The sequence below is a fragment of the Cuculus canorus genome, chromosome 5 (assembly GCF_017976375.1).
Source record: "Cuculus canorus isolate bCucCan1 chromosome 5, bCucCan1.pri, whole genome shotgun sequence".
Lineage (NCBI taxonomy): Eukaryota > Metazoa > Chordata > Aves > Cuculiformes > Cuculidae > Cuculus > Cuculus canorus.
The window spans coordinates 68987488-69231175 of record NC_071405.1 but is presented as its reverse complement, the minus strand read 5'-3'; the positions used below and the strand labels follow the sequence as shown (position 1 = coordinate 69231175).

The following is a 243688-nucleotide window of genomic DNA, read 5'->3' as shown; positions in this document are numbered from 1 at the left end:
GTTTTTGTGGGACACATTCATAGTCATTCTAACCTGCCTGGTCCTATGGCACAAGGTAATCAAGCAGCTGATAATCTGACGAAACCACAAGTATATAACATATCCAAAGCCACACACCTACATGAATTACATCATTTATTAGCTCGAACTTTAAGAAAAATGTGTAGTATTACTCGAGAACAAGCGCGATCAATAGTTAAGAACTGTCCCTCCTGTGCTCCATTATTACCTGCCCCTCAATATGGTATCAACCCTAGGGGCTTATTACCTAATAATTTATGGCAAATGGATGTCACTCATATTCCAGCCTTTGAAAAACTTTCATATGTTCATGTCACCATAGATACTTTCTCACATTTTTCCGTGGCATCTGCCCTGTCAGGAGAAAAATTATCACAAGTATGCACTCATTTACTCCATTGTTTTAGTGACCTGGGAATCCCAAAAATGATTAAAACTGATAACGGCCCTGCCTATACCAGTCAAGGATTCAGAACCTTTTGTCAGCAATTTTCCATCCAACACAAAACGAGTATTCCATATAATCCACAAGGGCAAGGAATTGTTGAAAAGTATAATCATCTTTTGAAAACTCAAATTAATAAAATAAAAAGGGGGACATGGGGGGTAAAGGATAACCCATTTTCTTTATTATCGCATGCCCTATTCATCCTCAATTTTTTAACATTGGATGAAGATGGTCAATCTGCTGCTGACAGACAATGGAATCATAAAATTAATATTAAACCTGAGGTATACTGGAAAGACCCAATGAATGGAAAAATGTATGGTCCTGATCCGGTACTGATCTGGGGCAGAGGGTATGTTTGTGTTTTTCCTACAGATGAAACTTCGCCACGGTGGATTCCAGAAAGGTGCATCCGATATGCCAAACACAAGAATGGGGAAACTACGGCGACGAATGCAGAGGCTGTCATTGAGTAGAGACTGGGAGACGGGGATTCGATTGTTAGCAACGTTGCTGAGCACCCTATGGCTGTTACAACGCGGATGTAAGGCAGAAACATATTGGGCATTTGTTCCCAACCCTCCTATTATCCATCCAGTTACATGGGAAGAGCCAACAGATATTCCCGTATATAATAATCAGACTATGTTTATGGGACAATATTCTGATAAACATATTGTGATCTTTTCAGCACGTTTTAATTTTTCTGGAAGGTTAGATGGCAATCCAATGTGTTTTCAAATCAATCGTACCGAATCATCATGTGAGGAGGTGATTATCCAACATGACTGGGACACTAATGTGTCATGCAGAATATTGTACTATTTGTGTAACCCCAGTAGAATATAATTGTACTATGTTTTCATGGGATAAAATCCAAAGTCACTTACAAGGCATTTGGAATAATGCTAACGCCTCTCTGGATTTGGATAAATTAAAGCAACATATTCAAGATATGTTAAACTCCCATAAGGTAGATCTATCAGTAGCCAAACAGGCAGAAACCTTTGTTAATGCTTTGAGATCTGCCTTTCCATCTTTTGAATCTTTTAAACAAGGGATTTATGGCTTAATAACAATTGCTATTGTAATTCTTTTGGGACTACTTGTCTGTCCATACATCTTAAGGCTTATCATAAAACAGTTTTGGCAAATAGTCGTGGACATGAAAAAAATGAAATTGGAACACACTAAAGATAAACCGATTCCGCTTTCAATTTAAAAAGAAAGGGTGAAATGAGGAGAACCATTATACATTCTGAGGGCCTGAAAGGGTCAAAAGCAGAATGATGAAGCCAGAGGCCTTGAGAGCAGTGTTCTGTGGGGCCTGAAAGGGTCGATAACAGAAAACTGTGCTGAGATCAAAAGCCGTTCCTCCTGGAAGGGAGGATGCGGACACAGAGGTTCTTGGCAGTATAATGGGTTTCTCCCCATTCCAGGGCCCAAGCTAAACGTATACACTCCAGGAACACCTGCAGACTTAGTTAAGGATGTTATGTGAACTCTGGACAGACACGTAGACCCCTTGTTCTGTAGAACTTGTAGAGCCTGCTTTCTCACGACAAGGATAATAATAAAGTATGTAAACAGTGCATACAAGTACGATGTTATCTCAACCAGAAGAGTATAAAAACTCCGTTTGGAGAATAAAATGTTGCTACTTGCCACCAGAGCGGTAGTCCGTCTGTCGATTTAGGCGTCCCTGTGAGCTGGTCTCCGTCACAACTGACTTGCCATGTACTACTTTACTCTTCGACACCCATATGGACAACAACCTCCTCACCTCTCAAACCATTTGTTGAAACGAAGCTTTGCCCCACTGAGGCTGCATGAAGAGCCTGCAAAAGAAGAGTGGTGCTTAGATACGATCAAAATGCACAGGCTGTGCCCAGCAATTCCCATCTCCCACTCCATTACCTGGACTGTCCATCCCCCTCAGCCTCCATCATCCTTTTAGGCCATGGTAAGGCACCTGCTCCAAGACACAAACAGCAAATGCTACTTGTAACATCATGATTATAAGATAATAACCATGACTTCAGATTAACCATTGCTCTCCTTGACCAAGTCTGCTCTAGTGCTACTACACCACATAAGCAGGTCATAAAGCCGCAGATCACATATTCCCACCAAAACCAAAGCAGACCCATCTACCTATGACACTATGACCAACTCCATCAGTGGCCTTTGATTCACAGGAAGTCCCTCTGCATCTGAAAGACAATAACAAAGAACTAACCTCTGACACTCACACTCCACATGTAATACACAAACAGCAAAGAACAGCTGTCCCTTCAAGGACATTAAGGCAGCGGAACGATAAATGCTGCTTCACGTAACTCAATATTGCTCTCCTCATCCAAGGCAGCTCCACTGCCACTATTTTACTTGGCTCATTACTTGCAAAGTAAAAACACAAAATCAAAACCCATTATCTAGTCACATACCCATGGACCTTCTCCCCTCTTCCCAGCCCACGTCCCTCAACTTAGCTTTCAGAGGACCATGACTCAAGCTGTCCTTCGACAAAGCAGCTCCAATCACATTGGTTAACTGGAACAATCCTGCAGTCACCAGGTTCCTCTTCTTCATCTGCAAGGAAACAAAAAGAGAAAAACAGTGCCAACCGTCAGCACCGCACCGCTCTGTGTCAACCTCTTGTAGTACACCACCACCCCCACCGCAAAAGCGCCAAGGCATTCTGCTCACTCGCTCCGTGAGCACTCAAATATCTGGCCCTGCAGCTGTCGTTGCCCGGGGCACCTACAATTCCAAGACACAAAGTTACTTTTGTGCTTGTGAGAAAATCAACAGTCTCGCATCCCTTCTCGCTAGGACCCAGCCTCACCTCAGACGCTCATCATGTTCCAGAGGCGGCCCGATCGGCACCTGCAAAAAACAAAGCAACAAATCCACAATCAAACCCAAACCTGCAGTCCCACTCCCTTGCAACTGCTTAAAACTGCTTTGATACCGTTCCACTGCCTTCTCCCACACAGTTTTGGGCATCCTCTCCGCGGCTGCACAGCCAAGCAGAAACTACTCTCCTCACCCGCCGCATCTAGGGCTACGTCTTCTGCAACGTACGGTACGCCCCTGCAAGGTTTAGGCATATCGGCGTATTAACCACAGAACCTTGCCCTTGTATCTCTGCTGACTCTTATCACCTCTAGGCATCAGGCAGAGCAGCTCCAGCCAGACACAAAACACACACAGCACACCACAAACTTTCACTCCGGCTCCCCCCCAGCCAACTGCTTCCAGTGCTGTAATATGCACGCTAATGGGCTTTCCCGAGGAAATTCTTGCTCGGTTTTGCCCCCGTTACACTACCTTCCGCCTCTACCCTTTCTCCAACTTCCACAAACCATTTAAACACTTACAAACGTCCTGTCTCCAAGTTCTCAGGGACTTCCCACAAGACTAGCAACAGCAACAATTCCCATCTACAGATTACAGACGCTCGGGACAATAGAGTGATCCCAACCCAGCCGAGTTAGCACAATAAAACTTCACGATGGTCCGAACGTCAAATCTGATCCGTTCCTGCAGCCTGCAGAATTCTGCCCCACTCCCTCCTCCCCGGCCCACGCAAACCTTTTGGTTTTGCTCTTTCAAATTATTCTTTCTTCTCACACAGAGCACTTAACTCACATTCCGGGAGGGGAAGGGTTAACTCACACACACAGCACTTAACTCGCATAATTGGCATACCAGGAAAGGGGGAAAAGGAAGGGGCAACTCTCAGCCGCTCCTCCCGTTTTTCTCTTTTTTCTTTCCCCCCCTTCTTCCATGCTAGGTATGATAAAATTTAATCCTTTGCAGCCTTCCATTCCGAAGGTCCGAGGTAAATATACCCATTTGGCGGTTCAATGGACCTTTGGAATTCAAAGGCTCCATAGGTGCATTCCTAGGATCAAGTAACACGGCTTCTAACCAGTTTGCAAGTCTTTCAACATTTTGAGCTCGGCGCACCTCCGAGGAAGAGCCTCCCCCGGGTAAGCTACGCCTCTCAATTCTGCTGGTACTCTGTTATTCGTCAAACAATTCACAGAGTATACTTACGACGTAAAACACACAACGTATAGCAGTGATCACTCGCTTCGTTCGTCTCCGGCTGCTTCCTTCGCAGGAGAGCAGAACCGCGGATCGGAACTCCGCACTCGCTTCGCGCTCAATTGCGCGTCTCACGCAACCACGCACTCGCATACAAACAGTCCACAACGTAGGAGAGGTTTAAAATGAGCTCTTAACGATGTTAACATATACGCGGTACCGATACTGAAGATTTGCAACAGGAGTAGAAGATGATAGCCATCATCTCATACGCTGCACTCCTGCTTCCTCAGCAAGGAGAGCCCAATTCATCAAGATATTATACTATAATATTATCTTATCTATAATACCACAACCCCTAACTCCGCCTCTCTGCCTAACAAGAATCTTGGGATTATATTTCACCTGTTGCTCTGCTATCACAGCAGCGAGCACCCATACCAGACCACAGCAGCCAATTCGCTATTTTACCCAGGGACGGGCAGTGCCACCTCCTCACCCTGCGCAAGTAGGGGATTCGTATCCCTCCTCGCGGACTTACGGGGTCTCGGCAAAGCGACCCTAACCCTTCGTCACCACGTGAGGCGTCCCATCCACGATTTACAGACTCACCCCCTACTACCCTGCAGGTAAATCCAAATTATCATACCGTATCATACGTAAATCACATACCTGGTCCGCCCGGCTGATGGGCCGTCTCTCCCCCCGCAGCGATCGCGTAGAGATGGGAGATTCTCCGGAGAAACAGTTTACCGGGGCGCGCCTTAGAATGTCCCACTCTCCACCGATCCTGCAGCCGGGCAGAGAGGGTGTCCCATCCGGGGTGCCAAACTGTTTTGCGGAATCAAACCCTATAACCCCAAAATGAGTTATAAAGCAGGTATGTTTATTTCCAGCGCTGGGGTGCAAAGGGGTTCTCCTCCTCCTAGCTTGCACACCGTATAGCTTAACGAGCAGCTACTTATAGTGTAAAGACATGCATAGGTATAAGCGCCTACTACGTATTCATACACTTCCCCCCCCCACACACACTTCGTATTATAATTAGTTGTGGAAAGTTCGCTCCAGTCTCGCGCCTGCGTAGTGCCTCCTGAAGGTCGTGGGCCGGGGTCTTTGGAGATGAAGTAGGAAGTCTTCCTCGGGATGAGTATTTTTCGTTTTGAACTTTGCGCAGACTCAGTCTCCTCCGGCTGCTTTCAAACGCCTGAACCAAATGCAGCCAGCTTTCTGCATTCCAATGCCCACCTATCAGTAAACTTCTGCCAGCTGGCTCCTTCGTTATCAACTTCCAAGGTCTTCAAGGCAAACAACGCCAAGCTCTAACAAACACTCCCAACCCTGCTTGTCTGCTCTTGCTCATCAATAGCGCCCCCAGGCATGCCTCGAGTGCAAAGAGGACACACGCAAGACACACGCAAGACCCGTGCCGTGAACCAGGGACAAAAAAAACCTCCCTCACTCTAAGAGGAGCAACTCCCGGACAAGACCTGCCCACAGGGCAAGATGACGTACAGGGCTACGAGGAAGAATCTATGGCAGCCCTGGAAAAGTGAAGGACCGTGGCTTGTTACTAAGAGACGCGGCCGCAACTGGGAGGACGAACGAGCAGGAAGCCCCATTTTTAAGACCTAAAGACGCAGAGGACGCACGGAACAAGTCTCAGAACAGGGATCTAAGAAAACGCACGACTACCGATCGTGGACGCTGACGCAGGCTGCAAGGCCGCAGCAAAAGACAACTGACTGGAAGCTTCCAAAAGACAAGACCGATCCACGCTTTAGGATTGCGATGCGAGAAAAGCACCGCCCGATCAACACGGCATTGACGACTACAAGCGTTCGGAACCCTAGAGATGGTGCCCAAGGCACGTCTGCCATGCCTTCGGCGCAACAAGAACATCAAGACCTGCAGAAATCTTCAGACACAGCAGATGGACTACAGAAACCAGACGGCGACAAACATAGGCTGGAACTGCCCTGCCCAGCACAGGGTAGAGCTGGGCTGAGAAGCAGGCCCCTCTGCCTTTACCCGCCCAAATGGGGCTCCCCCTGCACGGCCTTCTCCCCTATGCTACTTATAAAACACCTCTCTGCCGTCCCCAACCTTCTCCCCTCTTCCCAGCCCAGGTCCCTCAACTTAGCTTTCAGAGGACCATGACTGAAGCCGTCCTTCGACAAAGCAGCTCCAATCACATTGGTTAACTGGAACAATCCTGCAGTCACCGGGTTCCTCTTCTTCATCTGCAAGGAAACAAAAAGAGAAAAACAGTGCCAACCGTCAGCACCGCGCCGCTCGGTGTCAACCTCTTGTAGTACACCACCCCCACCGCAAAAGCGCCAAGGCATTCTGCTCACTCGCTCCGTGCGCGCTCAAACATCAGGCGCTGCAGCTGTCGTTGCCCGGGGCACCTACAATTCCAAGACACAAAGTTACTTTTGTGCTTGTGAGAAAAATCAACAGTCTCGCGTCCCTTCTCGCTAGGACCCAGCCTCACCTCAGACGCTCATCCTGTTCCAGAGGCGGCCCTATCGATGGGCACCTGCAAAAAACAAAGGCTCAGCTGAGTAGCTTTATAACGCTGTGCTCTGAGACACCAATTCAGAGAACGACCTCACCTTCCCAGATCATTTGTCGGCACAAAGCTGTGCCCCTCCGAGGCTGCATGCTGAACCTGCAGAAAGAGACATGCTTTAGGCACAACACACAGACACAGGCAGGACCCAGCAATTCCCGTCTCCTGCTACGTTACCTTGACCGCTCGCCCACCAGCCTGCGTCGCCTATAGGGCTTCCACGCCGAGGCTTGCGCTCCACCTGTAATACGCAAACAGCAAAAGGATGACTGTCCCATCGTGGACTTTAAGACACCTGCACGATAACGGCTGCTTCACATAACTCACCATGGCTCTCCTCATCCAAGGCAGCTCCAGCGCCACTATTCTGCTTTGCTCGTGGCTCTGTACCTTCCAAGTGGAAACAAAACCAAAACCCGTTATCTAGTCATATAGCCACCGGTCGCATCTTCCCACCTACGCCGCAGCCGACTCGCCCCCCTGTGGCCCTCTACTCTCAACTCTATCAGCGGCCTTTGGGGCACAGGTCGTCCCTCTGCATCGGAAAGACACGATAGCAAAAGGAGTCACCCCAACGCTCAGCGATGCCTTAACAGTTGCAGGTCGCTCTCTTCCTTTTAGAAGCGCCATCTCTACTGCACACTACCGCCAAGCGCAACAAATCCACAACCAAACCCAAACCTGGAGTCCCAACTCCCTCGGAACTGCTTAAAACTGCTTTGCTACCGCTCCACTCCCTTCTCCCGCACAGTTTTGGGCATCCTCTCCGCGGCTGCACAGCCGAGCGGAAACTACTCTCCTCACCCGCCGCATCTAGGGCTACTTCTTCTGCAACGTACGGTACGCCCCTGCAAGGTTTAGGCATATCGGCGTATTAACCACAGGACCTTGCCCTTTTAGCTCTGCTGACTCTCATCACCTCTATGCATCAGGCAGAGCAGCTCCAGCCAGACACAAAACACACACAGAACACCACCACACGCAAAACCGATGTCGTGAAACCAGGGGCAAAAGAAAACTCGCTGTAAGAAGAATGACTCCCGGACCAGACACGCCATCGGGCAAGACGATGTACAGGGCTACGAGGAAGCGTCTATGGCAGCCCGGGAAAAGCGAAAGAACGCGGCTCGTTACAAAGAGACATGGCCGCAACTGGGAGGATGAACGTGCAAGAAGCCCCGTTGAAAAACCTAGAGGCGCAGATGATGCACGGAACAGGGATCCAAGGAAAGGGCTGGCTAACGATCGCGGATGCCGACGCAAAATCCCACTGTCCCTTTGCCACTCCGGATGGTTTCGGAGAGGGAAAAGCACCTCGTTCCACTTTCCCTCTCTTTAAAAACAACATGAGTTGCAAAACGGGACTGCGATCCTCTTCTTACCCATTGAGCCTCTGGCTCCCCCCCCCCGGCCAACTGCTTCCAGTGCTGTAATATGCACGCTAATGGGCTTTCCTGAGGAAATTCTTGCTCGGTTTTGCCCCCGTTACACTACCTTCCGCCTCTACCCTTTCTCCAACTTCCACAAACCATTTAAACACTTACAAACGTCCTGTCTCCAAGTTCTCAGGGACTTCCCACAAGACTAGCAACAGCAACAATTCCCATCTACAGATTACAGACGCTCGGGACAATAGAGTGATCCCAACCCAGCCGAGTTAGCACAATAAAACTTCACGATGGTCCGAACGTCAAATCTGATCCGTTCCTGCAGCCTGCAGAATTCTGCCCCACTCCCTCCTCCCCGGCCCACGCAAACCTTTTGGTTTTGCTCTTTCAAATTATTCTTTTTTTCCTCACACAGAGCACTTAACTCACATTCCGGGAGGGGAAGGGTTAACTCACACACACAGCACTTAACTCGCATAATTGGCATACCAGGAAAGGGGGAAAAGGAAGGGGCAACTCTCAGCCGCTCCTCCCGTTTTTCTCTTTTTTCTTTCCCCCCCTTCTTCCATGCTAGGTATGATAAAATTTAATCCTTTGCAGCCTTCCATTCCGAAGGTCCGAGGTAAATATACCCATTTGGCCGGTTCAATGGACCTTTGGAATTCAAAGGCTCCATAGGTGCATTCCTAGGATCAAGTAACACGGCTTCTAACCAGTTTGCAAGTCTTTCAACATTTTGAGCTCGGCGCACCTCCGAGGAAGAGCCTCCCCCGGGTAAGCTACGCCTCTCAATTCTGCTGGTACTCTGTTATTCGTCAAACAATTCACAGAGTATACTTACGACGTAAAACACACAACGTATAGCAGTGATCACTCGCTTCGTTCGTCTCCGGCTGCTTCCTTCGCAGGAGAGCAGAACCGCGGATCGGAACTCCGCACTCGCTTCGCGCTCAATTGCGCGTCTCACGCAACCACGCACTCGCATACAAACAGTCCACAACGTAGGAGAGGTTTAAAATGAGCTCTTAACGATGTTAACATATACGCGGTACCGATACTGAAGATTTGCAACAGGAGTAGAAGATGATAGCCATCATCTCATACGCTGCACTCCTGCTTCCTCAGCAAGGAGAGCCCAATTCATCAAGATATTATACTATAATATTATCTTATCTATAATACCACAACCCCTAACTCCGCCTCTCTGCCTAACAAGAATCTTGGGATTATATTTCACCTGTTGCTCTGCTATCACAGCAGCGAGCACCCATACCATACCACAACAGCAAATTCGCTATTTTACCCAGGGACGTGCAGTGCCACCTCCTCACCCTGCGCAAGTAGGGGATTCATATCCCCTCTCGCGGACTTACGGGGTCTCGGCAAAGCGACCCTAACCCTTCGTCACCACGTGAGGCGTCCCATCCACGATTTACAGACTCATCCGCTACTACCCTGCAGGTAAATCCAAATTATCATACCGTATCATACGTAAATCACATACCTGGTCCGCCCGGCGATGGGCCGTCTCTCCCCCCGCAGCGATCGCGTAGAGATGGGAGATTCTCCGGAGAAACAGTTTACCGGGGCGCGCCTTAGAATGTCCCACTCTCCACCGATCCTGCAGCCGGGCAGAGAGGGTGTCCCATCCGGGGTGCCAAACTGTTTTGCGGAATCAAACCCTATAGCCCAAAATGAGTTATAAAGCAGGTATGTTTATTTCCAGCGCTGGGGTGCAAAGGGGTTCTCCTCCTCCTAGCTTGCACACCGTATAGCTTAACGAGCAGCTACTTATAGTGTAAAGACATGCATAGGTATAAGCGCCTACTACGTATTCATACACTTCCCCCCCCCACACACACTTCGTATTATAATTAGTTGTGGAAAGTTCGCTCCAGTCTCGCGCCTGCGTAGTGCCTCCTGAAGGTCGTGGGCCGGGGTCTTGGAGATGAAGTAGGAAGTCTTCCTCGGGATGAGTATTTTTCGTTTTGAACTTTGCGCAGACTCAGTCTCCTCCGGCTGCTTTCAAACGCCTGAACCAAATGCAGCCAGCTTTCTGCATTCCAATGCCCACCTATCAGTAAACTTCTGCCAGCTGGCTCCTTCGTTATCAACTTCCAAGGTCTTCAAGGCAAACAACGCCAAGCTCTAACAAACACTCCCAACCCTGCTTGTCTGCTCTTGCTCATCAATAGCGCCCCCAGGCATGCCTCGAGTGCAAAGAGGACACACGCAAGACACACGCAAGACCCGTGCCGTGAACCAGGGACAAAAAAAAACCTCCCTCACTCTAAGAGGAGCAACTCCCGGACAAGACCTGCCCACAGGGCAAGATGACGTACAGGGCTACGAGGAAGAATCTATGGCAGCCCTGGAAAAGTGAAGGACCGTGGCTTGTTACTAAGAGACGCGGCCGCAACTGGGAGGACGAACGAGCAGGAAGCCCCATTTTTAAGACCTAAAGACGCAGAGGACGCACGGAACAAGTCTCAGAACAGGGATCTAAGAAAACGCACGACTACCGATCGTGGACGCTGACGCAGGCTGCAAGGCCGCAGCAAAAGACAACTGACTGGAAGCTTCCAAAAGACAAGACCGATCCACGCTTTAGGATTGCGATGCGAGAAAAGCACCGCCCGATCAACACGGCATTGACGACTACAAGCGTTCGGAACCCTAGAGATGGTGCCCAAGGCACGTCTGCCATGCCTTCGGCGCAACAAGAACATCAAGACCTGCAGAAATCTTCAGACACAGCAGATGGACTACAGAAACCAGACGGCGACAAACATAGGCTGGAACTGCCCTGCCCAGCACAGGGTAGAGCTGGGCTGAGAAGCAGGCCCCTCTGCCTTTACCCGCCCAAATGGGGCTCCCCCTGCACGGCCTTCTCCCCTATGCTACTTATAAAACACCTCTCTGCCGTCCCCAACCTTCTCCCCTCTTCCCAGCCCAGGTCCCTCAACTTAGCTTTCAGAGGACCAGTGACTGAAGCCGTCCTTCGACAAAGCAGCTCCAATCACATTGGTTAACTGGAACAATCCTGCAGTCACCAGGGTTCCTCTTCTTCATCTGCAAGGAAACAAAAAGAGAAAAACAGTGCCAACCGTCAGCACCGCGCCGCTCGGTGTCAACCTCTTGTAGTACACCACCCCCACCGCAAAAGCGCCAAGGCATTCTGCTCACTCGCTCCGTGCGCGCTCAAACATCAGGCCCTGCAGCTGTCGTTGCCCGGGGCACCTACAATTCCAAGACACAAAGTTACTTTTGTGCTTGTGAGAAAAATCAACAGTCTCGCGTCCCTTCTCGCTAGGACCCAGCCTCACCTCAGACGCTCATCCTGTTCCAGAGGCGGCCCTATCGATGGGCACCTGCAAAAAACAAAGGCTCAGCTGAGTAGCTTTATAACGCTGTGCTCTGAGACACCAATTCAGAGAACGACCTCACCTTCCCAGATCATTTGTCGGCACAAAGCTGTGCCCCTCCGAGGCTGCATGCTGAACCTGCAGAAAGAGACATGCTTTAGGCACAACACACAGACACAGGCAGGACCCAGCAATTCCCGTCTCCTGCTACGTTACCTTGACCGCTCGCCCACCAGCCTGCGTCGCCTATAGGGCTTCCACGCCGAGGCTTGCGCTCCACCTGTAATACGCAAACAGCAAAAGGATGACTGTCCCATCGTGGACTTTAAGACACCTGCACGATAACGGCTGCTTCACATAACTCACCATGGCTCTCCTCATCCAAGGCAGCTCCAGCGCCACTATTCTGCTTTGCTCGTGGCTCTGTACCTTCCAAGTGGAAACAAAACCAAAACCCGTTATCTAGTCATATAGCCACCGGTCGCATCTTCCCACCTACGCCGCAGCCGACTCGCCCCCCTGTGGCCCTCTACTCTCAACTCCTATCAGCGGCCTTTGGGGCACAGGTCGTCCCTCTGCATCGGAAAGACACGATAGCAAAAGGAGTCACCCCAACGCTCAGCGATGCCTTAACAGTTGCAGGTCGCTCTCTTCCTTTTAGAAGCGCCATCTCTACTGCACACTACCGCCAAGCGCAACAAATCCACAACCAAACCCAAACCTGGAGTCCCAACTCCCTCGGAACTGCTTAAAACTGCTTTGCTACCGCTCCACTCCCTTCTCCCGCACAGTTTTGGGCATCCTCTCCGCGGCTGCACAGCCGAGCAGAAACTACTCTCCTCACCCGCCGCATCTAGGGCTACTTCTTCTGCAACGTACGGTACGCCCCTGCAAGGTTTAGGCATATCGGCGTATTAACCACAGGACCTCGCCCTTTTAGCTCTGCTGACTCTCATCACCTCTATGCATCAGGCAGAGCAGCTCCAGCCAGACACAAAACACACACAGAACACCACCACACGCAAAACCGATGTCGTGAAACCAGGGGCAAAAGAAAACTCGCTGTAAGAAGAATGACTCCCGGACCAGACACGCCATCGGGCAAGACGATGTACAGGGCTACGAGGAAGCGTCTATGGCAGCCCGGGAAAAGCGAAAGAACGCGGCTCGTTACAAAGAGACATGGCCGCAACTGGGAGGATGAACGTGCAAGAAGCCCCGTTGAAAAACCTAAAGGCGCAGATGATGCACGGAACAGGGATCCAAGGAAAGGGCTGGCTAACGATCGCGGATGCCGACGCAAAATCCCACTGTCCCTTTGCCACTCCGGATGGTTTCGGAGAGGGAAAAGCACCTCGTTCCACTTTCCCTCTCTTTAAAAACAACATGAGTTGCAAAACGGGACTGCGATCCTCTTCTTACCCATTGAGCCTCTGGCTCCCCCCCCCCGGCCAACTGCTTCCAGTGCTGTAATATGCACGCTAATGGGCTTTCCCGAGGAAATTCTTGCTCGGTTTTGCCCCCGTTACACTACCTTCCGCCTCTACCCTTTCTCCAACTTCCACAAACCATTTAAACACTTACAAACGTCCTGTCTCCAAGTTCTCAGGGACTTCCCACAAGACTAGCAACAGCAACAATTCCCATCTACAGATTACAGACGCTCGGGACAATAGAGTGATCCCAACCCAGCCGAGTTAGCACAATAAAACTTCACGATGGTCCGAACGTCAAATCTGATCCGTTCCTGCAGCCTGCAGAATTCTGCCCCACTCCCTCCTCCCCGGCCCACGCAAACCTTTTGGTTTTGCTCTTTCAAATTATTCTTTTTTCTCACACGGAGCACTTAACTCACATTCCGGGAGGGGAAGGGTTAACTCACACACACAGCACCTAACTCGCATAACTGGCATACCAGGAAAGGGGGAAAAGGGAGGGGCACTCTGCTTCTCCCGTTTTTCTCTTCCCCCCCCCCCTTCTTCCATGCTAGGTATTATAAAATTTAATCCTTTGCGGCTTTCCATTCCAAAGGTCCGAGATAAATATACCCATTTGCTGGCTCAATGGACCTTTGGAATTCAAAGGCTCCATAGGTGCAATCTTAGGATCAAGAAACACGGGCTTCTAACCAGTTTGCAAGTCTTTCAACATTTTGAGCTCGGCGCACCTCCGAGGAAGAGCCTCCCCCGGGTAAGCTACGCCTCTCAATTCTGCTGGTACTCTGTTATTCGTCAAACAATTCACAGAGTATACTTACGACGTAAAACACACAACGTATAGCAGTGATCACTCGCTTCGTTCGTCTCCGGCTGCTTCCTTCGCAGGAGAGCAGAACCGCGGATCGGAACTCCGCACTCGCTTCGCGCTCAATTGCGCGTCTCATGCAACCACGCACTCGCATACAAACAGTCCACAACGTAGGAGAGGTTTAAAATGAGCTCTTAACGATGTTAACATATACGCGGTACCGATACTGAAGATTTGCAACAGGAGTAGAAGATGATAGCCATCATCTCATACGCTGCACTCCTGCTTCCTCAGCAAGGAGAGCCCAATTCATCAAGATATTATACTATAATATTATCTTATCTATAATACCACAACCCCTAACTCCGCCTCTCTGCCTAACAAGAATCTTGGGATTATATTTCACCTGTTGCTCTGCTATCACAGCAGCGAGCACCCATACCAGACCACAGCAGCCAATTCGCTATTTTACCCAGGGACGGGCAGTGCCACCTCCTCACCCTGCGCAAGTAGGGGATTCGTATCCCTCCTCGCGGACTTACGGGGTCTCGGCAAAGCGACCCTAACCCTTCGTCACCACGTGAGGCGTCCCATCCACGATTTACAGACTCACCCCCTACTACCCTGCAGGTAAATCCAAATTATCATACCGTATCATACGTAAATCACATACCTGGTCCGCCCGGCGATGGGCCGTCTCTCCCCCCGCAGCGATCGCGTAGAGATGGGAGATTCTCCGGAGAAACAGTTTACCGGGGCGCGCCTTAGAATGTCCCACTCTCCACCGATCCTGCAGCCGGGCAGAGAGGGTGTCCCATCCGGGGTGCCAAACTGTTTTGCGGAATCAAACCCTATAGCCCAAAATGAGTTATAAAGCAGGTATGTTTATTTCCAGCGCTGGGGTGCAAAGGGGTTCTCCTCCTCCTAGCTTGCACACCGTATAGCTTAACGAGCAGCTACTTATAGTGTAAAGACATGCATAGGTATAAGCGCCTACTACGTATTCATACACTTCCCCCCCCCACACACACTTCGTATTATAATTAGTTGTGGAAAGTTCGCTCCAGTCTCGCGCCTGCGTAGTGCCTCCTGAAGGTCGTGGGCCGGGGTCTTGGAGATGAAGTAGGAAGTCTTCCTCGGGATGAGTATTTTTCGTTTTGAACTTTGCGCAGACTCAGTCTCCTCCGGCTGCTTTCAAACGCCTGAACCAAATGCAGCCAGCTTTCTGCATTCCAATGCCCACCTATCAGTAAACTTCTGCCAGCTGGCTCCTTCGTTATCGACTTCCAAGGTCTTCAAGGCAAACAACGCCAAGCTCTAACAAACACTCCCAACCCTGCTTGTCTGCTCTTGCTCATCAATAGCGCCCCCAGGCATGCCTCGAGTGCAAAGAGGACACACGCAAGACACACGCAAGACCCGTGCCGTGAACCAGGGACAAAAAAAAACCTCCCTCACTCTAAGAGGAGCAACTCCCGGACAAGACCTGCCCACAGGGCAAGATGACGTACAGGGCTACGAGGAAGAATCTATGGCAGCCCTGGAAAAGTGAAGGACCGTGGCTTGTTACTAAGAGACGCGGCCGCAACTGGGAGGACGAACGAGCAGGAAGCCCCATTTTTAAGACCTAAAGACGCAGAGGACGCACGGAACAAGTCTCAGAACAGGGATCTAAGAAAACGCACGACTACCGATCGTGGACGCTGACGCAGGCTGCAAGGCCGCAGCAAAAGACAACTGACTGGAAGCTTCCAAAAGACAAGACCGATCCACGCTTTAGGATTGCGATGCGAGAAAAGCACCGCCCGATCAACACGGCATTGACGACTACAAGCGTTCGGAACCCTAGAGATGGTGCCCAAGGCACGTCTGCCATGCCTTCGGCGCAACAAGAACATCAAGACCTGCAGAAATCTTCAGACACAGCAGATGGACTACAGAAACCAGACGGCGACAAACATAGGCTGGAACTGCCCTGCCCAGCACAGGGTAGAGCTGGGCTGAGAAGCAGGCCCCTCTGCCTTTACCCGCCCAAATGGGGCTCCCCCTGCACGGCCTTCTCCCCTATGCTACTTATAAAACACCTCTCTGCCGTCCCCAACCTTCTCCCCTCTTCCCAGCCCAGGTCCCTCAACTTAGCTTTCAGAGGACCGTGACTGAAGCCGTCCTTCGACAAAGCAGCTCCAATCACATTGGTTAACTGGAACAATCCTGCAGTCACCGGGTTCCTCTTCTTCATCTGCAAGGAAACAAAAAGAGAAAAACAGTGCCAACCGTCAGCACCGCGCCGCTCGGTGTCAACCTCTTGTAGTACACCACCCCCACCGCAAAAGCGCCAAGGCATTCTGCTCACTCGCTCCGTGCGCGCTCAAACATCAGGCCTGCAGCTGTCGTTGCCCGGGGCACCTACAATTCCAAGACACAAAGTTACTTTTGTGCTTGTGAGAAAAATCAACAGTCTCGCGTCCCTTCTCGCTAGGACCCAGCCTCACCTCAGACGCTCATCCTGTTCCAGAGGCGGCCCTATCGATGGGCACCTGCAAAAAACAAAGGCTCAGCTGAGTAGCTTTATAACGCTGTGCTCTGAGACACCAATTCAGAGAACGACCTCACCTTCCCAGATCATTTGTCGGCACAAAGCTGTGCCCCTCCGAGGCTGCATGCTGAACCTGCAGAAAGAGACATGCTTTAGGCACAACACACAGACACAGGCAGGACCCAGCAATTCCCGTCTCCTGCTACGTTACCTTGACCGCTCGCCCACCAGCCTGCGTCGCCTATAGGGCTTCCACGCCGAGGCTTGCGCTCCACCTGTAATACGCAAACAGCAAAAGGATGACTGTCCCATCGTGGACTTTAAGACACCTGCACGATAACGGCTGCTTCACATAACTCACCATGGCTCTCCTCATCCAAGGCAGCTCCAGCGCCACTATTCTGCTTTGCTCAGTGGCTCTGTACCTTCCAAGTGGAAACAAAACCAAAACCCGTTATCTAGTCATATAGCCACCGGTCGCATCTTCCCACCTACGCCGCAGCCGACTCGCCCCCCTGTGGCCCTCTACTCTCAACTCCTATCAGCGGCCTTTGGGGCACAGGTCGTCCCTCTGCATCGGAAAGACACGATAGCAAAAGGAGTCACCCCAACGCTCAGCGATGCCTTAACAGTTGCAGGTCGCTCTCTTCCTTTTAGAAGCGCCATCTCTACTGCACACTACCGCCAAGCGCAACAAATCCACAACCAAACCCAAACCTGGAGTCCCAACTCCCTCGGAACTGCTTAAAGCTGCTTCGCTACCGCTCCACTCCCTTCTCCCGCACAGTTTTGGGCCTCCTCTCCGCGGCTGCACAGCCGAGCGGAAACTACTCTCCTCACCCGCCGCATCTAGGGCTACTTCTTCTGCAACGTACGGTGACGCCCCTGCAAGGTTTAGGCATATCGGCGTATTAACCACAGGACCTTGCCCTTGTATCTCTGCTGACTCTCATCACCTCTATGCATCAGGCAGAGCAGCTCCAGCCAGACACAAAACACACACAGAACACCACCACACGCAAAACCGATGTCGTGAAACCAGGGGCAAAAGAAAACTCGCTGTAAGAAGAATGACTCCCGGACCAGACACGCCATCGGGCAAGACGATGTACAGGGCTACGAGGAAGCGTCTATGGCAGCCCGGGAAAAGCGAAAGAACGCGGCTCGTTACAAAGAGACATGGCCGCAACTGGGAGGATGAACGTGCAAGAAGCCCCGTTGAAAAACCTAAAGGCGCAGATGATGCACGGAACAGGGATCCAAGGAAAGGGCTGGCTAACGATCGCGGATGCCGACGCAAAATCTCACTGTCCCTTTGCCACTCCGGATGGTTTCGGAGAGGGAAAAGCACCTCGTTCCACTTTCCCTCTCTTTAAAAACAACATGAGTTGCAAAACGGGACTGCGATCCTCTTCTTACCCATTGAGCCTCTGGCTCCCCCACCCCCGGCCAACTGCTTCCAGTGCTGTAATATGCACGCTAATGGGCTTTCCCTGAGGAAATTCTTGCTCGGTTTTGCCCCCGTTACACTACCTTCCGCCTCTACCCTTTCTCCAACTTCCACAAACCATTTAAACACTTACAAACGTCCTGTCTCCAAGTTCTCAGGGACTTCCCACAAGACTAGCAACAGCAACAATTCCCATCTACAGATTACAGACGCTCGGGACAATAGAGTGATCCCAACCCAGCCGAGTTAGCACAATAAAACTTCACGATGGTCCGAACGTCAAATCTGATCCATTCCTGCAGCCTGCAGAATTCTGCCCCACTCCCTCCTCCCCGGCCCACGCAAACCTTTTGGTTTTGCTCTTTCAAATTATTCTTTTTTCCTCACACAGAGCACTTAACTCACATTCCGGGAGGGGAAGGGTTAACTCACACACACAGCACTTAACTCGCATAATTGGCATACCAGGAAAGGGGGAAAAGGAAGGGGCAACTCTCAGCCGCTCCTCCCGTTTTTCTCTTTTTTCTTTCCCCCCCTTCTTCCATGCTAGGTATGATAAAATTTAATCCTTTGCAGCCTTCCATTCCGAAGGTCCGAGGTAAATATACCCATTTGGCGGTTCAATGGACCTTTGGAATTCAAAGGCTCCATAGGTGCATTCCTAGGATCAAGTAACACGGCTTCTAACCAGTTTGCAAGTCTTTCAACATTTTGAGCTCGGCGCACCTCCGAGGAAGAGCCTCCCCCGGGTAAGCTACGCCTCTCAATTCTGCTGGTACTCTGTTATTCGTCAAACAATTCACAGAGTATACTTACGACGTAAAACACACAACGTATAGCAGTGATCACTCGCTTCGTTCGTCTCCGGCTGCTTCCTTCGCAGGAGAGCAGAACCGCGGATCGGAACTCCGCACTCGCTTCGCGCTCAATTGCGCGTCTCACGCAACCACGCACTCGCATACAAACAGTCCACAACGTAGGAGAGGTTTAAAATGAGCTCTTAACGATGTTAACATATACGCGGTACCGATACTGAAGATTTGCAACAGGAGTAGAAGATGATAGCCATCATCTCATACGCTGCACTCCTGCTTCCTCAGCAAGGAGAGCCCAATTCATCAAGATATTATACTATAATATTATCTTATCTATAATACCACAACCCCTAACTCCGCCTCTCTGCCTAACAAGAATCTTGGGATTATATTTCACCTGTTGCTCTGCTATCACAGCAGCGAGCACCCATACCAGACCACAGCAGCCAATTCGCTATTTTACCCAGGGACGGGCAGTGCCACCTCCTCACCCTGCGCAAGTAGGGGATTCGTATCCCTCCTCGCGGACTTACGGGGTCTCGGCAAAGCGACCCTAACCCTTCGTCACCACGTGAGGCGTCCCATCCACGATTTACAGACTCACCCCCTACTACCCTGCAGGTAAATCCAAATTATCATACCGTATCATACGTAAATCACATACCTGGTCCGCCCGGTGATGGGCCGTCTCTCCCCCCGCAGCGATCGCGTAGAGATGGGAGATTCTCCGGAGAAGCAGTTTACCGGGGCGCGCCTTAGAATGTCCCACTCTCCACCGATCCTGCAGCCGGGCAGAGAGGGTGTCCCATCCGGGGTGCCAAACTGTTTTGCGGAATCAAACCCTATAACCCAAAATGAGTTATAAAGCAGGTATGTTTATTTCCAGCGCTGGGGTGCAAAGGGGTTCTCCTCCTCCTAGCTTGCACACCGTATAGCTTAACGAGCAGCTACTTATAGTGTAAAGACATGCATAGGTATAAGCGCCTACTACGTATTCATACACTTCCCCCCCCACACACACTTCGTATTATAATTAGTTGTGGAAAGTTCGCTCCAGTCTCGCGCCTGCGTAGTGCCTCCTGAAGGTCGTGGGCCGGGGTCTTAGAGATGAAGTAGGAAGTCTTCCTCGGGATGAGTATTTTTCGTTTTGAACTTTGCGCAGACTCAGTCTCCTCCGGCTGCTTTCAAACGCCTGAACCAAATGCAGCCAGCTTTCTGCATTCCAATGCCCACCTATCAGTAAACTTCTGCCAGCTGGCTCCTTCGTTATCAACTTCCAAGGTCTTCAAGGCAAACAACGCCAAGCTCTAACAAACACTCCCAACCCTGCTTGTCTGCTCTTGCTCATCAATAGCGCCCCCAGGCATGCCTCGAGTGCAAAGAGGACACACGCAAGACACACGCAAGACCCGTGCCGTGAACCAGGGACAAAAAAAACCTCCCTCACTCTAAGAGGAGCAACTCCCGGACAAGACCTGCCCACAGGGCAAGATGACGTACAGGGCTACGAGGAAGAATCTATGGCAGCCCTGGAAAAGTGAAGGACCGTGGCTTGTTACTAAGAGACGCGGCCGCAACTGGGAGGACGAACGAGCAGGAAGCCCCATTTTTAAGACCTAAAGACGCAGAGGACGCACGGAACAAGTCTCAGAACAGGGATCTAAGAAAACGCACGACTACCGATCGTGGACGCTGACGCAGGCTGCAAGGCCGCAGCAAAAGACAACTGACTGGAAGCTTCCAAAAGACAAGACCGATCCACGCTTTAGGATTGCGATGCGAGAAAAGCACCGCCCGATCAACACGGCATTGACGACTACAAGCGTTCGGAACCCTAGAGATGGTGCCCAAGGCACGTCTGCCATGCCTTCGGCGCAACAAGAACATCAAGACCTGCAGAAATCTTCAGACACAGCAGATGGACTACAGAAACCAGACGGCGACAAACATAGGCTGGAACTGCCCTGCCCAGCACAGGGTAGAGCTGGGCTGAGAAGCAGGCCCCTCTGCCTTTACCCGCCCAAATGGGGCTCCCCCTGCACGGCCTTCTCCCCTATGCTACTTATAAAACACCTCTCTGCCGTCCCCAACCTTCTCCCCTCTTCCCAGCCCAGGTCCCTCAACTTAGCTTTCAGAGGACCGTGACTGAAGCCGTCCTTCGACAAAGCAGCTCCAATCACATTGGTTAACTGGAACAATCCTGCAGTCACCGGGTTCCTCTTCTTCATCTGCAAGGAAACAAAAAGAGAAAAACAGTGCCAACCGTCAGCACCGCGCCGCTCGGTGTCAACCTCTTGTAGTACACCACCCCCACCGCAAAAGCGCCAAGGCATTCTGCTCCGTGCGCGCTCAAACATCAGGCCCTGCAGCTGTCGTTGCCCGGGGCACCTACAATTCCAAGACACAAAGTTACTTTTGTGCTTGTGAGAAAAATCAACAGTCTCGCGTCCCTTCTCGCTAGGACCCAGCCTCACCTCAGACGCTCATCCTGTTCCAGAGGCGGCCCTATCGATGGGCACCTGCAAAAAACAAAGGCTCAGCTGAGTAGCTTTATAACGCTGTGCTCTGAGACACCAATTCAGAGAACGACCTCACCTTCCCAGATCATTTGTCGGCACAAAGCTGTGCCCCTCCGAGGCTGCATGCTGAACCTGCAGAAAGAGACATGCTTTAGGCACAACACACAGACACAGGCAGGACCCAGCAATTCCCGTCTCCTGCTACGTTACCTTGACCGCTCGCCCACCAGCCTGCGTCGCCTATAGGGCTTCCACGCCGAGGCTTGCGCTCCACCTGTAATACGCAAACAGCAAAAGGATGACTGTCCCATCGTGGACTTTAAGACACCTGCACGATAACGGCTGCTTCACATAACTCACCATGGCTCTCCTCATCCAAGGCAGCTCCAGCGCCACTATTCTGCTTTGCTCGTGGCTCTGTACCTTCCAAGTGGAAACAAAACCAAAACCCGTTATCTAGTCATATAGCCACCGGTCGCATCTTCCCACCTACGCCGCAGCCGACTCGCCCCCCTGTGGCCCTCTACTCTCAACTCTATCAGCGGCCTTTGGGGCACAGGTCGTCCCTCTGCATCGGAAAGACACGATAGCAAAAGGAGTCACCCCAACGCTCAGCGATGCCTTAACAGTTGCAGGTCGCTCTCTTCCTTTTAGAAGCGCCATCTCTACTGCACACTACCGCCAAGCGCAACAAATCCACAACCAAACCCAAACCTGGAGTCCCAACTCCCTCGGAACTGCTTAAAACTGCTTTGCTACCGCTCCACTCCCTTCTCCCGCACAGTTTTGGGCATCCTCTCCGCGGCTGCACAGCCGAGCAGAAACTACTCTCCTCACCCGCCGCATCTAGGGCTACTTCTTCTGCAACGTACGGTACGCCCCTGCAAGGTTTAGGCATATCGGCGTATTAACCACAGGACCTTGCCCTTTTAGCTCTGCTGACTCTCATCACCTCTATGCATCAGGCAGAGCAGCTCCAGCCAGACACAAAACACACACAGAACACCACCACACGCAAAACCGATGTCGTGAAACCAGGGGCAAAAGAAAACTCGCTGTAAGAAGAATGACTCCCGGACCAGACACGCCATCGGGCAAGACGATGTACAGGGCTACGAGGAAGCGTCTATGGCAGCCCGGGAAAAGCGAAAGAACGCGGCTCGTTACAAAGAGACATGGCCGCAACTGGGAGGATGAACGTGCAAGAAGCCCCGTTGAAAAACCTAGAGGCGCAGATGATGCACGGAACAGGGATCCAAGGAAAGGGCTGGCTAACGATCGCGGATGCCGACGCAAAATCCCACTGTCCCTTTGCCACTCCGGATGGTTTCGGAGAGGGAAAAGCACCTCGTTCCACTTTCCCTCTCTTTAAAAACAACATGAGTTGCAAAACGGGACTGCGATCCTCTTCTTACCCATTGAGCCTCTGGCTCCCCCCCCCCGGCCAACTGCTTCCAGTGCTGTAATATGCACGCTAATGGGCTTTCCCTGAGGAAATTCTTGCTCGGTTTTGCCCCCGTTACACTACCTTCCGCCTCTACCCTTTCTCCAACTTCCACAAACCATTTAAACACTTACAAACGTCCTGTCTCCAAGTTCTCAGGGACTTCCCACAAGACTAGCAACAGCAACAATTCCCATCTACAGATTACAGACGCTCGGGACAATAGAGTGATCCCAACCCAGCCGAGTTAGCACAATAAAACTTCACGATGGTCCGAACGTCAAATCTGATCCGTTCCTGCAGCCTGCAGAATTCTGCCCCACTCCCTCCTCCCCGGCCCACGCAAACCTTTTGGTTTTGCTCTTTCAAATTATTCTTTCTTCTCACACAGAGCACTTAACTCACATTCCGGGAGGGGAAGGGTTAACTCACACACACAGCACTTAACTCGCATAATTGGCATACCAGGAAAGGGGGAAAAGGAAGGGGCAACTCTCAGCCGCTCCTCCCGTTTTTCTCTTTTTTCTTTCCCCCCCTTCTTCCATGCTAGGTATGATAAAATTTAATCCTTTGCAGCCTTCCATTCCGAAGGTCCGAGGTAAATATACCCATTTGCCGGTTCAATGGACCTTTGGAATTCAAAGGCTCCATAGGTGCATTCCTAGGATCAAGTAACACGGCTTCTAACCAGTTTGCAAGTCTTTCAACATTTTGAGCTCGGCGCACCTCCGAGGAAGAGCCTCCCCCGGGTAAGCTACGCCTCTCAATTCCGCTGGTACTCTGTTATTCGTCAAACAATTCACAGAGTATACTTACGACGTAAAACACACAACGTATAGCAGTGATCACTCGCTTCGTTCGTCTCCGGCTGCTTCCTTCGCAGGAGAGCAGAACCGCGGATCGGAACTCCGCACTCGCTTCGCGCTCAATTGCGCGTCTCACGCAACCACGCACTCGCATACAAACAGTCCACAACGTAGGAGAGGTTTAAAATGAGCTCTTAACGATGTTAACATATACGCGGTACCGATACTGAAGATTTGCAACAGGAGTAGAAGATGATAGCCATCATCTCATACGCTGCACTCCTGCTTCCTCAGCAAGGAGAGCCCAATTCATCAAGATATTATACTATAATATTATCTTATCTATAATACCACAACCCCTAACTCCGCCTCTCTGCCTAACAAGAATCTTGGGATTATATTTCACCTGTTGCTCTGCTATCACAGCAGCGAGCACCCATACCAGACCACAGCAGCCAATTCGCTATTTTACCCAGGGACGGGCAGTGCCACCTCCTCACCCTGCGCAAGTAGGGGATTCGTATCCCTCCTCGCGGACTTACGGGGTCTCGGCAAAGCGACCCTAACCCTTCGTCACCACGTGAGGCGTCCCATCCACGATTTACAGACTCACCCCCTACTACCCTGCAGGTAAATCCAAATTATCATACCGTATCATACGTAAATCACATACCTGGTCCGCCCGGCGATGGGCCGTCTCTCCCCCCGCAGCGATCGCGTAGAGATGGGAGATTCTCCGGAGAAACAGTTTACCGGGGCGCGCCTTAGAATGTCCCACTCTCCACCGATCCTGCAGCCGGGCAGAGAGGGTGTCCCATCCGGGGTGCCAAACTGTTTTGCGGAATCAAACCCTATAACCCAAAATGAGTTATAAAGCAGGTATGTTTATTTCCAGCGCTGGGGTGCAAAGGGGTTCTCCTCCTCCTAGCTTGCACACCGTATAGCTTAACGAGCAGCTACTTATAGTGTAAAGACATGCATAGGTATAAGCGCCTACTACGTATTCATACACTTCCCCCCACACACACACTTCGTATTATAATTAGTTGTGGAAAGTTCGCTCCAGTCTCGCGCCTGCGTAGTGCCTCCTGAAGGTCGTGGGCCGGGGTCTTAGAGATGAAGTAGGAAGTCTTCCTCGGGATGAGTATTTTTCGTTTTGAACTTTGCGCAGACTCAGTCTCCTCCGGCTGCTTTCAAACGCCTGAACCAAATGCAGCCAGCTTTCTGCATTCCAATGCCCACCTATCAGTAAACTTCTGCCAGCTGGCTCCTTCGTTATCAACTTCCAAGGTCTTCAAGGCAAACAACGCCAAGCTCTAACAAACACTCCCAACCCTGCTTGTCTGCTCTTGCTCATCAATAGCGCCCCCAGGCATGCCTCGAGTGCAAAGAGGACACACGCAAGACACACGCAAGACCCGTGCCGTGAACCAGGGACAAAAAAAAACCTCCCTCACTCTAAGAGGAGCAACTCCCGGACAAGACCTGCCCACAGGGCAAGATGACGTACAGGGCTACGAGGAAGAATCTATGGCAGCCCTGGAAAAGTGAAGGACCGTGGCTTGTTACTAAGAGACGCGGCCGCAACTGGGAGGACGAACGAGCAGGAAGCCCCATTTTTAAGACCTAAAGACGCAGAGGACGCACGGAACAAGTCTCAGAACAGGGATCTAAGAAAACGCACGACTACCGATCGTGGACGCTGACGCAGGCTGCAAGGCCGCAGCAAAAGACAACTGACTGGAAGCTTCCAAAAGACAAGACCGATCCACGCTTTAGGATTGCGATGCGAGAAAAGCACCGCCCGATCAACACGGCATTGACGACTACAAGCGTTCGGAACCCTAGAGATGGTGCCCAAGGCACGTCTGCCATGCCTTCGGCGCAACAAGAACATCAAGACCTGCAGAAATCTTCAGACACAGCAGATGGACTACAGAAACCAGACGGCGACAAACATAGGCTGGAACTGCCCTGCCCAGCACAGGGTAGAGCTGGGCTGAGAAGCAGGCCCCTCTGCCTTTACCCGCCCAAATGGGGCTCCCCCTGCACGGCCTTCTCCCCTATGCTACTTATAAAACACCTCTCTGCCGTCCCCAACCTTCTCCCCTCTTCCCAGCCCAGGTCCCTCAACTTAGCTTTCAGAGGACCATGACTGAAGCCGTCCTTCGACAAAGCAGCTCCAATCACATTGGTTAACTGGAACAATCCTGCAGTCACCGGGTTCCTCTTCTTCATCTGCAAGGAAACAAAAAGAGAAAAACAGTGCCAACCGTCAGCACCGCGCCGCTCGGTGTCAACCTCTTGTAGTACACCACCCCCACCGCAAAAGCGCCAAGGCATTCTGCTCACTCGCTCCGTGCGCGCTCAAACATCAGGCGCTGCAGCTGTCGTTGCCCGGGGCACCTACAATTCCAAGACACAATGTTACTTTTGTAAACTTCTGCTAGCTGGCTCCTTTGTTATCAGCTTCCAAGGTCTTCAAGGCGAACAACGCCAAGCTCTAACAAACACTCCCAACCCTGCTTGTCTGCTTTTGCTCATCAATGGTGCCCAAGGCATGTCTGGCATGCCTTGAGTACAAAGAGGACATCAAGACCTGCAGAAAACTTAAGACATGACGCACAGACTACAGAGACTTGGTGACGTCAGACACGGGCAGGAAGTTCTGTTTTGAGACCTAGAGACGCAGAGGACACACGGAACAAGTCCCAGAGCAGGCATCTAAGAAACGCAGATGCCGACGCAGGCTGCAAGGCCGCAGCGTAAGACAACTGACTGGAAGCTTCCAAAAGACAAGACCAATCCACGTTTTAGGATTGCGAGGCAAGAAGTGCCGATCAACACGGCACTGATGACTACAAGCATTCGTGACCCTAGACATGGTGCCCAAGGCACATCCGGCATGCCTTGAGTGCAAAGACGACATCAACACCTGCAGAGCACCTAAGATGTGGCACACAGAAAACAGAAACTAAGCGACAACAGACACAGTCAGGAAGCCCCATTGTAAGATCTAAAGATGCAGAGGATGCATGGAACAAGTCCCAAAACATGGATCCAAGAAAACGCACGACTACTGATCACTAGTGCTGACACAGGCTGCAAGGCCACTGCAAAAGATAACTGACTGGACACTTCCAAAACCTAAGACCTATCCACACTTTAGGATTGTGATGCGAGAAAAGGACTGCCCAATTGATATCGCATTGATGAATCAAAGCATTTGAAACCCTAGAGATGGTGTCCAAGGCACATCTGACACAGCTTTGGTGCAACAAGTATATCAACACCTGCAGAAAATTTAAGACACTGCAGATAGACTACAAAAACTATACAACAACAGAGACACAGGCTGGAACTACCCTGCCTGGCCCATAGTAGTTTTGAGATGACAAGTAGCCCAACTCAGGCTTCTCTGTCTTTACCTGTCCAAAGTGGACTATTCCTGCACAGTCCTCTCCTCTATGCTATTATTAAAACACCTCCCCGCCATTCCCAACCTTCACCCCTCTGCCACACCTCACCCAAGCCCTGGCCCCTCAACTTAACTTTCAGAAGGCCAAGAGTCATTCTCAGCAGAAAAAACTGCTACAGCATCAGCTATCTGGGATGATCCTACAGGCACCAGGTTCCTGTTTGCCATCTGCAAGAAAACCAAATGGAAAACTAAAACAATGCTGACAGTCAGCATTGTGCTCATCAATGTCACTGTCTCACAGAACAACTTGCTCTGCTTAACTGCCACGTTGTTTACTCATTTGCTCCACACTGTTTCTAGTGTCAGATGCTGCAGCTGTAATCACCTAGGGCAACTAGGATAACAAGAGAAAATTACCGTTGTCCTTGTGAGAAATATGTCCCATGCTCCTTCTCCCTACTACCCAGCTGATCTCAACACTCTTCACGTTCCTAAGGTAGCCTGCACAGCTCAAGAAAAACCATAGGTAAGTACTTAATGGAGTTGCCATATAATACATTGCTCTTAGAGATGGACTGACCTTCCTCACAGTCAGCCCCACAATGATGAGAACAAGCCTTAATAGCTTACCAGTGCCCTAGAATTCTACGCAGTCTGCTTGCCTCTCCTCCCCACCGCTCCTGTCATAGGAATACAGTGGTGATACCCAGGACAAAAGAAAGATGAGCCGCGGGAATCCAGATGTTAGGAAATCACCCAGCTTCAGTTGCAGGAGTGAGCAGAAAAAACTTGCTAAAATATTCTAATTAGCAATATTCTATTAATATTCTATTTAGTCTGCGCAAACCATTAAAGATGATAGACACATAAGGCATAAAACTACAGGACACTCACAGTGCAGTGATGGAGACAGCCCAAAAGGTGAAGCAGAGAAGATGAGAAGCCCAATGCAACAGTGGTGAGAGGCACTCGAGGCAAATAATTTACAAAGACCCCAAAAGAATCAAAGAGGCAGTCAGTCAATGGACAAACTCAAAATGTTGCAATTCAACTACTGAAAGACCTAAATTGGAAACTCAGTGACCATAAAAAAACCCACAATGGATAATAACGAGAAGGTAACAACCGCTGTGACTGGTACTAGAGCAAACCTCACTGGTAAGTTAAGGACAAATCCAAAACTCTGCTAATAAGGGAGGCTCGCGTGCCCACAGACCAGATGAAGTAGAGTTGGTCAAGCACTAACTGTTACAAGCCAAAATAATATCCATTCTCTTTCTAGAGAAATGGAAGAGAAAGTAGAGACAGAATCCTGCGCTGCACAGAAGCACCAAGTCCATACCTTTAAGTAGCAAAGTCTCTAACATTCAGATGGATGCAAAGAAGTCAGTTAGGGAATATAGTAAGTAGAAAGCCCGAGGGAGCAGAGGTCTCAGAACCCTAGAGATTACATTTTTCAGTTTAGCTGATGCTTTTCAAGATCAAACTCATGTGATGTTCAAACCAGACAATGGCTGTACAAAGGTCCAGATGATCCACACCCTGTATATCAACGTCCTCGTACATCCCACCATCTGCAGAGAGGTTAGAATAGGGCAAACCTGAATGGCACTCACATCTGACTGCAAAACCAACCTGAGAAAGACCAATGAACCTACCTCCCTTTCCTAAGCATCCCCCAGTCCTGAACCATTAGTCCTTCTCCACTCCTGAATGGTCAGAGAATGAAGCCTCCTCCTTCCTAACAGGACCTGCCCTATATTTGAACTCCCTGACCCTTCTGTGTTGCTGTTCCTTGGGAGCTGTGTTTCTGAACCCTTCCCTGTATTCCCCTGGCCACTTCTATCTTCTGCCATCCCACAGACTCAAATTCCCTCTGTAGCCTGACAGACTGAATTCCAGATTATTATAACCTACAAAGTGTCTGTTACAAACTGCAAAGGCTCTAGCACCAATGCATCATATCGCATGGAATGAGAAACAGCAACAAATCATCTCATAATCAGAAATTCTAAGAAAAGGCAAAGCATCTAGAATAAAAAAAAAAACCAAACTCAAACTGTTAAAACATCTTGCCACCTGCAACACACAATAAAGAAATTACTGATGTAAAAACAAACATATCCCTCTACACAAAAAATATACTCACAGCTGTATACGATGCTTAGCCTAGACTCCTTTCAAAGCTCTTACCTCCAACATATGCCTCTACTTCTCTAAAAGACAAAAAATCCAAACTAAACAAAAATTACTAAAATAGCTTAGCATTATTAAAAGCAGCAAACACTTGGAAGAACAGCAGAACACCAATCTCAAAGATGATCAGAAGCTAAATAACCTTCAGAGGAAAGGCCTGTGGCTTATATACACCTGGGCCTCCCCACCCACCACCAGGGAATAGGGTGGGGCTAACCCCTCAAAAGCACAAATAGGGCCTGGGGAGCAGCTGTGTTTTATTAACTCTGCCTTACATTCACAGCAAGAAAAGCATTGAATGTAAAAAAGGAATCTTAGCAGAAATAACGGTATATGCTCTTTCAATACTACATTGTGCCAGTGATGTGACTAGGTATTGAATATTTTAGGGTTGGACTTCTTGGTTCCTTTTATTTATAGTGCTATCGTACTACTTTTTTGCCTTGTTTTTTTCCTGTATCCCTCTTCTTTTGTTTTTCTGTTTTGTCTTCTCTCCCTTTTCTTTCAAACCTTCTGTCTCTGTTCTGCACCTGTAGTGCCTTTTTCCTTTTCCATCTTTGTCTCTATCTGCTTCTTTCTCTTTTTCCCCACAATTTCACTGGAGTTCTTTCTTTCTCTGTGCCTGCAAGTGCCTTGCCTTCCTCTCTCTTTCCATTCTGCTCTTTCTCTCCCTATCCCTTTGTATCGCTCACTGTTGCTGTTCTAGTTTTTCCTTTCATTCTGTACCTTGACAACCCCCTTTCTAGCTCATCTTGCTATTTCTGATCTTTTCTGCTAATCCCTGCCCTTTTTTTTTAATCCTCTGTCTGTTTGCGTGGCTCCTAACGCCTCTCTTTTTTAAAAGCAGTCCCCTGTGCTTCTCAAACAGGTCAGCTCTTTTTTACCTACCCACGTGGCTTTATAAGATTCCTACTCACTCCTCTGGACCCATTCCAACAGCTTCATAGCCTTCTTTTGTTGAGGATTCCAGAACTGGACACAGTATTCCAGATGAGGTCTCACAAGAGAGGAACAGAGGAGCAGAATCACTTCTCTTGACCTGCTGGCCCTGCTTCTTTTGATGCAGCCCAGAATACGGTTGGCCTTCTGGGCTGTGAGCGCACATTGCCAGCTCGTGTCGAGCTTCTCATTGACCATCCTAGGCTGTGACCCATCCCCATAAAGATGAAAAGAGAATCTCCTTCAAGTTAGCGTCAACCAGCGAGAATCCCATTTATTTTGGTATTTATTCTGTTATTTGTACATGATTAACAGTTATTTAAACTAAATGGTATCTCACCAAATATAAAAGCTTTACACTAAGATGTTCTCAATCATGTTTGTGTGAAAGTTTGGCATGGAAAAGCAGCCCAGGCACCCTCTTAGTGTTAAAATACATTATTTCTATCAATGTTTACCACTCAAGTAGATTCTCCCAGGCAGCTTTGGTCATCCCTTCTGTAGCTTTACAATCACGGACAACATTCCCTCCTCACCTGCTGCATCTATGGCTACTTGTTCTACCGTGCACTATATGCCCTGGCCTACAAGTTCTGGGGTATCAACTTATTGACCATAAAAATTTACTGTTATACTTCTGCTGATTCTATCGCTTCTGTTCCTCAGACAGAGCAGCTCCAAGCAGACAAACACACGCACAGATCGACAACGCACACAAGACTAAGTACATGATCTAGAGACAAAACCAAACTCTGTAAGAATAATTACTCCCAGACGAGAGACGCCGTCGGGCAAGAAGACCTAGGGGGCTGTGAACTACCATCTATAGCAGGCCTGGAAAAGTGAAAGACTGTGGCCCGTTACAAAGAGATATGGCCACAAGTGGGAGGATGCACATGCAAGAAGCTCTGCTTAAAGGCCTAAAGAGAGAAGATGTCCCAGAAGAAGTCCCAGAACAGGGATCCAAAAAAAATGGATGACTAATGATCAGGGATGCCAATGTGGGCTGCTGCCACAAAAGATGACAGACCAGAAACTTCAAACCCACAAAACCGATCCATGCTGTAAGGTTGCAATGCAAGAAAAGCAGTGCCTGATTGGCACTGTGTCAATGAATACAGGGATTTGAGATCCTAGCAATGGTGCCCAATGCACATGCTGCATTTCCTTAAAGCAAAGAGGAGATCAAGACCTGAGAAACATCTGAGATGCAGCGAACAGTACATAAAGCACATGACAACACAGACACAGGCTGGAACTGCCCTGCCCAGTACATGCCAGCATTGAGCTGAGAAATAACACTCCACCTTTTCCGGTTCAAAGCAGAATCTTCCCATGCTGCCCTCTCCCTTACTCTACCTTTAAAACCCCTCCCTGCCGTTGCTGGGAAATGGATTGAGGAATGGTTAAGTGAACAAGGACATGATTCAATAGAAAAGCTTTGTGAGACACATATTGTATAAATGGAAACCTTGTTAAACTCTGAGTGTGGATATGGACTGAAAGAACAGTAAGCATGCAAGGAGGAACCTCTAAGAAGAAACTTCTGAAGGACAAGCGAATCTTTCCCAAGGGAACAGGATGGAACACTGAGCCCAACTGTAACTGCAATGTAACTGCAAGAAGATAAACAGAGCTCGAAGTAACAGCATAGCAACAATGGATCAATAGGGGACAAATAGTTTTAGTAACTAATCATGTATAAGCTATAACAAAGCACAAAGCATCTTTTGAATGTTAAGATATATAATCCGGGTTGATTTTGAATAAAGTCGAAGCTTGCTTTATCACTCATATTGAGTCGTCCGCTTGCTTCCCTCGCCTGTCGCAAAGTGGCACCCGAACAGGGACCCCCAACCCCTGTTTCCACCGGACAGCGAGCTCGGCAAAAGCACTGGTAGCAGCGACCACGGGGCGGAAAGATCGGGAGCACTGAATCAGTACGAACGATCCGTGCCTGAACCTGGATACCAAAGGAGGAGGTTCGCCGGCCGAGTAAAAGACTACCTACTCGTGAGTAAAAGGCTGCAACCTTTCATGGCTTGTTCATGAAAGAGGGTCCAGACCGGCTAACATAAGAGGGTCATTCTCAATCTTCTTCCCTCTCCCCAGCCCCTATCCCTCAACTTAACTTTCAGAAGGCCAGGAGCCCAAAGTCATCCTTGGCAGACAAAAGCTCCAATGATATCAGCTATTTGGGACGATCCTACAGTCACCACATTTCTTTTTTTGTTTTTACCCTCTGGAAGAAAAAACAAAAAAAGAGGAATAACTAAAACAGTGCCGACAATTGGCATCAAGCTGGTCAACATCGGTGTCTCACACAACACCTTGTTCTGCAAAACTGCTATGTTTTTCCACTCACTAGCTCCACACCATTTCTAGTGCAGATGCTGCAGCCATCATCACCTAGGGCATCTAAGATAACAAGAGAAAATTACCATTGCCTTTCTGAGAAATCTGTCCTATTCAACAGCTCATCTCAAATGGTCTTCCCATTCCAAAGGCAGCCTGCATAGCACCCGCAAAACCAAAGATAAATACTTAGCTGAGTTGCCGTAGAACGCTTTAGAGACATACTTAACTTCCTCCTCACAGTCAGCCCCACAATGATGGGAATAAGCCTGACTATCCCCCCAATGCCTCAGAATTCCAAGAAGTCTGCCGTCCCCTCCTCTCCACCGCTCCCATGGTAGGAACACAGCAGTGGCGATGCCCAGAACAAAAAAGGAAGGTGAACCATGGGAATTCAGATGTTAGAAAGTGACCTGACTTTACCCAGAGAAATAACCAAAAACAACGGCAAAACAGTTCTAACAAAAAAAAACACTAAGAAGAAAAATACAGAAGGCACGCAAACACAGGAGACTCATACCATGCAGCAATGGAGATAGTCCAAAAGATGAAGCAGAGAAGGTGAGAGGCCCAAGGCAAGAGTGGTAAGAGGTGATGAGTCCAATAAGCTACAAAGACCCCCAAAGAATTATGGAGGCGGTCAGCCAATGGAAAAACTCACAATGGTGGAAGTTGACTACTCGAAGACCTAAAATGGACACTCAATGACCATGAGAAAATGATGCTAAAAACCACAATGGATAACAAGGATGAGGTAACAACTGCTGTGATCGATACTGGAGCAAACCTCCAGAAAAGTTAAGGAAAAATCTAAAACTGAGATAATAAGTAAGGCTTGTGTGCCCAGAGAACGGATGAAGAAGAGACGCTCAGCTGCAAAGTGTTACAAGCCTAAATAACACCCATCCTCTTTCCTAGGAACTGCAAGGGTAAGTAGGGACACAATCCTACACTGGAGATAAGCACCAAGTCCACACCTTTAGGTAGCGACGTCTCTGACATTCAGAGACAGGATAGATGCAAAAAAGTCAGTCGGGGAATGGGGTGAGTAAAAGGCACAGGGGAGCAGTGATCTTAGAGCCTTGGAGGATATATTTTAGTGTACCCAATGCTTTTCAAGATGAAACTCCTGTGATGTTCAAACCTAAGAACTGCTATGCAAAGGCCCGGGTGAGCCACACTTTATGTCTTGACTTCCTTGAACCTCCCATCAGCTGCAGAGAGATTAGAATGGGACTGACCTAAACAGCATTCACATCCAACTGCAAAACCAACCTGAGAAAGACTGATGAACCCAAGTCCCTTCCCCTAACCATCCCCTGTGGGTGTAAAATCCCCCAAGTCCCAAAACACTAAAGTCCTTTGTGGGGGTCCACAGTGGGCTGGGGACCCCTGCTTACTGCACCCGGAAGGAGATCATGGGACGGGAAGCGGGCAGACAACATAGGACCATGCACGAACGTAGTACCATCCATTCACAGATTGTTTATGTATAAGCTAACCCAATCATGCGGAGACGCGTGTGTTAATAAAGGGTATAAGAGGCGCATGTAAGATCAAGCGCAGGCTGGCCAGCCATGTAACTTCAATAAAGAAACTTGCTTCCACATCACCGTGTCATGTCTCAACAGCAACAGCCCTTCTCTACTCCTGAACTGTTAGAGAAGTCCCACTCCCTCCTGATGGCTCCTGCCCTGTATTTGCACCCCCGACCCTTCTCTATCACTGCTCCTTGGGACCTGTGCTTCTGAGCCCTTCCCTGCATTCTGCCAGCGCCTCTTATCTTCTCCTCTCCCACAAACTCCAACTCCTGCTGCAGGCTAGCAAAGTAAGTTTCAGACTATTAAGACCTACAAGATGCCTCTTACAAAATGCAAAGGCTCTAGGGACAATGCATCACTCCACACGGAATGAGGAACAGCAACAAGTCATCCCATAACCAGAAATTCTAGGCAAAGGCAAAGCATATAGAATGAAATAAAAAGAAAGAAAACTATTAAAATATCTTGCCACCCACAACAAGAAGTTACTGACCTAAAAACAAACACACACACGTGTGCACACCCACACTCCCTGCGTAGAATAGAGGTACTTTCAACTGTGTATGCTACTTAGCCTGGACTCTTCCCAAAGCTCTTACCTCCGACAGGTGCCTCTGCTTCTCTAAAAGGCAAAAAAAGGCTTACCAAAGCAGCTTAACCTGCTCAAAATCTGCAATGAATCAAAAGAACAGCAGAGCACCAACCTCAAGGAAGACCAGAAGCTGAATGAACGCCTCATGGAAGTCCTGTGGCTTATATACCCCTGGGCCTCTCTGCCCACTACCTGGGAATGGGGCAGGGCTAACCCCTCAAAGGCACAATAAAGGGGGCCAGAGGAGTAGCTATGAGTTCTCATCTGCTTTAAGTTTACAGTGAGAAAAGCACCGAATGTACAAAAGGACTCTTCCCAGAAATCATAGAACAGTTAGGGGTGGAAGGGAACTTAAAGATGATTTAGTTCCAACCCCCCTGCCATGGGCAGGGATATCCCACTAAACCAGGCTGTCCAAGGCCCCATCCAACCTGGCCTTGAACATCTCCAGGGATGGGGCATCTACAACTTCCCTTGGCAACCTGTTCCAGTGTCTCACCGCTCTCACGGTGAAGAAATTCTTCCTAATGCCTAGTCTAAATCTGCCCCTCTCCAGTTTATACCCATTCCCCCGGTCCTGTCACCACAAGCCTTTATGAATAGCCCCTCTCCAGCCTTCTTGTAGGCCCCTTTCAGGTACTGGAAGGTCTCTATAAGATCTCTTCTGAGCCTTCTCTTCTCCAGGCTGAACAAGCCCAACTCTCTCAGCCTGTCCTCGTAAGGAAGGTTCTCCAGCCCTCCGATCATCTTTGTAGCCCTCCTCTGGACCCGTTCCAACAGCTCCATATCCTTCTTCCATTGAGGATTCCAGAACTAGACACAGTATTCCAGATGAGGTCTCACAAGAGAGGAACAGAGGAGCAGAATCACCTCTCTTGACCCGCTGGCCACACTATTTTTGATGCAGCCCAGGATCCAGTTGCCCTTCTGGGCTGCGAGTACACATTGCCAGCTCATGTCAAGCTTCTCATCAACCAGCACCCTCAAGTCCTTCTCTGCAGGGCTGCTCTCAATCATGTCATCCCCCATTGAAAATGGCGATTGCCCCGACCCAGGTGTAGGACCTTACGCTTGGCTTTGTTGAACCTCATGAGGTTCTCACAGGCCCAATTCTCCAGTCTGTCCAGGTCCCTCTGGATGACAACCTGTCCTTCTGGTGTGGCAACTACACCACTCAGCTTGGTGTCATCTGAAAACTCGCTGAGAAAAAAAACCTCAATCTCACTGTCAATATCATGGATAAAGATATTGAACAGCACCAGTTCCAGTACAAACCCCTCAGGGACACCACTCGTCATGGGTCTCCATCTGGACTTGGAGCCATTGACCACTACTCTTTGAATACAACCATCCAACCAGTTTGTTATCCACTGAACCGTCCACCCATCAAGTCCATATCTCTCCAATTTAGAGAGAAGGATGTGGTGGCGGACCGTGTCAAAGGCTTTACAGAAGTCCAGATAGATCACATCTGATGGTTCACCGGTGTCCACTGCTGCAGTTACCCCTCATAGAAAGCCACTAAGTTGGTCATACAGAATTTGCCCCTAGTGAAGCCATGCTGGCTGCCATTAATCACCTCCATGTCCTCCATGTGCTTTAGCATAGCTTCTAGGAGGATCTGTTCCATGATCTTCCCAGGCAATATAATGGTATGTGCTTTTGTTCACTACAACTTTGTCTATTGTGCCAGTGGTGTGACAGGGTAGCAAACATTTTAGGGTTGGATTTTTTTGATTCCCTCTATTTGCCATGCTGTTGTGCTATTTTTTTCCCTGCCTTCCCAGTACCCCTCTTTTTTTTTTTTGTTTTTCTGTCTTCTCTTCCTTTTCTTTCCAAACTTCTCGCTCTGTCCTGCACCTACAGTTGTTTTTTCCTTTTCCATCTTTGTCCCAATCTGCATCACTCTCTTCTCCCCCACAATTTCAGTGGCCTGTCCCCTCGAATTCTTTTCCTCTCTACACCTGTACATGCTCTGCCTTTCTCTCTCTGCCCTTCTATCGCTCTCTTTGTCTCACTATCCCTTTGTATTGCTCTCCATTGCTATAGTTTTTTTCACTCTGTACCTTGCCATCCCAGTCCCCTTTCCTGTTCATCTGTCTCTTTCCGACCCTTTGTGCTAGTTATTTCTTTGAGTCTTGGTCTTTCTCACTTCCTTGCCCCTTGGAATGTACATCCTCTGCCCCGCTCTCCCAGCTCAGAGATCAGTTATTCCTCTCGGGACTTGTCCACACAGGAAAAATGCACCCATTTACACTGAGGCAGATTTTCAATTGAGGCAGTTAAAAAAAGTACAAAAGGTCTCATGAATATTCTTAAGCCTGGCTTAAACCAGGTTCATTTCAGTATGGAATGTAATCAGTTGGCAACTGAACTGATTTAAGCTGCGCACAAGGAATTCCAAGCTTCTGCAGACATAGATTCACATTGAACTGGCTTTACAAAAAAAAAAAAAAACAGCATGACTTTAATAAACTAGACATAAAGAATTGCAGGCTTCTAGAGACAAAAGCGTGAACCACATTGATTTTTATAAGTTTCAATTACATGTGTTTCTCATCTGAATAAGGGCACACATTCACCAGGAAGATGCACCATTTACAAGAACGTTGTATAAGCGTTTGTTATTAGCCGGTCTTTGAAACGGGAAGGAGGTTTTTCTCTCCCTGCCATAGCAGCACCTACATTCTCTAGTTTACCGTGACAGCAGAAGAGCTGGAAAGATCAAGGCATTCCGCTCTGCCTAAGTTACACACAAACAGCCTGAAATTTGTGTGTGATTAGTAAGGAGTTCATTAAAGTCTGATTAGTAAGGAATTCATTAAAGCCATAAGAATGTTTGTTCCAGTTTCCTGCCAGGTGAGATAAGGGAATTCTCCGAGCATGGAGGAGCAGCAAGGAATTCTCTAGTACCCACCAAACGCTACTGCTGTCTAATGAGAGTTACTTAACTTGTCATGACCTAAAAATTGCTGTTTAAATGAATTTTAAAAGAAAATAACCTCCTCAAATCTGTATTATGTATCATGAGGTCAAAAGGTCAAAAGTTATGGATCAAAAGGTAAAAGGTTACTGGTCAAAGTTCATAGGGTCAAAAGGACATAGGGTCACAGGGTCAAAAGTCAATGCGTCACTGTGTCAAAGGTCTCAGGGTCACTATGTCAAAGGTTGCTAGGTCAAAGGTCACTGCGTCAAAGTTCAAAGGTCGCTGGGTCAATGGTCACTAGGTCGCTGGGTCAATGGCTGCTAGGTCAAAGTTCATGGAGTCAAGTGGTCACAAGGTAAAAGGTAAAATGTCACAAAGTCATGGGTCAAAGGTCACAGGGTCAAGGGTCCGGTACCCTTTTGCTCAAAGCTGGACCTGCAGCAGGCCGAGCCAGTCTCCTCACGTAGGCCACAGCAGCAACAAGGTCTTGGTGTTTTGTCTGGATCCACTCCAAAACTTGCTAGCAGAAGATGACCAGAAGCACAACGTGCAGTATGGGAGCTTTTCTGAGCACTCACGAGGTTAGGCAGGTCTGCTCAGCTACAGAACTGTAGAGTGATTTTCTCTGAGTGCCAGTACGAGGACAGAGTTTACATGGCCATGTACTCCTTTCTCTATTCGCTGACCTTCCTTTAGCCTTTTGCTTTCCTTCGGTCTTCACTAACAAAAAAAACATTTCTGGACAAATTCTTACCCCACTGTTACTAATATGTTGCCTGAACTTCCCCCAGATGCTCTTGGCTATGCATCTAATGATTAGGAGATTTCTTAAGTCTAGCAACAGAAAGGGAGCTGAAGCCATCTCTGGAAAGAGTGAGAAAGAAATGGGCTTCAGCCCAAACTTAGATGTCATCTAACCTTCACTAGGTGACATCTGTAGTAGTAAACAAAATGGCTCCAGTAGTCAACTGGTACAGTGACACATACCACCGCTGAATCCACATGGCTTCACAGAGTGGGTCCTTGCGTCCAAGCTACTAGGACTTGTTCCAGGATCAATTTAACTCCAGAATAGCAACTGATAGGTCTTTGGGTCGAGAACCAAAGCACTGGTACCAAGAACTGGCCTTAAATAATTGCCAGCTCTGTTCTGCTTCTTTGTCTCCAGGGGGCATATCCCAGGGCATCCTACTGACTAACCCCTTGAAGGGCTGGAAGTTTGCTTTCCTAAAATTTAGCATCCTGACTACACTCATCGCCTGTCCCATAACCCTCAGGACCTAGAACTCCACCAATGCGTGACCACCGCAGCCCTGGCTGCCCCCGATCTCGATGTGACTGATGAGCTCCTACCTCATCCATCTTACTATGTCCATACCTCTGAATTGATAAATAGTAGTGAGAAGCGCTCTGTAATTTATAAAACCTGCAGCATTTTTAAAAGAAAAATAAAAGTTATAAATTAAGGTTTTGCAGCATATGGTTCCTGTTTACAGTTCTTCAGCCCTCCTGGACTCCCTGGGCCCCAAAACTGAACAAAGTATTTGAGGTGTGGCCTCACCAGTGCTGAACAGAGGTCGTAATCGCTTCCCTGGTCCTGCTGGCCAAGCAGTTTCTGATAGAGGCAAGGAAGCCATTGGCCTTCTTGGGCTGAGGCAGTTTTGAGCCTCTCACTACAAGACAGACTTTGAGGGGCTGGAGCGTGTCCAGAGAAGGGCAATGAAGCTGGGGAAGGGGCTAGAGAACCAGCCTTATGAGAGGTGGCCAAGGGAGCCTGTTTAGACTACAGAAAAGAAGGCTGAGGGGAGACCTCTGCAGCTCCCTGAAAGGAGGTTGTAGCAAGGCAGATGTTGGTCTCTTCTCCCAAGAACGTAGCGACAGGACAGGAGAAAACGGCCTCAAGTTGCACCAGGAGAGTTTCAGATTAGATATCAGGAAAAAGTCTTTCATGGAAAGGGTTATCGGGCACCAGAAGAGGCTGCTCAGGGAAAATGAGGTGCTGAGGGATATGGTTTAGTGGTGGACAGGTATGGATGGACTCTGTGACTTCAAAGGTTTTTTCCAAGCAAATGATTCTATGGTATGAATACAATTATTTTATTTTCATTATGTCAGTAACGATCAGAGAAAAGAACAGTAATGAATTTTGAAGCTTCTAAGTCAGTCCGTTAAGATTCACCTTTGAAGAGCTTTCGAAATAAGCACTTATGAAAGGCAAATAAAAAGCTTACGTGGGTATTTCAGCAGTGTGCCCAGGTGGCCAAGAAGGCCAATGGCATCTTGGCTTGTGTCAGAAACAGCGTGGCCAGCAGGTCCAGGGAGGTTATTCTGCCCCTGTGCTCAGCACTGGTGAGACCGCACCTCGAGTACTGTGTTCAGTTCTGGACCCCTCACCACAAGAAGGATGTTGAGGCTCTGGAGCGTGTCCAGAGAAGAGCAACAAAGCTGGTGAAGGGGCTGGAGAACAAGTCTTACGAGGAGCGGCTGAGAGAGCTGGGGTTGTTTAGCCTAGAGAAGAGGAGGCTGAAGGGAGACCTTATTACTCTCTACAACTACCTGAAAGGAGGTTGTGGAGAGGAGGGAGCTGGGCTCTTCTCCCAAGTGACACGGGACAGGACTAGAGGGAATGGCCTGAAGCTCCGTCAGGGGAGGTTCAGGTTGGATATCAGAAAAAAATTCTTCACAGTAAGAGTCATTGGGTACTGGAACAGGCTGCCCAGGGAGGTGGCCGAGTCGCCTTCCCTGGAGGTGTTTAAGGAACGGGTGGATGAAGTGCTGAGGGACATGGTTTAGGGAGTGTTAGGAACGGTTGGACTCGATGATCCAATGGGTCTTTTCCAACCTTGTGATTCTGTGATTCTGTGTATTTTGAAGTAAGTTATAGTAAGAAGTAAAAATAAAGACATTGAAAATATAGACAGAAGACAGAAAATATTTATTTGATGGTGACGCAAGCTTTTAAAACGAGCAATATCACGACTGAAATTGCAAAGTCATATTCATTACTGCATTTAGTTATAAGTATTTAATTTATAAAGCATGCTATACAGTGAGAAGTGCACAACCATAAAGAGTCTGTCTTTCCATTGGAGTTGGACATATTTCAAGTTGTGAACCTTGACCCCTGAGTGAGTATTGGTTCAGAAAACAGTTCATCAGGTCAGAAATAATCAGACGGACCTTTAATTCATGTTTCGGTGCTAGCGTTTTTGTGCATGTATTCGTCCTCCTCTCTTCTGTCTTTAAATCACATGGGTTATACCTTGCATGATTAAAAAGGCATTATAAGTGTAAAATCTACTGAACTGTACAGAATCATTAGATCCAAACATCAAGCTTTACAAATCCAAACACACACACACAAAAAAATATTTCTCAGTGACTCCTACTACTTCTATACATTCAAATATTTCAAGATGCATAGAATCATAGAATCACTAGGTTGGAAAAGACCTCTGGGATCATCTAGTCCAACCATTCCTATCAACCACTAAACCATGTCCCCGAGCACCTCGTCTATCCGTCTTTTAAATCCCACCAGGGATGGTGACTCACCCACCTCCCTGGGCAGCCTCTGCTAGTGCCCAATGACCCTTTCTGTGAATTTTTTTTTTTCTGATGTCCAGCTTGAACCTCCCCTGGTGCAGCTTGAGGCCGTTACCCCTTGTCCTGTCCCCTGCCACTTGGGAGAAGAGGCCAGCACCCTCCTCTCTACAATCTCCTTTCAGGTAGTTGTAGAGAGCAATAATGTCTCCTCTCAGCCTCCTCTTCTCGAGGCTAAACAATCCCAGTTCCCTCAGCCGCACCTCATAAAACTTGTTCTCCAGCCCCTTCATCAGCTTCGTTGCTCTTCTCTGGACACGCTCCAGAGCCTCAACATCCTTCTTGTAGTTAGGGGCCAGAACTGAACACAGGATTCGAGGTGCGGTCTCACCAGTGCTGAGCACAGGGGCAGAATAACCTCCCTGGACCTGCTGGCCACGCTGTTTCTGACACAAGCCAAGATGCCATTGGCCTTCTTGGCCACCTGGGCAAACTGCTGGCTCTTGTTCAGTCGTCTGTCAATCAACACCCCCAGGTCCTTCTCCTCCAGGCAGCTTTCTAGCCACTCTTCCCCTAGAAGTAGCGATGGCTTAGAGTATTCAGTTATGCCTAACGCTCACATGTGCCGCCTTTTCAGCATCATAAACCACATCGATAGCAGTAGATGTTTTTTCCCCTCAAGATTAATTTTTGAGCACGTCTGATTTGAAGAGATTTAGCTGTTTTCAAGACAGCAGTTACTGAGAAAGACAAAAGCTTTTCATGGTTGGGGTTTTGCTTATCTAAGCCAGAGGTGGATGGCATTCTAGGGACAGGGAAGCACTATCAGGATAATTGCTTTGTACAGTATTCAGCACTAAGGTAATTATTACTTTGAGCTGTATTGCACTTACAGGACTATGAGATGCCCTACAGTAAGCTTCCAAAAGAGAACTTCAGGCCTAAGCCCTTTAATGCCTGCAATTTAAGCCAAACTGACAAACGCTCAAATATTAAAAAGCCATACCAATAAAAGGGATATAGACAAATGCTATGAAATGCACGGAGCCTTTGTGCACCTTGAGTGGAAAAGGAGTTTGAAACATGCCTAGATCACGCAGATGCATATATTTGGTCAGAGATAGCTCCTTCCCCTCCCAACTGTTTGTATGGTTTCCAGAAGCTCTGCCTTAAAATTGAATTAAGAAAAAAGGAAGCACCTGATATTAATAAAGCCAGTGAATTCCAGACTTGACAATTTGTCATCATTACCAAGAAACTCTTCTTCCTATGGGACGGCAAGCAGAAATTTTTGGATTGGCCTTTCCTCAATGACTAAAGACACAAGACATAGGCAGATGATCTATATCAGGTCTTAATTATCATTCTTGCTTCTCCTGCTGGTCACTTTCTGATCTTATAATCACCTCTGGCCTCGCATCAGTAAAAGGCTCAAGCACAGCAGCAAACCCTCTCCACCTCTCCCCACCGAGGAAAACGGAGCCTATTTAGCACAAGGTGTTCCCTAGCTCCATGGGAAGGTGCTTGCACTATCCATTCCCTCCAGTTATACAATTCTTTCGGTTACTCCCAGCGTGAAATTTTACGTGAGGATGTGTGAAATGGGCCGCAGGATCCAGAACCAAACCAAGGACGTTTTCAATCTGAATTGCAATACACAGCAACTCCAGTGGAGAGAGACAATGTGGACGGGTCTGGCAGCAGCCTCTGCGCTAACTTGCATAAACCGCACTTCATCATGAGGCGAAAAACAATTCATCCTGCACAACAGCTCCATTAAGTACCTTTACAGAACAGAGACTGCCAATTGCATTTAACTGTGCCAAGCCACATCATGGTTTTGGGACAACTTCTAGAAATGGCAGAGACCGAGTTAGGGCTGAGCTATATTTACAGTAAAATTGCAGCAATTTTGTCCTGCATCACATTCTGAAGTTTCATGTAATACAATACATAAAACAGATAGTCTAAAAACCATGAAAAAAATACTGATTTTTACCCCGAGAGTACTATCAGAAAAGCAGCGCAGGAAAGTATTTGGATCAAAGCGTAAACCAAATGATCTGTTTTCCTAAAGTGAAAACACACCACAAGAAATGCCACAATGGAACACACAGCTGCACACAGCTTGGTGAGAAAGAGCATCGTTCAGTTTCTATTTTGCTTACTTGACCAAAAAGCAGTGTTTCTGGACCAGATTCACTCACCTTGTCTGAGTGACCTTAACTCCCCTGCAAGAGCTCACTATTCATTGCTTTTTACACAAGGTTTTCTACACAAGGTTTTCTACACAAAACTATTTGGAACAGTCACCACACAAGTGAAAACATTTTCTAAAAATAAAATAAAAAATACAGTTCTTGTATAAATAGGCACTAGATCTAAAACCTCTTACGTTCTCTCTACTCAAAACATTTTCAAGTTCTGAGCAAGAGTTAAACCACAACAGAAAAGCACAAAACAGGGCAGAAACTCCACCATCCTCCCCAATACTCGCATTCAGTAAGTCAACAGAAATCAACAGTTCTACCAGTGGGCAAAAACATCCATACGTAGTTTTAGCTAGTGGATAGGAATAGCTTTCTTTTTCTGTTCTTAAGAAGACACCATACAAACAGTAGATAATGCAGCATCAACCAAATCATCCTAATTTACATAGTTGCAGTTTCCCTCAAAAAACTGAGAGATGCATGCGGTAGGATTTCCCCATAAAAACACCACACTTACCCATACCCTTTAGTTCCATTCTTTGTTACCATTTCTAATAACTTGCCTGGCACATTTGTCACAGGTGTTACTGGTGAATAGTTTACTGAGTCTCCCCTAGGAAATGTTTTTAAAACTGCTCTCATATTTACCTCTCTAGAGTCCTCGGGTACTGATGTAGATAAGGCAAAAAAACCTCCCAGCAATATAGGCAAGCTAACAGTTTCCTTGGGTATTGCTTCAAAAAATTCTGGGCAAACATAATTTGCAACTGCTTATGACACAAAACACAAATTAAACAAACCAGCTCTGGGAAAACCAGTAACACCTATCGCCAAAACTACATTGGAAATCTCATTTGGGCCGAGCCTAAATCCTTTCTGCCTCAATATATCCAAAAAAAAAGAAAAAAAGCTAAACAAAAAAAAAAAAATTCCTACTTCTAATAATAAAAGAACAAAGAAAGACAAGACATCATTGACTGCAAATGTTTGTGGTAACATTTCTCTGAAGCTGCCACATTCCAAACCAATTTTACTCTAAGACTAAAAAGCAAACCCACAAGCAAAATCATTACCTGAAACTCACAGAAGAAACAATGACAGAGCAAACGCAGCTAGAAACTCAGCTCTAAATCAAGAGGCCTTTTAAAGGGCAAACTCTTCACCTGTACCCAATTGCTGACTGCAGTTATGGCACAGACTTAACCTACCTGACTGTTACCTTCAAGGGTTTTTGAACAAGACCCACCCTTTTAATAGCAAAACTAGCGTCCCACTTAGGATGGGTAATAAGAAATTGCTCCTAAATATAACATGGTGGTGGTTTACTGAAAATTTAAATGTATGACAGCCAGGCTTGATTTAAACTACATAGAACTGTCTATGTTATTAAGCCACTAAATGTCAATTATCCTTGTTAAAAAACTATACAGATTAAAAGATTCCTCCCATGTTCTAGCCACTGAGATACAGTGCTTTGAAGCATATCAATAACAGTTACATACCATATGCTTTACATATGCATATTCCCACCTACCATTTAGATATAACTGAACTTTTATTAAAATTCTTTGATCTGTCTCATGCAGTAGCAAATTCACAGAGACTCCTCCTTCTCAGCAGCCAAACGGGCAGCAGACTCTAAAGGGCATTCCACTGTCTCTCGTTGATCGTCCTCTTGCCATTTTCCCAGCAGTCTTCCCATCACATACAGCCACGTATTATGTGAGTCATGAGGCTAAAACTCAAGTCCAATAAAGCTGTCATAAAGAATCTAAAAATAAAAGCACACAGAAGAAGAAAAGCTGTGAAGCACCGCCCTTCCAGCGATCTCCCCCCGCCCTCCGCGCCGAGCCGAGCCCCACTCTCATGGGGGCACTGAGGGGGGGACGGACATGGGGCGCTGTCCCTCTCCCAGCCCCAGCTTCCATCCCACTGGCCGCAGGCGGCGGCGGGAGGGGTGGGAGAAAGGACACCGAAGAGCAGAGCCGAGCTTTGAAACGCGCCGGCCGCCCGCCCGCTCCCCTCCCCGCCCCTCCCGGCTGGCCCGGCCGTGTGCGCCTCCCCCCGCACCCCCCAAGCTGCAGTACCGCGCTGCGACCGCGGCACGGCAGCACTGAGCCTCCGCCCCGTTCAGTCCCAAACACAGGGATCCCAGCCAATGGGAGCGCTCCCTCCTCGGCCCGCCCCCCCGGCGCGCTGCCAGCGCTGATTGGCCGCTGCTCCCTGAGTGACGCGCAGCTCAACCAATGGGAGCGCTGGATTCACAGCTCGCACCCCTCCCGACCCCACCCCGGGCGGTCTGCCGGCGCTGATTGGTCGTCTCACCCTGACTGATGCGCACCTCAACCAATAAGAGTGCTCCCTGCTGAGCCTGCCCCTCCCCCAACTCTGCTGGCCACACGCCAATCATATGCTAATCACACGCTTATTATGTGCCAGTAACAAGCCAGTCCCACGCCAAGTACACACCACGTGTCAATCACACACCAATCAGACGCCAGTCATATGCCAATTAGATGCCAGTCACACGCCAATCACATACCTGTCACAAACAAATCACACATTGATCACACGCCAAACACACACCAGTAACATGCCAATCACATGCCAGTCACAACCCAATCACACCCCAGTCACATGTCAATCACAAGCCAATTACATGCCAGTAACGTGCCAGTCACACGCCAAGGACACACCAATAACACCCCAGTCATACGTCCATCACAACAGTCACAAACCAATTACATGACTAACACACACCAAGCACACACCAATCACACACTGGTCACAACCCAATCACATGCCAAGTACGCACCACACACCAATCACATGCCATTCACACACCACTTCAACCAGTCACAAACCAAACACACCCCAGTCACATACCTGTCACAAACGAATAATACACCAGTCACATGCCAGTCACACACCAGTCACACATAAATCACACACCAGTCACATGGCAATCACAAACCACATGCAAATCACACACCAATCACATACCAATCACACACCAATCACATACCAATCACACCCCAATCACACACCAATCACATGCCAATCACACAGAAATTGCATGCCAGTCACACTGCACATGCCAATCACATGCCAATCACACACCAAACACATGCCAAACACATACTAACCACACACCAATCACACCACACACACCAGTCACACGTCAGTCACACGCCAATCACATACCCATCACACATCACACACCACACCAGTCACGTGCCAAGCGCATGCCAGTCACATGCCAACCACATACCAGTCACAAGTTAATCACATACCAGTCACGCCAGTCACGTGCCAATTAAATGACAGGAAAATCACACGCCAATCACACTCCACACGCCAATCACATACCTATCACATGCCAGTCACAAACAAATCACATGCCAGTCACACGCCAATCACACACCTATCATGTGCCAGTCACATTCTACACACTAATTACATGCCAATCACACACCAGGCACATGCCAGTCACACGACAAACACACATTAATCACACACCAGGCACATGCCAGTCACATGCCAATCACACACAAATCACACACCAATCAGACACCAGTCACACACAAATCACATGCCAGTTATGCCAATCACATGCCAAACACTGCACACGCCAGTCACACACCAATCACACACTACTCACATGCTAGTCACATCACACACCAGTTATGCCAATAAGACAACAAGCACAGGCTAGTCACATGCCAGGCACAGGCCAATCACACACCAGTAACACATCAATCACACACTAATCACACGCCAGTCACATGCCAGTAACATGCCAAGCACACACTAATCACACCAAATACACACCACATGACAAGCACACATAACATACCACATGCCAATGACATGCCAAGCACACACCAGTCACATGCCAAGCACACGCCAAGTACACATCACGACAATCACACAGCAATCACACACCAATCACATGCCAGTCATATGCCTATACCACATCAATTACATCAGTCACACACCAACCACACACCTGTGACAAATCAGACAGCAATCACATGCCAAACACACAACAGTCACATGTCAGTCACACGCCAATCACACAGCACCTACACACCACATGCCAATCACACACCCATCACAACCCAATAACATGCCAGTGACACACCAGTCAGACGCCAATAACACGTCAAGCACACACAAGCCAATCACATGCCAGTCACAACCTGATCACAAACCAATCACACAACAACCAGTGATCACACACTAATCACGTGCCAGTCGTAATCCACATGCTAATCACATGCCACTTACACACAAGCCACACTCCACATACCAGTACCATGCTACTCACATGCCACTCAATCCACATGCCAATCGCACACAAGTCACACGCAAATGACACGCCAACTGTCACACCGCGAGGGAGGGTGTTCGTAGATTGTTGATGTCGGTGGGGGATCTCAGACCAGCTGAGAGGGAGCTCCGGTTAAAGCTTGTTCCTCTCATTCTCTTATAGTCCCTTCTGGAGTGATAACATCTCGGGTACCAGTTGGCCCATCTCTTTTACTTTGGTCAGTGGCACCTGATGGTATGGGACAAGGCGGATTGCTTCCTGTGCAACCTCCACCAATGTGTAGGAATCCAGAAAATCCAGGGTTGTAGATCAGGATGTTTCCATCACAAAAACTCAGAGCCTAAATCACCCAAGTGCAACATATGTAGATTTCTATTCACAAATCTTATAAATACTTTTGTCTTGAGGGTCACCTCTAAGTCTTTGTTCTGAAACATATGGCGTAAATCTGACAAGAGAGAGGATGACCAGGTGCCAATTTAGTCATCCTGATAGGCAAACGAGCGGCAGAGACAATAATGGCTCGTTCTCCCCTACTCATCCCTGCTGCACAGGTGGGCTTTGATATGGACGCTGATGTGGAGTGGCCACCAGACCTCCGCCTGGCTCCTCTCCACCCCATGACTCAAAAAGACAGCAGCCCTCTTCAGCAGCTTCAAGAGGGGGAGGGATATGTCACCAACCACACACCAGTCACATGCAAATCACACACTAATAACACACCAGTCGCATGCCAGTCACATGCCAATCATACACCAGTCATACACCAGTCACATGCAAATCACACACAAATCACATGCCTGTCACACACAAAAGACATGCCCTACAAATTACACTCCACACACCAGTCTCACGCCAATCACACACCAATAACACATTAAATACACTAATCACATGACACACTGCACATGCCAATCACATGCCAATAACAGACAAATCACACACCAGTCACATGTCAACCACACACCAATCACACACTAATCACACACCAGTCCATGCCAATCACGCCACTGACACACCAATCACACACCAGTCACATGCCAATCACACTCCACATGCTAATCACACACCAGTCACACTCAATCATATGTCAATCAATCTATATGCCGCTCACATGTAAATCACACAGCAATAACATGCTACTAACACGCTAATCACACGCCACTCACTCCACACACCAGTCACACACCAGTCACACGCTAATCACACACCAGTCACACGCCAAACACTAATCACAGGCCAGTCACGCTACACACACCAATCACATGCCAATCGCACGGCAATCACACACCAATAACAAACTAATCACACACCAATCACACTTCACACACCAGTTGCATGCCAGTCACTCACCAGTCGCATGCCAAACACATACTAATCACATGGCAGTAACACTCCACACATATATAACATGCCAGTTACACACCAAACACATGCTAGGTACACACCAAGTCCACACCACACGCAAATCACAAGCCAGACACATAAGTCACATGCCAATCACATGCCAACTACAAGCACACGCCAATCCCACACCAGTCACAACCCAATCGCATGCCAGCCACACACCAATACCATACCAAAACCACAAGTCACATGCTAATCACTCAATCACACAGTAATAACACGCTAATCATGTGCCACTCATAGTCCACCTTCCAATCACTCCCCTCACACACTAATCACATGCCAACCACACCCCAGTCACACGCAAATCACACGCCAGTCACACACGAATCACATGCCAATCACACACCAGTAGCACTCCGCAAACCTATCACACTCCTGTAACACACCAATCACAAGGCAATAACACACCACTCACACACTAATCATATGACACTCACACTCCACATGCCAATCACATGCCAGTCCTATGCCAGCCATACGCCAGTCACGCACAAATCACACACCAGTCACACACCAATCACATGCCAGTAACATGCCAATCACATGCCAGTAATACTCCACGCATCAGTAACACCAATCACATGCCAATAACACGCTACTCACTAATTATATGCCACTCACTCCACATGCCAGTTACATGCCAGTCACACGCCAGTCACATGCCAATCACACACCAGTCACATAACAATCACACACCAATCACATTCACATGTGTGTGCAGGGTGTGCTCACACCCGTGTGCTGTGTGGTGCGTTTTCACATGTGTGTACTCACAGGGCTGGTGTGAGGCTGCGGCGCCCTTGGCCGGAGCCTTCGGCCTCTTCTTCCTCAGCACCTTCTTCTTCACCAGCTTCTTTCTCAGCACCTGTGGCCTCACCTGGGGGGGCAGGGGCTCAAGGGGGGCTGCAGGGGAAATATGGGGGGTCAAGGAGGGCTGGCAGGCTGAGGCGGGGGACACGGGGGACCCCCAGCACCCATCGCCCCCGGTGTCCCCAGAGCCCCTGGGGCTTCCCCTCACCAGCACATGCACACGTATGTGCACACGCACATGCACTTCTGCACAAACACAAGTCCACACACAGCCCTGCACACTCACGTGCAGGAACACACTCAGCCCTGCACATGCATACCTGCCTGCGCTGTGCACACACACACAGCACGCACGGACACACATACACATGTACGCTCAGGCATGCACACACTCATGTACACATTCTTGCATGCACCACACACACAGAGAGTGGTGCAGATGCATTCCTGCACACACACGCAGCACACACACACACACACACTCGTGCACACACCGTGCACACTCCGCCATGCACACACTCACACTCCCTCTCCCCCCCCAGTCCGTGCCTCCCTTGCCCTCCCCTGCCCTGCGCTAGGGGCTGGGGGTCCCATACCGGCGCCTTTGGGAGGTCCCAGGGGGCTCTTGGAGCCATGTCTTTGGGGGGTCCCATCTCAGCTCTTTTGGGGGGGGTCCCGACTCCTGTGGGGGCTCCTGCCGTGGTTTGGGGTGTCAGGGGTCCCGACCCGGTTCTTTCAGGGGTTCCTGGCATGACTGGGGGGGTCCTGTCCCGGTACCTTTGGGTGCTCTGGCCGCGGTGCCTCTTGGGGGTCCCGGCATGGTTTGGGGGTGTCTCGGGGGTCCCATCCCGGTGCCTTTGGGGTGTCCCATCTGGGCTCCTTTGGGGGGTTTGGCAGCAGTTGGAGGGGGTCTCAGAGCGGTGGGTCTGGCAGGTCCTGTCCTTGTTCTTACAGGGGGGTCCCATCCTGGTTCCTTTGGGGGGTCCTGTCAAGGCTGGGGGGGGGGACACCGGAACTGGCGGGGGGGTGGCAGCAGTAGCAGCAGCAGGGCGAGAGGCGGCCCTGCCGTGGCCCGGTGGAGCTCACACAGCACTGACCCCCCTCAGCTCCTCCCTGGCTCCCCTCCCGGCTCAGGACCCCCGGGCGGGGGACAGCCCCGGGGGAGGGTCAAACTGTCTGCACCGATCCCATTGTCCCCGGTGCCCCCTGCACCCCAGTGTCCCCACTGTTCCCAGTACTGTGTCCCCTGAACCATGTCCCTGCTATGTCCCCACTGTTCCCAGTACTGCATCCCCACCCTTCTCAGAACTGTGTCCCCAGTATCCCCAGTAATGTCCCCACTGTCCCGGCACCCCAGTATAGCCAGTACTGTGCCCTCCCTGATCCTGCCCCGGGATCCTGTCCCCCTCCAGCCCAAGGATCCAGCCCTGGGATCCTGCCCACTCTCCCCCTGCCCCCAATCCAGCCCTAGGATGCTGCCCCCCAGCCCTGGAAGCAGTTAACAATAAGGCCCATCCGCCCCCTCCCATCAGAACAGTAAGGCCCACCCGTCCCCCCATCAGTGCCTGTTGGGGTGGTTCGAGAAGCGTGGGCCCAGGCAGCCTGATGGGCAGAGGAAGGAGGGGACGAGCGGCAGCGGCGCCCACCGGTGAGCACTGACCCTCTGCTGGACCCCGCTGGCGTCACTAGAGAAAGACATTTGGATCTCCACCCCCCCTCAAGCCAATAATGCCAATAGCCTATTCAATTTCCCTCCCCTAATAGAATCCTAGAAACCTAGAACAGTGCGGGCTAGAAGGGACCTTAACGATCATCTAGTTCCAACCCCCCTGCCACAGACAGGGACATCCCACTAAATCAGGCTGTTCAACGCCCCATCCAACCTGGCCTTGAACACCTCCAGGGATGGGGCAGCCACGACTTCCCTGGGCAACCTGTTCCAGTGTCTCACCACTCTCACGGTGAAGAAATTCTGCCTAATGTCGTGTGCTAAGCTGAAGTGGAGAACGCTCCGGCCAGCACCGCCAACTCAATCGACGGTGAATAGCAAAGATGAGTTGTAAGAAAGCCACGTATCTGAACGCTGCTGGCGTGGAGGGCACAAGTCTCTCATCGCCAAGACTTTCTTCAGATTCTCTCTGCTGACAAAGCAAAAGGAATGAGCTGTTATGGCAAAATGCTCCAAGTAACCGTGCTCTAAATGAACCGGTCCCCTACAGCTCTCACTGCTGCGTGCCACACCCCAACACCTGGAGAGCTCCAAGCTACACTCTAAGACCGGCTGGAGCCTACCACGGGACCGGGCAGAGCTCCTCTAGCTCTTCCTGCCACTCTGAGGCCGTTGAAGGGAGGACGATCAACTGCATTTTCTGAACGGAGGCTTTTCTCAAAGGAGGCAGGCGTACTGCAGTTTGGCAGCCTCTGAAAAGCCACCCTTCCATCTCCTGACCTCAAGCTCTTAGCTGCTAATCTAATGGAAGAAATATTTGAGTGGCCGCTCTTTCCCACCTCAACTGCCCGATGACCTCCTGAGTCACAAGTTCAGCCAAATTTGAAGGAGATGACAGACACTGAGGATGCAGTAAGAAGTTCAAGAAACTCAAGCTTATTTCACTTGTCTCCACCTCCAAAGAGAGCCCTGCCTTCAGGTCTTACAGCCCTTTCTTCTCCTTCACGAAGCCAGTACTGGGAATTCAGTTTCGGTCACCTCCCCTGAAAGAACCCTCTCAGCTGTGTGCATATTCAGCCCAAAGAAACAGTTCCAGCCCCCTTGTGAGCCCCAAACACCATCTGCGGAACACTGCTCACGTCAGCGCGTCACCCATCTCCCACGTGCCTCCTCCCTGGGCAAAGGGCATCCTAAGGCAGCAGGGGTTACAGCAGCTGGAGAATCCACAAACTTCACGTTCTATGGCACCTAGGAGCACACGGAGCCTTCTGCATTTGCTTTCAAATACTAAGAATAAGTCTAAAGAGATGTTAAGCCTCAAATATATGACAAGGCTAAACAGATATTCTGTGTAAATAGAAAGAGAGAAATGTCTAAACCGAGATGATTTGTAGCAAGCGTAACCAGAAGTTGCAGCGTTGTAAAACTGTGTGACATGGGAGGGTTTGAAAGGCAAAGAACCCTGGTTATAGAAGGGATTTACATAAGCCACCTCCCTCCTAATTCTCTCTATATTGACAACACGAAAGCACTTTCCAAAGGTCCCCTTCCCCTCCTTCCCCTTTCCCCCTCCTTTCACCCCTCCTTCCCTTTCTTCTTTCCCTATTTTGCCCCCTTTCTCCCTCCTTCTAACCCCCTCCCCTTTCCCCTGTTTCTCCCCCCTCTTCCCCTCCCAAGCGGGGATTTCCCCCGCGGGATCTCACGCAGAGCACAGACACAGCACCGCAGCCCCCAAATGGCTCTGAGCCCGAGCCCCGTGGGCAGCGAAACACAGCCCGGCCCCGGGAGGACTGCGGGTCACGGACAGCGAGCCAAGAGCGGCGCCGTAAACCACGGAGCACGACCTCGCGTGCGGAAGCGGCGCCATTAACCACGGAGCGCGCGCGCGCGCGGGCTCAGCCAGTGGGAGCGCTCCCTCCTCGGCACGCTCCCATCGGCAGTCTGCCCGCGCTGAGCGGAGCTGAACGCAGCAGAGCGGAAACGAACCGAGACGAGCAGAGCGGAGCCGAGCCGAACCGTGCCGAGCCGCGCTCACGGGGCTATCACGGGGCACGGGACGCGGGCACTCTGAGCAGGGACAGGGAGGATCCGCGGGGAGACTGGCGGGGACACGGAGTGCTGTCTCTTTCCCAGCCTCAGCCTGCATCCCACTGGCCGCAGGCGGCGGCGGGCGGGGTGGGAGGAAAGGCACGGATGAGCAGAGCCGCGCCGTGGCCGGGCGGAGCCGAAAGAAGCCGAGCGGCGCCGAGCCGAGCTTTGAAATGCACCGCCCGTCCGCTACCTGCCCCGCCCCTCCCGGCTAGTCCGGCCCTGCGCGCCCCCCCCCAGGCTGCAGTACCGCCTGCGGCCGCGGCACGGCAGCACTGAGCCCCCCGTTCAGTCCCGAGCACAGGGTTCCCAGCCAATGGCAGTGCTAGCTGCGGGGCCCGCCTCCCGGACGCTTTCCCAGCGCTGATTGGACACCGCTCTCGGAGCGACGCCTTGCTCATCCGATAGGAGCTGCCAATTCACCCCCCAGCCCGCTCCCCCCCTCGCTGATTGGTTGTCGGGGAGGTCCCGCTACCTCAAACAGTTGTAGTCCTTGAAAATTCAGCTCTGTCTTCTTTGGAGGGTTCAGACTGCATTAAGCTCAATATCACGACGATAAGATTTATTATTGCCAAGTCACAGTTAGTTTAATATCCTAACAGTCAAAAACTCGTTAGTCTTCCTGCACACCAATCTTTTTTTATTATTTTGCTCCCGTGACAGCCAGAAAATGGATGGTGCAGGCCTGCAAGGGCTCAGAAAAACTAAAGGCGGGGGGGGGGGGGCGTTGGATTGCCACCCAGAATCTGATGCAAAGCAGAAACTTATGTCAGTCTGCTGGTCACAGCAGGGTGGTGACAGTCCTCATGCTCCTCTTTCTGGATGTTCGGCAAGCATTGATGGCTTCCCATCTTGCATCCCCTCCCCTCTGATTTCTCCCATACCGTTCCTAGATGGTTCTTTACATTTCCACTTACAGTGAAGACAACCCTGTGACATAGCTACCAAATCCAGCACAATGGCTGCCCAGTCCCCACGCACTCCAGAGGAAAGTCTCCATCTGGGGTAATCGCCCGCAAATTGGAATGGGGAAAAAGGGTGAAGGAGCAGCTTTTGGAAGGGGGAAATCTTTAAACCCTTCTTTTAGTACCGCGCTGCGGCCACACTGCGGCAACACTGAGACCCCGCCCCATTCACCCCGACACCCCGCGTACCGGGTTCCCACGCGGGACACGAACAGGCGGTGAATCGGCCGGAGCAGCAGCTTCCACGGCGCTGCCCGCACAACTCCCTCCCGCTGCCGAGCTCCGGAGCGTCGCAAACCGTGCCTTCCCTCGGGCCGACCCTGACCGAGATGCCGGCGCTTTGGTGGGGTTTCGTACAGCAACCCTCTCAGCTGTAGTACCGGTTTCCGGCCACAGGGTGGCAGCAGCGCGCCGACCATCTGCAGTACTGGGCATGGCCACTCGGCGGCAGCAGCGCCTCACCCTGCTGCAGTAACGACTTCGGCCACGGGATGGCGGCAGCGCAGCGGCCGAGTGCTCCCAGCCCTCGGTCTCACATTGAGCTCCGGTTTCTCTGCTTCACATTGGGACAAAATTCTCCAAGCTTTTCCTAAAAAATAAAACATCAAAGGGGTTGCTTCTTGTAAAAGCATCCTCTCCTCTTTCAAGTTTCTGCCTAGCCAAGAAAAGCTTAAATATCTGTATATACAGGAGTGTATATAACCTGACTCTCTGTGTATTAACATGATATATACACGGTTTTTCAGCAATCCTAGGCAATTTCCATGCTTTGGTGCTGAGCAGTAGTCCAAGTCAGCTGCGGGCTGACACCAGCCTGGGTGGCTGTAGAATACCTCATGCTTTTCTGGTTTACTGTCAGTCCCAGGTGATCCCTGCGCACACTTTGGATCATTGCTCCGTGGTCACAGGCTGTGGGTTGCCTGTTCACCTAGTAACAACCTCTAATTCCTCCCAAAAGGAACTCTGCTGCAAACAGATGTATTTATTAGTGGACCTAAGGCCTTTTCCTAAGTCCATCCACCTTTTACAGCCTGAGCACTGAACTGTGCTGCCTTCTCAGACTAAATTATTCTTAACTTCTGAGTCCTGGGAACTAATAGCAGGACAAGGCTCACACCACTGCAGGGAATCCCAGCTCACAGGAAGCCCCAAGGGATGATGCATGAGCCTGGGGTGCCATAGGGTTGGGATCCATGTGGCCAAGGGTTCCCACCAGACCTGACAATGCGGCCAGAAGCAAGTCCTGGCACCCAGGAGCCTGGGAACAGCACCTACAAGATTTTCCATTGCCTCCATCCATCCCAGGCTCTGCTAGTGTGGGTTGCAGCATTGCTATGGCTTGCCATGAGCAGGACATCCCACTGCCAGGCATTTGATGGCTCTGCTGTTTTCGAGGGGAGGGCTAAACACATTTCCCCCTCCTGTTCCAGCAGCTGCATCTCTGCTGGTGGCTGTCCTCCATTGCTGTCCCTTCATCATCCTCCGGACAATGCCCAGGGCTCAGCCTCCAATGTGCACCAGCCAGTGAGCATGACTTCCTCTTCCACTTCGGCATTTGTTCATTCCATGTGGTGGTCAGGAAGGAAATCTATTCTTTAATTCCCCTATCTAGGCGCAGTGGACAGGTTTTGTCTTGCTCTGCTGCATCTTGGTCACCACAGGACACAATGGCTGACAGCAGCAGATGCAGCATGGAGAAGCTCTGGCTTACATTTGGGAGATGCTCTTGCATGGTGGAGAGACAAAGCAGCTCCTGTTGGCCCCATTGGGCTTTCTTCCCTTCTCTGCTCCCAGGGGCTGCAGCCATCACCAGCTGCAGCTCTTTGCTGAGGTCAGTGAGGTCACCCAGCTTAGAAGTTGGGTGGCAGTGAAACCCATGCCTAGATTTTTTTACGTGAGGTGATCTCACAGACAGCAGTTGACTCCAGCTTTGTGTGGTAGCCTCCAGCAAGGAGCCCCTGCACCAGGGCTTTTCGGCTGCTGTGAGGTCCAGGCTCCACACTGGAACCAGCAAAACCATCCCCGGTAATGTTCCAGTCATCCATCTCCCTGCTCCCAGCATTATCCTGGCAAAAGCACACACACATCTATGGCCCACCCCTCCCATCACCACTCTCGTTTCAGTCTTGTCCCATGCCAGAAGCATCCTGGGAAGAGGAACTAACCAGCAAAAATAGGGGAAGTGAGCCTGTCCATATGGAAAAGGTCACACTTTCACAGCAGAACCTAGTTTAACTGTTTATTCCCCAAAACACACAGCAGCTGCCCTGTGCTACTGAAACCGTGGCTCAGCCATGCACCAGCAGCCCTGGGCAGAGCCAGCTCAGTGCCACTGGGACCCACTTCACACAGCTCAGCAGCCCTGAGCAGGAGGTGCTTTTCCCAGCTAGGGGCACTGCAGACCCTGGAGGAAGAAAAGGAGTGGGGTAGAGGAGGCTACAAAGGGCCCTAACACAGATGTTGGTATGTGGGGATAACCTTGCTGGAGGTTGGACCCTCCAAACTCAGCCTGCTCCAGAGCCTCAGGCAGCCTCTCACCCAAGAGCGAAGGGGCAAACATTGCACTTTCCCCACACTGCACCACCTTCCCGCTTCCTCTCCATGCCTCTGCTACAGAGGAAAGCCTTGGAGTCAGCAGCAAAGCCCACACAACAAGGGCCAGATCTCACCTGCCACGTGAGCAGGACCCCAAGGCTGTGAGGCTGGGGAAAGGTCCCTCACACAGCATGAAGGAGCCACCAGGGTCATCCAGGCGCAGAGTGGTTCATTAGGGGAGTCACTGGTCAAGGGAAACTTCCTGGGCACAGCAAAGAGCTGAAGGAGAGATTCTCTCTGCCCCACCCCCAACAGAGCACCTTTCATGAGAGGAGGGAGCTTTCACAACAGAGAAGCCATGAGTTCCAGGCAGCTCCGCTTTCTGCTCCCCACCTGCACAAGTCATCTCTGCTCAGTCATTTCTCACATTCATCAGTTCTCACTTCTCCTTTCCCCTTTGCTACTTCAACCCCCAAAAGGAGGAACCACCCAGCAGCTGCACCCCCAGACGGCTCATTTCCCTAGCTCCCACCCCACTACTCAGACGTCTGGCAAGTGACCTGCTCCGATCGAGCTATGGGTTGGGTGCTGGGGGGGGTCCTGCTCACCTGGATGTTGATGGCTTGGGTGCAAGGGGTTGAACAGCCCCAGGAGCTGCCCTCCTCTTCCCAGTTTCCAGACTGCAAGAGGGTCCTGAAGCTCCCAAGTCTGGAAGTTCTTCCGGGGGGGGGCTGGGATAACCTCAGGAACTTGGATATGGGCAGAGTCATCAACCTGGGCTATTCACTGTGCAAGACCACAGAGGACGGATCTTACATCATCCCAGATGAGATCTTCACTATTCCTCGCAAGCAGAGCAACCTGGATATCAACTCCGAGATCATTGAGTCTTGGAAAGATTATCAAAGCATCACCTCCACCTCCATCAACCTGGAGCTGTCCCTCTTCTCTGCCATTAACGGCAAGTTCTCCTATGACTTCCACCGGATCAAGACCCACCAAGTGAACGACCGTGCTGTCACTACCCGAGTGCAGGTCAGGAATTTGGTTTACACTGCCAAGATCGACCCCGGGGCAGTCCTGGACAAGGGCTTCAAGACGCAGCTGCTGACGATCGCCAGCCACCTGGAGAACAACCAGACGCGGATGGCTGATTTTCTGGCCGAGGTGCTGGTGCTTAACTATGGCACCCATACCATCACCTCTGTGGACGCCGGAGCCAGCTTGGTGCAGGAGGATCAGATCAAGGCAACCTTCCTGAAGGACAGCTGGGCCACACGCAGTGCTGTCACTGCCTCAGCCGGTGTGGCCTTCCACAGCATCATAGGTGTCAAAACTAGTGAATCCCTGGACATCAGCTCTAGCTTCGTCAAGCAGTATCTGGAGAACCGCACAAACTCGAGGGTTGAGAGCATTGGTGGGACCCCTTTTTATCCAGGCATCACCCTCAAGACTTGGCAGGAGGGGATCAGAAACCAGCTAGTGGCTCTTGACCGCTCAGGGCTGCCCTTGTACTTCTTCATCAACCCCAGGACCCTGCCAGAGCTGCCCACTCCCACAGTGAAGAAGCTGGCCAGGCGAGTGGAGATGGCTATCCGCCGCTACTATACCTTCAACACCTACCCAGGCTGCACTGACGTCACCTCACCCAACTTCAACTTCCATGCCAATGCTGATGACGGCTCCTGTGAGGGTGCCATGACCAACTTCACCTTCGGGGGAGTCTTCCAGGAGTGTGTCAGTCTGGCTGGCCCTGACAGCAGCGTGCTGTGCCGGGCGCTGGAGCAAAGGAACCCCCTCACTGGGGCTTTCTCCTGCCCCACCAACTATACTCCAGTGCTGCTGGGGATGCAGGAGCGGGAGGAAGGCCACAGTCACCTGGAGTGCCATGACAAATGCATCCTGGGCATCTTCTGCCACCGTGAGTGCCGGGATGTCTTCTGGCTTTCTCGGGTGCAATTCAGTGCCTACTGGTGCACTGCTAGTGGGCCACTGGCCCCAGGCTCGGGATACCTCTTCGGGGGGCTGTTCAGCACCCATAGCACCAATCCCATCACTGGTGCCCAGTCCTGCCCCTCAGGGTACTTCCCACTGAAGCTTTTTGATGAGCTCAGGGTGTGTGTGAGCCAGGATTACGAGGGAGGTGGTCAGTATGCAGTGCCCTTTGGGGGCTTCTTCAGCTGCCAGGCAGGGAATCCCTTGGCGGGGCAACACCAGGGCACCACCGGGGACCCCCATGCCAGGAGCTGCCCCCCAGGCTTCAGCCAGCACTTGGCGCTCATCAGCGATAGCTGCCAGGTGGAATTCTGTGTCCAGGCTGGCATCTTCACAGGTGGCTCGCTACCACCTGCCCGCCTGCCACCCTTCACCTGGCCTCCCACCAACCTGCCAGCCATCAATACCGTGCTGGTCACCAGCGAGGACAGTGCCTGGGTTCGGGACGGTCAGAGCCATGCCTGGCGGCTGGCTCAGCCACAGGAGATCCAGCATGCGGCAGAGATGGTGAGGGGCCAGGGGCTGACTGGAGGCAAGGTGGCTGGTGTGACCGCAGCAGTCCTGGCGGGGCTGGCCACCATCCTGGTGACTGTCTGCTACAGCCGACGGAGGTACAAGGCAAGGGGATACCGCACAATGGGTGAAGGGGACAGCCTGGCTGCTGCAGGCCCCAAGAACAGCACTGTGCTGTGTGTGGGCGAGGGGTACCAGCAAGAGCCAGAAGAGCTGATGGTGTGAGCACCCTCTGCTGCAGCTGCCAGGCAATGCCTTGTGCCCCATACTCAGGCAAAGCCTCTGCCCACTCCCTTTTCTGAGGCAAAGCTGCGCAGTGCCACCAGGCCCCTTACTCCTTGCACCCTGGAACCAAGCGTCCCCATCCCCACAGAAGCCCCAGACTCACCTCTCCATGCTCTTGCCCTCTGCTGGATCCACAAGCTCCAGCCTAAAGCACCTGGGTGGCTCCACAGACCTGCAAACATCCCCCCCCCCGGCTGACCACCGTCAGGACACATCACCATCTCCCTCTGCAAGCCCCTGCACCTCCACTGCTGCATCTCCTGGCTCCAACCAGCCCTGCAGCTCTGCGCCCCCACGAAAAAACATGAGCTTCTCCTCCACTGCAGGCTGTGCCCCAGCTCTCCCCCCAAAGCCATAAAAAGGGGACCCAGGGTCCTTCAGCGAGCCACTGGGGACACTGGAGTGCCCAAGGAGAAGGAAACCCTGAGCACAGCCATCATCTTCCCCCGAGGCTGGCCCCAAAAAGGCAGGGGAAGCTGTGCCTCCCCCTGCCTTCCCCTGGCACACAGCAACATCAGCCGCAGTGGAGACCTGCTACCTGTAAAAACGTTGGGTCAGGATGCATGCCAGGGGCCTGACTCCTGCGAAAAGACATCCATCCCTGCGAGCCCAGAGTGCCCCCTTGACCACTGCCAGCACCCAGGGCCAGCAGACGGCTCTGGCGATGCTTCACCTCACCAGAAAGGAGGGAGCAGAAGGGCACAGGCCACCAACTTCTTCCTGCTGTAGCCGGAGGGCAACTCCATGTATATCTATCGGGATAGATATACACGCACATGCAGAGAGGAACGGACCAGTTTTATTGCTGCCGGCAACGGATTGCATAGGCAACACAGCATTAAAAAAGAAAAAAAAGTCATGTTGTGAAGACTGTCATGTTCAGAACCGTCAGGGCGGCACACAAGGAGGGCGGGGAACCCTCCTTCCTCTCCCAGATCACAGTAGGGTTTTGCATAGCTCCAGCCAGGGAACCCTCCTTCCTCCCCCAAATCACAGTAGGGTTTTGCATAGCTCCAGCCAGGGTTTTTCTGCGGGGTGGGGGAGCTGCAGCTCCACTGGCCGCAGAGTCCCAAAAGTCTTTTCCCAGGGAAAGAAGTCTTCTTCCTTGAAGTAGAAAATATCCTGTGCTAAAGAGGGCTGGGGACAGACAGGTGTGAAGAGGCACCAGGGTATGAGCGCCTGTCCCTCCCCAGTGCCCCTCGCTCACCTGGTCACAAAGACGATGGACAGAAGACAACAGAGAGGCCAGGCCATGCAGGGACAGCAAGCAGTCCCTGTCATCCACTTTATTGACACCCACCCCCCTCCACGGGGCGGCAGCTGGTGGAAATGCACCCCCAGGCTGGGGAGAGTTAAAACAGCGACAACAAAAGAACGATGCACAGCAGGAAGTCCCCCTGAGACACCACTGTCCCCAAAAAACAGGAGAGGAATGCAACAAAATGGGGCTCAAAAGGCTCCAGCACCCCTGGGAGCAACAGTGCAGGGCTAGAGACAGCCTGGGCAGCGGTGGGTGCTGCCCCCGACTCCGCTCTCCAACTCCGGGGAGCATTGAGCACAGCCAGCTCCTCCACAATGGCCCCCAAAGCCGTGGAGACCACCCCAGCAGAGGAGGGTCTGAGAGGCCCTGTGAGCTCCCTGCAAGACTCTACGCAACACTTCCCACCTCCCGCCCACACTCCCCTCCCCACGCCCAAAAACATCGTACTGACCCATGGCTGGCCAGCTACCTGCCCCGGAGGACAATGCTGGGTTGCAGTCAGACAGGGAACACCCCTCCACATTTAAACCCAGACCTACACACCACAGCCGCATCATGGGGCACTGACACCTTTGGGACGGGGTCCTCATAGTATGGGAGCAACGCTGCTCCCATCCTGTCCCCAAACAGCACTACCCTCAGTCCCCAGCATCATGTTCTCCTGGCCCCTGGTCCACCACCTATATGTATATATATACGACAAAACCCGAGAACAAGAGGTATATAAAAATTCAACGTGGGGATGCCCCCACACAAATGGTTCAAGGAACCCACTACAGGGGGAGAGGGGGGGCAGGGGGGAAGTGTGCAAGACAGGCCAGGCCATGTTTCCCAACCCCCAGCCCCTCCACAGCACAGGGGCTGCCCAGGCAAGGAGACCCTGCAGGGCACAGTTCAGACACAGCCAAGGGGACAAGGGGGCAGAAGGCTGGGGGGCCCATTGGGGCAGACCAGAGCCCCCTAGCCTCCGTGGACACAGGAGGCCAGGGGAGAGGTACCAGACAGGACAAATGAATGAACAGACGGCTCAGGGACGAGGGACAGTGAGAGGAACTGCCACAGCCCCGACTCTCCTCCCAGCTCCAGGTGGGTATCAGGGGCTAGGCTGGGACCATCCAATGGAAAAGGAAGGAGGGGAGCCTGGCACTCCCCAAGCCTTCGTCATGGCAGCAGCAGGAATAGGACACTGCATCAACCAGAGGGGACAGTAAGGCCAGCATGAAGCCCTGTGTCTCTACAGGGGGAGGTTCCCTACCTGCAGGAGTGAAGGGGATGGCCAAAAGGACCTTCTCCCGCATTCCTGGCCAGCCTGAGGATGCTCCCACTGAGCAGGTGCCACTGGGATCTGGGGGCTCCAGGTGGCCCCTGCAAAGCCCCCAGGCAGGTTTCTCCAGCAGCTTTATCCCAGGGGGAAGTAGACACAGGTGCCCCTTCCCTTGCCTCTCTGCCGCAGTATCAGTCCTTCTCCTGCATCAGGCTCTCCTCCGTGATGCCCTGGGCTGCAAGCTCAGCCAGGACGTTGTCCAGGTAGTTGATGTCAGGGTAGCCGTGGCCAGTGAGGTTGGAGCCAAACTCTGTCTTGTGGTGGATCTCATTCCAGATCACCGTGTCTGACTCGCCGGTGGTGCTGGAGGTCCCAATGGCAAAGATCAAGCGCCGGTCCCAGGCTACCAGCAGCAATTTCAGTACCTGTGGAGGGAAGCGACACAGCAGGCAATAGGACAAATGCCAGGGAGAAGCACCCACTTCTGCTCGGGGCAGCAATGTGGGCAAACCATAGTCAAGCCGTCCCAGGGAGCTTTGGATTCCCAGCACGAAGTCCTATCCCAGCTCCTGCAGAGTGTGCTGGGATGGGCTACAGAGGAAAAACTCCACCCAGATTTGCCTGTGTAAGCCCTAGCTGCTTTTCCTTGTGCACCAAATAGGTGCTTGCTCCCTCTCCCTCCGATACGCCCATAAGCATGCCTGGGTCAGCACAAGCCACCCAGGTGATCCCCTCACCTTTCTGCCCTTCTCACTGTCTGGCAGGTAGCAGTGCCGAGGAAAGCCACGGGCAGTGAAGCTCTTCCCAGGGTTTGGATGCTCCGGTCCCTGCAGTGGTGGAGTGAGAGAGAAAAAAAAAACCTTTAGGAGCTCAGAAGAATGCAGTAACCCCTCCCACCTCACTGGACACAGAGCTGTTTGCTGCTGTGCTGGGCAGCCACGCTCACACACAGTGGCCCTGAACACCACCCTTGTCCCTGCCACCAATACTTTCATGCAGATATACCCCAGACTTCCAACAACATCCTTACAGACAGGCAGCGCCTGAGACATCGTTGAGCCCAGTCCTAAGTCAAGAAACAAACCGCAGTATAACCCAGGAGTGATGCAGCAGTGACAAGGGCCACCAGCCCCCAGAGCAGGCCACCTATGTACCCCCCTGTGCCCAGTGCCAGGCCTCACCTGCACCCCTGGTGGGATGTTGTAGATGATGCGGATGGTTTTACAGTCAGAGTGGCCAGGCAGTGCGTGAGGGATAATGTGATACTCCATCTTCCCTGGGGGCTGTGTCCCGGTCTTCACCCCATAGATGGTTTTGCAAGTGGGACACTGCAGGCTCCCATCCTGAGAGCAGGAAAAGAGAGGAATGTAAAGAATCTGGTATCTTATTGCACAAAGACAGACTAGGCACTTGGTCCCTGAGCAGCGCTAACCTCTGTTTATGTCATGAACACAGTAATTTCCAAAACACCAAAGAAGCAGAAAGGAGGACTGGGAGAGTTTGCTACAGTGACCTAACTAACCAAAAACCTGAGGTCTGCGTTTCTCTTCCTTCTCATTTTTTTACAGTCCTCACTACTTTCCTTACCTCTGCTTTGGGCTTGGGTTTTTGGTTTTTTGTTTTTTTTTTTTTTTAAAGATAATAAATAATAAAAAGCCCTAGGCAATGTGAAACACATTTTCCTGGGAATATTGAGCACAAGGGCCATTTACAGGGGGCTCAGGAAAGCCTACCTGCAGCTTGAAAGGCACTGCCAGATATCTCTGCTCAAACATGCAGGGATCAAAGTTCACCCCACTAACTCTGGGAAGGAGAGCAATTTTGTAAAACTGGGCATAGTGGGTGAAAACACACCCACACAGCCCTGGCTTCCGATTTAGTGGTCCCAAAGTGCTTGCTGCTGATAAAAATTAAATTCTCAACCAGAGCAGGAAGATCCAAGCCCTCCAAGCAGCAGGACTGGAGCACTGTCCTGCTGAGGGCTGAGCACAGCTCACTGAGCCAGTGGCTCAGGCATCACCGGTGCTGCAGTTTGGCACCTTGTTGCCATTGTTGTACATGGCCACCAGGCAGTGGAGGTGGAAGACGTGGCCGCATTTCACCAGCTTCCCCACCAGGTCGGGCTTGACAGCTGGCTGGGGTCCCTTGTAGCCAGAGGGTGCAGAGAGGCGCTCCATGCAGATGGTGCAATCCTGCAAGGAAAGGGAGGAGAGGGATCAGGCAGATGAATGTAGCCAGAACCTTGCCGAGGACAAGGGGCTGATGAGCTGCCCTGCTCTTGCCAAGGTGCCACGCCATCACCCTGGACCAGTGCAGGGGCTGGCCGCAACACACATACAGCGCACAACCCCTCTTTGGAGGGGAACAGGGACAGGGCAGGACCATGAGGAGTAGCAGGAAACCCCAGCACCACATGGGTGTACTGCTTGTGTCCCCGGTCCCTGCTCCCAGAGCAAAGCACACCGCAGACACCCCAGAGCAACCCCCACTGCTCGCACCTCATCTGGCGGATGCCGCACCTTCTGCAGGTATTTCTTCAGTACCTCCTCTGGGGTTTTACCTGCAGGACAGCAAAGAGTCAGAGGGGCTGGAGGGCAGCCCAGGTAAACCCACTGCTGGGGGCAGCAGGAGGGGATGAGGGCAGAGGAACCAGGTAGGGAAATGGGGACAGGAACAGAGGTCAAGTGGTACAGTGCCTCTCACCCTTCTTGGCCTGCTTCTTGGTGGTCTTGCGGCAGGTGTGGGAGATGCCAGGGATGGACTGGATGTCACTTTTGCTGACGGGCGGGGGGTGGAGCACCAACTTGGGGGGCCGTGTCAGGCAGACGGGCAGTCCGGCAGCACTCATCAGGATCCCTGTGATCCCTGGGTGAGGGGGTTTGGAATGACACTGATGAACCAGTGTCACCCCAAACACCAGAGGTTGCCCAAAAGCCACCCTTGCTGGGGCTGGCTCCCTCCTGGGGAGGTCACTCACTGGGTGCCTACCCTCACCTGCCAGCGCTGGGTTGACAGGGCTGGAGCCGGTGAGGTTCTTCACGGGAACAGTGGGGACCCTGCAAGGAGCCAGCAAAAACCACGTCAGATCAGCAGTGGGCACCCACATCCCCCAGGGCCAGACAATAGTTGCCTGAGCAACTGCTCGGGCCCTGGCTGGAAACAGAGAATCCCCCCACGGGTCGATGTGCTTCTTCCCCCCCCCCCCCCCCCCCCCCCAGCCTTTTCTCCTCTCCTGCTCTTTAGATACCCCATCTGCATCTGCATTCACGGCCCTTTTGTCACCACTCCCTGGGCCTGTCGGTCTGTTGGGTTTTTTTCCCTCTTTCCTCCTATGGCAAGGCTGCTGCAGCTTCCCCCGCCCCCAGCCTCCCCTTGGGGCTCTCTTCCATGGGAAAGTTTCCCATCGGGTCAGAACTGGAGGGAAGGGGGAGGATGGAGAGGGAGAGGAAAGGGGCCAGGCTGCAACAGAAGGCTGACAGCAAAGCCAGACAAAGGGGAAAAACAGTCTCATTAAAGGACCAACCCCTCGAAAAAATGTACTTTTGGAGGACGGGGGTCTGGAGGGACCCCTTCTCATGGGGCCTGAAGGGTTTTTCTTTGAGCCTTTTGCAGTCCATCACCCATCCTCTGCAACCAAAGAAAGAACAGCCACAGCCTCCTCATTGAGATGCACGAGCCACATCATCCCCACTCCAGTCCCCCGACAGCTGTGGGGAAGGCAGAGGCCTGGCAGAGCCCTCTGTCCCGGGGAGACTGGGGTCTGCTGCAGTCCTTTTCCCATCAGGCCCAGGGTGGCAGCACCCCTGCAGGGGGGAGCCCCGCAGGGAGGGGAAAAAAAAGCACGTTGCCCTTGTTCTCCCTCCAAACGCCCTCTTGCTCACACATGACAGGACTCACCCAGAGGCAATGAGCACCCGGGACTGGGCGATGGCCAGGCGCTGGAGGTGGCTCCGGTTCAGGCTGCCAAGGCCAGGACGGGATGTTTTGCTGCTGCCTGCACCGGGGGGGCTGCTGGTGGAGCTGGCTGAGCTCAGGGCAGGCGTGCTGGCTGCCTGCCGCCGGACCCCTTGGGCTGCCAGTGGCTTCAGCAAGCCACGCACCGTGGCTGTACCATCGGGTGCCTTGGTCCCTGAGGCCAGTACTGGGGCTTTGGGGGCAGCCGGTGGTGCCGGGGGTGCCTTGCGGGGCTGCAGAGTAGTGGTGCCAGCGCCAGCAGTTGACACAGTGGCTTTGACGCTCATGACCAGGAGGCACTGGGGACAGGCGCAGGCAGGGACTGGGGGTGCTGCCGCCGCTGCTGCTGCCCCAGGGCTGGCTGGCCAGGATTGCGACTTGGGCAAGGTGCCCGAGACCAGCGGGTAGACCATGTCAAGGCGGCGGCGGACACGGCGCTTGCGCTGGGTCTGCCGGTTGATCTGGCCCATGGTGGCAAAGTCGATGACGTAACAGAAGCCGATGGCACTCAGGTCCACCCAGGGGTGCTGCTTCTCATAGGCACGCTGGATGGTGATACCCACATCCATGTCATAGGGTGTCCATGATCCGCTGTCATTTTCCCACTCCCATACAACTCCCTTGCCTGGCGCCGATGACGGGTCGTAGTAGCTGCGCCGGACAGGGCGGATAGTGCCTGAGGGAGGGTGAGAGATGTGGTCAGGCCCTGGCGCCAGCACCCACCTGCAAAACCACCCCAACCTGCCCCACCGGTGCCGTTTGCACAGGGACAGGATGGCTTTCTGCTCCCCCTGCCAGGCAAGTGGCTGCCTTGATTCCCCCTGGCCACTGCCTGCAAAGCTGCCTGTCACTGGCACACCGGAAGGGCCGAGGAGCCCCTGGCCTGTACACGCATGGCACTAGGGTGCACGCACAGTGCAACCAGGGTGAGGGAAGGGCAGATTTCAACACATCAGGCTACAGTAGTGGCTGTACTCCCAGTGCCGGCATGCAGCCACTCAGCCCTAACGGAGAACCAGAGAACCACAAGCTTGACCGCTCCAACCTCCTCCCCAGTGATCTCCTGTGGGACCTGATGAACACAGGCACATAGGCACTGGACTCCGAGTGCTCACCAGGACCCTGTCTCACTCTCAGCTCCAGAGCAGAACAGGAGAACAAAAGATGTAACGGGCAGCTCTGAGCCCCACAGCAGTGACACACACAGGCACCTACACAAGCAAGGGAGTGGGGTTCACACCAGCCCCACTGCCTGCAGCTGCCAAACTGGCCTGCGATGAAAATCCAGCCTGCGTCACGGGGAAAATCCCTGTGAGGCCAAGCAAAGGAGTTCAAGAGGGGCCCCGTGCCCAGCTCCTGCTCCCCCATCAGCAAGTGTTAGGAGTGGGACGAGAGCACAAACCATGAAGGCTTTGTTGCTCACATCCTTATTTTTCCCAGGCGTTTCCTTTTCCACTGGTCCCAGTCGACTGGGACACATTCAAAGCACAAACACAAATTTTGGAAACTCCTACAATGGGGAGAAAGCCTTCTTCTTTGGGATGTTTCACAGCACAGCAGGGCAGGCTTATGGCCAGGCTCAGCCTGAGGACCCCATCTTGATGAGCATGCTGCTACTGCCCAGAGCTGTTTGTATCGTAGGTGGGACGCACTCGTGAGCATCGCTGCCTCCGTGCTCTTCTGCAAAACCCCAAGGCTCAGCCCTGCTGCCAGCAGGAGGAACAAGAAAGCTCAAAGAGAAGAAATAATAAGACTGCTTCTTCAGCTTTCCACCACGTGCCTTGCAAAGTCTGCAAGAATTTCAGTCCCTTTTCATCCCCTCCTCTCCACCAGGAGCAGCCACCACTGGCGGTCCCCACGTAGCACCACAAAAAAAATGAGCTAAGAAGGAAAAAGCTGTTTATTAGCACTAATGACAGGCGCACATCAAGCACCCCACTACAGCAGTGCCAGGGCACCCCATCCCACAAAGGGGCACCCAGGAGAGGAAAAGCACCAGCACTGGCAACACGAATCAGGGATGGAGGGGAGCGGGACAGTTATTTATCCTAATCCGGCGTGAGACGGGGAGGGCAGCAGTGGTGGCATGTGGCATCTGGCGGTCCTCAGTGGTGTGGGAACGCTGTGCATTCCCCCAGCCCAGCATGGCCAGCCGGCCTCCCATTCAGCAGGGGAAGAAAAGGGACAATAGCTATTCAGGGCTTGCCAGGGTCGCGACCCCCCCAATCAGAGCTGTTTAATGACCCAAAATACCAACATCCCCAGCAACCCAGGCAGAGACAGAACAATCCCCCTTTCAGGCCTCCTCCCTGGGCTACAATGGCCCTCAGAGACTGGCCCCCCACCCTGCTGCAGAGGTCCTAGTCCCCACACCCCGGCAGAGCAGGGTCCTTGCCAGCCTCAAGGTTAGGGGGGAAGGAGGACAAAAGAGGGTGTCGGGCAGCCCGCTGCACTTCCCATCACAGGGACGTCGGCTGCTCCCCTTCTCATGGCCACCACAGGGGTGCTGGGGGGGCACAAATCTCTGTGCCAACCTCATGGGCGCCTTTGCCCCAGTCCCAGACGCTCCGCAGGGTCCACTACCTTTGGAAATCCTCCACATGCCCACCACCCTCTGGAACACCACGTCTACTCATGGTGCCCCTCACCTGAAATCCCCTCCTCAACCTGTCCAAGCCCCCGCACTGGGGAACCCCCAAACTGTGCCCTCCCTGAGCATGCCTGTGCTGCTCGTGCCCATCCTGGGCACCTCCGTGGGCTGCCGTGACCCAGGGCGGGTTTTGGCCCCTCAGCACCAGGCCTGTGGGGGCTGATGGCAGCTCGGAGGTGGCACAGAGGGAGCTGGGCACGGCGGAGCAGGGCACTGGGACAGATTCTGCACACGAAGGGACTGCAAGCTGGGAGAGGAAAAGGCTGTAGTGTACAACAGGGCCCACAGAGGAGCCCAGGAAGCATGACCCCATAAGGGACTAGGAATGCGCGGGCAGCAGGGGATGCAGTGAGTGGCACAACACACACTGGCAGCTGGCGACCCCGGGCAGCGTAGAGTACGGTGAGCACCGGGAAAGCCAGGTGTGAAGGCACAACGCACGCTGGCAGCGAGCAAGCCCAGCAGCGCGGGACTGGGCAGCGAGGAGCAGAGCCGTGCGATTGCGGGGCAGGTAGAGCAGAGCGGAACAAGGAAAATCCGGATGCAGAACGGGACCGGGCGATGCAATCCAGGATCTGATCCCAGCAGCACAGCCAGCGAGGAGACGGCAGAGCGGGCAGAGGGGACCGGGAAAAGCTGTGAGGAACAGCCCAACGCCGGATCACGCAGTGCAATGCAGCACGGGACCGGCGGCAGCGCCGTGCGAGAGGGCACCCCGCAGGGGAGCGCCGCTCCGGCGACACGCGACAAGGGACCAGGAAAAGCAGGGCAGATCCCGATCGGTCCGGTCGGGCAGGAGAGCACCTGAGCGGGCCGAGCACACAGGGAGAGCGCAGCGGTGCGAGACCAGCGGGGCAGCTCCGGGCCGGGGAGCCGGGCGGGACCGCCGGGCAGCGCCGCGCAACGCCCGTGCGGGGAGTCTCGGCAGCGGGGCCGGAGCGGTGCGGGAGCCGCCCGGAGGCTTGACGTGGGGCCGACTCACCGGTGTCCTGGCGGAACTGGTGCATGGACTGCAGGTCGATGATGTAGGGCGCCAGGCGGCTGTCGGCCTGGCCCAGCACCACGCTGCCGCCCGCCCGCGGCCCGGCGCGGGCCACCGCCTCGATGTGGTGGCTGACAGCGGGGCTGTAGGGCCGCCAGCGCCCGTGCTCGTTCAGCCATTCCCACACCACCACGGCCGAGGCCAGCAGCATGGCCGCCCCCGCCCCGCGGCCACCGCCACCGCCGCCGCCGCCGCCCGCATGCTCGGCGCAAGCTCTGCTCGCCCCGCCCCGCGGGAGGGGCAGGGCCCACCGGGCACCGGAGGGGGGCGGTGAGTCGCTGCCCGGCCCCCCTCCACGCAAGCCTGGGGCCCCTCAGTGTACCCCACTCTGCAGCCCAAAGACCCTTCGCCGCCCCCCAAACATCCATCCTGCGGCCCTGGAACCTCCCAGTGCTCCAAGCACCCCTACCCCGCGTCTCTGGGCCCTCGAATGCTCCCCACACGCCCATCCTACCCCCCTGGGGCCCCCCAGTGTCCCCCAGAGCTCTACCCAAACCACAGCCGGGGTCCCGCAGGGCAGCCCCTCCCTGCCCGATGCCCCAACCCCAAAGCCACCCACAACGGGAAACAGGGTAACCCCAGCTCTCCTTGCTGCCGACCACGGTTCCGTTTCCCTGGGAAGTGTTTTTCGGGGAGATTTCACACAGCTCTAGCCTGGCATGAGGGTGCAAATCCTTGCACACGCCCCTTGGCCCCATGCGTGGCTCAGCAGCCAATGGCTTTGCGGTGCAAACTGAATCTGGCGCAAGCAACAACCAAGTGCTCCTGCTGCAGTGCAACACGGGTGCCTCTGCTTTACAGTGGCTCCCTGGGCCCAGAGCAGCCGGTGCTGGCCCTTCCTCACAGCCCAAAAAACGTCCCTCCTGAGCTCATTCTTCTGCCTTTTTTTTTTCTGCATTTTTCTTTAATATTAAACAAAACACCCATCATTGCCCACGCAAATTGTATCCATGTCCCATGTCATGCGTTTCCCAGCAGCAGCAAATCCTGATCCATGGTCCATTTCAGCCCAGAGTGTGGCTCATCCCGGAACCCAGGGACCCGTGGTGCTGCTGCAGGATATCACCCAGCTCCTCTTCTGACAGACCTGCTTCCCAGGCACTGTGAAGCCCGAGCATCCACCAGCGGCACTTGCAGTGAGGAACCATCAGGCAAGATCTATACAGAGGGAAAAAAAGAAGGGAAGGAAAAAAAAAGGGGAAGAACCAAGTGGGAGCCGGGTGTGAGTGCCACAGTGAGAAGGGAGGAGGCGCGCTACAGAATCTCTCCTTTTTCCAGCTTGCTCTCAGAGAAAGGCAGGGCCATGCTTCAGGTGTGTTTTCTCGCAAGAAGGTAGGGCTCCCAGCCTTTCCCAGGATGGCAGCACAGCAGCAGAGAGCAGCTCCTCTGGTTCTCACCTGCTCCTCTATGGCATGCAAGTGCAGCCGAGGCCACAGTGGGGAAACCCAGGGAAACCCTTTCCGCTGACTCAGGCGGAGGAGAAGATTTTCCTGCTATTAAAAAGGAAAGTGTTGGTAAACATTTTCACACTGCCCCGCCTCAGGAGCAAAAAGTCAGGAGCCAGCGCTGCGATGCTGGCAAGGAGAAGGTTGATCCGGTAGGACTGGCATGGCTCAGTCCCTCCTGCCTCCGGAGCGTGGGGGAGGTGAGGGGTGAATTTGTTCCCTCCCAGCACCAAGCACCGATGCCAGCACCCAAGTATAGGCATGCCCAAGGTTAGGGAGCAGCCATGGTTGGCTTAAAACCCTTCCAGCCCCACAAAGCATGCCCAACCCAACCATGTGTGAAGCCCAAACATCTATTTTTTAAATTAAACATATCCATAGGTTGGTTTTGGAGGCTCCTTCCCTGCTGCAATTCAGGAGTGCAGCCCCTGCCTGTTCCCTGTTCTCAGTAGCACTGCAAATCCTATCTCTCTTCCCAAAGCACAGCTTCAGATGGGTTTTCAGCTTACAGGAGGCCACTCAAGGTCTGCAGAGGCGCTGGCCATGCAGGTACGATTGTCTTCCCTTCAAACTCTTCATTTCTGCCTCCAGAATCAACAGCTTCAGTCACCTCCAGCCACCTGGATCAACTGAACTTCAGCCTGTGGCAATGCAAGTCTAAAGGGTGTCCTTTGAGAGGGAGCTCGGCTGTTGGATGCCCCTGTTCTTGACAAATCAATTTACTAGTGATTCTCTTCAGAGCTGCAGCTGAAAAATATCATTAAAACCTAGCAGGCTCAGACGTCACCACCCCTCTGCTTCATGGTGGGGGCTTGCTGTCAGGGAATCCTTTAGACCTGGAGCCTCTCACTCTGCCAGCCCATAGAGGTGTGGGTTAGGGTTTGTTTTTCACGTTGTTTCTGGCGACTATGGCCATTTCAAAGCATTGCGGGTGCTTTGCAAACACAGACACACCCAGCGCCTCTGGCAAGCTGGCAAGGAAGGAATAAGAAAGGTTGCAAAAGTAACGATTTGCACTGCTGAGTGCAGCCCAGGGAAGCCCATGGGGCAACATCATCACCCACGTTCCATCCTCAGTGGTGCTTCAGTTCTCAGAGTGTGATTGCAGCAGGCTGTGCTCGCCTTGCCCCTCCGCCAGCAGCTGATCTGGAAAGATCGAGTTGCACAGCCCCGTGCTGGGGCTGGGGCCAGATCCCTTGGGATGTGAAGGTCACCTCGTACCGGGGCTACTGCAGCAGGAGAAAAGGGGTCTATTACCACCTGCATTTATCTCAAGGTTCAGAGACAGAGGTGCAGTGTTTGGGATGTATGTACCTGCCTTCAGGATGGCAAGGGGCAGTGAGTGGGCAAGGGTGTGAGCACCCAGCCACTGCCGAGCATGAGGGTGCACAGGGAGAACAGCAAGATGGCTTCAAGCACAAAAAGCAGACAAGACTGGGAGAAACACTGGCTGGGAAAGGGGCTCATTTTGACTACTCCTGAAAAAAAGTAAAGGCCAGAAATCATTATTCCCAAGTGCAGGGAAGCAGAAATATTGCAAATAATCTGGTCTGAGCTGCAAAGCTGAGGTCAGGCAATGAGTGGTGATGGAGAATGTGCACCTTCTTCCTCTTGGGCATCTCCCTCAAAAACATGGCCACCACCAAATTCCCTGAGCCCATGGGACAGCCCTAGCCCCACAGCCCCACTTGCCCTGACGTGGCCAGCAGGGGGGGAAGGGTGGGTGCCAGGCCAGCCCTGCCTCAGCATCACCATTTGTCCTCCTGTGCTGCCCAGGACGCCCACGCAGCCGCCGCTGGTGCTGAAGCAGGCACTGTGCCTGATGCCACTGCCACCTACCACAACAAAGCTCCTTTGTGCAGGGCTGGCCACGCATGGCCCCAGCCTCCTCCTCACCCAGTACCCCCAGCAAACCCTTGCACTGCTTTCCCTCTCATGGGTCAGGGACAAAAGCAGGGCCACACCAGGATGGGGCATAACCACAGTGACTCCCCCATGTCCTCATCTTCCCACCAACTCAATCCCTTTCAACCCCAGCTCCTTCATATTCCTCCTAGCAGGTCCTCTCTCCCCTATATCTCTCCCCACCCAGCCCCCAATCAACCCTTCCCCAGGGTGGGAACGAGGCAGCCCAGGGTCTCCGGGAAGGCTGAGCCTCGCTGTCCCACTCGCCCCAAGAAGTCACATCACCTTGGCTGATCTCCCAGCCCTTTTATTCACTTGTCAGCCATCACATCCATTCAGCAAGAAAACCACAGCTTGGGCAGCTGCGCAATCTTGCACAGCATTCCCCTTTGCAGGGCAAGCAATGCGTCTGGGGCCGTGTAATCCTCCATGCTGCCCATGCCACTTCCAGTCCCAAAATAAACCCTGGAGGCACAAACCTCCTTGCAGAGGGTCTTCTGAATCACAGCCTCCAGTTAAAGGATTCTCTCCATTACTTCATTGGAGCACTAAAAGAAATTCCCCTGACAACTCCCTCCCTCCCACCCTGAAAACCCCCAAGCAGTCAGAGCAGGGATACAATGCACAGAATTGGAGCAGGCAGGAGTCCATGTGAAGGAGGCAAGGCCTTGCATTTCACAGCCGGGAGGCAAGTCCCAAGTCTCCTTTCACCAGGCTGCATTTCTCTGTCCTTTCGCTCCCACCATGCCTCCACAAGATTCCCGAGGCAGGTTCCATCCCTCAGAGACAGCACTGGCCATGCTAGGCAGCGGCTGGATTGCAAAGAGAAGGGTAGCACTGCCGCAGCCGGCTGAGAGTCACTGTCCCCAGCCCTGGGGTGGGCTGCGGAGCTGCTTCCTGGGGGATAATCCCATCCCACTGCAGGCAGAGCCTGAGCCACGATAGAGGTCACCTCACCTGGGGATTCGTGCTTTGCCAAGGTGAAGTGTGGCCCGTGCCTCAGCTTCCCCACAGGGAAAGGGGTGTGGCATGGCCATTGTGGAGGTGAGTGACATGGTTCCTCCCATCTGCCCCACTCCAGGAACAGCCCCTCCGCAGGAGTGGGCCAGCAGACCCCTGGCTGTACCCCAGTGGGACCCCAGCCCCCTGCCTTGCAGCTACCCTCACGGGCTGTCAGGCGGGCTGGGAGCCGAGCCGCTGCCCTGGCTGGCCTTGGCGAGCTGCCGCAGGTCCCGTGTGGACCTGAGTGCCCACTGGGCCAGCTCCCGCAGCACGCGCAGGCCACGCAGCTTCCTCTCAAAGAGGCTGACAGGGGGTGGCGGGGGTGACTCGGCCCCCTCCTCGCCAGGCGGCCCGTGGCTCTCCAGCCGCAGCAGCTCCTCGAGGTGGTAGGTGAAGGCCGAAACCTGGAGCAGGATGGCTGCCAGCGCGCGGCCCAGGGCCGTGTCTGCCTCACCCAGCTGCTCCCGCTGCTCCTCCAGCATCTGGGCCAGCAGTGCCCGGAATGCCCGGTACGCCGCCAAGTTCTCCAACAGCCGCTGGGTCCCTGTTTGCTCATCCCAGCGCTCCACTGCGGCCACTGGCACACCCTCCACCGCTGCCACGCTGGCTGAGGCATCCAGGCCCTGTCGCTCCACCTGCGGGGTGAGATCAGAGATCAGCGGAGAAATGGGGGACCCCATCCCCTGGCTCCAGGGGCCCCAGAGTAGCCGACCTGGAGGCATCCAGGGTACTGTGGGACCAGGTGCTCCAGGCTCACCCAGATACTCCATCATTCCACCCCCCCATCCCTACTATGGGCCAGAGCCAGGAGCCCCCCAGACCTTGGGAGTGATGGCCGCTCCACCAGCAGCCAAAGGGAGCCGGAAAACTCACATAGGCATCCAGGAGGTTGATGACATCCAAGCGCATCTTTCCAGCCAGGCGGATACCCCGGTTGCATAGGTCGTTGTGGCGGAGGGTGGCGGATGGGCTGTCGGCTGCCGCCATGGCTGGGCAGCAGTCACGGGCATCCAGCTTGCGGCACAGCGCCTGCCCGGCCCGGGGAGGACAATCCCTTGCTGAGCTGGTACATTCCAGCCGGGAGCTCCACTCACACGTCTGCTGGCCTGGCTCTCCCCCTCTTCCGCGCCTGGGGCCTGGCACGACGCTGCAAATTCCCGCCTCTGGGATCAACAGCAACAGATCATTTCCCTAATTCCCCCATGCTTTGCCACCCAAAGCGCCTTGCCCAAATGGTCTCACCCGGCAGCAGCAGGCTCCCAGCCCTGTCTCTGACCCATTCCGCCCTCCCTGCCGCTCAGGGAGAGCAGCAGTACATGCTAATTCCCCCAGCTCATGCCAGAGTGCAGGAAACCACTGCCGGGAAGAGGAGAGCAAAGCCCAGACATTGCTCAACACCTCAGATGGGGCAGCATGGGCGCCTGAGCAGGGCAGAGCGTGGGGGTTCCAGCATGGACAAGAGGGGAGCCCCGAACCAGAGACCAGCGCTAGCACCAGCCACAGCCCCACAACCTCCAGCCTTCCCATTCCACTTGGCTGTGCAGGACTGGGTCCTCCAGTTCTAACCACTCTTCCCAGAGGCATCCTGACCCAATGCAGGGCTGCAGATGGGGAGGAGGCCCCAACCCCCACCACAGGTGAGCTGCACACACCATGACAAAAACAGCCCTTGAGGTTGGTTTGGTTTGTCCTCAGTACGTTTATTTTGGTTACGGATTACCCAGATTAAGAGAAAAGAATAGGAGTTGAAAAGTAGTTTCCCTTCAGCATAACAGTACACCAAGCCCTGTCCCAGACAGGCTGGGGAGCTGCCCTGGTCCCCAGCCCAAGCCCCAGCACCCAACAGCATCATTACCATGTGGTGGCTATTGCAAAAAGGGCTGTTGAGCTCCAGGAGCTCCTGGCTCTGGCTGGCACAGCACCTGGTCCAAACCTGCACCCAGGGCCCCTGGAGAGAGGGAGGCTCCTGCCTGTGCTTCTGTCCGTGCCAGACACAGTGCCCAAAGCTCTCCAGGGTGCCAGAAGCAGGGAAGGGCCCTGTGCCACCTCTATTCCCTCCCCAGGAGGAGAAAAAAAAAATAAATACAGGGAAAAAATACAAAAGAGTTTATTGCAAACTACTACAATAATTTATTGAAGCAAACTGCATGCGAGTGAAGGAGAGACATTGAGGGGAGGAGCTGCAGGAGGACTGTGTCAGTTCTTGGGTTCCAGAGGGGAGCAGGAAGGGAGCTACACCAGTCTCTCCTGCACAGGGGTTAGCAGGCTGTGGTTAGAGGGGACACAGGCAACCGGCCGAGACCAGGAAAAGAAAAAGGAGAGCTACAAGAGGTGTGCATGGAAGGACAAGGTGGGTAGTGGCAGGGATCAGAGGTGTCCAGGCCAGGAAGCAAATGAGCTGCTTGATCCTGTGTCCCAGAAACACGGCTGATAACAAACTCTGCTCCGCTCGGGGTGGTTGGGGCAGATGCAGGATGAGGCAGCCTTTCTTGCCTCCCAGCCTGGTGCCCGGCACCAGACGTGAGCAAGCCCTTGACTCAAAAGCATTTCAGTGCCGTCTCTCAGGAAACAAAACCCCAAGCTCTCCGTTTAGTGTTCTGTGCAAGACTCTGCCTGCTCCACAGCGCCCACGGGGCACAGGGCAGGGCACGAAAAGCAGATCCAGCAGCACAGTCTGCAGGCAGCTTTTAGACAGCGTGGCCAACCCACACTTCTCAAGCCCATCTGCTGCTGGTGGCCAGGAGACATCACCAGACAATGTGCTTGACCAGCCCCAAGCCTCTCTGGACGCAAGACCTGGAGGGTCAAGTTTTAACATCTTTCATCGTGCTGCCTCTCTCTGATTTGATAGAGGAGGGGACTGCCTGGCCACCCAAAAGATTCCTGCTGGAAATCACAATAATTTGATCCAAGAAAGAGATTGGGTCATCCCAACTGCAGAAACCGGTTTATAGTTAAACATGATACCACCGTGGTCCTGACCTGCATTGCCCCAGGAGACCCATGTTCAGGTACGCTGGGCCCTCATCTCCAGGACAGGCTCGTGGCCAGACACATCTCCTGCAGGAATGGGAGCCATGCTGCTGCTGTGGGGGATCCCCACACCCCAGGCATAAGGCACCAGCGCTGCAAACTGCTCAGCCTTGAACAGCCCTGACGACAGAAGTGTTCCAACTTGCTCTGACAAAGACATCAGTGTATAGGGGGGAAGGGAGAGCGCAAATCTGGACCAACGGCCCCATAAACGCTGCCAGGCTCGGGCCACACTGGGATTCCCAGGCAGCACAGGGGATAGAGGGGGTATTCAGTGACTGTCTTGTAAAGAGTTGCCAATTGAATTCCATGTCTTATTGTTGCTCTCCAGACCCGTGGCACCCAATTTTGCCCAGCCGTTGGGTGCTGCAGGTCAACATAGCTGACCTTGTGCTCAGACAAGATCCTTCAGCTCTGCTCCCAACCACACAAACCCAACCAAAACAACAGGCAAACAAAACCCCAGGTTATTCTTCACCTCTTCCAAAACTACTATGAATTCAAGGCCACTGATTCTCCACACAAAGTTCCAGGTAAGAGCATAAAAGATCCAAGTCTCCATAGCAGACACATGATACCCAATGTAAACTTTTCCAAGAGCTCAGAGCTGTCCCAACTATACTGACAGGCAACATTTGAACTGCCACGTTCCAAAAGTAAGGGTGTTTGCGCAGAAAAGAGCAGCTTTGTGAACACAGCCACTCACCCCCCCACCAAAAAACAGGGGCAGGGAGAGCAGCAGAATCAGTCTGTTTCCATGGACAAACAAGCCTGAAACAGCCATTCCCAGCCCCTCCTTTGGCATCTCCGTCTAGACCTGAGGAGAGGCAAAGGGGGATGAGGAGCACAACATCACCCAGCAGCACACAGCTCACAACTGTCCTAAGCCCTGAGAACAAGTTCCTGGCTAAAGATGTTCTGCCTTGAAAGGCAAGGGAGCAGGGAGGAGGCAAAGAGAGCATTTAATGCGGGGAGCTCACCCCAACCTGGAGGGAGGGAAACAACAGTCAGCTATTCTGCCACTCACCTCATCCTCCTGCTCTCCCCCTACTCTGGAGAAGCTGCAGAAGACATCTGACTCCAGAACGCTGCCTTTGCCCCGGCTCTCCCAGCTGTGTCACGATGGCACGATACTCCTCGCGGCTCGCTGGCGCGAAGGAGCCTACTGGGAAACAGCTTGAACCCCTTCCACCTCCACCCCCCTAAGAACAGAACTAAAAAATACCGACCCTTTTTTAATCAATAAATAAGGAATCTTGTTACCACAACACAAAAACGAAACATGTTCAAAGTGCAAATTGCTGTCGTCAGACTGGGATGCTCCTCCTTGCCTCTCCCACGCAGGGCTCCCGTAGCCCCCGGGCCTCTCCAAGCAAACATGATCTATGGGCCAGGGCGTTCCCTTGAGTGCCTGCCAGAGCTGGAGCATGGGAGCACAGTGGGGAGAGGGGCGTGCACCGCTCCACAGCTCTCTCTGGCTCCACAGCTCTCTCTGCCGAGGGGCCTAAAGTGCCGAGCCAGACTCCCACCCCGGGAGGAAGAACGAGCCTGCAGGGACCAGAGTGCAGGGATGCATAGAAGTCAGGACCAGGGTGAGAGGGAGTCCTACGAGACTTGTCCAGAGCACAGTGAACGCCTTTTAGCTTGCGAGTGGGGCCACATCAAGGAGTCAAAAAGGCATCTGCTTTGGGGCAGAGCGATAGGTTTCAGCAGTCCCCCCCTCCCTTGGAGAAATCCATCGCTCAGTCCAATGTGCTCTGGTAATGGCAGCATGCGCCCCTTCCTACAAAGGAGCGGTGGGAGAGAGAGAAGTGGTTGGGAGAAGAGGATGTGCTGTGATCCACACTGGAGGGGAGCAGACCCTTCGGTTATTTAGTAGTATTGTCAGTTCTGTTTAACTTTTCTCTCTTGTCTCCTCTTGGTTTTTTTTCACCTTTTAAATACAGAGTCCAAACTGTCCCAGCACCCAGGTGCTCCCTGTCCACTAGGGCCCAGGGGAGTCGGAATCTTCAATGAGCACCTCCGTGGTAGCCCCCAGGATCTCTGTGTTCATAACCAGCCCCTCTGGGTTCGCGCTGCTGCCGCTGCCCACAAAAAGCTTGCCGTCAGCCACCAGGCTCACGCGTTCCGCCCCACCGCAGTACGTCTTCGGCATCCCGTCGGGGTTCAGCAGCAGACAATCCGCTGGGGCAGCGTTTCCCAGAGGATCAGGAAGGAGGGGGAGGCCCTGGCCATCAGTGGACGGTGCAATGGCCTCAGGATTAGTGCCCAGGATGTCGGTGCTGGTGATCAGGGCACCCGCATTGGCAGCCAGTGCTTCGGCAATGAGCACTTCGGGGTGGCTCTTGGCTTTGTGGGCCACGACACTGTCCTTCTTCTCGAATTTCTTGCCGCAAATGTTGCAGGAGAACTGGTAGAAGGAGTCCGCATCATGCTTCTTCATGTGCCAGTTTAGGGAGGCCTTCTGCCGGCAAGTGAACCCACAGATCTCACACCTGGGAGAGCAGAAGGGGAGGTCACAACAAAGGGACATTCCCGCACGCCTGTGGGGACAGCAGAGGCAAAGAGGCAGCCCAGGAGTCATCTGGGGCTCGCTGGAATGGAATGTCACGGCAGCTCCAGCTCTTCCAGGTGTGTTTGCAGAGGAATTACGTTCCCCAGATCTTTACTGAGACACCGCCCTAAGGAGCGGGTGAGACAAGAAGCAGCTCACACTCCAAGTGTGCCCTTAAAGGGAGCTGGACACCACAAACTGGTCCCAGCCCTGACTCCAGACCTGCCCCCGCAACCCCAGATGGGCCCATCCAAGGGTCCCCCAAGGGAGGGGAGCAAGAGAAGGGAGAGGTACTTACTGCAAGGGCTTCTCGCCTGTATGGATCATCCGGTGCACCGCCAAGTTATGGGAGCTCTTAAATGCCCGGGCACAGTACTCACAGATGTAATCCCTTTGATCTAAAAAACAACATAAGTTGGAGTGTCACTCTCCCACAGACCTGCTCCCCTTCTCAGCTCTCACAGGTTGCAGGTAAAGCTGCCCAAGAAGCACCAGAATGAGAAGTGCTGGGTGACCAGCAGGCACAGCAAGGGAGGATGTGTCCCACAGTGCACCCCACCAGCTCAACTGGAGAGTCAAGGCATAATTAGGACTCTCCTAGGAGCTAATTACCCATCCTGATCAATACCGAAGGACTGTTAAATTAGGACAAAGCTCAACTTGATTTATTCCTCTGCAGAACACCCCAGTGATACTTCCCAGGGAGTGAATTACAAACTCTATAGTCTGTTCCTTCAATTTTCTTAAAAAGCCGTAATCCAGAAGGAAATAATACTCTGCTGCTGCTGCAAGCCTAAGGGTCTGCCTCTGCTTCGCTCTCTCCAGAAGTCCTAGAGGCTTTTCCATTTTTGAGTTTGTACTCATTTCCCACTGCCCTGTACCTGTGTGGTGTTTGGCATGCCGCAGGAGCTGCTTCTGGAGTCGGAAAAGCCGACCACAGGAGGGATGAGGACACACGTATTTTTTCTTCAGCAAGTGCTGGTACTTTATGTGATGCTGTAAAGGAAGAGTGAAAGGTTCTCTCTGGACTCTTTACAGGGCTAAGAAAAGAGTTGGGATGCATCAATCCCTTTTAAACCAAGGGAGGGGAAATTTAGACTGCATATAAGGAAGACAATTTTTACAATGAGGTTGGTTAGAGAGGTAGTAGAGGCCTCATCCCTTGAAACATTCAAGGTCAAGTTGGATGGGGCTCTGAGCAACCTGCTCTGGTTGAAGATGCCCCTGCTTCTGTACGAGGGTTGGACAGGACGGGCTTTAAAGGTCCCTTCCAAACCAAAGCATTCTGTGATGCTATGATCCCAGCCAGGCCCTCAGCCAGCTGACAGACTCCAATCGCTGACCAGACACACTTGTACTATGAACACTCATCTCCCTGGAGAGAAGAAATCCACATGGATGTGAACATCTAGGTGCAGGATAGACACAGAAACATGTGTGCCACAACTGATCAAGCCTACCAAAAAGACAGCGTAAGAAAAGACTGCTCAGTGCCAGCAGAGGAGAGCTACCTGTTCCGAATGGCCCTCCCCTGTCCTCGCACATGCCATTTAGGAAGTGAAAAATCCCAACCAACCTGCAGGTAACGTGGGTGAGCCAAGACAGTGCCGCAGCCTTCCATCTCGCAACGGACATACTGTATCGGTGGCTTCTTCCTAAGAAGTCAGTAAGAAAATGGGCAGAGTGGTTAGCAGATGCAGCAGAAGCCAGGGCAGCAGCAGGATCGGTAAGAACGACATGACAGCAAGAGATTACTGCTCCAACATTCCTCACTGGGCTATGCTGATAGAAACTCTGTCCAAGAGTCTCCTCCACTCCTAGCGCTACCTGAGGGCTCTCCCCAGAGCTGAGAAAACTCCAGGAGACACAGAGTTCCCACAACTTTATCGCTGGGTAGTGCCAGGGATCAACTCAGAAGGAGCACGGAGGGCTGCTTTGGTTGGAAGGACTCAAACCCACATATCCAGGGAGAAGGGGGAAGGAAAGGAGGGAAGTCAGGGCACACCGCTACTTTTTTTCCATCTGACTTTAAGGCAGATTTTTGTTCTGTGCGAGAAAGATGGCATTGAGAAAACCAACATCTCTGTGAGGGACACAAGAGAAACAAGGCTTCAGAACAGAACCGAGCAGAGGGGATCACTTGCCTTCGCTTGGGCAACCGCGGGCTCTTGTCATCCTTTCTCCTCCTTCCCCTCCTGTAGCAGGGTTACAGAGACAGAAGTGAAAGAAGCTTATTTATGTTGGTAGTGGGCAGAGTTTGAGGTATATGCTATAGAGAAGGAGCACGCTATAAGAAATACTACAGAACTCTTCTGCTCTGTTAGGCTGAACAGTAACACTGCACTGGGCAAGTCTGCTGCTCTGGCAAGCCAGCTGACAGCTGTGGATCAAAATGCCTGAAGAGTTCCTAAGGAAATGCTCTTGCGTCGCAGAGGCAAGGAGTTAAGTAACCAGGCCTCTGTGTACATCGTCCCTGTGCTGAGCAGAACAGCCCCTTGCTGTGGAGCCATGGTCCCCATGCTGCCAGCACCTGGGTAAGTAACGTCAATGCTGTGTGACGCTGGGTGCATGCAGCAGAGCTCAAACCACACTTCCTCTTTCAATGTGGCCAAGCTGTGTCCACAGGGCTGCCACTGGGCCACTGTACAACATGTTCTACCCGGCTGCTAGCTCCAACATGTCCCAGCCCACCACCCACAGCTGCACAGGTATCGGTACACAGGCACCAGGCGGCTGCAGCTGGGAATCACCAACCCCTCTGCCCCAGCAAAATGAGGAAGAATCGCTCCAAGAAACCCTCAGCCAGACATCACACGCTCCACGTTTTTAACTTCAAACCTGCAACTGTCCCAACAACTTGTGACCTTGTAATTAAATTCCCACCTTTCCAGAATGCACAAGAGCACATGGGACTCTGCCCCCCTCAGTTCCTGCTGCAGTTAGCAAGCTATCGCCTCATCAACTGCAAGCTCTAGAAACATCAATCGAGTGCAAGGTGGAGGCAGGTTCAGAGGAAGGTAACATTCCTGAGAAACAAGTGCCCTGTGTGGTTCGCTCTACCAGCCCCTCCCATTCCCTAATGCATTTTCATAAGCATGTAATTTGCCACCACACTCCCAAATCTATGATGCACCTCATTTCCTCTTCTCTGCTGGGTCATGTTCATACCAGATGAAAAACACCAAGCTGCACATCGAGAAAGAGCAGGATTGATGATCCAGCAACTATTTTAGAGTCCTCTGAATTAACTGCAGCAGCTTATATGCCTGTCAGGGCAGAAGTCTGTGCTCCATCTGGGCAGACCCACGCTTACAAGTGAAACACAGCCCCCAAGATCAACAGCTCTGCCTGGAACACTGGGCCTGCTTAATTGCACTGCTGCAGAGACCAATGGCAGATGGATGGAGTCTTCTCTGGGCTGTACTGAGACATCTTTATTGATAGCGAGACCATGCCAGTAACACCCTGCACAGGCACTTGGCATTCAGTCCAAGCCTCCTGAGGAGGCGCAGGTTTTATTATGCACAGAAGCAGTACACCCACAACCCCCATAACAGCTTCTCTAATGGGAAAAACATACTCAGAATATCAGCATCCTTACTCCTCTCTCACACCAATCAGCTCCGCAGCAGCCTGGAAGCAGCCAGAGGAATCAGCTTTGGTGTGCAGAGCCCCCGTGCCACAGGCCAGCAGAGGGAGTCTCCTTTGCTCCCATAGCTCACAGAGGAGCTCCAAGACGAAAACTGCCAGTTTTCCCTCATACCATCCCGAAGAATGGCCTTGACACAAGTAAATCCCATTTACCTCAGCTGCCAGAAGGAACGCTTCGGTGCCAAGTTTCAGGACAGCATGCCCAAAGGTTACGAGTCTCTGCTCAAAGCCCCAGTGTCTGACTCAGCAGTACAAGCTTGTTCTTTCATTTCTCTGAAACAAGGGAGGTTTTCCTGAGCTCTGTCAGTCCCAAACGTGCACAGAGGACACCTACCATGTGAGACGTACATGGCATTCCTGCGTCTGCCTCTAGGCACACGACTGCAGAGATGCTGCCTTCTCAGACCAACCGGCTTCCCAACTCAGCCTAATCCACTTCAGACATCACACAGTAACCAGCTTTAGGATTCTCTGATGTATTTCATGCTGTGTGGCCATACCCAGGCAGGCCAACTGACCCACAGCATGGGGAAAAAAACCTCAATTTAAAATAAATGAGAATACCAGCTCTTGTTTTTTCCTTGCCAAACACGCACAAGATAATAGGAAGCAGGAATTCCACCAGAACAACAGGTTCTGCCTTATTATCCTTCAGGCCCAGAGGAGGAGAAGGGAGCCAACAATCCAACACTGCTGCACGCTAGAAAGAATGTAGAACACACACCGCTAGATGTAACTGCAGAGCTTTACTCACTTCCTTGGTGGTTCTTCATCTTCCCGAAACTCACTCTCTTCTTTCACTTCCACTTTAATCTCTTTCTGTTTCTCTTTTTCCTCCTTCCCCTTGCCAGCTTTCCTTCTTTGCTTTGGTGCTTCCCTAAAAAGACATAAATACAACATTTTGCTCCAGTGCTCTTCCCCTTGTCTGCTTTTTTACAGAGATTAAAGCAAAAACAATATTGAAGTTCCAATCTATTTATCAAGTCCCACTTCGAAGCAGAAGTATGAACAAGGATGAAGAAGAACCGTGCAGTCAGCAGGGCTCTAAAGCCTCTAGCCTGTTAGAGAACAGTCCCGAAAGTGGTAGGCAGCATTTAGGCCACACTGTGTCCGACAGGAGCCATCGGCAGCTAGCAAGGGTTGCTGGGGTTGTACTAATCTTGTTCAACAAAGGTGTCACCATTTTTAGGGTCTAAAATCACAGCTAAGTACGAAATCCAATATACTTCTCTAGGTGGGGCTTGTAGGTTTCATCTTTTGGATCATCTTTGAAGGGAACTTCCTCCTCACTGATGAGCATTTCCTCCTCCTCATCACTGATGGGAGAAAAGAAGAACAGAGGACTTTAGCTGCAACAGTTTAAGCACTACTGCAGGAACATCCATGCACATCATCCACACCGATGGGAAAGATTACACAGCACTTTCTCATCTGACCTGACCAGGGAAAGCAAACGGCTCATACTGACGACAGCAGAACAGGCGGGCTTGGCAAGGTAGTCTCCTCTCGTGAGCCCGCCTAACTATGACACCTACTCCTGGAGGAATTAAGCTACCAGGTGCTATGCCCAATCCCTCCACAATCCCTGACAGTCCATCTGCAATCAAGACTGAACCGCAAAGGTCCATGACTGAATGAACACAGAGCTATCATTCGTCCCATCGTCCCCTTCACAGAAGCACTGACACTGGAAAAACTGAGGCCCTTATTTTCCCTTCGTGAGATACTACATAGGAAGAAATACCACCACAAAACAGAGACTCCTACCTAATTCCAGCTGGAGACTGGTGTTCTTCTGTGGCCTCTGAAAGGAAAAGTCACCGTTAGGTTTCAGCCTGCGCTTGCTGTAGTGAGCTTGTCTGCCTAAGACCCCTCTGTTAGCATTCGGTGCCTGGAGTGCTGGTGGCAGAAGGTGACCAGGCAGCAACACACCTGCCCACCCACCATCTGCACACAGCTCAGAGTTACGCCCGTGTCCATGTCCCCTCAAGGGTTCCCAAGACCTGTTCTGTCTCCAGGCACTTCCATGCGAGGGCTCCACACATACCGTATCCCAGCTGGTCTGTGTTTGGCTCCGACTTGCAGACGAGCTGCAGGGAACCAGTCTTGGATCTGGAGGCACGTGAGTTCTCGGTGCCGCGCTGGCGGGCCGCAGCAGCTGACCTGCTGCTGCGCCAGCTCCTGCTGGGCCTCGCTGTGCCGACGGCAGAGTCGTGGCTGAGGGCGCTGGAAACTTCCTCCTCTTCCTTCTCTTCTTTGGGATCTGAAACACCCATTGCAGTCTCTTTAATAACAACAAAGAACACAGATCCCATAGTTGATTCACGCTCCTCTCTGCTGCCTGATGCTGAAAAGCCTAACTGCCTCTGCCTGCTCCGATGGGGACAACACTGCCTCTCTCATGCTCAGAGCGTGGCTCTGCTGAGCCAGACCGGACATAGCCCAGGGCCTTACCCCTGCCAGCCTTCCCCAAAAACTCCCAGCACATTTCCTACTGCCTCTAAGAAGAGACACAAACATTTTAAAACAGCTTACGTTTCTCTCTGATGAGAGCTCATAAGATGATTATTTGCTGGCTTCAATCTCCTCTAAGCACTAGGAGACAGACGCTCATAAACCTCAACAACTGCTGTGTGACAGACTTGGTCTAAAATTGGACCACATGGAGAGTTATGTTTGGAGAATCCCCCAGACATGCATTTAATCAGAACTGTACATCTGGTAACAGCTCTGAGGAATCCAAGCTGATGATCCTGGTCTTATGCTGGAGCAAAAGGCATCACAAGCACTGTCAGCCTAAGATCCTGCACTCGTTCACAGCTTCTACAAGGAGTTTCTTTCTGCTGACCTCCAGAGAAGCTTTGATAAGGCAACAGAACTGGCTAAAATGTCTAAGTGAGCAAGTTCATCCCTTGAAAACTGAAATTCCCAAGTACCGTTGACTCATTCTCACTTTTGGGTGCTTGCTGTGACACTTAACGAACTCAAACCCCTTTAGGAATCTCTCAAACAATGTGCTGAAGAGACTGATTCCAAGTAGCTGTCTTTGCTCAGCATTCCCAGTCTGCCACTGCTTTACGATACTGAGTTGCCTGCAGCACTCCGCAGGGTCTGTGCTCCAGGGAGGCTATGACCCACTCCTCCTCACCCAAACTAGTTCATGCTGCTGCTCAGTTTCAGGTGAGCTTCTGCTGCCCGAGCACCAGCCAGCAGCACCACTGAGATGCCTGGGAGCTTATCCAGCATCTACTGGCAAAGTCAGCGGACGTTCCTGGCTGGGGAGCAGCCCAGCCTCACTGCGAGTCCCAGCAAAGAGCAAACTGCCCATTAGGAGCCAGGAGTGTGCCCTGGCAGCCAGGGTGCTCTGCAGCCTTCAGGGCGCCACTCACTGGAGCACAGTCAGGAAGCAGAGGTACATGGTTCATCCCCGCTGCTCAGCCCTCGTCAAACCGCGACTCCCACTGCAAGTAGCCTGCCACCACATCTGAGCAGGTTTTGAGGGGACCTTCAAGACAGCTGGGGGCTGAAACATGCAGCCTCTGAACAGCAGCCGAGGGAAACATCCTTGTTCAGCCCGAGGAACAGAAAATCCTGGGGACACAACAGCAGCCAGACAAATATACAAGCAGGTTATTGATCAGCCCAGGCCTCTGTGCTGAGGCACACAGCAAGACAGTGGGGAAGTGGCCACCACTGGATCGGGAAGTCTGACTGGATACAAGAAAAGCAGTACACCCCAGGAAGAGGGGACCAGAGCAAGGCTGTGTGGCCTCTGCAGAATCATGGAACACTTTGGGTGGGAAGGGACCTTAAAGCCCGTCCAGTCCCATTCCCTGCAGTGAGCAGGGACAGCTTCAATGGGATCAGGTTGCTCAAAGCCTCAACCAGCCTGGCCTTGACTGCCTCCGTGGATGGGACATCCGCAATTTCTCTGGGCAACCTGTGCCAGGGCATCATGACCCTCACAGGGAAACATTTCTTCCTTATATCCAGTCTGAATCAACCCCCTTTTAGCTTGCCCCTTGTCCTGTTGCTGTAGTCCCCAAAATGTCTGTTCTCATTTTTCTTATAAACCTCCTTTAAGTACTGGAAGGCTGCAATAACATCCCCTTCTCTGCTCCCGGACGAAGATCCCCAACTCTCTCAGCCTGTCCCCATAGCAGAGCTGTTCCCATCCCTCGGATCACGTTCGTTGCCTCCTCTGGCCCCACTCTAACAGATCCATGTCTTTCCCGTGCTGAGAGCTCCAGAGGGATCTCACCAGAGCAGCGCAGAGGGGCAGAATTCCCTCCCCTCGTCCCTGCTGGCCATGCTGCTGGGGATGCAGCCTGGGATACAGTTGGCTTTCCAGGTTGCCAGCACCGACTGTCAGCTTGTGTTCAGCTTTTCACCCACCACCATCTCCCAAAAGCAAGAGGAACAAGATACAGGGAAGAAACATTGCAGTACGGATAATCAGGCCCCACTCTTCCAACAAAAATTATACTGCTTGAATTTTCTGAGACTAAAATACAGGAACATTTTAAATGAGAATGGCTGAAGTCAATTTTGTGTTTAAAACTTGTCAACACCATGAGCCCTGGCTAGCCGCAGTTTCCCTGGAAGGCTCCTGTCCTCCCAGAAGATGCACGGAAAGTGGACTACATGCCAACATCCTGTTAGATCGCTGCCAGCGCCAGCAGCGGTGACGGGCACCAGGCCACTGGATCTGGCCTCCAGCAGGAGGGAAGAGCGAGAGAGGCAGCAGGTACTGAGGCGGTGCCAAGGCAAAGCAAAAGCAGCACCAAGAGCTCGCTTCTCAGATCAGCTGCTGCAAAGTGAACAGGGTGCCTTGCTGGCAGAGCCTCTTGGCCAGTTGGCACAGGAGCCTTCAAACCAGACAAGCACTGCTGTCTTTTGCCCAAATCGCATTTCGTGGAGTTGGCAAAAGGAGTCTGCCCAGAAGTGCCCCCACACCAATGCTCCCTTGCACCTCTCCTGTGCCAACATCTACTACTACCTACCTCAGCTCACAGCCTCCACATGAGTTTGCTTCAGGAACTGAGTGGATGCCTGCACCTTCTTAGGAACTGGTTCAAGAATGATGGGGAAAAAAACAGGCTTTCTGAAGTCCCACCAAACCTTTTGGTTCCTGGGCTCCTTGCCATGAGCTCTCCCCTCAGTAAGTCACTTGATGAGAAAGGGCTTTAATTCTGTGGCACCTTCACCATTCATAGAATCATGACTTGATTTGGGTCAGAAAGGACCTCAAAGCCCACTTACTTTTACCCCCTTGCCATGGACAGGGATACCTCCCACTGGATCAGGAGGCTCAAAGCCCCATCCAACCCGGCCTTGAGCACCTCCAGGGATGGGGCAGCCACCACTTCTCTGGGCAACCTGGGCCACAGCCTCCCTACGCTCACAGGAAAATATTTCTTTCTTTCCCAATTTCTTCTGCTGATCCTTCCCAACAGCCTTTACTGAACAGTGTCCAGGGCAGAGACCATGTCCAGACAGGAGTGATGGTACAAGAGGCACCAAACGCCCTTTCATCCCAACATATATGAGGACAACGCTGCTCACTGGGTGAAGGGGCAAGAAAAGGAAACCTGGGAGGAACCTTGCTGCATAGTTGTAGCTCTGTTGTAATGGTTTAGACAACCAGAAGGCAGGACTCCTGGCATGGCTGTGCTGCGCAGAGCTCACTCCAGTCCCACTCCATCTTCACGCAGCACACTGGCCAGGCAATTCTCACCTTGTTCCTGCAGCAGCAACATGTTCCCACTCACGCTCCAGCTCTGCCCCTAGCACTCCCTAGGAGGTCATCAATGTGTAAGAGCATCTCCATGCCAGAACCTGCAGCGCCTTTCTCTACACGCACCAGTGCTGCCACAAGCTGAGACAACAGGGGTAAATAGCAGAGTCTGCCCACTGCCTCCTCTCCCAGACCAGGAGATAAACTCACCCTTCCATGTCCAAATTCCACCCTCCATCACAAACCCACTTTGCAGGCAGGATACTAGAGACTGGCACTTGCACATTCTACGACTTTGCTCCTTGCCTCCTCTACGGTCAAGTCCCTCCCCATCCCACAGCACTTTCTTTTAGGAGACTGTTCCCAGAACAGGGTGCATGCTGCTCCCTTTGCACACCACTGGATGCAGCCATGGGAAGAGCATGTCTGAGGGACCTAGAACCAACAGGGCCAAGCAGCAAAGATGCACACACCACAGCTGGCACCTCCCTACCTTCCTCTGAAGGAAGACCAAGTTCCAGGCACACAAGTGACTCATCGCACAGAGCAGAACAGGAAAGTCCAGACCAACTGCATTTGCTTCCTGAACCAGCAGCAGCTCCTTGATCACAGGTCTTGCACAATCACCCCGTGTCCATCCAGCACTCTCCTCCTCTCCACTTCCCTGATAACTTGCAGATGAAGTGGCTGTGTGTTGCTCTGTATCTTGGGAAAGATAATCAGGTAGCCAAAGGCTGGAATTGTCATTTCCTGCAGGAATGGAGTGCAGAAGTAACTGGTATGGATGTCAGCACTGCTGGCAGACACAGCTGTCCGCAGGTTCTGCTGGAGACCATGGGTGGGAACCCTCTGGAAGCAGAGCCTCTTGCTCCTCCTGCGTACAGCAGTTTCCAGACCTGGCACAAGTCAGCCTTTCCCAACAGCTGCACTGCCATGCGCTGGTCTGTGTGAATTGTCAGCTTGAAACCCCCTCCACTGCTCTTGAAAACGGGAGCCATTTGGTATTCCACACCTCCTCGTACAGCCACGTTCCAGCAGATGGCCCAGCCTTCATCTCCAGCCCCTTCCTGCCTGCAGCACATAGGGGAGCTGGTGGCAATAACAGATTCCTCTCTTCTTTGACATCCCAACAGGAACAAACAACCCTGCCCCTTCATCTACCCATGGGGCATAGGAAAAGGAAACTTTCAGCTGCCACCAACTCACAGTTTGTTGATTACTAACAAGGAATGTTCTAAACTTCGATTATGAAGCTGTGGAAAGCACCCTGCTAACCCTGTGGAGTGGACATCTCCAGAAAATACCCTGGCACAGTTAAGAGAAAGTGAAATAAACTCCAAGTTATGAAGTTACAAAACAACTATTAAGGAAACAAATGCACCACAACGTAAACACAGCTCAGAGTGCAACACAGATTTAACACAGTGACCATACAAGAGAAGGCATCGAACATGTAATTTTACAATGGCACAGACAAACATGGAACTCAGGAAAAAATTCCAGTGCAAACCTCTATCCCATGGCTCCTCTCCCCCAAAGAGCTGTGGAACTGTGCACACAGGACACAAGAAAATCCCTGCCGGAGTCAAGGTAGGTTCGGGCAATCTCTGTCATTTAAATTCCACACGTTTTATACAGTTTGGTTTAAGTAACAACACATCTCTCTCAAAACACTGACAAAGTCTGAAGGGAACGCAGTCGTTACCAAGGGGGATGGAGCTGTAAGAACACAAATGAGTAACAGCACGAGTTATCTATGCTACAAAACCACTTGGTACAGCTACAGTCTGAAAGTCTCCCATCTGTCTTTAACCTGTGGAGTTTCACTGGTGTCCATTGGTTAAGTGGATCACTATGGAGCGGACTGTGCTCCCTATGCACCTCCCTTTGCAGCCTGCAAGGAAGCGGTTCTCTGACCTCCCTGCAGCCTGGCAGCCCCTCTGTGCAAGAAGAGCTGACACTTGCACCCACAGCATGTGAGACAGCACTGTCGCATGGGAAGAATGGGGAAAAACTGTGTCATGGAACAATTCACCAGACTGCTCTCTGCAGGAGTGAGTGCCCAACCTTAGAAGTGTTCCTTTCCAAGGCACAGTTCCCAAGGCCAGGTGCTGGAGAACGTAAACCCTGCTGGCATCATCCTCCAGCCCACGCTGTGCAACCCTTGATTTGAGAAGGGACTCCCGAGGAGGTGACTCTCCATGTACACAGCACCACATTTCTTGGTCACCATTTTGGGAAAATAAAGGCTTTGTGTGGCTTTCTTCCACCTCTCCAAACTCTTCTTTCCACTGTTTAAGAGCATCATCACACAACCATGTACCTACATGCCCCTAAGGAATCACACTGGATCTCACCCTCAGCATTGTAAAAAAGCATTGATCCAGTGCAAAGCTGCAAGAGGAAAACAGGCAGGAAAAGTAACTTGCACCAAGGAGGGTGCTCACGGAGCATGTTTCCACTGTGTGACACCAGCAGAGCAACAGGAGACATGGAGATTCAGTTGTCTGCACATTTGTCCCTGGCTTCTACACCTGGCGAAACACTTCCAACCCCACCCTTGCTCCTCTTGCTGCAGGAGTAACCTTCTTGCAACCAGCAGCTCCAAACCTCCGAGACCAAGCAGATGTGCTGTGGGAACACAGGGGCTCCACCACAAAGCATAAACCCAGCATCCTTGTATCCAGCACTGCTCCAACACTCCTTTCGGAACAGCCCTGCAGCCTGTCCCTTTGGCAGTGCTGACCGAAAGATTTCACCCAGACTGAACAGCAGGGTCGAAACCCGACACAAAGGTGGAGAGTTCGGAACTGGTTAGGCTATAAGATTGCAACGGAGCAGCAGGTTTCGTCTGACTGCTAATGCAACTTGAAGAGCCACAGCAAACACACTGGACTTTCAATTCCATGACAGAAGGATGTGAAGCGTGTTCATTAAATCTATATGCCAATAAGTAAAACTATTCAGGATTAACTAAAATGAAAATGATTTCCACAAGAGAATACAGTGTCATGGGAAGTCAAATGCGAATTACACTGCACGGTGCGAGTCCAGCTGCATGAATCAATTTATAAGTCGAGATTAAACGTTCTGCTTACGTAACTAATATTCCTACAGAAACACATCAGGAAGATACTGCCATTGCATGACAAGGCAGAGAGGAGTGGAAACACAACCGGTACAGCTGACTTTGCAGCTGCCTTTGCGCACGCCAGGGCAGTAACCACCATGTACTTGTTCTGACGCACCACATGCCTTCGACTTTACCCTTCCTGTCACCCTACCGTCAGACCTGCGCAGCCGGACCTTTGTGCCTGCGCTCCCAAGTTGGGGAGCAGAGCAGCCCTCTGCACCGTACAGAAAAGCCTCAAACCTGGCTTGGCATGCCCACTGTTGCGGCACCTTAGCTATATTCTTCGGCACAAACCGAGTTGCAATCATGCCCAGCACCACTGCACTTTTTTTTGCCCACAGCAGCCCTGCTAATCCTACTGCAAACTGTAACTGCACAAAGCACCAAATCTTACTTACAACCTTGGTGCAGCAAGTTTCATTCGTCGCACATGGACGAGTCCACAGGTTCGCCTCACCTCACCGGCCACGTACCCTGAACACTGGTCTCACTGCCACATCTCCACTCGGGATAATTTAACATCCTAAAACAGATTTAGTATCTTATAGTAGAGACGAGTACAGCACAAATCATCTCAGGGAATTAAACTCCGTGTCAGAACGCACGCCAGCCAACGTGAGTGCCAAAGCCTCTCCAGAACTGCTCAGCAGTGTTCCTGGATCTCTTCCTCAGCCCAGCTCCAGACAGGGGTGAAATAATGGATGGTTTTTCACCTTCCAGAAGCATGGAGGACTCCCAGCCACCAAAACCTTGTGGTTCATTTACACTTGATTTGGCTTCTCCAAACACTCTATGCTAAAGGCCTGAACAGGATCAGCCAAACAAAGGCACTCCTTCTGTCTGTTCCATGTCATCCCAGCAAGCACAAGCATGAGTCAGGGACCTCAATCCAGAGCGCAGCTAGGGCACAGCACTGCAGCTCTCTCACCTCTGTGGTTTTAAAGACCGAAAAAACCAAATGAACAGAACAATCCCCAAGGCCGGTTTCCCTCGAACTAGAAGCAGTCACCACTTCTCAGTGACAACTTCCACACAAACTCTCCTGCTACCTGTTTTGACTGCAAGTCTCATCTTAATACAGAGCCCAAGAAATGTAATACATACTTTTTCCACTCTCACATTCGCGGACAGATGAATCTCTGGAGCCCAAAGTTAAAGTCTAAACCAGCTGGAACCACCAAACCTGGGAAATTTCAAACTATTTGCCCCTTCCAAGTACATCCCAAGAAACTGGGGTAAAAACAGGACCACTCTACTTCCTTCCTTCCCACCACCACCACCACGCAACCATTTCTGCTTAAGGGTATCTGAAACACTAAGAATCACCACTAACGTGATGTGAACACCATACGCATACAAAGAGACAATGGTAAGCCTTTTTGCATATTCTAGCAACTTTGTTTTGACCCAAAAGTCTGAAGCTCTGCCCTCCCGTTACGCAGTGAGAGGTAAATGCACACAAGAGGCCTCTGTGCTAAACACATGCCGGTTACTGCTATGGTCTGCAAAAACACACATTGCCAGCTTGAACCATGATGGGTTTCTGCACTTGAATGGAATGATACTACAGCCTGGCAGGAATATAGTTGGAGAGTTACAGAACTACAAGAATAAAGGCAGCCTTCCAGACAGAAATGCCTCCTAAGAAGAACTGAACAGCTCCAATAGAAAAGGGAATTCACTGGTGCATGCATGCAGCTGCCTTTCCTCACCGTTTCATTCTGTGACAACTCTCAGGTGCCAGATCAAAACCAACATCGCGCAATGTCTACTGCACTTAGGACAGTTTCCCACATCACGGGCTAAGGAGCAAAGCCCTCTGACAGCTTCTGCACAAGAAGCTGTTAAGATGCAGAACTCCCACAGCTCACACTGGAAGAAGAAAAACACTCTGCCCCTGGTCGCGGCTCCCCACAGCTGGGGCATCTTGATCAGACCCATAAAGCTCCTCTCTCCTATTCAAAACTTTTCCCTTTCATTGCTGAAGGAATAAGCGTAAAAAATCCACCATCCGCTAAGGCCAGATAAGGCCCTTAGACAAGGGTAAATATTTGAATACTCTTATTTCCACATCTTCCTGCTGTCTCTTGCAGACCATTGCTGGTACTGGTGACAGCGGCAGGACAATGTAAGCCCAACGTTTACCAGCTGCTCAGGACCACTGTGGGACAGCACTGGCCCACGGCAGTCCGGACAGCCGGCAAAGTCCTAGTGGTTATCCAGAAGAACAAGTTTTAGCACGTTTGGCACATGCAACCATCAATGGCAGCAGCAGCTTATCATAGCTTCAGTCTGGAGAGACCTTGGGAAGAGAGCACACATCATCAAGCAACAAAACACTCTTTAAAAGGAAGACCCAGCAGCTGTTTGGCTGCCTCTGTGGGAAAGCCCCAACTGCTGGTGTGGAATAGAACCGTAGAAGTAATTCAGCTCTTACCTTTAAAAGCTGCTTTATCAGTGCACCTGAAAAAAACACAAAAGGCACATATGAGAGAGAGCTCTGGCAGCAGGAATGAAAAGTGATTGGTGTGGAGAATGAGCTGGGATTCCCAGCTGCACACAGACACCCTGCCCTGCTCCCAAACACCGATACCAACAGGGACGATTTCACCCAGAGAACATTTGAGTGAGCTGTGACAACACAGCAGCAAAAGCCCAGCCTTGCCCATAGCAGGTATGTCCAAACCAGGGACAGTGCCACTGGGCGGATCGGCTCCAACACCGAACACTCCAGGCACGCGAGTGTGGCTGGCTTCCCACTTCGCTCCTGGCGCCGCGGTCACCTCCTCAGGGAAGAGACCCCACGGCGGAGCCAAAGCCGCCCGGGGAGAAGGTGGATCTGGCAAGAGACAGCTCCCGGACAGACGCCGTTCAGGAAGGGACCGCCGGACCCAGCTGGGACCGGACAAAGAGGAGGGGCTGTGGGGCGGCCCCGGCAGAACCCGCCCACCGTGCCCCCCTCCCGGCCCCGCGGGACACTCACCCGGCTCGGGGCGTCTTCCTAGCGGTGGGCGGTGTCTCGGCGGCGGGCTGCTCGGCGGCGGGCCGGGCCCCGGGGCTGCTCCGCCGGCGGCGGGGATATTCGGCCTTGCGGCGGCGGGAGGCGGCAGCGGCGGCTCCCCCCGCGGCGGCGGCCCGACCCCGCTCCCGGCCGCCCCTCAGCACCCGGCTGCCACCGGACTCCTCCCCCTGCTCGGCAGCGGGCGGCGGCGCGCGGCGGCGGCCCGAGGACGCCGGGCCCTGCGCGGTCGGCTGCTCCGCGGCGCCCCCCGGCTGCTCGGCGCCCGCCGGCATCGGGGCGGCAGCGGCGGCTGCTGCTCGCTCCGCCCTCCCGCCAACCCGCGCCGCGCCCGATCAATCACCGCCCGCGGCCCCTCCGCGCCCAATCGGGGACCCCGCTGCACGCGATCACCGCCCCTGGCCCCGCCCCTGCCGAACGCACGCCAATCCGCGTCCGCGAGCCGACGGCTGGCCCCACCCCCCCTCCGCTATCTCGCCTTTCCCCGCGGCTCGCGCGCCTCCCGGCCAATGGGGGCGCTTGACCCGGGCGGGGCCCGCCCCCCGCGCCGCCGCCCGCCCAATCGGCGCGGCGCTCCCCACGCGCGCGCCCCGCGCCCCCCCGGCTCCGCCGCGCCGCCCGCCCGGCCGCGGTACCTCCGCCCGCCGCGGCGCCCGCGCGGCCCGCCCCTCCGCCGTGCTCCTCCGCCGCGCAGCCCGCGCCGCCGCCGGGCTCCCTACCGCCGCCGCCGCCGCCGCCTGCGCCCCTCCGGCCGCCCGCAGGTTCCCCCCGCCCGGCGGACGAGGCCCGGCGGGGGAAGCCGCTCGCCCAGCTCGCCCGGCGCGGCCGCTCCCTGCCGCGGGGCCGCAGCGCCGCTCCCCGTCCCGGCGCGGGCCGTCGGCGGCCGCGCGCTTTTGGCCGTCGCTGCTCCTTTAAGAAAAAAAAAAAAAAAACACCGCCCTGCGTCGGGCGCGGTGAAAGTCGGTGACAAAATGGCGGCGGCGCCGGGGGGGGGGGCGGGCCGGCCGCGCACCGCCCACTTCCGCCCGGCAGCGCGCGCGCCCCCGCCGGGAGGGGCACTTCCGGCCGAGGCGCCGGGAGTCTCGAGTCGTGGCCTCCCACCGCAGAGCCCTGGGGTGTGCGGCCGTGCCGTTGCGTCCGGGCCTGCGCGAGCTGGTGTAGAGAGAGTGGCAGATGCCCCACATCGGCCCTTCTGTGCCAAAGGAAACAGAACCTCCATGCCTCCCTTCCTGCGAGTGCGCTAACAAACAGTCCTGTGCGGGGAACCGTGCATGGTCCAGTTTCTCCTGACAAAGATGCCGGGCCATGGGGAGGAGCAGCCCGTCCTAACTGCAAAGCTAGGGAACTGGAAAAGTGGGCATACTCGCCCAGGGATTCTCTCTGCCCCTTCCAGCCCCAGGCATGAGGCTTGGCAAGGGGCTGTGCACTGCAGCAGTGTTGGGGAAAACCCTTCTGGAGCAGGTTGGAAGAGGAGCGCTGGGGGAGAATCTGGAGCTGCAGGGCTGTGGTAGGAGAGAGGGAGGAACTTGGTGCTGTGTTTCCCTGCCATGTCATCCCAGATGTCTGTACCTCAGGCCTGGGACAGGTTTTGATTATGGGCATTGCTGCACTCCAAGTCCATCCCAAAGCACATAGCGTCTGCACTGAGCTGTGCCCAGCAGCCACACGCATGGCAGCTGTGGGAAAGCAGCTGATCAGTGGCCCAAAGCATTAACGCAAGGAGAAGGTGGCACAGCTGCAGTGGGCTGGGTCCTTACACTCCCACTCATTCTAAGGGACACAAAAGGATTTGCCAGTACCTGGAAATCCAAGGTGGGGCTACAAAAGCATCTCCCAAAAGGTGAGGCTGTGTTGGACCATGCCAGCACTGCAGGTTCCATTCCTGCCTCCATCACACAGTTCCAAACTCCTTGCCACCTGGTACAGGGATGCCATCCCTTGCCACATGTGGCCAGGGGCTTCTGGAAGCACGCACAGCCCAGCTCCAAGCTGAGCAGCCTCAGGATCTCAGGTGGTTTTATGCCAGGAAATACTGGCCAACCTGCTGTCAGTCTCCTTCCCTCCCCAGCCCTAGCTGAGCTGCTCTTACCGCCCTGTGCCTCAGCCCCGCCACTGCTTTCCGCTGTCAGACATGCACATCGTGTACAACCCACAGAGGGAAAACCCCATGTGACAAACCCCATCCTGGGGAGGGAGGTGACGCTGGGGAGCGGAACCGAAAGCCTGTGCAGCCCAGCCTGTCCACTCACCACCCTGCCTGCAGGCACTGCCCTAGCTCCCCAGCCACTGGGACCCCCGCCCAGCGGGATGGAGGATTTGGGTAAGTGGGGCACCTCTGGAACCAGTCCCACACTCAGGCTTGGTGCGGGGTCACATCTTCAGCAGCTCAGGGAGGCCCAGTCCTCCCACTGCCTTGGGCTCACAGGGATGCTGCAGTGGAGACAGCAATGGAGCCGCATTCCCTGCTGTGCTCCCATCCTGCACTCAACAGCAGGAAACAGGCTGTGGCAGCGACGCAATCCCGGCTGCATGCTGCGGGGCCGAGCAGCCTGAGAGTGCAACATGAGGTCCACGGGTGCTGGGAGCCATCGTGGGCCTGGGGTGGGGGCAATGGGCTCAGGGAAGGAGCCACGCCGAGGGTATCCCCCATTCGCCAATAATTTGAGGGCAGCGGGATGCTAAGGAACAACCACTGTGACAAGGTGAAAGTGGAAAAAGAAAGCATCCTGTGGGTACACAGAACACACTGATGTTTTTGGCTCTCCCATGCCAGAGTGTGTGCCAGATGAATTTAAGGGCTGGGGGATGGCTTTTTGTCAGATTTGGTGCTGGGGGGAAGCAGGACCTTGTCACCAGTGGTAGCCCACACTGGAGGAAGGCTGTGCAGCACAATGGTCACATCCTGCACTGGAGATGGGGACTGTGTGCAGGTGCTCAGGGCCGCCACAGCCCCTCAGGGCCCTGGCTCCTGGCTGGCCGAGGCTGCTGTGATGCTACTTCTGCTCCTGAGATTTCAGGTGTAGCACAAACCTGCTTGGGGGGACAGCCAGAGAGGGCAACAGTAGCTGGGGTGCTGACCTATTTCTCTCTGCAGACGCTTTGCTGGCAGAGATAGAGCAGAGCTCTCAGCCAGCCTCTAAGGACCTCATGCCACCAGCACTGAGCTCCTGCAAGCAGGATGTGGCCACAGCCGGGCCCCCAGGCCCTTGTGGCCACAAGCCACTTGCCTCGGTGGCCCTGAAGGTAACGTCTCATCACGGTGGGGCTGATGCTGAGCAACTGCTCAGCTCATGGCAGGGGTTGTGGTGCTGAGCAGGCGGTGAAGGGCATGGGGGAGCATCCGGTGGTCTTGGTGGCCACAAGGTTTTGTCCTCTCCAGGTGCAGCTGCCTCCTCAAGCTCAGTCTCCGGCAGAGGCTTTGGAGACAGTGTACAGGTAAAATAAGGCCACGGGAGGGCAAAGCCATCTGGTGCTACCCAATCCATCATGTGGACACATCACTCAGGGTCACCTAACCTCCTGCCTGTGCCCCCAAAACATAGATCCTCCCACAAACTAGGGTGGGGGGTTGTATCCTGTGCCCCTGCAGCGCTGCTGCGGTGAGGGCTGAGCTTCCAGCAGCCCCCTCCCCACCAGCAAATCCCCAGAGAGGGCTCCTGTCCCTGGCTGCGGTGTGTGTGGGGGGCTCTAAGGCCCAGATCCTTGGCCTCAGGATGGAAGCCACAGCATCCCTCCCTCTGCCATGTGCAGCAGCCCCGTACAGGTCCCGCAGCCACTGCTGCCCTTGCCCTCGTCCGCAGCGGCCGCCCAACAACTGGATGAGCTCCTGGCTGACCTAGGCCACATGGAGAGCAAGGTGAGCCTTGTCCCTGGCAAAGGAGCACGGGAGTCTGATCCTTGCCCAGCACTCACCTCCTCCTTCCTGGCAGCTGGCGGTGGCAGGGCAGGGAGCTGGGATGCCAGCCGAGCCCTCATTGGACAACATGCTGGGCAGCCTCACCCGGGACCTGCAGGAGCTGGGCATCACAGCTGCTCCCACTGGCGTCTGCGCCGCCTGCCACAAGCCCATCGCCGGCAAGGTGAGGCCCTGTGCTACCATCCGGGTGCCCTGCTCCTCTCGGCACCCTGGGAGCGGCTCTCACTGCTCCCCTCCTCCATGCAGGTGCTCACCGCACTGGGCAAAACCTGGCACCCCAAGCACTTCGCTTGCACCCGCTGTGGGCAGGAACTGGGCGGCTGCCCCTTCTTCGAGCGGGGCGACCTGCCCTACTGCGAGGAGGACTATCACCAGGCCTTCTCCCCCCGCTGCGCATACTGTGCCAGCCCCATCCGTGAGGTGAGACGCCCTAGCCTCCCCCACTGACCCGGCCTCCCCCCGGGTCTCCACCGCCAGCCGCTCACCTTGCCTCTTCCCACAGAAAGTCCTCATGGCCCTGGACCGGACCTGGCACCCTGAGCACTTCTTCTGTGCCCACTGTGGGAAGGTGTTTGGAGATGACGGTGTGTCCAGTGGGGCAAGTGTGGGGGTCCTGCTGATAGTCCACCATCAACATCCCTGGCATCTTCCCTGCCAGGCCAGGCATCCCTAGCATCACCCCTGCTGAGCCAAACATTGCTTGCATTGCCCCCACCCTGGGTCTCCCCCAGCCCCGGTGCCTAATGCCCCGTCTGACATCCCCCTATAGTAGTTCCTTTGCCTTCTGTCCTGGCCACCCCCACTGCTAGGTCCCCCCAGGCGGGTGCCCATCGCACTGGCCTTTTCGCAGGTTTCCATGAGCAGAATGGGAAGCCGTACTGCCGCCAGGACTTCCTGGCCATGTTTGCTCCGAAATGCCAGGGCTGCGAGCGCCCCGTGACGGATGGTTACCTGTCGGCACTGAAGGGCGTCTGGCACACCGAGTGCTTCGTTTGCGCGGTGAGTGGGCAGCGGGACAGCGGGCACACCCAGGTGAGCGTTCCTGAGGCCGTGCCAGCCTTCTCCATCTCCTTCCCCCTAGGAGTGCCTGAGCAGCTTTGCCAACGGCTCCTTCTTTGAGCTGGAGGGTCGGCCCTACTGCGAGCTACACTTCCACCAGCGGCAGGGCAGCATCTGCCACGGCTGCGGCTGCCCTGTCACCGGTCGCTGTGTCACGGCCGCAGGGCACAAGTACCACCCCGAGCACTTCATCTGCTCCTACTGCCTGGGGAAGCTGCAGAAAGGCACCTTCTGTGAGCGCAGTGACAAGATGTACTGCCGGACCTGCCATGACAAGCTCTTCCTCTGACCCCGGCCTGCAGCCACCACCCTCCCCCCCCCCCGCCCCCCTTCCCCGCCTGTCTGGATGCCCCTAGTGTCAAGCCCATCATCAACATTCCCTGCCAGGCCAGGCATCCCTGGAATCACCCCTGCTGAGCCAAACATCCTTTGCTTTGTCCCACCCATCGGCATCCCTGGTATTTATCCTGCTGAGCCAAATGTCCCCAGCATTGTTTCTGCCGAGCGGACTCCTCATCTCCCTACCCCTTCAGACATTCCCGACATTGTCCCAGCCAAGCCACACATCCTGGCCCTTGTCCCCTCCATCTGAGGCAATATAGCACCTGGCCCTGCCTTCACAGAATCACAGAATCACCAGGTTGGAAAAGACCCCTTGGATCATCTAGTCCAACCATTCCTATCTACCACTAAACCGTGTCCCTGAGCACCTCGTCTAGCAGTCTTTTAAATACCTCCAGGAATGGTGACTCAACCATCTCCCTGGGCAGCCTCTGACAGTGCCTGATGACCCTTTCTGTGAAAATTATTTTTTTTCTGATGTCCAGCCTGACCCTCCCCTGGCAGAGCTCGAGGCCGTTCCCCCTTGTCCTGTCCCTTGTCACAGGGGAGAAAAGACCAGCACTCTCCTCTCTACGACCTCTGCTCTGCTCATGATGGCTTTAGCTGGATCTCACCCTACCCATGGGTGCCCTCATGGGTCCCAGCTCCCAGAGTGCTGCCAGCCGGGGTGACTCTGCTGGCGCTGCCCTTCCCATCACCACAGGAGCGGGCCTGGCCTCCTTGCAGAGCAGTTCCAGCCATGCTGCACCACACAGGGAATCCGCACAGCCCCAGGCCCACATTCCCATGGACCTCACCCCATCCCACAACCACAGGGCTGCTCCACATCCCTATAAATCCCCTCTGAGACCAAGGCTCCAGAAAATTGCTTCCAAAATAGGTATTTCCAAAAGTTTACAGAATTTCTTTCCCCATGAGTTTTCACCAGCAAACGGAGGGGAAAAGGGAAAAGTGAGGCAACACAGTGCTCCAGCCTGGCTTTGGTATTCCCTGGAAGGGATGAGGTGAGCTGTGCTAAGCCAGGCAGCCCTGGCTCCAGAGGGCTCCCAAGCTGGCTTTTCTAAGGATGAGATGAGGACTAAAGAAATTATGGTATTTTTTCACCTGTGCAATGTCTCACAGCGACCAGAAGATGGGGAAAATTCAATTAAAGGCTTCCCAGCAGGAAGCCCCAGCACTCCAGAGGAGGAGGGAAGGCCTCCTCTTGTGCAGCCCCAAGCACCCTTGTGAAAACACTTGGCAGCTCAGCACAAAGCAAAGCTCTGGTACTGTTTATATTTCATCCAACCTTTTCCCAGAGAGAGGAGGAAACTCCACTCTAGCCAGTGAAAGGGTTTGGGAAAGTGGCATCTTCCAGCACCCCTCAGAGCTGAGCAGCACTCGGCACAGCCCTGCCCCAGGAAAAGACACCAATCCCCACTGCGACTTGAAAAGTGCCAAGGTGCTACACACCCACACTTTAAAAACTTTATTTATATAAAAAAATCACTTTGTTTTAAAAGCGTTACAAGAGTGTGCACAGGAATTTAACAAGGAATGGCACAGTGCTCCCCGCTGCCCTCCCGTCCAACCCCACTCCCCACGGGGGTAGGGAAGGAGGGAAGGGAGAAGCGCTTTTTTTTTGGTTCATTTGGAATTAAAAATTAAAAAAAAAGGAATTAGTGTTTTACATATTTAGAGGAAAAGAGAAGAGTTAGACCCCAGAACAAAACCCAACGGAGCTGAGGTGGGGTGGAGCTGGGAAGCGCTCAGCCGGAGCTGGAGGTGCTTCCGGGCAGGAGCAAGGCACCAGTTCTGCCAGCTGCAGCCCCCGACTCCAGTTTGCAGCCTCCAGAAGAGGCTTCCAGTTGCAGAGGGAGCCCAAGGGCTCCCATGAGATCACAGCACGTGGATGTGCCCTCTCCCAGCGGAGGGGAGGAGGATGCATGTGTCCTCCCTGGGGTGCGGATAAGAGCCCTGCACCCCAAAACCAAGGGCTGGGGGGCTGCACCCCCCAAACTGGGCTTCCAGCCCCCCTGCCGCCAGCTCTGGCTCCCGACAGGGCAGGGAAATGCCCAGCCCTGACGAGAGTCTGGGAAGCACCCCATCCCCAGCGCAGAAACCAGACAGTACGATTCAGAGAGCTATTTCACAGTGGCAAAAGAAAGGCACGTGTCAAGAGAAAGTCAGAGGGGCAGTGGGGCAAGGGGGAATCCTGTCTCTGCAGCCCTGCCCAGGCCTGCGCCCCACACAGCGCACACCCAGAATCCTGCCCTGCCGCATCTCCTTCCACACAGACTCAGCCCCTTATGCTGACCCCCTTCCCCACAAAAGGACCCCTCTCCTCATGGTCACCGGTGGGGGCCAGCAGCCCCAGCCGGATCCCATTCCCACACCCCTGACGCCTCATCCAGAGCAAAGAAAGAGAAGTTATTGCTGGTTTTCCTTCCCCTCACCCCACTGCGATGCCAGCCTTTCTCCCCCTGGTCCAGCCACCACCAGGGAGGGACGTTCCCTGTCCCCACCAGCCTGAATGAAAAGTGATCCTGCACAAAAATATATCCTATAGGCAACGAAAGAAAACAAAACAAGGCGGTGAGTGTGGTCCCAGTCTCTATCCCTGCAGGCGTCTCCAAGCAGAGGGAAGGCGTAGGAGAGAAGGCAGTTCCTGATCAAGGCAGAGCCGGAATCCTTTTGCAGCATCCACCGGTCGATCCGGCAGGAGGGATTATTTTTTTTTTTTTTTTTTACTCTCTGAAGGAAGGGGGTGGTGGAGGACAGGGAGAAGAGTTATCGGTCCCAGAGCAGGGAGGTGCAGCAGTTGAGGAGGCCGAGGGGCTGGGCTGTCCCAGGACGAGGCCACCGAGTGTCTGGCGAGTTGGCACAAACCGTCCAGCAAGAATCCAAAAATAAGACAAGGTAAAAGTCGGTCCATTCCACCACAAAGAGTTATATATATATATATTTATATATATAATATATTATCAACCCAAACTGGGTGGAGGTGGGATGGCAGCTAGATCTTCTGCTGTGGGGGGAGAGAGAGACAGCCATTAGTATGCCCGGACCATGAGCAAGCAGTGGAGGTGCGATCACAGCCCTAATGGATCTGGCAGCGATTGCAGTCAGCAGCGATCAGAGTGGGATTTGGCTGGCAAAGCACCTCTAACAGCGTAGCAGGATCTGTCACCACTGCTCAGATTAGGCAGGATGCTGTGGGACATACCAACGCAGGGGAAAACACGGCAGCGTCCTCCTCTGCCTCCTCTACCTCAGGCAGCGATTCCTGCCCCTCCTCCTGCTGCAGACACACGGGGTTGTTAGTAGGGGTGACAGAGCCAAGGGTGTTAGTTGTGGGTTCCCGGTTCTCCCCGCCTCCTGCCAGCCTGAACAGCCTCGTGTCACCTCCTGCTCCCCAGTCCCGCTCACTCCAGCCTCATTAGGAAGAGCTGCTCACCATCAATGGCGCTGCCTTCACCGGCTCCGTATCTCTGAGGTCACCAGACCGGTCCAGTGTCCTGCTGTGGTCCCGCTCGTTGAGTGTGGAATAGTTGTCTGGAGCAGGAGAGGGGACAGTCAGCTGCGCCACTGACACAGGAGGCAGCAGCAGCCCCACAGATGTGAGCTCTGTTCCATCCCAGCACACCAAGGAGTCAAGCTGCCCCCACTTCCTCCCAGTCCCTCTCCTACCTGGTCCGATGTTGCTCATCTGGATCTCCTCCCGGGAGGATTTCTTGTCTGCAAGGGTGGGAGAGCGGCGGATCAGTCACAGCCCAGAGCAGAGGAACCGCTGCCCACCCCAGCTGGAGGAGCCTGAATGCAAGCACAGCCCTGCTGACCCATGGATGCTGCAGGACCTAAGGTAACTGCACGCATCGTTTCTCACCCTGAGAGCACATCACAAGCTCCAACTGATGGCCTTCTGTGAGCAGCTGTGGCTGCCAAGGGAGCTAGGGACAAGGAGCAGGGAGGGGACGATGCCAGCTGCCTTGGCACCCACAGGGTAGAAGGATGACAGCAGGGAGAGATGCTGGAGGGAGGGCACATACCGGATTTTTGGTTCCTGTCAATGAGAGGCAAGGTGCTGTCATCAAAGGAGTTGCCTCCCTGGGTCCGAGAGGAGTTGCTCACGTTCACCTGCAGCAGCAGAGAGCAGCCACTCACACTCTGTCCCAGATACTCCTTCCTCATTAGCACATCCCTGCTCAGGCACCAGGACAACCCAGGAACCCTCCCCATAGCCCTCGAGCAAGGGCCCTGAAGCAGCTGGAGGGTGCACCGAGCCCCCTGCTGCGGGTCAGGGCAGCATCCAGCCCTTATGGAGTAAAGGACTACCCCAGCCTGGCGAACCTTGTCCCTCAGCACAGCCACAGGGGGCCTCAGTGCTGCAAACCTTCCTGCCTGCAGATCTGCAGGCATACAAGTGGGACACAGGGCTTACAGCTTTACAGAGCATCTCTTCCTTAGCAGAGATTTTCTGCCATCCGTCTGCCAACAAACAGCAGAGGGGATCCCTTCAAGGGTCTCCAATCCCACCAGCAGGGTAGGAGCAGAAATCCAGTACTGCTGAGCTCCAGGAACACCCTTCTACTGCAGGACCCTACTTATGGCCCCAGCCACAACTGGCATCCCCATTCCCAGACCTGGAAATCTGACTTCTTCCAGCCTTCCTTCTCCAGGGGCTTCCGCAGCTCTTTATATCCCCAGACTGTCTGCAAGACGAGGGCAGCTGCTCGGACTTCTCTCTCTGAGCGGTTCCTGGAAAGAGGTGAAGGAAGAGGTGTTTGCAGACACCCACGGCCTCCCTCAAGGAAGCTCCCTGAGAAGCCCATCTCTGCCCCTCACATTATCCTTCGAGCAGAGCCTACCCAGACTTGTTGATCAGCACCAGCTTTTCGATCCCCTGCGTTTCCCGCAGCTTCTTGGCTGCCTCAAGGTTGTCCACAATTACTTCATTGATGGTGTTGAGGAGTGACACTACTGTGTCCTCAGAGAGGTTTTTAGCCGGGGCCTGCTGGCCTCCAGGCAGGTTCTTCACAAGGTTGGGGATGGCATGTTTCCCTGGGAAGGGTAAAGAGGTGGGTATAAGAAAGTGTGGAAGAGGGTACCAAGGGAAAAACACCATGGCAGAAGGATCAGGGACAGGTGAACAGCTTTGGTATCCCTCTGCATGCAGCTCAGCACATGCTAGGAGAGGAGCAGTAGACAGACATGAGGCTGACGCCAAGTCCATGTGCTTCCTCAGCCATCAAAATCAGGAAGAAGTTCCTGCCTAACGCAGATGGATACGGAGACCACGACATCCTCCCCTCCACAGCCCTCACCTATCAGCTCTTTGTTACGCAAGTCGACAGCCAGGTTGCGCAGGGCTCCAGATGCTGCTTTCACCACTCGCTCGCTGTCGTGGGTCAGGAGGTCCGCAATGGCGGAGAGTCCCTTCTCCTGTCGCAGCGCTGAGCGGATGTACCGGCCGTACTGCAGGAACAGCCAGAGCACACAGCATGACTGGGATGGGCACACCCTCTCCCTGCTCCTGGGGCTGGGGACACAACTGGGAGCCTTGCCCCCATCCTCATCTTGGGAGTCGAGGGTCCTGGCTGCACCCACAGTGAGACAGACTGCAAAGGTCCCATTCCCACCCCAAATTCCCCCTGCAGGCCAGGGAAGCAGGATTTCCCAGGTGGTCTGCCCACACATGCTAAGGCAATGCAGGTGATGGGGCTGCAAAGCAATCCCAACACTTCATCTCCAGCGCACAGGAGGGACGGGCAGTAAGCCCCTGCTGGTGGGGACACAGACAGGCAGTCCCGGGCAGATCCAGCCAGCAGGAGCACAGACCCTTAGCGGCACAAGAGAGGCCTCGTCCACACCAGAATGGTGCTGCTGCGCGGCAGCAAACTGTGCACTGAGTGAGCAGCCCATAACAGCAGAGCCATGGCTATCGATAGCTCTGCGGCACCCTAGGGGTGACACTCCCGGCTCCACAGGGCCTGTTCCCTGCAGCGACAGATGCATGTGGACACGGCTAGCTCCACGAGGCACTCACCGTCCAACTGCCAGCGCACAAGTTCTGGATGGCTCCTGCCGAAGCCTCCAGAATGGCTGGAGTCTTGCTTTCCTTTAGAAGGGAGATGTATATCCGGACCACTTCTGGCTGGAAGAGGAGCTCATAGCCTGCCAGAAGAACACGAGTAGGAATTACTGGAGGGTTCTGCTGCAGCTCATTCCCAGGAGAGCTGCTGGGCAGAGGTGGCTGAAAGCTCTGGCTCACTGCTCCCTGGGGGCTGGACCCTCGGCATGGAGGGGGCCAGGCTGCCCCAGCCCCAAAGACCCAGCCTGGCCCAAGGCCATGGCTACTGCCCGGTTGCCAGCCAAACCCCTGCAGCTCAGGAGAAGCCTGGGCTGAGCTGCAGCGCTGCTGCTATCTGCAGGGTGACCTTGACTCTAGTACAACCCTCAGCTGAGAAGCGTTCAGCTCCAGCACAGGCATGAGCAGGGCAACAAATGTGACAGCCGGGCGCTACAGCAGCACAAGGCTCAGCCCACACCCTAGCGGGGAAGGGGAAACACCCTGAGCAAGGGGCCACCAACACCCCGTTGAGACAGCCTACATCCAGCTCATCCTCAGAGACTGAAGGCTCAGGTTCTCCAGCTCTTCACCACATCTAACAAGTGGGCAGGGCCTGCAGATATTGAGTCTTTTCCAGGGAAGTGACTTCTAAAGTAGCTCTGGGATTGCAGTTTATAGCTTCGAGGCCAAGTTTTTGATCTCGCTTTGCCCCCAGCTGTGGCGAGGGCTGTCCCCAGTCTCAAAGACAGAGCGGGCACCTGTTCAGCCTTCCACCAGAGATGGGTCTTGACTCTTCCCACAGCCGAGCTCAGCCTGAGCAGCCACCACTGCACACAACATCACATCTGTCCTAGGTCTCCTTGTGATTCTTTTGGCTTGAATCTTCACACCCTCAGAAGCACCAGGGTCCTCCCAGGACCCACAGAGTGTTTTGGGGCAGAAGGAGCTGAACTCAAGCCCTGGGGTAATTACAGCCCAATTCACAGCCCTCTAGGCAAGACACTTGTTCCCAGATGCTTCTTGGAACAACCCTTCCTCATGCTGGAGAACATTTTAAGGCAGTGTTTTGTGGCTTTAAACCCTGCTGTTCTTCATTCCCAGAGGGCAATTGTGCTCAGAAGTTTGAGACTACTGGGCTGCCCCCTTCCCAGGGCTGTGTCACCATGCTGTCCCCCAGTCCCAGGACAACAGTTCCCCCCACAGACCTGGTAAGCCTGACCAAAGGCAGTGCTGGCCCCCTCCAAGCACAATTATCCTCACAGGGGTCTGCAGCAGAGACAGTGTTCCAGCAGGGGCTTGGGCAACCTCTGCCCATCCGAGAGGCTCACTTCAATGGGAAATCAATTCCATCCCACTCCTCTCCTGGGCTGCTTGCGGAAAACACACACATGGAGGAACATACCTTTGGCTGGAGTTGTTCTTTTGGGAAAATCCACTGTATCGGCACCAGGGTCTTCTGGGAGCTTTTTACCTTGAAAGTGCAAGCAGGGAGGTGTGAGACACCTCTTCCTTTCCCCACCCACCTTTGCCCAACAGCTCTTTAGCCACTTGCTAAAGAACAAGCCCAAGGCAAGCTGAAGCTGAGCTGCCAGCATGTCCCAGGAGGGGACATCAGGGGCACCAGCCACACCGCAGGCAGGTAGAGCCCAGCTTGGGAGACAAGAGAGCCAGAGAAAGCACCCATTCAACCCTAGGAAAATTAAAACCAGAGCACACTCACCTCTGGAGAACCATTCGTCTATTGGCGAAGCGGAGAGAAGGACAGGAGAGAGGGGAGGCAGGAGGAGAGAAGTGCCGACAGCATCATCATTTGGCAAGAAAGCAAAGGGAAGGGGCAACACAGGAGAAAAAGGAAGGGGTAGAGTTAGTGGACGTTTATCCATCAGCATCCCACCACCACAGAAACCCACCACCAGCTTGTGCAAATGCTCTGGGCAAGCCAAGCAGTAACTCCCAAAGCCAGGGAGGTGGGGACCACCGCATCTCCAGAGAAAGCTGCAGCTTAGCCCTCACACGAGAGATGCTGGAGCAGGAGCAGAGACCCCAGACCACCCTCAAGCTCCACGGTCATAGTTGTGTCTTTATTCTACCTTCCTCTGTGCCACTGCATCCCAACAAACCTTTGCCCTTCTTGGCCCCAAAGCAGCTCGCAGGATGGGGCCCAGTGTTGTTGGCAGGGGCCAGAGGTGTCTCCTGGTAGCGCTCGGCATGGGGGATCTCACGGTGGACTTGGTAGGACAAGTTTCTCAGCAGGCACACACAGTTCTCTACCAGCTAGAGAGAAAGCCAGATGGTTTGACTCTGAGCAGCACGCGCCTATCCCATGCCATAGTGAGGGCCCCGTCACAGCTTGCAGCCCAGAGCCACATGAAATGGGACCACTGGATATGCAGCTCCACCTCAGATGGGGCTGGAGCACACCCCCATCCCAGGCATGGCCAACTCCACCGGCACGAGTTCATACTCTGCTGGGCCAAAAATCCCTGCCCTACGCAGGAAAGGCACAAGCAAAGTCTCCAGGCCAACTGAAGCCAAGGCCTCGCCAAGGCAGGCCAGGGACCCCTGAGCCAGGACACCAGTGTGGGGATGTGACGAGGGCCCTGTTTGAGGCTGACATTCCCACTGCAAACTGCAGGCCGACTGCCAGACCCCTCCTGGTCAAACAGTAACCCCCCCCAGCACTTTCTTCCCAAGCGGAGATCATGGAAAGGCATAAGCCTAGACTGACTCTTAGCCCTGTCAGATGAAATCCCTCCCCAGTGAAGATTCCTCAGCCGTTCTTCATCCATGCTGGGATGAAACCAGCTCCAGCCACTGTGAACACACCCTACAAGTGCCCGCCAGCGCTCCTGCTGTGGTACCTTGCTGTCTGAGTCCTTCTGGCCAATCTCTGACTGGACGATATAGATCAGGGCATCCACCAGGCCGTCACATTCCCGAAGCTTCCGACGGGCCTCGCTGCGCTCTGAGCTCACGTTCCTGGCAATCAGGAGAGAACAGTCATGGGAAAGAGAACTGAGGGCAGATGAGAAGCAGCCTGCAACCAGCAGAGCTTGCAACAGAGACTCCTGCAGCCCCCCCTCCCACTGAGTCCTCCAAAATCAAGGACTGTGCCACGAACAGCCGTCCCAGGAGAGCAGCTCTGTGGCAGGCCTCCTTTGGCAGTCCAAGAAAGCCAGCAGGAGCAGCTAGGAAGGAGTGTTACAGCAGTCCAAGCCCGTGCCAGTTCTCCACCAGCAGCTGGTAGCCCCCTGCCATACCTAAGGCAGCCAGCGGTGTTGGTGAGCACTGACTCCCACTCGATGTGGCGGGGTTTCGAGTCCTCACTGGGTTCCCGCTCCCAGCCGGAGCGGGGAATGATCACCTCATCGGTCAGGGCATGTAGTGCATGATCCACAATGGCCATCTTGATGGAGTCGTGCGAGGACAGGTTCCATAGTGTTCCTGCAAAGCCACAAGCAGGAGGCGGTCAATCAGAGCACAGGGGCCCAAAAAGCTGCACTGTGTATCACTCACCCAGCAGACCAGCCTCTCCTCTTCTCTCTGGAGCCATTACCTGTGATGACCTCTGTGAGGTCCATGTCGTGGGCCTTACGCAGCAGGCGCACCAGGGCGGGCACCCCGTCGCAGTTCTTGATGGCAATCTTGTTGTCCTGGTCTTTGCCGAAAGAGATGTTCTTGAGAGCTCCGCAGGCACCGTAGTGCACCTCCTTCTTGGGGTGGTCCAGCAGCCCCACTAGCACCGGAATACCCTTCAGCTTCCGCACCTCCGTCTTCAACTTGTCATTGCGGTAGCAGAGATGCTGCAGGTAGGCAGCTGCGTTGGACTTGACCGTGTCCAGCCGGAAGCTCAGCATGGCTATAACCTCCGGCAGCTCTGGCTGGCGCCAGTTTCCGGGGGCTGGACCTCCTTTACGCAGGCTGTCCAGACTGGCCAGGCTGCCACGCTCGTGCTGAGCCAGGGGGGCCCAGTAGTAGCGGTCAGGGGCCACCTCATCCACTGGCATGTCTTCATAGCTCCTAGGAGAGAGCACAGCAGGTGTCAGCACAGCTCAAGGCATGGGGAATGCTCTGCCCCCTCCAGGGACAGGCCAAGGTGCACAGTGTCCGTCACCACCACCTGGCTGGAGCGCTCCGGGCAGACTCCGGTCAACAGCCAGGCAGCGGAGCCAGGTTGGGCACCTTCCTGCCTGGGGTCACGCTGGAGCCTGCAGCTGCAGGCAGCCACCCCCACGGTGTCCCTAGACCTGCTCAGAAAGCAGGCGGTTGTTCCCCAGGAAAAGGCAGCCTCAACAGCCATCCCAGCCCCTTCCCCCTAGGCTTGGTTTTGGGGCAGGAGCTGGGTCCTGGTCTCTGTGTAACCTCCATGGAGGCAGGAGTGGATCCGGAGGCACAGAACCCGTTTGGGTCAGCAGCCACTAGAGGGCAAGTCCATTCCACAGACTGCATGGAGAGTGGATCCTGCAGGCGTTTGGGCCATCGCCCAGGACCGTGCGGCACAGAGCCCAGTTTCGGGCTACCCAGCCCTTGGCTGCACCATCCAGCCGTACCCACACTGCATCCCGACACACAAGCTGTGGCCAGGCCAAGCCACTGCCGTTATTCCAGAGCATCGCAGCAAGAACAAAGACCTTCACCCAGGATGGGGTTCGTGCCCTCCTGCCTGCTGATGCCCAGCGATATCCACAGGTTTTCTGCTGCCCAGGAGATGGGCTCCATCGAGCACCGAGATAGCCAAGCTCCAGGAATCAGCCCCACTGCTCCCACACCCTGCTGTGGTGCGGAGCACTTCGCCCACAACCACCTAGCACAGTGAACGGGCCCTGACAAGCACACAGAAGCTGCAAGACAGCGTGACTTGTCCCCTATGCACCGAGGTGACACCAAACACCCCTAGAACACACACACAAAATCTGAGATTCCCACGGTATTTTTGTACTCACTGGCAACGTAATCCTTTGCCTTCAAGCAGAACAATCCATGGATTTCCAACAGACAGGGTTGGGAGGGAAGGTGCTTAAACGGAGGGGCCTGACTGCTGTCGTCACCTCTGTGGTGCCAGGGCACTGGGGACACACAGCCAGGGTGACAAGGCAGCACGTCCAGCTCACAGCCACCTTGGGGATGGCTTGACCGTGTCCAGGAAGAGACAGGGGAAAATGCAACCAAGGACGGCAGCAAGCTCTGATCCTTATGCTGCCGCCTCCCTGGCACAGGATTTGCCAAACCACTGACTCTGGCTGGCAGCCATTCTTGCAGCCACATCCTACCAGCTGTTGCTGCTGCAGAGCTGCCTGCATGGCACCACATGGATGGCGGCAGCGGACTGTGAGGCTGACTTCCAGCCAGTCCCAAGAGGAAGTGCACTGTGGCTCCGAGAAGTTGCTCCCTGTTGCTGTGGCGCCCAGCACACCACACTGACCACCAACACCACCCCCACAGCAGGACACACCAGGAGTGGGATGCAGCCGAGTGCCAGTGCTGCAAACGAGCTGATGCTTGGTAACGCAGCTGGCAGCTGCCTGTGGTCCCAGGTGGTGGAAGGGAGCTCCTGCCCAGCCATGGGCATCACTCAGCGCCAGATGCCCCTTGTCCCTCCAGGCGAGATGGGGCTGGCAGCGAGGGAGGCACCTCCTGTAGGGCCACTGAGCCCCCTGCCCTAAAGAGAGAGCCCTGAGCAGAGCCCAGCAGAGGGGACCCCGCAGCCAAGGGCACCAGCGCACGCTGTGCCTCGGCTCAATGCCGTCTCTGTCTCCTGCATGCCTGACACGATGCTTCCCTGAAGGAAGTTGTTAATGGCCTAGCCCCTGCTCCAGACAAACAGCTCCGTGCAGGGGGAACGCTGGTCTCTCCTGTTCGTTCCACAAGCCAGGCGGCAGAGAGCAGATGGTAACTGAGAAGGCAGGGGACAAAGCCAAGCTCAACAGCGCCTGGATTCCACAGATAGCTGCGATCTTTATCAGCTGCCTGGCGAGGGAGAGCTGCTCCCAGACTGCGTGAGCCCATCTTCCAGACTTGTCACCATCCTGGCAGTGACATCACCAGGGTTGCTTCTGGGCCATGCTGGGAAGTGGGACCTTCTCCCTCTGTTGTGGCCCAGCTTGCCTGGTCTCCAACCCAGCTTCTGTAACTCTGCTTCTCCAGGATCTGGAGGGGCAGCACCCAGCCTGGAGAAGACTTGGCAGTCTCAAAGATGGAGCTGTTCAGATCAGGCCATCGAAGGAGGGCTTTGCCTGTGTGCCTGACACACAGAACCAGAACCCAGGGAAGGTTTGCAAGCCAGAGCCTTCTGTCTTGGCTGTCACTCACTCCCTGAAGCCCCAGGGTCAGAGCAGCCAGAGGTCAGACACGTCTGTTGAACCCACGATGGCCATGGACTTGGAATTGCTCGTGCTGGCTTCCTGCAGGTGGCCTGAGCTGGTCAGGGAATGGGGCAGGTGCCTTGCCTGCCCTCCTCCAGCTGGCACATGCTTCCCAGGGTGAGGTAGGCCAGGGAAATCCATCTGGGTGAACAACTGCCCCAACGGGTTTGGCACAGCCAGGGAAATGCGAACTGGTACAAGCCGGAAGGACAGAGCTTTTCTTTTGCTCCCATCAGCAGCCAGGACCCACTATGGGCTACAGTACAGATTGACACTACGTGCCTTGGGACAGGTGGATCTCTGGCAGTGGCTGGCAAGAGCCACCCTTCCTTTGCTCTCCGCCTCCTGCCCCTGTTCTACACCCTAGATGCTCAGGCAGATGGTGCTCAGCTCTGCTTGGCCCCCGGGGCACTTGGGAGATGCCCGTGCTCAGCCTTGCCTGCCCCCCCAGGGCACTCCGGAGATGTCCCTATTCGGCCTTGCGTGTCCCCTAGCCCCAGGACACTTGGGAGATGTACACCCACCCTAGCCTGTCACCACATAGCCTCCTCCCCGTCACCAGGAGCCAGACTCGGCCCCTTGCTCCATTTCCACCTCACACCCTCCAAGCTGTGCTCCAGGGCCTCTCCAGACCCTGCCTGACAGCCCAGGCAGCCAGCAGAGCAGTTAGAGAGGCTTCGGTGGCGTTTGTGCAAGAGACTCAGCTGGCACAGGACACAACTCTACGGGAGCCATAGCCCCAGGCACACAGCACTGCAGGGAGCCCAGCCGCAGCCAGGCAGGGCGGGTACAGGAGCACCAGGACCCTGCTCTGGCTGCTGGGCTGGAGGAGCTGCCGATCACCGCCAAGGAGGGGGTGAAGCTGCCACCGTCAAACAGGTCGAGCAGCTTCTCCTGCCCCGCCCTGCCCTGCAGGAACCAGGACTGCTGCCCGTGACGCTGCGGGGCTCTGCTCCGCTCCCCAGGCTGCTGCTGCTCCTGACGCAGGGCTGAGCCATACGGCCCACACCAGGCACGGCTCCCAGCAGGATGAGCCAGGCTGGGGCGCGGACAAGCCTGCTGTCCCACTAGCACAGAGATGGAAGGGCCTGGAGCTACATCCAGCCACTCAGTGGAACTCCTTGCTGCAGGAACACTGGCTCAATTAGCACCGAGTTTTAACCACCAATTAAGCAGACAATTAAGAACAGATGCCAGTTTTCTCCTGCATAAGCCATACACAACTCAGCTCACAGAATTGTCTCCGTGATCATCCTTCCTCCAGGGAATGTGAAGTGATGGGCACCCCACAGCATCCTGCACCCAGAGCCTTCTGCTGCCTACCTGAGCCGCCGCCGCGCATCCGATGGGGTCCCTGCCCGCCTGGCAGTGCCGTAGTCAGACATAAGCCCGTAGTCTACGTCCTCAAAGCCAACACTGCGCTGGTCATCCTCCAGGCCATAGGGCTCGGGGTGGAAGTGGTTGAGGTCCATGTTGCTGCCCCCAACGCGCACCTGGGGCTGGGGGCCGTAGATGTCCTGGCGACTGGGGGCGCGGTAGGAGTCCATGGAGGGGCGGTAACGCTCATCGATGCGGGTGACGCGGGACAGGCTGCCGTAGCTGTGGTCGCTGCCAGGGTAGCCATCCTCGTAGGGGCGGCCATAGCCATCAGGGTAGTGGTAGTTGCGAGGGAGGGTGGCTGTTCCCAGCTGGCTCAGGTAGCCGCTAGGGCCTCCGTTGCCGTTCTTGCGGAAGTTCCTGTCCATGGTCTGGACATAGCTGCTGGGGACAGGGGACGTCTCCAGGGGCAGCCCGTCAGGCCCCACTGGCAACTGCTGCACCGTCCGCGTGGTCACAGTCTTCACCACTTTCTTCACCTGCAGGGAGAGACACAGGACACGGTCCCATCAGAAAGCCCACCACCTTACGCTGGGCAGATTCTGCACCCCTTCCAGTTCCCAATACGGCAAGCTGGCAGATGTTGTGGCTGTGGCAGCCCAGCCACAGGGCCCCTGGCCAGAGCCCTGTCCCTCCATGCTCCCCCAGCCCAGTACCGTGGTCTCTGTCCGTCGGGTTGTCCCATCATCTGATGTCTCCACAGACACGACTGACATGGCCCCTTCTGGGTCCTCCTCCATGGTGTATGTCTCCTCCACGATCTGGCCTGGGTCCTGCATCCTGGGGATGGTGCTGTACACAACGTGACTGTGGTCCTGCAGCAGCATGGTACAGGCATTCAGATCCCATCCCACATGCCCATTGGGAGCCAGCTGGCCAGGAGACCTTGCCTCTCTGGGCACCCTAATGCCCTCTCGCATGGGAAGGGGTGTATAACCCCATACCCAAAGCCTCTTCAACCAGGGCAGTCGTGTTAGAAATGTAAGTCCTCCCTCTCCCAGCCAGAGTGGAGCCACGGGAGCCCTACCTCAAAGCCTGTGGGCTCAGACCCCTCACCTGCGGCCCGTTCAGCTTCAGATCCGAGTATTTCTGTCGCTCCAGGTCAGCATCGCCCAAGAAACGGCCGTTCTGAAACACAGAGCACCATCATGGGGCTGTCACAGACTGATCTCCCGCTGCTGGGATCCCACAAATTCACCCCCTTCCCTGAGCTGGCCACCTCCTGCATCCAACAGAAGGACCCAACACACACCCGTATGTCGCTCCCAGGAGAGCCTGCAGAAGAGCTGGATGGGACACCATTCAGCCCCCCTCCAGCCATCTCAGCTCTCCCACAGGCTCCTGGTGGAACAGCCCAGCCCTTTCCCTGCTCCCCAGCATGGCCTGGAGAGCATCCACGTCTTCTGATGGACTGCGAGGGAACAGCACAGATGCTGGGAGGCCGATGGCAGAGCACTACTGCTGGACTCCTGTGCTCCTCCTCTGCCTACCCCTTCCTCCTGCCGACCTACGCGTTGCACTCGGGACCACCAGCTTCCAGAGCCGGAGAGACACCTGCTTTCACACCCTCTGGAAAGGCACACCATCACCTCTGAGCACTGGCCCTCTGACCACTCTGCCCCAAAACAGAGCCCAGCAAAGAGAGAACCAAAAGAGATCTCAAGCCAAGGGAGGTGAAACCATGCTTCTCGCCCTGTAGAGAACCCGGGATCTCTCCTGGCCCGGGTCTGGCAGTTCGGGGACAGTTGGAGACCCCACAGCCACACCAGGGAGAGGCAGAGGCACTTCCCACCACTGCACACCATCCCTGCACTTCAGCCACCTTCCCAGAAGCCGACTGGGATGGGAGCACAAATGCCCAGGTACGGGCATTTGTAGAACCTCCAGCCTCCGCAAAACAAACGGGAGCTAATGTGGCAGTGCAACCCTTCAGGCGGGCTCCTGCTCCTTGAAGACTCCGGCTGCCGGGGTGGGTTTATACAGCCCCAGGTCACCCTCAACCCTGCACACTCAGCACCACTGGGGCTGCACAAACAGCACAGCTCTCCTGCCCTCACATATCCAAGGAAGGGAGGCAGGCCTGACATGGATGGGGGCTCTGGGAGCCTCCGCAGCCACCTCTGCCAAGGGGGCGTTTTACCTGGTGCCGCCGGGTGAGCGTGCCGTTGGCCAAGCCCAGGCTGGCGTCCTGCGGGGAGACCCGGACTCGTTCCAGCTGGGCTGAGACATGGCGCCGCTCCTCCTCAAGCGCCCGGGTCAGCTTCTCGAACTGTGCCTCCTGCTCCTTGACAGAGGCAAGGATGCTGGCGGTCGACTCCACTTCCGAGTCGTCCATGGATGGCGGGCGCCCAGGATGGGCAGGGCAGGGGGCACAGGGAGGCACAAGCGGAGGTGGCTTGGCGTCAAGGCGAAGGGAAGGGAAGTGGCCCAGAAGGGCAGGAGCCCCTCTCCACTGCGGTGATTTGAGGGAGGAAAGGAGAAGAAAAGCGGTCAGAAGAGACTGATTTTGTTAAGACAGATTGTCAGAACAAGAGAAATAATTCCTTATGGAACTAACGCCCACTCCCACCCACCACCAGCAAGTTGAAAAGGGTGTCCGAGCGCAGCACAGCCCCCAGTGCAACTCGGATGCTCCTCACCCGGCACTGAAGCTGGGGGAAGTGGCATTTTACAGGCAGAGGGTCCACCCTATCACAGCAAACATCTGGGGCTGAGCTGGGTTGGGAAGAGCTGCCATGTACAGAGGAGGAAGTTCCCTCTTCCCATAGGGCATGTCCCCGGGGCAGGGCAGAGAACACTCCCACAGAAATGACCCACATCCCATTATTTCCTCCAGGGAAGGGCTGAGGGATGAGTCACTTATCTCTCCCTCAGTGTGATAAGAGGTGGCGACAGAGCCCGGGCTCCATGACTCCTTCCCACCCAGGAAAGGGAATGCGGTGGGATGGGATATGAGATCCCCACAAAGAGGACCCCAACAGCCCCTCTACTGCCAAAAGTGACCACTCCTCAGGTTCCACCAGGGCTGCAGCCAACCCGGGAGGGCCCCAGTCCCTGCGTCTAGGGAAGGGCATGGGCTTGGACCCCTCTGCATCCCCTCTCAAAGGAAGGCAGCAAAAGAGTGCACCACAATCAACGCATTCCGATAGAGAAAAGCGATGTTCTTCCATACAGACCTGGTAGAGGAGGAGGTTCGGGTTTGATTGGCAAAGGCACGGACAGCCAGGTCTAGACGCAGAGAGTCATGGGACAGAGAGCCCAGCCACCAGCAAAGAAGCAGGAGGGAAGGGAGCTGCAGGGACAGCAGGAGAGGAGGTCACAATCACAGCAGTGAACTTGAAACGGGAGGCAAGGCAGGCAAGGCCAGAGCAACAGGCTCTACTCCCATCCCTTCTTCCAAGGGACTGAGCAGGGGCAGGCGGGATGGCGAAAGCAGGGCTGTTCCCATGGCACTCCCGGGATCCCCGGACACCCCAGCACCTCTGACTGCTTCCCGCCAGCAGGGCAACGGCACAGGCAGGCAGAGAGAAGCAGCAAGGGCCCAGCCCTCTGTCCCCCACGCAGCCTGACCGAGCCCCGGCAAGCCTGCTTTTGGGCTTTCCCAAACCTGTACCATCACGGCAGACATGTGCAGACTTGCTTGAGCCAGGCATGCAGCACAGAAGCTGCTTTCCCACGGTCTCCATCACCGGCTCTGCCTACTCCCCTGATGCCGCCGCCCCTGCACTGATGTGACAGCGACCTGGGACTGGGCACACAGGCAGTACAGCCACTCCCATCCCATCTGCCTCCCACAGCCCTGCACTCCCTGGCAGCCCTGCTGGTTCAGAGAGACCCAGAGCAGGGCTTTTTGGGTTCTTTCATAAATTTCACTCTCTCTCAAGTGTGCCCAGATTGAGCCCTCCCTGAAACGTCACCCCTCTCCAAGCGAGTCGAGTTCTGCCTCCACAAAGCTTCCCTAGGACACAGGCAGCCCTGGCCTTATCGGACACCACGGCACAACCACCGCCAAGCCCAGCAACGCCAGGAGGCCACTGCACGTTTGAACATCTGGCACCGCCACCCTGAAATCTACCTTCATCAATAACAAACCCAGTTCTGTGCTTATGCCCATGTGGTGGCCCGCAAGAGGCGAAGCCATAGAACCCATGCAACCACACCGGCTCCCAGAGCCCTGCCCCAGCCGGCGTCAGATGGATGGGAAGCTCACTGGGCAAGCCCGCACCCCACGAGGAGCACAGCCCACCACTCCTGGCTCAGGAGCCCAAACAGGCTTTGTGAGGCTTCCAGACATGACTCGTGGCTCACGCACGCAGCTTTCCACTCCTCCCACCTTGCAACAGGTACGCCCCAGGCTTCTTTCAACAGGCTCACTCTAGAGCCTTGTATGGAAGCGCAGGGACGCTCTGTCCGTCACTGCTCCAAGGCCTCGCCTGCTGCATGTAGCCACAACAGGGATCCTCTGAAGGAGAGGCCTGGTGCCTCCCAAAGAGTCCACATCCCAGCCTTCACCCATGAGTCAAATGCTCCCCAGCTTTGCTGGACATCCACCTGCTTTGAGCAGGGACATGGATTCCCTACCCTCTGGGACCGCGGAACGTCACTGTCAGCCTTCACGGACACACTGTGGGGAGGCTGCTGGGGAATGGGAGCTCAGAGCACTGACCCAGCACCACTCCTCAGGAAACGGGGAGCATCTCTTTGCCACATCCCAGATCCTCAGCAGGTCAGAGGTGGCAGCCCCAGTCCAAAGCCCCACTGCCTTGTCACAATCCTTTTCCAGAGCGGAATTCCACCGAGCCCTTTTAAGGTGAGAAACAACCCCTGTGGAGAAGGGACCCTCACGATGTATCCTCACCCCAGAAGCTGTGCTCCCACAACAGCTGCCAGCCCTTGGCTGTCTCTGCACAGAAGGGGTGGATTTCTGGGCTGGATGGGATGGAACCAGTGTGCTGCCTTCAAGAAGAGCTCTAGCTGAGCTCCTGCTCTTGGGAACATGCTCACCTGGTACCCAGCAGCCTCGGAACCAAGTGGTAAGCACAGAGTGGCAGGGTTTGTTCTGTTGGGAAGGCAGACAGAGGAGAGCCAGGAGCCTTGGAACAAGCAGCAACTGCAGAGTTGGGAGACAGAGAGCCAAGAGTCTCAGAACCGAGTAGCAGGGTTTGTTCCTGCAGGAAGGCAGACGAAGGAGCGAGCGGCCCCAGGAGATCCCTTCAGCCCTTCATAGCTGCCAGCAACGCCTGCCCAGCCCCACATCCCCTGGGAACAGAGCTGGAGAATGTGGAGACCAACAATGAAACCTGGAGGGCCCTTCAGGCCCCAGATAAGGAGCTGGAGCAGCTGTGAGGCCGCTTCCTTCCTGTCCCTTCCACAGGGAGTAAACACACCCGCAGGAGTAGGAACAGGCCAGGCCTCTGGCACATCAGCTTTCACTTCTCCAGCTCAGGCGGGAGCTGTGGCAACATGCACAGCCCCCCTTCCCCTCCAGGCCGCCGTTCGGAGCACAAAGGCTTGAGAAGAGGTGGCAGCCGGGGGATTTTCAGGATCCTGGCTGGCCAGGGAGGGCAGCCAGAGGACGGGACAGGCTGTGATGGAGCTCCCAGCCCTGCTGATGCTCCTGAAGGGCCCCGAGGGTCTCTCACAGGACTAGGCCGTGTTAAGCCATGGGAAGTGACTCCAGAGCCTGCCCAGCACACAGGGCTGTGGCATCATGGCTCCATGGTGGGCAGGAAGAGCCAGCAGAACAGGGCATCCACTGCTGAGGGGCTCTCCCAGCTCTGCTCCCACCATTGGACACACCACCTCGTCTGCTAGAGCCTCTGTCACCAGACACACCACCTCTCTCTCTGCTCCTGGAGAGCCACCGGACATGCCACCTCCCTCCACTCTCTCCTTCCAGCCATCCCATTGCCATCAATCTGGGATTACAGACATAACCACTGGGAGGCAGCGCCAGCTCTGAGCTGCTGGCAAGTGCTGTCCCCACAGACACCATCCCTCCCGGCTGGCTCACACACTAACCCCCTCAGCCCCACACCCTCCCAGCTGTGCAGGATCTGCCCCAAATCCCTCCTGTAGTGGCTGGCACCCTGGCATTTTGGGGACAGGGGCTTCCTGGGCAGCTCAGAGCACAGGTCACTTCAGAGCAGGGCGGAGAGGGAAGCAGAGAAGCCTTGGCTGCGCCAGTGAGCTGCTGGGACAGCCCAAAGCCAAGTACTCTGGAGGCCGCAAGGGTGAAATTCCAGGGATGGCTTTGCGCCATTCCCCCCTCCTCCTCCCCCCCAGCCACTGGAGACACGACAACAGCGCATTCTTCCAAAGCCAGACCCTGACCATCCCTAAGGACAGCCACACGGGAGCCTTTTCATCACGAGCAGCACTCGCTGACACACCCATCACTTAAAAAACCCAGGAAGCCAGAAATACTTTAGCGGGCTCAGTCCAGGGCAGAACAAGGAGCTGAAGGACAAAACACACCCCAGAGCAGTCTCTGCCCCGGGCACCAGGAAAACCAGCATGCTTCCCTGCAGCCATCACCAAGAGGGACCCCAGGGACCGACTCAGCTGCCCAGAGAGCTTTACACTCGAATCCCTCCATCCTTATCTGTTCTCCCAGCTTCCCAGCACCAGTACAACTCTGTGCTGTGCCCAGAGGTCCTGATGCCGGAGCAGGTCCACCAGAGAGATGTCCCATGCATGATGCCTTCAGAGATGAGTCCCTGGCTGGCAGGGAGGCAGCTGACACTTGTACACAGAGCTTCCCTTCACATGTACCCACCACAATCCTCCCAGCTGGACTACAGGCTTGGCAGCAGCCAGAGAGACTCTCAGACCCTGATCAACTCCTCCAAAGCTCTGCTGCCAAGGGTGGCTTTGACACAGCACCTCTTCCCAAAATCTCTTGCCTGTAACAAATAACTTTCAGGGCTGAACCACAGCCATAGCCCCCGAGAGCTCATCCGCACCCTCCTCTGCTGGAGGATGGAGTTCAGGCCTTGAAGGCTCCCCACCAGGAGGTGTTTCCCCGCTAGCCATGGAAAGATTAACCCCGGAGTCCGGATCGAGTCAGCAGATGGGGAATTGTACACCACAGGCCAGGGAGAACTGGCAAGATCCAGTGGATAAGACACAGGCAGGAGAGGAGGCCTGACAGGCAGCACTGGGAATCTCCAGCACACAGCCCTCTGCCAGGTCCTTCCGTGGGGCTGCTCCACAGTCCAAGGCCCCAGAAAGCTGTCACCCAGTGGTCCTGGGATCCCTGGAGCTGAGGCTGCTCCCTCAGCATAAAGGATTCCAGGCAAAGTTCAACTCCAGCACCTCCAAAGCCAGAAGTCATCTCTGTCCCCAGCCCAGGGACAAAGCAGGGGCTTAGCCCCACGGCCCCCCTCCATGGGGAGGGGACGGGGACATGCCGGCTCTGACTGCTGCATCCCGGCCCTCCTGGCAGCTCCTCTGCCTGCTTGCATCCCTGTGCACCCGTTCAGTGAATGGCAATGTTTATCACAGCCCACCCATTTCCACACCCTGCCACGGGCAGGAATGGCTGCTATTGGACCAGGGGGCTCCAAGCCCCATCCAACCTAGGCTTGAACACCTCCAGGGATGGGGCAGTCATCACTGCTCTGGGCAACCTGAGCCAGGGCCTCTCCAAGTTCTCATCTCAATCTCCCCTCTTCCAGATTAAAACCACTCCCCTTGTCCCGTCCCCGCACTCCCTGATCAAGAGCCTCTCCCCAGCTTTCCTGGAGCCCCTTTTAGTACTGGAAGCTGCTCTAAAGTCTCCCCAGAGCCTTCTCTTCCACAGGCTGAACAACCCCAACTCTCTCACTCCTGTTTGTCCCCAGGGCTGGATGTCTCCTCGAAGCAGCCTCTTCCCCTCCTCCTTGCCACTGCCATCCATGACCGGAGCTGGGAGGGAGCAAGTCCCTCATCCGGCTGGCTGAGACCCTGTGGGATACCAGAAGCCCTGGGCTCATGGCCAGATCCACTCCCCAGGTGGATGGGAAAGGATATACTGCCAGAGGAACTTGCTCTCACAGTCCTCAGCACCAACCAGACAAGAAAGAGGACAACATCACTCCAAGGATTTGCTGTGCCCAGTCTATCTAAGCACCTCTGGCACACCAGCTGGCCACCCACCCTGCAAGAGCAAACATCAACAGCTCTCAGCTCCGGCGCCCCAGTCCTCCAGAGGGAGAGCAACACAGCCTCTCTGTTCCAGCTGCCCATCAGGATACACTTAGCAAGAACAGCAACCCCATCAATAATTCAGGCCCACGACTGTCCGAGTGCTTGCAGTGCATTTCGCTTGCTGGCTCTGCCCGGGGTCACGGCCCTGCTGCCTCTCCATGGGCTTCTGTTCACTCTCCATCAGCTGAAGGATAAACAAACAAACATCTCCAGCACCTATGCTCCCCACAGAGTGCAGGTCCAGGCTAACACACCAGCCCCTGGCCTGCCTGTGGTGGAAGCACATAGGCTGTAGTTGGGGCGCAGGGTCTCCAGAGAGCACCTACACTCATTCCCATCAGATCTGCTTCTCCAGCTCAGGTGCAACAGCATCCACGGGCCCAAGGGAGCTGGATGGTGAGCAACAGAGAGCCCTGGCCATGGCTGCTTCTCTCCCATCACCTCGGAACGTGCCTGCATCCCAGGCTGACGACTCCCACAGGCTGGCTGTGTGAGCTACAACGCTGATGGTGCCCAGCTGACTCCGCCCAGCCCTGATGGACCCTGTGCACGGGGAGAGGCTCTCCTACCTCCCAAGGAGGGTTCCAGCAGCATCCTCAGCCCTACCAGGAAGGGTGTTCCCATCGGCAGGTCACAGAGCGCAGGCACAGCAGACTTTGGCTGGGTGGGAACAAGCTGCTCCTGCAGGTGGCTCAGCCATCGCCCTGGGAAGCTGTGCCCAGCACGCTTGAGGAAGGAAGGGCCCACAGCAGCCGCCTCGTATGGCAGCGGCTCGCCTCCGCTCTTCATGCCTAACTGGTCTGACAGGCAATGGGACTGGCAGCTGGGCCACCTTGGCTGCCGCCCCCAGTGGCGGGGACAAGGCCATGTAGGTCTGTGGGGAAAGGCAGCTCCAGAGAGGGGAGTTACCTGTGGAGAGGCAGGCAGGGACGCGGCACCGCACCTTATAAGGGAGAGGGCCAGGAGCCAGCCAGGACGATGGGGAGGCAGCGATAAGGACCAGGGTGCGGCTGCTGGCTCTGGATGGAGGAAGTGGCTGCACGTCCTTCCCCGCCTCTGGCGAGGGCAGTGGAGCCAGGAACACGCAAGCCAGGTCTGAGTGATGGGCCTGGAGGTGTGAAACACAGGGGCGATCTGCGGGGGTGTTGTCGGCTACCCCAGCGGTATGAGGCAGGAGAGGCAGTGCAGCAGGGCCAGTGGTGGAGGAGCAGCACGGGGTCAGACACGGAGAGCGATCCTGTTCCCCTGGCATGCCAGCAATCGAGCGATCCTGTTCCCCTGGCATGCCAGCAATCTGGCTGCCAGGCAGTTGTGTCCCACACACGTGAGGGGGCCACTTTGGACACAGCACTGAGGAGCTCCTTCCCTCGTGGTTGGGCTGGACTGAGACCTCCAGGCAGGCTGGGTGAGCTACTGACACTCTGAACGGGCCAAGAAAGCTGCTGACACCATCCAAGCATCGGGGAGGACGAGTGTCCCTCGCTGCAGACAGTGGCCAAGCCACATGGCTCTGGGCAGATGCCACCCACCCACAGCCGCCGAGCGGGATGGCCATGGGGCCCAACTTCTCCCACCAGCAGCATCGCGCTCCACCCAGTGCCTGGGACAGCATAGCAGCCCCTTCCTGCTGGGTCACCCATCACGGGATAGCAGCAATGCTGGGGGCCCCGGCACCCCTGCACCCTGGCCCTCGGGATGTGGGACCCGTGTGCTGACAGCCGTGCGGCACACAAAGACGCCTCTCTCCCGGCTGTGGGAATGTGCAGCTGAGCCCTCGGCAGGGACAAAGGGATTTCAGAGCGCATCCCAGCCGGCCGGCCGGCTGCCCTCCCCCTGGCGTTCCCGCTTCCTGTCACAGTAGCGCCAGACCTCAGGGGCGCAGAGGCAAACAAACACCCACCGCTGCATTCTGGGAACGCTTCCAGAGCATTCTGGGCAGGCCACGCTCCGCTAGCCAGCAGGAGCAGCCCCCCAGCCCGAGGGGCAGCCGTCGGGGCAGCAGGGCAGCTCCACAGCTCCTCGCTGCCCCCCAGGGATGGTGGGTGTCCTGTGGGGGACAGGGGCACCCCTGTGTCTGCAGGGCTCAGCGGGAGCTCCGGCGTCATGCTGAAGGTCAGTACCGTCCACAGGCGCTGGCATCCCAGCGCCCCTGCCCTTCACTCCGTCTCTCCCCCCTCCCGTCGCACTGGACTTTCCCACCCAGCCGCCTCTCTCCACAGGGAAAACAAACACCAGCCAGCTCCGATAAGAGCCGCGCTGGCAGTGCCCAGGGAGCAAAGTCCACTCCTCCGAACCCTGGGCTGCAGCGCCACCGGAGCTGTCACCCTGAGCTGGGCACGGTAGAGGGGGCAAAGTTGCTCCATACCCCAGCCAGAGGCAGGATTGGCTCCTCAAGGAGCTGCTGGCTGCTCCCAAGCAGAGGTCGCAGCCCAGCAGCCAGCATTCCCAGTAAGATTAAAGGCAGCTTCCCTCCACTGGGCCATAGGTGTGCATATCTGCAGCTACAGCTGCTGCCTGGATCAGGCCCTGCCAGCAGAGCCTGGGATGCAGAGCCGCAAGATGACACTGTGCCAGACTGGCACCCAGACACATGGATTTGGGCCCCCTTTCCCAGCACAGAGTCCCTGCAGCAGCCCCTCATCCCTCTTCCCAGGGAAGCCACCTCAGATCATTTCCTCTCCTGACTCCCGCAGCCAGGCTCCTGACTCCGCTCCAATCACTGCTCAGAATGGTGCACAAAGGCTAGAAGCAGAATGGGAATCAACGCCCAGCAGCACGGAACCCACAACACTGGGCTTGTCCAGAGCGCACCCAGCTTGAGGCATCCACCCCTTCCCTGCATGGAGCGTTCAAATCACCAAGGAACCAGGAACAGGGAGCAGGGCAGGCTCCCAGGACCCCTGCCCATCCAGGGGAGCCAGAGCACCTTCCGGCTGCCAGTCGAGCTGCACTCCCCTCCCTGGACTGAGCAAACAGGCGGGTGCTGGAGCAACGCTGGGTGCGGGAGCAGCAGGGAGGGAACTGCAGAGATGAGGCCAAGCCACCCCCACAGGGGCAGCCAGAGGGAGGTGCCTGGAGAAAAGGGACCCCTGGCCCTGCCTCACCCTGTCCAGGCCAGGCTCTCAGCAGGCTGAGTCACAGCACAGATCATGCGGGTCCCAGGCTGGAATCTGCAGCTCAGTTTGTCATGACCCCACCAGGCACCAGGGTCCCTCGCAGCACACCTGCCTTCGTGCTCAGAGACGACATCAAGGGCCTTGCCAAGGGGAGCAACGAATGAGCGAAGGGAAGCCACCAGAGAAGCAGCAGGGCAGAACCAGGGTCTGTGTCCCTGATGGGGAATGGGGCTGGCTCCCTGCAGACAGGTTGTGGCAGGGTAACGTTTAGCCTGCAGTATGCTCCGAGCACCCCATGGTGGGCACAGGCTGGCATAAGCCAATACTCACATGCAGCAGCAAGGACAAAGGTGGCAGCAGGATAGGATCTGCTCTGCGGGAGGCAGGGACATCTGTCCCAGCCCCTTCCCCAAATCATTTGCTGGTGCCACATCTCTGCTATCAGTCACTGAGAAGCAGCTTCCCAGGTTCCTGTGCAAGCCAAAAGGAAGGAAACCTGCATTTCCTGGTCAGACGGGAGATGACATCGTGACTTCCCTTTCCCGTAAGCTTCTAAACACCACGTCCTGCCAAGGGCTGTTCCCCGCCACCCCCAGCCCGCATGCAGAAGCCCTGGAATCAGGCTGGGAGTGCTGGGCATGGGCCTCATGGGCCCAGCCTTGGCCACCGTGCTGGTCAGTGAGTCGGTATGGTCCCACCAGGAGACGAAACACCCAGTCAAGCTTGCTGGAAGTGCCCTGCTCTGGGGAACAAGGGCCCCTTGCCCATGGTGGTACCACATTCCTGCCCAGGGTTGGGAATGCCCAACAAGCACAGGGTGGAGGATGACATTTTCCAGCCCCCTGAGGACACGGTCGTACCCACGATGCCCTGGAGACAGGTTTGTTATCCGTGGAGGCACCAGCACCACAACTTCGTGACTGCGAGTGAGCCCTGCCACTCTCCCGCCTCCCTCACACGCCTCATCTGCCTGCACAGCCCCCCTCTCCCGCGTTCCTCAAGCTCCACAGGCAGGACAGGCACATCCCTGGGAAACCAAGCCACAAGCCCCCCTTACACCACGAGCCTGCTCCTGCAGCTCTGCTCCTCAAGACCATCCTAGGGTGGCTCCTCTCATTCATAAGGGAAGGGGGGACAGGGAAGGGAAGTGGTTTTCCACCCAAGGCAGCTGCTGGACACTGGGTAGAGACTACGGGAGAGCAGGCTTCCCTTTGCCACACCAGTGCATCCTGGAGGGAGATGCAGGGCACCGGGAGCTCCCTCCCACAGAGAAAGGGAGAGGCAGAGAGGAACGAGGGCTCTAGAGCCATCCTGGACCTGGTGGTTCCCCTTATTGGAGAGGATTCCCCCCAGGAGCACCCTCGGCCGCCCCTCCTCCCCACAAACCCCAGTTAGCACAGTGGGATGACATCTCTCCCCCCAGAACAAGTCAGCCTGCCCGCAGCCAGAGCCAGGCAGGGCAAGCAGCGCAGCGTGCACCGACACGCTCGCAGGAATGCGTTACCCCACTGGGCAAGGGGCCTGCCAGCAGCAGGCAAACAGGACTGCGACCCACCCTTCCTGGTCGGAAAAACTCGTCTTTGCAGTTCCACACACTCCCTCCGGCCCAGCACAGGCTGCCCAGCACCACCAGCTCCCCATCCCTACTGGGCCAGGAGAGGAGCTGGCAGTGCTGGTGCAGAAGCAGCTGAGGGATCTGGGAGCTCTTCTTGGAGAAGAGCAGCCTGGCCGCCATGTGAAATGGGGGTGAGGGGAGAATGCATCCACCCAGGACAGCCAGGCACCTTCTTGCTCCCAGCCAGGGTGGGATCAGCTCTCCATATTCATTCACTCCAAGGCCATCCAGCTCTTGCTCGTGGCAGGAGACTACCTCCCTCATTCCGGGTAATCCCTCTCCTAACCCAGCCACAAAGCCCCGTGAAGGGAGAGCAGATCCTCTCGTTGCCTGCTCTGCCACGTCCTGGCTGCCTTCCGCCGGGCTCCACCGGCTCTCAAGGAAGCAGCAGGGGCAGGTAAGGCCCACACTGCTTCCAGGTGCCGGTGCCCATGGAGGGGGAGCAGGAAGCCAGTGAACTTTGAGCAGTGTTCACTGTAATTGGGGCTACGCCCAGAGGAATCGGAGCAGCTGGGGCTGGGATGGAGGCACAATAACAGCTCCTGCCCTCGCGTGTGGGAGCCTGGCCAAAGTCAGTCCACACAGGGCCACCCGGGAAGCGTTGCTCTCACACCAGCCCTGGAGTGGTTGCTGGTTGAAATGCGCTCCCAGGACCACAGCACTGGCCAGGCTGAGGAGAGCCATTCCCAGGGCTCAGCCCCTGACCCTGGCCCACCTGAACCTTTCCCTGCCTGTGCTGGGAAGCAGTTGCTCCCAGCCTGGTCGAGCATCACACCAAGGCTGTTTCCTAAGCCTGGAATCCCACCTGGATGCCTGTGCACCCAGCAACATCCCCACAGCACCCACAGCCCAGAGCCACCCCCACCTCCTGTCATGCCCAAAGGCAGGGGCTGCAGTTTCTCGACGATACTCCGCTCTCCCACATGTGGGAAATGGACTGTTAAAACCAAACAGATGGGGAAGTGCTCAGCCTGGGTCAGGACCCCAGGCCGGCACAAGCATTTCCACAGGAGACAGGGGCTCTGTGGTGTAGTCCCTGTGGAGCTGCAGCACAAGGTAAAGGACACGGGAAGCTCGTGACCACCTATGGCTCCTTTGTCCCTGCCTCCTGCCAGGAAAGCTCATTCCCTGAAGGTGGAGGAAGCCCAAGACTGGTCATTCCCATTTCTGTCCAAGGCCACTGCATGCTGGGTGTCCCACTGCCAAGCTCTGACCTACGACTGCTCTCTGCTCCAGGCTGGAAAACGTAATGAGAACAGAGGTGCCAGGCACCCTGATTATGGCAGCACGTGCTCCCTTGCGCCAGAACTGTCCCCACACCGAGCAGCCCCCTCCATGCCCTGTGGTTTCCTACCAGCGACCACAAGGAAGCAGTATCCCTCGTGGGGAACACCCACACTTCCTTAATGGGGAAAGGGTGGCTGGGAGCAGCACTGCAAGAGGTACTCACGTCACCCACCGCGGCTCAGAAGGCCCCTCCACTGGCTGAGGCCCCACAGGAATGGGACAGAGCAACCTGAGTCAGTGGGAGGTGTCCCTGCCCATGGCAGGGAGTGGAACTGGATACGCTTTGAAGTCCCTTCCAGTCGAATCATTCCATGGTTCTATGAAATCAATCTCCAGGTCGGCCCCGGGTGGAGAGGGGAAGAGGAGGGACAGGGACGGGCACGCCTGTGCTGAGCCAGCACCCATAGATTAGCAAGGAGCACAAGACAAGCAGGAGCCAGATGGACTCATCGCCTGCTGCTAGGAGTTTCCAGCACCAGAGCTGGCTCCATGGAACAGCTTCCCCCGGCAGCCTTCTGTGGGCAAAAGAGAAGGTTGTGGCCAACTCCAGTACTTTGGTCAGGAGGCCATAAATCCAGCCTCTTCCACCAGCCTCACGCGAGGCACATTTCTGCACTCAGTGCCAGGACAGCCTCACTGCCAGCCCAGCTCTGTGTTGCAGGCGGGGAGCACTGAATCACCCAGCAGGTTTGGGGTTCGTCACCCTGTCCCAGTACCACCTCTGCCTTTTATGGACCCAAACCAGCTCTGCAGTTCTGCTTCCCATGAGGCAGGGATGGAGGAAAAATCACAAAGCTGCAGGGACCTGGGGTTTTAGAGCCAGAAGACGTGTGTGGTCCCTGGAGATGGCACCACTGCAGCCTTGGAAAGGGCTCTGTCCCGGCCAGCAGCGTAATGAGGGACAGTTAAGAAACCAAGAGATCAAATCCACACTCTCCCCTGGGACAGAGACACTGGGAAGCGACAGCCTCCCAGGCATGGTCCAAGCTATGCTGTTATTTTCCGGGTGTCCTAAAGCCACCCCGGCACAGGTACAATGGATCAAGGTGCTATCTCCATGCCGAAGGCTGGAGGAGGGAAGAGATGAGCGGCAATCCAGACACAGAGAACCAGCTGTGCAGTCTGGGCTTCACCATTCCCAATTCCCAGCCCACGTTTAGGGAAGGGATGACCTGCAGGGCTCCTCAACCACAAGGATCAGGACCTGACCTCCAAGTCAGAAGGGAGGTGGCTCTCCCCTCTGCAGCAGCCCAGGCAGGCCCTACATGCTCCACTAAGCCAGCGCCTTCATCCTCCCACTGCTTCCAGGAAGGCTCCACACAGGATTCCAACAAATGCTGGGCATGGCAAAGGACAGTGGTTTGCACGCAATACGCTCCTGGCCAAGTTCAGATCAGAGGAAGGGAAGCAGCTTTTAAAAATAGCCTGTTTTCCCTTTAAAGTGCATAAGTAAACATGGAGAGGTAAGCAAGTGTGCAGCAGGAAAGCATTGGGAGTGGGATGGAGCAGCAAGGCAGCTGTGAGGAATACTCCTGGTTCCCCTGCTTGGGCACTTCCCAGCACAGGAATTCTTCGTCAGGCTTCCAGGCAGGCTCTGCAGCCCCGCCACACACAGGAACATGTGCCACGGGCATCGGAGACAGGAGTCTGCGAGTCACCAGGCAGCCACTCACCCCCACCTCGTGTGTCCAGGAGGACTGCTTGGAGCAGGAAGGGCAAAGGCACAGGAATGGAGGCTTCCAGCACAAGCTGGGACCATGGGATTCCCAGCACACTCAGGTCTTGGAGGTGCCAAAATCCCCCTGCTCCCTGTAAAGCCGAGGATGACTGTTCCCAATTCCACCCAAGGAACACGGCGGCCAAGTCCCAAAGCAACCGTAGGCGGACGTCAGGTGGGACTGCAGGAGGCTGCAGCCAGACACTACACTGCCCACGCCCAGGCAGTCCCATACGCACCCAGCTGCTCCCTCCGGCCACGAGCATCGGGCAGGAGCTTTCAGCAGGGATGGACAGCCCAAGTCCCTAATATGCCCCACCGAGTCCCCACCTGTGAGGGAGGCACCTCAGGCAGGTCCAACAACCCGAGGAAGCTCTGCTGTCCAGGCTCCCTCGCTCCAAGCCCATGGATGTAATGGAGCTGCCTCAGTCCCTTCGGCCCGGCCAGACGCCCCCATGACAGGGCGCCCAAACCTTGGCACACCCACCCTCGCCAAGACTCTGTGAGCAGCCAGAGCACTTGCGCCACAGGAGCAGGGAACGCGGAACGCCACAAAACGTCCCGACTGCTTGCACAAAGGTGCTGAGCGACCGTGGCCCAGGGAGCTGCAGCTGATCAGCCTCCGGTGACACCGGCTCTGCCAAGTGTCTGTGAGCTCCGAGTTGAGACGGGCCCGGTCAGGACGGTCCCTGCACCCCTCTGCCTTCTGAACCCCCTTAGGCCCCGGTGACACGGGCTGTGTGTCACCGAGCCTGAGGGAGCCGGCCAGGGGAGGTCCAGCGGGTTCCCGCCTGCAGCCCCACCTCCTGCGCCCCGGTGGCACCGGCTCTGCCGGGCGCCCTTGAGCCCCGAGCCCCGGCCAGAGGTCCCCGCCTCCCGAACAAAGGCACGGGCGGAGGCGTCCCCAGCGATCCAAGCCCCGGCCCCCACGGTGTGGCGGCGCGGAGCTGGCACACGGGGCCGCCTTTGTTCGGGCGGCGGCACCGGGCGGGGAGCGGCTCGGCCGCCTTTGTGTCGCTGCCCGCGGGCTCCGGCGGCCCGGGCCGCCACAGCGCCCCCGCGGGGCCCCGCCCGGCACCGGTACCACCGGGGGACCCGGCACCGCAGCGGGGCGGCCGGACTCCGGTGCCACCGTGGGAACCCGGCCGCGGGCAGCGGAGTCTCCGAGGCACCGATACCACCGGAGAAGGCTGAGTCCCAGCTCCACGGCTCGGCTCTGCCGGGGGACTAGTACTACGGCGGGGGCGGCCGGGAAGGCGGCGGAGGGCGGGGTGCCGGCACCACCGGTGAAAACCGGTACCACCGGGGACGCTGGGTCCCGGCTCCAGGCAGGAGCGGCTCCGGGGCTCAGCACCACCGGAGAGGGGACCGGTCGCTCCGCCGCGGATTGAGCGGGGCTCGGCCCGCACCGACTGTTCCACCCCCCAGAACGGCGCGACTGGGACTTACCGTGGCCAGGCTCCTCGGCGGCGGGGAACGCGGTGAGGCGGGCGGTTCGAGCGGGGGGGATGGGTGTAAATGGAGTGGCGGGAGCGAAGCGCGGGAGCCGGGTCGGCGGGAGCTGTACAGGGTGGGCGGTGGTGCCGGGCCGGGGTGAGCGGAGCGGCAGAGCCGGGCCGCGCCGTGCCGTGCGCCGCTCCCGCACCTAAAATGGAAGTTGTGGCCGCGGGGCGCGCGGGGCGGGGCGGGCTCCGCCCCCGCGTCAGCGCGCCGGGGTCGGCGGGAACGCGCACAGGTGGGCGGGGCCAGCGCGCCAAGAGGGTGTTATCAACGCACAAGGGGTGGTGGCCAGAGAGTAGAGGGGGCGTGGCCAGCGCGGCCGGAGGCGGGGGCAGAGTGGGGGGCGGCCGTGCGGTCTGCCCCGTGGTGTCCGTGGCGTCTGTGTACTATGGGGTCCAGAGGGTCTGTCCATGGAATCTGTCCCACGGGGCCCATGGCCTCTGTCCCATGGGGGTCTGTGTCCCACAGGGTCCGTGTGGCCTGTTTGTGGGTTCTGTCCCGTGGGATCTGTCCCATGGGGTGCACGTTCCCGACCAGGGCTGGCCTCAGTGGGATCCCTCATGAGGAGAGGCTCTGGCCCCAGAGCAGAACTCCCCGAATGCAGGGGTTGGGGCCCTGGGTTCAGCTCAGCCCCACAGCCCCTCCGAAGCACAGGGGAACACGTGACCCCATCCAGGGTGGACTCCGTGGGATGCAGGGACACACAGGCTGTCCCCACCTCAGCATGTCCCCAGGGCGAGAGTGTGGCTGGTTCGGAAGCCTGGGCCAGCGTGGGCCACAGGCAAGCATGGCAGAGCTCAGCTGAGCTGGCATACAGGCACAGGGCTCAGCACGACATCTCTTCGTGCAGGGAACAGAGTGCCAGCACTGCCAACCAAAGCCATCCTGCTCAGCCCTGCTTCTACAGCACCAAGTTAGGCCATGCTGCCATCACCACTGGCACGGAGAAAGAGATGGAGAGACCTGGGGCGGCACAGGGACCCAGGCAGGAATCTCAGATGTGAGGCTTAGTAATTGCACTCAACCCTGCCAAAGTGCAGCTCCAGAAGGAGTGGGAGGTGGCTGCGGGCACTGTGGCACCCGTGCCCTGGTGCAGGAGGAGTTTCCTTTCCCTAGTGAGGCAAGGAAGTGCTGCAGAGCGTTTCCTGCCCCTTTCCATGAGCTGCGCTGCTCACCTGGCAGGAGTCCGGATCCAGGCCGTTCGAAGGTGACCACCTTCCACCTCTGCTCTGGCCTGGGCTGGTTGATCAGGCACTCCTGATTGCAGAACTGTGAGACAGCAGTGAGGGGAAAGGGCTGGGTGGAGACAGGTGATCCCTGGGATAAACATGCACTGCGAGGCGTGGTGAGTGGGATAGCAGCCTGCTGATCCCTAAGGAAGGTCATTCCAGCTGGGGCAGGGCTGGACACAAAGGGGAACAATGGGAGATGTGCAATTCGGTGTGTGCGAAGGGCACGTTTAGGGAGATTATCAGGGATTGGGACCCCCAGCCCTCCTTGGCATTGTGTTTGTAAAGGGATCATCCCAGCTGCTGGCTGCAGGGAGAGCTGGCTCCCACCCCTCCCAGGAGATTTCTCCATCCCATCCGGGAGCTGAGACCTTCATCCCACACCCCTTTGTTCACATTGCCACCCAAAGTGCAGGAGTCGGGGGCTCTCTTGGCCCGGTGCCTTGAGTGGGATCTGCTCCCAGATCACAAACAATCCTTGGCTGCCATCCCTCCTCTTCACCCACACAGGGAGGAGCGCAGGCGCATCCCCCACGTCCTGGGGACAAGGAGAGACGATAGGTGGTCTAGCAATTCCTTCTGGGAAGGAGAGTCCTCAGCTGCCCGTCCCCAGGACTTCCGACGCCTCCCAAGGGACAGCACTCCCTCAGGGAAAGGCATGGGGACAACTTGTTCATCCATCCCCACATCGCACAGGCACGTCGCACAGGTCAGCAGGATGTCAGGGTGCATGCATGAGCCCCCCGTGCTCCCACAAATCCTCAGCTCCCAACACAGACAACAGGGAAGTGGCTGCTGGCACAGGGCAGCCTCCTGCTGAGCCTGGTACCCAACCAGCACAGAAATCCACAGCCTCCAAAGTCTCTGGCTTCCCCTGGGATGAAAGGCACTCCTGCCAATGCCTCTGCTGGCTCTAAGCTGGAGTCAGAGCTCTCTGGAGCTGGGCGAGCGCCCCTGAACCTGGGGGCTGGAGGACAGAGCTGGACAGGCTCTATCAGTGCATTGTGGCCTCCAGCGCCTGAGTCAGACCTGCCCAGCAGCCGCTGGAATGCTCCACAAATGCACGCATACTTGGGAAGGCAGGATGAACCCGAATACTGCGGCTTCGGGTCATCCAGCAGCTGATCATATGCTGTTTGAATGGGAGAAGAGCTTATCCACGGCTTCCCTGGAAAAGGAGATGTGTTACCAGCATACAGCAACGGTTTTACCGTAATTATGTGCAATCACGTCTTGCAGGTCCCCTTTCATCCCACAGTGCTGCCTTTTCCAGACAAGACATCTGGAAAACATGTCTGCCCCTGGAACGAGCATGATGACTTGTTTACCAGATAGATCCATGCTCTTCGGCAGAGGAGGGCAGGCCTGCATTGTTCTAAATCAGGACAAGACACTTCCGCAGCCCCTTTCCTATGAGAATTCCAATAGGTTGTTTCTTTACCCTTGCATGAGGGGAAGTGTGGCACCAGGGGGGAGAAACAGCTCCTCCGTTGGATGACAATGTTGAAGGAGATGCGGGAAGCTGGGGCTGACGGAGCTTTTTGGCCCTAACTCAGACACCATGCAGTAAAGTGAGCCCACTGCCCACCCTGACCCCTTCCCGGAGCAGTGTCCTGCAGCTCCAGGTGCTAGGCACTGGATCAGCAGAGAGCATGGTACCTGCCTCCCGCTGTGCCCGGCCCCTCTGTGCCTGCAAACCCACCCACTATCAATCTTCCACATCTGCATCCTATTGCGCTCTCGGACCATGGATTTCCTATTGTGCTCTTGGACCGTGAAATTCCTGTTGCATCCTTCGCTTGAATGTTCCAAGGACTGAGGTGGACATAGGAATCTCCATCCCTCCTTGTTCCAAAATGATCTGTCACTCCTTACAGCTACTTCTTCCTGCCCTGTCCACCTCTGTCTCTTTTCCCAGCCAGGGACCTCTGCCTTCACCCTTCTCTCTGTGGCAGCTGCAGCAGAGCATGAGGGCGGCAATTCCAAAGGACAGGGAAACAGCAGTGGCTCCTGCCTGCAGGGTGGGAACAGCAGAGGGGATGCTGCCAGAAAACAGCTGTGGTCGTGAGACCCACAGTGAGAATTAGCTTTACCTGAAAGAAACCACCTCAGAACCTGCTGATTCCAGGGCTGGGGAGACGCTGTGAGGATAGGACTCGTCCTGCCGGAAGGCCTCTCCCCATCAATTGCAGAGGTAGCCTCATAACCAGCACACATTCATGCTACCTCTAGACTGAGTGACCATCCCTTCCACTCCCCAGAGAATCCCACAGGGAGATAAACCCCGCCTGACATTCCCAATCCACCGAGTCACCCAGCCTCAGCTGCCTGAGCCCGGGCTTCAGCAGAGCTGGGCTGAGCTCCAGGGAAGCGGCTTCAGAGCACCTGGAAGCAGACAGGAGGATTCATGACCTTATGTGTTTTGCCGGCATGGCAGCAAGAGCCACACTGGAATCTTTTTCAGCCAGCAAATTCTGGCAGCAAATATGGACATCACTATTTAAAGAGAGGAGTCAATGGGACATAAAGTGTCAGTGCTATTCCAGTGTGGATTATCCGGCTTTGTGTATCAGTAAGAGTTATGCTCATAACAGGCCTCTGTCATCTGCCTGCGATGTGAGTGTTTGAAGGCATTTCAGGATTGTAAGGGCAGACAGGGCTTTTGGCAAGAAGGGTGAGCGGCTCCATAGCCCTGGGTGCAGCAGAGTGGGCTCTGTGTGACAGGCATCGGTACTGCTCCTCCTACTAAGACAGCCTGGGAACGAAGTGCCCTTCACCTATTCTGGGCACGGAGCTGCACGGATGCCGCCCTTTCCCATGAGGATGCACAGGAGCCATTTTGCACAGTGTCAGCCTAACGAATGCCTCTGGAGCTGAGGGGCTCTGTCCTCCTGGCATCCCTCAGCCCAGGAGCCCGCGGGACCCCCGAGGCTATCTGCCAGGGGTGCAGGGTGTGTGCCCACCCCTCATCCAGACAGGAGGCTGAGGCGGCCGGCTCCCTGCTCCTCCTGCGGACTAAGAGCCACCAGCAGCACTGCTCTGAGTGTCCCAGGGCAGGGGCAGACACAAGTTGCTCACCTTTTAATCATCTGTGCCTCTGGGATGGCCTTGGGAGTGGGGAAAGAGACACAAAGGAGGGAAGAGCCCAGTCGTGTCATGGTATCCTAGCTGGGTGGACAAGGAAGTGCAGCTCGTTCCACCGCAGCTGGAGCAAGGTGACCAGGGGAGGACTCAGCCTCTGCTCCCAGCCTGGAGGGGATTTCTCACGCCACACAAAAGGTAGGAGAGGCCGGGAATCTCTCCCCTCCTGGCAACCGGTGCTCCTGGTGATGCAGGCAAAGCGAGGGCAGCATCCCCATCTCCCTTGGCACCAGGTGAGCTTGGACGTGAACAACGAGTCCTGTCCCCAAGCCAGCACTAACAATCTCGGCTTCTCCAGGACTTGGGATGTTGCCTCACCTGCGGATCATGAGGAGAAGTCCTCCAATATCAGCACCTTGGGATTTTGCAGTTGGACTTCACCCTGGCTCTGCGTCTTTCCTTGGCATCTCTGCCCTCGTTGGGTCACCCGGCTGGGAAGTGCTTTCTTCTGCAGGCTCCCCATTGGAGCATCCACTCGCCCCTCAGCCTTGAGTTTTCCTCCTGCCTTTGCTGCTGGTCCCTACTCAGTAAACGCTCCCTCTCCCTGCTCTGTTGTCCCATGCGGCTGGTGCACGACACAAGTGTTATCACACAGCAGTGGGCGAGCCCAGACAGCTTACCATGCCCTATAGCCAGCCATAGCTCTTCTGCAGGGCTGTGGGGGTTTCCTCTGATCCCAAAGGTGCTTCCCATGGGGAGTTGTCCAGGGATGGGACCAAGAGTGCAGGAGCCTACGTGGACGGATAGGAAAACATGAGGCAGCAGGGTTCCGAAATCGTGACAGTTCTGGTCATTGTAATTGCAAATGATTGCAAGGGGTGGGAGAAGAAACATCTCTATTTTTTGTCCATTTTTATAAGCATATGATAGCCCTTTGATGCAAAATTGCTTGTTTTGCTGTATCCCTCACTATTTAAGCCCAGCTCCGAGGCTCCTGACTCCCAGGTCAGTGGAAGGCCGGCCACGAACCTCACCCGCCTGGCCCCAGCCCATGGGCAGCCGCTGCTTTGGTTGGCATCCATCTGCATGCAGCAAAAACAGAGGGAAAAAAAACCCCGTCCTCTCATGTCAAACCAGATGAAAATCCCTCTGCAAAACCACGGAAAATACCATGGGATGACATCGCGATTGAAAACTTCAGAGGTCTGAAATCTGCGGCGTGGCTTGGGCTCCTTTCCACCCGCAGCGCTTTGAACTCCCGCCTGCAGGAGTGGCTCTGGACCGTCGGGATGGGGGAGCGCTTCTTCTCACAAAGGGCGCTTTATAACGCGAGGGAAACGCTTCCGCCCGGCAGCGCGAGCGGCTCCGAGGCGTCGAGCGAGGGCGCGGCGGGGGCCTGAGCACCGCGGGCAGGGCAGGACAGGGCCGGGCCGGGCCCCGGGCGGGGTCGGCTCTGCAGGGAGAAATCCGTCACCGCGCCCGCGGGGACCGGGGCCAGCGCCGAGCGCTCCCCTCACACCGCACCCACCCCCGACAGAGGCGCTCCCCGCCCGCCGCCATGACGGCCGGGCCCAACCCCACCCCTGCACGTTTCCCGCCACGGCCCGTGCTGCTCTGTCATTGGCTGACGCGGTGATTGACGGGCGGTCAGGCCAATGGCAGAGCGCGACGGACTCTCAGCCCCGCCCCCCCTTCCGCAGCGCCATTGGCTGGCGCGGCGATTGGCGGGGTGGCCGGGCCATGCGAGGCGGCGCCGCAGGGACTCTGGTGCCGAAGCCCGGCCTCGCCTCGGCCTTAGGGACCCCGGCGGCGGCACTACCCCCCGGGCAGGTACGCGGTGGGCACGGCCCCCATGTCCCCTCGGCGGCCGGGAGCCCCGGGGGCTGTGCGAGTGCCCGGGCCATTCCAGGGGTCGTTGGGCTGTGCATGGGTGTTCGGGCCTTTGTGCAAGCACGCGGGCCGTTGCACCAACGTTTGGGCTTTTGTATGGCTGCGTTTGGGCCTCTACACCAGCATCCAGGGCATTGCACAAGCATTTTGGTCAATGCACAGCCACATTTGGGCCCTCTGCACAGGCATTTGTGCCTTCACGCCAGCATTTGTTTCATTGCATGGCTGTGTTTTTGCCTTTGCACGAGTACAGGGGCCCATGCATGGGCATTTGGGCCATTGCACAGCTGGTTTTGGGTTTGTGCAGCAGTGTACAGATGTTTGCACAGGCGTTTGTGTCTTTGTACCACGTGCAGGCCTTTGCACAAGCACACGGACCGTTGCATAGCTGTGTTTGGGCCTTTTTACAAGCACATGGGCAATGGCTCCAGTTGTGTGCACCTTAGACAGATGCAGGATGGAGACTGGGTCTGCCCACACCTGTGCAGTGCTTTGCACAGCTGTGTGGGCCATTGTGTGGGCATGTGGTTCATTGCAGGGACACGGGACGGAGAGTTGGGCTGCCCCACAGGTGTGTAGGGTGTTGCACATCTGCATGGGCACATGGGGCGTTACACAGTGGCCGTGCAGCCATGCAATCGTTGCATAGCAACATGGGTGATGCACAACGCACCTGCCCTCCTGTGCTGACCCCATTTCATCCCAGTCACAAACCATTTCAGCCAATCCACAATGGTGGAGGCCGGGTGCTAGTCCTCACGTCCCCATGCTGCAGCTGTCTCTGCAGGGCCCATGACATCTACGTCAACCACCCCGAAGCTGCTCTACCGCAGCACCCGCCTGCTCCGCATGGCCTTCCAGCAGCTGCACCAGCAGCAGCAGCGGGCGGATGACTTCTGTGATGTGGTCCTGAAGGCAGAAGGTGAGCGAGTGGCATCCACGGAGCTGCTGGAGCCTTGGGGGACCTGCGGGCACTATCCCTGTAACCCCAGGGGGCTGTGGGGTGGTGACAGTGGCTGTTGCTCTGCAGGCGAGGCCGTGGTCGCCCACTGCTGCATCCTCTCCGTCTGCAGCCCATTCTTCATGGAGCAGCTGGGCCAGGAGATGCCCGCACGGGGCAGCAGGATGGTGCTGGAGCTGGGGGGGCTGAAGATCGAGGCGCTGCGCAAGCTGGTGCGCTTCCTCTACACTGCTGAGCTGGAAGTGACGCCAGAGGAGGCGCAGGAGGTGCTGGCGGCTGCCCGCCGCCTGCACATCACCGCACTCGAGTCGCTGCAGCTGCAGGGGGGACGCCTGGTCCGGCTGGGGCCCCAACACCAGCTCAACCGCTCCTGCCTGCACCCCATCCCGCACGGCTCCCCTGGCAGCACTGCTGGCGAGGTCCCTCCTAGCACCACCAAGTTCCTCCCCAGCAGTGCTGGGGACCCCCTGGGAAACACTGACCCTGGTCCTGTCCCTGTAGGGCGCATGAAGCTGCGGAAGCTGGAGAGTGGGGGGTGCTGGGAGGTGGTGCGGGAGCAGCAGCCCCCAATAGATGGGGGAGCAGGCAGGCACTTCCTGCCACAGCAGCCCATCCAGAGGGGCTCCAGGAAGCTCGGCTGGGGGTCTCAGCAGTGTAGTGGGCTGGAGGACCCCGAGGAGGAGGAGGTGGACGTGGGGACAGTGGAGCCGTGCCTGCCCCCTGGCACCATCTGCGTTTGGCCCTGTCCCTCATCTGAGGAGGAAGAGGTGGACATCCTTGGGTAGGGGGTCTCGCTGTGCTGCCCACCGCTTGCAGCCAGTAGGGAAATAAAGCATTGGAACTGTGCTGTGAGGCTGATGGGCTTTATTTGGTACATGGGAAACCAGGGGGAGCAGAGCGGGATCTGGTGGGGGCTGCCTGCGGCAGAGCTGCAGCATCAGAGACAGGACTGGGGCTGGCAGGTGCCCCCCACTTCGTCACACCTCTTCATGGACGCTCGTGCTGCAGGCGCTGGTCCCGGCCTGGCTGTGGGGAGAAGGCAGGCGGTTTCTGTCCCATCTCATCCCTGTCCCCTCCCTATCTCTGTTCCCATCCCATCGCTGTCCTCGCTCACCTGGCCACCCCCTCTATCCTAGGTTGCTCTTCAGGGCTTCCACCACGGCCTCGGGCTGGGGGAACTTGAGCTTTCGGGGCGGCCCCTTCCCGATGCCGCTCCACAACTCCACGCCTGGGAAGGACGGGTGGTGAGGGGTGCCCCGGAGCCCTCGACCCGGCCGCCCCCCGCCCCATACTCACTGCTGCCGTCTTCCTTCACCAGGGACACCTCGAAGCTGTTCCTGCGTGGCTGCCGGGGGTTGATCTCCACGGGGAGGTGGGCGACGGCCTCATGCAGGGCGTCCCGCACCGCGGCCGCCGCGCGCCCGAACACGCGTCAGCTCTTGCTGGGGACAGGGGTCAGCGCGGGGGGTGCACTCGGACCCCGGGCCCCGCGCCTCCCCGCGCCGCTCACCAGTGCTCGATGACCACGCGGGGGCCGCTGCCCCCCGGGCTACCCTCGTCGCCCGGGCGCGCCCGCTTCTGGGGGGCTCCCGCCTGCTCTGGACCCTCGGCCGCCGCTGGACGCCGGGCGCCGCGCTTCCGCCCACGGGGAGCCATCCTGCGGAGAGCGCCGGTGTGTGTGGGGGGTGTCCCCGCGTCCCGCCGAGGCAGAGCGTAGGGAGGCGGCTTCCTGGGGTCCCGTGGGTTGTGGGGAGGTGGTTAACCACAGGTCCCGCCGGAGGGTGAGGGGGTGGGGTGTCTGGAAAGGGTGTTGCCGGAGTTCCGACGGGGTAGCTGTGTGTGGGGAGGGGGCTGCCCTGGGGTCCCGCTTTGGGAGAGGGTCAGGTCTCCATGGATCCGCCATCGGGGGCAAGGGAGGACGGTCCTCACTGGGACCCGCCATGAGGCGGGAGGGGGGATCCTGGGGCCGGTGTTTTGTGGGAATGGGAAAGAAGGGGGGGCCGGGGGTTTCGGGGAGCCGGCGGAAGAAGATCCCAGGGCCGGGGTCAGTACGGGAAAGGAAGGGGTCCAGTTCAATCCCGGAGCAACGCCGCCCCACCTGTCCCTCCGCGCCGCGCTGACAACGTGCAGGAGCGCGGGGTCGCGCCGGACGCCACGAACCGGCCGAGCCGCCGGGGGGTGCGGGTGCTCGGCGTTCGAGTTGAGCGGCGCTGCGGTGACCGCGGGCACCGATCCGATCCGTCCCTTCGCGGCCCCCACGGAATCCCCCACCTGGGTCAACGATGCCGGGGCGGCCCAGGCTCCGGTTACACAACAGCCTCACCAACGCGGCGCCCCCAGCAGTGGCAATGGTCCCGCCCGCGCGAAGACCGCCCACCGTGCCGCCAGCCAACCGGAGCGCGACACAGGCAAAGAACGTCACGACAGCCAATCGCACTCTACGGCGCGAGCCAGTAAGAACACGGCCAAACGAAATGGGAAGATACCAATCAGCACAAAACAACTGCAGTCATTTAGAAATCACAGCGAATCATAAAATAGCTTAAATAAAGTAGAATCCAGATATACCCAATCACAGAGCGGAAATCACAGCCAATCATTAAATAGAATCACAAAGTAGAATCTTGATTTACCCAATCACACAGCGGCATTAAAAGCCAATCATAAAACAGAATCAGCAAAGTGCGATACTGAATTGACCAATCAGTGAGTGGAAATCACAGCCAATCATTAAACAGTACCAACATAGAGGGATCCTGAATAGACCAATCAGAATGCAGAAATCACAGCCAATCATTAATCAGAATCAGCAGAGTGGGATCCTGAATTCACCAATCAGAGAGAAGAAATTAAAGCCAATCATTAAACAGAATTAGCAGAGTGGGATCCTGAAATGACCAATCAGAGAGCAGAAATCACAGCCAATCATAAAACAGAATCAGCAGGGTGGGATCCTGAAATGACCAATCAGAGAGCAGAAATCACAGCCAATCATGAAACAGAATCAGGAAAGTGGTATTCTGAAATGACCAATCAGGGAGCAGAAATCACAGCCAATCATAAAAGAGAATCAGCAAAGTGGAATCCTGAAATGACCAATCAGAGAGAAGAAATCACAGCCAATCATTAAACAGACGTAGCAAACTGGGATCCTGAATTGACCAATCAGAGAGCAGAAATCACAGCCAGTCATAAAACAGAATCAGCAAAGTGGGATCCTGAATTGACCAATCAGAGAGCAGAATTCACAGCCAATCATGAAACAGAATCAGCAAAGTGGGATCCTGAAATGACCAATCAGAGAGTGGCATTCACAGCCAATCATAAAACAGAATCAGCAAAGTGGGATCCTGAATTGACAAATCAGAGAGCAGAAATCACAGCCAATCATAAAACAGAATCAGCAAAGTGCGATCCTGAAATGACCAATCAGAGAGCAGAATTCACAGCCAATCATTAAACAGAATCAGCAGAGTGGGATCCTGAATTGACCAATCAGAGAGCAGAAATCACAGCCAATCATGAAACAGACTCAGGAAAGTGGGATCCTGACTGCACCAATCAGAGAGTGTCATTCACAGCCAATCATAAAACAAAATCAGCAAAGAAGAATCCTGAATTGACCAATCAGAGAGCAGAATTCACAGCCAATCATAAAACAGACTCAGCAGAGTGGGTTCCTGAATTGACCAATCAGAGAGCGGCATTCACAGCCAATCATGAAACAGAATCAGCAAAGTGGGATCCTGACTGCACCAATCAGAGAGTGGCATTCACAGCCAATCATAAAACAGAATCAGCAAAGTGCGATCCTGAATTGACCAATCAGAGAGTGGCATTAACAGCCAATCATAAAACAGAATCAGCAAAGTGGGATCCTGAATTGACCAATCAGAATGCATAAATCACAGCCAATCATTAAATAGAATCAGCAGAGTGGGATCCTGAATTCACCAATCAGAGAGAAGAAATCACAGCCAATCATAAAACAGAATCAGCAGGGTGGGATCCTGAAATGACCAATCAGAGAGCAGAAATCACAGCCAATCATGAAACAGAATCAGGAAAGTGGTATTCTGAAATGACCAATCAGGGAGCAGAAATCACAGCCAATCATAAAACAGAATCAGCAAAGTGGGATCCTGAATTGACAAATCAGAGAGCAGAAATCACAGCCAATCATGAAACAGACTCAGGAAAGTGGGATCCTGACTGCACCAATCAGAGAGTGTCATTCACAGCCAATCATAAAACAAAATCAGCAAAGAAGAATCCTGAATTGACCAATCAGAGAGCAGAATTCACAGCCAATCATAAAACAGACTCAGCAGAGTGGGTTCCTGAATTGACCAATCAGACAGTGGCATTCACAGCCAATCATGAAACAGAATCAGCAGAGTGGGATCCTGAATTGACCAATCAGAGAGCAGATATCACAGCAAATCATAAAACAGAATCAGCAAAGTGGGATCCTGAAATGACCAATCAGAGAGCAGAAATCACAGCCAATCATGAAACAGAATCAGCAAAGTGGGATCCTGAATTGACCAATCAGAGAGTGGCATTCACAGCCAATCATAAAACAGAATCAGCAAAGTGGGATCCTGAATTCACCAATCAGAGAGTGGCATTCACAGCCAATCATAAAACAGAATCAGCAGGGTGGGATCCTGAATTGACGAATCAGTGAGTGGCATTCACAGCCAATCATGAAACAGAATCAGCAGAGTGGGATCCTGAAATGACCAATCAGAGAGCAGAAATCACAGCCAATCATAAAACAGAATCAGCAAAGTGCGATCCTGAATTGACCAATCAGAGAGCAGAAATCACAGCCAGTCATAAAACAGAATCAGCAAAGTGGGATCCTGAATTGACCAATCAGAGAGCGCAATTTACAGCCAATCATTAAACAGAATCAGCAGAGTGGTAGTCTGAAATGACCAATCAGAGAGTGGCATTCACAGCCAATCATAAAACAGAATCAGCAAAGTGGGATCCTGAAATGACCAATCAGAGAGCAGAAATCACAGCCAATCATAAAACAGAATCAGCAGGGTGGGATCCTGAATTGACGAATCAGTGAGTGGCATTCACAGCCAATCATGAAACAGAATCAGCAAAGTGCGATCCTGAATTGACCAATCAGAATGCAGAAATCACAGCCAATCATTAAACAGAATCAGCAAAGTGGGATCCTAAATTGACCAATCAGAGAGTGGCATTCACAGCCAATCATAAAACAGAATCAGCAGAGTGGGATCCTGAATTGACCAATCAGAGAGCAGAAATCACAGCCAGTCATAAAACAGAATCAGCAAAGTGGGTTACTGAAATGACCAATCAGAGAGTGGCATTCACAGCCAATCATAAAACAGAATCAGCAAAGTGCGATCCTGAATTGACCAATCAGAATGCAGAAATCACAGCCAATCATTAAATAGAATCAGCAAAGTGCGATCCTGAATTGACCAATCAGAGAGCGCAATTTACAGCCAATCATTAAACAGAATCAGCAGAGTGGGATCCTGAATTGACCAATCAGAGAGCAGAAATCACAGCCAATCATTAAATAGAATCAGCAAAGTGGGATCCTAAATTGACCAATCAGAGAGCGGCATTCACAGCCAATCATAAAACAGAATCAGCAAAGTGCGATCCTGAATTGACCAATCAGAGAGCAGAAATCACAGCCAATCATAAAACAGAATCAGCAGAGTGGGATCCTGAATTGACCAATCAGACAGCGGCATTCACAGCCAATCATGAAACAGAATCAGCAGAGTGGGATCCTGAATTGACCAATCAGAGAGCAGATATCACAGCAAATCATAAAACAGAATCAGCAAAGTGGGATCCTGAAATGACCAATCAGAGAGCAGAAATCACAGCCAATCATGAAACAGAATCAGCAAAGTGGGATCCTAAATTGACCAATCAGAGAGCGGCATTCACAGCCAATCATAAAACAGAATCAGCAAAGTGCGATCCTGAATTGACCAATCAGAGAGCAGAAATCACAGCCAATCATAAAACAGAATCAGCAGAGTGGGATCCTGAATTGACCAATCAGACAGCGGCATTCACAGCCAATCATGAAACAGAATCAGCAGAGTGGGATCCTGAATTGACCAATCAGAGAGCAGATATCACAGCCAATCATAAAACAGAATCAGCAAAGTGGGATCCTGAAATGACCAATCAGAGAGCAGAAATCACAGCCAGTCATAAAACAGAATCAGCAAAGTGGGATCCTGAATTGACCAATCAGAGAGCAGAATTCACAGCCAATCATGAAACAGAATCAGCAAAGTGGGTTCCTGAAATGACCAATCAGAGAGTGGCATTCACAGCCAATCATAAAACAGAAACAGCAAAGTGCGATCCTGAATTGACCAATCAGAGAGCGGCATTAACAGCCAATCATAAAACAGAATCAGCAAAGTGGGTTACTGAAATGACCAATCAGAGAGTGGCATTAACAGCCAATCATAAAACAGAATCAGCAAAGTGGGATCCTGAAATGACCAATCAGAGAGTGGCATTAACAGCCAATCATAAAACAGAATCAGCAAAGTGGGATCCTGAAATGACCAATCAGAATGCATAAATAACAGCCAATCATTTAACAGAATCAGCAAAGTGGGATCCTGAATTGACAAATCAGAGAGCAGAAATCACAGCCAATCATTAAACAGACTCAGGAAAGTGGGATCCTGACTGCACCAATCAGAGAGTGTCATTCACTGCCAATCATAAAACAAAATCAGCAAAGAAGAATCCTGAATTGACCAATCAGAGAGCAGAATTCACAGCCAATCATAAAACAGACTCAGCAGAGTGGGTTCCTGAATTGACCAATCAGAGAGTGGCATTCACAGCCAATCATAAAACAGAATCAGCAAAGTGCGATCCTGAATTGACCAATCAGAGAGCGGCATTAACAGCCAATCATAAAACAGAATCAGCAAAGTGGGTTACTGAAATGACCAATCAGAGAGTGGCATTCACAGCCAATCATAAAACAGAATCAGCAAAGTGCGATCCTGAATTGACCAATCAGAGAGTGGCATTAACAGCCAATCATTAAACAGAATCAGCAAAGTGGGTTACTGAAATGACCAATCAGAGAGTGGCATTCACAGCCAATCATAAAACAGAATCAGCAAAGTGCGATCCTGAATTGACCAATCAGAATGCAGAAATCACAGCCAATCATTAAATAGAATCAGCAAAGTGCGAACCTGAATTGACCAATCAGAGAGCGCAATTTACAGCCAATCATTAAACAGAATCAGCAAAGTGGGTTCCTGAAATGACCAATCAGAGAGTGGCATTCACAGCCAATCATAAAACAGAATCAGCAGAGTGGGATCCTGAAATGACCAATCAGACAGCGGCATTCACAGCCAATCATAAAACAGAATCAGCAAAGTGCGATCCTGAATTGACCAATCAGAGAGCAGAAATCACAGCCAATCATAAAACAGAATCAGCAAAGTGCGATCCTGAATTGACCAATCAGAGAGCGCAATTTACAGCCAATCATTAAACAGAATCAGCAGAGTGGTAGTCTGAAATGACCAATCAGAGAGTGGCATTCACAGCCAATCATAAAACAGAATCAGCAAAGTGGGATCCTGAAATGACCAATCAGAGAGCAGAAATCACAGCCAATCATAAAACAAAATCATCAAAGTGGGATCCTGAATTGACCAATCAGACAGCGGCATTTACAGCCAATCATGAAACAGAATCAGCAAAGAAGAATCCTGAATTGACCAATCAGAATGCATAAATCACAGCCAATCATAAAACAGAATCAGCAAAGTGGGATCCTAAATGACCAATCAGAGAGTGGCAATCATAGCCGTTCAGAAAATAGCATCAGCAAAGCTGATTTAGAATTGACCAATCAGAGTACAGCAATTACAGCAACCAGGTGAGCATCAGCAAAGCGAGATCCTGAATTGACCAGTCAGAGCAGAGCACACGTAGCCAACCCGAGTGTGGGGCCACCGATTGTACTCCAGAGGCATCGAATCAGTATGCAGGGACGGTGGTCATCGCCCCTCGAGGTCCTCCTCGCGGGCCGGAGAGATGGGGGAGCGGGTACGTGATAGGACGATAACACCCGGGAGTGGACAGGGACAGAGTGGTCCCGATCAGCCCCGCTACCACCTGCTGCCCAGGTCACACCGGGGCTGCGGTTGAACGCCTGGGGGGAACCCTAGGACGGAGAACCGACCTGCAGTGCCACCTCACGCACGCACAAACCGAGGCAATCCCAGAGCCATCACCAGCTGAGCCCCGCGCCTTGCCGGAGCAGGGACATGGGGACACAGACACACATGCACATAGACATGAACGCACAGACAGACAAGACACAAGGACATCAACACAGACAGAGAAGTGTGGGGACAGGGACATACAGACATGGACACTTGGACACATGGACCAGGACACAAGGAGGAACAGGCACGTGGACACACGGGTGCGGAGACAGGAACGCATGGGCATAGGAACATACATAAGACAGATGTATGGACAGGGACAGGTGGACAGGGACACAGGGACGCAGGGACAGAAGGACACAAGGATGCTCGCGCGCAGGCCCTTTATTGTCAGCGATGCAGATGAGCATTAGGAGAGGGGGGCATGGGCCACCCATCTGCACTGGACGCCCCCACGCACACAGCTCCAGGGAGGGCACAGGGGCCACTGCAGTGATGATGATGATGGCAATGGTGACAGCAACTGTGACAGCCAGGGCAGCCTCTACTTGTCCTTCTTGGGCTCCTGGTCGGGGGGTACACGGGGCTCCTCAAACCCCTCATTCTGGCCCTTTGGCTGCTTCTTGCCCCGCTGGTAGAGCTCATTGAGGTTGAACTCCCGAATCACGTTCTCCTGTGGCCAAGCAGACGCATTAGCTCCCACGGCACCCCTGCCCAGAAACCCCAGCACCCCCGGCCCCACCCTGCCCCAGCGCCAGGCCGGAGCATCCCACCCACCTCAGAGAAGGTCCAGGACACAGCATGGCCCTTCTTGTCGATGTACGGCCGGCGCATTTTCTCGATCCCGCCCTGGAAGAGGATGAGGGTGGGCAGCTGCTTCGTGAGGGGGGAGGTGCTGACCTTGTACCTGCGTGGAAGGAGAGGCTCAGGTAACACTGGAGGGGCTGGAGGCTCCCGGGGCTCCAGCCCTGCCTGCATCACTGGCCCTGCACCCCCAGACCTGGTGCTGACATCCGTGTAGCGGCCGACGTCCACCTTCCCAAAGTGCAACCCTGGGCAGTTGTACCTAGGAGGAGGACAGGGACACCGGTCTGCGTGTGCTGCTGGTGATTGCGGGGCTGGGATTGATCCCAGTCCCTGTCCCGTGATTCCCGAGACCCCCACAAGCACCACTCACTTGAGGGAGAGGTTGGCAAAGATGGGGGCAAAGGACTGGCACTCGCTGGACCAGTTGGCAAAGAACTCAATGATCCACGTCACCTGCTTGTCACGCTCCAGCTCATTCTGCAGCAGAGGCACGGGGTCAGCAGGGCTGATGGGCAGAGCCCCCTGGGCCACCAAGCCCCTCTGCACGGATACTCACGTCAATGGTCTTGTCGCTGAAGTACTTGATGTACTCGGGGCCCATGTACAGTGGCGGCTTGCACGTCACCAGGAATACTGCGATGCAGCACTCTCAGACCCTGTACCCCCGCAGCCTCCGCCAGCGGGGAAGGAGGCCACACAGCAGCCCCACCGCGAGAGGGAGCTCTGGCGCCGAGGGGGCACTGCTGCCATGGCTGCCCCCTAGTGCCATGGGCTACTGCCAGTCTCCCCCCCAGTGCCACCAGTTCCCCACTCGTTCCCCTCAGTCCCCTGGTTTTTCCCCTGGTCACCCCTGCTGTAGCCGATTACCCCCTGGAGTCGCTGGTCCCCTCTCTAGAGCCACCAGTTGCTGCCAGTTCCACGCCCAGTGCCATCAGTTCTCTTCAATACCAATGTTTTTTCCCCTGGTGCTGCCAATTCCCCCCTGAAACCACTGGTCCTCCTCCAGAGCCACCAATTTCCCTCCACTGTCATCAGTTGTAACCCCCTGAGCTACCAGTTCCCCCCGGCTCCTCCCTCTCAGAGCTGCCAGTTGCCCCCTAGTTCACCCCTTGAGCTGCCAGTTGACCCCTAGGTCCCAACCTCCGAGTCATCAGTTGACCCCTAGGTTTCCCCCAGAGCCAACAGTTGCCCCCACATGTCTTACCAATGCAGAGCGTGAGGTAGAGCAGTCCCATGCAGATGTCGAGGCGAAAGAAGAGGATGACGTTGGCCACTTTGCTGAACATGAAGATGTTCCCGATGTGCTGATCTACAGTGACTGCGGAGGGGAGAGGGGGGCGGAAGATGGGGTCGGATCCTAAGGGGGAATCCCATGGGAAGGCCAGACCCGGCCCTGTGAATCCCAGCCTACATGGCTGCCAGGGGAGGCCCCACACTCAGTCCCCGGCCCCCACCCCTCTGACCCTGACTCACTGCTGCGCCGGTTCTTCATCATCACGATGGCGCTGAGAAACATCAGGATCTCCACCTCCCGCTGGGGCAGGAGAGATGGCATAAGGCAGTGGCACCCACTACGCCATGCAGCCCGAGAGCAGCTGCTGCACTCGCACTGCCCTGCCGCAGCCTGGCTGCCCCTGACACAGCCCGGCACCGGGTTGAGACTGTGCCAGTCCCACGTCCTGCCAGCCCCAACGGGGATCCCTTTGCTCCCAGATCCTGGGGGGGGGGGACACAGCATGGGGCATAGCCTCCCCACCTCGCCAGGCACCCCCGCAGCAGTGTGGTGGAACGGGCCTAGGGCTGCGGCTGTGGAGGGTGCAGGTGGGAAACCAGGTTGGAGGGGCAGGAGGGGTCGAGCTGGGAGGCAGGTTCAGGAGTCGGGGAACACAGTCTTAGAACAGGGTGGGTCACAGGGCCCAGCACGAAGGGCACAGGCTTGGGGCCCAGGCCGGTGCTGGGGGGGGGGGGCTCAGGCTGGAGCCGGGCCGAGCTCAGGCGTTCTGGGCAGCACTGGGCAAAGCTGGGGGTGTGGACTGGGGCCGAGGGGTGCGAACTGGGGCGGGGGGGAATGCGGACTGGGGCGGGTGGTTGGCGGGGGACAGACCGGGGCCGGGCCCAGGGCCGCTCACCCAGTCGAAGTCGCAGGGGTTGCCGTCCTCACGCTGAGAGGGCAGCCCCCGGCAGAGCGGCGGCACTTTGCGCACCAGCAGAAAAGCGGTGGCGAGCAGCGCGGACAATGAGTAGTAGGGGTGTGCGAGCCAGCGGCAAATCCCGGGCACCGAGTACAGCAGCGCCAGCACCGCCGTCAGCACCGCCATCTTCCCGGCGGCCTCGCCGCGCGCCCATCGGTCTGAGTCCCGCCCCGCCGCGCTCCCATTGGCCAGCCCGGCGGCGGGAGGCGGGCCCATGGCTCCGCTGACCAATGGCAAGCGGCGTCACCGAGCTCCTCCCATACCGTGGGGAATCAATGAGCCCAGCGGCCAATCAGGAGGCTGGGAAGGAGTTGGCCTGGGAGGGGGAGCGGCCAGGGCTGCGTTTGGCCAATCGCGGCGCGCTAAAGGTGGGGCCCGAGCGCAGCTCGACCAATCGTAGCCTTGTAGAGGCAGAGCCAGGGCTGTAGACGACCAATCACGGAGGACAGGGGCGGTGCCAATGCGGAGCTCAGCCAATCGCGGCGGGCGGCCGGGGCGCCCCGCGCGGGGCACGCCGGGAAGATGGAGAGCTTCTCGGCGCTGTTCGGAGGGGCTGAGCCGCCGCCTCCAGCCGCCGCCGCCGCCCTGGGGTTCGGCCCCGCCAAAGCGCCGGGTCCCGGGGCCGCGCCGCCGCCCCCCGCCCCCGCCGCGCCGCCCACGGGCGAGGACGCGGCCCGCAAGGCCGGCGCCGGCCCCTTTTACCTCCTGCGGGAGCTGCCGGGTGCGTTGGGGGGGACGTTGAATGGGAGGGGAAACGGGGCCGGGAAGGGGAACAGGGCCGGGGGGTCCGGGGGAGGAGATCGGGGCCAGGGGTGAGCGGGGCCACGGCGATCGGGGCCGGGGGGCCAGCGGGCACGGACGTTCCCGGTGGGGGACCGAGGCCGGGGGCCTTGGTGCCGGGATAGCGGGGCCGGGGATCGTGGAGGCTGGAACCGGGGAGGGTGTTGGGGTCCCGGCCGGGCAGCAGCCACAGCCGATCCCCTCCCCGCGGCTGGCACAGGCACAACGGAGCTGACAGGCAGCACGAACCTGATCACACACTACAACCTGGAGCACGCCTATAACAAGTTCTGCGGGAAGAAGGTGAAGGAGAAGCTCAGCAACTTCCTCCCCGACCTGCCCGGTATGATCGACCTGCCCGGCTCCCACGACAACAGCTCCCTACGCTCCCTCATCGAGAAGCCCCCCATCTGCGGCAGCTCCTTCACGCCCCTCACCGGCACCATGCTGACCGGATTCCGCCTCCACGCCGGCCCGGTGAGCACACGGCCAGGACCTGGGGGGTGGCCGGGGGCCCGGGGGGCCTGGTCTGACTGCCTGTGTCCCTGCAGCTGCCAGAGCAGTGCCGGCTGATGCACATCCAGCCACCCAAGAAGAAGAACAAGCACAAGCACAAGCAGAGCCGGACACAGGACCCCGTCCCCCCAGGTAAGGGGCTGCTCCTGCCGCAGCCAGACCCTCTCCCGGCCCACCCGGGGTGCCCGGCTCCTCCAGCGCTTTTCTTCCCCCAGAAACCCCCTCGGACTCTGACCATAAGAAGAAAAAGAAGAAAAAAGAGGAGGATCCAGAGCGGAAGAGGAAAAAGAAAGAGAAGAAGAAAAAGAAGGTGGGTAGGGAGAGCCGTGGTTAGATTCCCAGCCTGTGTCCACCCTGAGGGATACGTGGCAGCAGCAGCACAGCAGGGGCCGGCGAGCGGCTATTCCCAGGGATGTGTGTGTGTCTGCCTGCCTCACAGATGTGTTTGTTCTTCCCCCGCAGAACCGGCACAGCCCGGAGCACCCAGGGGTAGGCGGTTCCCAGGCCAGCAGCAGCAGCAGCCTGCGGTGAGGCTGTGCCAGCACCATCCCAGGATCCCCCCACCAACGGACACAGCCCCAACTGACCCTGGGGTCCCCGTCCCTCCGTCAGTGCCAAGCGTGGGGATGCCTCTGCAGCCACACCAAGAGCCAAGGACGTGGACTCCAAGCTGCCACCCTTGGCCTTTGAGACTTGCACCGCCCGGAGCAGCGGGGCCACTCTTTTTTAGTCACCTTTTAATTAAAGTCTCAGACCACAGAGGCGCTGGGATCTGTGGCTGCTCTAGCACCGCAGTCCTCGACTCCCTGAACCCTTTCCCTCCAGCAGGAGCTGGGTTAACCCAAAGTCCACAGGGAGGCACTGGGCTCGGCTCCCTCAGCCCCATTTCTCTCCCTTTGAGGTGTGGGGGCTGCTCCATCCCCAGACGCTCAAACAGCACACGCAGGCCGGGGTGGCTCATTAAATATCCTTTTATTCCTTGTTGTTAAAATGGCTGATAATAATAAAAAAACCGGCATTGTGGCGCTGCGGGGACGTGGAGGTGGGGGGGGTCTGGCAGCGCTCATGGCCCTGCAGGGGCTCTGGGAGCACTCAGCTCCCATTCTGCTTTTCTTTTGGCATGTGATGAGGGAATATTGCTTTGCTCCAGCCTCTTCCTCCTCCCACACTGAAATAAAACCAACCACGACAGCAAGAAACCCTCGGACCCGTTTGTAAAAGGAAAAAAAAGGCAACAAAACCAACAACGAACCACCCTGCCCCTAACACAATCCCTGCGGAAACGCTACAAAAAGAGGGGTGCAAACGGGAGGGGGAAGGACAGCTGGGGCCCGTAGGTGCCGTGAGGAGGGGCCTTCCCCAGCCCTTCTGCCCCCCCCGGGAGAGGGTGCTGCAGTTGTGGACAACGTTCACACGCACGGCTCCCACTGCCCTGCGCATGATGCCAGGCGCCTACATCCCCACGGTGGAGGACAAGGACGAGGTGGGGGGGATTCTTCCTCCCCCGGGCATGAAAGAGCATTTTTGCCTTTTTTTTCCTCAATATTTATATTTATATATATAGATATTTATATGTACACACACCCGGAAACTCGGAGAGAGAAAAAAAATAGAATCCGTAACAATAATAATAAAAAAAAGTATTCTGGTTTAAAAAGGATCCGTTCCTGCCCCGCTGGGCGAGCGGTGATTGCACAAGGCCCACGGAGCGGCCGGCGCTGCCGCCGAGCCCCTCGAGCGAGCGCCTGGCCAGGGCAGCTGCCGTCCTCCGCGGGCAGGGATCCCCGAGTCCTGGCGGGGCAGAAGGGGCCGCTGCTCCCCCTGCTCCGGCTCTCCCTGGCATCCGCAGTGTCCGGCCCCCGCGTCGGGGCGAGCGCAGTGCCCTCAGACTGAGATCTCGTAGGTGGTGCCCCCCACGCCTGACACCTTCTTGACGCCCCCACGCGAGGGGCTGCCGAGGGCCCCTGCGCCCAGGCTCTTGGGCTGCCCGTTGGCCTTGCTGTAGGCTGCTCTCATCTGCACCTCGTCCCTGGGGAGGGAAGGAAGGACGGACAGCGGGCATCAGGAGATGGATGAGATCCCAGTGCCCGGTACGGCAGTGAGGGACCGGAGAGGATCCCAGCACCCACGCTCCAGCTCCCCGAGAGGCTGAGGTGTCCTGGAGGAACCCGCTCTGTTCGAGGATGGGTTTCCCTGGCCCTTCTCCGAGCTCCGTGCAGCATCGCTCCCTGGGGAGTGGCATTTCGCTGCCTGGGTGCCGGCGCGGAGGAAGGGGCTAGAGAGGATGCGAGGGGAGGCGAGGGGACATGCTGGGAGGGGAGAGACATGCCAGGCAGGGAGGGAGGTGTGAGGGGGCCGTCGAGGCACTGGGGCTCAGTCCCCGTTCTGTGCATGCGTGGCGTCCGGTGCCGGTACTTACTTTGGTGCCAGCAAGGGCTGCAAGGCCACCTCCTCCGTCTCGGGGACGCTGGCTGGAGAGGCCGGTTTTTGGCTGCTGTAGGAGAGGGATTTGGCCAGGTGGGGGGCGGCGGGCTGGTCCGGGGAGCCCAGTGAGCGCACCCGGAGTGCGGCGGGGGGCTCGGGCTTGCCGAAGCGGGGCGGTGCTGGGCGTGTGAGCGGGTTCTTGCCCAGGGGTGAGCGCTTGGAATCGTCCGAGGAAGAGCTGGTGCGCGGGGCATTGCCAGAGCCTGATGTTGACTGGATGCCTGAGTCTGGCAGTGCCGTGTCGTCCTCCCTGCCTGGCACCGGTGGCTGCTGCAGCAGCTTCTCCCGCTCCTGGATGGAGGCGACAATGTGGCGGGAGAGATTGTCATAGCGCACGGGCGAGGGCTCACGGGCCGGCACATGCTTAGGGGAGACAGTGCCGGCGAAGCGGCCGTGAAGGTCAGCCTCACGCTGCTGGGCGATGCGTGCCGAGAGGAAGGGCGAGGTGTAGCCCACCGGCGCGTCCGGCTCTGGGCCCGCCTGCACCGACTCGAAGTCGGGGCTGTCAGAGGGTGTGAGCAGGCTGTCGTAGGACAGGCTGCCGTTGCGCGTCTGGTTCACTAGGCTCTTGTAGGAGGTGGAGGTGGTGCCCTCGGAGCGGATGGACTGGAGCTGTCCCATCTCGAAGCCCGTGCCCTGTGCTGACTTGAGGCTGGAGGAGCGGGAGCCGCTGGAGAGTGGGTCAAAGGGAAAGCTCTTGCCGAAGGTGGGCGAGCGGAAGCTCTCGGGCTCCAGGCTCGGCTCTGAGCGATAGCTGGGCTTGCGGCTGCTCTCGCAGATGGAGTTGGGCTCCTTCAGGCTGTTGACACGGCTCAGCTGCAGGGCAGAGGCAGACGTCACCCACGGCAAGAGAGGGTGCAAGCTCCCACCACCCAGCCCCAGCCAGGACGGGGGTGCGTCCTTACCTTGGCGCTGGTGGAGTGGGGCAGGGCTGTGGAGCTGCTGCTGCTGCTGTAGCCAGGCCGGTACTTGTACATGGTGGGAGTCGGTGGGCTCTCTGTGCCAAGCAGGCCGCTGTCTGCAGGAAGGGACAGAGGAGGACACTCAGGCACACGGTGGCTCTGCAGTGGAAGGAACACTGCGCGGAGCCCTGCCCTCCCTCCCCAAGAACCGGCTGGAGCCTGGGGCAGACAAACCAGGGAAGCAGAGGGATGGGCTGGAGGAGAGGTGCACCAGGGGCGGATGGAACAGAGCAGGATGGAAAACGTGTTCCTGTGGCGAGGTGTTTGGGGCTGGCATTACCATGCCCTCGCCACGGCCCAGAGTTGGTGGAGTGGGACTGCACAGAGGTGCCAGTGGGTGCCCACAAACACAATTTCCCTGGCAGCGCTGTGCCCTGGCTGGGAAGAGCTGTCGAGGCCTCCAGACCGCTGTGGGAAGCAGCTGCTTCCAATCTCTGCCCGTCATCCCACCTCTCCAGCCAAGGCCATGCAGGCCGCTCTGAGCGCTGCTCCGCCGGCACTCAGGGAAGTGGAAAAGGTTGTGCAGGCCACCACAGCATGCTCTCTGCCGCCGAGCCAGGCCTGCCTCTCCTCCGCCTCCTTCCTCCAGGTGATGCTCCCGCGGCATGGCCGCCTGCCTGCCGCTCTGGGCAAGCACCGCGCTGGCTCGGCTCAGTGTCCTGCTCTTCTCCGACGGAGCAGAGATGGCTGTGAGCATCCCACAGGCTTCTCCGGGCGCACAGGGCCATACACACCAGCCTAGAGAGCCGGGCACATCCTGCGCCGCATCGGGGCGGTGCTGCTGCACTTCAGGGCTGCCCTGCAGCTGTTCTGACTGTGGCCTGGGCTCCTGCTCTGCCTGGCGCAGCCTCGGGCTGCCCGGGACCCCGGGCGCCCTCCTTACCCTCATTGGTGGCCAGGGTTAAGTGTGTCCTCAGGCCCGTGTAGCGGCTGAGGTCTGGCTTAGGCGGCGGAGGCGGCTCGGCGTCGGCAGACTGGCTCTCCGTCACCTCCAGGCTCCCTTTGGACTGCAGAGACAAAGTGTGGGGTGCGGATCAGCAGCAGCCGATGCCCTGCCCCTGCCTCGGCACGCAGGGAGCGGGCAGTGGCATTCCTGGGACTCGGGCTCCTCCTGGGCTGTCTGGCATGCTGAGTGCTCCAAGGCAGAACACGCCTGCGACACTGGGAAGCGCTGGGAAAGGGGCAGCTCCGAGGGATGCTGTGAGGGGAAGGATGGGACGGGTGATGGAGGGTGCAAGGCCTCATGTGGCTGCTACCACATGGGGGGGATGTGGTGTCCATCTGTGGGGACACAGAAGGAGACAAGAGGGACCAGGGCGGGAACGTGACATGGCTCACTTGGTTCTTTACTCACGGATGCAGGCTCGCACCCCTGGGCTCCATGGAGTGCCCCGAGCAGGGACCGCTAATCCCCACCCCCCTCACCTTTGTCCTCTTCAGTTCTGTCTGGATACCGTTGTCCATGATCTTGACGGTGATCTGCCCGTCTGACACCTCGGGCCGCAGGAACGGTGGCCGCACCAGCACTGTCTGCTCAGCCTTGGGACGCCCGAGGTACCTGGGGAGAAGGGTGGAAGAGAGGTCAGTCTTGGATGGCAGCTCGAAATGCCGCAGGAGCATTGAATGCCACATGCCTGGGCTCACCTGGGGGCCGGGGAGCTGCACAGCACCCGGCTGACGTTCTTACAGCAACCGTTGGTGAAGGGGTTGACGCCACCACGGAACTTGCCCGTCACCTGCGGGATAAGGAGCGTGGCAGCACTCCCTGGCCGGCCAGGACCACAGGGGTCTCCAGTCCCACCAGCCAGGCTGGGGTGCCAGGGCTTGTCCAGCTCACTCGTGACAATATCCGACGACAGAGGTACCTAGACATCCTCCCCCTTTTCCTTTTCCAGCATTCATCTGCCCTCAAGGGGGAAAAATCTCTCCCCAGTGCAGAAGTTACAGAACACTGGAATCATTAGAGGTTGGAAAAGACCTCTCAGCTCATCCAGTCCAACCATCAGACAAATCCCACCGTGCCTGCTAAACCACGTCCCCAAGTGCCACAGCCGCACACTTCTTGAACCCCTCCAGGGACGGAGACTCCACCACTGCCCTGGGCAGCCTCTGCCAGGGCTTCACCAGTCTTTCCATAAAGACATTTTTCCCAATATCCAGTCTCAACCTCCCCTGGTGCAACTTGAGGCTGTTTCCTCTCATCCTAACCCTTGACACCCGGGAGAAGAGCCCAGCACCCACCTTACCACAACCTCCTTTCTAGGAGGTGCAGAGAGTGATGAGGTTTCCCCTCAGCTGCCCCTCATAACCCCTGTTCTCCAGTCCCTTCCCCAGCTCCGTTCCCATCTCTGGACGCACTCCAGTCCCTCAATGTCCTTATTGTAATGAGGGACTCAAAACTGAACCCAGGATTCAAGGTGTGGCATCACCAGCGCTAAGTCCAGAGGGACGATGCCTGCCCTACTCCTGCTGGCCACACCTTGGGTGATCCAAGCCAGGATGCAGCTCGCCTCTTTGGCCACCTGGGCACTGCTGGGTACATGATGAACACAGGGCTCAGGGGCTGGTGCCACGAGTGGAATTTGGGGTTATTCAGTCATGGGGAGGATTATACAGCACTGGGCCAGGATTTAAACCAGACTTGAAGGGGACGGTCCCAGGCTCACTAGGGATGAGTCCAGGGGTTTCAATCCTCTAGACTAACACTCGCAGCACAGGCAGGAGACTGGAGGAGTTGGAAGATGGTGTGCAGTAGGACAGCTACAACCAAGTTGTTTCAGGTTGTGTCCATCACCTCTTGCCCTCCCAAAGTGCTTGCCCGGCTCTGTCCTCTCCACAGCCACCCCAAGGAGCACGGATCCCATCTCCAGGCTGTGAAGATGAGGTCTCAGCCTCCCCTCGCAGCTCCTGCTCGAGCACCGTGCTGGCTCCGGGGCCACCCCTGGCCTTGATCCAGCTCGTCCATGCCTGCCCTGCCTCGGGATCCCCACACTGTGCCTGGACGGGGCCCTGCACTGGCCCCAGGCATTACCTGTTCGTTGGTGGTCCGGCCCCTGGCCACGAGCACCACGTGGAACCCCGTCAGGCCGGCAACGGGGATGAAGAACAAGCCGGCCACGCACATCACAACCATCCTGCCAGCAGGCAGCTAAGGAAATGCTGCAGCCCTGCTCCACTCAGCGCCATCCCCAGCCCTGCCGAGGCCCTCCCGCCCCACGCCACTGCAGCCCCACAGAGGATACGTGACGGCCATGCGGACACCAGAGAGCTCCTCCACCTGGTAGAGGACGTACAGGAGGCCGAAGCCAAAGACATCCATGATGTGCGTGGTAAGCGACAGCAGGAAGAGGAAGAAGTAGCGGTAGTTGCGCCGCCCGATGCAGTTGTTGACCCAGGGGCAGTGATGGTCGAACTCCTGCAGGCAGGAGGAGATGGTAAGGGACTTGAGCTCCGAGCTCCACATGGGAAAGAAGGGTGATCGTGACTGCCAGGTTCTCACCTCCACACAGTTGTCGCAGACGCTGCAGTGTGAGCAGCGTGGCGGCCGGTAGAAGCGGCAGGTTGCACACCACTTCATGCGCACCTGGATGCCCTTGATCTCCACTGTCTTGTAGAGCGGGGCACGGAAGTCATCCTCCTTGTCCTCGTCTTCTTCAGCTGTCAGGGAACCCGGCAAAGCTGCACGTCATGGCTGGGCAGGCAATGCCGGGGCCCAGCCGCGCCCAGATCCCCTCCCTTCCTGCTCAGTGTCCTTAGCCCCTGCCACCAGTACCCCCCCCACTGGCATGTGGAGCAGTTGGGGATCCCCAAACACAGCTGGAGCTGAGGGGCTCTTCCAGGCCCTGCCCCACGGCCACAGACCTGTCGGAGCCCCATGGACCTGGCACGGGCTGCCAGGATTTACACTACTCCCATTGCCTGGTCCTGGGGTCCTGCCTGGTCCAACCCTTCACCTCGGAGCAAAGCTGGAAGGGGGTAGCACCGTCCGAGCCCCCTCCCAGGCAGAGCCAGACTCACCTCGCGGGAATATGCCTGGGTCCATGAAGGTGGCCATGCTGAAGTTGGCCAGCACAAAGAGGAAGACGATGGCATTGTAGGCGGGAATGACGGGAGAGACGTAGAGGCTGAGCCCTGGGCATCTGTAGACACAGGGGTAGTGAGACACCAGACCTACCCCACCATTGCCCCCAATTCCACACTCCCCCAGTGTCCCTGAGCTCCAACGGCACCCTCAGAGCACGAGGGCCAAGTGGGCACGCTGTCTCCGTAAGCCATCCCTGCTGTGCTTGGTGGGGTCTGGCTGGCAAATCCACGTTCCCTGCTCCTGGGCTGTACCTCCAGGCAGCTGTGGAGGTTCCCTGCCATCCGCTCCTCCCTTTGCTCCCACTCAAACCGGAGCTGCGCCCTAACTGACCCACGGCATGTGGAGCCCTTCTCCTCACCCCCAGCCCCACGAAGCACCATGGGTGGACAGTGTGGGAAGCGCTCCTGTAAATCATCCTGGAGCGGACCCACACCTCACCTCTCGCACCCACAGCCTCGGGACAGAACAGGGGACACCCAAGAGCATGGGGACAGAGGAGACCCTGCATGGGGATGCAGCACCACCAGCTCGCCTGCTTCCAGAGCTGCTCCTGCCCCTCACATCCCAGAGCCGGAGCCCAGCCGGGAGACAACCCCAGTGTCACACAGGGACCCCAGCACCACGCCAGCACCCAGCTTCTCTGTGTCGAAGGGGCCCCATAGAAGCACAGGCAGGGAATCACCACTGGCCCCGCATCCCAGCCGGGCAAGGGCTCCAGAGACTGGGCTTCCCCTTCGAGGCGCCGGCGTAATCCCCTAATCTGCTTTGCTGCTGGGAGTTTAATCCCGCAGATCTAGGGCAGCATCTGTCCCTCTCTTTCCCCCACGGCGATAAGCACAGCGGGATTTGGGCAGCGGGGCAGCGCACAGGAATCGGAGCGGGCGGACATATGGTGCCAGCGCCTTAATCCCCTCGGCCCCGTGCACGGAGAGGTGAAGGGGCAGGCACTGCTCCTGTCCCCCCACCTCCACTGCTGTGGATCAGCTAGAAAAGCATCCCACCGCTGGCAAGGCAGCCCCAGCCCTTGTCTGGCAGCCCTGGGAGCCGTGGTGAGGCTCCAGCTGGGAAGAGATGCTGCTCCAGGGCCGGCAGGGTGCTGGGTGAGGGGCACCCACCAGCACGAGACACAGTGTGAGGGGACGGAGCCTGGAGCTGGTCCACGCTGGAGAAGTGGGCAGACCTGCCCTGGCACCTAGCTTGCAGCAGCAGTGGGAGAGGCACGCAGGGCACACCCTGGCATCGGGCACAGCTCCACGCCCTGACCCCTCCCAGCGCCCAGAGAGGGTGGGAAGAGGCAGCAGGACCTGCCCTGCACTGGCCAAGGCTCAGCACTGCGGCACACCAGACCTTGCACCTGCAAACAGACTTCCCAAAGCCCCTTCCATGCTCTTCTCATTCCTCGGTGCTTGGGAGCCACAAGCACCTGACTGGGGTGGGAGCCTGGCATTCCCAGACAACCTGGGAGATGCCTCCCCGGCTCCTGGGATCCAGAACAGCATCTCCTGGCCTTTCATCCCAGACACCCTGGGCGCTGCCTCCCCAGCTCCCGGGATCTGGGACAGCACCTCCCAGCCCTGCACAGAGCACTCTCGTCCTGGGCAGGGAGCAGCTCCTTCCTCACCTGCACCAGCCCTGCTGGCCTGGTCATCTCCGTTGGAAGCCGGCTAGGCGGATTCTCCACAGAGCTGGGCTGGGCTGGCGAGGAGCTGTCCCCCAAAATCTTCGGAGAGCTCTGGGGAAGCATAGGATGGATGGGACATGCCGAGACCAAGACCTGAGCACAGCTCAGCACTGGAAGCCATGCCCAGAGCAAAGAGCTGTGCCTGGGGATGAGGCTCATCCCACCCAGCCCCACACTGCCCCCGGCCACCCACTGCAACAGCTCCAGCAAGAAACCTTCAAAGGGGGTTGGGAAAGCAGAGGTGAGGAATCCTCTGGCTCTCACAAAGGGACACCAGCACTGGCAGTGGGGCTGGCTGGCAGCCAGCAGCCCCCAGCGTGTGCCCGGCAGCCAAAACAGAGCTGGGCAGGGGGCAAAGCACTGGTTTCCCCAGCTCCCATGGCCCTGCTGGCAGTGTGGTTCAAGGAATGGGCGTCTTCCTTGGCCCCATCTCTCCTCCTTGCAGTCCCGCTTTCCACTCCTCTCCCACCCCAGGCAATGGACACGGTGGTCACTGTGCCCCTGGAAAGGGCACAGCTCAATATCCCAACTCGCATGGAGCCCCCAGCTCTGCTCTCTGCCAAGGAACAAGCAGCAGAGGAGGGACCGATGGAGGAAGAGGAGCTTGGATGAGCCCTTGACTTGGAAAGCCCTTCCAGGAACCCTCAGCCTGGAGATCCTCTCTCTAGGAAGGGAAATCTCAGGCCAACTATTCCCTTGAAAGGCATGGAGGGGAGCCAGGGAGGACCACTGCCCGCCAGTCATCCCTGCGCCCTGCAACACCAACGGCACAGCCAAGCCAAGCCAAGCTCCTGGGTCCTCGAAAGCCAGAGCCTGGCACGTCCAGGAAGGGCCAAGCCAGCAGAGAGGAAAAGCTCTGGGAAGGCAGAGACAGAAGGACTGGCCTCCATGGAGAAGGGAACACCATCCCATCACCACCCTTTACTGAGAGCCCTTCCCAGCACAAGACACACGGCTCCGGGCAGGACCACCGCCCCAGGTCCCAAGGGCGAGGAAGGGAGATGCTTCTGCACAGGGAGCACCCCTGGGCTCCAGCACCGAGGAGAATGCAGTCCCAGCTTTAAAGGGCAACCAACTGCACTAGCAGAGCCAAGGAGAGCCGAGCCCTGCCAATCCAGCCTCACTCCGTCTCCCCCTGCAGATGGAGCAGCAGGATCTGCAGCATCCCCAGACCCGGCCTCTGGTCTCCACTCCATGGCAGGACCGCAACGACACCACAGCCAACCTGCCTGCCATCTCCGCTGCGAAGGTTCAACCCCAGCCTCCAGGAAGGCAACCAGCTGAAGAAGCCGGAGAGACACCTCCATCCCTGTCCTTGCCAAGCTCTGTCAGCCACACGCACCGGGACACAGAGATGCCAGGGGTGGTCTGGCTCAGAGTGAGCTCTGCATCCCACGCAGCCAGCCGGGATGAGATGTTGGGATGGGACAGCCGGGGCAGGCAGGGCTCCCTGACAGGGACAACCACACGCAGCTCACAGGGCTGAGCACTGCCGGGTCTGGAGCCTAGTGCTGGGGTCTCCTTCCCCGCACGACAGCCGCTGCCTGCAGGAGGCAAGCGGGAATCCTCCTACACATGGACCACCCGCACTCACACCTAGCACCTGCTGGCAGGCGTGCTGGGGACCACAGGGAAGTTGGCACCCTGGATCGCCATCCTCTGCGGCACAGGGAGCAAAGGTGGCTGCCGATCCCCAAGATGGAACCTCCTTATCGGAAGCACCGCCACGCTCCTGCCTTTTGCTCTTCCAAACGGAGCACAAGGCTTCACCCACTGCCGTGGCACTGGGAACAGTGGGAAGCACACATCCTGCTCCACAGGGAGCAGGAGGAGGAGAGCACTCGCCATGGTGGCCACACAGGCCCTGGAGCTCCCACCCAGTTCCCTCTCCAGGCCGGGACACATTGCTGGCAGAGCTGCCGGGACTCGTCCGTGGCAGCACTTCAGAGGAGCTGGAACCGCAGGCACACTGAGTCACCTGGACCCAAGAAGCGAGAGCCCGGCCCTCGCCAGCTTGGATTCTCCTTCTCTCCGAGGATTCCTTCCCACCCTGCAACCCCCATCCCCGAGGACACCTTTCCCACCGTACGGCACTCCCGGACACAGACCCATGCCAGGATCAGGCTCCTCTCACTCACCTGCCGTGTCAGGACTGGACTCCTGACCTCTCTGGCTCCCAGAACAGCTCTGCTGCAGACACAACCCCTGCTCACACCACGCTCCCACGAGTTCGGATCAAACCAGGAGCGTGCGCATCACCTTGGACCCAAGGCACCTCCAGCTCCAGGGATTGCTGCGTCCCAGCCCAGCATCCCCATCCTCATGCCTCTCCTTTCTGGCTCCTCCAGCACCGCTGGAAGAGCAAGCACTCCCTTCCCAACCTGGCACAGCTCCCTCACAGCCCTTCCAGACGGAAGGATGGGAGGCAATGCCAGGCTGAGGTTTGATGGAGAGGGAGCAGGTCGCTCCACAGGCTCTCACGTGATCCCAACGGCCACACTGAGCCGAGGCCAACGGAAGGAAGAGGCTGGCAGACGGCACACTCCTGCTCCCGCAGGCATCCCTGCTCCAGAGAGGAAGGAGAGGCTGAGCACCAACTGCGTGGGGAGCAGGGACCAGGACAGGTCAGGGGAGGATGCAGGAATGGGCAAACTGACTCCAAAGGGGAATTTTGGCCCCACAGCAACTCCTGTTTGAGAGCCCTGGAAGGCATAGACAACTGCTCCTGCCAGAGGGGGGATGGGAACATTCCCACTCCCTGCCGCCCGCTCCCTCAGCAATACCGGCCTCGGTTCATTCCAGCCGTTCTCTCTTGGCCTGGAGTGACACATCCTGGGCCAGCAGGACAGAGCAAAGGGCTTCAGGTGGATACACTAGGAACAGTGCAACCAGAGTGTTCTGTGGGAGCCGCACTGCCCCAGCTGCTCCCTGACAGACAGGAGCCCCTGCAGCAGCCGTCCCAGAGTCCCCCAGCTTGCATCCTGCTTCCCAAAGGACACACTCCAGGGCTGATGCAGACAGTGCAACCCTCCGGAGCACAGCAGCCACTGTGCCCATCCCTTGCCAGGCAAGGAAGAGGGGCCTGAGGCTCCGCAGGGAGCACATCCCAGGGCTGTGGCGCAGGAGGCAGACCTCGCCGTGGGTCTCCATGCCACTTCAAGCCCACGTGCCCAGAGGGAACCACGACTCTGGGCAGCACCGTGATTCCCTCCCTGTGGAACGCCCCGTGTGAAAGCGCTGCGCGTCGCGGTTAATTCAGGGTTCGGAACAGGCAGAGCAGCATCCCCTGCCCTGCAATTACAGCTGCCCTGCCTGGCTGTTCCTGCTCTCAACAAACCTGCTCTGCGGCGCTGCCGCTGCTCCCAGCCATGCCCCACAGCAGCAATGGGGCTGGGCGCCTGTCCCCATGTCCCCACACCCTTCGTCTTCCCCTCCAGCCCCTGGAGCAGGAGCACAGAGCGAGCTCTCCCGACAGCCCAGAGCAACACCAGAATGCACTCCATGTTGGATAGGATGGCTCCGTGCCACTGAGCGACACCACCAGCTGCCTCCCCGTAAATCCAACCAGCTCGCTCCGTCCAGCCTCACGTTACTCCCATTGCCTGGCTGTTGCCAGGCGTCAGAGCTGCAGTGACCTTTCTGCTGCCAATGGCTCTATCCCAGGGAGCAGAGTGGCTCCCTGGGAGCTGGGGGGTACCTCCCTCTCTGCCTGGCCAGAATCCTGCCTGGAGCAGCCGGCAGCAAGGAGGAATGGGCAGCAAGAGATCCACACAGGGGACAGAGGCCACCTGGAACCTTCCTGCTTGGCTCCCAGATCAGCCACAGGACTCCAGATCCAGGGAACCCTCCCCAAACTGCTTCCCCTTTCTCCGAAGTGGAAAAGCACCCATGCCATTTCCACCCTACATGTCATAACTGATTCCCACTTGGCTAATTTGCCAGAGCGTTCCCAGTGAGAGGAGTGAGCCGTGCCAACACCCGAGGAGCCGCTTCCAGGAGCCAGAGCCATGGCATGGTGCCTCACCAGGATCCACCCCCATGGGAAAACCGAGGGACAAGGAGCACAGGGCGGTTCCATTACCCATCCCTGAGCACCCAGAGCAAACACTTCCCTTAAGAGCTTCCCTGCCAGCCCCTCCGTCCCCCCAGCCCCACACAGAGCAACTCGGTCCCTGCTCTCCCCATTCTTCCACCCCATTCCTCAGAGCAGCCGGGACTCACGTGAAGGCGAAGAAGAGGGTAGTGGCTCCCACTAGGAAGACAGCAGCAGCTGAGACCGGGACGTACTTGCTGGGTTTGAACCTCTTTCCGGACGCTGCTGGCATGTTGGAGCTGTGGAGGGGGGTCTGCCCTGCCGCATAGCCCAGGCCCACGGGGCTCGGGGAGCGGGACGGGGGCAAGCGCTGCCTGGCCTCCGCGCCCGCTCCCAGGGCCACCTCCCAGCCCACTGGACAAGCCCACGGCAGCCTTGGAGCACCGAGTCCACGCTACGCCCTGTCCTGCCAGAGCACACGGGCACAGGGAAGGGTTAAAATCATTAAAATTTCAGACCAGGGAATGGGACGTGGATTTAAAACCACCACCAAGCTTCTGTCAGTCAGGAATAGCCAGCAGAAAGCAGATCCCAGCAGGGCTGGCAGCTGCCGGGCTCCGAGGGGACAGGATGTGCTCTGGGCTCAGACACAAGGCCAGCGTAGCCCGGAGGTGAGGAGCTGGGCACTGCTTCCCACCCAGCGAGTGAGGGATTGGCACGCTTCTTGCACGAGAGCCACTCTGGAGGTGCAGGGAAACCACTTCTCCTTTCTGACACGGGGCGGGAGGGGGTGACTCCCAGGCAATCCGCTCCCTCACGGCACTGCACCTCCTCCTCCCAGCACTGGAGGGGTCACAGGAACACTCTCCCTGATTTCGCAGGGATCTGGGAGGGGCCGGCTGGCGGTGGCCGTTTAATTTGATTTGTTCCTCCCCGCCTGCCACAGCCGCGGAACAGCTGGTGCGGGATTGAGCCGCAAATCCCTCCTTCGCAAGGGGGGCAGGCAGAGAAGGCCTGGCAGATTCCAGGGGTTCCGTCCTTTTCCTTCTTGCTCCTTTCTCCCGACCCCCGAGGTGTGTCTGCGGGTTCTGGACCTGCTCAGTGGCTGGGAAACAGCAGGAATTTCATGCAGTCTTTTCCATGGCAAACATTCCCAGGCAGCATGGGGAAGGTCCACAGCGCGATCGGGAGGGGAGTGTTCCTGAGCTCCTACAGCCGGAGAAGGTGACGGACAGGAGTGGTGGCCCTGGCAGCGCAGGGAGAGTTCAGAGCATTCCAAAACGGTTCCATGATTTATTTCCTTTCTTTCCCTAAAATTCCTTTTCATGAATCCATTCCTCTTTTGAATAAAAACTACATAAAACCATTAAAACTCAGTGTCCAGCAGCCGCACCTGTGGAGAGAAAAACAGTTGGGAATTAGCGAGGCCAGAGGGTATGGAGTCACGGCCACTCCAACAGCTCCGAGCTCTCAGGACATGGAGCAGGCGCCCAGCGGAAGACGGAAGCACCCAGCAGATCTAAAATGCAGCTGCAATTCCCGGTCAGCAGGATGCTGGTCTGCAGTCGCAGCTCTGACATGGATTGGCGCGTGTTGCCCAGCACCAGCAGAACCGGAGCCGTGCCCTCCCACAGAGGCTGCGATCGGCAGACTCAGCGCAGTGCAGCTGCCCGGAGCAGCCAGGCCTCTCCCTGCCCATTCCAGGCCCTAGGCACTGAGCTGAGACCACAGAATCCGATGGCGAGCCCAAAATATGACAAGGGACCCTGCAGCTCCTTGCCCAGCACCTTCCCACAAGTCACAGCTCAAGCCCAGGAACACCTGAGGAGCAGGAGCCAACCCCAGGCTTGAAGACTCCACAGAGGGTGGAGACGCAGGAGGAAAGGACAGGCAGGACTCTCATCCTCTTCCCTGACGGACAGGGCCAGGAGAGACCGTGAAAGAGCACCATGCCCTCAACTGGGAACATCCACCCTTGCCCAACCACATAGTCACAGGAGAGAGCATCAGAGAAACTCCAGAAAACCCAACCTTTCTGGCAGTGGAGGCAGGAGGCACCGACCCACACTCCCGATGCCCAGGACCCTGTCCCGGCTCAGGGCTGAGCCAGGCACTGGTGATCCAGCACCAGTGTCACCGCTCCAGCCACCGCTCCTCCACTTGCCGCCCTATGCTACCTGTCCAGAGCCCCAGCCACTCGCTTATTGCCTCCTCCCAGCTTTCTCCTCTGGGCAGGAGAATACCCGGCGCTGACTAAACACTGGGAACTGGGAGCTGCGGCACAGGATTAAAGGCACCTGTAATGACGGGAATGTGTCACAGTGTAGCCGGCTCTGGTGCAGGACAAGGAACCAGATTCCCAGCTAAGTGTTGGAACTGCTCCTGCTGCAGAGCGATGCATCCTTTGCAGCGATGAAGTCCAGCTCCGCACATCCAGGGGTTTTGGCCCCTGAACTGAGAGGGCTGGACAGATGCTGGTGAGGTGGGCAGGGAAAGTTACAGTTTCACCTGGCAGCGGCTGTTGGCCGTGGCGAGTTCAACACCAGGGAACACAGGCATTCTCCCAGCTGGCACAGAGCTCCCCGGAGAACAGTGGCTCCCTGGCCTCGCTCCATCCCCGGAGAATGGTGGCTCCCTCACCTCACACTGTCCCCAGAGAGCAGGAGCTCCCCACCCCACTCCATCCCTGGACACAGCACTGGGCTTCAACGCAAGGTGAGCACGAGCCCCAATGCCCACAATCCCGGGAAAAGCTGGCTACCTGGGCGGACAAGAGTGATTTTGGTGGGCGCAGTCCCAGAGATGGGCGCCTGGGAAGCAGAAGCCACCATTGCTGCTAACAACAGAGCTGAGGGAACCTGCGAACATACCTGGCTCCGCCATGAGCGCAGCCACACCTCGAGCTCAGACACCGCCAGGTTCCGGGAGTGCTTCCTGCGGTATTCCCCCTCCGGAGATCCTTCCCACCCCACTCCCCGATCCGGACACGGTGCTTTCCCAAAGGTTGCCCCAAGGCTCAGGGGACGCCAGAGCAGATCCTGCTCAGATCCACCTGGAGCTGGGGGCAGGGATCCAATCGCTCCAGCCCTTTGCACGGGTAATTGGAACGCCAGGCCTTGGCAAAGGGCAGGAAGAGGAGGAGGTGAGTGCGAGGCTGTACAGAGTCTTAGCTGGAGAAATGGGGGCTTGAACTGGAGGCACTGGAGAGGCTCGAACTGGGAGGATTGGAAGGTGGCAGCAGGCGCATTTGAAAACGTCTCAAGGGAAAGTACTGGAAATGATGGGAAGCCCTGGAACTGCAGATGAGGAAAACCCCAGTGCTGAAGGAGTTGAGGCACCACATGGCCCAGCATTCTGGGCTCCCTTCTCCACAATCTGCCAGGGGGCTCCACAATCTGCTTCCCTGGGGCTCAGCTGCGCCTCACCCTGCCCTCCCTAATCGTCTCCCTGGAGTCCGGGAGAGCAGAGGGAAAATCCACCCAGCTTCCCTCCAATGACACCGATTCAGGCCCCACTCACACCCATCTCCCAGCTACGTGCTCTCTTCCCTGGCATTCCTGTTCCTGCCTGCCTCCAGTGTATCCACCCAGGTCCCTCTCCCTTCTCCCCAAACCCTGTGTCCCTCTGGCCCCATCCACAATGGCTGCTCACACTTCCCAGCTGGGATGAGTGTCCAGCGAGCAATCTTACCTGTACAGGCTCCGCTCCCACCTCCACCTCCTTTCCCTCTGCCGCTGCCAGCCCGGCAGCTCCTCCTTTCCAGCTGCTCCGGACCTGCCCCGCTCCCTCCTCCCCAGTCAAACTCCACCACCGTTGTTGTGGTGACTCCCCTTTCCCTCACCCTTGGTATTTCCACCTGCGTTCCCAGTCCTTAGCAGCCCCTTTCCAGAGTGTTTCCCGGCTGGCTGTGTTGGGCCGCCCCCAGAACGTCCCACAGCTTCCCCTCCCCTCGCACCAGGAACTGCTCTGAGCTCCCCTTGTCTCCAGTTCTGGGGCTTCCCTTCATTCTCAGTTCCCTTGGGACGTTTCCAAGTGCACCCGCTGCCACCTTCCACTCTTCCTGGTCCAATCCCGTTTCCCCAGCCAAGTCCCTGTGCAGCCTCTCTCTCACCTCCTCCTCTTCCCGCACTCATTGAAGCCTGGCGCTCCTCCTTCCCACCGTGCTCCAAGCCCCCTTCCCACCCTGCTTTGGCAGACACAGCCCACAGAGCCAGGCGCTCTGTCCCTTGGAAGCTCCAGGCAGGACTGTCAAGCACACTCCACCAGGGAAAACACACGGAACCAGCTCCGAGATTCCCACCTCGCTTCCCATGGCATGGATTGCTGCTGTGCTCCTCTACCCGCTCCCACCCTGAAAGGAGGATGTGCGCATGAGGAGCCTCCCAGGAACCTCTGCCTCTCATCCCCACCCGCGACCAGAGCATAAGGCACCCAGATAAGGGCATTCCCACCTGGTTCCCGGTTCCCGAGCCTGCATCACTGCACCGTGATCCGCCGCTCCCTGCCCACCTGCCCCGCACCGGACGGGTTTCTGTGTCGCAGCTCCAACAGTAAACAATTCTCTCCACACCCGCCAGCTCCTGGACCAACTGATCCAGGGCTGCAGGATCTCCTCCCGCTGTGGCCAGGTTGGCCGTGCTGGAAGCTCCCTGGGGACACCAGTGCCAGAGCCCGTTACTCCCCTTTGCACATCCAATCTCCAGCTGTGAAGCTGAGACCACAGACCCCCCTCTCTGTCCAGGCTTGCTCTCTAATTCTGACACCGGGCAATCAACTCCCTGAGACCACTGGGACTCTGGACTCTCAAAGCCAGCAGCGTGAAGCATTCCCAGTTCCACTAGCAGCGATGGGACTGAGTTGAGTCCTCTGCCACGCCAGCACTGCTTCCCTCCGCCAGCCCTGTGCTCCACATGGATCGGGCCCCGGGGGATGGGACACGGTTCCCAACAGCACCCGCTGCTGCAAGGGTCCCTGCAGCTGTGGATCCTGCACAGCCAGAGGGATTCCAGCTTAGACATCAACTGCTGCGAGGTGCAGGATGGCGCAAGGCCGGCAAACGTGCCAGCACCAAGTGCCAGGTCTCCCCACGGAAAAGAATTTTCCTGTCCTCACCTCTCGTTAATGCAGAGCCCGGGCCCCACTGTCTGCAAACCGGGATCCCTATCCCGAGGAGACAATCCCAGTGACGCCTCCCTGCTTCTGAGCCCAGAGGATGAGGCACCTGGCACGTCTGCTCTGCAGGGATGTAGAGAAACCTGAGTGGGATGCGGTTCCCACCGCCGGTGGAGGTGACACGGCCCCACCTTGCATGTCTGTGCTCCCCGTAGTCGGATCTACAGGGATTTGGGAAGAAGGGACAGGAACAGACATGGGTTCCACAGCAGCCGGGAGGCCAGCACACGCCTAGCGCTTATCCCTCATCCAGTCTCTTGACGCTCCGTCCTCCTGCCCCTGCCGTCCTAAACACACAGGATTAGCTCCATGTTTCGGCCAAGGCAGGAACGGAGCTGCAGTCCTGCTGGTGGGCGAGGAGCACATCCAGCCTCCGGCCACCGAGCTGGGAGACGCGACCGCCGGAGACTGGAACAGCAACTGGCCCGGGAACGGGCACCGAGGGGCTCCTGCTGCCCCGGCCTCATCCCGCTGCTCCGCCCCCTTCCCGCTGCCCCCGTCCCTCCTGCTGCGCCGGCCCGTCCCGCTGCCCCGTCCATCCCGCCGCCCCTCTGTCCCGCCCAGCTCGCTCCGCAGGCTCTGCCCATGATCCCCGGCTCTGCCCTGCTCCAGGGCTCCCGTTGCCTGCTCCACCGCTCCCATCCCGTCGCTCTCCAGGCTCTGCCCGTGATCCCTGGCTCTGCCCCGCTCCAGGGCTCGGGATCCGTTCCCCTCGATGGGACCCGGACTTTGTGCCCCCCACCTCGCAACGGATCGCTACCCCCAACTTCCCCGCGCGGAACCGCACTACTCGGGGTCGCGGGATGAGGCTTTACCGGGATCCGCGCTGTTCTCGGGAATCCGGGAGCCCCGAGGCGGAGCCAGGGCTGCGGGGGGAAACGAGGGCCTGGGAAACGGGAAAGGGAACCGAGGGAAGCCGGGGGGGCGAGGAGACCGGGGTCATGGAAAACCGATACCGGAAGAACCGGGGAAACCGGGGGCCGGGGGGCGCCTGTGCGGGCGAACCGGGGAAAGCGTGGGAGCAGGGCGCCGGCGTGGGGAAACCGGGGACGGGGGCCGCTGGGGCGCGGCAGGCGAGAAGGGGCGGCAGGGTCACGGCGGCGCGCGCACCACGTGACTCACCGGCGGCGGCGGGCGCGGCGCGAGGCGGCTGGGCCGGGTCCGTGGCGGCCGCGCAGTGACGTCACGGCCGCGCGTGCGCACCGCGCACCGCCCGCGCGCGCCCCCGCCGCCGCGCCCCATTGGCCATGCCGCGAGCGCGTGCGCGCAGAGCGCTGTTGGCGCCACCGCGCGTGCGCAGAACGCACCACGAGGGGCGCGTGCGCGGGACGCGCCATGTAGGGCGGAGGAGGAGAATGGGTTCGGGGTGGGACACACCTTGTGGGGCCGGGGGAGAGGAAAGGAATCGGACGCCCACCCCCTCCCTATCGACCTGCGGCCGGAGCCGGGACCCTGCTGTCTGGCTGGGTCCTGGACACCGACCCGGCGCCAGGATCGTGCCCCGCATCCGCCAGAGACCGCGACCCCTCCCCATCACTGCGACCCCCAACCCGCTATTCCTCGGGACCGGAGCCAGAACCGAGACTCCCTTCGCATTCCACCAGGGCCGGAGCCATGGCCAGAAACCGGACCCCTCCTTCCCCCCATTCTGGCAGGGCTGGGACCAGGACCGGGGCTGCCCTGTTCCCCAGGACTGAACCGGAACCAGGATCGCCCCCATCCCACTGAGGCCGGTACCCCCTGTGCCCTGGAACCAGGAGCAGGATTGAGCCCCTTTGACCTCCCAGGTCTGGGACAGGCATCAGCCCCCGAACCCCCAACATCCACCCAAGAGAAAAAGACTGTGATTTTAATAACAATCAGCACCAAGAGTATAAAAACAGGGAGAAGGGAGGAAGCTGGGGTCTGGGCAAGCCCTCGTTCCTGTTCTACTTGAGGTCCATGAAGCGGATGTCCATGATGAGCAGGAAGCTCTTGGGCAGTGGGCGCGGGGCCGGGGAGAGTACAGTGAAGAGCTGGCGCTCGGGGTCAACAGCCGTGACCACGATGAAGCCGGCGACGCTGCTCTCTGAGATGGGGTCATCGGGGCTGTCGGCTGTGCTGACGCTGAGCAGGTGGTGCACCATGTCCCGCCCCGGCGTCACCGGCACCAGTTTCAGCTGGTTGTCCTCCTGCGACATTCCCAGCGGCAGGCAGGAGTCCGGGATTGTGGGGGCCCCCACCTTGTAGATCTTGACATCAGAGAACTTGACATCGAAGGCGTGCGGGTAGAAGCAGCCCCGGAAGCCGTAGAAATACTCGCGGATGCGGTCATCCCGGCACTCCCGGCGGAAGTCCTTGGAGCGCTCCACCACACCACCGGACTTGGGGAGCAGGACGGTGCGCACAAAGTGGGGCAGGTCCCTCTTGAGCTCGTTGTAGAGGCGCTCCTGGTCCAGCACTACCACCACATCCACCTCGAAGGCAGAGGCGGCGTGCACTAGCGCCTGGTACCCTGAGCCCTTCACCCACCCGCACGTGTTGATGACGCAGCCACTCACCGACGCCCGGCGGTTCACCTCACAGCGCTGGTTGAAGACATCAGCCAGGCGGGACGTGATCTGCAGGGAACACAGCAGAGAGCCTCGTGGGGTGCCCGCACAGAATAGTTTGATTGGAAAAGACATTTAAGATCATTGAGTCCAACCATACCTGTCCATCGCTAAACCATCCCTGAGCTCCTTGTCTGCCCAGCTTCTGAACCCCTCCAGGGATGAGGACTCCACCACTTCCTGAGCAGCCTCTGCCAGGGCCCAAGAACCCTTTGCATGAAGGAATATTCCCACGTATCCAGTCTAAACCTCCTCTGGTGCAACTTGAGACCATTTCCTCTCACCCTATCGCTTGCCACGTGGGAGCAGAGCCCAGCACCCACCTCACCACAACCTCCTTTCAGGAGATGCAGACAGCGATGAAGTCTCCCCTCAGCGTCCTTTTCTCCAGACCAAAGCCCACAGGTCCCTCAGCCGCTCCCCGATCCCCTGGGCTCCAGCCCCTCAATATCTTTCCCATGCAGGGGCTAAACCCACCTACAAAATGCGTTGCCAAGAGCACCTACAGTCACTTGGCTGTGCCACAGAGCTGCTCTCCTTCCACTCCAATTTCCATAACTAGCAAGGGAATTCCTGCCGAGCCTGGACACTGCATGGTGACGGCCACCCAGCTCTGCCCAATGCCCACTCCATGCGCTGCGTCAGGCCCCACCAGTGGCTGCACTCCCACCAAACAAGCCTCACAGGCTGAGCCAGCTCAGCGGGAGCTGTTGCTCTGGATTCACCCTCAGTGTCAGCCAGGACTGCAGGTGCATGGCGCCTGGCTGGGGCCTCCAGCAATATAACGCTCCATTTCAGAAAAGCCTCTCCACTCCTCAGGGGGGCTGCTCCAGCCCCTCCATCATGGTTCTCCCACCCCATTCCACTCCATACCAGCACCCCCAGCCAAGCTACGGTGCCCAGACGTGGTCACAACACCCAGCACAGGGCTGGGAGAGACTAGCACAGCGGGATGGGACCAATCCCTCCCCCAGGGGCTCCTCCAGCCCCTCCATCACCCCTCTCCTGCCCCGTTCACCTCATCTCAACCCTCCCTGCCGAGCTGTGGCACTGAAAAGCAGGCACAGCACTGGGACGCAGCCTGGCACAGCAGGAAGGGGCCAACCCCGATGCTCACCTTGTTATACAGCTTGATGTTGGTTCCAGGCGTGGTGGAGCCAAAGTGGTAGACAAGAGGGGCCTGGAGGGAGAAGCCCTCCTCGACGTCGGCTGGGCGCTCGATGTAGAGGGCGCCCATGGTGCCGGGGATGGAGACAGAGCCCTGGCCCACGTCCAGCTCCACGAAGGTGGGTCGGCGCCCAAGGCGCACAGCGTAGTTCAGCAGCAGCCGGCATACGGTGGACTTGCCGACATCGGTGGGACCCACGACCATGACACGGGGCCCGCGCTCATCCTCCCGCTCCGCCTGGCGCCGCATCTGCTCCAGTGCCGTGTGCGTGTTGAGGTAGAGCAGCATGGGGGTGTCCCGTGAGACGTAGGCCACCTCGGTGCGCCCGCTCAGCTGCACCGCACAGCCGTGCCATGTGAAGACAGCCACCTTGGCACCCGCGTCAAACGTGAACTTCTTGTTGCGGGTGAGCTCAGTGCCGAACACCTCAGCCATGCCCGTGAGCAGCTCCAGCTGCGCCGTCTGTGAGGCCTCCACCTCAAACCGCAGTTCTGTCTCCCGCTCCAGCTCGAACTTCACCACCTGCTTCTTTTCCTCCCCGCCCTCCTCCGCCATCGCAGCGACGCCAGGACTTGCCTGTGCAGTGAGGGATGGTGAGGATGGGCAGTGGGGCCGGGCCTGCCCCACTGAGCTTCCCCCCACCCCCCTGAGTGCCCTTTGATCCTCTACTGAACCCTTTTGAGCTCTCTGACGCTCCTCGAGCCCCCCTTGAGTCCTTCTAAGCTCTACCCCCCGAGAACGCCGAGCCCTGTCGGCTCCCCCAAAGCGCTCCCGAGCCGACCCAGCGCTCCCCGTGGAACCACCAGAGCCCCCCAAGCTGCCCCACCTCAAGCCCCCGATCCCCCCTGAGCCCCCCACGAGCGCCTCCCCGAGCCTCCTTGATCCGTCCCATCCCGACCCGAGCCCCCTCGAGGGCCCTCAAGGACCCGCTCCCCGTGAACTCCCGACAGCCCCCGCTCTCCCTCGAGTCCCCTCAGCGCCCTCCCGGGAACCACGGGAGCTGCCCCAAGCCCCACTGGAACTCCCCTGAGTCGCTCCTGAGCCCCTTCGAGCCATCCCACCCCTCCCCGAGGGTCCTGAAGCCCCCACTTCCCCCCGAGCACCGCCCTCACCCCCCGGAGCCGCCGCGCTTCCGGGTCAAGCGAGGCTGCGCACCGGAAGTGACGTCAACTCGATGAGTCGGTCGGGGGGAGGGCTGGGCGGTTGCCATGGCAGCCGCGCCGGGGGCAGGGTCGTCCTCCGCACCTCCCCCGGGCGCCCTCTCATTCATTTGCATCTCATTTGTTCTCATTTCCATGCAGCCCCGGGGCCCCGCGCCGCGACCTCTCCTCTCGTTAGCATCGCATTAAACCGGGGTCGTTGGCGGCTCATTTGCATACATCCCCTCTCGTTTGCATCTCATTTCCGTGGGACACGGGGCTGGGGTGACTGGGAGGAGGCTGGAGGCCATGGGGTGACGTCACGGCCAGGGGCAGGATGCCGTGACGTCACGCGCGAGGCCGGATGCGGTGACGTCATGCGGTGAGTCACAATGCCGTGATGCTCCCCCTCCCCCCGGTGCCCGCCCTAGGGACGGCGGGGACGACGGCGGCGGTGAGCGGGGACCCTGGGACTGTCACACCCCCCGGGACCCCCACCCCGAGCCCCCACGACTCCCATAGTCCCACCCGGGACCCCCATAACTCCCTCTGGGACGCCCGTAGGCGCCCCCCCGGACCCACGTACCCATCCCGGGACCCCCGTATCTCCCCACGGTGCACCCATACCCGCCCCTGCGACCCCCATACCCCGCAGGACCCCAATGCCCCTCCTGGAACCCCATATCCCCCCCGGGACCCACATATCCCCTCCTAGGACCTTCCTAACCCTTCCAGGATCCCTCTGGGACCCCCAATATGCCTTCCTCCATGGGACCCCAGTATCTCCCACAGGACCCCTATATCTCCCCCGGGACCCCATTAACCCCCCTCAGGGCCCCCATACTTGCCCCCAGGACCCCAGTATCTCCCCCCAGGACCTTGTTACTGCCTGGAACCCCAATATCTCCCCTGGGACTCCCGTATACCACCCAGAACCCCCGTATCTCCCCAGGACCCCCATATCCCCTGTTCCCCCCGCTCAGGAGGACCCCTCCACCCTCCCACCTGAGCTAGGAGGGGTCTCCCCTCCCTGCCCCTCTTTGACTCCTCGCAGGCTGCCTCGTTTTCCTCCTCCTTCTCAGCTGGGGGGACGTGGGGCGGTGGTGTCCCCCGACGTGGGCGCAGGTGGGACGACGGCTCTGCTGCGCTGCTTCCCCTGCGAGCGGCTCTGCGGGGTCTGCCTGGTGCCCCCTGCTGCGCCCGGGGTGCTGCCGCCTGCCATGGCCCCCCCACGCCGTCGCCTGCCCCCACGGACCTTCCGCAGCTACCTGCCACGCTCCCACCGCACCTACAGCTGCGTCCACTGCCGCGCACACCTCGCCCAGCATGAGGAGCTCATCTCCAAGGTGGCCCCGGGGTGGCCCTTCGGTGGCCCATGGGGGCGGCCCTGCGGTGGCCCTGGGGCAGAGAATGTTCCCTCTGGGTGGCCCTGGGTCAATAAACATCCCCTGATGGTGGCCCTATGGTGGCTGTGGGGCAGCAAGCATCCCCCCATGGTGGCCCCACAGTGGCCTTGGGTCAGTGAGTGTCCCCCATGGTGGTCCTGTGGTGGCTCTGGTCAGTGAGTGTCCACTCATGGTGGCCCTGTGTCAGTAAGAATCGCTGCATGGTGGCCCTGGGCCAGCAAACACCCCCCCCCCATGGTGACCCTCGCTCAGTGAGTGTCCCCCTGTGGTGGCTCTGGGGTGTCCTCAGAGCAGCGATGTCTCCAGGCTGGCATGTGGTGTGGTGGTGATGCAGCGGGGCAGGGGGACAGGGGAAACCCAGGGCGTGGGGCGCAGCTGGTGATGGGTGCTATGTCCCCCAGTCTTTCCAGGGGAGCCACGGCCGAGCCTACCTGTTCAACTCTGTGTGAGTGCGGCCAGCACCGCGACACGGGCGCCATGAGGGGCACGGCAGGGGCATCGGGGCTGTGCTCCTGGCCGGCCTGAGCCAGGCTGTGCTGTGCCGTGCTGGGCTGTGCCAGGCCATGCCAGATCAGAGTATGCCAGATTGTGTCGTGCTGGGCTGTGCTGTGCCTGCTCTGCCACACTGGGCTGTGCCCAGCCATGCCAGACCAGACTGTGCCAGATTGTGCCATGCCGTGCCATGCTGTGCTATGTCTGCTCTGCCATGCTGGGCTGCGCCAGGCCATGCCAGACCAGGCTGTGCCAGACTGTGCCATGCCATGCTATGCTGTGCCTGCTCGGCCACGCTGGGTTGTGCCAGGCCATGCCAGACTAGGCTGTGCAAGATTGTGCCGTGCCAGGCTGTGCTGTACCGAGCTGTGCCATGCGTTGCTATGCCGTGCCATGCTGGGCTGTGCCAGGCTGTGCCAGCTGGTGCCATGCTGAGCTGGGCTGTGCCATACCTTGCCATGCCAGGCTGGGCTGTGCCAGGCTATGCCATGCCAGTAGGTGTCATGCCAGGCCATGCCATGCTGTGCTGTACCAGGCATGCCAGGCCAGGCTGTGCCATGCCAGCCAGTGCCATGCCGTGCCAGTCGTGCCCGTGGTGGCAGCGTGCTCTCCAACGCAGGGTGAACGTGGGCTGCGGGCCGGCAGAGCAGCGGCTGCTGCTGACGGGGCTGCACTCGGTAGCTGACATCTTCTGCCAGAGCTGCAAAACCACCCTGGGCTGGAAATACGTGAGTGCTCCCCTGCACTGTGCTGCAGTGCCTCGACCCCACTGTGGGCACCCCCAGAACCCCAGCCCAGCCACGGGCACCCCCTGGGGAACCCCCATCCACGAGGGGCACCCCCAGCATCCCAAACCTTTGTTGTGGGCACCCCAGACCCATAGCATGGGCAGCCCCTGGGATACACCAAGGTCACCCTCTGGGCACCCCCCAACACCCCAAATCCCTGGTTAGGGCCACCCAAACCCAAACTTTGACATGTGCCCCCCTGGGTGCCCCAAGCCCCATGGCAGTTGCCCCGTTGTCCCGTCTGGCAGCCGTGCCAGGGCGTGACGTGGTGCCCCCCAGGAGCAGGCCTTCGAGAGCAGCCAGAAGTACAAGGAGGGCAAGTTCATCATCGAGACGTCGCACATGGTGAAGGAGAACGGCTGGGACTAAGTGGGATGTGGGGGACTCCCCCAGGGGTGCCCCCCTGCCAGCCAGAGCTCCCTGGGTGCTGGGGCTTTTCTGGGGCAATAAAGCTTTGTTTTGTAGCTGAACATCCCTGCTCCGGTGCTGCCACCACCCTGGCGCCTTGGGGTGACACTGGGGTCCCACTGGCACCCTGGCCTGTGAGAGGGGCCCTGGTAACCCCCTAAGGTGTCCCCCCAGGCTGCCCCTTCCCCCCGCCACGGGCAAGAGTCAAGCAGCTGTCAGGGTGTTTATTGGGGCCTCAGTGCCCAGCTGGTGGGGAAACTGAGGCACGGGGCAGGCAGGGACCCCCACAGCGCCCTGTGGGGCTCGGGGAGGGGGGAAAGATGAAGGGGAGATGGGGGAAAGCGGGGGATGGGAGATGGAGGAGAAGAAGGGAGGGGGAGAACTGGGAGGAGGGGAAGAAAGAGGGAAGAAGAGGAAGCAGGAAGGGAGGAAAAAGAGGGAAGGTTGGGGGCTGGAAGGAAAGAGGGAGGAAGGAAGGAAATGACAGACGGAGGAACAAGAGTTGGAGCAAGGGAATAGAAGGAGGGAGAGAAGGGACAAGGAAAGGGGTGGAAGAAGGGAGGGAAGAAAAAGGGAGAGGGGAAAAAGGGAAGGAAGGAGGGAGAAGGGGAAGGAGGGTTGGAGGGAAGAAGGGAGGGATGAAGACGAGGGAGGGATGGAGGAGGTATGTGAGGGACGGATGGCAGGAGCAGAGGAGGGAGGGATGGATGCCATGCTGGGGTGCGGGGTCAGGGCTGGGGGTCGCTGAGGCGGCCCATGAAGAGGGGGACGCCAGCGTTGTCGTGCCAGAGGACGAAGAGAAAGGGGCGCAGGGCCTCCAGCAGCAGCGCTGTGCGGGCCACCGAGGTGGCCATGGCCCCTGCCGCCTCCACGCCAGCCTCGTCCAACGCCAGCACCGCACGGTGCCGTGCAGCATCCACCGCCACAGCCGGACCCCACGCTAGCCCGCACAGCTCCGCGTCCAGGAACAGCCCAAAGTCTGTGGCAGTGACCTCAGTGTGGGGATATGGGGACACAGGGACGTGAAGGGATGGGGATGCCATGTGGACTGGGGGGACTGGGATACCATTGGGACAGGAGGGCATGGGGACACCATGGAGATGCGGACATTGAGGGGATGGGGGGGACAGGGACACCATGGGGACAGGGGGATGGGGACATTGTGGGAATGGCAGGCATGGGGGCCTTGGGAACATTGGAGATGTGGAGGACATGGGGCCCACACCAGGGATGCTGGGGACATCAGGGGCAAGGGGGCACTGGGAGACACTCAGGGATGGGAGGGACACTGGGGAGATGGGGAATATTGGGAACACTGGGGACACCAGAGACAGCTATGGGGACATTGGGTTCGAGGAGGACATCATGAGCACTGGAGACAGGGGGACAGCAGGGACACCAAAGGCATGGAATCACTAGGGACATTTGGGACACTGGGATCCCTGGGGACATTGGGGTGAGGACATTGAGGTTCTTGGGGACACTGGTCCCCCTGGGGACAGGGAGCTGCACAAGGGCTGGTGACAGCTCACAGGCAGCGACATCACTGCATGCCACCTGTGCACACGGCGACATCGTGGCAGTGGCCTTACCCATGTCATGCACCAGGGCCACCACATCCACGGTGACGTCAAGGCGCAGCCGCGGCAGGGCCAGGGCGGTGGGTCGCGGGGGCGTGTGTGCTGCACGCTGCAGCAACGCCAGGAAGGTGGGGGGGTCCAGCGCCTGCTCCAGGGGCCCCAGCGCCCCAGGGGGACCCAGTGGCACCAGCACCACCAGGCTGAACCCCCCGCTCAGCTCCAGCCGACCCACCTGCGGCACCGCGCGGTGAAAAAACAGCAACATCACAGCCCCCCAGTGCCACCACCGGGACCTCACAGTGACATGGCAGCCTGGCACCCCCCAAAGTGACACAGCAGCGATGTCACTGCGTCCTCCCCCCATGCCAGGCATTGGTGTCACAGCCCCCCCCAGTGCCAGGTGGCGATGCCACAGTCCCCCTGGGTTACCTGGACATGCAGGCGGGGGTCAGTGAAGGAGGCCACTGGGTACTTCTTGCTGGTCATGGTGGGCACCAGGCGGGGCAGGCGGCCGGGGCGCAGAAAGGGCAGCAGCATCGTCTTCTTGGGGTCCAGTGGTGTCTGCCAGGCAGCTGCGGGCACAGCCAGGCTGGGACCCCGAGCAGAGATGGGGGAGGAATCCCGGGACGGATCCCAGGACACATCTCAGGGCAGATCCCTGTGGTGGTGCCGCAGCAGGGCCGTACCGCGGAGGTGGACGGCACTGAGCAGTGCAAGGTGGGTGTCAGGGGGCAGCGTGTGCAGCAGCACAGGCAGCGCCCCATGGCTGGCCTCGCGCACCCAGGAGTTGATGCACTGCACGTCCAGGCTCTCGTTGCCGCTCAGGGCACGCGGGTAGGCGCCGTACAGGTGCCAGGACTCGTTGAGGAAGCGGGGCCGGAGGCGCAGTTCTACCCAGTTGGCAAGGCCGACGTCAGCCCAGTGCCTATCTGGCACAGGTGCCCTCGCCAGCACCCAGCTCACCTGGGTGGTGGAATATCTGTGCAGCTGAGAAGAAGCTGGGTGCACTGGCGAGGCGCCGCAGGGCACCGTGCACACAGCTCAGCGACGGCGGGTATGCCAGGAGGGCAGCCAGGCGCTCACGCGTGTCACCGCGGGCGCCTGTGGGCACAGGGGAGCTCAGTAGTGCCTGTGGTGGTGGGAAGGCAGTGCCCAGAGCAGCACCCACAGCAGAGACTGCAGCAGAGCAGCGGCAGTGCCCGCGGTGGCACATGTGGTGATGCTGGTGCCCGCGGGCAGCCCCTCACCCAGCAGGAGATGCGAGAGCCCCATGGCGACGTTGATGGGGGAAAAGAGCAGGTTGGCTTCGGGCTGGGCTGCCTCTGCCATGCGCTGGTAGAAGCGGAGGGCGAAGGTGCCCAGTGCCTCGGCCACGGCCACCTGCTGCTCTGCCGTGGGTGCCGTGCAGCGCTCGGCCGGCTCCTCATCACCAGGACATGGCAGGACGGCGGTGCCAGCAGGGGTCTGGGTGATGCCGGGTGCTGCCATGGTCACATTGGCCGCAGTGCCCAGCTCCTCGGGGACAGGGGTTTCCAAGCTGGGCAGCTCTGTGGGGTGGGCACAGGTGGTGGGCATGGGCACAACCGGCACCCCCACATCCCCTGTCGGGGCTGGCGTAGGAGCAGGGGACACCGGTGGCATCGAGGGCAGTCGGAGCAGCTTCAGTACAGGGGGAGAGGCCTCCGGCGCTGGCACCTGGGCAGGGGGACCCCAGTGAGTGTGGGCAAGGAGCACCTGGGGAACTCCATGAGGGTGGGCAGGGGGTCCCCGGGTAGGAGGAGCCCCTGTCCCTGAGTTGCACTTACCGGGGTGATGGTGGCTGTGGTGGTGGCCACCAGCCACACCAGGGGCAGCCAGGGCATCATGGTGGGCACCCTGGTGGGCAAGCACTGGTCAAGGACCTGGTTTGCGCCCAGGAACCCCGCTTGCCACCCAGCACCCTCACCTCGTGCCCCGCCCAGCCTGAGACCCCCAGGGGCCTGGGCTGGGGGGCAGCAGGCGGCCCGTGCCCACCTGGGTGCCAGCGGGTCGAAGCCGTGTGGGTGGGGGCCCGGTCGAGCTCGGCAGAGCCTGGTTAAAGATTAAGGAGCTTCCCGTAAACCATCTGGTGCAGCGCCAGGGGCGGGATGTGACCCCCCAGCCCTGCCAAAGGACGCCACGGCCACCCAGCCGCCCTTCGTCCCCGCCTCGCTGGGGCCGTGTCCCGCTCCGCTCCGCCCACGGCACCGGGCATTGGTGCCATGATTGCGAGGCTCGCCAAGGTGGGCCGGGGCACCGGGGGAGGGGTACCGGGTGGAGGGGTGCCGGAGGTGTGGGGGTACAGGTGCTGGGTGCGGGAGGTGTCGATACCGGGTGCGGGGTGCCGGGGTTTTGGTACCGGTACCGGTTATGGGTGCTGTCGGTAACGGTACCAGGAGCGCCGGGAGTGCGGGGGTTGCAGGGGGTACCGTTGCCGGGTGCGGGAGGTGCGGAGGATGCTGGGGTACGGGGGTACCGGTACCGAGTGCGGGAGTGCCGAGTGAGGGGAGTGCCGGGGGTACCGGTACCGGGGGTTCGAGGGTACCACGACCTAGTACCGGGTGCCCTCGCCCTGCGCGCTCCGGTTTCGTTTCCCCGCGGCCCCGCCCAGCGCAGGGGGCGTGGCCTGGCGATGCCTCCCGTCTCTGGATAAAGGCGGGGCTTAGCGGAGGTCCCTCCCCAGTTCGTTGATAAGGGATGTGGCTTGGAGGTGCCCCGCCCCGTTGGAGGGGATGTGCTGGGGCGTGGTTTGTTCATTGCCCCGCCTATGGGCGGGAGAGGTACTCGGCTCGGCCAATGGGGGTGCCCCTCCAGGTCCGGCCTCGCTCACCGCTCCCCCCGCCCACCGCAGGAGCTGGAGGAGGCGCGGCGCTGGGCGGGGGTGCGCGAGCTGCAGCCGCTGGGGGGCGACGTGCGGCGCTGGGGGGGCATCCTGCTGCCTGTGAGTGGGGACGGGGGTCCGGGGGAGTCCTGGGGTGTCTTGCTGCCCGTGAGTGGGGATGGGGCAGCACGGGAGGTCGGGAGGTCCCCTGGGCTGTGGAGGGGCTGGTGGGGGCCCTGAAGGCAGAAGGGGCTGGGGGGAAGGTGTGTTTCCTGGGGGCCGGGGATCTCGGTGGGGGCTCCTGGGGTCCCTGAGCGGATGACATGACCCCGCCAGGGATGCTGTGTGGGGACCCCGGAGTTGCGGTTGGGGGCACAGGGAGGGGGCTAACGTGTGGAGGAGTCCCCAGGGGGGTCACTGGGTATGGGGGCCCCTCACTGGGTGCTGGGTGGTGGGGGGCCTGAGTTGCCCCCCTTTCCCTGGCAGAACAACCCCCCCTACAACGTGGGCGCTTTCTGCTTCGAGCTGTCCTCCCCCCACCACCCGCTGTGTCCCCCCCGCGTCACACTCTGCACCCCGATCCTGCACCCGGCGGTGGACCGCGATGGCCATGTCTGCCAGCCTCTCACCTCACTCGAGCACTGGGCGCCCACCACCCGCGCTGTGCACGGTGAGTACCCCCACTGCCCCCCCGGACCCCTCCAGAACCCCCTGACCTCCCCAGCGACCCCTGAGCTCCCCCTGACCCTCCCGGCACCTCCAGCACCCCAAGTGCTGCAGAAGCTGCTGGACACCCCGGGGATGGGTGGGGGTTGCAGTGTGGGAGTGCCCCCCTGACACCCCCCTAGTGCTGAAGGACCTGTTGCTGCTGCTGGACACCCTGGACCCCCAGCGCGTGCTGCGCCCCGATTTGGCCCGCGAGCTGCAGGAGCACCCCCAGGAATTCCTGCACCGAGCAGAGCAGCACACACGCCAGCATGCTGAGCGGCGCCCGGACCCCGCTGCACCGTGACACCCCCTGGGCGTGACACACCTGGTATCACCTGGACATCGCCCCCGCCCGGGGCTCCTGGTGCCCTCAGGGGTCACCCTGCTCTCAATGTACATTAAATGTTGGCTCCGGGTCCCGGTTTGGCCTCCTTGAGGTGGGGGGATACACTGGGGAGGATGCCACCCTGTGCCCACCTTCGTGCCAACTCATGCCACCTCTGAGCCCCCAAGCTTGGTGCCAGTGTCCCTGCCTATGTCCCCACTGGGAGCGATGAAGCCACCACAGCCAGGCACCAGACACTGCAGCCTTTGCCGGGTGGGAGGCCATGGGAGGCACTGGGGGTGCCCACCCTGGGGTGCCACCTGCGCCCACCCTGGTGCCACCCCCAGAATCCCCCTTGGTGTCAGCGTCCCTGTCCCTGTGCCAATGTCCCTGCCATGAGTGACAATGCCATTGCAGCTGGACATGACAGCCTTTACTGTTGGGGGGCACAGCGAGGTTGGGGGGCACTGGAGGGCCATGGTGGTCACTGGGGGTGCCACCCTCATGCCACCCCCAGTCCCCCATTTCACCTCAGTGTCCCCGTGCCTGCATCCCTGCCTTGAGTGACGATGGATGGCTCTGCACTGCCAGGGGACGCAGCGGAGTCGGGGGGCACCAAGAGGCCATGGGGGATGCTGAGAGGGCACCAGGGACCCCCCTCAATGCTTCTTGGTCCGGACGAGCCCCTTGGCCACCAGGCACCGGTACAGCTCCTGCACGTAGGTGTAGACACACTTGGCGTCGGGCACCGGCAGCCGCACCATGTCCTCCACGTCCAGCAGCGGGGCGCAGCCTGCGCACTCCCTGTGGGGACAGCGCCGTCACCCCAGGGTCCCCAACAGGCCAGGGGGCTGGGGGGACCAGGGGGGCTCACTCGGCGGTGGCGAAGGCCAGGGCGAAGTTGTGGCGTCTCTCGGCCGGCTGCAGCGTGGCGTAGTCAAAGGCGTCGGGGAAGAAGCTGTGCAGGAGTGCGCAGAACGCCAGCCCGCTGCCCCAGCTGCCCGCGAAGTTCTGCACCTCCACGTGCTGCGGGGACAGGGGTCAGGTTGCCCCACAGCTGCCCTACAGCTGCCCCATGGATGCCCCATGGCCGCTCCACAGCTGCTCCCTGGCCACACCATGGTTGCCCCATGGCTGCTGCCCCAGCTGCCCACGAAGCTCTGCACTTCCACGTGCCGCGGCAGAGGAACGGGGATCTGGCTGCCCCATAGCTGCCCCCCGGCTGCCCCGCATCTCACCTGGTACCCGCGGGTCCTGGCGCGGCACCACTCCAGCAGCATTGCCTTCACGGCAGCTGTGCCCCCTGTGCGCTTCAGGTGTGGGGCAGGGCCCTTGGCTGCACTGTGGGCAATGCTCATCCTGCCCCACGGCCCCATTGCCCCATGGACCCCATTGTCCCACAGGCCCCCAAAACCCACTGCCCCGTGGTCCCCCAGGCCTCCACTGCTCCATAGACCCCCATACCCCGCTGCCCCATAGCTCCCCCATTCCTCCCCTGACGCATGGCCCCATTGCCTTATGGCTCGCAGCCCCCCTGCCCTCCCCATTGCCCCCCATTGCCCTATGGCCCCTCTATCCACCTTGTACCCCCAGTTACTCTAAGGCCGTCCCCAGCCCCTCTGTGCTCCTCACGCCCCATTGCCCTCAGTCCCTCTGTGCCCCCGTCGGCCCATGGCTGAGCCCCTACATGCCCCTAATTGTTTCCCAGCCCATCTGTGCTCCCCTAGCCCCCCACTGCTCCTCACTGCCCCCCGCCCCCCCAGCCCCTCACCCTCCGAACTTCTCCAGGATGGCGCTGCGCCCCTGAGCCCGGGCGCTCGCCCGTGGGCGCCCTCCGGCCCCCTCTGGCCTCAGACCCGCTGTCCTGGGGGGCACCCGGCCCCGAGGGCCCGCGGATGGATCAGCCCTGGGGGCGGACATGGAGGTGAGGGCACGGGAGGGACACAGGTGGGGTAGGAGTGGGGCAGTGGGGGCAACACCCGGAGGGCGTTGGGGTGTCATCATGGTGAGGTGTTGGGGTGCCACTGTGGGAAGGGGCATTGGAGTGCCCCCCGGGGGGTGTTTGGGTGCTCCCATGGAGGGTAGTATTGGGGTGCTCCCCTGGGGAAGGGGTATTGGAGTTTCCCGTGGGGGCGGTATTGGGGTGCCCCCCCAGCCCCACTCACTTCTCGCCGTCCCCGGAGCCCGCGGTGGCCCTGGCTGCAAGGAGGAAGGGGGCAGGGGTGAGTGGAGGTGGCGAGGGGAGTGGGGGGGGCGACGGCGACAATGGTCCCACAGGGGCCACGGTATCCTCACCTTTGGGGGGGCTGGGGGCCAGAGGGGAGGTAGGGGAGGTGGGGCTGGGGGCCCCCCCTGTGGGCGAGCAGGGGGGGAACTCCGGCCACAGCTCGTCCTCCTCGTCCTGCAGCCACGTGGGCTCCTATGGGGATGTGTGGGGAGTGTCACTGCCACCCCGGCGGGGTCACCCCGACCCTTTTATTGTCCCCCTATCTCCCCTCTCCTCCCCTGACCGCCACATCCCTGCCGTGCCCCCTCACCTGTCGCCCCCGGGTGCCCCCCACTGCAGCCCCCGGCCTGGCCTCCTCTTGTGGATCCCCGGGACCCCCCTTGGCACCCTGGGGTGCTTCTGCCCCGGCAACGCCCTTGGCACCGCTGGCATCGCCCCCTGCATCGCCCCCCTCATCCTGAGTCTCCCTGGCATCGCCCTCCACACTCTTGGGTGCTTCCGCCTTGGCACTGCCCCCCACACCCTGAGTCCCCCCGGTATTGCTCCCCACATCCTCAGCACCCCCGGCATCGCTCCCCTGCCCTCCCGTGCCCTTGCTCTCCCCCCTCACACCATTGGGTGCTTCTGCCGCAGCTCTGCCCCCTGCCACATCCTGAGCTCCCCCAGCATCGCCCCCCACATCTTTGACACCCCTAGCATCGCCCCCACCCGCCTCAGCGTCGTCCCCTGTCCCGCTGGGTGCCTGTGACCCGCCATCGCCCTCGGGCCCCCCCGCGTCCCCGACATCGCCCCCCTCGCTCCCTGCCCCCTCGCCCCCTCCCCCGGACCCTGGGGTATCTGGGGTGGGACTGTCGGGAGTGGGGTTGCTGGGGGTGCCGGGGGTATCCGGGGTGGGGGTGTCCGGAGTGGGGGTGTCCGGGATGGGGGTGCTGGGGGTGCCAGAGCTGGGGGTGTCCGGAGTGGGGGTGCCGGAGGTGTCCGGGGTGAGGGTGTCGGTTTCTCCCAGGGGCTCCATGCTGCTGCCGTCCCTGCTGCAGGGGCACAGGGCTATCATTGGGGTGCCGCCTGTGCCCTGGTGCCCCCCCCGCCAGCTTGCCCCTGCCTCCCCCGAACTCCCCATTCCCCTTCCCACCTCGCTGTGTCCACCCCGGACTCCCTCTGCCCCCCTCTCCCATTTCCCTCCCGACCCCTCGTGTGTCTCCCAGGGCCCCTAAACCCTGACTCGAACCCTCAAAGCCCCCTCCCGACCCTCATTGCCACTCCCGACACCCCGTGTCCCCTCCTCGTGCCCCCAACCCGTGCGCCCCTCAACTCCCCTCCTGTCCCCTCATTCCCTCTCCCGACCCCTCAAGCCCCCTTCTTCTCCTCCTCAATTCCCCTTCCATGTCCCCTAAAGCCCCTCGAACGCCCCATTGCCCCTTCCCGAACCCCCGTGTCGTGCCCCCGGATACCTCAAGCCCCCCTCCTACCTCTCTCCTTGGCCTTCCGGAGCCCCCGTGTCCCCCCCCTCCGTGTCCCCCGGTCCCCCAGACCCCGTCCCGTCCCCCGAGCCCCGTACCCTCCCGGCCGCTCCCGCTGCTCTCGCCCCCCCCCCCCCCCCCCCCCGCGCTATTTTTACCGGAAGGGGGGGGGGGGGGGGGGCAGGTGCCGCCTTCACTCACCGCTACCCGCGGGCGGGAGCACGCGTGGGGCCGGCGGCGGGGGGACATGAGGGGACGTGGGGGGCATGGGAACCCCAGCAGGGATAGGGGACATGGCGGGGGGGGCGCTGGGGGAGACATCAGGGGACATGGGGGGGCTCGGACGGGGGGCGGGGAAGTATGGGGAGAACATCACGAGACATGAGGGACACGGGGACCCCGGGAAGAGACGCGGGCTGGGGGGCACGGGGACATCAGGGAAGATGAGGGGGGCACGGAGCAGCCCTATGGACATTAGGGAACATGGGGGCACGGGCATCCCAGCGGGGCCAGGGGGTTTGGGAGATTCGAGAACATCAGGGGACATGGGGAACACGGACACGGCAACGGGGACAAGGGACATGGGGGGCACGGACGAGGGGGGGACGGGGACATCAGGGGACATGGAGAGCACGGGAACCCCGGGCAGGGACAGGGGCCGGAGGCACGGGGACATCAGGGGACATGAGGAGCCATGGACACAAGGGGGACATCAGCGGACACAGGACTGTCAGGGGACATGGGGGACACGGGCACCCCAGCAGGAACAGGGGGTTTGGGAGACGAGAGAATATCAGGGGACATGGGGGACACAGGAACGTGTGGGGGGGGCGGGGACACGGAAGAGACATCAGGGGACACGGGGGGACGGGCACCCCAGCAGGGACACGGGCGGACACGGCGCTGTCTCTGTCCCCACCCCCGCCTCAATCCCATTGGCCGGGGCAGGCGAAAGCGCAGTGACCACGTGACTCCTGCCGGGAGCCGAAGGTAGCCGAACCGAACGAAACCGAGCCGGGGGGCACGGGGCTGTCGGGGGACACGGCGGGACGCGGGCACCCCGGGCAGCCACAGCGGGGCTTGGGTGCAAGGGGCCATGGGTGGGGATACAGAGCTGGCCCCGCCCCAACCCCCAGCGTGGCCCCGCCCCCGAGCGTGGCCCCGCCCCGGGGTCCCTCTTTATACACCGAGGCCACGCCCCCTCCCGAGGTGCCCAATCAGCGCCGAGCACGGGCCCCGCTGACACCGCCCCCTCCCGCCTGGGTCCCATTGGCCGCAGCGGGCCGCTGGGCGGGGCCGGGCGCCCACGTGATTCCTGCCGGGAGCCTAACGAGGCCGAGAAAAACCGAACCGGGCCGAGGGGAGCCGAATTGAGCCGAACCGAGCTGAGCGGAGCCGAACCGAACCGAGCCGAGCGTGACCGAGAGGCTGCACATGGACCCACTGCGCGCCCAGCAGCTGGCGGCCGAGCTGGAGGTTGACATGATGGCCGATATGTACAACCGGTGCGCCCGGGTGGAGCTGGGGGTGCCCATGGCTGGTGTGCATGGAGGGAGCTGGGGGTACTGAGGGTGTATCGGGGGTACGGGGGTGCTGGGGACGGGGAGGGGTGCTGGAGGTGCCCATGGCTGGGGGGCACAGAGGGGAGCTGGGAGCACTGAGGAGGGGGATCGGGGCTAGAAGGGTGCTGGGGAGCACGGGGGGATTGGGGTGCCGGAGGATGCCAGGGAAGTCGGGGGGGCACGGGGGATGCCTGAGGGTTGGGGACACTAGGGATGCCTGGGGACAGGGATGGCATAGGGGTTCCTGGGGGACAGGGGGCAGTGGGTACTGTGCCTGTGAGTGCCAGAGCAGTGGGTGCTGAGGTTTGGGGGTGCTGGGGCCGTGGGTGCTGAGGTTTATAGGCGCCAGGGCAGTGGGTGCTCTGCCTGGGGATGCTGGGTGTTGGGCTGGGAGTGCTGGGGCAGTGGGTACTGGTCTGGAGGTGCCCAGGGTGGTGGGTCCTGGCGTTTGGGTGGGGGTGCATGGCAGCAGGCGCTGAGGGTGCTGTGTGATGCAGGATGACGCAGGCATGCCACCGAAAATGCGTGCCCCCCTACTACAAGGAGGCTGAGCTCTCAAAGGGCGAGAGCGTGTGCCTGGACCGCTGCGTGGCCAAGTACCTGGAGGTGCACGAGCGGATGGGCAAGAAGCTGACAGAGCTGTCGCTGCAGGACGAGGAGCTGCTCAAGCGCATGCAGCAGGGCTCAGGCACCGCATGAGCCCTCCTGCGCACCCCCAAATAAACCCGAGTCTCTGGAACGGCTGTGGCACTTCCTTCACCCCCAGACGCCATGCGGTGATGGGCTGGGGGTGCGAGCACTGCTGGGAGCCCTGCTGCCCCGGCCACCACGGGCTGTGTCTGTGAGGGGAGACTCCTGGGAGCCCACCCCCGGGTGGGCCCAACCCCGGTAATCCCGGGATTAGGCAGAGCCAAGATGAGCACCATGTAATCCCGGGCGCAGTGGGGATGGGATCGGCCCTGGGGGGACCCTGCGCAGGGACGTGGCCCTGGAGCCATCGGAGAGAGGGTGTCATGTGGGGACACCCACATAGGGACACATGGACAGGGACCGGGCAGGGACACCCAGGCAGGGCAGGGACACCCACATGGGGACAGCCCGGGGAAACCCAGCCTCAGTCAGGGAGAACACGGGACACACAGATTATGGGACAGATGGGGATTATGGGCCCTGATTGTGGACTCACAGACAGGGACACCCAGACCTGATTGCAGACCCACACCAGGGAGGAACCTCTGGGGCCCAACCTCAAGCAGGGGACACCCATGCTCAAACAGGGACAGCTGGAGTGGGCAGGGGACACCGCCGCAGGGACACCCCGAGCCCCAGTGAAGGGAGCCTACAGGGGAGCACGGGGTTGTCACCTCCAGAGGGACCCCGGGTGGGCAGCGTTCATCTGTCAACCCGCAGCCTGGCAGGGCACCTGCTCTCTGTGCATCGGCGCCTGCAGGGAACTGGATCAGGGTGTGCAGGGCACAAGTGATGGCGTGAGTGATGGTGGCAGTGTGGGGCACGGTGCTGATGCGAGCGCCAATGCAGGTGATACTGTGGGTGCTGGTGACGGTGCTGATGCGAGTGCCAGTGCTGCTGGTGATGAGGTGGGTGCTGGTGACAGTCACAGTGTGGGTGCTGGTGACAGTGACGATGTGTGCCGGTGCTGCTGTGGGTCACGGTGGGGATGACGATGCCAGTGCCGCTGGTGATGCTGGTGCTGGTATTGGTGTGGGTGACTATGAGTGTGCCGATGTGGGTCATGATGTGGCTGATGGAGCTGGTGCCGGTAGCGGCTCTGTGGCTCCCCTGACACCCTCCAGCCGTGCCAGCACCCTGCAGCACCAAGCGTGGGGTGACAGCGGCTGTGTCACCAGACCTGCGGTGCCATGTGCCGTGTGCGTGCCCAGCACACTTCGCTGCCCTCCTGTAAGGGGGATCTCTCTGTCTGTCCCCCTGTCTGTCCATCCCTGCACACCTGTTTGCCTTCCTGCAAGGGGGTCTCTTTGTCCGTCCCCCCGTCTATCTGCCCATTCATCCGTCCCTGCACACCTGGCTACCCTCCTGCGAGGGGGATCTGTCTGTCCATCCCTCTGTCTGTCCATCCCTGCATGCCTGGCTGCACTCCCGGCGGGTCCATCAATATTTCAGGAGCAGCAGGCAGTGACCTGGAAAGCCAAAGCCCCCCCCCCCGGCCTCAGCAGCCAGGCCCCCGTTTTTCCCAAAATAAGACAATTTTTAATAAATAATCTCCCACCTCGCGGTTCTGTTGGGTTTTTCCCGCTGGGACAGGGGAACCCTGACAGCCCCTGCAGTCCTTGCCCCCATGTGGGGACTCAGAGCCGGGGCAGCAGCAGAGCCAGGAGGGACAGGAGGCCGGGGGGTGCGTGGGGGGCGGCGGCAGCTGGGGGCACGCAGGGGTCCCGTGGGCAGCCGGGGTCACCATCAGGGCGTCGGGAGTCGCGGGACGGCGGGGGCGGCCGAGGCTGGGGGCCGCGCAGGTCGTGGGGCGGCAGCCCATCGCGGTAAAAGGCAGAGGGCGGAGCGGCAGGCAGCGTGCCGGGGCGGCCGAGTGCTCTTCCAGGGGTGCCCATCACCGCCACCCCGTTGGCGCCGTCGCCATCGCCATCTTCATCACCGTTGTCCGGGCAGGCATCAAAGTCGCGTGGGCGGAGGTGTCGCAGGTCAGTGCCGCGGCGGTGCGGAGGGCTGGCGCAGGGCACGGGTGAGCTGGATACACGAGTGCGGCGGAACCAGGCCCAGAGTGGGCGTGCGCGGCAGTCGCATGCCCAGGGGTTGGCGTTGAGGCGCAGGAACTGGAGCGCAGGCAGGGCAGCCAGCGGGTCCCCCGGCAGTGCGGCCAGGCTGTTGTTGAACAAGTAGAGGATGGTGAGGCGTGCCAGGCCACGGAAGGCGCGGCGGTGGATGGCGACCAGGCGGTTGGCATGCAGCAGCAGGCGGTCCAGGCTGGGCAAGCCACGGAAGACGCCCTCCGACAGCACCCGCACCCGGTTCCCGTGGAGGAAGAGGTGGCTCAGGTTGGCCAGGTCAGCAAAGAGGTCGTCCTGCAGTGGGAGAGGGGCAGATGGGTTGAGTATGGGGTGTCTCATGTGTCGCCAACCGCCCCCTGCCCTGCCGGTGTCACCCACCATACTGTCCCGTGGTCATAACCCTTCTTCCCTGTGTCCCAGTTCCACTGGTGATATCCATCATCATTCTTCCCTGCTCCATGGGCATCACCCATTGCCCTTCCCTGGATCCTTGTTGTATGAACATCATCCTTCCCTGTCTTCCTGTTCCATTCATGTCATCCATCACCATCTCCATTCCTGCTCCACCGTTGTCATATATCACACTTCCTTGTGTTCCTGCCCCATGAACATTCCCCATCACTCTTCTTCCCTGCTCCATGGATGTCTCCCATTCTCCTTTCCCTGTGTTCCTGCTCCATCGTTGTCATCCATTGCCCTTCCCTGTGTCCCTGCTCTGTGGGCATCACCCAACACTTTATCCCATCTGTATCACCAAGAACCTCCTCCCATGTCCTTACCCTGCCAGTGTCATCCATGATTCTGTTCCACGTCCCTGCTCCACGGGCATCACCCATTGCACATCCCTGTCCCTGCTCCATCGTTGTCACCCATCACCCTTCCTGTACCCCTTTCCATGGCCATCACCCATTGAGCCTGGTCCCCTTCCCATGCCCTGAAGGTATCACCATGTCGGACCTGGAGGTAGAGCAGCCCGTTCTCTTGCAGGTAGAGGTACTGGAGGCTGTGGAGGCCGCGGAAGATGGTGCTGGGCAGGCTGGCCAGCTGGCACCGGTAGAGGTGCAGGGCCTGGAGGCGCCGGAGGCCATGGAAGGTGTCAGGCGCCAGGACGCGGAGGTGCGGGTTGTCACCCAGGTCGAGCTCCTCCAGGGCGGGCAGGTGTCGGAAGGTGCCCGGCTGGATGGAGGAGATGTTGTTGGAGTAGAGCCAGAGGGTGACGGTGCTGGGCCCGAAGGTGCCCGCCCGCAGCGCCCCGATGATGTTGTTCTGCAGGAAGAGTCGGCGGGCACCGGGCGGGAGCCCCGAGGGCACTGAGGAGAAGTTGTTGGCCTGGCAGCTGACGGTGGGTGGTGAGACGTAGCAGGTGCAGAGCGCGGGGCAGGCGGGAGCCCTGCTGGGCACCCAAGCCAGCGCCGCCAGCAGCAGAGCCGCCAGGCGCCCGCCTGCGGGCACAGCAGGGCGTCAGCGCAGGGTATTGGTGGTGGGCGCCCCGACACAGCCCTGCATGCCCACCGCCCCGTGTGGACCTCCCTGGCTCACTTTGGGCACGAGGTGACATGGGAACTGTGCCCCAAGGAACCTCTGGGGCCATCCCATCCTACATGGCCACAGTGCCCAGGAGCCCTCCAGGAACTCGCCCACCCCACATGGCCATGGCCGTAGTTCTCTAGGAGCCCCCCCCCCCGGACCATCCTACATGGCCATGGTGCCCAGGAACAGCTCAAGTCCACACCCACCCCATAAGGACATAGTGCCCCAGGAACAACTCATGACCATGTCCACTTTGTGTAGCCTTGGCACCCAGGAACTGTCCGGGGCCATGCCCACCCACATGGCCACGGTGCCCAGCAGGCCCCAGGACCATGCCCACCCTGCTGAGCTGAGCACCTCCATGAGCCCCCAGGCTCACATCAGCCCCACAGGGCTGTGCTCCCCAAAGACCTGCTGGGACCACTCTGCCCCATGGGACCATGCACGGCCCATGGGGCCGAACTCCCATGGGAGCCCCTGACTGCCCCCAGGGTGCCCCAGGGCCCCCACAAGGCTGCACCCACCCCACGGGGCTCTGACTGCCCCTATGGGGCCATGGTCCCTCGGGACCCGCAGGGTCCTGACCGCCACTAAGGGACTGGGACCCCCAAGAGGCTGCACCCACCCCATGGGGCCATTTCCCCTGGGACCCCCAGAGATAAGACTGCTCCCAGAGTCCCTCAGGACACTCGCCCCACCACCACACACCCCTAGGAACCCCTCCTTGACCTAACCAGACACCCCCAGGACCCCCCACTCCCCACACCCCAATATCCCCCCACGTCACACACCCCTAGGACCCCCTCACTTAACTCCAACACTCCCGGGGTCGCCCCACTGAACACCCCCTCCCCAGCACCCCCTTAACCCCCGCCCCCCCCTACCACGTGCGCTCCCCCCGCGGCCACGTGCGGGGAGGGGCACGCGTGGGCGCTGGGCTGACGCTTTCTCTGCCGCCGCTTCCCCCCCCGCCCCCTGTCCATCCCCCCCCACACCCCCTCCCCCTTTTTCCTTCCTTCCCCCCCTTCTCTATCCAAAGCGGCTGCAACCCGAGAGCTTCATCCATAATTCAACTGCTTGGCCCCACGCCCGGGGGATGCGTGGATGTTTTTTTTTTTTGGGGGGGGGGCTGTAGACCCCCCCCCGTGCATTGGGGGGTGGGTCCACAGCCCCCCCCTCCCCCAACTCTCTTTCCTCACCCACGGAGGCGTCCGGCACAGATGCACAGCGCCCCCCCTCCTCAATTCCACACCCCACCCCCCACCCCCCCCGTGCACCCCCCACCCGCGTCCCATCTGTCACTCCCCCTCGCCGCGGGCTGACTCAGTTTGGGAGCTGAAGTCACCCATTCCTGGGCATTTTTATCCACCCCCCCCAATTATCCATACCAACCCCCCCTCCTCATCCTGCTGCCCCACGGACCCGCCCCCCCACTGGACCCACACGCTCTCGGCACCCTATGGGTGTCCCCGGTGCCAAACCAGGACCACCCCCCCGAGCTGGGATGGGGGGCGAGGGGTGGCATCGGGGACGCCCGTGGGTTGGGGGGAACCCCCATGCCGGGATGGGTGTCGTGGAGTGGTGGCACTGGGGACCCCACTCCGGTCTGTGCACCCTAGTGCCACGCCGGGGGGGGCACGGGGCATCCCCAGGTCGGGACTGGGGTCGTGGGGTGGCACTGAGGACCCCGTGGGTTGTGGGGCGCCCCCACGGCGGGATAAGGTGGCACCGGGGACCTCCACGCCGGGCTGGGTGTCGTGGGGTGCTGGTATTGAGCACGCCAGGGGTGACCCCAACGCCGCAACGGTGTGGCACTGGGGACCCACGTGGGTGCCCCTATACCGGGCTGGGGGCGCGGGGAGGCACGGGTTCCTCCGCTCCGGGCTGTCAACCCGAGCTGCGTGTGGAGGGCCGCGGGGCGCCCCCAGCCCGGAGTGGGGGTCTTGGGGTGGCACCGCACTCTCCGTGGCTCACGAGGAACCCACGCCGGGCTGGGGGGCTGCGCGGTGGCCCCGTGTCCCCCGTGTCCTCCGGGCTGCGCCCGCACTCCGAGCGCTGGGGGTCGCGTGGCGCTGTCGCGGGGCTCCCCGGGGATCGTAGGACCCCCAAGCCGGGCTGAGGGAAGGGGCGCGGGGACAAGCACCGCGGGGAGCACCAGGCACCCCTGTCCCCCAGGGCACCCTCCGCCCCCCGGGGCGGCCCGAGCCTGCTCCATGCCCTCCGTGAGTCCCCCCCGCCTGTCCCCCCCGTACCTGGGGGCAGGTCCCGAACCGCGGGGCGCATGGCGGGGCCGGTCACGGGGGGCTCATGGCCGGTGCCGGGGGTGCTGCTTGCCCCCGTCGCCCCCCGCGCCGCCCCGCATGGCACGGGTGGGTGCGGACACGGGTGGGCTCGGCGCTGCCCGCGGCTCCGTGGGGCTCCGCGCTCCCCGTGCCGCGCCTTATCCCGGGGCGGCCCCGCTCCGCCCCACCCCCCCCCCCCGCCCGTTAACCCCTCCCGCGCCGGGCCCGCCCCACGAGGGACACGAGGCGGAGATGGGGGTGCCCAAGGGGGAGGCGCTGCGGGACTCACAGCGGGGACCCCCCCGGGAGTGTGGGGGGAGCGGTGTGTGGCCCCACTGGGGATGGAGGGCGGTGGGTGGTGACCCCACTGGGGACATAGGGGAGTAGATGCCCACGGGGGAGGCACCCACAGCGGAGACCCCACCGAGGATGGGGGACAGTGAGTGCCCCCACTGAGGAGGGAGGAATGTGCCCACGCGGGAGACGCTTTGGGACCTACAGCGAGGACCCCGCTGGGAATTGGGGGGGGGGGGGGGGCGACACTGGGGGTGCAGGTGAGGCCGGGTGCCTCCCTGAGGTCGCGGGGGGAATGTTGGGGGGATGTTGGGTGATCCCACTGGGGATGGGGTAGGGGGCTCTAGGGTTGCAGGGAAGGGGTGGGTGCCCTCACCGGGGTCCCGGAGGGGGTGGGTGTTCCCACTGGGGGTATGAGGAGTATGTGTGTGCCCCCACCGGGGCACGGGTGAGTGATCCTACTGGTAACACGGGGTGGAGTGGGTCTCCGAGCGCCAGACACGCGGGGTCTGCCTGCCTCCCTCCGTCCCACACTTGCGCTCCGCGGGGCGGGGGTCCGGGGGGGGGCGGTCCGCAGACCTAACCCACGCCCACGCGGGTCCGCGGCGCTGTCCTTCGTGCTGAAACGGGCGCTGTCCACGGTGCTGAACCAGCACTGCCCGCGGTGCTGAGCGACCCACGCCCACTCGGGACCGCGGCGCTGTCCGCGGTGCTGAATCGGTGCTGTCCGCGGTGCTGAACGCCCCGCGCCCACTCGGGACGGCCCAAACTTTCCCCGCGTGGGCCACGAGGGGAGCGGGTGCCTCGCTTCGGCCCCACGGGGAGGGTGGGGCACGCGTGGCCGTGCCAGGCTGCGGCGGCACAAGCTGGCACCAGCACCGTGTTTGTGGCAGCGTCTCCGGCGCGGCTCCCGGTGAACGAAATACCACAAGCTGGCGCGGCAGGCGCGGCGGGCATGCGTGGGAAGTGGTGTGGGCGCCGCGGGACTGAGTCAGGGGCTGCCATCCGCTCTGCGCTCCACCGGTGCCCCCCACATCCCCAGTACCGGCCCACAGCCACAGGAGATGAGCCAGGGTGGGGGTCTGTGCAGGGAGGGGGCTGTGGGGCAGATGGACCCACCAGTGGGGCACAGCCCCCACGCATCTGGGGGCGGGGGGGGGTGTAGAGGGGCCTGGTGGCACCAGGCAGGCCCACGGTGTGTAGACACAGGTGGTGGAGTCCATGAAGGGATGGGTGGAAGGATGGATAGGTGGAGAAATCTGGAAAGCAGGATGGACAGGCAAATGGGTGAAGGACATTAGAGAGTGGAGAGTGGAGTGAAGGATGGATGGACAGACGGATGGAGGACAGCTGGAGAGGAGGAGGGATGGATGGACAGATGGGAGGAGAACAGCTGGAGAGGAGAAATGGATGGATGGATGGATGGATGGATGGATGGATGGATGGATGGATAGATGGATGGATGGACGGAGGGACAGGAGAAGAACAGCTGGAGAGAAAGATGGATGGATGAGTGGAGAAGAGCTGTAGAGGATGAATGGACAGACAGATGGGTAAAGAACAGCTGGAGAGTAAGATGAGTGGATGGGTGATAGATGCACGGGTAAAGGACAGACAGATGGGTGACAAACAGGTGGGTGGCTGATGGACAGACGGATGGGAAATAGAGGAATGGGTGATGGACAGACAGATGGGTGATGGACAGATGGATGGGGTGATGGACAGATGGGTGATGGACAGATGGATGAGTAATGGACAGATGGGTGATGAACAGATGGACAAGTGATGGACAGACAAATGGATGATGGATAGATAGACAAGGTGCTGACTGGAAGTGTGGGACTGGTGGGAACAGGATGGGCGCCAGCAAGCCCCGATGAAGGGATGGGGGGGGCAGTGGGGGGACAGACAGATGGACAGAGGAACACAGTGACAAGTGCCAATGAGAGGTGATTGGAGGGGCGGGGGGGCCCGGCAGGGTGGAGGCGGGGGGCACAGAGCCAGGCAGGCGGTGGAGTGCGTGCCAGGGATGGGTGGGTGATAACAGGCCCAGGGCAGGGACGGCAGTGAGCATGAGCGGGCAGAGCCACTGCAGCACCTGGCATGGCACCGGTATGGGGACATGCAGGGGGGCGAGGGGCCTGGGTGGGGGTGGCCCAAAGTGGCCCAGGGATGATTCAAGGGTGTCTCAAGGGTTGCCCAGGGGTGATCCATGGGTGATCCAATGTTGACCCAAGGGAGGCTCAAGAGTGGCCCAGGGACAATCCAATATTGACCAAAGGGTGGCTTAAGGATGGCACAGGGGATGACACCAGGGCAACACAGAGGCGGCCTAGGTGCGGCTCAAGAAGGGGCCAAGATTGATCCAAGGGTGTCCCAGGGGTGGTGCAGGAGATGACACAAGACTGAACCAGGGGTGGCACAGGTGTGGCTCAGGGGTGGCCCAAGGTGGCCCGGTGGTGGCTCCATCTGGTGAATACCTCAGGGACACCAGGTGAGAGAGAGCGCACCTGGAGACAGCTTGAGGGGGCATCGGGGGCTCAGGGGCAACATGGGGGGCACAAGAATGGCACGGGGGGCACAGCAATGATATGTGAGACACTGGAGGACATGAGGGGCACGGGGGGCACGGAGAGCATAGGAACGACATGGGGGACACAGGGATGGGTGGTGGTGAGGTGATGCACCCACAGGGAGGCACAGGGACACGTGGGGACACAGATGGACTGGGGGACTCAGGGTTGGGTGGTGGTGGGTGATGCAGCCGTGGGTGGCTCCGGGGGGCACAGAGGGACACTGGGGGGCACAGGGACAACACAGGAGGACCCTGGGGGGTCGCGGGGGGACGTGGGTGCCCTGGGGGTGAGGCCGTGGGGCGGGGTCTTGGCAGGGACCGCCCCTCCCGGGCCTCCCCCGGTGACCCCCGGGGCCGCCTCCCGCCCCCACCCTGGCGCTTGGGAGGTGGGACCGCCCCGCCCCCCCCGCCCCCCCCGCCCCGCCCCCGGGAGCCCCGGGAGGAGCTGGGACCGGACCCTCCGCTCTCCGCCCGGGTGAGCAGCGACGGCGGCGGGGAGCGGGAACGGGAATGGGGGCTGGGAACGGGAATGAGGGCTGGGAATGGGGGCTGGGAGTTGGGATGGAGCAGTTGGGGTTGGGGGAGCCTGCGGCCAGGAGCTGGGGGGCTGGGAGCTGGGGGGCTGGGAGGAACCGTGGGGGAGCGTGGGGGACCGTGGGGCCGGGTGCCGAGAGCTGGGGGGCTGAGGGTTCTGCAGCCACAAGATGGGGGGCTATGCGGGTGCTGGGGGCGGGGGGCCATTGGCCCGTGAGCTGTGGGCCATGTGGCCATGAACCGTGGGGCCACGGGCTGTGGGGCTGCCGTGGGGTTTCAGCTGGGGATCGTGTAGATGTGTGGGGCTGGGACCAAGCTGCTCTGAGCTGGGCGGCTGTGGGGCCATGGGGCACTGAGCTGTAGGTCTGCGTGGATGCAGTGGGGCGCCGTGTGGGGCAGGAGGCCATGGCACTCTGAGCTTGGGGGGCAGCACCATCCCCTGCCCCCGTGTGCCCCACACGCCCCCCGGGCCCCGTAGAGTGCCCGGGTGCCCCTGTGGTGCGGGGCAGCCCTGGCATCGCCCTGCCTCACTGCTGCCCACCCCACGCGTGTGTCCCCTCTGCCCCACGTGCACCCCCACAACACGTGCATGGGCAAAGTCCCCATGGCCGAGCCCCACGGCACTGCCCCACAGGGCTGCCCCACGGCACTACCCCAGCCCCTGCTTTGTGGGGTGCAGCCTGTGTCCCTGCCCCACACCCCAGACTGGGGACACACCAGTGTGGCTTGGGGTGACCAGTATGGATGGGACGCACCAGTACAGTTTGGGGTGACCAGTACAGCTGGGACACACCAGTATGGCTGAGACACACCAGTATGGCTTGTGATGACCAGTACAACTGGGACACACACCAGCTTGGCTCAGTGGCAGATGCCGCCGCCCTGTTCTCAGGCCCCCCCCCTTCCCCGCTTCTTCCCCCCACCCCCCTCTTTCCCGTTAATCTTTACCCGCCAGCACTAATGAAGTCTCATTACCGGCCATTACCGGCCAGGGGACACGGGGACAGGGGACACGAGGTGAGGTGGGGATGGGGACCCTGGGGGTAGCAGGGGGGTCCCAGGGTGGCAATGGGGTCCCCAAGGGGGGTGGCAGTGTCCCCAGGGTAGCAAGGCTGTCCTTGGGGCTGATGGTGTCCCCAGGGCTGGCGGTGTCCCCAGGGTAGCGGTGTCCTGAGCACACGTGTCATGGTCCCCAGCCATATGCTAGGATCCTGGGGCCAGGACGGGGTCCCCAGGGGGGCTGACAATGTCCCCAGGGGGTGTGGCAGTGTTCCTAGGGTGGCATTGGGGTCCCCTGGGTTTCGCAGCCCCCTAGGAGGATGGCAGGGTTGTCCCTGAGGGGGTGGCAGTGTTCCTAAAGTAGTGGTGTCCCCAGGGCATGTGTCCTGGTCCCCAGCCATATGCCAGGGTCCCTGGGGCCAGGATGGAGTCCCCAGGGCAGTGGCAGTGTCCCCAAGGGGTGACGCTGTCTTCAGGGTGGCAGGGGTGTCCCTGGGGGATGGCAGTGTCCCCAGGACACGTGTCCCTGTCCCCAGCCATGTGCCAGGCACCCTGGGGATGGCAGTGTCCCCAGGGTAGCCGTGGGGTCCCAGGGCTGGCAGGGGGTCCCCAGCAGGTGGCAGTGTCCCCAACGCATGTGTCACAGTTCCTGGCCATATGCCAGGGTCCCTGGGGCCAGGACGGGATCCCTGAGAGGGTGACAGTTTCCCCAGGGTGGCAGTAGGGTCCCCAAGGCAGCATGAGGGTCCCCCAGCGTGGCAGGTCCCCAAGGAGGCATGGTGTGGTGGGGGTGTGTCACCGGGGGTGTGTCACTGTGCCTGGCAGCATGCCTGTGTCCCCAAGGCCCTGCCAGCATTCCCGGGCAGCGGGCCAGTGTCCCCAGGGCCCCAGAGGGTGCTGGTGTCCCCAGAGCCCTGCCAGCGTCCCGGGGGGGGGGGGGGAGACGGGGCAGGGGGGACGACGGGACAGGGGCTGCCGCCTTTCCAGGGACTCTGCCAGGGCCCCAGAGGGTGCCAGCGTCCCCAAGTGGGGTGCCACGTCCCTGGCAGTGAGCTATTGTCCCCAAAATTGTGCCAGCATCCCCAGGTGGGGGTGCCAGGGCCCTGGCCCCATGCCATCATCCCCAGGGGCTGTACCAGTGTCCCCAGTGTGATGCCATTGTCCACAATGCATGTGCCAGGGCCCTGGCCCCATGTCAGCATCCCCAGACTGTGCCAGGTCCTCAGTGGGGTGCCAGGTCCCCAAGGTGGGGTGCTATTGTCCCCAGTGCATATCCCAGGGTGATTAGCGGCAGGCTGGTGTCCCCCCGGGGGTGCCAGAGTCCCCAAAGGGACTCGCTTCCTTAGGGGGGATGCCAGGGCCCTGGGGGTTCTGGTGTCCCTGAGGAGGGGGGGTGCCATTGTGTTCAGTGCACACACCAGGGCCCTTGGCAGCATGCTGGTGACCCCGAGGGAGGTGGCAGCATCCGCAGAGGCTGTGCCAGGTCCCCAAGACTGTGCCATTGTCCCCAGGGCACGTCCCAGGGCCTGGCCCTGTGCCATCATACCCAGGGGCTGCGCCAGTGTCCCCAAGGGGTGCCATTGTCCCAGTGCACATCCCAGTGCCCCTGGCAGCACATTGGTGTTCCCAAGGGAGGTGCCGATGTCCCCAAAGAGGGGTTGCCAGGGCCCCCGACAGGGTGCCAGTATCCCCAGAGGCTGTGCCAGGTCCCCTGCAGGGTGTCAGGTCCCCAAGATGGGGTGCCATTGTCCCCAGGGCACGTCCCAGGGTGCCAGGCCCCCCACCATCATCCCCAGGCTGTCCCAGGTCCCCCGGCAGCGTGCCAGGTCACCACTGGGGTGCCAGTGTCCCCAGCTCACATCCCAGGCCCCGGCAACGGGCCAGTGTCCCCAAAGGCAGATGCCAGGCAGAGTGCCATTGTTCCCAGGGGCTGTAGCAAGTCCCATGGGGGTGCCATTGTCCCCCAGAGGGGGGTGCCAGGCCCCTGACCCCGTGCCACCACTCCCAGTAGCTGTGCCAATGTCCCCAGGTGGGGGTGCCAGGTCCCCAGGTTTGTACTGGTGTTCCCAAAGGGAGGTCCCAGGTCCCCAGGTCTGTGCCGGTGTCCCCAAAGGGGGTGACGGGCCCCCGGCCCTGTGCCATCACCCCCAGGTCTGTGCTGGTGTCCCCAAAGAGGGGGTGCTGGGTCCCCAGGTCCCAAGAGGTGCTGTGCCACTGGGCTGTGCGGGTGCCGGGGCGGTGCCGGGGCGCTGGCACGGCTGGCGCGGGGAGATAAGGCAGCAGCAGGGGTTCTTGGCGCGGGGAGGCCTGGCTGCTATCGGGCGCCGCAGCTGTGGGGACCCATGGGTGTTCCCCAACGGGTGGGTGCGGGGTGTGCGGTTTGTGGTGTGGTGTTTGCGGTGTGTGCGGTGCAGCACGCGCCGGGCACCCTGTGCCAGGGTCCAAACTCCGTGGCGGCAGTGGCGGCAGAAAGGCCTTGAGCAGGTGGGTGGGGGTGCACGGGGGGGTCCAGCACACAGGCATGCGTGTGCATGCATGTGAGCATGCTTAGGAGTGTGTGTGCATGCATGTGCATGTGCATGAGCACCTGCATGCGTGTGAGCATGTGTGTATGCATGTAAGTACATGTGTGCATGTGCGTGAGCACGCATGTGAGCACAGTTATGAGCATGTGTGCATGCAGGTACACACGTGGCAGCACGTCTGCGTGCGTGTGAGCACACTTGTGAGCAAGCATGCACATGTGCAAGTGTGTATGCCTGTGTGCATGCTTGTGGGTGTGTGTGCACTCATGGAAACACATGTGCATGTGTGTGAGCATGGCTGCATGTGCATGAGCCTGTGTACACACGTGAGCCCCTGTGAGCACACTTGTGAGCATGTGTGCACTCATGTAAACATGTACATGTGTGTGAGCACAGTTGTGAGTCCATGTGCATGCATGTGCACGCTTGGGAGCCTGTGTTCATGTGTGTAAGCACATGTGCCTGCACCTGAGCACACTTAGGAGCATGCATGTGCACAGCAGGCATGTGTGCAAGTGTGCATGCCTGTGAGCCCATGTGCACGCGTGTGCAGGGACCACTCTGCCCGCTGGATTCTTGCCCGCACCCCGGGTCAGGGGACGGGACGAGTGCAGCTGTGGGCAGAAGGGGACAAGGGGCAGAGTGGGGCCACGGTGGCCTTTGTCCAGGTGGCCATGTGCCCCCCCCGAGCCCTCAGGGTGTCACAACATGGGTGCCATGTGTGTGCCACTGTGCTGGGTGCCACCACATGGGTGCTGGTGGATGCCAGGGCTGCCATCATGTGGGCGTCAGGGATGCCACCGCGCTGGGTGCCATGTGGGTACCAGGGTGTCACCTTGTGGGTGCCAGGACTGATGTTGTGCAGGTGCCATTGGTGTTGGGGTGCCACCACGCTGGGTGCCAGGAGTGTCACCATCCTGGATGCTGGTGGATGCTTGTGGTGCCACCATGTTGGGTGCCAGGGGTGCCACTGCACTGGGTGCCAGGTATGCTATGGCGCAGGTGCCACATGGACTGTGACCTGCTGGTGTTCGTCCCCCAGGCGGTGACGCCCCGGTGGGCGCCGGTGCCATGGGGGCTGCAGGGTTGGCCAAGCGCCTGGGCACCTTCCTGTCGGGGCTGCTTGAGTGCGGCATCTTCTGCGGCGTCATCTTTGGATGGGCCTCGCTCGTCTTTGTCCTCAAGAAGCTGGGCTACTTTGAGGACCTCTGCGAGGTCACCTCCGACCCCAGCGCCAACCGCACCCTGACCGGTACTGGCCACCGGCCCCCACCATGTGTCTGTGTCCTGAGCACCCCGTGTCCCCACTGCCCCATGCCCTGGCGTGCCCTATGTCCCCACTGTCCCCATGTCTGTGTCCCCACTGTCCCCATGGCCCTGTCTCTGCTGTCCCCACCCTCCTGATGCCCCGTGGTGCCCCATGTCCCTGCTGTCCCCATGCCCCGTGTCCCCCTAGCTGTGTCCCCACTGTCCTGATCCTCTGTAGTGCCCTCTGACCCTCCCGTCCTCCCTGCTCCCATGTCCTCCCATTCTCCTCCCTGTGTCCCTGCTGTCCTGATCCCCTGTGACGCACTGCGTCCCCCCTGTCCCCCATCCCCGTGTCCCCCTGTCCCTGCTGATGCCCTCCCAGACTGTGGCCGCCAGGATGAGCAGTTCTCCCTGGTCTTCACCATTGGCTCCTTCATGAACAACTTCATGACCTTCCCCATGGGCTTCATCTTCGACCGCTTCGGCACCACCGTTGCCCGCCTCATCGCCATGTGAGGGGGGGCAGGGAGCACCCCTGGGTGCTGGGGAGGGCAGGGGGTCACCCCTGGGTGCTGGGGGGGCAGACAGGATCACCCCTGGGTGCTGGGGGGGCCAGGCAGGGTCATCCCTGGGTGCTGGGGGCACCCCTGGGTGCGATGTTTTCAGGGTGCTGGTGGTGGGGCTGCGGGGGGGCATTATCAGGGCAGCCAGGCAGGGTGGCGCGGGCAGGGTTGGGGGGGGGAAGCCCTGCGGGGGGTGGGTGTGGGGTAGCCGTGTCAACGGGGTACCCGGTCACTCCTGGGGGGCACCTCTGTCTGCCCAGAGTGCTGAGTTTCGGGTGCTGTGGGGACACAGCCCACCCCCACCCTGGAACTCATGTCCTCCCTTCTCAAAGTGTCCCCTCCAGTGCGTCCCATGTCCCCCCAGCCCCCACCCCCATTTACCCCAGTGTCCCTGGCCCCCCCGCCCAATTTTCCCCAGCCCCTCCATTGCCCTCGCGTCTCTCCAGTATCCCTGGGACACCCCCCTCCATTTTCCCCCAGCTCCCCTGTTCACTCTCAGGTCTCTCCAGTGTCCTCATTTCTCTCCCCCCCAGCCATTGTCCCCAGCCCCTCCGTCTCCCCAGGTTCCTCGCCCCTGGGGGGGAACACCCACGAGGTACCGGGGCGCTGTGGGCGCAGGGGGTCCCGGCTGCCCCCCAGCTCCCCCCATGTCACTGCTGTCCCCTCAGTTCCCTCTACACTGGCGGAGCCCTGCTGGTCGCCTTCTCCACCCCAGGTGAGACGCAGCAGCCATGGGGGGTTCTGGGAGGGGGGGTGCACCCACTGGGACACACCCCACCCCCCGGCCCCTACTGACCTCGTGTCCCCAGCTCTGGCCCTGCTGCTCTTCCCGGCCATGTCCATGCTCTCAGTGGGCGGCATCCTCCTCATCCTCACCAACATGCAGGTGGGCACCCCCCGGGGCTGAGGGCCACGGCAGGGCGGGGGCTGACGAGGAATGGGGGGGTCCTCAATGTGTCCGGGGGCAATGACTGGTGGTGGGAGGAGTTCCCTGGGAGCATGGGTGGGGCCTGATGTTGTTGGGTGGACCTTGACATCACTGGGGGTCTCCGATGGTGAGGGGGGGTCCCTGACAGTGCAGGGGGGCGCCTGATGGTGTTGAGGGTCCCTGTTGGCATTTGGGTGCCCTGATGGGTGGCTGCATCGCGAGGTCTGTGATGGCACTGGGGGGGCCCTGATGGCACTGGGGGGGGAGGGTCCTTGGTGGTGAGGGGAGGGTCCTGACTAATTTGGGGGGGGTCCCTGATGGCGCTGGGAGTCCCTGACGACACTGGGGGGGTGGGTGTGGGTGCCAGGTGGGGAACCTCTTCGGGAAGTACCGCTCCATCATCATCACCCTCTACAACGGCGCCTTTGACTCCTCCTCCGCCACCTTCCTTATCATCAAGGTGGGCACGAGGGGGTGGGGGCGTGGCACAGCTGGGCCACATCTGGGGCACGGCCAGGGACACAGCTGGGAATACATCTGGGTTGATGCTGGGCCGCAGCCAGGGACACATCTGGGGACTCATCTGGGCCATAGCAGGGGCGTAGCTGGGAGCACATCTGGGCAGCTGCTGGGCCACAGCCAAGGACAGAGTTGGGAACACATCTGGGCCACCGCTGGGGCATGGACAGGGCCACAGCTGGAGCTACATCGGCTGTAGCCATGGCCACAGCTGGGGCCACGTCTGGGCTGGGCCAGGGCAGTGCGGGGTGGCCGCTGTGTCCTGGTGTCAACCGCCGCCATCCCCAGGTGCTGCACGAGCGTGGGCTGACCCTGCGCGCCATGTTCCTCTTCATGGCGGCCTGCAGCGCCTGGCACCTGCTCCGCACCTTCTTCCTCCTGCCCCGCTCCCGCATTCCCTACCCCCTGCCCCCCACCTACGACTACGGGTACGGGGGCACCCGCAGGGGGAAGGTCCATGGGGGGTGGGATGCTGGTGGGTCCTGTCTCGGGGGTGGTGGGCCCTGTCCATCTGGGGGTGGTGGAAACGGTGACAGTGCCCATCCTGTGGGTGGTTGGTCCCAGCCCACGAGTGGCGGTGGTAGCAATGCTTGTCACATGGGTGGTGACAGAGCCCATCCTGTGGGTGGTGGTGGGTCCCACCCCTGGGTCCTTGGTGGGTTTTGTCCTGTGGTTGGTGGGTCCCATCCCTTGGTGCTCAGTGGGTGGTTGGTGGGTCCCATCCCTTGGTGCTCAGTGGGTGGTTGGTGGGACCCATCCCATGGTTGGTGGGTGCTGTCCCATGGGTGTGGGGGTCCCATCCTGTGGCTGGTGGGTGCTGTCCCATGGGTGTGGGGGTCCCGTCCCGTGGTTGGGGGGGTTCCATCCCATGGGTGTGGGGGTCCCATCCTGTGGTTGGTGGGTTCCATCCCATGGGTGTGGGGGTCCCATCCCGTGGTTGGTGGGTTCTGTCTGGTGGGTGCTTGGTGGGTTCCATCCCTTGGTGCTTGGTGGAGTCCAATCCTGTGGGTGGGTGGTGGGTGTCACCGTTGGGTCCTCGGTGGGTACTGTCCCACGGGTGTTCGGTGGGTCCCCTCCCACGGCCAGTCCGTGACGGGGGCTGCAGGGCGCGGTGCCCGGGCCGCTCCCGCTCGTACCGCACGCACGAGGAGAAGCGCCCGCCGGGGGAGCCGGGACCGGAGGAGCCGCTGGAGCAGCGCCCGGGAGGGGGTGAGGGTGAGGAGGGGGTGAAGGGGGCGGGGGGCTTTGTGGGAGAGGCCTGAGTGAAATGGAGATGAAGCGCGGTGGGCGGGGCTTAGGGACTTGGGGGCGGGGCTTGTGCCCAACGGGGCTTTGACTGGGGGGGGGCCTGGGGCTCATCTGGCGGGGCTTGCTTACAATGGGCGGGGCGAAGCGGGCGGGACCAAAGTGCGGTAGGCGGGGCTTGGTGTCCACGTACATAAACCGGGGGTCGGTGGGCGGAGCCTTTAAGGCGCGGTGGGCAGAGCTTGTGTGCGAGGGGACTGTGGCTCGGTGGGCGGGGCTTGTGAACGCTGTGGGCGGGACCATATATCAGTGGGCGGGGTTTGTGCCTGCGGTTTGTGTGGCCATTGTTTGGTGGGCGGGGCCTGGGCCCCATGAGTGGGCGTGGTGCGGTGGGCGTGGTGCGGTGGCAATGGGGACTGTGGCTGGGCAGGCGGGGTTTGGGGGCGGTAGGCGGAGCTTGTGAGAGCGGCGGGCTGGGCGAGGAAGATCCAGTGACTCGCTGGGCGGGGCCTGGGCTCAGGGTGGGCGGGACCCGAGGCTCGCTGGGCGGGGCCTGGGGGATCAGTGGCCGTGGCCTGTGTAGGTGGGCGCGCCCCTCCTAACCCCCCTCCCTCCCAGGCACGTCTCCGGCCCCGTTCTGGGCGTGCGCGCGCTCGGCGCTGTTCGGGGTGCACGTGCTGTGGCTGTCGGCCATGCAGCTGCGGCACTACCTGTTCATCGGCACGCTGAACCCACTCCTGGACCACCTGGCGCGTGGCGACCAGCGGCTCGGTACGGCCCGGCCTGGGCGGGGCGCGGGGCCCCCCAAACCCCGCTGACGCCGTCCCCCCGCAGTGAGCACGTACACCAACGCCTTCGCCTTCACCCAGCTTTGTGGTGTCCTCTGCGCGCCCTGGAACGGGCTCATCCTTGACCGACACAAGCGGGGCAAGGGGCCGCGGCCTGAGGGTAAACATGGCCCCAGCGATGACCCCGCGGCGTGAGGCACCTCTGCGCCATCCCTGACCCCTTGTGTCCGTGTCTCACCATTGCCATTCCCTCCATGGCCACTTCCATGCCATCCCTGACCCCCCATCCACATCCCTTCCATGACCATCCCATCTCCACTATCCCTGACCCTTCCATGCCTATGGCCATGTCCCCTCCATGCCTCGATCCCTCCATGACCACATCCCCACCATCCCTTCCCATCCATGTCCTTGTCCACATTCCCACCATCACTGACTCCTCTGTGCCCATGACCACGTCCTCACCACAAGTAGCCATGGGTCCATGTCCCCACCACCGCTGATCTCCCTGTGTTCACGTCTCCACCGTTGCCATGCTCTCCATGACCATGGCCACAGCCTCACCATCCCTGTCCCGTCCATGTCCGTGTCCATGTCCCCACCATCCCTGACCCCTCCATGTCCGTGTCCATGTCCCCACCATCCCTTCCGTCCGTGTCCGCATAGGAGCACTGGCGGCGCTGGCAGACCTGCGGGCGTCGGTGCTGTCACTGACGGTGACGGTGGTGCAGTGCGTGCTCTTCTCAGTGTGCGCGGCTGTGCCGGTGCTGCCCGTCCAGTTCGCCACCTTCGTGCTGCAGGTGGTGAGCCGCTCCTTCCTCTACGGTGGCAATGCCGCCTTCCTGGCCATCGCGTAAGTCCTGCGGCCAGCGCGATGGGGGCAGGGGGTGGCATTAATTGGGGGTGGCAGGGTCAGGTTGGGTGGTGAGGACAGGGTGTTGGTGGCAGTGGATGGTCGTCGTGGGGTGGCAAGGGACAGGCTGATAGCATCACTTAGGGGTGGCAAGGGGTGGTGGTAGTGACAGAGTGGGTGGCAGGAGATGGGGTGGTGAGGGCAGGGTGGTGATGGCAGGGGATGGTGGTCTTTTGGGGTGGGTGGCAGGGGGTGATGGCAGGATCATCAGATCATCATTGGGGTGGCAGGGGACAGTGCTGGGGTTGGGGTTGGAGTGCAGGGGTGGTGTGAGGATGCAGGGGACAAGGTGTTGGTGTTGTGGGGTGTCAGGGGGTAGGGGGTGTTGGAGTTGGCATGGGGTGACGAGGGGTGTCAGGGTTTCTGGGGTGTTGGTGCTGTGGGTCACAGGGTTCTGGGGTGTCAGGGCTGTGGGGCTGGGTCTGTGGGTGACATGGGGTGTGGAGGCTGTGGGGCTGTGGGGCTGGGTCCATGGTTGACATGGCGCTGTGGGGCAGATTCCCCCCGCAGCACTTCGGGAAGCTGTACGGGCTGGCCATGGCGCTGTCGGCGCTGGTGGCCCTGCTGCAGTACCCATGCCTCGCCCTGGTGCGTGGGCCCCTGCGCCAGGACCCCTTTTACGTGAGTTACGCCCCACGGCTGCTCCACGGAGGGACGGGAGTCCTGCCCCATGGTGGGGGTCCTGCCCCAGGGAGGGACCAGGGTCCTGCCCCATGGGGATGGGGATCTTGTCCCACAGGGGAAAGGGGTCCTGCCACACAGGAATTGGGGTCCTGCCCTGAGGAGGGATGAGGGTTCTGCCACACAGAGGAATGGGGACCCTGCCCCATGGGGAGCAATGGGGGTCCTGCTCTGGGGAGGGATGGAGTCCTGCCCTACGGTGTGGGTCTGCCCCATGGAGATGGGGTCCTGCGCAGGGGGGTGGCTGTGGGGCAGACCATGCCCCCACCCCACACAGTGCCCCCCTCCCAGGTGAACGTGGCGATGGTGGCCGTGGTGCTGGTGGCCTTCGCCAGCCCTGTGGTGGTGGCCCGCGAGTGCCGCCGCCGTGCCAAGGAGCTGGAGGCGGCCGGGACCCCCCTGGCTGAGCCCCCCACACCCCACTGAGCCCCACAGATCCACCCATGGGGCAGAGGGTGCTGGGCCGGGGAGGGGGGGCTGGGTTGGGGAATAAAGTTTGGCCCCCTCTCTGCTCACTTCGCTGCTCCTCTCAGAGCTCCCTCCCAGTGTCCAGTACCCTTCCCAGTGCCTCTTCCCAGTGTCCTTTCTCAGTGCTCCCTCCCAGTGCCCTCTCCTCCCCATACCTTCACTGCCCCCTCCCAGTGACCCCAGTGCCCCTCCCATTCCCTCTCCTATTGCTCCCTCCCAGTGCCCATTGCTCCCCCGCAGTGATCCCAGTGCGCACTGCCCTTCCATTACCCCCTCCCAATGTCCTGGGCACCCCCCCAGTGCCCACTGCCCCCCTCCCAGTGCCCTTTCCCCGTGCCCACAGAGATTCCTTGGTGGCTGCTGTGGGGCTGGGGCTCAGCACCCCCTCCAGGCACATGGACGTGGTCACACACCAGGTGTGGTGCGGGTGCAGATGAGGCCCCAGGGCTGCCCGATGCCCCAGTTTCCGTAGTTCCAGGGGCTCCCGTCCTCCCAGTGCAACTCCCAGTGCCTGAGCTGCGCAGGATGCTCAGTGCCTGGCACCCCAAAACCTGCCCTGACCTCCCCCTGTACCCCCAAAGTGCACCTCAACACCCCCAATACCCCCAAAACGCACCTGGCAACCCAAAACCTGCCCCAACCTCCCCCAAGCATCCCAAAACCCACACCAACCCCCCTCTGCACCCCTAAAGCCCGCCTGGCATCCCAAAACCCGCCCCTCACCCCAAACCCACCTACATCCCAAAACCTCCCGGCACCCCAAAACTGGCTCCTTATCCCAAACCCCACAAGCACCCTAAAACCCACCCCACGCCCTTAAAAACCCCGCATGTCACCCCCCAAACCCAGTTTCCAGCCCCCCTCACCGTGTAGTTGGTGCCGGCCCTGATCCGGGGTGTCCAGCCCCGGTGAGTCCGTGACGGCTCCTGGAGGTCACGGTTGCGCCCGGCACTGTGCACCAAGGCCAGGTGCCCACTCAGCACCGTGTGGCAGCGGCACTGCGCCAGGGCGCGTTGGCAGCAGTTCCCAGCAGTATACACCAGCACCCAACAACATGCACTGGGCACCTTGCTGGGAACCCATCAACACCCCCCACTCCCACCAGCACCCACAGTCACCAACCAGGGACCTCCATGCTCCCACTGAGCACCCACCAACACCCCCTGCTCCCACCAGCACCCATTGGGAACCCACCAGTACCCACCAATACTCACTGGGCACCCACCAGCACTCACTGGGTGCCCACTAGGGAACCCAGCGGAAAGCACCAGCACCCACTGTGACCAACTAGGCATCCCACTGCTCCTACTGGGCACCCACCAGTATACACTAGCACCCACTGGGCAGCCACTGGTGCCCACCAGCACCCACTGGGAACCCACTGGGTACCCCCCCAACATTGACTGGGCACCCTGCTGCACCCACTAGTGCCTACCAGTACCCACTGGGACCTCCCTAGGATACTCCCCAACATTGACTGGGCACCCTGCTGCAACCCCAGTATAACCAGTGCCCCCCCGTGCCCCCACCTGGGCGCTGCTGAAGGTGCAGAGTTTGGTGACCAGAATGTAGAAGTGCCGGGTGCCGTTGGCGTGAGGCGCAGGGGGCGCAGGCAGTGGGGGCAGGGGCTGCCACTGCGTCCCTCTGTCACCACTGCCAGCCACGGGCACCGGCAGTGGAAGCAGGTGGCCCCAGGTGGCCCATGGTATTCCCAAGGTGTCCCAGGGTGTCTTCAAGGTGTCCCAAGGGTGTCCCTAGGGGTCCTATGGTGTTCCCAGGGTGTCCCCAAGTTGTCCCAGGGTGTTGCTGTGGTGTCCGCAGGGTGTCCCCATGACGTCCCAAGGGTTCCTCAAGGTGTCCCCAAGGTGGCCCCATGGTATCCCAAGGGGCAAGTTTGGGGGGCAGCTTTAGGGGATGGTTTTTGGGGGTCGGTTTTGGGGTGTGGGGGCTGGTTTGAGGCTGGTTTTGGGGGGCAGTTTCAGGGGTTCAGTTTGTGGGGCCATTTTTGGGGTGCCGATAGCATCTCCTGCAGACAGCGCTCGCCCAAGGGCCGCTTCCTGCCCAACAGCCACTGGGCACAGCCCCCCTGCACCCCAAACACAGCCCCCTGCACCTCACGGCCCCCCCCAGAGAGCATCACCCCACACCCCCTGCCCCCCCAAACCCCACAAATCTCCCCAAAATCACCCCCCCCCCCGCACTGATGGAGAGCAAAGGGTGCTGGGAGCAAGGGTTTATTAGGGGGTACTGGGAGCACTGGTATGGGACTGGGGGGCATGGGGGACACTGGGATGGCGCTGGGACCCCCATGTCCCCCATCACTCCTAGTGCCACCCCATGGCCCCCAGTGTCCCCCCCATCCCCCGTGCCCCTGGCAGCATGGGGCAGGGGGTGGCGGCTGTGGGGCAGGGGGGTCCGGCAGTGCGGTGCGGGCAGGGGGCTGCCCCACAGCATGTGGGTCTGCCTCACGGCGCAGGGTTCTGCCTCATGGTGTGTAGGACTGCCCCACGGTGCAGGCTTAGGGCGCGGGGGAGGCCGTGTTGCTGCAGCACTGGCCGTGGGTGCCAGCGGCTGTGGGGCTGCCGTGGGGCACAGGCTCGCCGGGCGCCGGCACCTGTGGTGCAGGGGTGGGTGCTGGGTGAGGCCCTGCCCTATAGCGTGGCACTGGGGGCGCTCAGGGGCACTGAGCACCTGCCCCACTGCGGTCCAGCCCCACGGCATCTCCAGCCCTAGAGTGCTCCAGACAGCAGCCCCACGGTGGCCCCATGGCATCCCAGCCCCACGGCATCTCCAGCCCTAGAGTGCTCCAGACAGCAGCCCCACAGTGGCCCCATGGCATCCCAGCCCCACGGCATCTCCAGCCCTAGAGTGCTCCAGACAGCAGCCCCGCGGTGGCCCCATGGCACCCCAGCCCCAGCCCCGTGGCAGCCCCGCAGCAGCCCAGTCCCACATCTGACCTCCTCAAACTTGTGGGCCTTGTAGCGCTCAGCGCCCTCGAGGAAGTTGAGCAGGATGATGTCGCATAGTACCGTGCCCTGTGGGCAGTGATGGGCGCCATGGGGTGCCCCATGGGGTGCCCCACATCCGATTGCCCCCATGGAGCCAGGCTGACATCACACCTCGCTATGGGGCATCGCCCCCTGCCCCACACTTGTGGGGCACATAGGGCCTATCCGAAGCCCCCCCACGCTAGAGGGCTGCCCCTGCCCTACACGTGTAGGGCTGAGAAGGGCCCCATCTTACCAGGCCGATGGAGGTTAACGCGGCCACCGCGTTGACAAGGGTGGGGACGATGGCAAACTTCCCAGCCTGGGGGGACAGGGACCCAGTGGGTGGGGGGTATCTGTGCCCCACAGCCACCCCACAGCCGCCCCACACCTACACTGCCATAGACCAGGACGTCAAAGCGGATGCCAAAGGCTTTGGTGAGTGTGCGGCGCTCCGTGCCATCCGGCCAGCGGTAATAGCGGGCGTGCCTGGGGACACGGCACGGCTGCGACACGCGTGTGCCGGGGCGGGGATGGGGCCATGCACACGGCTGTGACATGTGTGTCCCAGGGCAGTGTTGCGGCTGCACACACACGTGTCTGGGGGGGTGTCATGGCAGCACACGTGTGTCAGGGCGGTACCTGAAGTTGTAGCCGGACGCGGGTGCATGGCCCAGACCGTCGAGGCGTGTGAAGGAATAGCGGGGCAGGCACCTCTCGGCGCCACGATCCAGGTCGCAGACCCACGCGATCTTGATGCCCAACACCGCGCCCTGTGACAGGGACAGCGCCATGGCACCGCTTCCCCATGCACCCGCATCCTCCTGTCCCTGCATCTCTTGTGTCCCCATGCTTCATGTTGTGGTGTCCCCACATCCTTGTGTCCTCTTGTCCCATTGCCTGGTGTCCTCACATTCCATGTTTTCTGTGCCATGCCTCCACATCCCCTGTCCTGCGTCCCTCTGCTCCTGTGTCCCCTGTTCTGTGTACTCACATCCTATGTCTCACATCCCAATGTCCCCTGTCCCAAGTCCCGTGTCCCCGTTCCCGTGTCCCACTCATGGTGACGGCCACTGTGGCAAAGTTCTGCCCAGCGGGGCGCACAATGTCCCCATGTCCCCTGTCCCCGCTCACAGTGGTGGCCAGCTTGGCACGTGCCCGGCGAGGCGCATGATGTCCTGTGTCCCGTATCCCCGTGTCCCCACGTCCCCTGTCCCTGCTCACAGTGGTGGCCAGCGTGGCGAAGTCGTGCCCGGCAAGGCGCGCGATGTCCCCGAGGCGCAGGATAGGGCACAGGGGCTCACGCTCGGGGTGGAAGCGGCATCGCCCCAGCCTGGTGCCGCTGCCGGGGGGTGGCAGGTTGGCCCTGGAGGAGACACGGGGGGGACACAGGGTTCAGCCAGCAGTGCTGGGGGGACACACGGCCGCCAGTGCCCCTGTCACCCACTTCTCGAAGCCGAAGAGCGGGAAGCGGATGCTGTTCTTGATGAAGAGGGTGAAGTTCTCGGCCTCCAGCATCACGGGGCTGAGGGGCAGGAGGTGGCACTTGAGACGTGGGGGGACATACGCGGCTCCCCCCCGGGACCCACAGGGACACTCACGCGTCCACCGTGTCCTCCTCGGGCGGGCACCAGCCCCGCATCTCGCAGGTGCGCAGCGTGCGGTTGTAGGGGACGCAGCGCCCCGTCAGCAGCCCTGGGGACACAGGGTCGGACCCGGACCCCCACCCAAACAGGGACGGAGACTCACTCATAGCCCCCACAGACCCCCCAGTCAGGGATGGGGACCCATGGGGACCCCAAAACACGGACAGAGACACCCCCTCCAAACCCCAAAACAGGGACCGAGATCCCTCCCCTTGGATACCCGAACAGGGATGGGACCCTCAGGGACCCCCGCTTTCCTGAGCCCCGAACCAGAGATGGGCGCCCCGCCCTGCCCCCCAACCAGGGATGGAGCCCCCCGACCCAAGTGAGGATCCTTTGAGCCTCCCACCTCGGCCCCCCCCCTCAAGCCCCTCACCCTGTGGGGAACCCCAAAACCAGTGATGGGGACCCCACCTCCCCCCCAGCCCTGACACTCAGCAGAGGGATGGGACCCCTCACCGCTGCCCAGGGTGGGGCTCGGCCGGTGGCAGTCGTGGTCACTGCTGCAACGGAAGGCGGCCTCGTTCTGGGGGGAGCGGGGGCCGTGGGGACCTCGTGGGGACCCCAGCACCCCCTGATACCCCCAGACCCCCCTGTACCTCGGGGCAGACGCTCTGCACCTGGTTCTCTGTCAGGATCTGCTTGGTGACCACCACGAACACCGAAGTGCCCTGGGGAGGCATCACCGTGGGGCACAGCAACCCACAGCTCCCCATATCGCCCCACACATCCACCATGGCTCCCATATTGCACCCCATATCCCCCGTGTCCCACCCATCCCCTTGTGCCTCATATATTGCCCCCCATACCACTTGTGCCCCCCATAACCCCCACACCCTCTGTACCCCTGTGCCCATATCCCCACACCCCTGTGCCGCCCATGCCCACTGTGCCCCACATATTGCCCCCCTAAACCCCCTGCGGCCCCCATATTGCCTGTGCCCTCATACCCCCCATAGCCTCTGTGCCCACTATGCCCTCCATGTCCCCTCGTGCCCCCCATATCCTCTGTAGCACTCCATGCCTCCCGTGCCCCCCATCCCACCTGCGGGGGGGTGACATAGTCGGCGGTGTCCAGCACGCGCCCTGCGTAGCGCCCCACGCCTTTCACCTTGGTGACCACCGAGGACTCGATGACCGAGTCCCGCACCTGGTACGCCTTCTCGTGCAGGAACACCCACCTGGGGTGCGGGTGAGGGGACGCCGAACCTCCACCTGCCCGCAACCCCAGCCGGTGCCCACAGGACACGGACCCCAAAATCCTGGACCCCAAAACCCGTTAACCCTCCCTAGCCCTGTCCTGCACCCATAGGGGACATGGACCCCAAAACCCCCTTAGACCCCCTCAGCCCCATCCTGCACACCCACAGGACATGGACCGCAAAATCCCCAAGACTAGGGGGGGTCCAGGGAGGTTGGGGTCCTGGGGGTTGATGGTCCCAGGATGGGTTTCAAGGGGGGTCTCGGGGTGGGGGTTCTGGGGGTTGGGGTCTCGGGAGGTGGTGGTTCCAGGGTGCTGGGCGTTGAGAGTCCTGGGGGTTGGGGGTCTTGGGATGTCTTCCCAGGGCTGTGGGTCTGGAGAGGGGGTCTCTGGGTTCCAGGGGGGGTCCAGGGGTTGGGGGTCCTGGAATGGGTTCCTGAGGGTCCCGGTGTGGAGGTCCCGGGATGGGTTCCTGAGTTGGGGATCCCGGCGGTCCCAGGGGTTGGGGGTCGAGGAAGGTGGTGGTTGCAGGGTGCTGGGGGTTGGGGGCTCCAGGGCTGGTGGTCTGGAGATGGGTTCTGGGGGTTCCCGGGGGTCCCAGGATGGGGGTCCCGAGGGTTGGGGGTCGAGGGAGGTAGTGGTCGCAGGGGTGCCGGGGGAGGGGGGGTCTCACCCGAGGAAGTAGGCGAGCACGAGCAGCTGCAGGGCGCGGTGCGCGCCCCCCACCACTCCGCTGCGCACCACCAGCGCCTTGGGGGTCTCGTAGGAGACCAGGGCGGCCGGGCAGCGCGGGGGGCGCCGGCACGGCATGGGGGGGATGCGGCGTGGGGTGCGGGTTGCGGGATGCAGGGTGGGATGCGGGATGCAGGGTGGGATGCGGGATGCGCGGGCGAGGTGGGCAGGGCGGGGGGGGAGGGGCGGGGGAGGGGTCAGACCCCCCCGCCTGTGGGAGGGATGGGAGGGTGATGGGGGGGCATTGAGAGGGAGGGGCGGGGCCGGACCACCCCGGGGAGGGATGGGGGGAGGAGGGGTGTGGCCGCACCACCCGCCTGTGGGAAATGGGGGATAAGCGGGCGCAGAGAGAGGGAGGAGTCCCCCTCCCGCGTTGTTGGGGGTGATGGAGGGGACCGGGAATGGGAGTGCGGGAGGGAGCACCTGCTCCTGCCCTCCCCGGGCGTCCCCGCCCTCCGCACACGTTCCGGGGAGAGTCCCGCGTTTGGGGGTGCCCCGAGGTTGGGGGGACCTTGTCGGGAGCCGTCTTTGCGGCCCTCGGGTTTTAGGGTATTTTCTTTTTGGGGTGGCCTAGGTGTGGCCCCGTGTTGACAGCGGCAAGTTTTGGGGATCCCGTGACCCGAGGGGTGCTATTTTTGGGGTGTCCCTGTTTAGGGGCGTCCCCGTTTAGGAAGTGCTTGGGTTTGGGGATGCCCAAACCTGGGGTGTCCTCGTTCTGAGGAGACCCCATTTTGGGGCTGCCCCCCTTTTTTGAAGCGTCATATTTTGGGGGTGCCTCCATTTTGGCTCTCCGCCCGGTTTTGGGGTACCCCAGACTTGGGGGAGCCGGTTTTGGGGTGGCCGGTTTTGGGGGCGCCCCAGACCTGAGGTGCCTCCGTTTTTTGGGTGGCCAGACCTGGGGCGCCCCCTCTCTAGGGTGTTTCCTTTTTGGGGGTGCCCCCGTTTTGGGGTCGCCGCGTGCACCAATGGCGCCCCCCTCCTGGAGGCCTATCTCATCTCTATGGTGCGCAGCGAGGCAGCGCGGCCCGGGCAGCGGCCGCTCTGCCCCCCCCATCTCCACGTCTATGGCTTGGCGGGAGCGCGATGCCGCGTCCTCTCTAGGCGGAGCCTTGGCTCTCTATGGTCGCGCGCGGTCTCTATGGTCTCTGTCGCGTCTTCGCGCGCTCCGCCTGGCGCCCAGAGCGGCTCCGAGCTGGGCCGGAAGAGAGGGTGGCTTCCGGCTCTGGCGGCAGCGGCGGCAGCGGGGGGGAGGCTCCGCGTGGGGTTCGTGCTGCGCAGGCGGGAAAAGTGGGGAGGGGGGGGCAGGTCTGGGGGGAGGGGGGGGGGGGGCAGGTCTGGGGGGAGGGAGGCCAGGGGGTGTGGGTGTGGGGGGGTGTGGGGGGTGTTTGTTTGGGGGGGGGTGGGGCCTTTGGGGGGCGGAGGTGGTGGTGGGGGCGAGGGGGGGCCCGGGGACATGGTACAGAATGGCCTGGGGGGGGAGACGGTGGGGGGGAGGGGAAGGATACTGGGCGGGGAGAGAGGGGCAGGGGGGCTGCTCTGGGCCAAGAGGGGGAGGTAATGAGGAGGGGATGGAGGTAGCGAAGGCTGTAGAAGAGGTTGGGGGGGAAGAGGGCCCAGGGCTTCGTTTGGGTGGTCAGGGGCTCGGTTTTGGGATCAGGGTTTTAGTTTGGCGGGGGGGAAGGCGAGCAGGCAATTTGGTTTGACGTCAGGGCTTCAGTTTGGAGTGGCAGAGACTTAATTTGGGCTCGGGACTCTGAGTTTGAGGGTCACCTTCAGTTCAGGGGGTCAGGAGTAATTTTGGGGCTCAGAGGTGCAGTTTAGTGGGTCGGGAGTTCAGTTTGGGAGAGCAGAGGAATGGTTGGACTCGATGATCCAATGGGTCCTTTCCAACCTTGTGATTCTGTGATTTAGGAGGTCGCGGGTTCAGTTTAGGGGGCAGAAGTTCTGTTTGGGGAGAGCCAGGGGTTCAGTTTAGGTGTTCAGGGTTCATTATGGGGCTCAGAGGTGCAGCTTAGGGAGTCAGAGGCTCAGTTTGGGGGGGCAGAGTTTTGTTTGGTGTGTCAGGAGCTCAGTTCGGGAGGACAGAGGTTTGGTTCGTGGGGTCAGGGCTTTGGTTTTGGGGTCACTGTGGTGACTGTGCTCTGCCCACCGCAGCTTCGTGCTCCCTGAGGAATGGGGCTGAGCTGAGCCTGTCTGCCCTTGCCACCCGCCCCTCTGGGCACCCCCACCATGGCCGACACGCTGGAGTTCAACGAGATCTACCAGGAGGTGAAAGGATCCATGGTGAGTGATCCCCGGGGGGCCCAGCCCAGTGCTGTGGGGAGCCTCTCCCTGCAGGCTTTTTTGGCTGCTGTTGCCTGGAAGTGGGGAGTGGAAGCGTCTCCTTTCCGGAGCTGAAGTGTTTTGGAGTGTTGATAGGGGCTTTTAGTGTGTCCTGACATGGAGTGAGCGAGACGGCGGTTGGGAACACTGCCAGGAGCAGGGGGAAGGGAACTGTGGCTGCGGCACTGAAGGCTCGGTGGCCGTGGCATCGAAGTCTCTGCGGCTGCGGTGCTGGCTCTGCGTCGGCCATTCCCTCTCCAGGGCTCTTAGGGCAGTGATGGGTGTTCCTGGGTCACCCCAAACCCTCTGGATGTTGGGATGTTGTTCCCCAGATCCCGACAGAGCCACAGCGGCACTGAGGATGCCAGTAACCGTCTTGGAGCTGCTTGAATCCTGAATTAGGGTGGTGGGGAGCGCGTGGGGCTGAAGGATGGTGGGTGGGGAAAGGGCTTTGTTTCTCCAGGAGGGGCTGCACCTGTGGCACCAGAAGGATGTGATTCCCTGCTCTGGAGCAGCTAGTGTGGTTGCGATGCGCCCCGGCGATGAGCCGCCCGCTCCCGCCTCATGCTTTCCTCTCCTGGCAGAATGATGGGCGACTCCGGCTCAGCCGCCAGGGCGTCATCTTCAAGAACAGCAAGACGGGAAAAGTGGACAACATCCAGGCCTCGGAGCTGGCCGAGGGTGTCTGGCGGCGTGTGGCGCTGGGCCACGGCCTCAAGCTGCTCACCAAGAATGGGCATGTGTACAAGTACGATGGATTCCGGGAGTCGGTGAGTCCCGGCTGGCCCGGGGCGCTGCTTGGGCTGGGATTGTGCTCAACTTGCATTGAGCTGCAGTCCCTGCAACTCTCGTGGTGCTGGTCCCTGCCCAGAGTGGCGCTGATCCCTCCAGAACAGTTCCATTCCCTTTCTCCCTGCTGTTCCGGCGTGCTGGAGTTGTGTCCCAGCTCCGGGCTCTGGCTGTGCCTGCTGTGTGTCGTGGTTCCTGCTGGTTCCCAGTGGCCATTCCTGATGGTTCCCAATGGTTCCCAGTGGTTCCCAATGACCATTCCCTCTGGTTCCTGGTGGTTCCTGACAGCCATTCCCACAGGTTCATTATGGTTCCCAGTGGTTACTGATAGTTCTGAGTGGTTCCCAATGGCCATTCCCCGTGGTTCACAGTGGTTTCTGATGGCCATTCCCAGTGTTTCCTTATGGTTCCCAGTGGTTTCTGGCAATTCCTGGTGGCTCCTGATGTTTCTTGCTGGTTCCCAGTGGCTGTTCCCTCTGTCCCCATTGTTCCCACTGGTTCCTTACGCTGTTTCCTCTCCCAGGAGTTTGACAAGCTCTCAGAGTTCTTCCGTGCCCACTACCGGCTGGAGCTGGCAGAGAAGGACCTGTGCGTGAAGGGCTGGAACTGGGGCACCGTGCGCTTCGGTGGTGAGCACAGGGGCCAGGGAGCTGCATGCCGGCTGCGGCCGAGGTCCTGGAGCTGGGACCATTTCCCAGCGGCGCGACTGTTCCTGGGGTCTGTGTTCTGGCCCTGCCGCAACAGCCACCTCTCCCCTTCCTTTCCCGGCCCCCAGGGCAGCTCCTCTCCTTCGACATCGGGGAGCAGCCAGTATTTGAGATTCCGCTGAGCAACGTCTCCCAGTGCACCACTGGCAAGAACGAGGTGACGCTGGAGTTCCACCAGAATGATGATGCTGAGGTCTCCCTCATGGAGGTCCGCTTCTATGTGCCCCCGACCCAGGAGGATGGTGTTGACCCTGTGGAGGTGAGTGGCATCCGGGGCCAGCAGAGTGGGAACAGGGTGCCCTCCGCTGTCCGTAACTCCTTTCCCTTCCAGGCCTTTGCGCAGAATGTCCTCTCCAAGGCGGACGTGATCCAGGCCACTGGAGATGCCATCTGCATCTTCCGGGAGCTGCAGTGCCTAACACCACGCGGACGCTATGACATCCGCATCTACCCCACCTTCCTGCATCTCCATGGCAAGACCTTTGACTACAAGATCCCCTACACCACCGTGCTCCGGCTATTCCTGCTGCCACACAAGGACCAACGCCAGATGTTTTTCGTGGTGAGGAGGGCACGAAGGGTTTTCTCGGCCCCAGCAGGTGTGGTGGGGTGGGATAGGGCGTTTTGACCCTCACCGCCTCCTCTCTTTGCAGATCAGCCTGGACCCCCCAATAAAGCAGGGCCAGACCCGCTACCACTTCCTCATCCTGCTCTTCTCCAAGGACGAGGACATCTCCCTCACCCTCAACATGAACGAGTGAGTTCTTCTTCTGCCGGGCTACTCCCTTCGCCCCCTCCCTGGCCATGGGAGGGAGCTGGAGGGAGGCGCCGAACCTCCGTGGTTCCCTTTCCCACTGTGATCCGCTCCTTTGGCTGCACAGGGAGGAGGTGGAGAAGCGTTTTGAGGGGCGTCTCACCAAGAATATGTCGGGCTCCCTCTATGAGATGGTCAGCCGCGTCATGAAGGCGCTGGTGAACCGCAAGATCACCGTGCCTGGAAACTTCCAGGGGTGAGATTGCTCCCGGCTCCTTTTTCGCTCCTTTTCCTGTGCTCAAGGAGAAGGGGGTTGGTGCTGGGATGGCAGTGGAGGTGGCTCCAGGCTGCCGGGGTCCCTGCATTTGCTCCTGGCAGGCGTGGGACATCTGTGTTCCCCCTTGCAGGCACTCCGGAGCGCAGTGCATCACCTGCTCCTACAAGGCAAGCTCTGGCCTCCTCTACCCTCTGGAGCGTGGTTTCATCTATGTCCACAAGCCACCCGTTCACATCCGCTTCGATGAGATCTCCTTCGTCAACTTTGCCCGTGGCACCACCACAACTCGCTCCTTTGACTTTGAGATTGAGACCAAGCAGGGCACACAGTACACCTTCAGCAGCATCGAGAGGTGAGGGTGCGGGGCAGGCGCCGGGCCCTCCCTCCTTCACCCCTGTGCCCCACGCGCCCCTCACAGCCCCACCGCTCTGCAGGGAGGAGTACGGGAAGCTCTTCGACTTCGTCAACGCCAAGAAGCTGAACATCAAGAACCGGGGGCTGAAGGAGGTACCTGATGGGGCGGGGAGCGTGCTGTGGGCTCACTGCTCTCCCATGTTTTGCTGCTTTTCCCTTCTTTTTCACCTCTCTTTTTCTCTCCTTGCCCTTGTAGAGGAAAAAGGTCCGTGCGATATCCCTTCCTCTTCCTCTCCTCTTCTTCCTGGTGCAGGTTTCCTCTGCATGGCCATGGTTTTCCTTGACTAAATCTAGTAACCCTGGTGTGGTGTGCGAGAGGGGGCTCCACTAACACGGATTTAACCTTCCTGCCCCCTTCTCTGGTCCCTGCTCCCCGTGTCTGGGGCTGCCCGGGAGCTGCCGTTTCCAGAGCGAGGAGGAGTGCGTGCCAGTGTGTGGGGAGAGAAGGGAGCATCTCTCATGCCGTCTCTCCCGCAGGGCATGAAGCAGAGCTATGACGAGTATGCCGACTCCGACGAGGACCAGCACGATGCCTATTTGGAGAGGATGAAGGAGGAGGGAAAGATCCGGGAGGAGAATGCCAACGACAGTAGCGATGGCTCTGGAGAGGAGACGGGTGAGGGCTGGTGCCGGGGGGACTCCGTTTTGTGCTCGGGTTTTGTCCCCTACGCTCTGGTGAGGTCCTGTCTGTCCCTGCCATTCCATAACTCAATCCCTGTACTCTCTCCTACCAGACGAGTCCTTCAACCCTGGAGAAGAGGATGATGACGTGGCTGAGGAGTGAGTGAGGTCGGGGGCTTCTGTAAAGGGCTGTGTAGGTGCTGAGGGATGCACCAGATGCAGCTGGGATCACTTTATGGATCCCTGGAGTTCAAAACCTTGGGAAGCAGGCGCGGTTCCGGGCTCGCTCGATCATAACGACATTATACAGCCTGAAAGGGTTGGAGATGGGGATCAAATGGCTCCGGGCTGGGGCCTCGGCTGCTCAGGCAGGAGGAGGATGGGGTGCGGATCCATAACCTCCTGAGTGGGTTGGTGGGAATCGCAGATTCTGCACCGGCACCAAGGGCCCTCACGTGCTGGTGGGAGCTGGGCCCAGCCCCACCAGAAGGTTGAGTTGTGGTGGAGCTGCGCTGCTGGGCGGTGCCAGAGCCCAAATTTACAGGAAGGCAGGGAACGATGAGCCAGGTTCGTGGAAGGAGAATCCCTTGGGAGCTGTTATGCACAAACACGGCAGCTCGAGCTTCAGAAACTCCCAGTGATGGGTGCCGGCGGCTGGGAGGTTGTGGGACTGGGCCTTGCCATGTCCCCCCACCTCATGCTTCCCGGGTTTGGCACTGGGGTCTGGAGCTGGTGCTGTTGCTGGGTTTGCCTGTGCAGGTTCGACAGCAATGCCTCGGCCAGCTCCTCCAGCGGCGACGGAGACAGCGACCGGGATGAGAAGAAGCCGGCCAAGAAGGCAAAGATAGTCAAGGACCGCAAGCCCCGAAAGAAGCAGCCGGAGGTGAGGGGCTGGAAATGGGAAAGTGGGAGCTGCTCCCGGAGTGAGGCCATGGGGAGACACCGGTTGCAGCCCAAGCTGCGTGACCTTGGCCTCCTGCCACGCTCCACCTCTGGTGCCACCACTGCCAGTCTGGGTCCGTGTCCCAGCCTGTCTCGGCTGCCACCCCATGGATGGGTTTGGGATGAGTCTTTTCCAGAGGGTGTGTTGTGTCCAGTCCTTCCCGTTGCTGGAGGCTGTGTCCCCGGCATCCTGCCCTTCCAGCTCCTGTGGGTCTGCCCAGCAGCCTGTATTCCCACAGGGAATGGCTGGGATGCGGGAGGTGTCCATTTTCCCCTAGGGAACGGCTGGTGGGATGCAGGACGCGATCTGCAACCCTGCCCCTCGCTGTGGGGCTCCCCCGCTCCCGAAATCTGGAGTGAGCAGTGCTATCCAAGGCTTTCATCAGTGTTCTCTCCCTTCCCTGCATCCCAGAGCAAGAAAGGAAAAGACCCTAATGCTCCAAAGCGGCCAATGTCAGCTTATATGCTCTGGCTGAACGCCAGCCGGGAGAAGATCAAGTCGGATCATCCCGGGATCAGCATCACAGATCTATCCAAGAAGGCCGGGGAGCTCTGGAAAGCCATGTCCAAGGAGAAGAAGGAGGTGAGGGATGGGGTGTCTGGGGCACTGTGCTGGCGGCGGGACCTGAATCCATCCTTGGAGGGCGAGGCTGCAAGTCTGGCTGACTCTTCCTGGGCATGGGAATGCAGCGTTCCGCAAGCCAGGAAGGGAGAGCGGCTGTGGGGAGGCCTTAGGTGGGTTTGGGCCGCTGAGATGATCCAAGGTAGTGGGTGCAGGTGGGAAGCGGAGCCGAAGGAGGACGGGATGTCCTGCTGACTGCCTGCCGTCACCACAGGAATGGGATCGCAAGGCGGAGGATGCACGGCGGGACTACGAGAGGGCCATGAAGGAATACAGTGTGGGCGGCAGGTCCGAGAGCTCCCGGATGTGAGTGTGGCATGGCTTTCCCGCTCTGAAATCGCTGTGTTCCTTGTCCGCCACAGAGCTGGGGGCCTTATCTCCAGCCCAGGTGGTGGGAAAAGCATCCCTGACTCATGGGTTATCAGTGGGAAACCGCTTCTCCTCTCCCTTTCACCCTCTGGATGTGCAGGGAGAGATCCAAGAAGAAGAAGAAGAAGCAGGAGAAGCAGATGAAGGGGAAGGCGGAGAAGAAGGGCACCTTCTCCAAGTCCTCGTCCTCCACCAAATCCCCGGCCAAGAACTCAAGCGAGACCTTCAAGAGCAAGGAATTCGTCTCCAGTGACGAGAGTTCATCTGGAGAGAGCAAGAAGGAGGTGAGAATGTGGGCAGGATGGAGGAGGGGTCTGCTGCTCTGGCCTCATCCCCTGCTCTACCAACCTCATCGTCCTGACCTCATGCCCTCCTTTTCTGACATCATCCCCTGCTGCCCAGCCTCATTCCCTCATTTCCCAATGTCCTTCCCTCTCCTGACCTCATTCTGTGCTGCCCGCAGGACTCTGACGACGAGGGAGCCGCCAGCCCAGCCCGCAGCTCGGAGGACTCCGCGTCTGCCTCGGATTAGGGTGCTCCTGGCTGGTACCCGGATAGGCGCAGGATGGGGTTAGGATTCCCAGGGCAGGGATGGGGCTCTGGCTGCTCCTGATGCCCCGCATCCTGCCCGGGGCTGGCACAAGGCAGGGACGCTGGCCGGGCTGGGACCAGCGGGATTGGAGCCCCCAGCCCCACCGAGCCCAGGCTCCCAGCCCCTGGAATTTTTTTAACTGCGCGGGATTGTTCCCTTTCTCCTTGTTTTGTTTGGTTTTGGTTTTGTATTTTTGGTCCATTCACCTGAAAATGTGATTGAATAAAAAACTGACCAAGGGCCGGAGTCGGCTGAGGAGCTGGGGCGGGGATGGGGCCAGGACCTTCCCCAGCCAGGGGCACAGCTGGGGGTCTCTATGGTGCTGAGAGTCCCAATGGATTCGGGTCTCCATGGGTCTGAGATCTGCCGGATCTGGAGGATCTCTGGATCCAGGGGGTCACCATGGTCTCAGTGGTTTTGGGTTTCCATGGGTCTGGGCGTCTCTGTGATCCAGGGCATCCCCATGACCTGGGGGTTCTCTATGGGGCTGAGGGTCCCCATGGATTTTGGGTATCCATGGGTCTGGGGTCTCCTTGTTTTGGGGGGCTGTCTCTATATCCAGTGGGTCCTCATGGGTCTGAGGTGTCTGGGGGGGGTCTTTATGGGGCAGAGGGTCCCCATGGTTTTGGGTCTTCATGGGTCTGGGGGTCTCTGTGGGGCAGAGGTTCTCGGTGGGGATTTGGGTCTCCATGGGGCTGGGAGGTCCCCGTGGGTTCTGGGTTTCCCATGGCTCCCCTCCTCCCGCCTGGCGCCGCTCTGCCCCCCTCCTCTCTATGGCCCCTCTCTACACTCTATGGTGCCTCCCCCGGCGCCGCTCTGCCCGCTACTCTCTATGGTCCCGCCCCGCCCAGGCCACGCGGCGCCGGGAGCCTCTCTGCCCGCTCCTCTCGTTGGTCACCGAGAGGGCGGGGGCGTGTCCGGGCGCGGCGGATGGTGAGTGGGGGTCGCAACGGGGATCCCCCCCACCCCGGGCACTTTTGTGCCCGCAGGGACCGAAGCCGCAGGGAGCCGCACAACGCGCCCGGGAGCGAATCGGGGGCTTCGTTGCTACGGCAACAGGGCTAGGCCTCATCCTGGCCGGCGACGCGAGCGCAGGCTCTGGGGGGGAGTAGGCCGCGGTTGGGAGGGGGAAGGGGGGAGAATGGGGGGAGAGGGGATAAAAGGAGGGGGTGGGGGCCACAGGAGGGAGGGGGGAGAGGGGTGCAGGGGAGAAGGGAAAGGGGGGGAATGGGAGTGATGGGAGGGAGCAGAGAGGAAGGGGTGACAAGGAGTAGCTAGGGGGGACGGGAGAGAAAAGGGGGGATGGGAGGGAAGGGGGGACAGCGAGGGAAAAAGGTGGGGCAGGAGAGAGCAGAGAAGGGGACATGGGGGACGGGAGAGAGGGGATATAATGAGACGGGGTGACAGGAGCAGGAGGGGGAGATGGGGGAGAAGAGAAGGGCAGGAGAGAGAGAGGGGGACAGAAGGGAGGGGGAGGGGTGGTGGAGGGCAGGGCCGGGAGGAGGCACGGAGCGGGTTTTTCCTGTCCCTGCAGCCCCGGTGACTCACAGGAGGCAGTGAGCGGCACCCACCCCCACCCTCAGCCGTGTCCCCCGGCCATGGGGGTGCTGGGGGCAAGGTGAGCAGGGATGGGGGCTGTCGCGGGCCAAAGGGGCTAACGTGGCTACCAGGGCAAGCTGGGGGCTGGCAGTGGCCAAGGGGGCTGATATGGCTACTGGGGGGAGCTGGGGGCTGGCAAGGCCTGGCTGAGGGGCTGGCGGTGGCCAAAGGGGCTGATGTGGCTACGGAAGCGAGCTACTGGCTGGCACTGGCCAGAGGATCTGATGTGGCCACCAGGTTTAGCTGGAGGCTAGCGAGGCCTGGGCAAGGAGCTGACATCGGCCAAGGGGCTGACGTGGCCACTGGGGCAAGCTGGGGGCTTGCAAGGCCTGGGTGAGGGGCTGGCACCAGCCAAAGAGGTTGATGTGGCTACTGAGTTGAGGTAGGGCTGGCACCTACCAGAGGGGCTGGCATGACCACAGGGTAACCAAGAGGGGCTGAAGTGGCCAGCAGGGTGACTTGGAGGCTGGTGCTGGCCAAAGAGGCTGTTGTGGCCACCGGGGTGCCTGCCATGGAGGCCGCAGGGCTGTGGGGTGGTGAGTATGGGTGGGAGCAGGAAGGGAGCGTCAGCGGTTTGGCACATGTTCCGGCTTGGGCACGAGGGTTCAGCACAGGGCTGGGAGCTTGGGGCCACTAGGAAGGAGCCAGGGCCAAAGCAGGGTGCGCCCTGCAGCGCTGCCATGACCCGGAATTGCTGAAGCTCCCCAGAACACTGGTGTTCCCTGGAATGCCAACGCTGCTTGTAACAGTTCTCCCCATTTCCTCTCTCTGCAGGAGCTGACGCCACGCTGTGCCTGCCGCCCCACAGTCCTGCCATGGCCTCGCAGCCACAGCCGCTGCACCCCGCTGTGCCACGCACTGCCAGCGGAGCCACACTGGCAGCTGGCAGCCCCGAGAAAGGTCAGTTTCCTGGAAAAAAACAGGCCTGGGGGGTCTGGTGCTGCCGACTGTGCTGGGAAAATGCCCCCAGGATGCCATGCTGGCGCCCAAGATGTGTTCTTGGCCTGCTGGACTGGCGTTCCCCGCTGATCTGTGTGCAGCTCCAACGCGATGTTCCTGCTCTCCCCGCTTTTCCCACAGGCACCACTCGCTCCAAGCCGCCCGTCCGGCCCAAGCCCCACGTGTTGCCCAAGCCAGCCCTGCCTGCCAAGCCCTCGGTGCCACCTGTGCCACGGCGCCCGGAGCTGCCCTCGGCTGAGAAGCTGAACCGCCTGGCTGGGCCCCAGCCCTATGGCGTGGGGGGAGCCCTCAGCCGCCCCCTCCTTACCCACAAAGTGCCTGAAACCCCCAATGGGAAGGGGCTGCCGTCGCTGCCGGTGGCTGTGCTGGAACTGGGATCACCACTCACCCCACTGACGCCCTTGCGCAAGGGCCCGGCTCCCTTCAAGGTGACGCCGGTGCCGGTGGCGGCCAAACCGGAGAGATTTCCCGGCACCACCGTGGAGGAGATCCTGGCCAAAATGGACAGCAGGGAGAACCCAGAGAGCCCGGACCGAGCACGGCGCGCACCTTTCTGTGCCGAACCCTCCTCCCGCTTTGGCTCCAAGGCCTTTGCAGCGTTCCGGAGGCAGCCCAGCGGCGAGCCAGAGTCGTTCCCTGCCGGAGAAGCCTACCGCCCCATGGCAGGTGGGGACGGACACCCCGTTGCCGAGATGAGGTGAGGGGCTGCGGGGACGGAGGAGGATGTTGCTCCAAGTGGGAATAACGGAGCTGAGGTCCGTGGGAATGCTGGGGCAGCCGCTGCAGTGTTGGGCGGTTCGTCCTGACCACAGGAACCAGTTGAGGAGCTGCCTGTGGCCCTGAGGGCCGGGATGTTAGCCAGCCGCCTTGCTATGCTGCTGCTCGCCCCACGGCTGGGAATAGCAGTGCAGGGGTCACTTCCCCAGGGAAACGCTCCCATTTTCCCAACCTGGCAGTTTTTCCCTCTTCGATGGATCCATGGCACTCCTGGCTCCAGGATACCCTGGGCTAGAGCCAGTGCTTGGCACCGGGGGCAGCTTTAAACCGGAGAGTGAGAAACTTGCTCTCTGAAGGGCGGAAAGCTTTCCGGAAGCGGGATCGGGGCTGGTTTGGCTCCTTCCCGCTGCGGTCACAACCTTGCTGGCGGCTCATGTACGGCTGCGGCAAGAGAAAGGCACCTTGTGGTTCCACTGAGCCCACCCCGTGGGTAGCGCTGGCGGTTTAGGGCCAGGAGGAGCCTGGGCGAATGCTGGGATTGGGAAGTGTGTGGTGGGAATTCACCCCTCTTTCCACTTTCTCCTTGACAGCGGCTCCCCCCCAGCCGGCCCGAGCTGTGCCGGGGATCCCCACGGATGCTGGAGACTGCCATCCCCCCATGACGTGAGTTCTGGCCGCGCCGTCCCGTGCCGCGGTGGCTCCGCTCCTGGGCTCTCTCCTTCGGGGCTCTCCTGTCTCCTCCGGGGCTCCCTCTCGGCGCGGTGCGTCTCTCTCCGTTCTCTGTGGGACGACGGCCTGCGGGAATTGGGACGGGAATCTGAAGTGGGTGGCGTGTGCCGGGGCGTGGGACGTGGCTGCCTGTTAGCTCCCAGTGACACCACAGCCGCCACCACAGGGCAGGGGCTACCCTTCGATGGTGGGGGTTCTGGGCTAGGGGTGCCCCGCTTCCTCCTCTTCAGTTCCTCCTCTTCGTCTGTGCCGGTGCTGCCGGAGGGTGGGCACTGGTGGGGGTTGTGGGGGGCCTGGGTTTGGGAGGGCAGGAGGGACCCTCACCGGAGCGGGGCCGTGGTGTGGGGATGACACTGGGGGGTTCCCCATGAGTGACGGGATCCCCGGCTCTTTCTGCAGCTCTCCTCACTCCAGCTGGGTGCCCTCGGACCCCCCGGATCCCCGCGGGTCCCCTTCCAGCCCACCGAGCCCCCCGCCCCAGCCCCTGGCTCTCCTGAAGCTCCCCCGGCACTCGGGGACCCTGGATCCCCCACGCTGGCCCCTGGCTCCCCCGAATCCCCAGCTCGGCTGCCAGCTGTGGTCTCAGCTGCCTCCATCCAAGCCCCGGGCGCACTCTCTTCCTCCTCCTCCTCCCAGCTCAGTGCCTCCCACTCCCCCGGGTCCCCCCACATCCCTGGAGAGGGGTCCCCAGACTCTGCCAGCCCCCCCGGCACCCCTGTGCCACCCCGCACTGCTGGTCCCCCCGGCTCTCCTGAGGCGGCCGAGTGCCCAGGACCCCCCAGCCCCACGCCAGATCCCCCCACTAACGCTGCCGGCACCCCCGGCTCCCCAGAGCCCCCCAAATTCCCCGAGGGGCCCGATTCCACCCCTGCTGCCAGGGATAGGGGGCTCCAGCGTGCCTCAGAGCTGGGGTCGTGGTCCCCTGGCGTGGAGCAGGAGCTGGGTGGCTTGCTGAGCACCCAGCCCCTGGAGCCACCGGAGTCCGGCTGGAGCCCTTCCTGGTCCCCGGAGCTGCCTTTGCCCTCACAGGGGGTGCAGTGGGCAGCATCTTCCCCCAGTCCCCTCATCCCAGAGGCAGCTGGCTTGGGGATCTCCACAGAGGGCGAGTTGGACGCGGGGGATCTGGACCCCTGTGTCCCACACTCCTGCCAGGATGGTGGAACTGAAGGGCCTGGCAGCCGTGCAGCAGAGGAGTCTCCGTGCCCAGGGGGGCCTGTGGTGCGGCCGCAGGAGGAGGAAAAGGAGGCAGAGTGGGCTGGCAGCGTTCCCCGCTCCCCTCTTGGCCTGGCGGAGCCCGGCTGGGACCTGGCTGAGCCCGAGATCCTGGTGGCTCTGGACCCTCCAGACGCGGCCAGTATGTCTGGCTCAGCCTGGGTGCCAGCAGGCGACTCTCCCGGGGGGCCGGGCCCAGCCGAAGGATCCTCAGCAGGCCCAGACCCCCACACTGACCCGGGCTGGCTGACGGAGCTGCTGGCATCACCTGGGAGCCACACTGCACGATGTGCCGTGCCGGAAGGGCCAGAGGTGAGGGGCCACAGCACCAGTGTGGGGCTGGTGTCCTGTCGGGTGGGCACAGGGTGCAAAGGGGTTGAGTGGTAGCGTCCCTTGCTGGCAGGGAATGCTGGGCTGTGGTGCCTGCCGTGGAGCCATGGCCAGCCAGGGCATGTGGCTGTTGTCCAGTCGCTGCTGGCCAGCCTGGAGCCACAGGATCGGCCGTGAAGGGATCAGCACATGCCGGGGCTGGGAGGGCTCTGTGGGGTGGGGAGGGCGGGCAGCAGAATCTGTGCCGTGCCCCAAGCATCAGAAGATGCTTCCCTCGCTCTTCCCCTCTCCGTCTCCTCTGCAGTGCAGGGGCTGGTGCCGCGGCCCCTCTGACCCCTCTCTCCACCAGGACCTGCTGGGTTGGTCACGGAAGGACCTGCGCAGCGAATTCGGCGTTGGCAGCCCTCGCCATGCTGGCACCTTCGACTGGACCAGAGATGCAGCCAGGGATTGTGACTGGGCTGCCCAGATGGAGCAGGACCAGGAATTCAGGACCAAGTCCAGCTGGGATGGTGACCAGGACCAGCAGGATGGACCCTTTGGCACAGCCGGGCAGGACTGGGGCAGCAGCGACCGAGGGACAGAGCGGACTGGGGAAGCGAGACTGGGCTGCGGCGACTGGTCTGGATCCCATGGTGCTGGGGAAAGCTGCTCACAGGACCCAGGCTTTGGGGACGGCAAAGCCAGGTGGGGCACAAGCTATAGCCTGGCTGTCGAGATCGACTCCGGGAAGGCTGCCAGCAGTGGTAGCTATGGCACGGGACGGCAGCAGGACCAAGAGCCGAGCTGGGCTAGTGGCTACGGTGCTGGAGACGTGGAGGCGCAGGATAGGGAGCTCGCCCCGGACTGGGCCGGCGAGTACAGCAGCAGCGATGGCGAGTCCAGGGGCAAGGATTTTACACTGGGGTGGGCTGGCAGATCCAGCACTGGGGACATGGGGACCCAGGACCGGGAATTTAGCCCCAGCCGACCGTCCCAGGATAGCGAGCGCCGCGCCAAGGACATGGAGAGTCAGGACCGGGAATTCAGCCCCAGCCGGCCAGCCTGGGATAGCGAGCACTGCATCAGGGACACAGAGAGCCAAGACCGGGAATTCAGCCCCAGTCGGCCAGCCCGGGATAGCAAATACAGTGCCGAGGACACAGGGATTCAGGACCAGGAGTTCGTCCCTGGCAGAGCAGCCTGGCCCAGTGAGCACAGCACCAGGGACGCGCAGAGCCAGGAGAGCAGGTTTGGATCCAACAGGCGCGTCTGGGATGACAAATACAGCATGAGGGAACTGAAGAGACAGGACCAGGAATTCGGCTCCAGCAGGGACACGGAGCATCAGGACCAGGAGTTCAGTCCCCACAGACCAGCCTGGCCCAGCACCAGGGATGTGGAGGGCCAGGAGAGTGGGTTCGGGGCCAGCAGACCCATCTGGCGTGACCAATACAGCACCAGGGATGTGGAGAGCCAGGAGCGGGAATTCAGCCCCGGCCGGCCAGTCCGAGACAGCGAGTGCTGCCGCGGCAGGGACACAGAGAGCCAGGAGAGCGAGTTTGGAGCCAACAGACCCGTCTGGGATGATAAGTACAGAATGAGGGACGTGGGGACTCAGGACCAGGAATTCAGCCCCAGCCGGTCAGCCTGGCACAATGAGCACAGCACCAGGGACACGGAGAGCCAGGACCGGGCATTTGGCCCTAGCAAACCATCCCGGGATAGCGAGTGCTGCAGCAGGGACATGGAGAGCCAGGACTGGGAATTCAGTCCCAGCAAACCATCCCGGGATAGCGAGTGCCACAACAGGGACATGGAGAGCCAGGACCAGAAATTTGGCCCCAGCCAGGCAGCCGAGGCCAGTGAATGCAGCATGAAGGGCACAGAGAGCCAGGACCGGGAATTCAGTCCCCGCAGACCGGTCTGGAATGACGAGCACAGCAGCAGGGATGTGGAGAGCCAGGAGAGCGGGTTTGGAACCAGCAGAGTGGTCTGGGGTGACAAGTACAGAATGAAGGACATAGGGATGCGGGACCAGGAATCCAGCCCCAGCAGAGTGGCCTGGGACAGCAAGCACAGTGCCAAGGACACGGAGAGCCAGGAGAGCGAGTTCAGAGCCAACAGACCCATCTGGGATGACAGATACAGAATGAGGGACACGGAGAGCCAGGACTGGGAATTTGGCTCCAGCAGGGACACGGAGCACCAGGATCAGGAGTTCAGCCCCCACAAACCAGCCTGGCCCAGCACCAGGGATGTGGAGAGCCAGGAGAGCGGGTTTGGGGCCAGCAAACCCATCTGGGGTGGCCAGTACAGCATGAGGGACACGGAGAGCCAGGAACGGGAATTTGGTCCCTGCAGGGACACAGAGAGTCGGGACCAGAAATGTGGTCCCGGCAGGGACACGGAGAATCAGGAGCGGGAATTTGTCCCTGGCATGGACACGGAGAGCCAGGAGTGTGAATTTGGCCCTGGCAGACACACGGAGAGCCAGGAGCGGGAATTTGTCCCTGGCCAGGACATGGAAAGCCAGGACTGTGAATTTGATCCTGGCAGGGACACAGTGAGCCAGGAGCATGAATTTGGCCCTGGCAGGGACATGGAGAGCCAGGAGCAGGAATTTGGTCCTGGCAGACACACGGAGAGCCAGGAGCGGGAATTTGTCCCTGGCCAGGACACAGAGAGCCAGGACTGTGAATTTGATCCTGGCAGGGACACAGAGAGCCAGGAGCATGAATTTGGCCCTGGCAGGGACATGGAGAGCCAGGAGCAGGAATTTGGTCCTGGCAGACGCACGGAGAGCCAGGAGCGAGATTTTGTCCCTGGCAGGGACACGGAGAGCCAGGAGCAGGAATTTGGTCCCAGACGGCTGAGCTGGGCTGGTGAGCATGGTGCTGCCCGGACTGAGCTGGTGGACGTGTTGTTTGCTGTTGGGAATGACGCTGGCCCCTCTGCCTCTGGTCCCGTGTCCCAGGATCCCAGCTGGGGCAGCGGTGCCACTGAGAGCAAGGATGGAGCGGAAGAGCTTGAGGCAGCCGAGTGCCACAACCAATTTGGTGTCACTGGGACAGAGCGGGTGCTGGATCCCTCCTGCACCAGCGTGTTGCCAGATGCTGGTGGGATGAGGAAAGGGCTGCTGGAGCCACTGGGAAGCTGGCACAGGCATCTCTTTAGCTGCATGGGCCCTGGTGATGCCGGTGCAGGCCAGACGGCCTGGGATCAGGGCCTGGGCAGCCCCGGGTATGGGGGCGCCGCTATGGCAGAGCCAGGCTGGAGTGCGGAGCTGCTGTGCAACGCTGAGACGAAGAGCAAGGAGTGGGCCAGCACGGTCAGCGCCCACAGCCAGGACCTCGGTGCCAGGGAGCAGCGCTTGGGAGACGATGCCAGTGCAGTGGATGGGTAAGGATGGCGCTGGTGGCTCCAGGGAGGGATCTTTCCCCTCAGGTACCATCCTGCAGGGCTTTCTGATGCCGTGGGCCCCATGCTGGCGTCCTGCCATGCCTCGCAGCTCGGGTTCTGCTGCCTCTGGGTGCCTGAGCTCCCCTTCCCTGCGGTTTGTCTGTGGCCTCTGGTGCCACAACTGGAGCGGGAACTTCCCGAGGGGCTGGGGTTTCACCTTGTCCCCCATTCTCAAGCTGATCTGGGAAGGGTGAGCTGCTCTCTGTGCCTCAGTCTGTCTCCAGCACGGGAGCCGAGTTTGGGGGTGCTGTGGTTCAGCACAGCAGTAGGATTAGCCCTGCGCTGTTACCACTGCGTCAGGATGCAGGAACCCTGATTTCAGCCAAGCTTATGGTGCTGGGGAGCCCAAAGTGATGAATTCTCTCAAATTCAGGGTCCCAGGAGCAGGGAAGGGAAAGCCCCAGGGGTCTCGGGACGGTATATGGCATTCCATGGGCCCTCCCCATGCCTCAGTTTCCCTTGGAGGTCCCGGGAGGTGACATTAGGGAATTGGGAAAGGGTTACATTTGCTGGAGCTGGGAGAGCTGGGGTCTTCTCTCCCCACGCAGGAGCCCCCGCCCCTCAGACCCCAGCCCCTCCAGCGAGGACAGGGACCCCTTGGTGCCAGACACAGGGAGCCCAGGGGCTCCTCCGGACCACCCGGATGGGAAGAGACCCCCAGGCTGGGAGGGGGAGCAGGAATTCGCCTTCCTGGAGGTGAGTGGGAAGGGGGCGGCACCTACCCCTTCGTGGGGCCCTGGAGGCCCAGATGGGGGCTTCACCTCCTGGCCCCAACCTCCCCCAGGGGTGTGATGTGTTTTTGGGGACCCCTGTGCTGTCGTGGGGGTTCCTGGGTGCACTGGGTGTGTGGGAAGGGGGTTTCAGGGCTCTTGTGGGGAACTGTGTGTGCATTGGGTGGGGATCCCTGGGTCCCTGTGCATGCAGGGTGTGTGTGAGTCCCAACTGTGTTTGGGGGTCCCGGGATGTGGTTGGGGGTCCCGTACTGCCCTCCCAGGACCCTCCCAATCCCTGCAGGCCGTGGAGCTGCTGGACGTGGGCGCGTGCCGCAGCAAAGCAATGCTGAGCCGCCAGCGCCATCACCGCGCCCCATCCCTGCGCCCTGATGACACTGCATGGACCTTCCGCCACTGCTCCGGTGAGCCCTGCACCCCCCAGGGGTCCCAACACTCCCTCGGAGGTCCCGCTGATCTCCCCTGCTCCCCCAGAGTCCTCACCAGTGACTGATGATGAGGAGCCCCGTGGCCGGCGCCCACGCACAGCACCCGCCAGCAAGAGCCCCAGGGTGCCACTCTTCCCCAGCCTCAGCGCCGCTGCCATCAAGGTGGGATCCCCTCTCTGCCCACCTAAAACTTCCCTGCCTCAGTTTCCCCTCACCAGCGGGGGTCTCAAGACTCCCTGTGTTGCTGGAGGAGTCCCTGGGTGGGTTGGGAGGGTGTCCCAGAGGTCCTTGTGCTGTTGGAAGGGGGTGCTGGGCACTCTGGGTGAGTGGGATGGGGGTCTTGGGGGGCACTGGATGTGCTGGGTGGATGAGTCAGCATCTCGGGTTGTGCTGGGTGAGTGGGGAGGGCATCCTGGGGGTCCCTGTGCTGTTGCGGGGGGGACCCCGGGCTCCCTGTGCAGCTGTGAATCCTGCGCTTGGGGAGGGGAGGGGAAACTGAGGCAGGGAGTTGGGGTTTGGGGAGTGAGCAGTGGGAGGATTTGGGGAGGGGGCCAAGCCTCGGTGCCACCTGAGCACCCCTCATGCACCCAGGCCAAGCTGCGGGGCCGGAACCGCTCGGCGGAGGAGGGGGCGGCATCAGGAGGGGACAGCAGGGCCACCCCCACCAAGGACCCCCACGTGCAGCGCTCCAAGTCCTGCCGGACCCCTGGCTGCAGCACGAGAGGCCCCCCGCTGCCCCCCCGGCCTGAGAGACCCCCAGCGTGAGTGGGGCAGAGGGGCTGGGGGGGCGGGGAGCTTGGAATGAGGTCTTGGGGGTCTGGGAATGAGGGACCGAGGGAGCAGCAGGGCTAGGGGGCAGCGGGACCCCCTCATGGGGTGGGGGCCAGGGCTCTGGGTGGGGAGAAGGGCTTGGGGGGCAGCAGAGCTCAGATCGGGGGCTGGGGTGCAGTGGGGGAGCAGGACCCCATGGAGAGGGGGACGTGGGGTCCACGTGGGAATGGGGGGCTTGGGGTGGGGGGGGATGGGGCTCTGGGTGGGACTGGTGGGTGTGGGGCTGTGGTCGGGGGATAGGGGGCGTAGCAGGGTTGGAGTCACGGGGGTTGGGGGGCTCTGGGGTTGGGGTCTGGATGCTGTGAGGCTGGGGCCAGGGGTCTGTGGGTCGAGGGTCTGTGCCCCACGTGGTGGTGCCCACAGGCCGGAGGCACCCTCCCCACACTGGCTGCAGGCACTGAAGCTGAGGAAAAAGAAGCCATGAGGCTGGGGGGGTTAGACCCGGCCCCCTGCGCCCCCCCCAGCACCCACGGCTGCGGATACCCCTCCCCACATCCCCTCTGTGTCCGGGGGGAACATGGGGGACATACTCTGCCCCCTGTGTGCCCACCAGGGCAGTGGGTCCCCCTCGCCACATCGCCTCTGTGTCTGAGGGGGACATGGGGGGATGGATCTGGTCCCTGTGAGTCCGGTGGGCTGGAGGGGGACACGGGGGGGGGATGGACACACATGGATCCTGCTCCCCTGTGCCCCCTCAGTGCCTGGAGCTGTGTGTCCCCCTCCCCACATGCTCCACACGAGGAGGGGCATGGGTCAGGGGCCCAGGCTGGGCTGTGTCCCCAGTTCTGGTGGTCCCTCGCTCCTCCCCGCTCTCTGCTCCAGGCTTGCTCCGGACCCCCCAGTCTATGCACTTTGTACCTGCTCGCAGGGTCCCTGGCCCCCTCCCCACATCGTGGGTTGGGGGGCAGCAAGGACCCCCTCCCTCCACACCCCCCATCCACCCCCATCCCGGGTTGGGGGGTGGTAGGGCACCCCTCTCTCCCTGCTCTCTGTCCGCCCCCCTCCCCTGCAGCCTCCGGTCAGGATTTGGTGCCACTTCCACAATAAACGGCGTTGGTTGGGGCGAGGGGCTATGGTTTCTTCTCGGTGTTCATGGGGCAGGGGCGGTGCTGTGGGGCAGGGAGGAGGATGATGTGGAGCTGGAGGGGTTGTTGCTGTGGGGCAGGGGTGGATTTAGGGGTAGAGGCTGCTGTGGGGCAGGGAGGGGGAGGCTGGCGTGGGGCGGAGGAGGTCATCTGTGTGGGGCAGGGGGAGAGCATGTCGTAGGGCAGAGGGTGGGATGCTGCTGTGGGGGCTGCTGTGGGGCAGGGGGGGACGCTGAGGTGAGGGTAGCTGGTGTGGGCCGAGGGAGTAGAGGCCAATGTGGGACAGAGGGAGATGTTGCTGTGGGGCAGGGGGGAGGCTGGCATGGGCTGTGCCAGCAGGTGGAGCTGCTGCTCACACGTGGGCGCTTGCCTCTGTCCCTGCTGAGCACATGCGTGTGAACCCACCTCTACACACACTGAGCACACGTGTGTGAGTCTGCTTCTGTCCCCGCTGAGCACACGCGTGTGAACCCGCCTATCCCTGCCGAGCACATGCGTGTGTGCTCGTCTGTCCCTGCTGAGCGTGTGTGTGAACCTGTCTGTCCCTGCTGAGCACACGTGTGTGAACCCAACCGTCCCCACTGAGAACACACGTGTGCACCCACCTCTGCCCGAGCTCCCTCCTGCGAGAACTGGGAACGGTGCTGGTGGTGCCCATCCGCACTGGGAGGCACTGGGAACCCTACTCCCACTGCTCCAGCCTCTCTGCTGCCGGGTTGGCTACCTCAGTGCCAACAGAGCCATGTCCTGGACACCGGGAGCACCAGTGCTGGTTTGTCCCAGCAGAAAGCAGGGATTCCAGAGGGGGCCGCAGTGAGGGTGTTGATTCCCTGGTACATCCGAGCTTCCATCCCAGCTCCATCCCAGTCGTATTCCCAGCTCCATCCTAGCTCACTTCCAGCTCCATCCCAGTCCCATTCCAGCTCAATTCTGGCTCCATCCTGGCATGGGGGGCTGGGGACACAGCAGGAACTGCCCCACTGGGGCAGTCGCCGCTGTGCGTTCCAGGGTGGATGTATGCCAGGCCTGGATCCAAGCCAAGGAACCCAATGGAACCCAACTCTCTGGGCTCCACTTTTCCTGGCACAGCTTCACTCTGTGAGCTGCCTCTGTTCCTGCTCGCCTTATGCCCTTCATCCTGAACCTCAGCCTCTTCCCTCTAGGCGCGTCCGGCCAGAGCGGGCGGGGATGGACACAGATGGGCACGGTTGGACAGATGGACACGGGCTCCCATGGGACCAGGAGCAAAGGTCCTGGACCCTCCTGCTGCCACCGGGGCTGGGGCTGGGTGTGCTGGGGGCAGCCCACTCCCCTGCCACCTCCTCATCACCCCCTCCCTGTGCCCCCCCCCCCCCCCACATTCCCTCTGCCGAATTGCATTAGAGATAATGGAGTTCGTTATCAGAAGAGATAACTCCGGAGGCCACCAGCCCAACCCTGGCCACAGCCTGTGGCCACCACAAAGCCACCCTTCCCACCAGAGAAGGGACCCCAGGGTGGCACCGAGCAGAGGGGGGGTCATGGACCCTTTGGGAAGGGGCTGGAAAGGGTTTCTTGTTCCCGGCACTGCCCATGCGAGCCCAGAATAGCGAGGTGGTTATTAATAGCGGTTATTAGTAGCAATTATTAATAGTGATTATTAATAGTGATCCTCATTATCCAGGCGGGAACAGCTCCTTTTGAGCCATTCCTGGCAACACCGAAGGGATGATTATCATTTCTTTTATTCCCTTTCTCAGCCCAGAGACGTGTGGTGGGGGCTGTGCGGGGGCTGAACCCCACCACCCACAGCTCCGGCTCCCATCCCGGCAGCTCTCGCTGTGTTCCCCAGGAACGGAGGGTTTGTCACCCCTGTCCCGCTCCTGGGCTGGGGGCTCTGGGCCCCTTTTGGGCGCTGGTTTTGTGGTCTCAGCCCCCTGCTCCCCTCACCCCCCTCTGCTGGAGGGTTCCCATTTTGGGACCCCTGTGCGCTGCCCCCAATTCTCCCCCCGCGGTCCCTCCCGTTTCCCCCCCCTTCGCCACCTCACAGCCCCTTCCCCTCTGCATTTACCAAATCCAGGACCCCACGATCCAGGCAGAGCCTGCCCCATGTTCTGCCCCCCCCCCCAAGAGCAGACCTCCCTTCCCAGACTTCCCTTTTTGTCTGATCCCACTCAGCTTCTCCCCAAACCCATGGCGGTGAGGGCTCAGCGCCCATGGGACACCCCCGTCCCATGGCTTGGCCGCGCTGGGAGCTCCCCCCGTTCTGCTCCCTCTGGACAGTTTTGGGGCGGGGGCTTTGGCTCCTCTTTTGGCACTGTCCTGTCCAGTTCCTCCCCTGGACACCGGAGCCGGTGCGGAGCCAGGACGCAGCACAAGATCCTGGTCTCCATCCGAGCCTTCTGCAGTTGATGCCTTAAACCAGATTTTTGGGGGACCCAGGGATCCCAGCCCTCCCCTCCCCAGAGTTTTGGTAAATGCATAAAGTTCTCCGCAGCTGCTCGTGCCCGGAGCTTGGACCCGGCAATTCGGGGCTCTCACGGCTCCGGGGCGGCTGCAAAATGCAAAATCTGGGAAGCAAAAGGCAGAATCCCAAAAGCGAAATGTAAAAATTGTAAGTGTAAAATGTAAACTTCCAAAAGCAAAGTGTAAAATTCCAAGTGTAAACTGTAAAATCCCATGTAAAATGTAGAATTCCAAGTGTAAAATGTAAAATTCCAAGTGTCAAACACCAAATGCCTCATCCTAAATGCCAAATGCTTCATCCCAAACACCAAATGCATCATCTCAAGCACCAGCCCCCCTGTTCCAACGCCCTCCTGCAAATGTGAGGCTCCAGATGGAAATTGTGAAGCCGAGGGGCAGTGCCCGCAGCCCCCAGGTGAGAGTCCGGGGTTGGGGGCACAGGGGGGCAGCTCCCCCGTCCCCCCAGGGCTGAGTCACTGCCCCGGGGCAACCAAACCCCCGAGGTCGGGGTTATCGCAGCATTGACACTTGGGTGAGATCTTGGCCAACCCCCTGGGAAGGAGCAGATGGAGGCGGAGAAGGGGGTGTGAAATTTCCCACGGGGGAACCCCCCCCCCCCCGTCCCACCCACTCCGCGGGGAGGAGGGCGGAGGAGGAGGAGGAAGGGGAGGTAACGGGTGAGATTCCTTGGGCTGGGCTCAGAGGCGCTGGGCGAGCGCGGGATGAGCTGAGCTGAGCCGAGCATGGAGGAGGTGACGGATGCCTACGTCTATGGGGACAACGAGACAGAGTGCGAGTACTCTGAGTGGGGCCCCTCGCTGGCCCTGCTGCCCACCATCTACCTGCTGGTCTTTCTGCTGGGCACGGCGGGCAATGGGCTGGTCCTCTGGACCGTCTTCAAGGGCGGCCGCGACCGCCGGCGCTCAGCTGACACCTTCATCGCCAACCTGGCCGCCGCCGACCTCACCTTCGTGGTCACCCTGCCGCTCTGGGCCGCCTATGCCTGGCTGGGCTACCACTGGCCCTTCGGCACGGCCGCCTGCAAGGTCAGCAGCTACCTGGTTTTCGTCAACATGTACGCCAGCGTCTTCTGCCTGACAGGGCTGAGCTTTGACCGCTACCTGGCCATCGTCCGGCCCTTGGCCACTGCCAAGCTGCGCTCGCGGGTCAGCGGGCTGGTGGCCACGGTGGCCCTGTGGGCACTGGCAGCGCTGCTGGCCCTGCCGGCGCTGGTGCTGCGGCGTGCGGCCGCCTTGGGTGGAGACGCCAAGATCACCTGCTACATGGACTATGGGGGTCTGGCCGCCCCGGGGACCGAGGGCGCGTGGGAGGTGGGGCTGGGGCTCTCCTCCACCGCCCTGGGCTTCGTGGCCCCCTTCGCCGTCATGCTGACCTGCTACTTCTTCATCGCCCGCACCGTGGCCAGCCACTTCCACCGGGAGCGCGCCGAGGGGCCGCGCAAGCGCAAGCGGCTCCTGACCATCATCACAGTGCTGGTGGCTGCCTTCGGGGGCTGCTGGCTGCCCTTCCACCTGGTCAAGACCCTCTATGTCCTCATGGACTTGGAGGTGCTGCCCTGGTCCTGCAGCCTCCACGCCTTCCTCAACAACCTCCATCCCTACTGCACAGGCATCGCCTACGTCAACAGCTGCCTCAACCCCTTCCTCTATGCCTTCTTCGACCCCCGGTTCCGCCACGCCTGCGCCGCGCTCCTCTGCTGCCGGACCCCCGGCCCCGGCTGCGACCGCTCTGGCAGCTACTCCTCGGGGCACAGCCACCCACCTGGCGGCAAGGGCGGCCCAGTCCCGGGGGGCAAGCTGGACCCCGCCACCCAGGAGACACTTTTCCGTGGCTGAGCCCCCCACCCCGGCAACCCCCGAGCTGGTCTCCTCGGGGGGACCCCCTCCGCTCCCCCCACCCCAGAGCCTGGATTGCTCTGGGGTCCCCCCTCCCGCTGGAAAACCCCACTTGTGGGAAGGGGAAACTGAGGCAGGGGGTGAGGATCTGCTGGGGTGCTGGGGCAAGAGTGGCTCCCTCCACCCCAGCACCCGCAGGGCTTTGTGTTTGGTGTCAAATAAATGAGTTTTTGGTTATAAAAAGGAGCTGGGTGTGTGCAGTTCCCTGGTGGGTGGAGTAGGGCTGGGGGATGTGATATGGGGGGGGCCGGCTGGGTTTTGGGGTGTGTATCAGTGCGGGGTGGGTATGTGTGTGTGTGTGTGTGTGCGTGTGTGTGTATTATGGGATGTCCCTGCACCCCATGCCACCCCAGCCCCAGGAGGCTCAGCCCAGGGTGAATGCTGCCCAGTCTCTTCCCCAGACTTTGGGAAACACAAGAATTCCCATTGGAAAGCTGGGGAATGTGGAGGGGGGGGCAGCTGTGGGGTTTGGGTGTCAAACCCCACAGCTGCCCCCCCTCCAAGTCCTTTCCAGCCCCTTCCCCCCTCCCAGGAGCTCTGATTGCATCAACCCCTGCCCTGCCCCAACAAATCCCATTTTCCAATCACCAAATCCCATTTTTGGGCTCTTCCCCTCCTTATCTGCGGGTGGGGAATGCGGCGCGAGAACAGATGCGGATGCAGCCAAACCCCCATGGTGGGGGCTATAGGGTTCTGGGATGGGGGTCTGGGATAGGGTCTGGGATGGGGTCCGGGATGCAGCCCACGCCATCCCTGCTCTGGATGAGGCACCAAATGGCTCAGCTCCCATTTCCCGCTTCCTGAGGCTCTGCTCTAAATAAACCTTGCCCTGTTTGTTATTTACATCCTTCATTGACTCGTGATGAACTCTCCTGTCTCCTTGGCCTTTGTTCCCACTTGGAAAGGATGCGGGATCATTTCTGGGCTCCTCGGGACGCTTCCCGTCGAAGGGACTGTGGCCACCTCGCCTCCAGCTTGTTTTGGGAGCCAGCCCAGCAGGGTCATTGCTCGCGGGGATCGGCTTTGTCCCAACAAGGCAGACGGAGGAGGCGGCCGCAGGGGCCGTGGTTGGGGTCACCTGCCCAGCTCCATAGGCTGGGATCTGGAGGGGTCCCCACGGTTCTGGGTTGGTGTAAGGGAAGGGGGATGGAAATCCTGCATCCTGGGCCACGGCCTGTTTGGGGGAGAAGGCTGTTGCCCTTCAAGGCTTGCTTGCCTTGGAGGGACCCCTTGGAACTGCTCATCCATCTGTCTGTCCATCCATCAATCCATCCCTCCTTCCTTCCATCCAGCCCTCTCTCCATCCACCTCTCCACCCTTCTCTCCCTCAGTAACGCCCTCTCTTCTCTCTCCCTTTCTTTATCCCTCCATCCCTCCACCCTCCCTTCCCTCCCTCCATCTATCCTTTCATCCTTCCATCTCTCTATCCCCCTCTCCATCTCTCCATCTTTCTTTCCTTCCACCCCTACATCCCTCTGTCCTTCCATTACTCTACTCCTCTGTTTTTTCATCCTTCCATCCCTCTACCCCTCCAATTCTCCATCCATCCATCCATCCATCCATCCATCCACCCACCCAACCACCCCCCATCTCTCAACCCCTCCATCCCTCCACCCCTCCACGTTTCCGTCCCTCTGTCCCTCACCGCTCCATCCACCCCACTCCAACCCCAATTATCCCCTCACTATGGGGGGCCTGAGGCCCTGGTTTTGGCCGGGATCCGAGCAGGGGTTTCCTCCCCAACACGGAAATGGCTGCAGGGCTCCCTGCCAGCGGAGACGGGAGCCACCGACTTTCTATCCGCCTCTTGGAGATTTCCCTTTCCCTTGCAGGAGGGAAATGTTTGGCTGCGGAGTCTCTTGGGGCGAAGGCAGGGATGCAGCACAAAAACACTTGGAGTCGGGGGGGCGGGAGGGAAGAGGCAGCGGGGCCCGGACCACCCGTCGGAAAGAGATAAGGAAGGTGGTGCCTTCCTGCGGGAGCGAGAAGGGAAGATGGGGAGGGAAGATAGAGGTGGACAGGGGGATGGGAGCATCCTTGGAAACCTTGGGGAGGCCGGGATGCGCTGGGATGAGCTTAGCAGGGAGCGCAGGGGCACAGGGACGGGGAACAGCTTTAATCATCATGAAATCATGGAATGTTTTGGGTTGGAAAGGACCTCAAAACCCATCCAGTTCTATCCCCTGGATCAGGGGCTCCAAGCCCCATCCAACCTGACCTTGGACACTTCCAGGGATGGGGCAGCCACCACAGCTCTGGGCAAAAGCTGCCAGAGGGGAGAACGAGACAAGATCTCGGGGAGAAATGTTTCGCTGTTCAGGTGGGGAGGCCCTGGCCCAGGGTGCCCAGAGCAGTGGTGGCTGCCCCATCCCTGGAGGGGTTCCAGGCCAGGTTGGATGGGGCTTGGAGCCCCTGATCCAGTGGGAGGTGTCCCTGCCCGTGGCATGGGTGGGACTGGATGGG

At 58.6% G+C, this 243688-nt stretch overlaps 23 protein-coding genes and 2 long non-coding RNA genes across 59 annotated transcripts; 11 read left to right on the top strand and 14 right to left on the bottom strand.

Moving 5' to 3' along the window:
- Window positions 1-3314: 3314 nt before the first annotated feature.
- Window positions 3315-7820, bottom strand: LOC128852325 (uncharacterized). The gene is made up of 4 exons (XR_008450086.1): window positions 7425-7820; window positions 7275-7338; window positions 7141-7196; window positions 3315-3358 (listed from the first exon to the last, which is right to left on the bottom strand). It is a non-coding gene; the product is annotated as an uncharacterized LOC128852325 (long non-coding RNA).
- A 32729-nt stretch (window positions 7821-40549) lies between these two features.
- Window positions 40550-52044, bottom strand: LOC128852354 (uncharacterized). The gene is made up of 3 exons (XR_008450152.1): window positions 51895-52044; window positions 49908-50822; window positions 40550-45161 (listed from the first exon to the last, which is right to left on the bottom strand). It is a non-coding gene; the product is annotated as an uncharacterized LOC128852354 (long non-coding RNA).
- Window positions 52045-57700: 5656 nt separating this feature from the next.
- Window positions 57701-60798, top strand: MPEG1 (macrophage expressed 1). Its single transcript, XM_009564086.2, has one exon. It carries the CDS (start codon window positions 57777-57779, stop codon window positions 59931-59933), a length of 2157 nt encoding a protein of 718 aa, XP_009562381.1. The 5' UTR covers window positions 57701-57776; the 3' UTR covers window positions 59934-60798.
- An 892-nt stretch (window positions 60799-61690) lies between these two features.
- Window positions 61691-70516, bottom strand: DTX4 (deltex E3 ubiquitin ligase 4). 2 transcript variants are annotated; one of them, XM_054068466.1, is made up of 9 exons: window positions 70105-70516; window positions 66416-67148; window positions 65513-65574; window positions 65222-65383; window positions 65017-65078; window positions 64558-64710; window positions 63700-63861; window positions 63256-63345; window positions 61691-62943 (listed from the first exon to the last, which is right to left on the bottom strand). In XM_054068466.1, the coding sequence occupies exons 1-9, from the start codon at window positions 70313-70315 to the stop codon at window positions 62710-62712; spliced, it is 1869 nt and encodes a 622-aa protein (XP_053924441.1). In that variant the 5' UTR covers window positions 70316-70516; the 3' UTR covers window positions 61691-62709. The 2 variants fall into 2 exon arrangements, with proteins under 2 accessions (XP_053924441.1, XP_053924442.1); XM_054068467.1 differs by lacking the exon at window positions 70105-70516 and adding an exon at window positions 68253-70094 and having other exon boundaries at window positions 61692-62943.
- Window positions 70517-74114: 3598 nt separating this feature from the next.
- CNTF (ciliary neurotrophic factor) lies at window positions 74115-76463 on the bottom strand. Its single transcript, XM_054067453.1, has 2 exons — window positions 75390-76463; window positions 74115-75151 (listed from the first exon to the last, which is right to left on the bottom strand). Exons 1-2 carry the CDS (start codon window positions 75501-75503, stop codon window positions 74678-74680), a joined length of 588 nt encoding a protein of 195 aa, XP_053923428.1. The 5' UTR covers window positions 75504-76463; the 3' UTR covers window positions 74115-74677.
- Window positions 76464-76606: 143 nt separating this feature from the next.
- ZFP91 (ZFP91 zinc finger protein, atypical E3 ubiquitin ligase) lies at window positions 76607-96012 on the bottom strand. Of its 2 annotated transcripts, none has more exons than XM_054067451.1 (11): window positions 95608-96012; window positions 95062-95087; window positions 85802-86038; window positions 85522-85558; window positions 84981-85070; window positions 84509-84631; window positions 82244-82298; window positions 81680-81754; window positions 80985-81099; window positions 80402-80501; window positions 76607-80044 (listed from the first exon to the last, which is right to left on the bottom strand). In XM_054067451.1, exons 1-11 carry the CDS (start codon window positions 95916-95918, stop codon window positions 79534-79536), a joined length of 1680 nt encoding a protein of 559 aa, XP_053923426.1. In that variant the 5' UTR covers window positions 95919-96012; the 3' UTR covers window positions 76607-79533. The 2 variants fall into 2 exon arrangements, with proteins under 2 accessions (XP_053923426.1, XP_053923427.1); XM_054067452.1 differs by having other exon boundaries at window positions 85802-86017; window positions 95608-96009.
- Window positions 96013-97662: 1650 nt separating this feature from the next.
- Window positions 97663-103256, top strand: LPXN (leupaxin). Its single transcript, XM_054066569.1, has 9 exons — window positions 97663-97963; window positions 98738-98886; window positions 99023-99078; window positions 99394-99499; window positions 99573-99722; window positions 99806-99979; window positions 100062-100143; window positions 100410-100558; window positions 100641-103256. Exons 1-9 carry the CDS (start codon window positions 97663-97665, stop codon window positions 100905-100907), a joined length of 1434 nt encoding a protein of 477 aa, XP_053922544.1. The 3' UTR covers window positions 100908-103256.
- Window positions 102416-132352, bottom strand: CTNND1 (catenin delta 1). Of its 9 annotated transcripts, none has more exons than XM_054066559.1 (20): window positions 132123-132261; window positions 117925-118040; window positions 116889-117200; window positions 115805-115876; window positions 115405-115563; window positions 114695-115227; window positions 110566-111029; window positions 110270-110453; window positions 109871-109988; window positions 109130-109283; window positions 108730-108747; window positions 108412-108480; window positions 106986-107113; window positions 106264-106414; window positions 105808-106000; window positions 105583-105697; window positions 104989-105076; window positions 104630-104677; window positions 104397-104494; window positions 102416-103809 (listed from the first exon to the last, which is right to left on the bottom strand). In XM_054066559.1, the coding sequence occupies exons 3-20, from the start codon at window positions 117081-117083 to the stop codon at window positions 103687-103689; spliced, it is 2910 nt and encodes a 969-aa protein (XP_053922534.1). In that variant the 5' UTR covers window positions 117084-117200; window positions 117925-118040; window positions 132123-132261; the 3' UTR covers window positions 102416-103686. The 9 variants fall into 9 exon arrangements, with proteins under 9 accessions (XP_053922534.1, XP_053922535.1, XP_053922537.1 ...); XM_054066560.1 differs by lacking the exon at window positions 132123-132261 and adding an exon at window positions 126385-127379; XM_054066562.1 differs by lacking the exon at window positions 132123-132261 and adding an exon at window positions 123508-124656.
- A 5786-nt stretch (window positions 132353-138138) lies between these two features.
- BTBD18 (BTB domain containing 18) lies at window positions 138139-140129 on the top strand. Of its 2 annotated transcripts, none has more exons than XM_054068561.1 (3): window positions 138139-138313; window positions 139149-139295; window positions 139404-140129. In XM_054068561.1, exons 1-3 carry the CDS (start codon window positions 138139-138141, stop codon window positions 140117-140119), a joined length of 1038 nt encoding a protein of 345 aa, XP_053924536.1. In that variant the 3' UTR covers window positions 140120-140129. The 2 variants fall into 2 exon arrangements, with proteins under 2 accessions (XP_053924536.1, XP_053924537.1); XM_054068562.1 differs by having other exon boundaries at window positions 138202-138313; window positions 139096-139295.
- A 36-nt stretch (window positions 140130-140165) lies between these two features.
- SELENOH (selenoprotein H) lies at window positions 140166-143181 on the bottom strand. Of its 2 annotated transcripts, XM_054068565.1 has the most exons (5): window positions 141433-143068; window positions 140845-140991; window positions 140631-140776; window positions 140449-140562; window positions 140206-140360 (listed from the first exon to the last, which is right to left on the bottom strand). In XM_054068565.1, exons 2-4 carry the CDS (start codon window positions 140988-140990, stop codon window positions 140462-140464), a joined length of 393 nt encoding a protein of 130 aa, XP_053924540.1. In that variant the 5' UTR covers window position 140991; window positions 141433-143068; the 3' UTR covers window positions 140206-140360; window positions 140449-140461. The 2 variants fall into 2 exon arrangements, with proteins under 2 accessions (XP_053924541.1, XP_053924540.1); XM_054068566.1 differs by lacking the exon at window positions 140449-140562 and having other exon boundaries at window positions 140166-140360; window positions 141433-143181.
- Window positions 143182-146367: 3186 nt separating this feature from the next.
- Window positions 146368-150738, bottom strand: TMX2 (thioredoxin related transmembrane protein 2). 2 transcript variants are annotated; one of them, XM_054068564.1, is made up of 8 exons: window positions 150505-150734; window positions 149849-149909; window positions 149580-149693; window positions 148932-149008; window positions 148746-148852; window positions 148569-148634; window positions 148346-148475; window positions 146420-148241 (listed from the first exon to the last, which is right to left on the bottom strand). In XM_054068564.1, exons 1-8 carry the CDS (start codon window positions 150691-150693, stop codon window positions 148113-148115), a joined length of 873 nt encoding a protein of 290 aa, XP_053924539.1. In that variant the 5' UTR covers window positions 150694-150734; the 3' UTR covers window positions 146420-148112. The 2 variants fall into 2 exon arrangements, with proteins under 2 accessions (XP_053924538.1, XP_053924539.1); XM_054068563.1 differs by having other exon boundaries at window positions 146368-148241; window positions 148346-148634; window positions 150505-150738.
- Window positions 150739-151064: 326 nt separating this feature from the next.
- On the top strand, window positions 151065-152675 carry MED19 (mediator complex subunit 19). Its single transcript, XM_054067343.1, has 5 exons — window positions 151065-151288; window positions 151568-151824; window positions 151899-151995; window positions 152079-152173; window positions 152326-152675. The coding sequence occupies exons 1-5, from the start codon at window positions 151090-151092 to the stop codon at window positions 152392-152394; spliced, it is 717 nt and encodes a 238-aa protein (XP_053923318.1). The 5' UTR covers window positions 151065-151089; the 3' UTR covers window positions 152395-152675.
- A 143-nt stretch (window positions 152676-152818) lies between these two features.
- ZDHHC5 (zinc finger DHHC-type palmitoyltransferase 5) lies at window positions 152819-171527 on the bottom strand. 4 transcript variants are annotated; one of them, XM_054067332.1, is made up of 12 exons: window positions 171402-171527; window positions 165296-166500; window positions 159327-159448; window positions 158809-158966; window positions 158552-158724; window positions 158341-158443; window positions 156954-157045; window positions 156735-156867; window positions 156193-156316; window positions 155253-155365; window positions 154283-155163; window positions 152819-153892 (listed from the first exon to the last, which is right to left on the bottom strand). In XM_054067332.1, exons 2-12 carry the CDS (start codon window positions 165397-165399, stop codon window positions 153748-153750), a joined length of 2148 nt encoding a protein of 715 aa, XP_053923307.1. In that variant the 5' UTR covers window positions 165400-166500; window positions 171402-171527; the 3' UTR covers window positions 152819-153747. The 4 variants fall into 4 exon arrangements, with proteins under 4 accessions (XP_053923307.1, XP_053923308.1, XP_053923309.1 ...); XM_054067333.1 differs by lacking the exon at window positions 171402-171527 and adding an exon at window positions 171095-171338; XM_054067334.1 differs by lacking the exon at window positions 171402-171527 and adding an exon at window positions 168798-168869.
- Window positions 171528-172112: 585 nt separating this feature from the next.
- On the bottom strand, window positions 172113-175198 carry CLP1 (cleavage factor polyribonucleotide kinase subunit 1). 3 transcript variants are annotated; one of them, XM_054067336.1, is made up of 3 exons: window positions 175151-175198; window positions 173988-174614; window positions 172113-172879 (listed from the first exon to the last, which is right to left on the bottom strand). In XM_054067336.1, the coding sequence occupies exons 2-3, from the start codon at window positions 174591-174593 to the stop codon at window positions 172208-172210; spliced, it is 1278 nt and encodes a 425-aa protein (XP_053923311.1). In that variant the 5' UTR covers window positions 174594-174614; window positions 175151-175198; the 3' UTR covers window positions 172113-172207. The 3 variants fall into 3 exon arrangements, with proteins under 3 accessions (XP_053923311.1, XP_053923312.1, XP_009562361.1); XM_054067337.1 differs by lacking the exon at window positions 175151-175198 and having other exon boundaries at window positions 172113-172735; window positions 172820-172879; window positions 173988-174854; XM_009564066.2 differs by lacking the exon at window positions 175151-175198 and having other exon boundaries at window positions 173988-174852.
- A 14-nt stretch (window positions 175199-175212) lies between these two features.
- On the top strand, window positions 175213-178333 carry YPEL4 (yippee like 4). Of its 6 annotated transcripts, none has more exons than XM_054067341.1 (4): window positions 175213-175559; window positions 176260-176523; window positions 177695-177803; window positions 178143-178333. In XM_054067341.1, exons 1-4 carry the CDS (start codon window positions 175213-175215, stop codon window positions 178230-178232), a joined length of 810 nt encoding a protein of 269 aa, XP_053923316.1. In that variant the 3' UTR covers window positions 178233-178333. The 6 variants fall into 6 exon arrangements, 5 of the variants coding, with proteins under 5 accessions (XP_053923316.1, XP_053923313.1, XP_053923314.1 ...); XM_054067338.1 differs by lacking the exon at window positions 178143-178333 and adding an exon at window positions 176985-177028 and having other exon boundaries at window positions 176232-176523; window positions 177695-178104; XM_009564078.2 differs by lacking the exon at window positions 175213-175559 and adding an exon at window positions 176985-177028 and having other exon boundaries at window positions 175776-176523.
- Window positions 178334-178661: 328 nt separating this feature from the next.
- Window positions 178662-182626, bottom strand: SERPING1 (serpin family G member 1). 2 transcript variants are annotated; one of them, XM_054067852.1, is made up of 9 exons: window positions 182352-182626; window positions 181865-181921; window positions 181657-181726; window positions 181099-181546; window positions 180815-180952; window positions 180538-180741; window positions 180281-180423; window positions 179864-180083; window positions 178662-179250 (listed from the first exon to the last, which is right to left on the bottom strand). In XM_054067852.1, exons 1-9 carry the CDS (start codon window positions 182624-182626, stop codon window positions 179000-179002), a joined length of 1806 nt encoding a protein of 601 aa, XP_053923827.1. In that variant the 3' UTR covers window positions 178662-178999. The 2 variants fall into 2 exon arrangements, with proteins under 2 accessions (XP_053923827.1, XP_053923826.1); XM_054067851.1 differs by having other exon boundaries at window positions 179179-180083.
- LOC128852416 (ubiquitin-conjugating enzyme E2 L5-like) lies at window positions 181865-183831 on the top strand. 2 transcript variants are annotated; one of them, XM_054069100.1, is made up of 4 exons: window positions 181865-182112; window positions 182721-182810; window positions 183177-183360; window positions 183539-183831. In XM_054069100.1, exons 1-4 carry the CDS (start codon window positions 182092-182094, stop codon window positions 183700-183702), a joined length of 459 nt encoding a protein of 152 aa, XP_053925075.1. In that variant the 5' UTR covers window positions 181865-182091; the 3' UTR covers window positions 183703-183831. The 2 variants fall into 2 exon arrangements, with proteins under 2 accessions (XP_053925075.1, XP_053925074.1); XM_054069099.1 differs by lacking the exon at window positions 181865-182112 and having other exon boundaries at window positions 182637-182810.
- Window positions 183832-184146: 315 nt separating this feature from the next.
- On the bottom strand, window positions 184147-187004 carry SMTNL1 (smoothelin like 1). The gene is made up of 7 exons (XM_054068135.1): window positions 186261-187004; window positions 186019-186142; window positions 185889-185922; window positions 185495-185629; window positions 184962-185064; window positions 184598-184749; window positions 184147-184527 (listed from the first exon to the last, which is right to left on the bottom strand). The coding sequence occupies exons 1-7, from the start codon at window positions 187002-187004 to the stop codon at window positions 184383-184385; spliced, it is 1437 nt and encodes a 478-aa protein (XP_053924110.1). The 3' UTR covers window positions 184147-184382.
- Window positions 187005-188680: 1676 nt separating this feature from the next.
- TIMM10 (translocase of inner mitochondrial membrane 10) lies at window positions 188681-189711 on the top strand. Its single transcript, XM_009564065.2, has 2 exons — window positions 188681-188915; window positions 189470-189711. Exons 1-2 carry the CDS (start codon window positions 188845-188847, stop codon window positions 189669-189671), a joined length of 273 nt encoding a protein of 90 aa, XP_009562360.1. The 5' UTR covers window positions 188681-188844; the 3' UTR covers window positions 189672-189711.
- A 1496-nt stretch (window positions 189712-191207) lies between these two features.
- On the bottom strand, window positions 191208-195719 carry RTN4RL2 (reticulon 4 receptor like 2). Its single transcript, XM_054068171.1, has 3 exons — window positions 195517-195719; window positions 192692-193176; window positions 191208-192028 (listed from the first exon to the last, which is right to left on the bottom strand). Exons 1-3 carry the CDS (start codon window positions 195545-195547, stop codon window positions 191300-191302), a joined length of 1245 nt encoding a protein of 414 aa, XP_053924146.1. The 5' UTR covers window positions 195548-195719; the 3' UTR covers window positions 191208-191299.
- Window positions 195720-198826: 3107 nt separating this feature from the next.
- On the top strand, window positions 198827-209864 carry SLC43A3 (solute carrier family 43 member 3). Of its 7 annotated transcripts, none has more exons than XM_054067419.1 (13): window positions 198827-198890; window positions 203516-203725; window positions 204104-204233; window positions 204953-204999; window positions 205094-205170; window positions 205580-205672; window positions 206020-206159; window positions 206837-206946; window positions 207595-207747; window positions 207811-207924; window positions 208431-208617; window positions 209175-209298; window positions 209650-209843. In XM_054067419.1, exons 2-13 carry the CDS (start codon window positions 203545-203547, stop codon window positions 209782-209784), a joined length of 1491 nt encoding a protein of 496 aa, XP_053923394.1. In that variant the 5' UTR covers window positions 198827-198890; window positions 203516-203544; the 3' UTR covers window positions 209785-209843. The 7 variants fall into 7 exon arrangements, with proteins under 7 accessions (XP_053923394.1, XP_053923395.1, XP_053923396.1 ...); XM_054067420.1 differs by lacking the exon at window positions 198827-198890 and adding an exon at window positions 199898-199966; XM_054067421.1 differs by lacking the exon at window positions 198827-198890 and adding an exon at window positions 202293-202432 and having other exon boundaries at window positions 206837-206940; window positions 209650-209842.
- Window positions 209865-211957: 2093 nt separating this feature from the next.
- On the bottom strand, window positions 211958-216555 carry P2RX3 (purinergic receptor P2X 3). 3 transcript variants are annotated; one of them, XM_054067427.1, is made up of 12 exons: window positions 216334-216555; window positions 215505-215640; window positions 215059-215130; window positions 214919-214985; window positions 214415-214508; window positions 214261-214338; window positions 214038-214179; window positions 213456-213586; window positions 213209-213302; window positions 213070-213135; window positions 212784-212861; window positions 211960-212440 (listed from the first exon to the last, which is right to left on the bottom strand). In XM_054067427.1, exons 1-12 carry the CDS (start codon window positions 216468-216470, stop codon window positions 212345-212347), a joined length of 1191 nt encoding a protein of 396 aa, XP_053923402.1. In that variant the 5' UTR covers window positions 216471-216555; the 3' UTR covers window positions 211960-212344. The 3 variants fall into 3 exon arrangements, with proteins under 3 accessions (XP_053923403.1, XP_053923401.1, XP_053923402.1); XM_054067428.1 differs by lacking the exon at window positions 212784-212861 and having other exon boundaries at window positions 211958-212440; XM_054067426.1 differs by lacking the exon at window positions 212784-212861 and having other exon boundaries at window positions 211958-212440; window positions 213070-213302.
- A 168-nt stretch (window positions 216556-216723) lies between these two features.
- On the top strand, window positions 216724-225029 carry SSRP1 (structure specific recognition protein 1). Of its 2 annotated transcripts, XM_054067417.1 has the most exons (17): window positions 216724-217655; window positions 218547-218675; window positions 219299-219484; window positions 220027-220132; window positions 220279-220469; window positions 220542-220772; window positions 220864-220967; window positions 221092-221220; window positions 221372-221593; window positions 221676-221748; window positions 222133-222271; window positions 222390-222435; window positions 223036-223159; window positions 223631-223801; window positions 224055-224146; window positions 224310-224493; window positions 224673-225029. In XM_054067417.1, the coding sequence occupies exons 2-17, from the start codon at window positions 218622-218624 to the stop codon at window positions 224739-224741; spliced, it is 2121 nt and encodes a 706-aa protein (XP_053923392.1). In that variant the 5' UTR covers window positions 216724-217655; window positions 218547-218621; the 3' UTR covers window positions 224742-225029. The 2 variants fall into 2 exon arrangements, with proteins under 2 accessions (XP_053923392.1, XP_009562359.2); XM_009564064.2 differs by lacking the exon at window positions 216724-217655 and having other exon boundaries at window positions 218026-218675.
- A 602-nt stretch (window positions 225030-225631) lies between these two features.
- On the top strand, window positions 225632-236836 carry TNKS1BP1 (tankyrase 1 binding protein 1). Its single transcript, XM_054068641.1, has 12 exons — window positions 225632-225734; window positions 226336-226419; window positions 227175-227300; window positions 227481-228057; window positions 228668-228740; window positions 229206-230330; window positions 230698-233729; window positions 234338-234485; window positions 234804-234924; window positions 234995-235110; window positions 235540-235709; window positions 236143-236836. Exons 3-12 carry the CDS (start codon window positions 227216-227218, stop codon window positions 236201-236203), a joined length of 5508 nt encoding a protein of 1835 aa, XP_053924616.1. The 5' UTR covers window positions 225632-225734; window positions 226336-226419; window positions 227175-227215; the 3' UTR covers window positions 236204-236836.
- Window positions 236837-239992: 3156 nt separating this feature from the next.
- Window positions 239993-241392, top strand: APLNR (apelin receptor). Its single transcript, XM_009564071.2, has one exon. The coding sequence runs from the start codon at window positions 240053-240055 to the stop codon at window positions 241163-241165; it is 1113 nt and encodes a 370-aa protein (XP_009562366.2). The 5' UTR covers window positions 239993-240052; the 3' UTR covers window positions 241166-241392.
- The last annotated feature ends 2296 nt before the right edge of the window (window positions 241393-243688 follow it).

Excerpts from the sequence above, each read along its gene's own strand:
- MPEG1 (XM_009564086.2), top strand. The coding sequence starts at position 57,777 with ATGGGTTGGGTGCTGGGGGGGGTCCTGCTCACCTGGATGTTGATGGCT.
- DTX4 (XM_054068466.1), bottom strand. The coding sequence starts at position 70,315 with ATGCTGCTGGCCTCGGCCGTGGTGGTGTGGGAATGGCTGAACGAGCAC. Across the intron at positions 65,079-65,221 it reads CAAGAAGCAGGCCAAGAAGG|GTAAAACCCCAGAGGAGGTA; the intron begins GTGAGAGGCACT and ends GCTGTCCTGCAG. Across the intron at positions 64,711-65,016 it reads TGCGGCATCCGCCAGATGAG|GATTGCACCATCTGCATGGA; the intron begins GTGCGAGCAGTG and ends CTTTCCTTGCAG.
- CNTF (XM_054067453.1), bottom strand. The coding sequence starts at position 75,503 with ATGGCGGCAGCCGACAGCCCATCCGCCACCCTCCGCCACAACGACCTA. Across the intron at positions 75,152-75,389 it reads TCAACCTCCTGGATGCCTAT|GTGGAGCGACAGGGCCTGGA; the intron begins GTGAGTTTTCCG and ends CTCACCCCGCAG.
- ZFP91 (XM_054067451.1), bottom strand. The coding sequence starts at position 95,918 with ATGCCGGCGGGCGCCGAGCAGCCGGGGGGCGCCGCGGAGCAGCCGACC. Across the intron at positions 85,559-85,801 it reads CACAGACCAGCTGGGATACG|AGGCCACAGAAGAACACCAG; the intron begins GTATGTGTGGAG and ends TTTTCCTTTCAG. Across the intron at positions 84,632-84,980 it reads TACAAGCCCCACCTAGAGAA|GGAAGCACCAAAGCAAAGAA; the intron begins GTATATTGGATT and ends ATGTCTTTTTAG.
- LPXN (XM_054066569.1), top strand. The coding sequence starts at position 97,663 with ATGCCAGGAAATACTGGCCAACCTGCTGTCAGTCTCCTTCCCTCCCCA. Across the intron at positions 99,980-100,061 it reads GTGCCAGCCCCATCCGTGAG|AAAGTCCTCATGGCCCTGGA; the intron begins GTGAGACGCCCT and ends CTCTTCCCACAG. Across the intron at positions 100,559-100,640 it reads CCGAGTGCTTCGTTTGCGCG|GAGTGCCTGAGCAGCTTTGC; the intron begins GTGAGTGGGCAG and ends CCTTCCCCCTAG.
- CTNND1 (XM_054066567.1), bottom strand. The coding sequence starts at position 117,083 with ATGGACGACTCGGAAGTGGAGTCGACCGCCAGCATCCTTGCCTCTGTC. Across the intron at positions 106,415-106,985 it reads TGTGCGCTGGCAGTTGGACG|TACGGCCGGTACATCCGCTC; the intron begins GTGAGTGCCTCG and ends CTGTTCCTGCAG. Across the intron at positions 105,077-105,582 it reads GGAAGAAGTCAGATTTCCAG|GTGAACGTGAGCAACTCCTC; the intron begins GTCTGGGAATGG and ends CTGCTGCTGCAG.
- BTBD18 (XM_054068561.1), top strand. The coding sequence starts at position 138,139 with ATGGCAGAGCGCGACGGACTCTCAGCCCCGCCCCCCCTTCCGCAGCGC. Across the intron at positions 138,314-139,148 it reads CGGCACTACCCCCCGGGCAG|CTGTCTCTGCAGGGCCCATG; the intron begins GTACGCGGTGGG and ends CCCATGCTGCAG. Across the intron at positions 139,296-139,403 it reads TGTGGTCCTGAAGGCAGAAG|GCGAGGCCGTGGTCGCCCAC; the intron begins GTGAGCGAGTGG and ends GTTGCTCTGCAG.
- TMX2 (XM_054068563.1), bottom strand. The coding sequence starts at position 150,693 with ATGGCGGTGCTGACGGCGGTGCTGGCGCTGCTGTACTCGGTGCCCGGG. Across the intron at positions 148,853-148,931 it reads TCAGCGACAAGACCATTGAC|AATGAGCTGGAGCGTGACAA; the intron begins GTGAGTATCCGT and ends CCTCTGCTGCAG. Across the intron at positions 148,635-148,745 it reads TTTGCCAACCTCTCCCTCAA|GTACAACTGCCCAGGGTTGC; the intron begins GTGAGTGGTGCT and ends TCCTCCTCCTAG.
- MED19 (XM_054067343.1), top strand. The coding sequence starts at position 151,090 with ATGGAGAGCTTCTCGGCGCTGTTCGGAGGGGCTGAGCCGCCGCCTCCA. Across the intron at positions 151,825-151,898 it reads TCCGCCTCCACGCCGGCCCG|CTGCCAGAGCAGTGCCGGCT; the intron begins GTGAGCACACGG and ends GTGTCCCTGCAG. Across the intron at positions 152,174-152,325 it reads AAGAGAAGAAGAAAAAGAAG|AACCGGCACAGCCCGGAGCA; the intron begins GTGGGTAGGGAG and ends CTTCCCCCGCAG.
- ZDHHC5 (XM_054067332.1), bottom strand. The coding sequence starts at position 165,399 with ATGCCAGCAGCGTCCGGAAAGAGGTTCAAACCCAGCAAGTACGTCCCG. Across the intron at positions 158,967-159,326 it reads CCCAGGCATATTCCCGCGAG|CTGAAGAAGACGAGGACAAG; the intron begins GTGAGTCTGGCT and ends GTTCCCTGACAG. Across the intron at positions 153,893-154,282 it reads CAGCCCTTGCTGGCACCAAA|GGACGAGGTGCAGATGAGAG; the intron begins GTAAGTACCGGC and ends TTCCCTCCCCAG.
- CLP1 (XM_054067336.1), bottom strand. The coding sequence starts at position 174,593 with ATGGCGGAGGAGGGCGGGGAGGAAAAGAAGCAGGTGGTGAAGTTCGAG. Across the intron at positions 172,880-173,987 it reads ACATCAAGCTGTATAACAAG|ATCACGTCCCGCCTGGCTGA; the intron begins GTGAGCATCGGG and ends TGTTCCCTGCAG.
- YPEL4 (XM_054067338.1), top strand. The coding sequence starts at position 175,213 with ATGAGTCGGTCGGGGGGAGGGCTGGGCGGTTGCCATGGCAGCCGCGCC. Across the intron at positions 175,560-176,231 it reads GGATGCGGTGACGTCATGCG|GCTGCCTCGTTTTCCTCCTC; the intron begins GTGAGTCACAAT and ends GACTCCTCGCAG. Across the intron at positions 177,029-177,694 it reads GCCTACCTGTTCAACTCTGT|GGTGAACGTGGGCTGCGGGC; the intron begins GTGAGTGCGGCC and ends TCTCCAACGCAG.
- SERPING1 (XM_054067851.1), bottom strand. The coding sequence starts at position 182,626 with ATGAACAAACCACGCCCCAGCACATCCCCTCCAACGGGGCGGGGCACC. Across the intron at positions 181,547-181,656 it reads CCACAGCCACCATCACCCCG|GTGCCAGCGCCGGAGGCCTC; the intron begins GTAAGTGCAACT and ends CCCCCTGCCCAG. Across the intron at positions 180,084-180,280 it reads ACCCCCGCCTGCATGTCCAG|GTGGGTCGGCTGGAGCTGAG; the intron begins GTAACCCAGGGG and ends GCGGTGCCGCAG.
- LOC128852416 (XM_054069099.1), top strand. The coding sequence starts at position 182,637 with ATGGGCGGGAGAGGTACTCGGCTCGGCCAATGGGGGTGCCCCTCCAGG. Across the intron at positions 182,811-183,176 it reads GGGGGGGCATCCTGCTGCCT|AACAACCCCCCCTACAACGT; the intron begins GTGAGTGGGGAC and ends TTTCCCTGGCAG. Across the intron at positions 183,361-183,538 it reads CACCACCCGCGCTGTGCACG|TGCTGAAGGACCTGTTGCTG; the intron begins GTGAGTACCCCC and ends ACACCCCCCTAG.
- SMTNL1 (XM_054068135.1), bottom strand. The coding sequence starts at position 187,004 with ATGATAGCCCTGTGCCCCTGCAGCAGGGACGGCAGCAGCATGGAGCCC. Across the intron at positions 185,065-185,494 it reads ATCCTGGAGAAGTTCGGAGG|TGCAGCCAAGGGCCCTGCCC; the intron begins GTGAGGGGCTGG and ends CATTGCCCACAG. Across the intron at positions 184,528-184,597 it reads CTGGCCTTCGCCACCGCCGA|GGAGTGCGCAGGCTGCGCCC; the intron begins GTGAGCCCCCCT and ends CTGTCCCCACAG.
- TIMM10 (XM_009564065.2), top strand. The coding sequence starts at position 188,845 with ATGGACCCACTGCGCGCCCAGCAGCTGGCGGCCGAGCTGGAGGTTGAC. Across the intron at positions 188,916-189,469 it reads ATGGCCGATATGTACAACCG|GATGACGCAGGCATGCCACC; the intron begins GTGCGCCCGGGT and ends TGTGTGATGCAG.
- RTN4RL2 (XM_054068171.1), bottom strand. The coding sequence starts at position 195,547 with ATGCGCCCCGCGGTTCGGGACCTGCCCCCAG. Across the intron at positions 193,177-195,516 it reads GGTTCGGGACCTGCCCCCAG|GCGGGCGCCTGGCGGCTCTG; the intron begins GTACGGGGGGGA and ends CTGTGCCCGCAG. Across the intron at positions 192,029-192,691 it reads ACGGGCTGCTCTACCTCCAG|GACGACCTCTTTGCTGACCT; the intron begins GTCCGACATGGT and ends CTCCCACTGCAG.
- SLC43A3 (XM_054067419.1), top strand. The coding sequence starts at position 203,545 with ATGGGGGCTGCAGGGTTGGCCAAGCGCCTGGGCACCTTCCTGTCGGGG. Across the intron at positions 206,947-207,594 it reads GCGCCCGGGAGGGGGTGAGG|GCACGTCTCCGGCCCCGTTC; the intron begins GTGAGGAGGGGG and ends CCTCCCTCCCAG. Across the intron at positions 209,299-209,649 it reads TGCGCCAGGACCCCTTTTAC|GTGAACGTGGCGATGGTGGC; the intron begins GTGAGTTACGCC and ends CCCCCCTCCCAG.
- P2RX3 (XM_054067426.1), bottom strand. The coding sequence starts at position 216,470 with ATGCCGTGCCGGCGCCCCCCGCGCTGCCCGGCCGCCCTGGTCTCCTAC. Across the intron at positions 215,641-216,333 it reads GTGCTCGCCTACTTCCTCGG|GTGGGTGTTCCTGCACGAGA; the intron begins GTGAGACCCCCC and ends CCCGCACCCCAG. Across the intron at positions 214,339-214,414 it reads GAGGAGGACACGGTGGACGC|CCCCGTGATGCTGGAGGCCG; the intron begins GTGAGTGTCCCT and ends CCTGCCCCTCAG.
- SSRP1 (XM_054067417.1), top strand. The coding sequence starts at position 218,622 with ATGGCCGACACGCTGGAGTTCAACGAGATCTACCAGGAGGTGAAAGGA. Across the intron at positions 218,676-219,298 it reads AGGAGGTGAAAGGATCCATG|AATGATGGGCGACTCCGGCT; the intron begins GTGAGTGATCCC and ends CTCTCCTGGCAG. Across the intron at positions 220,133-220,278 it reads GGGCACCGTGCGCTTCGGTG|GGCAGCTCCTCTCCTTCGAC; the intron begins GTGAGCACAGGG and ends CCCGGCCCCCAG.
- TNKS1BP1 (XM_054068641.1), top strand. The coding sequence starts at position 227,216 with ATGGCCTCGCAGCCACAGCCGCTGCACCCCGCTGTGCCACGCACTGCC. Across the intron at positions 234,925-234,994 it reads GACCTTCCGCCACTGCTCCG|AGTCCTCACCAGTGACTGAT; the intron begins GTGAGCCCTGCA and ends CTGCTCCCCCAG. Across the intron at positions 235,710-236,142 it reads CGGCCTGAGAGACCCCCAGC|GCCGGAGGCACCCTCCCCAC; the intron begins GTGAGTGGGGCA and ends TGGTGCCCACAG.
- APLNR (XM_009564071.2), top strand. The coding sequence starts at position 240,053 with ATGGAGGAGGTGACGGATGCCTACGTCTATGGGGACAACGAGACAGAG.